This window comes from Vanessa cardui, chromosome 1, assembly GCF_905220365.1.
Source record: "Vanessa cardui chromosome 1, ilVanCard2.1, whole genome shotgun sequence".
Lineage (NCBI taxonomy): Eukaryota > Metazoa > Arthropoda > Insecta > Lepidoptera > Nymphalidae > Vanessa > Vanessa cardui.
Window position 1 is genome coordinate 5,318,299 of NC_061123.1, and position 213,773 is coordinate 5,532,071.

Sequence of the window (213,773 nt, forward strand, 5' to 3'; positions counted from 1 at the left end):
AGTAAAGTAAATGTTTTTATATAAACATTATAAATTAAGACTTAGCTAGATTCAGCTATTTTAAGGAAATGTCTATTTGAACTCCATATTATCCAATATTGTTTTCAGTGACTTCAATTGTATAACTAGCATTTTTACAGGCGAAACTTCTGACTATATTGGAGGAAAAGTACATTTAATCTTAAACCCATTTTAATTACCGTTAAGATACGCTTAAGGTTCATCGAGGAAAAAAAATTAAGATCGGATTTTTTTAATGACTTTTTCAATTTAATCGTATCTGAATTCATGAAATTACATTGATAAAATTGAGAGTAATTCACACCCTCACAACAAATTGTATCGCAATCTATGGCTGCAATTGTCTACAACTTCTTAAGAAGTTGTAGATACATATATTCACTAAGTGGAAGATCGAAGACTATCCCCCCTATTTAAATTGTTGTCGGCGTGTGAGGTATAAGTGAGTGAAGCTCGTGACTACAAGATATCTTAAATTTGAAAACCTAATTATGAAATAAAGAAACACATCTTAATAGAAAACAGCTGTTAACTAAAACGATAAGTACCAGAAAGATGTGTGTATAAGTATAAAATCCGTTATATTTTATAAAACGGATTGTTATTAGGTACTATTTTCATCACAAAAAAATAAAGCTAAATTCTAGTGCTACACTATAATAATATAAAAATAAATTCCTCAGTGTTACCGCCCACCTTACACGGTCAACGTGTTTCCTTAATATTTTAAATAGACATTAAATTTATAATATTATAACCAATATTAACAGTGATGATATTATTGGAGGCAAATATTAATATTACTATCTTAATTTTTTATATTTTTTGCTGTAGTAAGTCATTTCTTAATTAGGATATTTATCTTATTATTATATTGATTTAATTCTTTTATTAATTCCATACAATATAACTGTATAATTTACTTTTTCCGAAAAAAGAAAACATCATTAAACTTACATATTCAACATAATTTGTTTTTTTTAAACTGAGATATGTGGCACCGGCAAATAGGGAAGATGCGATATTTTTATGTTTGTTTTCATCCATATAGGATAGACCACAAGTAAGTATATAAAAAATCTAAAACACTTTAATTTACTGCAAAAAATGCGGTTTAAAAATATCAATTTCAATTTTCAGGCGAAAACGGATCTATTGGTCGTATGACGTCACTACTGGCCCACCGATCGTACTAGCTTTCTATCGCGCCATTCAGCTCAACCTCAGAAAGCAAGTGCATGTAAATCGACGTATCAAATTGACGATTATTTTAGATTATAAGATATTACAAGCTATTACGTTTGCGTCAAGTTCATATTCACATAAGAAATAAATATTGATAATTTGGGATAGCGTACTTAATTATATTCGGATGTGATCGGTTTTACGAATTTGAGATTTACGAAAAAGTGATACTCATAGCATTGGAACAAGGAACAAACACAAACTTTTTACTCCTGTTACTCGACTGCATAGAGTCAGTAACTCCTTGGTGGGACACTGTAGACTTACGGTTTTACAACAGGATCCCAGAAAACGTTCAAAATGCCTCTGTTGCCAAATTTAAAAAATATATTAAGGAACGCTTGTGTGCAAAAGGTTATTATACAATAAATGAGTTTATGATTGATAGCACACCTTGGGAATGAAACGATCGCCTCTTGGCTATTTCATTTCATATTAAATTGTTTATATGATATATGAGACAAAAAAAAAAACAAAAATAAAAAAAAACCAGAGTTTTGTCGGTTCTTCTCAGGTTTCAATTGACCATCAATAAGAAAATGTAATACTTCTTAATATTGACTAAAGTAATTTGAGTTGAGTTTGCCGATACTACATAGTTTTGTCGCATTATACGTATTTGTATAAATACTTTTGCCACAAAATAACCAAACTTGCATTCTAAATTAATCGTGTCGTTTAAAAGCATTAAACATATTTAACTTCATAAGTCACAGGACACTTTTTTTGTTAAGTTCATTAATTTATAATACTACAATCGGAGATATAATATAAGTTAGTATTTATATTATATCTCCGATTGTAGTAATATAAATTAATGAACTTAAAAAAAAAGTCCTCAATCAAAGGATCAAGTTTTTTTTTTTAAATCGAATGTATTTGATTTTGGGAAAAATTAAAATCACTATTATATAGTTGTAAGTTAAATAACAGTATCAATGATTCGCTTTATATGAATAGCCCATGCGTAATTAGACAATGCTTATAAAGTAGATAATTAAGCCTTGTCTCTGTCACATGCCTCCTCTTCCTAGTCAATGAATTTGACTTATTTGACATTATTGACAGTAACAAACTTGTGACAACTTTCAAGTTTGAATAATATTATTCAAAGAGTACTTGCGTCACTTCTGGGATTTTTATTATCCTTCGTTTGGTGCTATTTATCGTCTTGACCGAAAAAGTGAACAAAGACTTAATAAAAATGTCTAGCAAATTCAGTGCAAAAATTTTTGAAATGTTTCGAAATCTTAAATCGGATGCAGTACCTCGTCCACCGCGAAACACAACAGAAGCAGAAACAGAGGCAACAAATGAAAATGATCATACCAACCAGGAAGAAATATTTGTTGAGCAAGACGATCGAAAAAAGAAAAAAAAGAAACCGAAGTATCAAAAATCCTTTTCAGAACCATTTCCAGAAAATACTGACTTCTCTGAAGAAGAGGACAGAAGAAGCAGCACTGCAAGCAGCAATGTAAATACTCAAGGTAAAATTATCTGCCATAATTGTCTTTTATCAGAATTTCCATCTCCATCTATATATTTAATATTCAATTGCTTACACAAAATTTTTTTTAAATTTGTGTGGTATTAACCCAATGTAATATTTTGTTTTACAATATATATACAATACTTTAATATTGAGGTTCATATAAATACAAATTATTTCTATGAGTAAGTATATTTATTGAGTATTATATATCTAATTAATAATAAATATCATAATTTGTAGCAAGTGGCAATGTCATTAATATTGTAAACTCCAAAAATGTACGCTGTGGGAATGAATTTGTATACTACATGGGACCAGTCCACGGTCACACAGGCAAGTCAAAGGCTCCAAAATCTGAGTCCGATGATGAAGAACCTATTGAAAAAACTAAAGACATCATATTGCTGTTGGAGACAAAACACCAGGTAAACAAACCTACCTATAATTTAAATCTAATATTGTCATACTTTAATCTTTTTGCATTGTTTTTTACTTTATATGCTAACATTCATTTCATATTAAATATGTAGTATTTCTGGAGAATGTTACTGTTATGTTTTATTTTTATTAACCCTTTATTATCTATGCACATTTCTAAATGCGCTCAATGTTTAATACTGAATAAAGTCTAGAACTTTATTTAAGAGGATCAATAAATAAACACAATAATAATATCTCTATAATAATATATCTATTGGTTTTTGGTGTATAAGGCATTTAGATATTATACTTACTATTTATGTATACTTATTTATTATGTTATACTTATGACAACATGCTTGTTTAAGGCTGAACATGAGTATATAGATTATATATCGAAGAATCTTGGTAAAAACTGGCACAGTTTCTTCAGAAGATTGGGATACAAACAAGGCCAGATAGAAACTGCTGAAATTGACATGGCAAAACATGGAGTTTCTGAAGTAAGTACATTAAATGTTTTAATAAAGAATTAATAATTAAAAATGTTTGCACATGTTAAACCTCAGCAAATGATATATATAGTATTGTTATTGAAACTTATAAGAAACTCATCACTTAAGAAGTTAGTAGGAGCTTAAGTTTCATTTCCATTTCTCTACTAAATAATGGCTTTGTGTAAGAGAGCTTAGATATTACAAGCTTAGATTTGTAGTTGGGTTTCAATATTTGGTCCTTTGAGCCATATAGTATTTGATATAATTAGTTTAAAACTGAAAAAAAATGTTATAGAACTGCTGAGTTGATTCTTAACTGTGAAAGTGAATGTCGCTTATGTAAAAAAATATGTAATCAGTATTTATTATAACATATAAAAACACTGATTAAATATTTTTTTACATATTTCACAATGATTTAAGTTTTTTTTCTACTTTTAAGGCTCGTTATAAGCTTCTATTGGACTGGATAAGAAATGATGATGATGGGACCCTAGGTAAATTGGCAAACATTTTGTGGGAGGCAGGAGAACGTCAAATTGTCAAGGAGTTGGCGGAAATTTACAAGAAGGAGAAATGATAAAAGAAGATTTTATATATCATTATATTCAGTATAAGTGATTTTTTTATCAATATAATCATTTGTAGACAATGATACATTATGTAAGCATGTACATTACATGTAAAATGCATTTAAACATTCATATATACATACTATAAATTTCAAACATTGTTGATAATTATTTTAATTAATAACAAATATTTCATTCCAAGTTCTTTGTGTTTTTGTAAATTTAAAGTTTCATGACTAATCTGATGCTCTATGCTGATTTTAAACTACAGATTGATTTTAAATTTTACCTGATTTTTAATGAAACATTATTTGAATGATTTGATGCAATGTTATTGGTCGAGAGCTAAAATAATAATCTGACATTCAATATGAAGCAGTTATCTGTGCTATTAGCAAATTGTATGGGATACTATCTAAACTGTATCTAATTTTGTTTATATTCATTCCTTATATGGATTATTTGATTGGCATAGACAATAGATGTGCAATGTGATAGAGAATGTGCCTAGTTCTGTGATGACCGATCATTCCAAACAGACATATCAATATCCTTTTTATGCTTAAGGGATTAGACATTGGTTTTCCAGCTGGAATTAAATGCGCTCAATTAAATACTAAGTTAAGGCGTTTATATTTAAGGTATTTCAGGTGCTTCTTATATTGGCTGTTGAGATAACTTTATAATTGATAAGTAAACAATTCAAGGTTATATTTTTGATATTGTTTTTAAATTTAGAACAAAATGTATTCTATTATTAAAATTCTATTGTGATATTAAATCAACATTTATAAAATAAATGTAAATTAAAAATAAAATAAATATTTACTTATCACTTATCTAGTCATTTAAAATGAAATAAAAATTGTACTAGAAACATATTTAGAGTATATTTTAATAAATAAATTTACCTTCTTTTCTGTACTTTTTTTTTATATCTCTTTGGTTGTTTCCTTTAAACCTTCGTACTAAATAACAATGATCAGCTAATTTTGTATGTCATATTTAATTTTGTTACCTAACTTGAACCTAGTCATTAATAAATGATAAAATTTAAAGCAATAACCAGGTCTCCTCTCCCTTTGAGGAGAAGGTTTGGATCATATTCCACCACTCTGTTCCAATGCGGATTGGTGGAATACACATGTGGCAGAATTTCTATGTAATTGAACACGTGCAGGTTTCTTCACGATGTTTTCCTTCACCGCCGAGCACGAGATGAATTATAAACACAAATAAAGCACATGTGTATTCAGTGGTGCTTGCCTGGTCTAGAACCCACAATCGGTTAAGATGCACGCGTTCTAACCACTGGGCCATCTCTGCTCTTGTATAGATACGTGTATACCTATAACTTACGTACCTACTCACTGTGACTTCAAATTTTAATGATCGACAACATGATACCTCTGCTATAAATTTTTAAGGAGTTATTCTGCTGAGATTTTATAATGATGTGCCTTTTAGACTTTTAGTCAGAAAAAAAAATTTCTCTTCGTTCAAATTAGTCGAAGTTGCTCACATCTCTTCAATAATAGTGAAAATTCATAATCTTCTAAGATTTACATAAATCACACTGAACAGATTTTTTTAATCATAGCTAAGAACGTTCTTATCCAACGTTTTTATCGAAACAAGTAAATGATAACAACAGCGATTTATCCGTACAATATTTACGTCTGTTGGATCTAAGATGCAACAGACGTAAATATTATACAAACTTTTAACACCCGTGGTTGCACTTGGAGTTAAAAATAGACGCAAGTAACAAAAAAAAATATTTCAAAATTATCGTCGTAAACAGTTAACCAAACAAGTTAGAATAAATACCTAGCATATGAAATAATAAAGGCAAAACAAACGAGTAGGTAATGACAAGACAAGCTTCATTTAATTATTATCAGTGTAACCTCGTAACCGGTCGCACGTTCTTGCATACATACAAATAAATATGCCGCTTCCAAAGAGTGATGGACTCAAAATCGTACAAATCGACGTCAAGGATGTAAGATTCCCAACTTCTTTGGGAGGTCATGGATCTGATGCTCTGGTAGGTACATATATTTAAATTCAAAATTTACAGCAAAGTAGTTAATTATTTTGTAAAATAGCTGTCGTATATTGAAAGAGTACATTCTTGAGCAGTATATACTTTTTGTACTATTTATTTTATATTTTGAAACGGTATAACTATTTTGTATTGATGTGTAATTATATGATTGTACCACTAACGTTTAGTTTATTAAACTTTACGTAAGAATGATCGATTTTCTTACGTTATTAGGGAATATTTAGTTATTATATGATTTCTCAGTTTTTGTTATCATTGATTTAACATTTGGAAGAAAAAGTATATTTTTGTATAAAATTATAAATATTTTGTTATGCTTATCGTCTTTGTTTAATTATTTCAGCTCGTCTCGAAAATCATCCCAACGTTCGTCCAAAGTTAAAAATCTTATTAAAAATGTACCTAGTCAATTGTTAATCCTCCTGACCAATTGCATCCCTCGCTATTGAAAATGAATGACGATTATTTTCAACGGAGATTAACGAAATGCAAAGATGATATTACGGTTTATATGTAAATATTAACTATAATTTTAATGATCCAGTGCAACAACATTTCAACACGAACTGTAGATCAGGCTCATAATTTAAAGATAAAATTGAAATCAAATTATCGGAAATACGGTCACTAGACAAACTTTTAAAAAAGTGAGATTTATAGAGATTATTAATTATAAAATATATTTTCCTATACAGCACACAGATCCTAACTACTCTTGTGCATACGTTACAACGACCACTGCGAATGGCAAGCAGGGTTACGGGCTAACGTTTACATGTGGTCGAGGCACTGAGATCGTGGTGCTGACGGTACGAGCTATGAAGAAATTTATCTTGGGCCGCAACGCTGCTGACATATTTTCAGATTTTGCAGGTTTTTGGCGCACGATCACAAATGACTCTCAAATGAGATGGGTAATTTGATGAACTATTAATAATTTCTACTAATTATTTCATAATACTGAACAAAGCAATATCCTCTTTTCTCTAAAAGCGCTACTCTACTATGGAGGGTATTATTTACATATGAGGCAGATTTTAATTCACACATTTTTCCTTTACCGCTGAGCATAAAAAAATAAATAAAACGCATTGTAACTCAGTGGACTTTGAACCCACAATCTTCAATTTTCAAATGATGATAGTAATAATGTATATTTTAATTAATTAATTCAATTAAAATCTACATTTCTTAATGACAGCAATCTCGGAACATGAAAATAAAACTGTAGGTACCAAAGATAAGCACGAATACTAAAACTAAGTTTAAGTATTTCTGTGTCTTCAAGTCTAGTAAGATTTAAACTCAGTAGGCTCATATCATATTATTAATGTAGCTTTAATGTTGTTGTTTTATAGCTTGGTCCTGAAAAAGGAGTTGTACATTTGGCAGTTGCCGCCATATTAAACTCACTTTGGGATTTATGGGCAAGGCTGGAAAACAAACCCCTGTGGAAATTATTAGTTGACATGTCACCAGAGGTTAGTAATAATATTATAATCAAAATTAATGACATAAATATAACAAACAATAAATTTTATAAATACTTATTTAACTTTTGTTGTTAATAAAGCGTAAGGTCATCTTACTGGACCTCGTTATCGTGTTTTGTTGCTGTTTAAGATATGTACGACAATTTTACCGACAGGAGCTGGTTTCGACGATCGATTTTCGTTACATAACTGATGTTATTACTAAAGAAGAAGCCATTCAAATATTGAAAGATAAACAAGCAGGGAAAGATGGCAGAGTTAAAGAACTTTTAGAACAAGGTTACCCCGCCTACACAACTCAAGTGGGTTGGTACAATATTTCAGTGTATTATCATGCCGCTCTTTTTTATCTTCTTATAACATCGTATTTTAAAATATTATCGATACTAAATTGTTCTAGATCTTATTAAACCTGCTGCGTTCAATAGTTTAATTTATCAAACAATGAATAATCAAATAAGCATATTAAAAATAAACATTTTGAGGTTTTCGTACCCAAAGGGTGTAACGGAAAACTATTATTAAGACTCCGCAGTCCGTCCGTATGTCTGTCAATGAGCTGCATCTCATGAACTGTGATAATTAGACACTTGAAATTTTGAACAGATAATTTGTTTCTGTTGCCCCTATAAATATTTACTAAATAAGTATTTACGTTTTTTTTTGGTGCAGTTTTTATAGAAAATTGCTCCGGACCCATCGTGCATGAGACGAGACCGACTCGTATAAGGTCTTTGGGTTTTCTATTTTTTATTATAAACCAGCGTTTACTTTTTAAGGTTGGTTGGGATATAGCGATGAACTTGTGAAGCAACTCTGCGAGAAATACTTAAGTCTTGGCTTCGAACACTTTAAAGTAAAAGTTGGACTTAATTTTGAGGACGATTATAGAAGATGCAGCCTTGTAAGAAAATATATTGGGGATGATAAATTTTTAGTAAGTTTTTTTTTATATTAAACAAAATTCTTAGATCGAATGGAAACATTTAATCATCAAAATATACAATGTGATTGCAGATGGTAGACGCGAATCAAGCGTGGAGCGTTAATGAAGCTATAGAATGGATGAAGAAACTGGCACCCTTGAAACCGATGTGGATCGAGGAGCCTACTTCGCCCGACGACGTGCTCGGCCACGCAGCCATCGCCCGAGCTCTGAAGTATGATCTTTTAATATCATAATTGTAATATTGCCGAGTGTGTTCTGATGATAGCTGATAGATGACTTATTATTAATCTCATCCTTATATTTCAAAATGCAGAAATTATTTTTTTAATAATTTTAGTCCTTTTATAATTTCAATTTCCTTATATTGTATATAATTATTTTCAGACCGTACGGTATAGGCGTAGCGACGGGCGAGATGTGCGCGAATCGCGTAATGTTCAAACAGTTCCTGCAGAGCGGAGGGATGCAGTACTGCCAGATCGACTCCGCGCGGATCGGAGGCATAAATGAGATCCTATCCGTTTACCTCATGGCCGAGAAATTTAAAGGTAATATCATCTCGACGCATATAATAACATTATTTTTCAATTTTTCAAAAAAAATAATAACATTTTTTTATTCACGTTTTTATTAGGCTATTTGACAATGCGAAAAATAAATTGTGAATTATTGTAATCAGTGTATATTATAAGTTTAAAGATGGTTATTTACTAACGAAAGTTGAAAATAATACTTTATTAATTCAAAAATCCATAAATAAAAATGCATTTTTTCAAACGTTTGTCACGTGACACAAAACGCTCCTGATTGGCCGGGCTTATGATGTATATACTATATGTACCACAGGTTAAAAAACATGAAAGTGACGTCACCGACTCCTTTGCATCGCCATATTGTCCAAGTAGCGTTTTTGCACGCTATTTAAATATGGAATTTATAATATTATATTTTTCGGCAAATATGTACTAGAAATAAAAAAACACAACTTTTACTGGGTTCCTTAACTTCTACTAAATAATATAAAATGGATTTTAAAAACCAGTCAAATAGCCTATTACTAACACCGCCCCCCCCTCGCGGCAGTGAGCGTGTGTCCGCACGCGGGCGGCGTGGGGCTGTGCGAGATGGTGCAGCACCTGCAGTACTGGGACTACGCGTGCGTGTCGACGCGCATGCGCGGCCGCCTGCTCGAGTACGTGGACCAGCAGCATGAGCACTTCTACGAGCCCTGCGTGGTGCGGCGCGCCAGATACATGGCGCCGGAGGTCACTTTATTATAAATCGCTCTGAATAATGCGAATAATTTTTCTAATAAATTGAAACGCAGCTAACTTGTTAATTACTTTTCCAGGCACCCGGCTACAGCACTCAGTTTCTACCCGAGACATTGGAAAAATTCTCGTATCCGAATGGAAGCGTATGGCAGCGAATGTTCAAGGAGGGTATATTCCCATTGCCAGATGAGGCGGAGCTCGTTAATGTTTAAAGTTCAATAAAACAGTTTCATTACAGTCTTAACATCTTTATTCTTAAAAAAAACTCTAATATAATTCAATGTATCTGCGAAAATGTCATCACAGTAACAGAACATTATTAAAATGAATAGCTCATAATAAATGCACGATAGTTCCTTAACACATAAGATTGTCCTGCAATACTTCTATATTGTCGTATATAATAGTAATAAATAAATATAAAATAAACATAATTGTCCACATGCATTATAATACATGCTATCATAATTTAAGTTTAGTTTTCCTGTAATTCAATTCTTTTTCGAGAAGGCAAAGGCGCTAAGTTTAGATTGTTTCGGTGCGTTAGTTACGGGCGGGTCATCTACTACATCATCGAGTTTCCGTTTCTGACTGTTATCGTTCGACTTGGTCTGGAGGCTTTTGAATGTTCTCACACAATGCCGAGTCAGCTCTGAAGGTGTTAGCTCGGAATGCTTTTCTTCTAGCAAAGTTTTATTCCGCGAAAACCAATCAACGAACGCTTCTCCGACTTGAGGTTTGAGAGGCTACAAAAAAACATTTAATAAAAGTCAAATTATAAACTACTTTCATTCGATTTCAGCCGTTAATTTAATTTGCAATATTAACAGAATAGTATAGTACGACACAAATTAGATGTCGCATCGGCAAAATTCGTAAAACCGATCACATCCGAATTGAGTACGCTATATCAAATTATCAATATTTATTTCTCGTGCGAATATGATCTTTGCACAAACGTAATAACTTGTAATATCATATGACCTAATATATTCGTCAATTTGACGCGTCGGTTTACATGCACTTGCTTTCTCTGACGCTTGAATCTATAGCGACGAATAGCGTCGAATGGCGCGATAGGGAGCTATTTTTATTGGTTGTGTAAATCGGCAGTAATCGGTTTTATTTTCATTCCATTCCATTTTCCGATGCTACATCTAATTTGTGTCGTACTATAATAAGATATATGTATGTAAATTAAAATAACACTTACATCGTCATTTTCGGTTTTATCCTCAGCTGCATGCACTTCCACGAGGGTCCTCTCAGTTAAACTTAGCGGACTTTGAACGGCTTTAGTTGAGTCTGGTTGTCTCCTGAATGGATTTCTCGCTCCTCCGGGAGATGATTTTATCGGCTGTGAGAGGGGTAGAAATTTATATTTTTTACTTATATATGACGTAAGATTACAAACATCGTTAGATTATAATCTATCTCGTGAGATTGTAAACTGTCGAAATATTGTGAACCGTGAAATATTGCAATTATTGCAATTAGAGCATTATTTTTCGCTATATTGTAATCTGTTACCTAACGATGTTTGTAGTCTTGTAATCGGTGACATATACAGCGTTATTGGTAATTCGACGTACATTTATTAGGAGGTGATAGGTGTGACTATTTGCAATAATTTTAATTGCATTTTTGACTAATTTAAAAAAAAAAGCTAAAAAACATGATAACTCAGAAATGGTTCATGCATATGGGGATTAAATTATTGCAAATAGTCACCCCTATCACCTCCTAATGGATATACGTCGAGTTACCAATAACCCTGTATATCTTGATTATGAAAAATTAAAAAAAAACTCACAACGGGTTTTATCGGAGTATCGTTTTCTGTTTTCTTCTTGGTAGTTTTTTGTGGTATTATCAAACTCGTGTTCAAATCTTGCTCCGAGTTTGTGAAATCATTTGTTTCTTGACTATCGATTCCTTGCGAGTGTAAGTTTTGGGCAACATTCAGATTATCCGATTCCCTCTCCCAAGTCTCAGCGAGGTTCGAAAGTTTTTCCGCAAGGTGCATTCGACCCAGGCGAGAGGCGTACTTCGCGGCAAGTGGGAGCAAGCGATCGTCCCTCAGTAGCTCCATTAACTCGAGAGCCCTCTGCTCTATTTCACTACGGCAAGCAAGCTGAAAATATTGTAAGATTAATTTAATATGTCATGAACATAGTAGGAAATTGACCAATTTGTATAGTTAATACTTTTACAAATTCTTTCCAATTAATAAACTGGATGAATACAGGATAATGGATATTTAAAATTTAAATAACATATATTTGATTATCTATGAAAAATCTTTCATTACTTTTGGACAAATGTATATTTCACTAACAATTATTATTAATTAACTTATTAAGTATATATTTTATATAAGAGAGCATAACATATGAAATACATGTAAAAACCACCTTTATTTGACGTTATAGGCGATCACAGTTATCCCAAAGATGTCCAGTATTCTTAAGGTTACAAAGTTAAATCACACATTAGTTATTATATAAAAGTACTCACAGCAAATAGCTTTAAGGCAGTCTCTCTCGCTGTCTTCACGTCCACATCGGGACTGGTGTTTGCCCAGCGGACCAACTGCTCCTCATACTGTCCTTTCTCCGTATCTAATTCACAGAGTGGCATCTGTAAAAAACAATTAATAACATAGATATATAAAACTAGATAAGACTGCTGCAGCCGCAGATGCTAAAAAAGGCTAATACTATAACATTATCATTAACTAAAATTACAATTAGAAGTAAAAATGGTTTGTATGTTCGAGGACGGCGCTGTGGTGGTCGCATTCCATGGACTCCAATATTTGACCCGGAATTATGCTGTAATGCTCCATGTGCGGTAGAGAGAAATAAGACTTGGGCATACTTGGGTTTCTGATATGCAAATATATTGAGTGATCTTCGTATAAGGTTGAAATCACGCAAGATATCGTGGTGTTAGGCTAGTATAATGTGGTTAGGAATATTTTTGTCTGCGTTTAACAAGAGCTTCCTATTTGAAGCTCTTTTAGTATGAGAAAATAATATATCGTGTGAAATAAAAAGTAAAATATGTATGTATTGTCCAATGAAATGTGTAAATTTCAGTTAAAACTGAATAAGTCTATCTCTAGATGTAAATAACAAAAGTCTAATAAAAAACCCTTGTGTGTATTGACTAGTGGTAGGTGGGGCGGTTGATGGGAAAGTAAATATAATTCTCACTGCACCGGACGAGTTCAGAACGGTTGTACATACGGAAATAAATAAATTATATTCGTAATAGTAAACACTTGTTCTGTTTTCGGATGAGAGATCTAATTGAAATAAATATAGGTATCTAAGCAGTAAATACAGTTTGTATTATATAAAGTGAAATAGTAATTATTAAATGATGTATATACCTGTAACGGTAATTCTGTAACAATGGGTTTAGGCACCGTCACAGGGTTCGAAGATCCTCTGCATAAAATTGCGCGTACTTTTTGCGTGCCCTCGCATACCTAAGAGGAATAACTAAGTATTAAGATGCCTAGTTTTTCAGAATAAACATTGTAAATTGGCTAAAGTAAATACCATATTTACAAAATCGATTGATAAAAATCTTAAAAAACAGTTATAATGCACGGACCGACACGATGAACCAGGAGTCGGAGTCCCCGCGGCGGTGCGCGGCCGTGTCGGCCAGCGGCAGCCACGCGCCCGTCGCCTCGCGCAGGCCGCGCACGCGCCCCGCGCTGTCGGCGCTCACGGGCCCCGCGGCGCCGTAGCCCAGCCAGCTCAGGCGCGCGCCGTCGCTCAGCGCCAGCGCCCACGGGCGCACGCGGCCGCTGCGCGCGCACACGCCGTCGAGCCACAGCCGCCCGCCCGCGCCGTACGCCGCCGCCAGCCGCGCGCCGCGCCCCGCCAGCGCCACCGGCGAGCCCGCCAGCGACAGCACCTGAATTGACCATGTAATATTAGCCCAACTGCCTCATCGGTTTAATTACTGGATAGATTATAATAATATTATTTAACTTTGCCGTCTCGAAAATTCAAATCGTTTATAAAAAATACATTGGTGAAAAAGGCGTATTATTCGATACAAGATTTTGTAGATGATAAAAAAGCGTGGAATTAATACCTGTTGACTTCCAGGCAGGATATATTAATTTAATAATTGTATTAACTTAAAAATTAACTAACATGACTGTATTTTTTTAAATGTTGAAAAAGAGTAACTACTGAGTTTCTTGCCGGTTCTTCTCGGTAGAATCTACTTTCCGAACCGGTGGTAGCTTCACTTAATTGTTAAATGACGATTCAAAAGTGCTTGTAAAAGCCCACTTGAATAAAGTATACTTTGATTTTTGATTTATTATTACTATAATAGGCTATTTGACAATGCGAAAAATAAATTGTGAATTATTGTAATCAGTGTATATTATGAGATTAAAAATGGTTATTTACTAACGAAACTTGAAAATAATACTTAATTTATTCAAAAATCAAACAAATAAAAATGCATTTTTATTTGGCCGGGCTTATGTTGAAGTCACTTTCTTGTTAACCTTGCTTTTCTACTATATGTACCACAGATTAAAATACAGGAAAGTGACGTCGCCGACCCCTTGCAGCGCCATATTGTCCAAGTAGCGTTTTCGTGCGTTATTTAAATATGGAATTCTTAATATGATATTTTTTGGCAAATATGTACTAGAAATAAAAAAAATCATCTTTTACTAGGTTCTTTAACCTCTACTAAATAATATAAAATGGATTTTAAAAACCAGTCAAATAGTCTATTACTTTGATTCAATGCTCAAATGTATAATTATATTGATAAAAATTTACTGATCTTTTAGTAAATGGGTGTATTTCATTGAACAGTATATAACTTAAGTGTTGATCATTCATAACAAGCATCAGAGCTTAGATTATATATAAAATGCATATGTACCTGTCTCTGTGTGCCCAAGGGGGTGAACAGCCTCAGGAATCTAGCATCAGTCGCACACGCGACGACGTCAGTGGTAGCCACTAAGCAAACTATCTCCTCAGTGTCCGGCATTGACACACTCCACTCTTTGCTGCTCCCCACTAGTGATATGCACACAAGCTTGCTGAGTATGATACAAAAAAATATATATTATTAATCTAATTCTATACATAATAGTCATGTATGTATGTTCAATAAAATTATAATATGATTTATTTCTTTTTCAATATTTAAGTAAAATGTGTGGAATTTGGAAAGGCCATATTGTTATATCTACACTAATATTATAAAGAGGAAAACTTTGTTTGTTTGGTTGTAATGAATAGGCTCAAAAACTACTGGACCGATTTTAAAAATTCTTTCACCATTCGAAAGCTTAATTAATCCCGCATAACATAGGCTAAATATTATTTTGAAAAAAATAGGGTTCCGTAAGATAAATTGGGTTCTTAGGACAAAAAAGGAAAAATCTACTAATCTAAAAATCTAATTGATTTTTTGCGTATGATGCCTAAACTTTAAAAGATAGAACTATAAAATGTTCTAATTAAGTGTAGATCTCATTAATATCTACATAAATAAAAATTTTAACAAAAAGAAAAACCGACTTCAAACAAAACACTATTTTAAAACAAATGAATATGCACTAAAAACACCGACTCCAAATATAGCAATAATTATAACTACATTATATAATCGTAAATCGACTTTTAAGTAGTCTAATATTTTTCATTTCATTTTACTTAGGAGGACTCTAAAAAATATGTTGAATACGCAATTATTTGTATTACTTTTTAGTTCATATTAATTTGTTTTAAAATAGTGTTTTGTTTGAAGTCGGTTTTTCTTTTTGTTAAAATTTTTATTTATTTTTTTATTTAAAGTGAAGCTGATGTTGACTAACTTTTTTTTCTTAATATGGATAGATTAAGCGTTCCGTTTATATGAGTCAGAAACTACTTCGAGGACAATTTCAAATAAAACTTGCGAATAAAGCAAATATAGACTGTCGAAAATGCGGCTTTAATACGTCAAGCGGCATAAACTACAAGGATCCCTCGAAAGAGCTGTAATCGACCGCAGCAAAAAATCTTTGAAAATGAGCTAATATATTTCGTACATCATATAACATCACATCACATACACAAAATTTGATTAAAGATAGTAACAAATTCTGCCACATATCGCACCCTAACTGTGAGCCGCATAGGAGTTCCATCACTACATAGTATAAAACAAAGTTGCTTTCTCTGTCCCTATATCTTTAAATCTACGCAACGGATTTTGATGCCTTTTTTTTTTAATAGTGTGATTCAAGGGGAAGGTTTGTGTATATAATACATGAACAATATAGTAAAGAAACACTGATAATTTTAGAAGTTTGCGATGTTATGTCGTAAATAAACAAATTCTGTAGTATATTTAGTATCAGTATTGCACCCGTGCGAAGCCGGGGTGGGTAGCTAGTATTTAAATAATATAAAAAATTACCTGGGTGTTGGGCACGCCAAAGCCAGAACACTCGTTGACAGACTCGCCATGGTGTGGTTTAAATAGTTATTGAGGTGTATGCCGTGATGCAGGTTTGAATCATGGAATTCTACATCTATGCTGGACTCCCCATTTTCAGCAGTGTGACAACGAACTATGCCAACATCATTCCAGCACATGTACCTGGATAAGTTTAATTAGTTGCATAAAAGACAAAAAAAAGTTTAATTTTTTTTTAAATTGTACCACAATCTAAACAAGATAATGTTTTTTTTTTTGTAAACTAAATATAAGCAGACACTACATTACAATATGGTTTATTTATGATTTTTATTGAGTTTACCTATGTTCAAGATGGATTGGTGTAGATGATGGCTGGAATGGAGCTTGTATTGGTTCAATTGTTGGTGTGTGATCTACGACCCTCGAGGGAGGCCTAGAGTCATCCTTTTCAACCAAGCCTAGAGTCTCATTTTTTATTCTTTCTAATGATATGGCATTGTCATCATCACTTTCATAGTGTTCAATTAAGTTATCCAATATTTCATCATTATCTGAAAATATAATACAAAATCACAACAATTAATTATACAAAGTACTGGAAAGCATTAAATTGTCCCATTAAATTAATACCTTTGTTATAATTTTTCATCCTTTGGGCATGGAAAATATTAATTGTTATTAAAAAATAATAATACATACAATAAATAATTCAAATACATAACCTCTGATCTTACCATCATCCTTGCCAACCATTTCAACATCTTCACTTTCTGTTTCACCAAATTTGGAACTGTCTCTGCCATAGCAGTTAACCAGCATACCTAGTTGACCAGCTACATCACAGTACACAAGCACTCCATTACCTGCAAGAAATAGTCCATAAATAGGTGCTATTTTTATGTAGCACTGACAACACAGCTTTTTAAAAGTTCATTTGGAACTACTTGCTTCAAGCATTTTTTTTTAATTTGAAATCTTAATTGCCAGTACTTCATCAAATTAACACTGCCACTTGACAGTTTTACAATACAGTTTGTTAGCATCAAATTATTTTTGTAAATTAAACACCTTAGAAATTATAATTTCTAAGGTTTTTAATTCAAATTGATTCAAATCGAAAAATATAGAAAATATTAAATATATTATGTAACTTATTATCACACATACCCTTAGGGTTCCATGCCATAGCAGAGACATTATGTGATGTTGGATGTTCAATAATACCCATACAGGTCCCTGAGTCCACTTCCCAAACAGCTATCTGACCAGCTACTGTGCTACCCGATAAATATTGCCCACATGGAGAAAATAGACATTGAGACATGGCACATTTTATCTGAAAAAAAAAATCAACAAAAAATATAGATCAAAGATAAATTAAGTGTTAATAAACACTAAAAACATAAATACTTTTTGGTTAAGACCAACTTAATTATACTGATGGCTTGAATATACTGAGCTTGTTCATTTTTCACACAACATATTATTTGAATTATAAATGGTAATTATCTTTAGTTCTAGTAGTAGTAGTAATGCATGTTGTTTCTTTCCCGTCTGTACTGAGAGTAATCAAAATCAATAGATGAATCATGCATAAAACTTCAAAAAAGTTTAAGATGTTATCTTAATATTAATGGATTGCTGATATATAATTATATTTACTTATCTATTGCCAAATTTTATTTTATTTACTATCTTATACCAAAGATGTGCATGAGTTTTAAGCTCCTAAAATTTATTTAAATATTTTATCTGACTGGTGTTCTTTGTAAGTTTTTACATAATAGCTCTTTTGAAAAATTCCTTAAAAATAGTACTAATATAATCTTATAATATTTTTCTATGTGTTACTTACTGAGCTATGTGTGAATGTCATTCTTTGACTAAAATTCTCGCAGCTTAATATAATGATTTCTCTATTACTAGGATAAGCAAGATATTTTCCTTCAGACGGTTCAAAATCCATTCGACCTAGAAAAGAAAACTCAATTAGGTTTGAAAAATGTACAATGTTTAACAAAACACCATGACAAAGGAAAATTTTCGCAGTAACATACACAGAACTTTGGCTGAATAAAAAGTGTTTATTTTCGGTACACAGGGGATTTCCTTAACAATTTTCTGTGTGTCAATATCCCAGACACGTAGTGTACCATCTCCTGATGCAGTGCATGCATATTTCATATGAGGACAGATAGCCATACTGAGCACTGGACCCTTGTGTTCGGACATCACAAATATTGGTGCACCACCTTCCAGGCTACAGATTTTTGCTTCCATATTCTCAGATGTGCATCCTAAAGCCTATTACAAAACATCAACTTGTATTATTTCAATTTCACAAGATTTATATTTGTTTAATTAATACTTAAAATGTAAATAATTACAAAAATAGGTACTTACTTCTATTTTAGGTTTTGACATAATTTGAGTAATTGGGGCTGTAAACCTAGATATTATTCCATCTTTATCAAATGCTGGAAATGTATATGCTTGTACTGCATGATTGTCCGTAGCGACATATAACCGGTTGTCTTTAAAGCATACAGCCAGAGCGCTCTCCCCAACACAGTGAGAGTTGGGATCATCGTCCTCGATATCTAACCAAATCCTAACATCACCATCATGACCACAAGTAATTATGTGCCTGAAAAACGATTCATTTAAGTAAAAATAAGAACAGAATACAAAAAATATCTACTGATGTTTCAATTGAAAGTAATAATGACATTCAAAGTTAGTGTATTAGTTTAAAAATAAAATAATACCTTCCATCTTCAGTATAACACACATCGGTGTGACCCTCAGCGTGAGCATACCGAAGCGGTTTACTGTCGATTTTCATTTTGGTGTTGTACTTTCTGATATTTATAGTTAATCCAGTAGAAATTTAATGAAAATGAGTCTGATATTATAATTCAGTCACATGCTTTTGATGTTTCTACGTTACCAACACACATGAAAATAGTAATACGATAATATTTAAATTTGAAACAAGTTATTTAGGAAAACAAAGATGTACTAAGTAAAAACAAAATATAAATATTTTATTAGACTTTGGTAAATGTGACAATAATATATTTCGCGCCTAAAGTAACTAGTGTTGAATTGCCAAATTGCCAGACTGAAAATTATTTATTATTTATTTATATATTTTAGACAGTAAAAAACTAAAAGTAACCTTTTAATAAAAAGTCAAATTACATTCTAAATTCAATTTCTAAAAACTAAACGAAATAAATTATTATAAATTTTATTGAAAAATATGTATCGATCAAATATTTTTTTTTATACCAGGAAGTACAGTAAAAAATGTGTACAATTCGAAGAAGCGGCAACACTCAAGAACTATTTTGCCAACTTCTGGGAAATGTATATTATACCAACTAAAGGAAAATGAAACAGCGCGGCATAGTTTGAGTAACATATTTCTTTTGTTTCATCATCGTCATCATCTCTTTTTTTGCTCGAGCCGTCGTTTATTTTTATTAGTTTCAGTTTGACAGCGGTCGGAAGTTAACCTTGCTCTTGGTTGCGCGGTTTAAGGTTATACACGAATAAAGCCGGTGTTCCGCTATTTTATATAAAGTTAATTCAATTATTTATTTTCTACATTCTATATACTATTATTATTATTAAAGGTATGTAATTATCATGTTTCTTCATTTTTTAAACTAAATTAAAGTATTATATTTGAATTTTAACATATTACAAATTCATTGGTTTCATGATTAATAAATTAAGAAATAAATAATAAAATAATTGCAAATAAAGGTACCGATTATTTTATATGTGAAAATTGTGATAATTTAAAACGTGCAATTTTTTAATAAGTAAAACAGTTACTTGTATCTATTTTTAAGAGCCGGTTTATATCACATATTGGAGCTACAGAAGTAAGCCTTCAAGGTTATTCTAATTTGCTGGCGAAGATTGGATGTTATTGCCAATTTATTCTCTGAGTAGTGAATTTATAACGCGTTACGGTTGATTTTTGATGAAGAGTCTTTAGAACGAAAAAAAGCTCATCTTTCATTTTTAACGTTTGGTTTTTTTTTGTAGATGGGCGACCAAGGATTTTTGAAGCAAAAGCCTGGTTTTTCCACGATTGCGATTCACGAGGGTCAAGATCCCGAGAAGTGGAAATCGGCCGCAGTAGTCCCACCTATTGTCACATCGACTACATTTAAACAACCGGCACCAGCTGAACACACAGTAAGATAATTTTTTTTTTTTTTTTTTACCTTAAACAAGTACAGTTAATAAATACATATTTGTTATAGATATAATAAAAATGTAAAATTAAAAAAAAGAATGAAATCAAATTAGTAATGGTATTGCAGGGCTTTGAATATGGCAGATCTGGTAATCCAACTAGAAATACTCTTGAAGAATGCTTAGCTGCTCTGGATGATGCAAAGTATGGCTTAACCTTTGCCTCTGGTCTTGGAACAACAACAAGTGTAATTTCTCTTTTAAAGAATGGGGACCATTTGTTGTCTAGTGATGATTTATATGGTGGAACCAATAGACTATTTAGGTGAGTAAATTATATATTTTATAAAACTGTGTTTAAAATTTATGCAACTTATCTTTATATAATTTATAAATTATATAAAGATAAGTTGCTTAAAAATCAAATGAGCGCCAATGAAAATAATAAAAAACTTGTTCATTTTGACGTAAAGAGCTAATATGAAATTATATAGCATTATGTTATCTCAGATAGTATCAATGACTAATGCCGTATAAAAAATATAATTCAATATTACAAAATATTTTGAAATATATTATTTATGAAATATGTTTACTGATTTCAAATATATTTATATATCTGGTTGCGTAGAAATCAAAGCATTGCTATATAGTGTTAATTAAGGAAAAATAGACATATATAGTCATGTATGGTCTACCAGATTGATAAGTACTGAATATTGAGAAACCCATTGTAATTATTTATTTTGTAATTACACATACAGTCAGATTTATCATGTACCTGCTTTGGTTTGACTGTTTTTCAAGTCATTAATGATGTATTTCACAATTATATTGTCTTTGTATTTGCCTTTGTGTCTTATAAATAAAATATATAGACTTCTGTTTTATTTATTATAATAGCAACGTGACGTAATACGTTTAACGAAAGTTTTAACGAAAAGTAATGTATTCTCTACCAATATTATACATGCATCACCTGGAAATTAAAAATCCCATACAGTTGTCGAAAGAGGGTTGGAAGTTTGCATGGGGAATTAATCAATGTTTGTATGAGAATAAAAGTGTGCTATAAAGTTTTATAATTTCATATAGGCAAAGCTATGGGTTCGTTTAGTTATAAAATGAACAATTCAAAATTCTTAATCGTTAGCCAACATTTAGTCGTTACTTAGAGCTTTGGAAATGAAAATATTGCAAAGCGATCAAAGAATAATTATAAATATTTTGGGCGGCAAATTCTTCGAATATAACACGTAAAACTAAAAACTATATAAATTAAAATGGAAAGCGAATATGATAAAAAACAATCTTACAATCGAAACATTAGGACAGGAGGATAGGATGCCTTATTTAAAGGAAGTCGTAAGTCATAACTTATGTAGCTTCCATATTTAATTTTGAGATGTAATGTAGATTGTACACGTGGCAGTTATCTGAAGGTCGCGGGTCAAATTCGGACAAACACCACGGAATCTTTTCATATGCTAATTTTGTGTTTGCGATTCGTACGAGGTTAAAATAATATATAACAATATTGGGAATAATATTTAGCAATGCTCTTGTTTTTTCATAAAACAAATTAAATTAAAAAAAAACTGACATTGAATCGATTCCAAACCGATAGTAGCTTTCGTTTAATTTAATTTAGAGCCTTCTACGAAAATGATTAATTCAACGAAATAAATTGATAAGAATAATGGTAACGTTATACGTACGTAACAAAGGAAAATGTGAAATGGATTGGAATTTCTGAAATATTAACAAATAAGGAAAGAAAAAATGCAATTCAATTTTCTTTCTTTGTGTATCTTTTTTCTTTTTATAACTTATGACGAGCCATAGTGTTTAGCCAAAAATTTAAATAATAAAAAAAAGAAAAAAATCTTGGATGATACAGAAATTCGATATATTATTTTGAAGCTAAATTATAAATAAAATTAAAATAATATTAAATATATATTCGTTTTGCTTACGAATTGTCTATAAGTCAACGTAAATTATACGTTCAGACGAAGTAATCACGATTATTTAATGAAATTATATTATTTAAACATATAATGTCGTGTGTTTACTTGCCTTCTGATGTATTCATTAAAAATAATAATAAGAAGTATTCAAAGAACAGCTTATAATTTTTTTTATACTGTATTCACGAAAGTATTCCTTTTTTAAATTTGATATCTTTTTTTTTTGTTCACATCAAATCAAATTGTAAGTGGTATGTAAACTATACGTTTATTATATAAGTATGTGATAGTAACTCTGTCTGAAATTTGTTAAAATTAAGGTTGAACTCGAAAAAAGGATATAAGCTCCTTACTGTTTTATGCCTATCATCCGACTACCAACCGCTTAAACGCGAGCGACCACAAACAGTTGTAAAATAATCAGTTAACTTGCAAAATAATAAATATTTATATTTTTTAAAAATATTTCAGAAAAGTAGCTGATAGATTCGGTATCGAAACAACATTCGTCGATTTTACTAATCTGGAAGTGCTAGAAAAATCTTTAAAAAAAAATACAAAGGTGAGTCACATTTTCTCCTTAGTATATAATAATCAACATGACAAAGCATTATTTAGATACCATAGACACAATGCAGATAATAATACCTTATGGTAATATTAGTTACCGGCCTCTTCGCTTGGAGAGATCATTTATGAACGATATTTTTAATGCTCAAACACAAAAGGACAAATGAAAGATTAGGAATAAAATTGCAATGCGATCTTATCACTGAAGTGCTTTAACACAACACTATTAAAAGATCACAATCATATGATATAGAAAAAATGCAAAACTATAAATATAAAAATAACATAAACATTACAATTCATACAATATTTAAAGCAATACATAATGATTATATTTATGAAGGAAAGACAATCAACTTCTGTGTCACAGAATCAATAATCAATAGCAATTGATCATAACGAACATCCATACACACAAACTCTCGATTTATGCTTAAGCTCTAAAGATAGCACGAAGTACATACATACTTAAACATATAACATACTCTTATCGCTATTAAGTAATCCATTTAATAAAAAACATCGTTTATCATGTAATGTTATTAGTATACGAGAGATAACTTCGCTTATGATGTATTAAGAGCAATTGAGATAAAAACAATTTTTGATAATATCGATTGCAAATAATTGATAAGAAATGTTTAAGTTACAACGTGAAGAACTCAAGAGCGCGATTGTTTGCTCATTAATGTTATCACATGACTTGTCTGTTTTTTTTTATTTATAATTATTTTGTTTACATAAACATCCAACTATTTACTTGTAAAATGAATCGTAATTTTATTTTAAATTTTTAAACATTTTCTTATCTGATATATATTTTTTTAAACAAAATATTTAAACGCTTATATCTTTGAGTTGTTATGTACAAGTAATAAATGGATATCACGTGGCTTATTGTTGTAATATACAATGTATTATCATTGATAATTCCTATTAGATTTCAAAATTATAATCTAACATTCTACGAAATGTAGTCATAATCAATAATTAAATTCTCTTGTTCGCTAATTTTCAATCACTAGGTCTTCGATCGTGCAGTAAAAAAGGTAAACGATAAAATGGTAGCAGACTAGTATAAAAATTATTGATTATAATTATTTTTTCATTATACATACAGTACGACACAACTTAGATGTAGCATCAGCAAAATTCGTAAAACCGATCACATCCGAATTGAGTACGCCATCCCAAATTATCAATATTTATTTCTATGTGAATATGATCTTTACACAAACGTAATAACTTGTAACATCGTATGAACTAATATATTCGTCAATTCGACACGCCGATTTTCATGCACTTGTTTTCTTGGGTTGAACCGACGCGGGAATCTATGGCGACGAATAGCGTCGAATGGCGCGATAGGGAGCTATTTCTATTGGTTGTGTAAATCGGCAGTAATCGGTTTTATTTTCATTCCATTGCATTTTCCGATGCTACATTTAATTTGTGTTGTACTATACCTATGTAAGTTTTAGTCTTGTATTACTCTACTTTGGAAAATTACTGAAGTTGAAACTATTATTGATTAAATAATAGATAGATGTTATGAGTGCTTAGAGTACTCATTCGTTGATTTTCATACAAATACATTTATAAGTACATACAATACATGATATGAGAATTATATGGATTAACTTTCATAAGAGCAACTACTGTTACCTTACCGGGTCTGTTTTGATAGACGTATACAAACCCACACATAAGTTAAGTTTTTTATTTTCAATAACCTTTTCATTTTTTGTGCAGTGGTAGTTTGAGATACCAGACTTGTTTTGAGCTGACAATCTTACAATCAAATGTTTGTTTTGGAACAAAATACTTTTGATCGTAATCGTCTATTACGGATGGTTGAATATGTTAAATATGTTGAACCTGGTAACCTATTCTTCATATTAACATTCGAATAGGTCTCGTTCAAAAAATATTCCTTTTAAATATAGTTCAATGCACATCAAATTAAACAATGTTAGTATTTATATATAGCACGTATATGTAAATTATTTGTTTAAGTTTTTAAAATAATGAAAATAAAATAAGAATATTTTTTGTAGCGTTCGCAAAAAAAATGGCCGTGAAGGAAAACATTGTTTAGAAATCTCCCTGTGTCTAACTTCATCGAAATTCTACCACATGTTTAACCCGCATTTTAACAGCGTGGTTTAATATGTTCCAAACCCTCTCCTTAATGGGTGAGATGGCCTTAGCTCAGCAGTGGGAAATTTACAAGCTGTTACGTTACTTTTTTTATTTATTCGTAGATGGTTTGGATCGAAACTCCCACGAATCCACTCCTCAAAGTGGCCGACATTGCGGCGATAGTGAAGATAGCGAAGGCTTACGACGAGAACATAATCACGGTGGTGGACAACACGTTCCTGACGCCGTACTTGCAGCGGCCTCTTCAGCACGGAGCGGACATCGTCGTGTACTCGCTCACCAAGTACATGAACGGGCACTCTGACGTCATCATGGGAAGCGCCGTGCTCAATGACAGCGATCTCGAGAAGAGGCTGAGGTTCCTACAGAACGGTATGTCAATTGTTTTAAATTATCGATTTATCGATTTTTTTTTTATGGAATAGGTTGGCGGACGAGCATATGGGCCACCTGATGGTAAGTGGTCGCCATCACCTATAGACAATGACGATTTAAGAAATATTGACTATTCCTTACATCGTCAATGTGCTACAAACCTTGGGAACTAAGATGCTATGTCCCTTGTGCCTGTAGTTACTGGCTCACTCACCCTTCAGACCGGAACACAACAATACTGAGTACTGTTATTTGGCGGTAGAATAACTGATGAGTGGGTGGTACCCACCCAGACGGGCTTGCACAAAGCCCTACCATCAAGTAAGTAAGAGTATCAACATATTATTGTTTTCACAGAGAAAGGGTAGCATATTTATTTAGCTTGTATATGTATACACACTTCTAATCCATTTATGGTCATAAATTTTCACCTGATGTCTGTAATTTTATAGGCAATTTTTAATTGGCTTGTAGTAAGAATCGCGGTAGATGATAACATTGTCATGTAATTATAAGAATCTTGAAGGGCGATTATACTTCTTATCACGTATATTATAAACATAATCTATATATTCAAACTTTCATACAAAGTATACATTAACCGTATGTAAATGCTGAGCAAAAGTCTTCTATCTTTTCAAGGAGCTCATTCTCTACGGCTCTAATTTTATACCGTGTCAAATTGATGTCTTGTTAAATAATAATCTTATAAACACTACCTCTTCGTATTAAAGAGTTTAAATTTTATTAAAGTGTTGAAAATAGCACATACGACGATAACGTGAAAAGAAAAGTGTATCGAATTTAAAAACTCTTAGGTAGGAAATGATATCCGTATAAAATAATTCACGTGTATCAGCGTGGTTTACGATACAAGCAATCCATTATTAAACTTTATTTTTGAGCATTGATTAATATAATAATAATTAAATATAGTATACGTATTTAAATGTTTCTAGTCTCTAAGGGGTTTAATATGGGGGTTGACACTTCTTATATAGGTTGGTATCTATACTCAATAAATCTGTCTGATCGCTTTGTTACGCAAACATATTATGTATTTAAATGTTTCTAGTCTCTAAGGGGTTTAATATGGGGGTTGACACTTCTTATATAGGTTGGTATCTATACTCAATAAATCTGTCTGATCGCTTTGTTACGCAAACACGACTAAATTACTGAATCGAATATGGTCATATTTGGTATGAGGCTAATTTGAACCTCTAACTCCATCCAAGGATTCCTTTTTTATTCTGGACACCTGACCATCCCCTCAAACGCGATAAGCCGTTAAGACAAATAGTTCTCTATGTACACGATATGTCTCTTCGATTTTCAACGGTTGTGTACTTTGATTACTAATTTATAGCTATAATTTTTATATAGACGAAAAATATAAGAGTTATACATAATTATTTTGAGTGTCTGGACACGTGCGTGTATATATATACTGTTACAATGGAAATAGGAAAAAAAGATAAACAATCTTTAGATTTTCGTATTTCATGCGATTTTTTAATAAATCAGATACATTGTGCACTACTAAGCGTTTATGATTAATTGATTCATCTTTTGTTTATAATACATGACTATAACACTTATTTAGTTATTTATATTTTTATATTACTTACAAAATTACGATAACAGTTTCGTTGACGTTTAAAATGTAATTTTTTCGATCCATGCGAGCGCTCGACCAATGAAATGGCGTTATTCTATTAAATGTTGTTTATTTGGCTTCTATCCTGTTATGTTTGAAATAGAGTAACGTAAGAGCAAATGAAGACTGATAGAATCGTCTTACTCAATGTGGACGACCTCCTTGGTCGAGTGGTGTGTACACCGGTTTACATGGGTACGCCACTCTGAGGTCCCGGGTTCGATTGCTGGCCGAGTCGATGTAGATTACCATTAGTTTTCAACCGACTTCCAAAAGGAGGAGGTTATCAATTCGTCTGTATTTTTTTTTTTATTTTTTTTTTTTTTTTTTTATGTTTGTTACCTCATAACTTTTCACTGGGTGGACCGATTTTGATAATTTTTTTTTGTTTGAAAGGTAGTGCTTCCCGTGGGGTCCCATTTTTTTTATTTTTTTTTCCGATGATGGTATCCATGTGAAAACGACATAAGTCTTAAATTTGTATTATGCATATGCGCGACAAATAGGTGAATAACTGAAAATCACGTTAACCAATTTTGATAATTCTTTTTTTATTATAAAATATATACTTTAAGGGTAATTTGGTGAAAGTTTGGTAAGGTTCTGAGCACAGGATCCATGACAAAGTAACGGAACGGAAGGGAACGGAACAATTCTGAGGAGCACGTTAGCGATACTCGGTCGAATATTTTATTTATAGGTTATTTGGATATTTGAGTCACCTTCCGTAATGTGGTTATGTTTATGTAATTATCATAGTCGAATATTATAATCAACTAGCTACCCACCCCGGCTTCGCACGGGTGCAATACTGATACTAAATATACTACAGAATTTGTTTATATACGACATCACGTCGCAAACTTCTAAAATTATCAGTGTTTCTTTAGTATATTGTTCATGTTTTATATACACAAACCTTCCCCTTGAATCACACTATCTTTTAAAAAAAACCGCATCGAAATCCGTTGCGTAGATTTAAAGATATAGGGACAGAGAAAGCGACTTTGTTTTATATTATGTAGTGATGGAACTCCTATACGGCTCGCAGTTAGGGTGCGATATGGGGCAGAATTTCTTACTATCTTTAATCAAATTTTGTGTATGTGATGTGATGTCATATGATGTACGAAATACAGTTGGTCTTTTTCAAAGTTTTTTTGCTGAGTTCGATTACAGTTCTTTCGAGGGATCCTTGTAGTTTACGCCGCGTGACGTATTAAATCCGTATTTTCGAAAGTCTATTTTTGCTTTATTCGCAAGTTTCCTTTGAAATTGTCCTCGAAGTAGTTTCTGACTCATATAAACGGAACGCTTAATCTATCCATATTAAAAAAAATTAGTTAGTCAACATCAGCTTCACTTAAAATCAAAAAATAAATAAAATTTTAACAAAAAGAAAAACCGACTTCAAACAAAACACTATTTTAAAACAAATGAATATGCACGAAAAAGTAATAAAAATAATTGCGTATTCAACATATTTTTTAGAGTCTTCCTAAGTTAAATGAAATGAAAAATATTAGACTACTTAAAAGTCGATTAACGATTATATCATGTAGTTATAATTATTGTTATATTTGGAGTCGGTGTCAGCCACGGTGCCAGTCTGGGTGTTTGTGGTACCGTCGTTACTTCTGATTTCCATAACACAAGTGCTTCGGCTACTTACATTGGGATCGGAGTAATGTATGTGATGTTGTCTCATATTAAAAATTTATATGATGTAGTTGATTACAGTGTGTGGGCGATCATTTTCTGTAAACGAGAGACACTGTAGTTTGTACACTTCAAGGTGACGTTGACATTAAGAGTAATTAGTGCGCACTCGCACCAGGTCGTTTGCTTTGTAGGCGCTCGTCCAAGTTTCTTGCTATCGTCTCTTCGTAGTCTTTTTAAATTAATACAAATGTTTATTATATTTGTTGCACTATCATTTAAGTTAACCGGCTTAAAGCCGGCCAGAATTGATTTGAATAAGTGGATCTACTGTCAGCCTTACACGAAACTTTGAAAAACCAACATACCTTTATTTACTTTTATAATTATAACTAGTTCTAACCCTTATTGACAGATCTCTAGAAAAAGTTAAAAAATGTACCTTTAACTTCGTTAAAAGCATTAATGGCATTTTTTATTCATGATTTTCACAAATTTCAAGTTTCACGTTTATATCTAAAATTCTATTTTTGTATTTCACAAAAAGAATGGCCTGAAAAAAATTACGAAAATGGTTTTAAATATTTGTCCGCTAAATAGTTCAGTGTCCTCTGTTATCATTTATTATTTGTTTTGATGAATGTTGCAACTCAAAACACGACCTACGGAGAAATGTTGTCAAAGGTTACAGCCAACTTGAAATGATTAAACCAATTGCACCTCCTGCGGTTCTACTACACAGACTGTTGAGTTGTACTACACAGAGAGTTGAGTATAGTACGACATAACTTAGATGTCGCATCGGCAAAATTCGTAAAACCGATCACATCCGAATTGAGTACGCTATCCCAAATTATCAATATTTATTTCTCAGGCGAATATGATCTTTGCACAAACGTAATAACTTGTAATATCATATGACCTAATATATTCGTCAATTTGACGCGTCGGTTTACATTCACTTGCTTTCTCTGACGCGTAAATCTATAGCGACGAATAGCGTCGAATAGCGCGACAGGGAGCTATTTCTATTGGTTGTGTAAATCGGCAGTAATCGGTTTTATTTTTATTCCATTGCATTTTCCGATTCTACGTCTAATTTGTGTCGTACTATACGTTATCTGGCTAATAAGCAGCTAACTTCATTGTATACAAAAACTGGGACCCGGATAGTCCAGTTCCATATTTGAAAGTCTGTAGTGTAAGTAAAATTATGACGCGTAACACTTAACAAGCATATAAAATGTTTAGTAAGGGAACAACGTTCATATATGCATGACTTGATAATATTATTTATATTGTAGTCATTAAAATGCAATTTAAAGCTGCATTCAAATCAAGTAAAGGTTAAAAACAGAAGTTAATGTTCAATTATTTTTTATAAAATAGCATGTTATTTTTAAATAGAATAAGCTATATTGACGCAGACTTTTTTGTACAAATATATGCTCAAATAGATAATATGTTATGAATTTTGGATCGAATATCGCTTAGATGTATGTAAAAAATTCGGAGATTAATTAAAGCAAAGACTTAGTAAAGCGTATTCCACCAACGAGTGGAGTAAATAAAATTATTTTTATTCAAGTAAACTTCACAATGAAGCGTTTTTCAACTGTCGATAATTAAATACTAAAGACAAACGAACAACTTCGACCTTAAATTACCCCTTTATCATTGGTCGAAATCTAAAATAAAGAATCTAAAAAAAGACTGTTAATTTGTTATCAGCAATAAAAATGATATGTATGCAATGATGTTGTAGTAAACAGATATGTTATTAACGCGCAAAAAGTGAAGACTAGAAAACCTCCTAATTGGGACGTTTGCCTTTAGTCGTTTTACGTAGTAATACGTTATAATACATCATAATTATGTAGTAACACGTTTTGTGTAATTAAAACATCTAGTTATCCTTTTTTCTGTTGTTTAGTATGGATATAACATATCTGTTTATTAGAACATCATTGTATGTATGTATTTAAGTGAAATTGTGTTGTATTGTGAATGAATAGGTGTACAGTAATCAAAAACTATTTGTACCGTAAAATAATCAGCAGAGTGGAGCTAATAGAAAATCTATTGAAAATGTAAATCTGAGTTCGTTTTATCTTTATAGTTTTTCTGACATAAGCGTATCATATTAATTATTCAGAGATTTATCGACTGTTGTACCTATATAAGTATAAAGAAACTTAACAAAATAATGTCTTAGTATTTCCCTTTTGATATTTAATACCACCAAATTATCAATTAACCATATGCACTGTATAAGGTTTCGACTTAAATTAGTAATTTAAAACTGTTGACCGCAGAATCCTTACTAGTTAAGAATGGGGGTCAAAATACCCACTAAACGCGGTCAGCCGGTCGTCAGGTTACGTAGCTGAATACATACTTTTCAGTTATGGCAATAAAACATTATAATGTCGATTTAGGTAACCATTTACTATGACAAAATGGCGCCATAAATGTAACTTACGATCACTATTGTTATCAAATGTTTGTATTGTTTAAGAACCACAGGAAAGTAATATATAAATCTTTAACCCCATATTTAAATAAATTACTATTTATTATAAAAGTACACTTATTAGGTAAAATGTTTATTGGTAAAAATAGATTTTAGTAAGGAATATATTGTAATGAATGATTAGGATATGTATTTTAGTATGCTAAGTAAAAATTAATTAAGAGAGACGCTCTCTCTTTATCTATATTAATAATATTATAAATGTGAACGTGTGACAGATGTCTGTCTGTCTGTGCTCCTGTCTCGCTCTTTCACGACCAAACCGCTGATCTGAATTTGATGAAATTTGGTATAAAGCAAATTTGAACTCCAAGAAAGAATATAGGCTACTTTTTTGCCTGACACATGACAAGCAACACTTTAAATCCTGAGCAAAACCGCGGGCGACTACTTGTTTATAATAAATAAATTTAGTATTAGATTTGATGCTCGATAGTTCCAAACGCATATACGTTTTCAAAGTATTGTGGTTGTGGGGCGTTTCGAAGTATTGGTTTTTATATGACATCAACATTTTACCTGAAATCTTCTCTCATTTCACATTTACTTGGTGGTAGGGCTTTGTGCAAGCCCGTCTGGGTAGGTACCACCCACTCATCAGTTATTCTACCGCCAAATAACAGTACTCAGTATTGTTGTGTTCCGGTCTGAAGGGTGAGTGAGCCAGTGTAACTACAGGCACAAAAGACATAACATCTTAGTTCCCAAGGTTGGTAGCACATTGACGATGTAAATAATAGCTAATATTTCTTACAGCGTCATTGTCTATGGGTGATGGTGACCACTTACCATCAGGTGGCCCATATGCTCGTCCGCCAACCTATACCATAAAACAAAAAAAAACATAATTTAAATACCGAACAAGTGATCTACGTAATCTATACTAACATATCGACCTTGTTTTTACTCAATCACAGTATAATGATGCCATATATTGTGATAACTGGACATATTACATCAGTTAAAATGAGTAATATATAAAATATAACAGTCATATTTCTTGTCATACATTGCGTATGTAATTACATTTTACGAGTAAAACCTACAACGTCACGTGCATACGTCATGCTATCAGCGCTGGTGCGGTTGTTTTATGTAAACTGCAAATCAACGTGACGAGATACAATATGTGTAGGCAAACTATCGGTTATATTTTGCACATTAACTAAGTGACGTCATAGACTTGCCCATTTTTGCACAATATTTTATTAATTATTTATTTGGCGGTAGGGCCTTGAGCTGGCATATCTATCCATTTTGGTAACACCGGCTTTTTATGTATTGTACTGAAAAGAAGAAGTAATGATTTTGGTTTGTTCCTATTTTTAGGTTGTGTAAACCAGTGTAAAAAAAACATGAAACATAACATCTCAGTTCCAAAGTGCCGCATTAGTTATGTAAAGGTCCTTACATCAGGTGGTCCATTACATGCCATATTACTGAATTATTTTCTTGCAAAAAACGTGCAACTCATTTAACATGTTTATGTTTAGGTTTAAAAAAACGGATGTGTACCTACACATCTGTTTTTTTAAACCATAATTTCAAAGCTGATTTCTCCGTTTTCATGCTTCGAACCTTAAACACAAAGCAGATCGAACCCAGTTTACTTTTTATGGTCTTTATGAAAATATCACATCGGCATTTTACATTATTAATATTAGGACCTATTATAACCTAACTTATGGAGATAAATAAATTTTGGGATGAAAGTGTGAATGAAAGTTCGTCATTTTATAAGCTCGTAAGATCGCTCGAGCTCAAGGAACTCGTAGATTATAACGAAAAGATCGTTACAGTTTGTCCGAAGGGAAATTTCAATAACTAAAAATATAATTATTATCTATTATTAATATTAAATGTTTTTTTGATATACTAAAATTTATAAGATCCAATATTCATAATATTGTGTATTATATGTTCACACAGTGCTTGCATAATGGAAGTATGCTTATAAATTTTTTAACAATAATTTTATGTTTTCACAGCTATGGGTATAGTTCCTTCGCCTATGGATTGCTACTTAGTTAATAGAAGTTTGAAAACTCTGGCCCTTCGAATGGAGCAGCATAAGAAGTCATCGCTTATTATTGCAAATTGGCTGCTCAAACACCCACGGATCACCGAAGTTATGCATCCAGGTTTGTCGAAGTTATAAAATTAAGGAAAGCCTTCTTCTGAGCAATAAACAACGCTCTTTCAAAAGTTGGATCTTATCCTGTACCCCCAGGGAATAAACTTTAATAACTACCTTCTATTAAGTAAATTCGTACTTTATTGTATCAAAACAATGTAATACTTACCACTTTATATGAGTCATAATTCTAAAAACTCATTTAATAAATGTGTAATTGTTACAAATTTTTTAGTAAATGTTAAATGTCATCGTAAATACACGTTTTTGTTTTTTAGGTCTACCCTCTCATCCTCAACATGACATAGCAAGAAAACAAATGACTGGTCATTCTGGTGTATTCAGCTTCAAGCATACCGGAGGACTGAAGGAATCGAAAAAGTTCCTGAGCTCCCTCAAAGTGTTCACACTGGCAGAAAGTTTGGGAGGATACGAGAGTCTCGCGGAACTACCGTAAGTTTGATATATTTAATTTATCATAAACAAGCAAATAGTAAGTGAGGTGTCACGTTATACATAGACAGAGTCTTGAGGGAACCATACTTAACACCGACCCTAAGCATCGGGTATATAATATTAAACTAACCTAATCTGCTAAGTATATCTACGTTATTAGCGATGCGGAGTTAATGATTACTATTTATAAAGGTCTTGCTATCAGATTCATCATTCAATGCCATATCTGCAGGCCCGTCTATGTGTAATAAGCAGCCTTAATTACAAATTTAGTGTAAATAAAATATTTTCATCTGTGGACATTTTAGACAAAAATTAATAATCAAAGATTAATTATAAGCTTATAGTTGAAAAATAATAATACTTTTGTAAAATTTTGTTTGATGTTTTGACATTTTTATTTTTTAATTATAGCGCAATGAGCACCCTAGGAAATTAAATGATCACATGCAACGCGTTAATAGATATAAACCATGATATAATATTTCCTTATTATTAACAAGAATTATAAAACCTATCAATTAACCGTATTTCAGTTCTCTGATGACACACGCTTCGGTGCCCGAAGAACAAAGAGCAGAACTGGGCATCACGGATGCACTGATCAGGATATCCGTCGGCTTGGAAGAAACTGATGATCTAATCGCTGACTTGGAACAAGCATTTAAACTAGCCTTTGAATAAAATATTTCTATTATTTCGAATAGAATTTTAAAGAATCACAATTTCGAATTCTCATCGAATATTTTTAATTGATTTAATGCATTTTCTCGTTTTACATATCCACGTATAGCCAAATCCGGTCGAAATAAAGAAAAGAGAAAAATTTGATTTGCATTTTGCTACTAACACTCCTATATTATGGTCTACAAAACAGTTCTTGTTTAATATAACTTAATTAGTTTCAAAACGATACTTCGCGATTCCGGTTATATTAAAAATACAATTTCAGAACAAACCATACCAAGCAAATGGTATCATGTCAATATAGTCAAAAGTTGTTGATTTGTTTTTAACTACAAGATTACATAAGTATTAAAATCGTAAAATCTAACTTTACCTACTTCTACGATTGCCATGAAACTTATGTATATACAACATTTAAAATCCTATGTGCAAAGAACGCTTTAGTTACAAGTTAAAATTATTGTTTTACACCTATGATAACAAACCTAAATAAATGAGACCTTGTCCACCGTTGTTAGCACAATTAACACTTAATACCAGAATATTCCAACAAAATGGATTGTATTTATTTATACTAATAGATTCGCATTTATTCGACTACAACTATTTCTCCATGTAACATTTTGTATTTAACAAAGTAAGTTGCAGGACCATTTTATATATTATTTTATATCCAACGCATTGCAATGGTTAATAACCTATTAAATTGGATTTCCTACAATCTCAATATATATTTATTTTTTTTGTACATAAATTACTATTTTATTGATCTTGATTCACGTTTATTTGTTACTTGTTTTTGTATAAAATGTATTTAAAATTAAAATTTGTAAATTTATTTCAATTAATTAGTAAAATCGAATATATTATTTATATTTTATATGTGATCACTACTTTATTTTATGTTTGTATAGTTTTTAAATTTGTTAACACAAATTATACTGCCACAACTCCAAGACACGTGTTTATTGATTGAATCTTTGCCTTGTACTCTATTCCTCGCCATTATTGGAAGGTAGAATTCATAGTTTCAGATTTAAAAAAAAAAACTTATTGGTGTCCTCCATTAATAGGCTATTCGACTTTTTAAAATCCATTTTATATTATTTAGTAGACGTTAAGGAACCCAGAAAAAGTTCTGTTTTTTGTTTGTTTGTCGGTGACGTCACTTTCCTGTATTTTAATCTGTGGTACGTATAGTAGAAAACCAAAGTTTACAAGAAAGTGACCTTCGTCATAAGCCGGCCGATCAGGAGCGTTTTGTGTCACGTGATAAACGTTTGAAAAAATGCATTTTTATTTATTGATTTTTGAATAAATTAAGTATTATTTTCAAGTTTCGTTAGTAAATACCATTTTAATCTCATAATATACACTGATTACAATAATTCACAATTTATTTTTCGCATTGTCAAATAGCCTATTGTGTGAAGCGATGTTGCTCATCTTTCGCCCCCTCTCCTAAATGGGACTGAGAAATGAAATGTGAGAGTTATCGAAATGGCGACTTCAAATTTTAAAAGTTAATTGCTTTGTAGCATGGGAGTTAATAAAGTTTTACTTAAGCCCTTTATTTAAGAGTATGACTTTTTTTTATTAGTTATACTTATTTAGCGGAATACTAAAAACGTAGTCTAGAATCAAAGGCAGAAAATCAATGAGTAGGTTATATTCAACCAGTTATAACATTTTTGACAGTTGTCTTAAAACGTAGGAGTCGAGATGGTCCAGAGGTTAGAACGCATACATCTAAACCGATGATTGCGGGTTCAAACCCACGCAAGCACCGCTGATTCATGTGCTTAATTTGTCTTAAGAATTCATCACGTGCTCGGCGGTGAAGGAAAACATCGTGAGGAAACCTGCATGTGACAAATTTCATAGAAGTTCTGCCACATGTGTATTCCACCAACCCGCATTGTAACAGCGTGGTGGAATATATTCCGAACCTTCTCCTCAAAGGGAGAGGAGGCCTTTAGCCCAGCAGTGGGAATTTACAGGCTGTTGTTGTCTAAATAACTGTTGCTGATCGCGGAAAAGTCAACATTAAGAAGCGACATAAAATAACTACTAGAATAAATATGTTATTTTGGTTTTTACCCACGGTTTTGTTAAGGGTTGGTCTATTTCCTTACCAAGTTTCATCTTAAACGGTTCAGGGGTTAAAGCATGACAGACAGAGCTACTTACGCATTTATAATATTACTATAGGTTAAATTGTAATATCGTTTTGTTAGGTCATTGTAAATTGTAGTTATTTATATTTAATATATCATTAAACAAATTAGTTTGCGTATTTATAGCATAATTAATGTCTTATGTAGATTAATTGTTTTGTATAAATAAGTAAATATTTACAAAAATAAATCTTTACTTATAGGCACCGTGCAGAAACAATAGAGGGCGTTATAATCCCGACAGTAGAGACACCGTGCGAGTAAAAAAATAAACTTCCCAGACACATTGGTGGCAGGCTGGCAGCTGTCAAGTCTGTAAATATGATTTTACTATGATCAAAATTAAAAAAAATGGTTTTTTACCAATTAACAATGAAAGTAATGGGCGCTGCAGATGGTGGTATTTTTAGATGGGAACCAGTTATTTGGATGTCTACTAAAAGAAACAACGTTTATAGGTTAGATTCAACGATCGACGAAAATTAAACTGTCTTCCATAACAGTTGTTTACAAAATGGTGCTTTTTATATAAATAAAATCAAATAGTACTTTTTAAATACTTGGAGGTATACTTACGTGTGTTTTATAACAGCATTTATCCATTTCACTCTTTTATCCCTAAGCCATGGCATGTGAGTACTATTAGTAGGGAAGTAAAATTTTACACCCTTAAAGTTGTTTTTGGATGTATTACGGCATCCAGAAATACAACAATACATTTAGACAGCTCAAATAATCAAAAATTAACACGATAATTCAGAAATATTTTCCGTTGTTTGACAGTAGAATTTCTGAAATTGAAGGTAATAGTTTTGAATATGTGTCACGAGATGGCAGAGTCATCGCTACGCACGGTGCCTATAACCACATGCATAAAATTGTATAGCACTCAAAATAATACAGTGCATACACACTCACAACGGACACAAATAAAGTACTAAAATTGAATGTATGATTTTTTGCACTAGTCACTCCCCAAACCGGTGCGCAAAATGTTTCTTCACGCCTTGTATTAGGAAATCGGATACAAGAATAAATACTAGGTGTAACCCCAAAATAAAAACGATCAGAAGTTGATCTCCGAGCACAAATTGAACTTGTTATGATAAATGTTGATTATACATTTATATTATTATTAATGAATATTTTCATTTTTAACCGACTTCAAAAAAAGGAGGAGGTTCTCAATTCGTCGGGGCCTTTTTTTTTTATTTTTTATGTATGTTACCGAATTACTCGAAGATGGCTGGGCCGATTTTGACAATTCTTTTTTTGTTTGAAAGGGCATGTTTTACAGGTGGTCCCATTGTCAGGAGATCAGGATCTGATGATGGGATCCTGGAGAAATCGAGGGAACTCCTCAAATTTTATAGGCACACCTATAGTGATTTCGGTTTTATTCAAAGTGCCTTGGTCATATGCTCACGAAAAGTGACATTTGATGAAGTGGAACTGATGATGAAGACCACAACTGGTAATCAGAACCTATTAGTAAGTAACTATTTTACGGGTTTAGTTCTATTTCTTTAAGATAGTCGTCAAGCAATTGATGTTAATAAACATGCCTATGATGAAGTCTAGCTGATGGTGGACTACCAGGAGAACTCCTCAATGATTAACGGCATTGCATCGGGAAAAATGGTATTGTCTAATTGGCGATGAGACAGTTAACATTAGGCTATTGTAACTTAGGTAACGCTTAATTTGAGTTGCAGTCCATATCGTATTGAAACGGCGTAGAGTTTTGTTTAGAGTCGAAAGCCGAAATGTACTGAGTATAATAAAGTGAATGACAAACACTACCAATTGTAATTATAAATAACAAAACAACACTGAAAAGCAGTAAATAAACTTTTATAAATAAAAAAAAACCGCCTTCAAAAATGAACTAAAAAGAATAAAATAATCAGTTACATCCATATCCAATTTACGATTTTTTAATCACCTTTTGAAGTCGGTGCCAACAAAGTAAATAAATTCCTCTATTGAAATCATTTAATTTGTATCGATAGTAAGGTTTGTCTAATGGTGTCATCTATACAATAAATATATTTAGTTTTTGTATGTATGTATTATGTACCTATATTAGCAATGTAGACTTTGAGAGGTGATTAAAAAACCGTAAATTGGATATGGATGTAACTGATTATTTTTTTCTTTTTAGTTCATTTTTGAAGGCGGTTTTTTTTTTATTTATAAAAGTTTATAATACTTACAGAAAACAAATAGTATTTACATTAAAATGTAGTCTATAATGATAATGTGTTGTTATAAAGATTGATTACTCCATTCCACCGTCATCTAAACAATATTAAAAAAAATCACAGTAATATTCTAAGGGAATAACAAAAAAAGGTATAATACAATTATACCCGTGTTGCCAATAATTAATTATAAGTAATTTTCTTTCTCCGGATTACTCAGGTTATTAATTGCTTTCTTTATGACTTATTTTATATATTTTATTGCCGTTATAACATGCGTCATAAATAGATACACTTATATACATTCTTTGGCACTTAGTAACGGATTTAATATATTCGCCAATTAATAAATAGAAAATAATTCGTTGTATCTATAGGTTATCACTTATCGTAATATTTTCACTATCAGAAAATCTTTATATCAACTCAAATATTCATAAAAAATATAAAATAAACTAATTGTGTTAATAGTTTTAAATAGAACAACGTTAAATATTTATAGGTTTAATTGCAGTTACATGAGGCAGATACATGAGGCTTTTATTAAATGTTATAGACAAAAAATCGTGTTCAAATAGATACTTAGTATATTCACGTGTATGTCTTAAGAGAGACTACTGAAACCATTATATCCATGTAATTTTTAGTAAAATAATCATTAAAAATAATTGATGATATTTGTTGAGCCACCCTCTTTCCCACGTGATATTATATGAGGTTTGCCTCGACGAAAATTAAATAAGCCGTAATCATCTGACTTAATTAAGGACTAAGGTGGCATCCATTATTTAATAGATTACGATATCTATAGGATCGATATTACGTACAATATTTTATAATAACTGATTACTGATATGGGTAGTATTACCTAATACTATTATTTTTATTACTCATTTCAGATATGGGTGGGTAGAAGCTGTATTATCATTTATTATTTATGTTATCGGAAATTTATTTAATCCGGTATTTTATACAATACAGGCAGTTTATAAGATTCCTGAAATTTGTATTTAATGTATGTAATATTATTAATTTTGTACTTTGCCTAGGTATTAATACCTACAATATCAAATGATGAGAGCAGGAAAGAAGGTAACATTCAGGCAGGACTTCGACACCACCCGGTTAAGTGTTAATCCCAGCCTCCAAGTGGCATCGTTACTTTTCTGAAGGATTCAATTGCGTGACATAAAAAAAAACTTTTAACCTTCCCTGTTTCTGGACAACTTTAGCGTTAGACTATTAAAAATTAGTAAAATCGTCTATGTTACATATAAAAATTACTAACATATTTACTATTTTACAACATATTATCAAAATCCAATAAGACCATAGTCTCATCTGGATGAGATACGGCATGGGGGTGACAGCGTTTTATTATATAAGTAGTGTCTATGAAATACGATAACGATTCAGAGGAACGAGCTAGAGTGTGTCCCTTGCGTTACAGACACAAGGGACATACGTAAGACGTCGTTTGTTACCGGACTACGAAGTGCTTTCTCGCTCGAACGACAAGTGAGCCAAAAAGAGCATTCTCCTTCCTTAAAGGCCGGCAAACGCACCTGCAAGCCCCCTGGTGTTGCAGATGTTAAGGGGCGGTGGTGATCACTTTCACACCAAACGAGCCTTCTGCACGTAGGTATGCCTCCTATAATATAAAAAATGAGCAAGAGTGCCGAATGGAAACTATTCACGCGAGTGACCTTTTTACGTAATTACTTCGCTGTCCGAGCCGAATGAAAATGTGACATAAAGTTTTTTCTAAACCCCATTAACAATTTGACCATCGAATAGACGATAACATTAATTGTCTTTAAAGAACTATGATATTCATTATGAATTCGCGAAATTATGGAGTTTTCCATGACGGTTAAATTGGTAACAGAAATTTGTAAGAAAAATTAAAGTGGATATTTGTAGCTTAGTTGTAATCAATAACTATTTGTGGTATTTTGGACATGTTTATTGCTGGAGATATTAAAACTCATTGATTTTGCAAATGCTGCTTCAAATTAATTACACATTTTTTAAACAGCTTTGATAGTGTCGCTACATTAAAAAATATTTAGTGCGCCGGCTGCTTGAAAAATACTAAGGACGGCAATGTTATAAAATGTACTTCTATGCAATGTAATAAGCTTTTTTGCTTGAAGTGCATAAGTACTACTTCTCTAACACCAGATCATGAAAAAGTTTTGCTATGTCCAGAATGTTCGGCCCAAAGAAGAAGACAGGGTGATAACAGTTCAACCCCGGTACGTCAACCCATAGACTCACAAAATGTCACCCTACGAAAAAAATCTGAATACACGCTTGATACCAGTAATTCTGATATAACAGACCTTATTAACGAGGTACGCCTACTGACAACGGAACTGTCCTCCCTTAAAATTAAATTGGATGAGGCCACAACATCAATGCTCCGCTGTCATGAACGTCTAGATAATCTAGCTACCTCGGTATCGGAAAATGAGTCTCGGATTAAATTGCTTGAAAATCGAAACACGGAAATCGACAACCTTAAAGGCACAGTCCTCGAACTACGTTCCGAACTAAACGCCCAAACACAAAACTACTTATTAAACGAAATAGAACTCTGTGGCATCCCTGAACATAACAACGAAAACGTCACTCACATAACATTACTTACTGCAAAGAAAATTGGCGTAGATCTATCTGAACAAGAAATAGATTCAGCTTCTCGAGTGGGGACGCGTAAACAGGTCTCTCGACAATCGTTAGACCAAACAGAAAATCTTCCCAGACCACTTGTTGTACGCTTATTAAGACGGTCTAAGCGAAATTAATTACTTAAAGCAAGTAAAGTTCGAAAAAACGTCACAAGCATCGACCTGGGCGTATCGGGACCGACACGTAAAATATATTTTAACGAACGACTTACTAAACAAAACAGGCAATTTTTTCGTCATTGCAGAATCATATCAAAAGAGAAGGGCTACGCTTTCTGTTGGACAAACAACGGAAATATTTATATTCGTCAACGAGAAGGAAAATCGGCCATTGCTATACGATCGGAGAAGACTTGGACAGATTATCTAACAACTAAATATGTAAACAAACTGCTTAGTAAATTGCTCAACTGTAAACTTATCTACAAAATGTCAACTTTGATCATTAACGACGTGTTATATAAAATTTTGATAACCAATGCAATAGTTACTAAAAACCTATGTAACAAACACCTAGTTAAATGTAAAACTAAATTAATAACTAAACACATAAACTTGCCGACTCTAAAATATTGTAATTTTTATTTTTGTTTTGATTACTTACTTCTGAGTTTTAGTAAATTTAGTCATTTTTATTACTACCAAAAATATTGTGTAGATATGTATTTTAAACATAACGTTAAGTTCTTCCTATATTTTACTATCAATCGAGAATGTATTTTAATGACCGTGGAAACATACATCTCCAAATTTGTTTGTTTAAGTATTTATAACTTAGAGAAGATTTCTATTACTATAAATAAAATACAACACATACCCAACATAAATTTCATTACATTCTTACATATATATTTTTTATACAATTATTTACTAGCTTTGAGTACTATATATCATTTTCTTATTTTTACATTATTACGTTATATATATTATTATTATCTAATAATTTTATCACATACAAACCTAACACAAACCCGTATCCTTAATATTTATAACAGTGTCAATATTTGCATAACAGATGAATTTAATGGCGTGACTTCATTTAATCAAAGCAAAAACATATTGCCTAAATTATTAATTATTCGCAATGTTGCAAAACAGCGTTAGCTATGATCCGTAATTAATCAATATTAACTGTCACGCAACTTCTATGCCAGAAACTTGCAAAAATACAATGAGCCCTGATCACAATTTTATCATATTAACCTTAAATATACGAAGTCTAGAGAAAAACTTTAACTGTTTTTATACTACATTATGTCGCTTTAGTATGAAAATAGACGTTATAGTCCTAACAGAATGTTGGTTAAATGACACTTCTATTATACCTCACTTCCCAGGATATACCGCACACAACACAAAAACAACGAGGAATCAAAACAGCGGAGTAGTCATCTACGTAGAAAACTCACAAAGCGCAAGTGTTTACGATCATTCATTTAAACTCTGACTGCCTGCTAGTTAAAATCAACAACCTTGTCACGGTACTAGGCATATATAGATCTCCATGCACTAGGAGTGTAGACAACTTCCTGGAATCACTGGATAACCTCTTGTGCAAAATTACAGACCAAACAAACATAGTCGTTTGTGGCGATATAAATATAAATATCACACCAGCTTCGAATCATTCTTCGTGCGCGGAATATCTCTGTTTACTTGCAGAACATGCTCTCTCACCGGCTATTACATTACCAACAAGAGGAAACGCATGTTTAGATCACATGATGGTCAAAACAAAAGGCAGTGTTACCGGCATAGTGTGTGATTCTGATATAACGGACCACAACATTGCTATTACAGGTCTTACAATCAAGTCACCAAAGGGAAACCGAATGCCACGTACGAGGCTGAAAAGAGATATAGAATCAATTATAAAAGAACTGTCACAATTAAATTGGTCTGATATTACAAATTCTGCCGACGTAAACGTAGCGGTTCAACTCTTTATGACAACATTATTAGGAATTATAAACAAACACACGACTATGGTTAGATTAAGCCGGACTAAGTACAATTTGAAGCCATGGGTAACACCAGGGCTTATGAGGTGTATGAGACATCGCGACAGGTTACATAATCAACACAGAGCACAACCAAACAACGATTTGTTGAAAGTCATTTATACAAGGTACCGTAACTTTTGTAACGGACTATTACGAAAACTTAAAGCTGATTTTGAACTAACAGAATTAGAAGAAAACAAGGATAACTCATACAAACTATGGAAATCTATCAAAAATATATGTTATATGACAAAAGATGTGAACGAACCAGAAGAACTACTTCAAATAAAAACCTCTAGAAATAAACTTCATTCCTTGAACATATGCTGCGAGTACTTTGCAACCCTAGGAGAAAACCTTGCATGTGACATACTCAATGACATCGCTCAATCTGAAGAAGAATTAACAGCTAGGATAAGATTATCACATTCACCAACTCACTCTTTCTTCATACAACCAACAGATGAGGCAGAAGTTGAAATGTTGATAAAGCAGCTCGATGATAAGAAAACTTCAGGCATTGATAGACTAGATAATAAGACAATCAAACAAATTAGAAAGGAAATCATAAAACCATTGACATTTATCTTTAACGCAAGTATCATAACAGGAAAATTTCCTGAGGATTGGAAAATAGCGCTTATCTGTCCTATCCATAAATCAGGACCAAAAGACATTCCTGTGAACTATCGTCCAATATCGCTTTTAGGTGTTTTTTCTAAATTATTAGAAAAAATCATAAACAAAAGACTTGTGGTCTTCTTAGAATCCTTAAATATCTTCTCCAAACGTCAATTTGGATTCAGAAAAAACAAGTCAGCTGAGGATGCCACGTTACTACTAACTACTACAATTGCTAAACATTTGGATAAAAAAGAAAAGTGCATTGGTATGTTTCTGGATCTTGCAAAGGCGTTTGACACCGTTTCGATACCCATTCTTCTAAGAAAACTGGAACTGACGGGTATTAGAGGGAAATCTCTAGACTGGTTTAAAACTTACCTTACAGGTAGACAACAATGTGTTAGGATAAACCATCTCACAAGTCAGCACCAAGTAACCAATTTTGGAGTTCCTCAAGGAAGTATACTCGGACCAACGCTGTTTATTCTATATATAAATGACCTACAAAACCTGGTGATAAGAAATGCCAACATAATCTCATATGCAGACGATACAGCACTAATCTTTCACGGCTCCAATTGGGAAGAAACAATCCATCATGCCCAGGAAGGTACAGGAATGGTTAAAAACTGGTTGCAAGAGAACCTTCTCACACTAAATATAAAGAAAACTAAGTATATATGCTTTCACAAAACTGCTATTTCATCTTCAGAAACATCTTTATGCCTAAAAATACACACGTGCAAAAAAGCAAATGATCAATGCAGTTGCGAAGAAATAGAAAGAGTGGATACCATCAAATACCTCGGAATATATATTGATCATAACCTCTCATTCAAACACCACATCAACTACATCACAACTAGGACGCGCAAAATAATTAACGTAATGAATAAGTTACGAGACGTCACTAACACTAAAATTCTCCGAACAGTATACATGTCATTGTGCCAGTCATTAATAAATTACTGTATATCCTCTTGGGGCAGCGCAGCAAAAACTCTGCTGCTTGAACTTGAGAGAGCTCAAAGATCAGTACTTAAAGTTATGTTGAAAAAACCGTTCAGGTATCCCACATCTGCGCTCTACAAAGAAGCTGAAGTTTTATCAGTTCGGCTATTATATATATTAAAAACATGTATAATAAAGCATGCTGAGCTACTCAGCAAACCGGATAATGGGATTACTACAAAAAGAGTTTACAAAGTACCCATACCACGTATCACTACTGCCTTTGCAAGACGCTTTCCTCCTTTTGTTCAAGCTCAAGTATACAACAAAACACTAAAACACTGTGACTTAAGACATCTAACAATGAAAGAGGCTAAAATTAAAATAACATCCTGGCTCAAGACCCTCTCCTATGACGATACTGAAAACCTACTAAATGTAACCACTTAATTTTATCTATTACTCTTATTATGTATATATATATATGTATTATTTTTACATATTTATTTTTTATTACTATATTTATTTATTATTTAACAATTATAATTATATTTTTATCATACTAATATAAGTACTAACACGTTACACCAAACACAAATGCTATAGGTATAGAGAATCAGATTGGTGAATATTTAAGCCTTGGTCCGATGATAAGCAACCTGTTAAATCAAGTGTTCGGGCCCCACGATACAGGTCTCCTAGTGTGGGGTCCAAAGATAATCAAACATTTTAAAATTGCTAAAACCATAATGCACCAAAACCAATGGAAATCATTGAAATCGTTTAAGCTAAGTTTAAGAAGATTAATATTGTACCATATGTTATAATCTATTATGTAAGCATTGTGTTTTTTCAATAAAGTTTTTTATTATTATTTTCTGCATATGTGTTTTTCTCAGCATGAGAGCTGGTATTTTGTAGATCATTTACGGGCATAGCCAAGTAAATGATCTTATTTATGCATTTAATTAGGCAATACGTTCGATGTAGGTTCATCCTGAAGAAAACGACGGACAATACGACATGTATTTAGGATGGCAGCTTTTTGCATGGTGATATATGTATTTTCTGGGAGTTGTAGTAATTTAATACTATGGTGTAGATGGTTAGGAATTACTCCCATACTGGAGAGTACCAGTGGAACGATGTAAACTTTGTCCAAATTCCATATTCTAAGAATCTCTTCTTTAAGTTCCGAGTATTTATGTATTTTATCTGCAATTGTTTGATTAATATTATGGGTATTTGGAACGGCTATGTCTATTAAATATGCAGTTTTATTCGATTTATTAACTAGGGTGATGTCTGGTCTATTGCAATAAATCGTTTTGTCTGTTAGTATAGCTCGGTCAAAGTACATCCTAAAACGGGGACTCTCCAGAACGGCTTTGGGTGTGTACTGGTAGTATGGTTCTGCTTTTGGCGGTAACAGTTTATATTTAATAGCTAGTTTTTGATGTATAAAATATGCGATTTGGTTATGTCGGTGGGTGTAGTCGTTCTGTGTTAAAAGTGGACATGCATTTATTATGTGCTGAATGGTTTCTGGGTTTTTGTGGCATTTTCTACATCGGTCGTCTAGAGCGCTGGGATCTTTAATTATATGTTTCCTGTAATTTTTAGTGTATTGGTCTTGTATTGAAATCAAGAATCCTTCTGTTTCTGGGAATAAGTAACCTAATTTTAGCCATTTGTTTGAAGCTGCTGAATCAATATGTTGTTGTTCTAAGTCTTTAATGTGTCTGCCATGTAGCTGTTTTTGTCGCCATGTATCTAGTTTTTCGTTTTCGGTGATATTCTTTAACTGATGAGTGACGTGCATTTCTTTTAAATTTAGTGGTGTCATTTTATCGTCTATGTCTACTACGGCTCTGTGTATTGGACTCTCAGTTTTGCTATAGAAAAAATTTCTCAGGTTATTTATTTGGCTTTCCCACAATATTTTAAGATCAATTAGTCCTCTTCCCCCTTTCTCTCTTTTAATGGTCATTCTTTCAATGGCAGATTTTGGGTGCAGGTATTTTTGTTTAGTTAATGAAGTTCTTGTTTTAATTTGTAAGTGAGATATATCTGTATTGGTCCATTTAATTATAGCAAATGAGTATGTCAGTATAGGAACGGCGTAAGTATTGAGAGCTTTAAACAGATTTCTAGAATTAAGTTTCTTTCTACATATGATATTGACTCTTCTTAGATATTCTGATGTAAGTTCTTTTTTAATTTGTGTGTGATTTATGTATTTGTTTTGTTGTATGCCTAGATACTTATATGTGTGGTTTATGTCCATTGCTGTAATATTTATTTCATTATTTATATTATAATCTCCTTTCAATATCTTTCCACTGTGAATGTGTAAAGTTTTGCATTTATCAAGTCCAAACGTCATGTGGATATCTTTACTGAAGGTCGCTGTTATTGTTAGGAGGTCTTTCATATCATTATCTGATTTACCATATAACTTGATGTCATCCATATACATAAGATGCGTTATTGCTGTACTGTTAGATAGCTTGTATCCTTTTTTAGATTGGTTAAGTAAATGCGAAAGTGGGTTAAGTGCAAGGCAGAACCATAGGGGACTGAGAGAATAACCCTGAAAAATGCCGTTACAAATATGAATTTCATCTGTGGTTATTTTGGAAGTCCCGTTGGAAAGGGATAAAGTTGTTTTCCATTTGGTCATGGCATCTTCCAGGAATGTTATTATTGTCGGGTTTACTTTATAGATTTGAAGAACTCTAATTAACCAAGAATGTGGTACACTGTCAAAAGCTTTTTTGTAGTCGATGTATGTTACATGTAAATTTCTACTGTGTTTTTGTGCTTGTTTTAGAATTGTAGAATCAATAATTAACTGTTCCTTACATCCCCTATGACTCTGCCTACAACCTTTTTGCTCTTCTGCTAATATGTTATTGGATTCTATATGGGATTTAATTTTGTTGGATATGCAGGACGTAATTAGTTTGTATAAGGTTGGCAAACAAGTAATTGGTCTATACTGAGATGGGTTTGATGTATCTTCGCTTTTTGGTAGCATATGGGTTATACCCTTTGTTACAAAGTCTGGTAATTGAGCTTCTCCTTTAATCAGTTCTGTTCATTTTTTAGCAAGTATCTCGTGTAGAAAAGTAAGTTTTTTAAACCAAAAGTTTTGTACACCATCTAACCCCGCAGCCTTCCAGTTTTTCATTTTTCGCGTTACTGTTTCAATATCTTCTCTTGTTAAATCTAAAAATTCCATTTCTTCAATACCTTCCCATTTTCTTTCTTCTTCCTTTATCCACTTTGCTTCTTCGTTATGACACTCACTTTTTTCCCATAATTCGGCCCAGTAGTTTTTGAGATCATCTGTATCCGGTATTTCTGAATTTTTAAGGTTATTATTTTTGCTACCACTATGTTCTAATTGCCTGTAAAAACCTTTTTCATTAGTAATAAATAGTTTGTTGTCTTGTTTCCTCTTTAGAGCCTTTAAGTAACGAGCTAGTCTATGTGATTTTAGCGCTAATTTTTGTTTAAGTGTGTCTAAAACATCTTGTGGTGTAATATTATTCCCTTCATGAGATGAATGTATTTTATTCTTACTTAAAATTAAAGTTACATCGCGTATGATTTTCTTCGATCTATTGTTTTTAACATATTGGCTTAATCTTCCTATGTCCACTCTTAGAGCTGCTATGTCTTTTTCTAACCTAATTTGCCATGGTTGTTTTTCAGGTGTGACTTGTTGTCTGTCATTATTTATTCGTACTTTGTATCCTATTTGCTTACTTATGACCATTGCTGTGCAGTAGATTAGGGTGTGAACTTCTGAAATAGTTGTATCATCTTTTACAAATTTGTGTAAGATATTTTTGTTAAATATATTGACTAGTTTGTATAGTTCTTTGTTTTCTTTTATCCTTGGTAATTTTGGTCTAATTTCTGGAATTATATCTGTGTACATTTCTAGTGTCTCTCGAAGTTTCTCCAAAAGTTCTTTTTCTAAACTACCATCCATCATCTCCTTTCTTAGATCTATATTATCTATTTGGAGCGTATCTTGTGTCTGTGTTCGTTGATTTACTAAAGGTGTTATATGAGTTTGTGTGTTAGGTGTTTGTATGTAGCTGTTACTTTGCGTAGTTTCTGAGTGTACCATAGTTTGAGAGGTTGAATCACTACAATTTTGAACATCTGGGTTTTGAATTTGGGTATTTGCATGTCTATTTAATTCTTGTGCAACTTCTTCTTTAATCGCTTCGCGCTTATCCTTGCTAACATAGTTGTTAGTAAAAATGAGACGTCTCTGATCAGCAATTCTTTGTTCCGATATATGTGCTAAGTGTGGAAAAGTGTCAATAAAAGCCTGGTGAAGTGGTTGCCTATATGCGGTTATGTTTGATTCTAGTTGAGTTATTTTGTAGTATGCTCTTATTATTGCCTCATTGTGTTCTTTCGTCCACTTCATACGTGCCTGTTGTGTAGGTGTTTTTAAATTTCTGTTTGTGTTATTTGATGTAGAGATGTTCAATATTGAATACTGAGATTGAATATTTGTGGATGATATACTTTGCAATTCCGTTTTGACTTGATTGTAAATTTGGTCTATTGTAGATTGGGGTAATAACTTTTTTTGAATTATAGCTCTCCGTTGATCACCAAGTCGTTGTCGAGTTACGTCGTTCATATCAGGATACATTTTACTAAAGTTTTCGTACAATGGTGTAAGATATGCTTTTGTGTCAGTTTTCAATTTAGTAATCTCTAGATATTTGCGCAGGATAAATTTATTAATATCGGGACTCCATTTCCTACGCTTTTTAAGGCCATTAGTGGTGGGTGCAGGTTTATTGACAGAAAGCGTCGGTTGCACAACATCCTCTAAAGGCATGCTACTAGATGATGATGACATGGGAGAAAATCTGAATGATGAGTTATTTGAAGTTATTGTTACGGTTGGGCTATTGCATGGAGACGGTGAACAACACCCTCCTAGTTCGGCTGTAGCATTTTCGGGTTCATCCCCAGCGAGGGTCCGCCTGTTCAACTCCTCACTGCTGACGGTTCGCAGGCTGAAACATCCAGCGTCGGCTCCAGATGTGCCCCGGCGATCGCCCCCGGGCAGCGGCATTATACGTGATCGTTTACTTCTTAGCTCCATATCGATGGGTTTGCCATTGCCCTGTTAGTCACCCGCATAGTTAATTCATTGCGGGTGTCCGCCCCCCACGTGACTCAGGTGTTCGAGTCTGGACGAAAGGTTGGACTTTGGGGGGCTTATTATTATTATTATTATTATTTGATTATATCAAAAAGGGTATTATTTTTTTATGTATATATGTAAGTATATAATGTTCAAATTCATTTATTAAATAATTATTTATATTGCCGCTTAACAGTGTTAAAATATAATTCTACGGCGCTTGATTTTGAAATGTTCTAATTTGCCAAAAGATCCCATGTTTTACTCTTACAACCTTTATTTACTACAATTAATATTAATTTATGTCGAGTTATTTGTATTGAGTAGTATTTTTCCATAACTTTTTATCTCAATATAAACTACGATAACGGACTATTCGGACATCACTAAATACAGTTTCACCAACTTATAGATAAGATGTTATTGTCATTTGGCATCGAAAATGCTGATAAACTTTAGTAAACTTTATTTTCGTTTAAAACCACTCGCCACAGTGTCACCTCTTAAATATTGTGATTTTTATAATTTTGAGTGTTCCCAGAGCCGCATTTAGGCGCTTATCGCGGCCCAAGTCTACTTCTTCTGTCAAAGTAAAATATTAATAGATTATCCAGAGGTAAGAATTAAACATTAGCTAGTGAGAAAATAAATAATCAAATATTTTATTATTATTAATTCTTTTTTATTGCTTTAGTATGAGTATGCGATTTTATTAAGTACCTTTATTCCTGAAACACTAATTCGATATTTCATAATTTTAATAAATAAAGTCTAGACTATAAATATACGGAACCTTATTTTTGTGGCTTACTTTATAGTCTTCTAAAAGTAATTTGTAAGACTTTACAATTTTTTTATCTCTTTAATGTTTCATTGTACGTAAATATTTGACTACATTTTTTCTTAAAAAAAAATAATAATTATATAATAATATTTTTTTTTAATTCCAAGCTGCGAAGTATGTTGTATGGCAAGTGTGCCCTTGTATAACATAAAAAGAAAGCATAGTTTTTTTACATGTACTCTGTGTATATTTTCTCTCATGTACTATCTATTCTTACCCCCTAATTTCCCCTCCAAAATCACAGAATAATTTTTTTATTCCAAAAATTTTCCTTTATCTTTATATATCTAGGTGCCCATGTTAAGTCACAGAAAATAATTAAAAAAATAAAATTCTTAAATATAAACTATAACCTCTCTTAAGTTTTACTATCTAGATCGATTAGTTTTTGAGGGATGGTTCTTTATATCGGTAGCCATGCTCATTTGTTAATGTCATTAAAACATAAGTTTCGATATGCGGTGTTATTTGGGGTCCATTCGTCAGGCATAGTTTTAGCGCGCCACATCCAAAAATATATTTTAAGAAAAAAAATTTTGATGAGATTTATTATTGTTTAATATTAGAGTCAAATATGAAAAATGATGGCAGTTCCCTTGATATAATTGATTTTGAGTATATTAACATGTTAAGGTTTTTATTAATTGTATAATAAAATGATTAAATTTTACGGGGTATTCCTCCCTTTCAGATGACGATTCGCTGGGGTATTGTTACCTCTGGTAAAATCTCTCATGATTTCGTCAATGCCTTCAATAGCTTTCCTAACGTTGGGGATCAAGTTATAGCAGCAGTTGCAGCTCGTGATAAATCAAGAGCTGAGAAATTTGCTAAAACTCATAAAATCGCAAAAGTTTTCGCCTCTTATGATGAAATGGCAAGGAGCAGTGATATTGGTAAGGATGTATGGATAACAGTCTTTCAAAGCATTTGTTTATATAATTTTTAATTCTTTATCTATTCCTTCTTATGTTTATATTTTTAAACAGTCGTGGAACTGTGTGTATATATATAAAACAAATGTATTTACGGAATATAAATTTTAGATGTGGCTTACATTGGCGCTCTTAATCCAGACCACTTCGAACTTTCAAAGTTATTCTTGGAATGTGGGAAACACGTACTCTGTGAAAAACCATTGTGTATGAACTACAAGGAGACAGAAAGTTTACTGAATATTGCTAAGAGTAAAAAGCTGTTCATAATGGAAGCAGTTTGGTCTCGCTTTGCGCCGTCGTACTTGGCTTTGGAAAAAGAAATTCAGTCTGGTAAACTAGGAGATGTTCAATTCGTCGAAGTTAATTTTGGCGTCCCAATTGAAAATGTCGATAGACTTAGGTATACGCAGCATAATCTTTTACAATGCATATCATCCAATTTATATAATATTTTATTATATTCTGTTTTAACGGAGAAAGAAATATATAAAAGTTTGATGACGGTTAAAAACTGAATACATTTTTTAAGATCCCTCCTCCCAAAACATGGTAGAACAGGGCGTCAATACCACTAACAAATTATCACTTCACTTTTCGCAATCGAAACGTAGTGACGCTGTTAAGCCGTTTTCTTACTCCATTAACACAACGATCCAGTTAGGTTACGATTAATTTGAGGCTTAAAATCGGGAACTTATCTAGAATTGGCCCGTTGTTACATGTAGGTCCGCGTCACTGGGTGAATGAACGATAGGGTGTCGCAAACTTTTGCGCGAATGAAACAGGAAAGTTCTGTTTGCCACCATGTGTTACTCGCATCTAAAATTCATACAGGAAATTGGAGATGAGATAATAACATACAATTATGTAATTTTACAGAAAAAAGGATTTGGGTGGTAGTGCAGTTCTAGACATCGGGATTTATGCTTTACAATTTGCACAGTTCGTATTCAGAGAGGAGCCTGTCAAGGTCATGGCCGTTGGTGAAATAAATAACGACGGGGTCGATGTAGTGGACACAATTATTCTAGAATATTCTGACAATAGGCGTGCAGTACTTAATGTAAACGCCAAGATTAAGTTATGGAACAAAGCTACTGTTTACGGCACTAAAGGGAGAGTTACGGTAGGTGGAGTTTGGAATTACTTTTATTGAAATTTAAGTAAAAAATCGTAAAATTGTCTGTGTCTTAACATCACTGTCTTTGATGTACATAATTATGTTAGTATACAGTGCCTACGAATTGGTACGATAGCCTGGAAGATCATGTTATTCTTATAGATGGTACAGTATACTAATAAAATATATTTTTTATATTTTACGGCAACACCGCTTATATAATCAATACTATTATTATTGAATCTAAACTTTTATATTTTAAGGTCGAGGACCCCTTCCATTTTCCGGACATTATGATCCACAGTGACGGCAAAGTTGAAAACTTTGCTTTACACACTTCAGCCCTAGAATATAATTTTGGGAACAGTGCAGGCTTAGTTTATGAAGCTCTCGAGGTAGCGCGTTGTATAAAGCAAGGTGGGTTATTTTACAACATTTATTTTCATTAAAGATTTTTATACTTTTAAACATGATACAACAACAGCCTGTAAATTCCCACTGCTGGGCTAAAGGCCTCCTCTCCCTTTGAGGAGAAGGTTTTGGAACATATTCCACCACACTGTTCCAATGCGGGTCGGTGGAATACACATGTGGCAGTATTTCTATGAAATTTGTCACATGCAGGTTTCCTCACGATGTTTTCTTTCACCGCTGAGCCCGAGATGAATTATAAAGACAAATTAAGCGCATGAATCAGCGGTGCTTGCCTGGATTTGAACCTGCAATTATCGGTTAAGATGCACGCGTTCTAACCACTGGGCCATCTCGACTTTTTTAAACATGATACATACATCAATTGTGTCAATTGTTAAGTTGAAGGTTGGAACTTAGTTTTCCTAACTTGCGTTCGTTACTTAGTAAAGGAAATCACGAGATCTTCGTAACTATAAGTTCATAGATATACATAGGTTATATGGACTTTGGGATATTGCAACTTGAAGGGGGGGGGGGTGTACACGTACGAAGTCGTGTACGAATTGAATACTTAATACGGCCGATGTATATAATTTTATTAATAATTTACAGGACTTACTGAATCGCCTCGAATGTCTCACGAAGAAAGTCTTTTGTTAGCCAAACTAAGAGATATAGTGCGAAAACAAGTTGGAGTTCACTTCGAAGTTGATGACACAGAAGTTTAAAGTGTATATTTGGAAAAATGTAAATTTTTAATATATATATTTTTAATGATATTGACTTTTTTTTAAAATTAATAACATATTGTTAAGCATGAAATATTTAACAAGCTATTCTTTCTTATTAGACTGTTACTAAAATTGTTAATTTATTATAATGCCTTACTATATTATTTGACTACATTTATATATTATAAAATAATGTCTTCCAGAAATTAATAAATAATGTGTAAGCTATAAAAAGGTATTTGACATATTATATTTATGTATTACATTATTTAAATAAAACTCTGGTCTGTACTTTTAAATATATACTTATAAAATGTGTTTTTATTTCAGTCAGCATAAAATTGCATAGTGTATACTTTCAGAACAAGTTTTGATACTTCTTTGTCAAAAGCTTATCGTTATTGCTTACATTAATCAATCAGCTAAATCATACTGCCTGAAGTATCGGGAAACAAGGCATATGAATATATTTAAAGGTACTGCAGCTGTTATTGAACTTTCATCCTCTGGATTAAGATGTGATCTGCAAAATCATAGTACTTGCTTAATATTGAAAGTAATAAAATTATATCTTTAAATTTGATGAAATAAAATGTAAAATACCTTATTTCTCCACATTTTCTAGCTAAACTCCTTAAAATACTAGTTGTGTCTGAGAGGAGAGGCTGTCTCGTGCAAGCAAGAAACGCATAAATCCACTGACCTAAAAATGTGTATCACTGCCTTAAGATTCTTCAGTGTCAAAAAGCTATTGCTATAATACAGTTACAAAAAGAACATATTACCTGTTTTATGACTAATTGTGCTACCAGGTTTCACACTATCCAATATTTCAATTAGTATTTCTAAGCCACGGTCCAACATAGCATTGTGTAGGCCTAGAACGTATGATAATTTTGGATCTCTTTCAAATAAATTTTTCCAAGCAATAATATTATTTGGATCAAGGTCTAGCTTCCTTACGTCACTGGGCCATAGTGACTTTTTTAATAGTAACCGTGACACATACATTCGAACATCTGAAAAATCTGCTACTTGAATATTTTGCCATTCTATAGTCGGTTTCAGATTATCTGGTGCCTTGGCATGTGGCAGCTGAAATAATTCATTAAAAAAATTACATAATTGAAATAATCTAAATATGCAAAACTCAATAGAAAAACTACACATCTCTTTTACATTATTTACATACACACTTTATATGGAAACTAATACTTTTAAACTGACTTAAAATACCTATTCACTGCAAAAATTAAACAAATAATTAGAAATAAATATATATTTGTTTAACTTAATAACAACTATGTCTTCTTAACTATTGATATTGCATTACACATATCACTTTCACATAAGATTTATAATAATAATGAAAACAGAAAAATCTACATATTATTTCCTAACCCCATAGTTTCTAACTCGCTCCTTCTGAGCTTTCTATGGTCTGGTAATATGGGTATGGTAATTGTACATCAAATATACCAATGAATACTACCAGAAGGATAAAATTATATATTTGTTGTTAAAGTATTAATGTCACTCTTTACATTACCTCTTTAACAAAACACGACTGATTTTGAGCAAACTTAGAAAAGTCCTTGTTACATTTTGTCACAGTAGAATAATTCTCCCTTTCTTTCATTACTTTTAGGAGATATTCTTCACCTGTTGTAGGAATTTCCTTTAAGGCCACATCAGAATTAATTTTAAAGCATGGAGTCAACAGGGAGTCCGAATCTTCTTCACGATTATTTGTTTTATAAATATGTTTTTTAGTTGATGTCATTTTTCACAATCATCAATAGAGAAACCCAATACCATTACACTTTTGAGACGTTTCGATGATTAAAATATTTGTTGCTTAATGACTTCTGAGATATTTTAATGTTATTTTTATTTCATTACAACGTAATAAAATTACACAATATATGCCTTTAAACAAGAAGGATTTTTTTTGTTATTTTTATATAATAAAGTAATGAAATCTTTCTTTTAATTTATCATCCTTTGGTACACAGGCTAGACACTTCGTATAAATATATTAAATTATTAATACATAATATATGTTATATACGTATTTATCTTTATATTTATACCTTGTTAAAATGAAATATGAATTGTTAATGTTTTGTTCACATTAAAATTATTAAAAATGAAGCGGAGTTGCCATAAAAAAATTAAAAAAGCAGTGTTTATAATGTGTTTATTTAAAAAAAAAATTAAGATATGTTATTAAGACTCTTGCTTTAATATATATCTGTATAATGAAACGTGGAATCGTGCTTTTGTTTCTTTGCATAATTTAAGTTATTATATTATATTCTAGAGCTTTAAAGGTCCGTGGTAATACAATCTGACAGTAGATGAGTAGTCAGATCATCTATATAGACATATGATGGAAATAAAAATAACAATTAAAATTCCGTTAATTTCCAAATCATTCAAAATAACCAATTAATATTGTCCATCTCAATAATTTAAAGAATAGAACAATATCTTTTTGTGACTGTAGATTGCGCTGTCATTTTTACAATGTCATATAAACACACTTAGATTACGAATAATAATTATCATTGAGACACCTAAACCTAAAGGACCAAAATATAACCAATATGAATGCGTTTTATAAAATATTATTATGGTAACATTGTTATTTGTTACATACTTCATTATTCACCGACTTTAACATATAATAATTTGTATTTTTTGAGTTATTTGTAGTGTATCCGACAATATTTAAGTTCTATTTTCCGAATGCCCATTAATAAGTTATAACAAATATATTTCCGAACCGCAGTAGTATATAAAACATTTCAAATTAAAATGAGAGACAGTATCACTTAAGCAATATTTTAATAAGGTATATAATCGAAGAGTTCGTGGAAAATAATATTCCAAAAACTATAATGGATACGAGGTTCGTAACTATTATTTAATTGGAATTATTAGTGTTTTTTATTCTTTATAAAATATGATTAAATAATAAATTAATTTATTTTATTATAGACACAGTACGCCGGTTTCTGAAGGAAATCAAAGTATTTTGAAAAAGCCAAAATTCGTTTGGAAATCTAAAACCTCAGATTCAACCTGTAAGTATTAAGCAATTTTGTTTAAGGTAACTTAAATGGAAGATATTTTTAATTTATACAAAATAAAACTAATAAAATAAACTAAAATATAAGTATTAAATTGAAGTCTATTGTTTCAGCAACTCCACCAAGTTCAAAGACAAACCATGTAAGTATTTTAATTTATTATCATAAAAAATATTATTGTTTTAGCGGTAACTTTACTTAATTATTACATTAAATATTTTTATCGAATTATCAAAAATGTTATTGTTACTACAAAAATTATATTGCATGTACTATCAAATGTTGTTTAAATAATTCTTGTGGTATAATATTAATAAACTTAATTATTTTTTCTAGTCCATACTTTTGAAGAATGTTTGTCAGCGCGATAAAGGAATGAATAGTGGAATGAATGTGGTAAGAAAATAAGTAAATTATTTTGCACATTTCTTGGGATTAAATTATTTATATTATGATATATGATAATTTATTGCTTGAATGAAAGTATCTTAAATTTTATATCTGAAATATTAACTTTATTTTAGGATGAATTAAATAATGGTATACCACCTTCGGATATTTTATATAGTCCAAAAATTAATGCCATTAAAGAACCTAAGAGTCCAAACCCTGTTGAAATAAACAACACTGATAAGGATATTAAGTCATATGAAGTTTTTGACAAAACAGTATCTGACTTCCTTTTAAAGATTGCTGAACATACGGCATTGAAAAAACATGATTTGGTATGTTGTGTTGCTATCTACCTATTATTTTCCTTAATAAAATGCCCTAATTAAATTATAGTGCTGTTTGTTTATGATTTCCAATCATATTGTTTATAGTCTGCCCTGTGTATTGTTTCCCTGAATGTAAACTAAAAAATAAATGATATGCTTTTGAATTCAAGAATAAATAAATATGTCCACATGAAAGCCATCAACATATTATCATACAACAATATCCTGTGGATTTATCTGCATTAATGGAATGGAATTCATTTTTACCTAACACTACATTTAAGTGTTCAGTCACATACACATACATAAAATTTATATATACAGAATATAAAGATAAATGAAATCCACAATCCATAGTACTATAACTATATGGTTCTATTAGATATTTTTTAACTGTGAAATGGCTGAAATTAGATTATCATTTTATCTTTATGCTATAAAACTAGACACTTGTGTTGTTATAATATTATTCTTATATTTTTTTAAGGATATTACTAGCAAAGAAATAGAAGACTGTAAAATATTATACATTCAGTTGTTAGAAAAAATAAGTGAAGCCTTTAGGAGATTGTCTGACTTAACAAAAGATGTGTTACACGAGTATAATGATGAAACATACAAAAGTGTGAATAAAATAGAAGTTAAATTAAAATCAATAATACAAAGTCAAGGGCAACATAACGAATATGAAAATAATAATTCAAATGTTAATAGCATCATTCTACAAAGACAAAATTCATCAACATTTTGTATCTCCGATGATGAGTCTTTGCAAGCCCTAAGGCTGAGTGAGGGGATTGCCGATGAGTGCAAATCGTCTACATCGAGCCCGTTTTCTGAATATCAAACAAGCATCAAATCTAAAGTCATTGGTAAAAGATCTTTATCGTTAAATTCAAATTCCTCACATAATGATTCGACGCTTAACATTTATAGTAACCAAAGTGAAGCAGAAACAACAGGAACTAAAAAAAAATTCGTAGTCAAACGGCCTTCATCTGTTGCCCTTAAAGAACTAAGCGAAAAATCAATATCAAGTATTCCTTCAAATACATTGGAAAGAGTTAAAAACGCTTCAGAGAGGTTGCAGCCGGTACAAGCAGAAGGTCCGGCGAAATGCAGCTTTGTACCGGCTAGTTCAGTGCCCTTTCAACCTCCGGAATTGAGCAAATCCTTATCTTGTTTCCCCTCATCAGATGCGGAGTCGTCTATAAATAGGAACACGTCTTTTGAAACTGATTTCGATGATGAAACAAATGTCATTTCGCTCAATGATTCAACACCGAATCGTTCCAATAACGATGAGAGTGGAAGAAACATATTGATTGACGACGATGGCTGGCAAGTGTATGATCCCAATATGTTTGGCGAGGAAAATAATATTGATTCGAATGAACACGCCGCTAACCAATCACAAGATAATTTAATGGATCAAAACGAGAATGACCATGACGCGGTATATGAAGGAATGGGCGAGTTTCATCCTGGAACGATAAATGATGGAATAACAGGTCATTTTTCATCACATTTGATCAGAAATATTTATTTATTTACAATTTTACTATTTTTGTTATTTAGTTTGTCATTAACTTACAAATCTGATTATATTAATTAATCACTTCAATACTATCAATGCTAATATTACGAATGCAAAAGTAAGTCTGTCTGTCCGTTGCTCCTTCGAAAGTCTCTCCGACGAACTAAATGGCGAACGAAGCTGTGGCCGATTAAAAGTATTGTATAAATGTAAATCCATTTATTTATGCACATTTTTATTTATTTTTTTATTTTATAGAATAGGTTGGCGGATTAGCGTATGGGCCACCTGATGGTAAGTGGTCACCATCACCCATAGACAATGACGCTGTAAGAAATATTAACTATTCTTTACATCGTCAAATCGCCACCAACCTTGGGCACTAAGAAGCTATGTTCCTTGTGCCTGTAGTTACACTTGCTCACTCACCCTTCAAACCGGAACACAACAATACTGCGTACTGTTGTTTAGCGGTAGAATATCTGATGAGTGGGTGGTACCTACCCAGGCCGGCTTACACAAAGCCCTACCAGCAAGTAAATTTCTTCGTTTATTTAAAATTAGTAGGCAGACTTAAAATTGAGGCAGCTGATGATAAGTGGTCACAACTGCCCATAGACAAATGAGATGTAAGAAATATTAACAATACCTTACGTCGTTCTTATGCTAGCAACTTTGGCAACAAAGATGCTATGGCCCTTGTTATTGTATTCATTCTTTAAAATTTTACGTGACTGCTTATTTTTAGGTGAATTTGACGGTTTCAACTATCCTCACTCGGATCTTATGATGCAGAAGTTAAGAGAAAAGTTTGGTCTTAGATCATTTAGACCCAACCAGCTGCAAGTAATCAATGCTGCACTGCTGGGCCATGACTGCTTCGTTCTCATGCCAACGGGCGGTGGTAAGATAGGATTCTTTGCTATTTTGTTCGTTTATAATAATTTAGTCACAGCATACTATATATGAAAGCCAAGATGGCCCAGTTATTAGAACGCGTAAATCTTAAACAATGATGGCTGTAACCCTGGCTAAATTTTCAATTGTTTTTTTGTGTTTATTTACTTCCTTCATATATAGACCAAAATGTCATCGGTACAAGCTCTCGTGTTTGCAATATTCGATTCTGTTATTTTACGTATATTATATATTGAGTATTCTGATCTCATCAAGTAAAGTAATCTAAGTGATGAGTTATTTCCTTCTCGTTTTTTGAAGAAGCTTTGTCTATGTGATCATATATAGGACCTTCCATTTCAAACGTCATATATATTATTCAGGTAAATCGCTGTGCTACCAATTACCTGCCATCTTGACCCCCGGCTTGACTGTAGTTGTATCTCCGCTGAGATCGTTGATTTTGGATCAAGTCAACAAATTAAACTCGCTCGATGTAAGTATACCATAGCAGCTTTTTGCATAATTAAGAACAAGAAGAAATAAATGTTGATTACGAGTGTTGTACAATGGCTGGACTTATGGCTAATTAGCTATCTCTTCCAGACAACCCAATCTGAGAGTAACAATGATTATTATTATTAACAAAAATATTAAAAAAAAAGTTATAAATAAAAAAAAAGAAAACTTATTTTTTTTATTATCAATGATTATTAAAACCTAATATAAATAACTAGAAGATTACAATCTTAATCTTTATTAAACAATTTCAATATCTTTATTTGTTTATTTTGCTTGAAGTAATAGTTGTTATGTAATAATGCCGTTATAGATTTCTGCGGCGTACTTTTCCGGTGAACAATCAGCGGCCGAGGCTAACGAAATATACTACCAACTGTCGTTAGCGGAGCCGACGATCCGTCTCCTCTACGTGACGCCGGAGAAGCTCAGCAGCTCGGAAAAGTTTCAAAATACACTCAGTATGCTTTATTCTCGTGACCTAATTGCAAGGTGGGCATAACAATATGAAAATTATCACTATACTCAGAAACACATTATAATTTTCGCAGACGTGAACATATATGAAAAATGTATATAAATAAATAGTACTAGTGTATATAAACTGCAAAAGTATGGAATGGTTAATACTTCCTACAGAGCCAATAGGCTATTTGACAATGCGAAAAATAAATCGTGAATTATTGTAATCAGTGTATATTATGAGTTTAAAAATGATTATTTACTAACGAAACTTGAAAATAATACTTAATTTATTCAAAAATCAATAAATTAAAATGCATTTTTTCAAACGTTTGTCACGTGACACAAAACCCTGCTGATTGGCCGGGCTTAAGATGAAGTCACTTGCTTGTAAACCTTGCTTTTCTACTATATGTACCACAGATTAAAATACAACAAAGTGACGTCACCGACCCCATTGCAGCGCCATATTGTCCAAGTATCGTTTTCGCGCGTTATTTAAATATGGAATTTTTAATATGATATTTTTCGGCAAATATGTACTAGAAATAAAAAAATCAACTTTTACTGGGTCCCTTAACCTCTACTAAATAATATAAAATGGATTTTAAAAACCAGTCAAATAGCCTATTACTGTGTTGTGAGGAAGTAGAGGAGGAAGGAATTGGGAAATATGTGTATGAAAATGAACACGTACCCGGTAGGTTCGTGGTGGACGAGGCCCACTGCGTGTCGACGTGGGGCCACGACTTCCGCAAGGACTACAAGCGGCTGGGCGAGCTGCGGCGCCGCTTCCCGCGCGTGCGCCTCATGGCGCTCACGGCCACCGCCACGCCGCGCGTGCGCACCGACATCCTGCACCAGCTCAAGGTACGCTCCCCCCCCCCTCTGCAGCCGCTCGCTACGTGCGCTCATGTGGACTCCGTTCACTAAATACAGAGACTCATGTGATAACAGTTATGGTAAGTGATGGTAAGTGGTCACAATCGCCAAGTGTACAGTGTAAGGGACTCTGTTTTTATTTTATTGTTTAATAAAATCTGATAAAATTAATATATTTAACAATATTTTGTTTTCGATTAATTCAAATTTGGAAATAATATTTGCAGGTGACAAATTGCAAATGGTTTCTATGCAGTTTCAACCGCCCAAACCTCTCCTACGAGGTTCTGGAAAAGACACCGAAAGACGTAAACAAGGACATTATAAAGGTTATCCGCCAGAGGTTTTCAGGGTAAGTTTGCTTAACATTTCTCGGGTCTAAGTTTTGTGTACGTGTGCATCAAATTATAACAGATTGGAATTACTGCATTCTTTAAAACTAATTTAGAGAAAAATGGTTATAGCGTCAAATGTTGTTTGTTTCGCAGTGACTGTATAGCCGTTAAATGGCGGAAGTCACTCTCATACTATATATTAGCAAAGAAAACATTTAAGTTTTTTTTTCTTTAATATAGATCTTTGGAAATATGATTATTATATCCTTCTATCAAAATTAATTATATGTGTCTAAAGGAGTATTTTTTTAATTTACTATACTTATACTGAATATAATTGCATATAATTCTATAATCACGTATTACGTACCATAAGAAGAAACCATTAAGATAAACTCTAAAAAATCCGACAATTGCAAAAAAAACTTTATTGTCTTAATAAAGTTGTCGGTTTGTATGGTGGCGCAGGTTGTCGGGCATCGTGTACTGCCTGTGGCGCAAGGAGTGCGAGGCGCTGGCGCTGGAGCTGCGCAAGGCGGGGCTGCAGGCGGCCGCCTACCACGCCGGCCTGCAGCCGCGCGCGCGCGAGGACGTGCAGGCGGGCTGGCTGGCAGACCGCTATACCGTGGTGCGGGCACTCTCTGTCTCTACACCTAGGAAACCTTGCTCGAGATAGCTTTCTTTTTGCAATAATTGTTCATGTTAATCATTAAAATAACATCATCATCATCATAGATATGACATTGGGGCCAAGCATAACAAATATTAGGGAAAATTTGGTTTACCCAATGATACAGCCCCGACGCTTAAAAGATAGGCCATGGTTCTTAACTCACGTTATCTCTGACAGTATCGCAGTAAAATTAAATATGTTTTTTTAATTTTGTGTGTTAAGGCGATAGTTTCATCTCCATAGTATGCTATCATTTAAATTAAAATATGATAAAACGATTTAAAAGATCTGCGCAACGATTGCCTTCGGTATGGGCATCGACAAGGCGGACGTGCGCTTCGTGATACACCACAGCATGCCCAAGTCGGTGGAGGGCTACTACCAGGAGGCGGGCCGCGCCGGCCGCGACGGCGAGCCGGCCGCCTGCCTGCTCTACTACAACTACTGCGACGTGACCCGCATTCGGCGCATGCAGGAGAGTGAGTAAGCATTGCACGAGCAATTAAATTAAATCTTTATCCTTCTTTTTAGTGCGACAAAAAGAACTTTTTTTATGTACACCCCGGTTAATAAATGAAGTATGATTACAAATAATTTCATGCTCATGGTTCGAGAATTGGTTCACAGAGGAGAGAAGCACAACGAAGGAAGCCCGGCAGGTGCACCTCGACAACCTGATGCTGATGGCGCAGATGTGCGAGAACGTGTCGGAGTGCCGGCGCGTGCAGGTGCTGGCGTACCTGGGCGAGCACTTCCCGCGCGAGCGCTGCGTGCGCGGCCGCGCGCCGTGCGACACGTGCCGCCGCGCCGCGCGCCGCGCGCCCGTCGACGTCACGCGCGACTGCGTCACCGTCGCGCGCGCCGTGCGGGACCTGCGCCGCCCCTACACGCTGCTGCAGCTGGCCGACGCGCTGCGCGGCTCCATGCAGCAGCGCGTCGCGCAGCTGCAAGGCAACCCCTTGCACGGCCTGTGAGCTACATTCTACTTTACTAACTACTCGTTGCCATTTGTCGACCATTGACGCAAGAAACACTAAACTTTTGACAGACTTTATTACTTGGTGGTAGGGCTTTGTGCAAGCCTGTCTGGGTAGGTACCACCCACTCATCAGTTATTCTACCGCCAAATAACAGTACTTAGTATTGTTGTGTTCCGGTTTGAAGGGTGAGTGAGCCAGTGTAACTACAGGCACAAGGGACATAACATCTTAGTTCCCAAGGTTGGTGGCACATTGACGATGTAAGGAATAGTTAATATTTCTTACAGCGTCATTGTCTATGGGTGATGGTGACCACTTACCATCACGTGGCCCATATGCTCGTCTGCCAACCTATACCATAAAATAAAAATAAAAAAAAATAGACACTTTTGAAACTCACTATCTCCCTAGAGGGTCGGTGCCAACTTAGTCGTGACGTATTTCAGCTCGACGTATTTTACTGCCTCGTTGTTTGTAGTACTACTGCAAATCCTCAAGTCCTGGGTCTAATCTCAATGGTAAATTTTCAAATATCTTCTAAAGGGCAACGTTCCCAAAAGTAGCCCGAAAATCGTTTACAAAAGAAAGACACTACAAGCAGTCACAGATGACTGTCAAGTCTACTCTAAATGTTAAAGTATAGTTTATTTTATGAATTTTCAGATGCAAGACGTGGGCGCGCGGCGACGCGCAGCGTCTGCTGCGGCAACTGCTGTTCAAGAAAGTACTACGCGAGCGCATCGAGATAAACAACGACATCTCCAACGCATACATCACGGCCGGACCCGAGTTAGACAGGTACTCGATATTGCACTAAATATTTTGTATACACTACTTTCATGGCATTTTTCTAATGAAAGATTTTTCGAATTATCGTGTAAATAGAAAATACTTGTTTTTGTCTGTAGGAATATTTATTTATTTTATAACACAGTAAAATATTATAGAATGCTTCAAATTTTCATCACTTATGAGTATGCTTGCTTAAAACAAGCGCGCACTTAAAACACGAATGATGTCGTGCATGGACATTTGTAAATCGTTGGCCCCAGTAATCCACTGTTCGCTTACAAGCTGGTATTCGTTAAGTTCGTGCAACTTCGCTGTCATTAAACTTCTGCAACTGCTAAAATTACATGTCAAATGATCGACATTAATTTTTTGGTTATATATCTAAGAAGTCAAGTAAGTGACTAATATATTCGTTCGTATATGTTTATTTATAAAAATTATAGTTAAAAATACTTTTTAGTATATATTCGTCAATATCTTCAGATTGCTATCGGGTGAAATGAAAATTGAGTTCGATAAGCAACCGCAATCCCAGCCGACGGCGGCCGCCGCCGCTCCGGCACGCGCTGCCTCCGACGCGGCCAGCGCCGGCATCACCGCCAGACTGGAGACTCTCAAAAATCGCTGCTACGCTGATCTGGTCGAAGCCTGCAGGTAACGAGACACCCAGTCTAGTGTTAGCTCGATGCGATCACGCTACCACTGAAAGGATCCGTTTCCAGACAGATGGCGCAGGAGCGCGGCGCGACGCTGACGACGCTGTTCCCGCAGGCGTCGCTGCGGGCCATGGCGAAGAGCCTGCCCGAGACTGCGGAGGCTATGTTGGCGCTGCCGCACGTCACGCGCGCCAACTACGACAAGTACGGACACCGTTTGCTGCGCATCACTTCAGATTATTCCGTCGAGAAGCTAGGTGAGCTGGTAAACAAATCGGAAGTACAGTGAGTGTCAAATTTACCGATGATCACTTTGTATCTCTTCATTTTAGGTATCCTGATGGATTACCAGGACGAACTGGAGATGCATTCGGCTGAGAAGTCGACCTCGAACCCAACCTGGAGTCCCAAGGCTAAAGCAAAGCCTCGTCGAGCGCGTAAAACTGGTGCGCGTAAAGGCGGGGTACAGAAGAGGTGATTGTTTGTTGAGTTTTCTTATTTAGAATAATATGCTAACAAGGATTATTGTCTTGATTATTAAGGATTGGAGAGGCCTATGTCCAGCAGTGGACAAAAACGGGCTGATGATGTGAAGGATTCGCATTTTTGTGACAAAAATATTTCATCTAGTTTACCGGTTGCATTGATGGAAAAGCTTTAATCGAATCGTAATCAAACTAGAATAGATGCAAAATTATAGATTTGCAGGATGACTATAATTCAGACACATTTTTGTTAAATCTCTTGTGCAATATCTTAGACGACACAACAAAAACAATTTATTATAAAATATTACAAACAAAAGTTAAAAACTTAAATTACCATAGACATATAATTTTCCAATGTTTCAAAACAGCCACCAAACAAACAGTATCCAAGTCGAGACAGTCTAAGCAGAAGACAATATAAACTATTGAACTGATGCGTTAGTGTCGCTTGTCGTTACAATATATGTATATTATTCTGTTAACCACGGTGTCTTTAGAAAATATTTATGTTTGTGTTAATATTTGGCACTTAGAACGAAACGAGAGGGCTCGACACTCACGAAGACTAAAGCGGCTCTGAACACTTCGAGGGCGCGCAAGCAGACGCGCGAGCGAGTGGCGCGCGCCGTGCCGGGTGAGCCGACGTTTGCTTCTATAGTGTTTATACGGAAATATGCCCAAAGAAACCGAGAAAGTTGCTTTTTAGATTTATTTTGATTATTATTTATTGGTCAAACATTTTCGACCACCATTTTCCATTAGCCGCCATGCAAAAATAGGTGGGTGGGATTCTCACCTAAGTCAGTTGATGGTACGCGGCTACAGAAATTACCTGACCTAACCAAAATTTTGGGTTCAGGCTCAAGGCTTGTGCACTGTAGTTATTTATACTAGCTTACTCACTCTTTAAACTGGAACACAACAATACTACGTATCAGGAATATCCAATTAGGAAGATTGGCGGTAGGATATCCGATGTCTGATATCCCTATCTGGACGAAATAGATATTTTGAAATTTCTATCTTGGTTTACATTTCGAAAAAGCGCCTAAAAATTTCAGTCTTTTCGTTTGCTTTATTATATATATATATATATATTTTAATAAGATGCATTTTAATTTATAAGCCCTTATATATAGAATACTGTAAATACATAAAATATGACTTAGCGATTATTTTTCGACATTGATATCTCACTTTTTTTTTTAAAAAGATTAGTAATAAGAATATTCGTTTTTGAATTATTTTAGTGGCCGGAGGAAGCAGACTGGGCGCTATGCCGATGCCTCGTGCGAACGCTGCTACGGCTCGCCCCGGAGTTTTACCATCCAGACTAAACTTCATGTAAACTCTTCTTGATTCTTGATGACAATAAAAAAAAACATGGACAACATATGAATTTAATGCCTCAATTATAAAATGAAACTATGTGAGAACCCAGTTGTATATTCAAACTATTTATTTTGCTTCCGAACAGTAATATTATCTACGAAGCAGTTCTTGCTTGAATAACTGATAGTTTGGTAAATATATGAAATCGACAGACTAGTGTTTCGATAAAAATTATAAACGGCAATAAATTACGTTATTAATAAGCAAAACATCGAATACTGAATGATAAATATGACACAGACGTAAGAAGGTAGGTACGCCAAAGACCACATATAGTTGTATATTTTTGCATTTACATGTTGATTGCTGGTTGATTATACATGTTTGTTGTAACTTGTTCAATTAGTCAGAATTATACTTTTACCTATAGATTTATAATGAATTTCAGAATATTTAAAAGATTAATAATTTCATTGTATGTATATCATTTGTTATATATATATAAGATAAGTATCATAATATCTGTAATGATTCGTTGTATGAAATCTTTTTATAAACGTGTACAAATCTTATGCCATTTTTTAGTTCAATTTAATTGTGATGTGTACAGAATGAATGCCTTGATAACTTACAATAAATTTTATTTTTTACTTCTTTTAATATTATTTTATATAATAGCCCCCCCCCCCCGCCGTACATGTCTTTTTTGACACATACAAATGTAACACTTTGTGTGTACCTTATTTGTGATGAATCTGACAATTTTTTCTAATGCGAAAAGTTTCGGCGCAGTTGCGTTTTCGAATACTCGATTCCTGGATTTGTCGATATGACGTCATTATGACGTTATACATTTTTTTACAATACGGGATTTACATACGTAAAACTTAGATTTTTTAAATTTATTTTTTAATAAATTTTAATTAAATTTTGAGGTCTATATGTCCGATAAAAATCATGTTACGTATGGGGATTGGGGTGTCCACCACCCCGAAAATGTCGATATGACGTCAATGTATCTCCCCCACAAAAGAGTTACTAACTCAATGCAGGCGAGTGACAGGAATAACAAGTTTGTCTTTGTGCATACATACATCACATTACATAATATAGGTATGTTCATATATTTAAAGAAATCAAATTATTAACTATTGCTTCTCAATATATGAACATATCACTCTACCTATCCTTTTCTGTACCACAAATATCGTATAGATAGGGGGTTTGCATAAAATGCCCCAAAGCATAATACCGTAAGACATTATACTATGAAATTAACTGAAATAAATTTAGTCAGGCGTATCAACATCGGTGAATAATCTAATCTTTATGTCTACAAATGCCGCAGAGCTAAGTCTGTTCGCCAAGCCGTTTACATGGAGGACCCATTGCAACTTGCTATCAAAAGTAAGGCCAGGAAATTCAGCTGACTAAATTCAATCTATCTATTCCTCCTTGATAAGTACATCAGTTTTTACATTCTTAACAATTCTTGTTTATTTGTTATTTTATTATTTAGCCTAAGACTAGTTACGCTAAACCGTGATGGTTTAACTGACTTCTGACTGACTGGAAAACTAAAGAGGTATCTTCAGTAAACAATGCTATATCATGTTTGTTCCTTGTAAGAAAGGGCAAGTTATTTATGTATTGGGGCATTCATAACAGTAAAACTTATGCAGATGTTCAAACAAACACAAAAAACCATTCTTGTTCATATGTAGGCTCGTTTTAATACAGGGTGCAGGGGCGCATAAAGTAAGGGCGCCGTATCCAGCAGGTCTCTTTAAAATCTGTTTTGGAGATAAGAGGGATCAGCAGGTAATTGCTTCCCCTGTGTTTAGTGTGATTGAGCCTTGGCAATGCATACTATCAATGAACTCTCTTCGAAAGAAGCGTACATATTTTTAAAAAATGTATGCTTTTACAAAAAGCGGCGTATTATATTTAATTTGTCTTGGCTTATAATTTACTTTATTATTGATTCAAAAAACAAGTGGTTTTATATTTTACGAAATTGAACCAATTTACACCTGAAAATTGAGTTATAAGTTACAATAGCGGAAAATTTAAATTACTTCAATTTAATAGTCAGAAATATTATGCATAGAAAACACATTTTAAATCAAAGTGAATCAAAATCGAAAATAGATATTATAAATCATTTATTGCTATAATGAATCGAACCGATAATAAAAATTTTACGTAGCCGAATCACTAGTTCCATCTGTCAAAATTGAATAACCGATAACGGGTTGGACACTTCACACTGAACATTGAACAAGGGTAAAAATTTGTTAGGTACTGTTTTGAAAATAACATTGCCTCAACATCAGAAGGTACTTTTACAAGAAAAACCTTGCTTCAAAAATTGGACTACAAAAATTCTGTACAGATTACAGTGTTTGACAATTAATTCAATCTTTCTGAGGGTTAGTTTTAACAATATAAACATAAACCGAGTGTCAGTGTTTTTTCTGTGAAATATGAATCCAACTGTTGATACATAACTGGTAGTGGTACTGTTGTTGCTGTTTTGACTTTTGAGCACTTGGAAGTTTCAGATTCGGTACATAAATTCATTTGTGTTTTGTTAATTTGAATCTTTTTACTAGTTTTTATAAGGTTTCTTCAAAAACAAATAAAATAGTAGTATTTCATCGTTTTTAGTTTGTTTAACATTTGTTTTTTGTAACACTAACAATCAAATATTATTACACAGCTGGTATGTCATCATCCAGTAATATATCTCAATCTGGATATTCACCATCAGAACCAGAAACGCCACAGGTATCTTTTTTAGAAATATTACTTAATATAAGCATTGATGAATAGAAACATGGATATTGTTATCAATTGATTCATAATTTTCAGAGTACACCGCAATCGCGAATACAAAGTTTTGATCAATCTTTAAGTCATGGAGATCATGGACACAGCTTTGAACAATCATTAAAGAATGCTCATAAAGAACTACATCAAAAAAGAATACAAGCTCTACGTAAAGAACTGGACTATTTGAAATCCACAGAATGGAAATTTGATTATGACAAGGGTTTTGTTCAATAGACATAGTATATTGCTTAGTAATAATATTCTCATTCCATTACTAAAATGCTTTCATATATTAAAGATTTATTCAATTATCTGATCAGTAGTAATGATGTTAGTGAAACTGATCAGGATAAAGAAAAATTCTTAGCCCATGAACTACTAGAATTAGATATTCAAGCCCAAAAAGAAGCACCTGTGTCCACAAATATTGAGAGAGACACACCTAGTGATGCAATTTGTTTTAAAAAGACAGGTAAATATTTGCAATTAAACAAAATACAGTTGTTTTTCAGAATTTATATGGTGTTTATTTTATTTTTAAAGTAAGTGCTAAGAATGTGCATTTCAACCGACAACTGATTTAAACCCAGGCAAGCAATATTGAGTTTTTTAAGTTCTTAAAATTCATTTATTATAATGCTTCCAGTGCTCCATGGTGACGGAAATCTGAATGATGGATGTGATTAAATAAAATAAAATTCTGCTACATTCTGTGTATCCAATTTGCTTTGGTACAGCATGGTGAAACAAGCTCCAATTATTCTATTTGTTTAATAATTGTATTTGATATTTATTAAAAACTAAATTTTCTTTTCATATTGGTGACCAAAAATTTTATAAAATTTTTTTACATAGTTTAATTGTTTCAGGCCTTATAACATACTGTGAGAATAATATTGTTCTGATAGATGGGACAGTTTATTATGATACATCTAACTGTACTTTAAAATTCAATGTAAATGACAAAGTCCTATACTTAGGTTATAAGGATAGCAATGAGAGTATTGTCATTGTCAGAATTTTAGCAAACCTTGGGTTATCTTGGGGAGATGTTGAAGAAGCAGAAGAGAATAAATTTAATGTCGTTGAGCATGTGTTAATTGGTCATGTAGCAAAAAGGCAGGATAGATTTATTTATATAAGTGAAAGTGATTTAAAATTCAACCTAGATGATGTCGAAGGAACCTTTGTACCTATAGAAGGAGATTGGTTGGAAATAATGTGTGCTGTGCAAGAAGATTCTTTAAGACCATTTAATATTTCCACTGAACAAGTATGTTGTTGGTTATTTATTTATTTATTTATTGTAAAAAGTTACACCATCGACTTATCACTAAACACTTAAAAAAAAAAAATATTTAATCTGGGTAACATTCGAGGTGATACATCTTTATAGGTGTAAACAACATTGAAAATTGATTTGAATTTAATCTCATCCGACTGCCTACACTATTGTAACTAGATTGTAACTAATACTCATTATGTTTACAATTTTATTAAAATATTGTTAGAAATAGTGTACGATGTTTCTTTGAGATTATTTCTAAGTGTGGTGTTTAAATTTCCTCATATTAACTTACATTAATTTATATGTTACACTATCCTTTATGTTTTAGGTTTTAAAAGTGATTGCTTTTAATGCTATTAGAACCAAGATCAAAAGTGGAATTATTACTGAATGGTCAGGCACTTCAGGAATATGTGACAAACAAATTTATATTGACAACAGGACTCTATTGAGTGGTATTCAACCAGTTCTAGGATCTAGGGTAATTAATTATTTCCTATATTCTTTTTATAAGACAGTAAATGAAAGAATCATATCAAATTAAAATATTGATCATTTGTATAAGGAAGTATCCAATTTGAAATTCAATCTTTAGCCTTGTCTGCTAGTTTTATTTGACAGACAGATGACCTTGATAATTACATACAATTAAGAGTATAATGAAATGTACATATATGACAAATAAGAATTGTTTCTGCAGTTCTTAGTGCAACACAGTTAGGACATAAAATGTATTGTACAGTTTGGGTAAGAAAAAGTTCCTCACCTAAGATCTATTTTCGTGTATGATTTGATGTTTAGATTCAAAAGGTACTAAGAGTTTACGACTTGGTAAAGGAATGAATTAAAAAACTGATGAAGGTTTCCTTACTCTAGACTGTACAATTTGAAGTATATATATACATACTACATAAACATAACAATTAAAATGTAACATTTAAAAATTCAATAGATATTTATTCTAGGTTTTAGTAGAAGCAATAGAAAGTAATCAAGGTTCATGCACATGGCGAGCTATAAAGTTGATGGTTGTTAATAATGGACCTACTAGAGAGCTGCAGAATGAAATACTAAACGAAGAGCAAATTAGTCTTGATTTAGAAGAAGAAAAGAATATAGAGATGACACATCCTGTGAAATTTGAACAAATAAGTTTTCAACAAGTGCATAAAATAATTTTAAATATTACAAATAGAAGTAATCAGTTGTATGTCATTAACAAATGGATCATATTAAGCAAAAAACGAAACTCTCAAATACAAGTTAAACCATTTATAAATCAATCAATAAAATTGGACCCAGGACAGAAACTTAGTTTCACTATTACATGTATTCCAAAATTTTTTGGGCAATCTAAAGAGAGTTTGGTGTTTCTCTTCAAAGGATTTCAATTGAAACGAATTATTGAGATTAATGTAATTGAAAACAAACAAAATCTAAGTGAAGATGTTAGTGACAATTACAACCAAAAGAAAGAATTACACAAAGTGGAAGAAATGAAGAAAATAAGAGACAATGTTGAACCATGTATTGCTGGAGTAAAGCCATGTAAATTACCATCATTTGTTGATGTCAGGATTGGAAATTATCCTATTCCAGATAAAATATGGGCTGTCCTCTTAGGAGATTCGGAGAAAACAATTTTCTCCAGTGATTTCAATAAATTATTAGCCAAAATTGAAATGAATTTTCCCTTTCTGTCGCAAAATTTAACAATTAATAATTATATAGACAAATGGCATACACTTTTATGGATGGATGAAGTTCAAGCTAATTTAAACATGAGAATTTATGATAACAGTAAAGCATTCTTAATACATTGTGATGAGTACCTGGGCATTGAAATAACTGGGCTAAGTGAAAGAAGACCATCATTGATTAAAGGAGATAGGGTTATCGTAAAAGATATTAGGAATGCCCATGCACCTCGATATGAAGGCTATATTCATAACATAAGAGGGAATTTAGTTTTGATTAAATTTAATTCACAGTTTCATGAGACTTACAATGGTGGGGATGTGTCAATAGAGTTCCATTTTAGTCGAACCTCATATAGAAGATCACACCATGCCATTAATTTGGCTTTGTCTAATCTCGGTCCTGATATATTGTTTCCTTCTCGAATAAAAATTAATTCCCTCCAGATACCTGAAGAGAATCTTGGTAAAATAAAATGGTTTAATCCAAAGTTAAACAGCATTCAAAAAAATGCTGTAATAAATATACTTAAAGGCGAATGTCGTCCGATGCCCTACGTTATATTCGGTCCTCCAGGTACAGGAAAAACAGTAACTGTTATTGAAACTATTCTACAAATATTGACTATGGTTCCAGAAAGTAGAATTTTGGTTGCCACGCCATCAAACAGTGCGTCAAATTTAATAACAGAAAGATTATTACAGTATAAAGGCTCCTTTACTGGTTCAGTTGCTAGAATGATTGCGAATTATTTAGTCGATTCTGATAGCTTACCCAGTGCAATCAAACCTTATTGTACTCATTTTGATATATCCGGTGAAAATAGGGTTGCAAAATATAAAGATAATTATCAGAATATTCACATATGTAGACATCGTGTTACTATCGGCACATGTTATTGCCTTGGCATGTTCTTGCATTTCAAATTACCTAAAGGCCACTTTACTCATATAATAATAGACGAAGCAGGCCAAGCTACGGAACCCGAAATAATGTTGCCAATGAATTTTACTCACAAAGAACATGGACAAATCATTCTGGCAGGTGATCCAATGCAATTAGGGCCTATTATTCTATCGAAATACTGCAAAGAAAATAGTATGGACGAATCTTTCTTATGTAGGCTACTCGATAGATTTCCTTACCTGAAGGATTATGATTCATTTCCAAACGGCTTTGATAACCGACTTGTAACAATGCTGAATGAGAACTACAGATCATTGAAGGAAATCATAAAATTGCCCAGTGATATGTTTTACGACGGAAAGCTTGTTGCAAAAATAGATGAAAGTAAGCCATGGACATTAAAATTTATCCAAGCGACCTGTGAAATTTTTGAATCGAATAGTAGCTCAGGAGGAATGTTTGTGTATGGTATTAAGGGTGAAAATGTGAGAGCAGCGGACAGCCCATCTTGGTATAATCCTCAAGAGGCGGCAATGGTAGCACTAACTGCATGTAAACTGTATAAAAAACACATAACGGCTGATGAAATTGGTATTATAACACCATATTTGGCACAGGTAATTGAAACAATTTAAATTATATTATTATTTTACTAAATGTAAATGAAATTTCGAGGATAGAGATATTTGAATATACAACTAATATTTTTCAATACAATTTTAACTCGTTAAGATTGAAATATTTCTAAGCGATATCACGGGGCGACATAGTCTTTAACAGCCACACTGTACATACACATTGTTACAGCTTTTAGGGCTTTCTGTGGCTTCACACACGCCTTATATTTGCTGGAACCCATTTATATGCGTATTCAAGTATAATTCGTATTCACGTTGTTTAGCGTCGTAACTAATAACAAAAACCTACTCGAATTCTGACCTACCCAACACTTTATCCTGTCGTTTTATCTGTAAGTATATTAAAATATATTTACTGGCCGACAAAACGATAGGATAACAGCTGCCAACACTCTTAATGGAGATGAGACCGAATGTATTGTGAATATACACGAATGTTTAACCATCCCGGCTCGATAGTAGAGATATACTTATTTTATTTTAAAACATTGAATTATTAATAACATTTTATATTCTATTTATTATTTGCAGGTGAAATATTTGCGAGTCCTTTTCAATTCTATGGGCCTGCCTATACCTAAAATAGGTACGGTTGAAGACTTTCAAGGCCAAGAGCGACCAATTATTCTTATATCAACTGTGAGATCTTCTGAGTCATTTCTAGAGGAAGATTCAAAACAAGCATTAGGATTTGTAGGCAATCCAAAACGATTCAACGTCGCATTAACAAGAGCTCAAATATCAACGATAATTTTTTGCAATCCACATCTTTTGTCCACGGATCCTTCGTGGAAGAAAGTAATAGAAAATGCAGTTTCTACAGAGAAATACATGGGCTGTGATCTGCCCTTTGAGTTTGATAATACTGTGAATAATATATATTAATTTTTTTTTTGAAAATGTCTTTTATTTTCCTCAGGGTCTTAATTATATTATATTATATTCGCTATTTCAATATTGTTCTGTTAAAGAAATAATTAATCCCAAATGGCATTTAAAATCTTAAATGTTAATTTTAGTCAACATGCATACCTTATCTATTAATCTAATTACTATGATTGTTTTTTACGTTATCGAAGTAATCAATCACGCCAGACATTGTTTTGAACGTATTTATCCATTCATCTACTTAACGGACGCGCACGCTACGTACGAACGTAGCGTGCGCGTTCGTACCAGCTATTATAGGTACTTTCGGTGTAAAAAAATATTGTTTGTAATTTGATTAAAATAAAAATGTATGTAGAAATTTACTTAAATATTCTGATTTTGAGTCATTTAAGCACATTATCGTATTATTATATTAAAAGTCGTTATTTTTAGTATGTATATGAATTACGTGACCTGAAACACGTCATGTCGTAAAAACATAATATACATATAGACAAAAACTGACATTTCCATATCTGGCACTTTCAAAAACAAATTTTCTGGAGTTTTAATGTTAGTATTTATTCACGACGCAAAAAGGATAGTGATTGTTATTTATTATTTTTCAAATAATAAACACCAAATATATAAAGCGTTGAATCGAAACACATCTGTTGTCTTTATCAATATTACGTATACTTGTGTTTATTAATAATTATTTTAAAATGAATTACTAAGTTAATTAAGGTATTATAATATGTATTTTCACGTTAAGTGAAATAAGCCTTAAGGGGTTCAGTGAAGTGACTTAATGGCTGTGTTATTACACTTCTTAAAATCTTCCGTTTCCAACTTAACTCAGTTACAGTCGGCGTTAATATTATTAAAATAAGCATTACACTTTAAATGTATTTTCAGATTCTGACTAGTTTGAAATACCTACTAGTTCTAATAAAGTTATTCTCTACTCTCTACTCCACTAAACGCTTTACGTTTTACGCACTCAATTCCAACTAGCATTCATACAATACTGAAGAGATATTTTTTCCTCCTACATAAATTTTTTAAAATTCAGAAATTAAAATATTGATTTAAATTACACAATTTAATACATAAAATAATAAAGAACTCATAATTCATAAAATTACCATAGACAAAAGTGATGTCAATTTGGCAAAGAAAGGAATAGCCTAATCTCTAAATAAATAAGGAAACGTCACTTTACGGCTCACCGTATTTATTAATTTTTGTATATTTTGTTTTTTTTTAAAGTCTGAGTTAAAAGTTGGTATAATGCTTTTAAAAAAGTATAAATTATAATATCTTACAATAATAACTTCTATGTTTAATAACTTTTCCAAGAATGGAATCAAATAGTGTTGTTCTATGTGACAATCTTATTAAATGGTTGCAGACCTTAAATCTTACTGCCAAACATGGAACACCTTCAGGTATTACATTGTAGGATGATGTGTTCCCACACATAATTACTATTTATAACATCATATAATTAATCCAGTACATAATGTACATTTATTATTGGTTGGTGAAGTAAATTATCTTATTATAGGGTTTATTGTAGTGTTAAAACTAGCTTGACATAGACTACAAATGTATATCAATATGATTTTTGAATATATGCTATAAAATCTTGTGTTTATAGAACAATTAGTCTTACCCGTAACTGTATGTGTATCATATAAGACAAGGCAATAGCAGACATTTGATATTATTCACAGAACTATCAGATGGTGTAGCAATAGCTGAGGCACTTACCCAAATTGCACCTGAACATTTCTCAATAAGTTGGAATTCTAAAATTAAAACAGAAGTAGGTCACAACTGGCGACTGAAGGTCAGCAATTTGAAAAAAATATTAGAAGGTGTTGTTGGTAAGTTTCTTGTATGATATCATGTATTAATAAATAAAAAAAGTTGTATGTAATTAATTTTGCTCATTTTCAGAGATATTAAATAGCAGTTAGCAAAAACTAAACCAAAATTTGTTTTATCTTGCATTGCTAATAATATTAAATGTATGAGTGTCTTCAAAGAAGTAAAGAGGTGCTTTATCAATTTGTAATTGAGGAATTCAAAAGAGCTTCTTGATATGCTAAATGAAGTGCTCTTTTATTCAGCTAGCAAAAATACTTATAACTACTGTGAATTTGTTTACGAATAATGTTCCATTACTTTACATTACCCATAATATTTAGTATCTGTTTTGAACTTTCTTTGCAAATGCATTGTTTTCTACTCGCAAGTAAGAAAATAAATTAAAATATATTTGAAAGTATATTGTGATGGTAATAATACCACAACTTTCTTTTCAAAGAAGGGAAAAGAGTCATCGATACTCTAAGAAAACATAATTTGGTTGGTTATTTTATAAAGCAATAAATTGCTTTAAAAAGGAAAGGATGGTACAAATCAAATCAATCATTTTTTAATGTATAAAAACCATTTTTTTCATTTTTAAGTTATGATGTAAATATAAAATCGTACCATTTACTATGTTTCTATTATATTATTAAAAAATAATTGAAAGATGTAACAGTAATGAAATATTTCAGTTTCTAAAACAAAATAAAAATTTAAAATTATAAAATGAAAATATATGATTTCTCTCTATAATGTATTTCTTATATTAGGTCTTTCAGAATAATCACTTCTGTTGCTGTTACCTTATGCAATCTTAAAAATATATATAACAAGTGACGTAATACATGAAGGTTCCGCTTTAAAAAATTTAGAACTTCATTTTTGCGAATTAATTAGTCTTTTAGCACGCCGATGTATTCGCATACAGAAATAAAATAATATGTCGTTTTTTCTTATGTAATTTGTATAATCTTGCCTTAGTACGCAATATCGCACTGCCTTCATCAGTGTGAAAGTACTGTGGCATGGTATTTGTGGTTAACAGATTAATTTTTTTATGTATGTGGTTTGTTATTTATTGACACTTTTAATGTGTATTATTTTCAGATTACCATCAGGATATTTTGAATTTGAGTTTACAGGAGTTTTCTAGACCAGATGTTGTCAATATTGCTGAACATGCAGACCCATCAGATTTGGGCAGGCTACTACAATTGGTACTTAGTAAGTCTTTATTTTTATTTCATACATACAAATAATTTTACATGTATATAGCCGAATTGGTCCAGTGGAATAAATAAGTAGATTTTAACCAAAGTTCACAGGTTTAAATTTTAGCTCTCAAGGTTGGTGGCATATTGGTTTTTGTACGAAATTGTTAATACATATTTCCTACGGTGTCAATTTCGATTGATGATGGTTGCCACTTATCATGGTCATTTGCACGTCTGTTTTAGTATTCTGTAAAAAAAAATTCGAATAAAAGAATAATTAAAAATTCATCAAATGATTGAAACGACTACTTACATATATTACCAGGCACGTAACATCTAGTGTTTGATATATCCAATTATTACATATATATGTATATAATAATATACGTAATGTCGTCATAAAAATATAATATTTTTAATGATACATTGCATATCGGTGCAAATAACAAGACATTAATTGTTTCATACAGGCTGTGCAGTCAACTGTAATAAAAAAGAGGAATACATCACGCGAATTATGGATTTGGAGTTATCGTGTCAGCGTTCGATAATGCAAGCGATACAGGTAAGAGTGAAACCTGAACAATCGCTCGGACATCTCAACGTATAAATATAATTACATTGAATTAATTTTAATTGTAAACAGGGCGGAGAATGATCGTAATATTTATTGCGATAATAAATTAGCACATATTATTTCTCAACGGCACTTTCGATGATGTATGCTCGTTACTCGAAAAGAAATAAGAACGGTTTAGTTACGCACACTTTAATGTCCTTGGATCACGAATTGTACAACTCTGCTGTCTGCATGTAATGTTATGTAGTTAGTTTACGTTTGACTTTTGTTATTGCTGCACGGTCGAACAAGAATTTATTATTTTTTACCGCGAAAAAATTTGCGTTATATTATCGTTCGTTCGAAAGCCTTGTGTTTGACATTAGCGTGAATGTGAACGTGTTTTAGTTATAGTGCGGTTTGCGAACAGATATTTGTAAATCTTTTTGGTGGTTAAAGTGAAAAGAAAAGTTTTGAATCGGATCTAATGTTACCTTATGCCTAGATTGTAATAGTTTTTACATTTCTCGTACATCTTTGGTGAGTTGTGACGAGTCTTGGAATTATTGTAACAACACGTACAATACATTGAACCGATGTGACCCAGTGGTTAGTACGCCGCCTTCTTACCCGAAGGTTGCTGGTTTAAACCCGGTCAAGCACTACTGTATTTTTATTTTGAGAAAATTAGCACGTTTTATAATAATCTACCATTAGTATATTTCACTAATCGGGGAACATTGCAGGCTGTTATTGTTTGTACATTAATCAAAATATTTCTTAATCAATCAATAAATAATATACTATGGATTTATTTAATTATTACAGAGAAACAAAAGAACATCAATTCATCCTTTAATTATTAATCAAGAGCTTTACCTATTAGTATGGAGGGGTGATTAGCGACAAAATGCTGTACTCTTCTGGATGTCAAATCAATGATGAAAGACAGGAATAAATGATTGTTTAACTAAACTTACGTTGTACAACCTTTCTAAATAAGGCCTCTAAACTTGATATAGTAGAATAAAAAAAACACTCTTTCATCATACTTCCTTGCATTATTAATTAAACTGCAGCGATTTACAATAATATAGGTGTTGTTCGTTACTAGGAATTGGAGACAATAACTCTGGGCACAAACCGCGGTAGTATACATTCGGAGACGACGACCGGCGACCAGACAGATGTTGACATGAGAGAGGTGCTCGCGCAGAGATGTCACGAGCTCGACACGCAGGTATGCAACTGCGAACGTTTCCATAATACCCCTTAATCGGTGATAACACTGTATTATCTATGTAGTGTCTTACAAAACTAATTTTGTAAATATATACTCGAAATTTATTCTCATAATCTAACATACTATTTATTTACTATTTTATATAATAATTTATGAGTAAAAAAACCGAAATCACTATAGGTGTGCCTATAAAATTTGAGGAGTTCCCTCGATTTCTCCAGGATCCCATCATCAGATCCTGATCTCCTGACAATGGGACCACCTGTAAAACATGCCCTTTCAAACAAAAAAAGAATTGTCAAAATCGGCCCAGCCATCTTCGAGTAATTCGGTAACATACATAAAAAAAAAATAAACAAAAAAAGGCCCCGACGAATTGAGAACCTCCTCCTTTTTTTGAAGTCGGTTAATAAAATGTTCGGAAAGTAAAGACGTCACAAAAAATGTTTTAATCTGATCCAACGGAATATTAAATTTGTGAAATGTGTACATTTTTCATTTTTCATTGTTCAGTGATAAGACCGCCCTTTGCACGCTTTGTATGTTAGTGTTAAGTTTGCTTCTTGCTGTATCTGTGTGACTTTATTTGATTGTATTATGTGTGCAATAAAGTTATTTATTATTATTATTATTATTTTCAGGTGAAAATTCTTCGCGAGGAGAAGATGACGCTGCTGAGCGAGGTGAGCCGGCTGACGGCGGCGCGCGAGGCGGAGGGCGGCGCGGGCGGCGCGGGCGGCGCGGGCGGCGAGCTGGACGAGGCGGGCGCGTCGCTGGGCCCCGCGCACGCCGGCACGCTGCGCTACAGCAACATGCGCGCGCAGCTCGACGCGCTCAAGGACGAGCTGGACAAGGTCGAGCTGCAGCGCGACGACCAGCGCGCGCGCGCCGACGCGCTCGAGCGGGACCTCGCGCTCACCAAGCTGCGCAACGAGGAGCTGCAGGTGCCGCCCCGTGCCGACTGTGTGTCTGTGTGTGTGTGTCTCTTGGTGGACTATAACGGTGCGTGTCGCTTCAGATGGCGGCGTCGGAGAATGTGGCTCTGAAGGACGAAGTGGACGCGCTGAGAGAGACCGCTGCGAAGGCGGCCGCCCTGGAGGCGACCGTCGCCTCTTATAAAAAGAGGATGGAAGAGCACGTCGATCTAAGAAGACAGGTATGTACAATTCGACTGTGCGGTTTTCGATTATGTAAGTTAAGTCGCGTTCGTAATATATTTAATTGGTAATTGTTGAATTACAGTAATTAAGACAATAACGTAACTAAAAGCAATTACAATATTTTATATCTCGTTCGATCGAGTCGAGATGGCCCAGTGGTTAGAACGCGTGCATCTTAACCGATGATTGCGGGTTCGTACCCAGGCAAGCACCGCTGATTCATGTGCTTAATTTGTCTTTTTAATTCATCTCGTGCTCAGCGGTGAAGGAAAACATCGTGAGGAAACCTGCATGTGACAAATTTCATAGAAATGCTGCCACATGTGGAATACCCAACCCGCATTGGAAAGTTCTCCTCAAAGGGAGAGGAGGCCTTTAGCCCAGCAGTGGGAATTTACAGGCTGTTGTTGTATATCTCGTTCGAAATGTAAGTGGATACAAATGGTCCTTATGTTTCCGGGTGAACGTGACTCGTGCATGTGTAACGGTGCAGGTGAAGCTGCTGGAGCGCGCGAACACTGAGCACGTGCAGCGCGCCATCGAGCACGAGCAGGCCGCCACGCGCGCGCAGACGCTGCGCTCGCAGCTCGACATCTACAAGAAACAGGTACACAAGACCTACGTCACACCTGTCAAATGGTTGGGTAGGGCACCGTCTGGATAGGTACCACTCGTCAAATATTCTAGGGCTCCGTCTGGATAAGTACCACACCCTCATCAAATATTCCACCCCAACAGTAATAGGGCTCCGTCTGGATAAGTACCACACCCTCATCAAATATTCCACCCCAACAGTAATGTAAACATTACTAATATTGTTATGTTCCGATGAAATGTGTGAGTCAGTGTTACTAAGTTAGTGTTACTACTGATAGGGATATTAAATCGTAGCTTGCGCAGACGCTGCGCTCGCAGCTCGACATCTACAAGAAACAGGTACACAAGACCTACGTCACACTTGGCACCTGGTACCACACCGTCTGGATAGGTACCACTCGTCAAATATTCTACCCCAACAGTTATGTAAACATTACTAGTATTGTTATGTTCCGATGAAATGTGTGTCAATGTTACTAAGTCAGTGTTACTACTGATAGGGATATTAAATCGTAGCTTACAAGGTTTGTCGTGCATTGGAAATATTTAATATTTCATACAGTATTAAGGGATGGTTGTGACCGCTTACTATTAGTAATATAATGTTGTCTTTTTTTCGCAATTACACATTGAAATAAAACTTCGTAGTCTACCCGTGACCACGAACGCTGTAAAGTGCTCGAAACGGATGCCAAAAAATAATTACTATACGCGATTCAAATTCGTTATAACTAGTTTTATTAGTTAATATGTGTACAATAAAAAAAGGTACGTCGATATTCTTACAATAGCAAGTCTTAATCGCGTGCCGATCGGTCGCAGGTGACAGACCTGAACGAGAAACTGGACGCGGAGATAACGAAGGCGGACAAGCTGGAGATCGAGAATAAGAAGATGAGCAGCCGCGCGGCGTCGCTGCAGCGCGAGCGCGACGCGCTGCTGCACGAGCGCGACACGCTGCGCGAGACCGTCGACGAGCTGCGATGCTCCACCATCACCGCCGGTACCGACGCGCCTCTTGAGTCCTCTTATCATATTAAACAGTCACTTGTCTCTCTCTGTCCCTATGTACGCTTAGATTTTTATGTATGATACATGGACAATATAAATAAATAAATATGAGATAACATCACATCCATTACTCTGATCCCAATGTAAGTAGCTAAAGTAAGTATTTAAGCAAAATATAAATGAACCAAGCTACCCAAATAAGTTAAAAGAAATTCTTTAAAAAAAAATGCTATTACACCCTCGAGGAATATCTGACAGATAAAATTGTGATATAACGTCCGTCTCTCTAACATTTGCTACGCCCTAGCAGTGTTTATTTCATGTAAACTAAAGTTTAATTGTATGTGTGAGCATGAAACCGCAAATAAATAAATAAATAAAGCACTTGTGTTATGGAAATGGATGGAAAATCAGAAGTAACGACGGTACCACAAACACCCAGACCCAAGACAATATAGATAATTAATGATAATCTACATTGAATCGACCGGGAATCGAACCCGGGACCTCGGAGGTCGTCATCAATATAGTAAATAAATAAGACAAAAAATGTAGTATATTTAGTATCAGCATTGCACCCGCGCGAATTCGGGGCGGGTCTTGTATGTTTTTTTATTTCGAAGCAGTACTAGTTTTAATTCTAATATTTCAAGAATCGAATTCGATTCGATGTTTGTATTCGATTCGTGCTATCGAATAGACATGACGTATGCGATCGTTTGAATGCCAGGTGCGAGTGAAGATAACGTATCGCGGGAACTGATACCGAACGACTTGAAGGAGCGACTCATACGTCTGGAGCATGAAAATAAATTGTTACGGCAGAATCAAGGCGCCCAGGCCGACGAGGCGTCCGTGCAGGTAAATACTGGCTATTTTTTTTAATTTTTTTATTTAGAATACAACATCCACAGGCTCGCAGATGCCCGTGCCTTTTTTACATTTTATATTCAATTACATTTTGGCGTTTTATATTTATACTAAACATCAGCAGATCTTCGCTGGAAATCATTTTTGTCGTCTTCTTGGGGGACGTGGCCCACATGTATAATAAATACACAATGTATAATAAATAATATATAAACTATAATAAATAATATATAAATAAAAATATATAGCAGTATATGTGTTCGAATTACTACAATCCAGCGGGTCCTGGTCCGCGTTTGATCAGAGAGAGCACGGTCTCGGCGACTCTGATGTCGCGTTTATGTATGTCTTGAGATGTCTTGAGGCTGTGCTCTAGGATGGTCCTTTCTGAAGCACCCGCCGCTCGGCCGATGAATCTGCCGATAGCGTCGTCACCATCGTCCGTGTAGTAGACACAGGTGTTAGTAACGAACGAACTTATAAAAAATATCTATGAGGCCTGGGAGGGGTCGCAGGATGCCTTGGGGATTTTCTGCGACTTATCCAAAGCCTTTGATTGTGTTCAGCATGAAACTCTGGTCAGGAAACTATATCACTACGGAATTAGAGAATGTGCACTCGACCTTCTGACTTCCTATCTTAACAATAGAATTCAGAGTGAGAATTGGCAATGAAACGATCGCCTCCTGGCTATTTCTAATCATATACTACTATGTACCTTATAAATTTGACAAAAAAAAAATAACAGAAAAAAAAGACCCGCTGAGTTTCTTTCGCCGGTTCTTCTCAGGTCAGGGTGTTCCTTTTTCCGAACCGGTGGTAGTGTTTATTTGACAATCAATAAGTAAGTGTAATGCTTTTATATTGAATAAAGGAATTTGAGTTGAGTTGAGTTTGAGTGTGGCTGGCTATTGAATATACTGAGTATCGAAACGTGTCCACATGTTACAACATGGATGCCCCCAGGCCCTGCTGGAGGATTACGCGGCTCGTCTGGAGAAGCAGCGCGCACTCAACCGCGAGGCCACCGCGCGCATCATGCAACTCGAGGCCTCGCTCGAGGCGCCGCACCCGCGCCTCGCCTCCGCGCTCGAGGACAGCCAGAGGAAATGTACGATTTGACCTTTTCATGTCCAATTAGCTATTTGACAATGCGAAAAATAAATCGTGAATTATTGTAATCAGTGTATATTATGAGTTTAAAAATGGTTATTTACTAACGAAACTTGAAAATAATACTTAATTTATTCAAAGATCAATAAATAAAAATGCATTTTTTCAAACGTTTGTCACGTGACACAAAACGCTCCTGATTGGCCGGGCTTATGATGAAGTCACTTTCTTGTAAACTTTGCTTTTCTACTATGTGTACCGCAGATTAAAATACAGCAAAGTGATGTTACCGACTCCATAGCAGCGCCATATTGTCCAAAGTAGCGTTTTCGCGCGTTATTTAAATATGGAATTTTTAACACGATATTTTTCGGCAAATATGTACTAGAAATAAAAAAAAATCAATTTTTATTGGGTCCCTTAACCTCTACTAAATAATATAAAATGGATTTTAAAAACCAGTCAAATAGCCTATTGTGACCGAAAACCGAGAGACATATTTTAGTCAAATCGTCTTGTAAAGATTCACGTTTCGCTTTGTTTATATGAAATATTCTTTCAGCGCTCCAAGTGGAAGAGTTACAGGCGACGTTGGCGGAGGAGAGACGACGCGCGAGCAAGTTGCAGGAGGCGCTCTCCGCTCGAGAGGCCGAGCTGCTGGCCACTGAGGACAAGTACAAGAAGTGCGTCGAGAAGGCGAAGGAAGTCATCAAGACTCTCGATCCCAGGACGACAGGTGAGATTGCGTTGGGTTTTGTAAGAATATTATAAATGATAAAAAAATTAAGGTAAAAAGGTTTTGAACTATACATTATATACATACCTGTATGTTAAAAGGATCTAAGATTATCTCCAAGTAAATTCGATTATTTTTGTTATTAAAATTTTATTATTCACAATTCAACATAAAAATATATTCCACCAAAGAATGTCCAGTCTTCTCTACTTTATTTTTCCGTTGCCATAGTTACATAATTATTTTAAGTCATTATGTAACTATGGCCAGTTATAACGCATGAATTTAAAAATTTATTAGTGTATATATTACATAGTATTAAATAAATGCATCATAATATAATATATTGGCTTATTAACCTTACTATGTAGTTCAAAACCTTTTTAATATTTGATGTCGTAAATGAAGGGTTTGAATAAATGTATTGTGAATTATTTTATTATTGTCTTCACACTTTATATTAGTATAATACTAATCTGAATAACTAAATTGAATTAATAAAAAGTAAATTCAAAATTTTCAACGTAAGTTATTTTATATTTTCATCTGTATGTTGTTTAAACATTTGAGAATTGTGATTGTATTACTAAAATACTGTAGAAAACACTGTTTTTTGTGTCAATTTGAAAAAATAATAATATAATTTATGCAGGCCAACAGTCTCTATCCGACGTCACGCTGGGCTACTCGCGTGGGCCCGGGAACGCGAGCGCCAACGCGTCGCGCGGAGAGCCCGTGGCCACCAATAATAATCGACACGAGTAAGTTTAACTTTGATAAAAGTTTCGTTTTTAATTCCACGTATTTTGCTGGCCAGGCCCCCCTTTATCACGGTAGCATGCGTAAGCGATCCCGTGGCGTCCATCGAAAGACAGAGAGGGTACCGCTGGTTTTTTAGTGGGTACCCGGCGTACTTGGGCGCACTCGGCGTCCAGGGCTCCGGGGAGTCCCACACTCCCCCCACTTTCCATCACGTGGGGGAAGCGCGTAATGCGTTTTCCCAGCGAGAAAAAAAAAGGCCAGGCCCTTCACTTTGTGGGCCCAGGTCGTCCAGAGTCCAGATTACTTTGAAGATATATTTTTTTTTTTATTTTTTTATTTATTTATTTATTTATTTAACCCATTACAACTTGCTTAGCGCTAATATTTGCAATAAATACATATAACATTTATTTTATATAGAAAAGTAACACTTAAGTTATTAAAATATACTGTACATTAAATGAAGCAATGCTAAGCAACTCAAGTTCGATGGACATACCCTCCGTACTAGGTGAACTGTATGACGGTAGGAGAAATTATTATCAAGTTCTTTTCCTTTGTATCGGAACGTCACCGCTTACTCTCACAGGTGGAGCGGGAGCGGAAGCGGCAGCGGGAGCGAGGAGAGCGGGCGCTGCGCCAACGAGCAGCGGCTGCTGGCGTCGGCGTGGTACCAGCTGGGCGCGCGCTGCCACCGCGAGGCCGTGGAGTCGCGGTTCGCGCTGCTGTCGGCGGGGCACTCGTTCCTGGCGCGCCAGCGCCGCCAGCCGCCGCGCGCGCGCCCGCCCGCCGCCTCCGCGCCCGCGCAGTGACCGCGCACTGACCGCGCAGTGACCGCGCAGTGACCGCGCAGTGACCGCGCAGTGACCGCGCAGTGACCGCGTGTGACCTCTGTGAGATGTGATTTGAACCCACTTTGACTTCTTTTTCAAAAATCAAAATCAAAGTATACTTTATTCAAGTGGGCTTTTACAAGCACTTTTGAATCGTCATTTAACAATTTAGTGAAGCTACCACCGGTTCGGAAAGTAGATTCTACCGAGAAGAACCGGCAAGCCGACTTCTTTAATAAGGAAGTCGGTTTATTCTACCCATATCCCGCCATTATTGATTTTAAAGATTTTGTTCAGCGCATAATTCACATCACGCTACTATGTAAACAGGTTGAATAAAATGTACGGACAGAATTTCAATTGTATAAATATATTTTAATTTACTATTGTTTTGTCAATTATCTGCATTTTTACATTGAAAAAGAGAATAATTGACTAACCATCATTAGAAAAAGCAGATAAATTATGGTAAAGTATCCGAAAAGGGATGACTTTCAAATTTTCAGCGTAACTATTCCGAAGAAAACATCATTGTGGGTAGTTTGTTGTATAAACTAAAACATTTTTAAAATATTTTTTTAAATATTTAATATATTAATACATAATTTCATGCATTTTATGTACTGTTTATATCTTAGTGGAATTGTAATGGAGATCGTAGTGTTTGTTATTCGAGTATTATTTTATTCATTTAAAACATAACATGTAACTCTTTAAAACTATTCATCCTGACGGAAAAGTTGACTCGTTAATAGGACAGCTAATTCTGTTCATCGCTAGTGCTATGGTACATGAATCGTCTAGACCTACCACCTATGTAGCACCTACCTAGGTGTGTCTGTACTATCCATGCCCAGTATATAATCACAATGATCCTTCAAGCCATAATGACGTCCTCTTGTATGAAATACATTTAATTAGAACTAACACAATATTTGTATATAATAATATGCATAAATCATTGTTGTTAGAGAATACGGATTTTATATGAAAATTATAAATACTTATGATCGTCTACATATATGTACAGTTTATGTAAAGATAGAGTAAGTATGATGTGTTCACGTAAATGTAATTAAGAAATAATTCAGACATGAGACCATCCTTTTTATTTAGACACAACCAATTGTTGATAACATTACTAATTTAATTCATATCATTTCATAATTTCTCGGTGATTTGGTATTCCGAATCACAGTGTATTTAATTACACCCATAACTATTTATTATTTAGTAGCATGGAAGTGTATAAACACTTCCATGCTACTGTTTATACACTAGTGTTTATACACTTCCATGCTACTGATAAATCTAATGATGATAAATCTAAAAAATATGTATCGAACAAAACCCCTTAGTTTTAAAAAGTAGTAAATTTCTCAAACAATTATTTTAACCAGTAAAACATTTAACAAAGTGTCTTTTACAAATGTGCGTTTTATATTTTAATGTATGTTTTAATATGGTGCAATAGAGATGAGTGAAAGTTATGTACGTTTGTAACACCAACAGTTTTGTTTATGTTGATTACGTCATGGAAGATAAATTAGGTACCTTTTTAAATATATTTAGTAAAATTATTAAAAAATATATTCAAATAAAAATATGTTATTATAATTTGCTCATTATAAAAGACCCTACCATGTACTAAGTGAAACTTAGTTTTGTATTTTATTGTAATAGGAAACACGCATAAATTTTATTTCTTTCATAGTAGTTACTACTGTGAAATATTGTCGAGGTCACTGATATGTTTTCACAAGTATTTATCAAAATTAGTATTTTATATGATATTTAAATGCAAACATTCAATTTCATTTATTTCATACTAAAAAGAAAATTATTATTAGCATAGACATGACACTTTTTCCGGGGACTCGTAATTAAAGTTAGAGACTATAAAACGACAAATTTTTAACAAATATTGGTGCATTTGTATTATTTATTAAGAATTAAGTTAACTTTGCATTAATCAAATGTTTTTTTTTTTACATATAGTTACTTTAGTGTCAACAGTTTGACATATTAAAATAAAACCAGTAAACAAAATAGAAACTATTAACGACTATGTATAGATATTATATTTTTGTTATATTCATAACGAATATAGATAATAAATAGTTATTTATCAGTCCAGAACTAAATTGTATTAATATTTCGAGTAGTAAAGCTATGTTTACACTGTTTTAATATGTTGTTTTACTAATAAGTAATATTATTAAATATTAAATAAAATGAGATAAACTTGATCCTAAATATTCTTATTTAATTATTTTTAAAACAACATTTTGTATAATATTTGCACATAAAACAAGGTGTACTTCCTATAGTGGTTGTGTTACCCCATTTCTGATCAAATTAAGTCAAAACAATATCTTATTTATTCAAGTACATTTTAGCAAGAACTTCTGAATCGGTATATTAAAGTATTGTATTCATTGTAAAACTACCACCAGTTCGGTATGAAGAACTGTCAACAAACTCAGTAGTCACTTATTCAACATTTGAAACACATAAGTTAAATACATAATAATATTTCCTGTCCAAAAGTTAACAAGTATTGAGCTGTCCAATTATACACAAAATATGTAAGATTAACATAAATATGCTTGTATGATAATCTTGACTACTATGAATTTATTAAAATAATAACTTACCCATAGGAATACCAATAAAATGGTGTAAATATGGCTTTTATTGAATTCAGCGAGTGTTTAGTATCTCATGTGATAATTTCATTATTAATAAGTTTGTAGTAACTATGATAAGTTATGAAAATGTTTTTTTAATAATTAGAGTTTTGGGTTCGATTATAGCACATGGTAAACAGTTTTATTAATATCAGGTGTTTTCCTTTTGCAAGAAGTTATTTAATATTGTTTATATTCATTTATAATTTATTCATAGTTGAAATAAATTGTCACACATTTTTTTGTTTTTTATTTCTCAAATATTTATATTGTAATTAAGGATTATTAAAATACATTATTGTTTCGTAATTTATTTATTACTGAGATCACAAGACAATACATAAATTCACGAACAAAACCAAAATTTATAATTAAAATCACAGTCATATACAATTGATTTTCTTTCAAATAAAAAGTAATTTTGTAAATAAATTATTTATGGATTACAACGATTTATAATATGTTTTATATATATTTATAATTAAAATCATAAATATTATATAAAAGTAATTATTTGTATCTTTTAATATATCAATGTCACTCAAACGGGTTAAGACGAGACCACTTATTCCTTTTATATCAAAAAATAAAATAAAATTTATTTCAGTAAATTACAAGAAAACTTCTAACTAGTGAGAATATTTGGTAAACATGGCTAGTATTGTAGATAAGATATAGTTTTTGGAGAGAACATTGCTTAAGACACTTATACATAGTTAGTCAAAGTCTTCATCCGAGTCGGTTTTCAGCACGCTGTCAGAGCCGGATCCGGGCTCGCTGTCCACAGTTCTTTCACTGCTGCAGGCATAAAATAAAATATTATAAGTAATAGTAACATTTCTTACTAGTTAAAGAGTTCTTGTCTATCTGATCATCTCAAAGTCTCTCTGATTCGATAAATATCTAAGTTTGTTCGACAGTACGCCAGAAAGCTATGTAGGAATAGGTTCTATGCCAGATTGCCTATCAGTAATTAATGCGCATTTAGTTTATTAAGAGATAAACTAAACTGAAGACTTAATTATATATAATAATAAAATTGACGTGCATGTATTTGAAAGTACCTACTTAATGTTCGGTAGGTTTGTGAAGATTCGGATTGAAATATATAACATTGAATCTAAAATTTGATAGTTGGTAATAAAATAATTTCAAATACCTAATTGAAAAAATTACAGAAATGAATTGGAAATTGGTTTAATAATAGTTTATAAATTTTGGCAGTTGATCGATCAATATTGAAAAGAGTCAAACCTTGTACACACAAGGGTGTGTACAAGGTTTTTGTTTTTTAACTCTTTTTTTATATTAAATATATACTTAAAACGATATAATTATTTTGGGGCTATTAACTAATATGTATATAATAATTATTTATACTAATATGTCCATAAGTGACTAGTAACTCCATTTGTCTGTTACTCTCACATCTAACAATATTACACATTGAATGAAAAATTAATGACATTGGGTATGAAACAAGCTAGAAATAAATTGAAGGTTACAAATTGAAGGAATAGGCTACCTTTATGATTATATATGTGTGCATATATTCGTATAAATTATATATTTTAATTTTAACGAGTCCGTTTCCTTACTTATTTTTGTTAAATATCATGTGTACCATGAAACTATCATGTGAAACGTCTTTTATAATTGAGGAAATTACTAAAATATGTAGGACATACATATATATTTTAGTAATTAAGTAAGAAAATTTAATAAAAATATAAAACGAAAACACCCATTGGAATACACACACCAGTGTTGGGCATTAATCAAGCAATTGTCAATTATTTTATTAATTGACTAAAAAAGTAATTGCAATTAAATTAATTACAATTAAATTAATCGCAATTACACTTTTAATTGCACCTTGCAATTAAATTAATTTGATTAACGTATGTCAATTGCAACTTACAATTAAAATAATTGCAATTAACTTTTTTAATTGTTTTATAAAACAATTAAAACTAACAATTAACTTTATATATCAAAATGAAATTAGTAAAGATTTAGGAAAATTAAGCTATAAGTAATAGGCTTCAGACGAATAAAAATGTGGTCAAAGGCTCTTAAGTATAGCTTATTTTTTTCTAAATCTCTCTTTACACAGAAAAAAAGTGTTTATTTTTATATTATATAATATAAAGTTGCATTGATCAATATTTCCGCAGCGTAGGTGTAAAACAAAAACATTTCAAGTCGTCGTCTTCGTTCAAGTCTTTTATTTGTTGCTAACATATTTATTTAACTACATGAAAAGATGGGGGCACTATTCTACTACCCGGAACCACACGGGTATATTGTATATTTATATATACCAGCTTTATATTATAGCAGTATTTTTAATTGTTATTTTTTAATTAAAATTAACAAAACAATTAAAAATTAATTAATTGTTAATTGTTACTAATACAGTTAACAATTAATTAATTGTTAGTTGTGATTTTCCACAATTACAATTGATTAATTGTTAACTGTATTAGTAACAATTAACAATTAATTAATTGTTAATCTTTAATTGTTCTTGCAATTAAAATTTGCCCAACACTGACACACACATAGGTACCTACTCCTACAACACTCCTCATGTAAAAGAAGCTACTTTATATTAAGTACTTGACGTTCCACAAATTGTCATTTGAAACAGTTTCATATAAGACGGAACAAAAAAAATATACAAAATAATGTGAAAAATAAACCGAAATTAAGTAATTAGTTACAGATTCACCGGATAAAATGGTAGGGCTTCATATACCTACTGTACAGTGTATACTGTACTGCTAAATATAAAACTTTGTATTTGATATTCCAGTTAACAATTAAACGTATGTTAAAGATGTTTACAATGACGGAATACAATAAATACGATGGCCATCTATCTGTCATGCGGTGGACAATTAGCGCGTAAGTTCTCCAAAACGTATCAATAAAAAAGTAAGAAGCTACTCTCGACGTATCGTACAACACTTCTAAAATATTCGTTTTTGACATATTTGCTTGAAAACAATTATAATTTAGAATTGTATATGCTACCTTTAGAAGCGGATAGAAGCCAGCTGATATAAAAAGGGTTTAAACTTTTTTAAATTTTTAAAACGACATAACTTGTCTCTGGATAAAATGTCAATCATTGGCTGAACATATATAATATGAGATCGTTATAAATAAATGTGATGAGCTTCTTGTTCATATTACATTGTTGTACCTAATTAATCCGTTATAAGAAAACGCACTGGCACTGTTGCATTTTATACTTAAGAATTTCATGATTAAAACTCATGTATTTTTATCTTATAATTATTTATTTTTCATTACGAACATTAGCGTGTTATTTCTTACCATAAGACTTAATGTTTTAGGAGTTTTCATTGTAAGTTTTAATCATCTAATTACATATAATGGTCTCTTATTTAATCATAGAGTTGCACCGAGTCTTTATTTACAGTAATCTTATGTAAGCAATTATATATCTTCTACATAGTGAATGTAATATGATAGCTTACTTAATATATAATTGACAAAGTAAAGTTTATTTGCCTAGAGTTAGAACTGAAATGCCTAAAGTAATCTAAACTCACCCGTTAAGATCTTTAGTCAGTTGGATGTCAACATTGGAGGCGTTATCACCAAGACCGTTGAGGGCCTCGCAAAAGTCGCTGCCCACACCCTGCAGATGCTGAGTATTCAGATGAAATCCCTGGACACGATAAATTATGCGGTTGACGTAAATCGTAGGCGGCGTTAAGAGCCGTCTCGAAGGAAGTGTACAAACTAGATATACGAACATTTTATTTAAATAGAAAAATTATGAGCTATTATTGTACGTCCATACATAAATTATTTTCTTGCTTAGAAGAGTTGGGTATAGAAAATATTTCAACATTTGCATGTTCAACAATTCATCACCGATAACCTTATGTATCACTTTTTAGTTTACCAATTTGTTTGTTAGTCTCGAGGCGGAGAAAGAAAAAATCGTGAGGAGGTTGCATATGTCGTCGATGGAGTATGTGGAGTAACGTGGTGTACTTTTAAATGTTTCCTAAAGAAGAGGATTCTGTTTTTTTGTTTAGATATTTGTTTTGTATACTTCAAAACAGAGTGAACGCATTACATTTTATTTGAAAATGACAAGCAATCAAATATATTTTATTTTTTATATCTTTTCCTTCGGCGTAAAGTCGCAAATAGCGTATATCTAATGCGTACTTACTACAAATAAGATATAATAGCATACGAAAGAGTGATTAAATTTCTAAGTGTCTTTTAATTGAAAATATATTAGTCAAGTTATCGGCAGATCTAGGAGGCGTATAGACATCCCCAGATGTATGAGTCTACGTGTCAGGTACTTAGCGTCCTTATCATTAATCTTAGATGTGCCATCTTTTGTAATTGGAAAATAAATGCTTTGAATGCAATCCATATTGCAGATAATTAGATCCTCTTATAATTTGCATTATAATTTAATTAATATACTCCTACGTCTATTGCTGTATTCCGCGGGGCCCCACGGCCAATTAACAGGCTTTACTAGTTTTAATAGCTACATAATAAATAATATCTTGATTTTTTTGATTTAGCAAGTAACATTGTAAATTTTTAATAACGGATAAAACATGTTCAATCTGTAGTATGTAGTTATTATGGATGTTTCCAGAACCTTAGCAACCATTGATTTGCGAGCGTGCTTAATTAATAAGTAGTTAATTACAGCTTTGGAAAAGAACGCTTCTTAGTGGCTGGAAGAAGTCTAAAACTTTTTTACGGATAAATTCACTGATTGTACAAACATAGTATGGAATAATTAAACTGCTAGTAAGATGTAGCATTCGTATAATATTGTTTAGAATTGCTTATATCATTAGAGTTTTATTTACTTTAAAGGTAAAGTGTATAGAAACGATATAAGGTAGTATGAGCTGTATAATAATGCATAATGCATCCCAATAAAGGTACCTACTTCAATTATACTGCTTCGAGTTAGTATGCAACAGCAAGGTTACTTTATTTTCACGCCATTGTTAGGATAAATATAGCATCTTTGTGGACTTTCTAAATTATATTCATAAAAAAATATATATTATAAAGCATTTAGTACGAACAGTAATCTTTAATATTTTCTGAATTATATAACACGAATAGATATTGTTTAATTCCATCATTATTTTCTAAAAGGTTTACCTTAAAAGGGCCCCGGTCGAAGCCGCAGAAAGACGCCTCCATGGTATAAGATCTGGTGACGCCGAGGTGCCGCCACACTGTGACGCGGGCAGTGCTCTCTCGTTCCCGTTCCACGCGAAAAGAACACGATCCCAAAGCGAATGCAGGCGAAATACGATGCATAAGAGCCGGCAGCATCTAATTAATCAAAGTAGCAATAATTACAAATACACAATACAACTTTTCTATCTATAATTGAGTACTAACACACGTTCGTAGCGATTATATGTCTATAAAATTCTTCAAGCGTTCTTCAAGCTTTATAAATGAGTGTAAAAGGAATTCGTGTTGACAACTTACGGTTGTTCTAATACCAATTCACTTTTTGCTTCTACCAATGAACTAACGGAATTAAAGGAAGATTGCAAACAGGAAAAAAGTATTAATTAAGTTCCCCGCTCAGTCTTAACTGGTGCCAATCTTGTTCCATTTAACTTACAAGGTATTTAACAGGTTCGTCCTGCGCGAGCCGGTCGTTGCTGCACCAACTCTCTGCGCCGGCGCATCCATAAAAGAACACATTCTTCTTGCGCGAATGTCCGTGGTAGTCGCAGTATACTAATGGTGGTTTCTTCCAAACTCGCACCAAGTATTCTATTAATCCCTAATCACAATAAAAAAATATAAGTTCATTTGTAAATTATAACGATTTAACTAAGAATGAAAATCTCTATATGTATGTAATTAATATTGTAATGTAATTAATTGTTTTTAGTGAGAGTCCGTTTGACTCATTCGAAAAAAATCTTTATACGAATGTATACACCAAATTAACTAGATATATAGACATATATCTGTTAAATATATCACACATTAAGTTACGTTTAGTTATGTATTTATGTATGTGATATAGCGGTTACTGGGAGATAATACAAACACAGCGCATATAAAATAAAAGAGAAACCAGTAAGACGATGGCTTTATTTTTTATCTGGATGTTTATCCTCGTAGAAAATTAGTCTCGTAAATAGAATTGTCTTACTTTAATCACTAATGAGCGAAAATTCTTGCTATAATTACCTTGGTATGGTAAATAGAAGGATGCAAAACGGGGCTCGGCTTGCACCAGCGTCGATTTAAATCTTCATTAGTTAAGCCGCAGCGATGGCTGGAACAACACAGACGTTATCCGTATAATATAAATATTACCAGGAAGCCCAGCTCTCTATAACGATAAGTAGCGTGGACATGTTCAGCCAAGTGACGAGCCCGTAGGTCGAGTTGGATATCGCTATTTTAATATCAGACATGTTAGGGATGCAATAAACCTTTCTACATTCTAATCTATACCCGATTGAGTTACACGGCATCGTTTATGTTTAAAAAAAGTACGTGCGTAAAATATTAAAGTGTATTTTACTTGAACATAGATAATAATCAATTATAAACGTACTCTGATAGTACTATTTTATTTATATAATTGTAGGTATATCTATTCATACAAAAATAGTTTTAAAACTAAGAGTAAGCAACATTTTTGATACTTTTCAAGCTTTAATTCAAATACAAATAAGTAGCTACGGTAAATATAAAACGCGTTCTACCCAATATATGTAACTACATTTTTTAACTTCTCGTGTATCCTGTGGGAAATATATTTAATGGTTAAGCTTGCTTCTTTAAAAAGATCCCTTTGTCAATTGTTTCATATTGCTTTACGTATATATAATAGTGCTAAATAAATAAACAGTCAGAAAATTTTACAATACATTAAAAGGGTACACGCAGTTTAGTTACATGCATTGTATGGTTATAAATTTATACCAAACGATAATAATTGATTCAACGGTCGTATAAGGTTTAGCGATCGACGAAAGCTTTGAGGGCAATTTGAAAGGACAAGCCATTAAGCGAAATGATTGACTGACCACGTAGGAATACAAAGCAGCATTGTATGGTATATTTATTTATAGTGACTTAACGACGATAGAGAATAGTTTCGTTATTTAAGTTTTTTTAACAGTATTTGACATGATGGTAAAGGGCACCATTATCCATAGACATTTTGCTCTGTATGAAATATTCAACATACATCATATCGTCAATCACATCAAAATCATATCAAATTCCTTGTAAAAATATTACATTAATCATTATTTATTGTTAAATTAAACGCTACCGGTCCTGAAATGAAAATATCTTAATCTAAGAAGAACCAGCGAAAGAAAAACAACAATCTTAAAAACCGATAAAGTCGGTATGTATCTTATGCCTGTCGGTGGATTAGCTCAATCACCCGACAATCCAGAAAACTACAATACTAAGTACAGCGGCATGATGGAAGAAAATATGATAGGATCTCTACCATCAGGTAAAAATGGTTGGAGTTTGTATAGAATAAAAAAATACAGTCTCTTTCGAAAGATACAAATCGATAATATCTAGTCATGTACAAAACATAACTTAAATAAAATAAGTACAAGACAATCGAAATAATCCAAATAGAGTGCAAGGCCATAAATAAACCACGAAGATATACCTGCATGTAAGTCGGCAAGTATTTTGCTTTGCATTTCTTAGCATGGGGCTTTAACTTTGAAATAGGAATGCGTTTTTTTATATCACAGATCATTTTAAAATTGAATTATTGTTATTGAATTGTAGTCAATTTAAAGGGAACGATATAGAAAGTTAAAAAAATTGACGGAATCTTCAATTTTATTTGCTTGAACTACGTCCATACCTATTCTTTAAATACTAATTAGTGTTTACATAAATATCATGTGAACTATTGATGTTTCATTACTCGTTAGGACTAACGACTTCAATTGTGTCATTATTTACAGCTAGATTCAGTGCGTCGGTAATCTACGACAATCCACTATGTTCTCTTCCGTTATTATAGAGCAATTCTTGTTGTGTACGTGTTTCTGACATAATCGCACTTGAAAGGTTTACATGACTAGCCATTTAAAAGTATCGAAAAGTAGTTGTTAATCTTAAAATGAATAGTGATGAAATCATTAATTGAAATAAAGAAGAAATTTAAGTGTAAAAGACGAATAAATACTGAACATTGTAACGTGGTTTTTATGATGAAAATTTTACAATTTTCAAGTTTTCGTTCCGCAATTATCGATATTACAGCATGTGCCTTGAGTTGGCGTTCTTTCATGATGATGTAGGGTTCGGACTTTGTCCAATTAGGTGTGGTTCAGTGAAGGGACATCATTAACGGGCGGCAATGCGGCGCGGGCACAGCCCACAGGTCCTCGACTTTGCGCATGAGGCGCGCGTCCTTCTCTAGTAGTGGCCTTCGCTTGCAAACCGGTTGTGCATCTTTTACTCTAATCAGGAAAAAAATAAGCTATGGTCGCATGCGCAAACGAAAGCGTATAAGCGAGAAACTGCACCCAGTCCGTAGTGTTTTATGGTAGATAGTTGCGGCACAACAGCGCACATCATTGTTAATGGTTTAACGCTCGACGTATAAAACTATTTGCTAACAGACTTATATGTACTTCATTATTTGAACTTATCAACTATTTGATTCTTTATAGCTGCTGGTAATTGAATTTCGTTTGAATTTATAAGTACCTATATTTATTAATTGTTATAATTTATAAAATGGGGTTAAACAAATAAAAATGTTGCTAAGATAAGTATAAGTATGTTAAACATACAATTGTAGCCCTTTGAGACGTGCAGTGATGACCGAGGCTGGTTCAAGGGTCTGCCTGCCATCTATTTTTAGACTGCGCCGCAGCGATGCTATCTGCTCTCAGCCATACCTCGGCCCCGCACGATCCCAACCCGCCCCTATGCACCCTTCGCATAACGTTTGCCCAATAAAAGAGATCAAAGAAAAACTTCCACATTATATTCGTACTGGTTCGTATTTATATAATATTATGTCCATTGTTTCTATCTTCGTATTAATAGCCGCAGGGTGAATATTCTAGAGCTCGAGATGCTCATTAAATTGAATTGAATAGCAATTAATCTTCACGCTGTGCTTTGAAATGAAATCACTAGCAAATATTATAAGAATTATAAGCGAAGATTATTATTATTGGTCATGGTTAAATATGTTGTAGTCCAACGGACGCTCACGCTCATCCGTATGCTCGGCGCGGAGGCTGCTTCCTGCGAACAGTAAGGGAGGGACTGCCCAATCACGGGTAGTAGTCGTTTCACGTCTATACGTTATTCTTGTCTTTGTCTGACAACAGAAACGATACTAGATGAGGCTAGACATGAGTATCGATGGTTAGGGATCTTTATGAGTATCAATGTTTCGTACGTCATCAGGATTCACTAGGCAGCGAAGTCAACTCTGTATTCCTAGGCGACGCGGACGACCGGACACAGGGCGAGTTATTTACGATAGCCGCGAGACAATCGGCGGTTGCAACGTTTATCCGGTGTCACCGACGTGGTGCCAATAATATGACGTGGCCATTTTCATTAAATACCATCCTTTGGAATGAATACACGTGCCTATTCGTTATTTATAGAATAGTTGAATCACGTTGACTGCTATGCGATAGTAAGTAATAACATCGGATGACTTAGGTAATTGTTCTTTTATCATAACTAACTTTGTTTATTATCGTTTTACAGACTTATTATAAGTCGTTCTTCGACCGCCATTGTTGGGATATTTTTCCATAACGTCAGCGTGGTAAGATCGAGCTAACGGTGTTGTCTCCACTAATTGATTTTATTTGCCGTCTGTTGCGGAAGCGGAGCAATTCGCCACAGGTCGGTTCAATGACACGACACTTCTTGAACAACTGTCCCTACACCACTGGAATGCAGTTTCTTTATATAAGTTATAACATCGTCGTAAAAATTATCTAATACTATGTGTTACATTTCAGAAGTGATTTTGATGATATTGAAATCGAAGACATAATACTCATTTCTATTTTTTTTATTATTACTTTGTTTGTACATCTCTGTATATGTATTATAAGCAAATCGTGAATCTTAGCTTAGCTCGGAACACGATTCCGTTTAATATTTTATTGTCAGATCATCTTCGCAAGTCAATTTAGAAACTACCAAGTTTCCAGTTATGAATTACACAGAAGTAAAAATAAAGCAATGGAATGCTTTATAGAATAATGAATTTTCAAAGGGTACATGTAATAATGGCGTAGTGAGTCATAACACTGAAGGTCTCAAGGATGAACAGATAATAGGCGGTTGGTGGGTGCAAGAGGGCAGGGCGCAGAACATTATTTATATAACCGCTTTAACCGGACGACCTTGTTACAACTTTTTGACCTCCCTCTTCGCAGTCTTACGATACAATGTCCTAATAAGTTAAGGTAATCCTCCTTATAGGAACTTCGCTGACAACACTTTCGCGTAAAATCTGAATTCGAGTTGAAGTTATTTGTCGATGGCTATGACTTGCGAATGAATGTCGTTGACTCCGCCGTGCTCTTACAATGATGCAATGTAAGAGGCGTCGTGTACAAGTATTCGCACGACAAAGCATTCTTTGAATTGTCTTAGTGAGATAATTTCGACTTGGTTAGGAATTATTAAAGTTTCTTTCGATTTATTTTTACAGATTAATTTAAATGTCGGCTGTAATGTACGTTAATGGCCTTAATATTATTTTTGATTGTTATGTATCGCACGAGTTGAGTGTTGCGAGCGGTCCAGCGTTCATGGTGGCGGCAACGGGCTGTGGGTCGTATAGTCGCTTCTATTATAAAGGGCTTGCACTCTCTGCCATCGTAATTCATTATCCGACTCCGTTCGCCTCTTATTATTTATGGCCGCTTAGGTTTTGTCCTGGGTTATTCTCAACGTTGCAGCACTCACTTAATGGATGTACGAGAAAGGAATAATAAGGACATTTGAATAGAGGCAGAGCATCTTAGGTCAAGGTTTTCTTTAATACTTCGTTTCTTTCAAAAGTCCTCCTCGAATGACTTTTTGTGATTTATTACATGACAGGCTATTTTCTAAACTCATAAAATATTTTATTCTACTGCTTCGGCTGTTTTTATAAGCATATTGCGTTAAACAAGTATGACAGTAAAATAAAAAGAGTACAGATCACTCAATTGATTGCTTGCGACTAAACAAAACTGAAACATGTTCACATTTCGAAATAAAATAAATGTAAACAAACCATATGACAGGTGAAGTAGGGTTAGCGCGCAAACAATATTATTGAAGTAAATTTCACGTGCTTTAAGTAATTATCCTGTTTATCATTAATGAATTTCAGTTAAGAGCGGTAAACACTTAACCTCCTAGAATATGTCTCTTTACATTGGTTATTTGTCATATTTAGCGATGTCATTTTGATTAGAAAAAATATATTTAAAAAAGAGAAATTTAAAATATAAACGAATTTAACATATTTTTTCGATTAAACAATTTTAAGTACCTACCCAATGTACAAAACTTCAGAAAAATCTGATTATCATAAAACGGACCAATGTCATAATATTTACACCAATATTAATGGGTCCATGGAAGGTCTATTCAAAAACAATATCATTTAAGGAATCTTACTGAAAATAATAACAAAAATAAATAGAAGTATTACAAGGTTTCATATTGTTAGTGTCATTTTCAGTGAATAATTGACGGAATGACACAAATAAATCCATTGCCTAATTTTATTTTATCGAATTTAACAAACTTTAAAGGACAAATATTTTGTAATACCTCAAGGAGCGAAATACGAAAGAAAGGTGATAGAAAATCGCTTTAATCCCGATCGCACCAATTAATCTCATTGCTGTCTTCTACATCCTACGCGATAATGACAAAATAATCAGCGCCTTGGGAGAACTAAAAGCAAATAATAAAGCCTTTGACTATTTTTACGTAAAGAATATGCAGATATGGAACCCATTTCGACACTTAGCTGGTCAACATATTGGAGGTTACGAAGGTTCTTACGCGATTAATATTGACTAGAAACGCATATAACAATACAAACATGGATTTAATTAAGTCTTGGAACGCTATTTCCCTCTCATTTCAATGGATGACATGCAAAGCGAAAATATGACAAAATAATTATAAAACGGTTTTTAAATGCAATAACTTGAATTGACGTGAATCAGTGAAGCTTACTACATACATACATTACCAAAGTTTATAATTAATTTAATTTATGGCATTAAAATACATGTTCTATAAGTTCTTCGAATAAATTATTCAAATAGAAAAAGAAAAATATCTAGCAGGGTACCCATATATAGGACCAAAAATGGACTGTAATATTTTCAAGTTCAGTTAATATAATTTAAAAGTAATTATAAAGTAGTAAGTTAGTAAGTACCTAATAAACTCTAAAAAGACTAGTAATACCAAAATAGAAAAGCAATCCTACACATATAACTTAGATATAGTAAACATGATGAGCAGACAAGTCATCATCATCATCATCATTTCAGCCGAAGAACGTCCACTGCTGGACAAAGGCCTCCCCCAAAGATCGCCACAACGCCCGGCCTTGTGCAGCCCGAAACCAAGTAAAGAAAAGTAAAGATGCAAGCAGACAAGTGTTAATTTATATTTAATATACAACAAATATTACAGAAACAATTTGATAGTATACTATGTTTATTTAATAACTGCCGTGCTATCATAACGACGTATCTAGCTTTTAATAACTGGGTACGCGGTAGGATTTATAATTACATGTTATGTCGTTAAACCCGTACTACTAATTAGTCTCATTTCCGGGATTAATGTATTCGATAACCTATTACATTTTGTACATATTTATGAAATGAATATTAATAAAAGATTTGCATTACGATCCGGTGGCAGCTTACGTTTCAATTTTCTTTTAAAATTACGACTTTGAGTCTCCGTAAAAGTTGAGCAGAAAGTTGTTTGAATAGAATAATATTATCAATAAAATAACGTCCTCTAAAATGAGATTAGGTTTTAGCGCAGCAGTGTTTATTTATTGGCTGTTATTCTGTTTTTTTAGTACGGATTATTTTATTTCGTTTTTACCAAAAAAAACTGGTTTATTTTAATTTAGTTTTTAAGCAGATGTACTATTTGCAGAAATAAAAATACATAAAAGTGCTTTGGTTTTTTTACGAATAACAGCAACGTATTTTATGTATGTTATAATTGTATAATTTGCATATTATTATCTTATGCAATGTGAGGTCATTTTTCACGCTTAATTTACTGAATTGATCACCGTATCAGAAACCCTCTGAGGAGAGATGCTTTTTACACAGTTTGAAGCAAAATCTATGTACATTAAGATTAATGCTTTTCGTGCGTACGGCGTCCCATATCACAGCCAACCGAAAGTATTGCTCTTAAAAATACTTATATGTATCTTACGTCGGGTATTTTTTGCGAGATCGTCTCGAAACTAATTTGATAATTAAGGTGTCAGTCAGTAGAACGGCCCCTTTTGTTGTTATTTTCATTGGAAAGAAAAGAACGGCAGTTATAGATCTTTTACGAAGGTGCGCCTTTTCAAGTTAAATTTTATATGAATCGATGTGCATTAGTAGGAGCGAGTGAAACTCGTGCTCAAAAGATATCATAGTAAGCATGACACAGCGAAGACAGCAAAATTTTATTTTTGTTATGTATATTTTATTAAAAAATAATTAAATAATTACGGAGACACCTTCGTGACTGACTGACTGACTGACTGACTCTTGACTCTATTAATTAAAAAAGTTGACTGATTCAAAGTACAAGTACAATTTTATTTACAAGAAATTTTACTTGACAATATTAAATCTTTCATACTAACACAAACTCAAATTATATGTATATTAATAAACTTCTGTCAAATCCAGTCTGTATTTGACAGTTCATTAAAAAATAATTATGTTTACAGACTCCTTGATCGCTATAAACGTATAAACTGACACAAGAATGTAAATCTAAATTTCTGAGAAGGTCCCGACTCAGTTTTAATAGCTGGCCGTTGATGGCCCTATCCTTGGGATATTAGTCAAGGTGAATTGTCGCCGAAGTATGTATTTCAACCGTCACGCACGATTGTGCACGCTTCACTACTTGATACCGTCCTTTACACATAATAGCTAGTATGCACTAAAAATAAAATATATTTAATCTAAATTTATCCTGTGTAATAAGCACTGCCATCGCGTGAATGTCCCCCCGTCATTTACTCATGTTCAATTTAAGCATGAGTGGTGTTGGTAATTTCGCTCGATATCGTGACTTAAGAACAGTTATAGGTATAACTATTTATATAATCACATCTTAGGGATCCGCGAAACAAATATATTTTATATCTAATACAGATTTAGTTTCGTTTCATGATATTTCGTTACATTCAAAGTTATCAAATAGAATAGTTCGAATCTACATTAGTAGACCCCGCCGAGAAGAACGAGCATGAGTTTCTGCAGTTACACTTTTCCACGAGTTACATAGGTAATTAAATACAAATGAACCATTATCATCCATTATCATGAGCTCCGATACTTGTTCATCAATTATAAAGTGTTCTCACAGTGCCGCCAATATGAGCCGCTAGAGGAAAATTGCAAGAGCCACATTAAAACACTGTATTCCATAATCGCGACATAACAGTAAGAGAAACTTACCAGAGTACATTTGCGTAAAAATGTTTATACGTTTCTGTTAATTCTGAAAATTGCAACGACTGAAATTGTACGACAAATCAGATTTAAGTAGATAAAATTGACGAAAAATATAGGATTACAAATGCATCCTTTCTACAGGACGACATAAATTATAGTAGAAAAGTTTCAACTTTAATTTTCTTACATATTGGTAACAATAAATAATGATAATAATTAAACATGTATAAATTACGACAACTTAAATCTTCATCAATTAATTGGAAGACGAACGCGCATAGTAAATACCTACAATGTTTTTCATAAAGTTATGTAAAACATCGTTTACATTGCAAATTAAAATACTTACAGGTTTTGTCGGGGGCAATAAACTAGTTAAAAGACGCAGGCCTTGGTGCAGAACTAAGCGAAGGCAATCCCGAGAGAAGCCGGAAACGAGAGCAAAGCGAGCAACAATGGTAATAATTTGTGCAATTGTAAAATACGGTGAGAGAAATAAAATCATTCGATGTGAAAAAGGGGTTTCCCATAGTTTAACTTACTTGCCTTCAATAAGATTATATTTCATAAATAATCATATCTTTAGAAATACCTCGATGAACGTAAAAAAGCACCACGCTTTATATGCAAATGTATTCTAAATTATTTGTCGTGAATGAAAAGCAATGAAAGCGCTCACAGGATCGTAATCGGTACGTTCGAAAACACCTGAAGCGAGTTTGAATCAATATTGATTGAGTAAATATTGATAACGCAGAACTGGAGAATGGATGCTAAGCATTGAACTACAAAAAAAAAAACACTCAATACAAACATAAAAAGTGTTTTTGTTTGAATAAATATTTGGCATTAAGGCGAGTTCGGTCTTAAATTTATACAACGTAGGGATTGTTTTGATGTTCATTGTGTTCGTGAGAAAGCATCGATTGGCGGCGCAGATGGGCTATTCAGATTGAATTTACGATATTTCAAAATCACGTTCATAACCTTGAACCCACGACAAGCAAAATTCACACTTTGTTTTATTATTTCAAGTTTATTTGTTGTTTATACGTAGATAGGATTATTTAAGATAAGCTTTTGTTGATCGTGTATGTAATTCGATGATAAAATGTAGAGAAATATACGTGTGAAATAAACTAACGCACAGTTTAAGAATTTTATTAAATTTCATAATAGAGTGATTTGTTATTTATTATATAGTGATTTGTTATTAGTTTTGAAGGAATTTCATAAAAGTTTTTGCGAAATTTTTAACTTGCCTGCAATATGAACTTTATAGCTGAGATAGTAAGTTCAGGGTAATAAATGTAATCACACACACATATATATACTTTTAGGATCGGACAGATGTGTTGCGCCAAACATTTACCAAACCCATACGCAGCGCATACACAGCGAGGAGTATTTCTAGGTTTATTTTTTTAAATAATCCGGATCACTGTAATTGAAACCCATTATATTTATTGGTTATATAAATGTACTCGTTGTGTTGTTTGTTACTCAAAACCGAGATACTCAAAGTACTGTAAACAACGCCAATGACCTCTCTTAATTATTACCTTGCGAAACAACGTAATGATGCAACTTCATGACGTTAAGACAGGTCTTTATCCGTTGAATTATAATGTTATAACGGAAAAAGTGAGATAAGGTAAGTTAACGTGAATTCTACATTAAGCGAGTAAAAATAAACGTATACATAAACGTATAACGTATAGAAAATACTAATTCTGCTAAGTATGTTTAAAATAAGGGGCTGTCGAAATAGGTTTCGATGAAAATTATAGGGGGGAGAGATCGAAGTGGTCCCTACGTAGCGCACTCCACCGTTCATTTCTGACACCTCTCCCAGACGGACCCTGCGAGCCTCTGCCAATTATAACGGGAAACTATCCTACCTCGATCACTATAGCGGCTCCATGAAGTAATTGCTTAAACACATAATCACCTATGTCACGACAGCGCGGGACGAATCAATATCACAGTGTCTTATCCGCGAAGATCAAACCTAATAACGGCTGCGCGCTGCCTCAGAAGTATAGAATTATGATAAATATATTTGCTAACCTCTAAGAAAGAGCATGCGATAACATCTAGTTTGAAATTAATGAATGAACCTAATAAAAATTCCGATGCAATGCACGCATGCAATCGGTATCTCAAATCTTGTTTGAGATTCAACATCTTGAGCGTTGAAATTGTTTCGCAGAGCGCACAAAAATGAAAACTTGAAAATACACAAGTAATTTTATACTCGTATGACATTTAACTACAATAGGATTCGTTATTTTTCTTATTATTTACGCATTGTATATACGGAGCGGGTACGCGCAACTACAATATTACGAATCCTATACATTACATCTAGGCATACGTAATGTACTATATTTTTTTGTTAAGATACACATTGATTTCATAACTTATATTACAAAAGATAGTACAACAAAAGCAATTAGTAACACATATTTAGATAACTATTTTGACCAACGTGTACCCTAATACTTAATTATCGAAGTGATCGTGTTACGGAAAGAATGATCACATTACATTTTACGAATTTTACATTACAATTAAAGAAACTTAATTTTCGTTTATATACTTTAACATAAGTAATGTAAGACAGAATACGATGAAGAAATCGTATGAAAAAAAGTTAATTCTATTACGTACACAACCCTGATGCAATTAAATTACAACGTATAAATTTTAAATTAAAAAGTAATATCAATCCTATTAAGTAATAATAACGACAAACGTAATAGAGATAAGTAAAACAATATAATTGTTTCAGAGCTCGCGCAAACCGGTCTGGCGTGATTCTTCGGAATGAGTTGGCGGACAAAAACCATATAATCCCGGCACCGGTAACGATCGGAATAATTCAAAACTTACTGAGAACGCCGTCTTAGTTAGGAGTGCAATTAAATGATTCAATATAGAAAGGGTCTGCATTTGTATTTTCAACTTTTTCTTAAATTTTCTTAACCTCACGTATTTATTTAAACACTGTCTCCTCCCTTTCTGTCACCATTGAAATGACATTCGAAAGAAGGAGACACAGCATTGTTGAACTAAAAATCAGAAATAACATTTGTGGATATAAAGCCGTTTTTAGCTATTTATTGAACTTGTATGACTTAAGTTCTTTTTATTTAAATTTTAATGTCATTTCAATTAGCATTATAATATAATAAATTATGTAAAATAAAGTTTCAGCTTTTTGTGTACCCAGTGAATTTGATAATATTAGCTTCAAAATATATCATTATTTTACTATAAAAAGTCACAATAGTGAGACATAAGCGAGAGTATAAAAATAGATTTTAATGGTGGATTATTTTGCAATTCCAATTCAGAATCAAAAGTTTTTTCAATGCGAGACGAACCACAATAATTCGTTTGTGTGTTCCAAGTAAGAAAATATAATTTCGCGTCAAAATAACTTAAATTTACACATTAAAGAATATTTTAATTGAAAAATTTCAATAGCTTGTTATTTGTCGTGATTTTTTTTACTTTTGATTAATGACCTGTGAAATTACTTTATTATCGATAAAATATGAGAATAACTATAATAAGCTGTGTCTGTATTTTATGTTATACTTCGATATTGTTTGGGACGTACGTGGGGTATCCTTGTAGCCACTATTCAAACGTCGGAGTCAAGTACTCGTTCAATTAAACGCTGTCCGAACCTCAGTAACATCTCACGAAAAAAAACACGCTCGAATCTCGCTTCTTTTGTTCCCTTTGTAGCTATTAAAGCAATATCAAGTTTTTTTTTTACTTAAAATAAAACTGTGAATTTTATTTTATCGAGTTGCATCGTATCGCGCGCCAACGTAACTCATCCGATGTAAAACAATACGATAGGCATCGGTTGAATGCGATTAAAAAGAGATTTAAAAACGTTCCTGGAGGCATTGAGGCAATTTAACTTTCTTATAGTTAATTTTAAGTGCAGTATCTTGTTGTGAATGGTTCAATAGTATCGAATATACATTGTGGCTTCAGATAGTGTTCAGATACCCGCTTATCGGGTATTATATGTGGAATATACCAGATATGCTTTATAGAGTTATCGCTTATATTCCTACAGTGAATACATTTTCCGCACTGTAAACTAAAACATTCAAAGGCTTCGGGAATCGGCTTGCATATTAGGCTAAAGCTCTAAGAGGCTAAATCTTGGTTTCGGGCTCATCAAAAAGTTACTTGCAATTACTTAGTAGCAGTCCAAAGTTGGATATATTAATACTCTCGTACCTCGGAAAGCACGTCAATCGTTAGACCTACGCCTCATCTTTTTCCAGTCATGACAGTGAGAGATAGTGTACTTGTATTTGAGCATAAACTTGTGTAATTTAATGTGTGCCGTGAATTTCATACTAAATCCTTTGTGGTAGAATATCCACTCTCCTAAATCAGCTCGAAGGCTTTCATTATTACCAAATAAATTAATGACAAAGTATTATGCAATCTATATAATAATATGGTTAAGAACGTCGTATTTTTATATTCAGAGTATTTATACAGCGTAAGGTGCGCTGACCACCGCGCCGGCCCGGTGGCCGTGCGACGAATAAACAGAGTGCCACCAATTATCGTGGCTCTCAAAGGCACATACTTAGAGTGATGCAGCGGCGGCGCCTTTCAAGTCCACAGCGCAGTTTCCATGCTTTTATTTCTGGATAAATCTAATGTTCAACTCATGGCCACTTATTTTCTTTCCATGGCATGAAAGTTCACTATTCTTTCACTGATGGATTATTATTTTTATACCATTTAGTATAGTCTACATACTTTGTATTGTTTAGCTTATTTTCACTTTTATTGATTTATATCCAGTATATAATAAATATATTAATATATTTACACATACGGAACATAATCCATGTGTAATCATAAAAAATACATCTGGTATTATTATAATTTTAGTATGCTAAGCTCTGAAGAAATTATATTTAAAACGAACTCACAATTCTAAAGTTTTCTAATTATTTTATTGATAACACCAAAGGCTGTTAAGCTTCTAATAAAAATAAGGACATCGTTTGTCAAGACGATTGTTAAATTTGGATACTAGGGCTTTGGATACTACCACTTACTCTAAATATGACTTGGATATCATCCAGTCATCTCTTATTCTAGCGCTAGAGATCATTGCTTTGTATTTCAGTGATCTGATTTGAAGAATTAGAGCGAGCCAGTGTAATTGCGAGTTACGAATACAACTATTGCCTTAAAAAGGGGCTTGCATAGCAATGATGGTCTGTTAATGATTTACATTTCTTAGAGCATCCATTTATTCACTTATCGCGATTAGTTCATGTGTCATGTGATGAAAGTTTATTTTTTTTAATAAAACTTCAACGACTTCTTTAATTGAAAAACACGTTGATCTGTAGAATACTTTAATCTATACGCACGAATTTGCCGACAAAATTTATTAACTGCATTGTATGTATGAAGGATGAATATCGCCTATTTACTCCGAATCTGATGAATGATCCAATCACGAGCGTGTATTATAATAAATGATTTCTGCTTTTGCAGTTAAACTATCTTCAGATAATATCTTCTTTCCGCCTTAATTTATATATAAAATAAAAAATAAAAGATACAGCTTAGTTCATCATTTATAGGCAAATCTAAATAAAAATCCGAAAAAGGAAACCATCTTGATGCAACTACATTTCCAAATATACCCACCTAGCTTCGCACTCACTTCTGATCAGGATATTTAATCCTAAAAACATTTATAGTGATCCTTCTTCGCTGATCCTTTTTAGGTAGATACTTAAGAAGGACCAGGGAAGAGGATGAAAATTTTTGTTGTCCAAAAATTGCTGAAATGTCTTTTCTAAACAAGCTTTCCATTCCGTTTATCACAATTGTTATATTTTTCCGATTGCGTAAATCGACAAAAAGTCGATAGTCAATTGAAGAATTATTATAAAATAGTAACATGTTACAAGATGAGTTATTAATATACATGGCTCTTAAATAAAGTCGTAAATTTGAATATAAATCACTAAAGCATGAAACTCGTAAGGTGTGAGATCACCGCCATCGCGATATTTTACCTTTTTTTTATCATGGCTGTCGGTCTCTTATAGCTGATAGCTGCACGCATGCTAGCCGACTATTCGTAAAAACATCTTGCTCGTCTTAGTTTTTAGGAACGAATATATTTATTTTATTGATATTTTGTAAACATACAATTAAATATATTTTGTAAGCTATTAGATAATAATTGAAACTTTTAACTTGCATATACAGCCTGTACGTGTACACTGGTGGGCTAAGATCTTATCTTTTGACAAGAAGTTTGTAGAGAAAAAGAAGTTAATTACTACAATTATTAAATTTAATAATTGTTCATCATAAAAGTAGTCTTTTATTTTTTCATATATTTTTCAAAAGAAAATTTGCTTTGATTAATAACTTTCGACAATTTACGAATTGCGTTCTTAAATAAGAAAAACTTCGACGACCCTTTGGACAGGAGAAGAATTCGCAACGACCGCAACAAGAACAAATTGAGCGAACGCAACTATAGTACGGTACGATTTGCCGAGATAACTCCCGTGTCGTAGCGAGCGGGTGCGCGGGCGCCGAGCGTCCATCCGCCGCCGGACGTCCGTGCCCGTACCGCCTCGCCGGCGGAACGAGCCCCAGATATGTTGTATCACCATTACTGGTTCAACTTATACATCTATCTAGAGAGTCGCACTTAGAGGTTCAATGGACGTAATGTTTGAGAAGCCGGTCGTCGAAGCATAGCCACCATTGTTTGTGTAGACGAGCGCGCGGGACGCGTTGCTGTTATAAGGGGGGGTTCTGGAGAGCGCGCGTTCAGTGTGCCCGAGTGTCCCGTGTTGCGTGTGCGCAGTCTAGCGCGTGATCCCGCAATAGTTAGAAGAAATCCAACATCTCTATCAACATGCTCTTACTCGCCAGCTTTTTCCTGCTCTTCGTGACTACTCTTGGGCCTGTTGCAGGTATGTCTTACTAATGTAACATTTCTTTTGGCAATAATACCAATGATATTTTTAAATTAACCTAAAACTGTCCGATTACATATTATTTAATTAATTCTCTAATTTGGAAGAAGTTTCTTGGTATGCTTATACTTTTAAACGGTGACTGCGACTATTTGACGACCCTCGCTGTAAATTATTCTAATAAACTCGGCGACTACATGTGATTAGATGACAATTTAATTTCGTAACACGGTCAGTCAGACAAAATAACCTGCAGCGAGAATACGAGTACGAGTAAAGGACAATCTATTTGCAAAATTTGCGACTAAGCTGAAGCTCAAAATTAAGACGACCATAAATACTAGTATGATAAATTAATTAAGTAAATATAAAGTTTGAGTTCTATAATTAAAAAAAGAATATTTCAAATAACATTTACTTGTAAAATAAGTAGGTAATATGAGATCTAATAATCTAAATAAAATATAACATTGGCCATCATTACCTAAATTGGTCACTTTTTTTTTCTTAATTGAAAAAACTGATAAACCAATGTGCATATAATTTATACCAGAAAATGTGACGCGTTTCTAAGGAGGTTTTATATGTTTATAATAAATATAGACAATTGACATAACGAGAATGGATTTCATGTTCATTCCTTATAATGACCAACGTCCAAGCATTAACAAGCATTTACCGAATGCTTAGAAAAACTGGCTCTAATCAGGATGTAATAAAAGAAGGAATGGTTAACGTTTCAAGTTTATGACTTCTTGAGATCGCTGCTGTGACCCGCGGGTCCTCGACCTTCATTGTTCTGTTCCTATCACGGTACAATGGCAGTAGGCAGCTCACAAACATCTCAAATTTAAAGTAGAATTTAGCCTCAATATCATATTGTAAACTTTCACAAAGTCAATGTGAATTTCAAGTATTCGATGTTATTTAGAAACTCTAAAGTATTATGTGGAAAAAATAACTATGAAAAATATTATTTTATCTGATAAAACTATACATGATCTATCTATACTTAGAATTTAACATACAGATAGTTATCATAAGATTCTATAAATGAAATTTATAAAAAAAGTATCATAAACTGACTTCTGTGATTTATATATTTATATAAAAAAGATATTTTTTTAATAAGTGTAGGCGTCAAATGGCTTGCAAAATAATTAAATATTATATTTTCGAAAAAATTGTAAGTAGATAAACGATTAAATAGATAATTAATCTTATTAGTTTATAAGAAGCAGTATAATGTATTAGAAGCATTTGATTTTAATCAACTTAAACATACATGAATACATAGAAATTTAAAAATTGGTAGTAAAATATCTAATAGAAATCAAATAAAAGTATTTTTATTTATATATAATGATAATAAATATATATCTAATATAACATTCATTGTTATATACACACCGTTTATGATGTATGAATGATCTAATGCTGTTCTTTTTTAATTAACAAACACACTTTTAATTTCACCAAATTTAAATCAACTAGAAAACAGAACCTACCAATCCGCTTCATATTGATTCAAGTGTGTCCACTGCTATGCAGGCAAGTGCACTATGCTTAGAAGAAAAGGGACTTTTTTTGCTTTCTACGAATTACATTTCTTCTCTTACATTGGAAATCGTAATTCTATTCGTGATATGTATCATACGAAATATGAAATTAATTACAAACTCAATCTTTTTAGCATGTCAGGTAACTTACAAAAAATATTTCATTTGAGCGATAACGGTATCATGCATACCTATTTGCTTCGTTATCTTTGAATTGCCTTACATGACTATAAAAATGTTTAATTTTTTTTTCATTATATTAAAATGCATAGACATCTATGCTTAATGATGCGCATAAAAAACGTAGAGTCATTGACACTATGTTCCTATTGCTCGAGCAATGTTTTATCGGAGTGAGCGAATTACCTCATAAAATTACTTCATAATCCCACGAAAATTCTAAAGTCGAACGATTTATACAAATCAACATCGTTGTGAGCGATTTTGCTAATGAGGCGTATCCGCGGTATCAGACAGGTTATCGACAGCGGCAAAAACCGTGGAACGGAAGTTTTGTTGAGAAAAAATAGCGAGGGGTGATGAAGAGCGACGACAGGTGCGGGGTTCAACGGCCAGCGGATAGTTGCCGAGGACAGACACGTACCTTTGCAGTTTCTAAGGAATAAAATTATATCTTATCTGTACAAGTCTCCGATGCCTTGCAATCCCACTACCGGTCTTGTAAATAATGCGGTAGTGATATTTTTATGACTCCACCGTGGCGGCTCTTTTTTACAGCTGTAACTCGTACCGTGCGCTCACTCTGTGTCAATGACATAAAGCTCGTCAGATCTCTTACGATTAGCATTCCATTTCTTAGCATAATTGCAGTCCTCATTATGCAAAAATGTTGTAATGTTAGCTAACATTTAATATAAGAAAATAGCTTTCGTATACGAGCTATTATGGAACATTATGCACTTCCGTCGCATCTGCATGATATAAATCGTTTTTATTTGAAATATTTAAATTTCGCACTTCATTAATTTGCATAAAATATATTTCTTTTTGTATGTTTTTGTGATCGAGTAATGGCGTAGCGATAGCGTGATTTTATATCGCTGTTTTGTAAATTGGTTCTAAGTACAATTTAAACAATTAACATTTACGAGGCTTTTGTAGATGCCTAATCGTCGAGAAACATAAAAGATAATGCAAAGGAGAGTTAGCACTTCGGTTTTGTTGTGCTCGAAGTTATTTAATGTTAATTACAAGTAATAAATTTTGGAATATACGATAATGTTGAAACAAGTTTTTTTAAGGTACTCCTCATAAACTCGTACATAAAATCGGATTAAGTTGAGATCGGTTCGATGCCGAAGGGTTTAGAAATTTAATTTATTGTGATACTTCAATACTTTTTTGTCCCTAAATTTTTAACTGGGTCCGCAAGAGGCGGTGATTATATCAAATTACGGGATGTTCGACGTTTTTTTGTGCATATAAAGAGTTTTAGGGACAAGGACAAGTTGCGTGTTAGAACAAGTTACATTCTATCTCGAGTATAGCTTTAAAATACTTATTTATATTGAAGCTATAAAAGCAAGAATAGCGATAAAATTTAACACCTTTGTGGAACTTTTTGGTTACCAAAAATAATTAGATTTTGTAAAACGTTGAATTTTGTATGGGCATAACCGACCGTGAACAACTGTTTGGCTGGTTGAACAAGTCCAGGCCGGTATCGGGTTTGATGACTAAAAATAGTCAGGTTGGTGCATTCCAGCACAGGGACGAGTGCGGCGCGGGATCGCAGCTCGTCCTTGGGTTGTATACTGCTCGTTTGTTCTTCATTATCTTGATCCCTTTTTTGTGTTGCGATCGTTATCCAACCGCGAACGATCCGATCGATGTTCCCACGGCGGGGTTAATCAACGAAATTTGATAGAACTTTAAATTGCAATTTTTTTTACGGTACATTAAGCAATAATTTGCGGTCGCTCGAATCATTACTTTGAGTCTGAACCAGTTTCGTTCAACTTAGTTCTCTGTCTTTTTCTTGGTAGCTGAAAAGTTATCCTTAGGTATATAATTTAGTAAATTAAATTATGAAGTCATATCAATCTTGTTTATCGTAACATTACGTTAAAGTAAGCGAAAGGACGGGAAGCGTGGTTACGGCCGTGAAATGGGGCCTACCTTGCCCTTGCACTCGGCGGCAACGTAATTTGCTCGGGGAGGGCGAGTTATTGCGACCGATACGAGCGACTGGTTTGCGTTATGCAATCATGTAATGCAGTGCACAATCGCACACATGCTTAAGCGCCGCTCGCCCGAGGCACGACGGTCTCCATACATCCTGGCGCTAACTTATTACACGTAGTATTTAACATTGTAAGTGCGGTCGTTATGGATTTATTTTATTGTTCACTATAAAACGAGTTAAAAATTAATAAATATCACAGTTTAATGTATAAAAAATACTACTTTTATAGATCGTCTGTTTGTCAGATTGATTATTTCTCTGATATTTAAGAAAGACATGCGGTATGTACGCTCGCTTGGAACATCATAAAAATAAATACCACCCGTAGTGCTTTAGAAGAATACTACGGCTAGGAATACTATTTTTAGAGACTATGTTCCTTACAATGACCGGTCGTATACCTCTGAATCACAATTCACTTGCAATCTATTCAAAAAAGCCTGTTTCTTCCTACACTTTTTTTTATTTAAAGCGTTCTATTCAGATAGGTAACTAGTTATAAATTTAAATTCGAATCTGAAGAAAAAAAATACATGAACACTTCGAATGTAATAATAAAATACAATTATTTATCGAAATAAATAAGTCCATGTTTATCTAATATCAGAAAACGGCGAAGTAAAGCTGATAAAATCAGGCAGAAATATCTTTACAGCACGATCATTTACAGCGAACGTAAAGTATACAATACTCAGCTTGTACTTTTAAAAATATCCTAATTATGATAATCCAAATGAGTCTATTTTATGGCCCTTGCGTAATCACTGAGCCATGATTGCAGCAGTCATATAGTTTGAGGTGCAAATCGTATCAAGTAATAACGAAATAAGATTTTATTTATTTATTATGACATAAATTGCTGCCGATAAACTAATTTATTTACTGTATTTTAATATAAAAATCAAAATCACATTTACCATTGTAATATGCCATGATGGTATTTAAATAATGCCAATAAATGTTATAACAGAAGCCTAACTTTCCTCTTGATTACAAGGTTTTTGCGTTACATATGGCAGAATTTCATTTGACACATACAAGTTTCCTATCAAAGTCTCCTTCGTATAAGGAAAATAAGAAATAATCAATAAGAAAATGGACACGAGATCATATTATACGAAATCGAAATATTGCCCAACCGAATCAATACAATTAAAAAAAAAATAGATGTATTTGGTATTTTCATATATTTGCAAAGAAAAGCGCGAAATAAAAAAAAGTAAATAAGTAATTGAATGAACAGAAAATCGTGCAATTGTCGACGATAAAATTTCTTATAAGGGATATTTGCGCAATGTTTTCCATAAGTGGATGCCGTGCTGCGTAACGGCCTATTATAGACAGTATTATAGACACTTGTGAATAAGCATATAAATCTATCCTTTTATTTCACTAGAATAATGTAAATATCATGCAAATTCCATAACATCCCCGCTGTTACTGAACTATGTATAAATATCGCAGACAAGTTTGCATAAGCACCTCGCTTTTTGTAAACTATTTGAATTGATTCTCGGGATATTTTTATCAAATGTTTTACTCTTTTATGGATGAGGATATTATGAATTCGTAATAAATCAACAGTGAATGCAAGTAATGTATAAACGATACCGTATTATTTAAAGTAAATTATGGCTGACTGTAAATGATGATGAGCTAAGGTTTCTTCTCGCATGTATGTAATACAGTTAGGTTTCTTCGTGATGTGTTCCTTCATTAATGAGATCCAGATGAAGTATAAAATCTATTGTACTGGCCAGGGTTTTAACTCATAATCATCGGTTAAGATTCATGTCTTCTAACCACCGATCCATCACGGCGTCAGAGTATAATTTACATCAATTTAAATGAGTAAAAAATCGATCTTAGTATTCATAAAATCCAGACATAACGTTTTTATATCGAGTCGCACTTTTTTCGTGACCAATCAACAATTGATTTATTCATACACCGTCGATTGTTTTTGTTAAATTAAACGACATAAAACCAGGTACTATGTTATTAGTATTCGTTAACAAACTGTCTCGTGACGGAATCTTAAGTACCACGTAATAATAACTACAACTTCCTCCCATTCATTCAGGAATAAAACACGAATATTGTGCGCTATAAAATTTATGTACCCACCCACACCGGAACTTAGGATCCGATCTCTTATGAATCTTTTTTTTATTGAATATTATATTAGCCCTTGTAATGAGTAATTTAATTCATGTAATTAACCCTCTCATTCGAAACATAAACTTCGGAATGTAATTATAAAATTAAATTTATCTTGTTAAATGAAGACTCAAAAGTGCCTCGTAAAAGCCTTCTTGAAACAAGTATATTCGATTAGTTCAATGCAATTCAATGTGATTCGTATTATCCGCGTTAAATTTGATGTATTAATACCTTCTTTACCGTTTTTTTACCTTATTAGTTGAAGTATATGATTAGTACTCCCTTAGGGATGCAGCTTGAAGTCAATTAGCCGTAATAACTGGTCTGTCTAATGCTAAAAGTAGTATTTAAATTAAAATGGTAATTTCTGAGATTAGAGCGTTTAAAATATAAAGCTGTATTATTAAAGATAGGCGTATACATTTACTTACTCAGCTAACTCAGAAATAGAAATAACTTAAATTATTTAATAAAAGTTTCAATTATATTGCTAGAGGAATACTTCTAGATATAAGAAAATGATCATTTTACTGTATTCATGTTCATAATATAACTAATTTCATAATATTATAACTCCTTCCACAAAATCTTACATAAAACTGTTAAGTTGACCCCTTAAAGGTATCAGAGCCTTAACATATAGGGCACATACAATTTCAAGCTAAAAAATAATGATTCACTATTCGCACTGCATAAAGTTTGCTTTGAATGGTTAGGCTATTTATTTGAAATAGTCTGCTATCAAACGATATATATTGTGATGCGTCATTCGCGAAGTGTTCCATAGTTTTGGACAAGGGGCCGTTAGAAGCGCGTCCGGTGTGCGGCGCTGGATGAGCAGGCGGAAATCTACGCGGCTCGGGGCACTCACCCGGTAACGTTGTCTTGTTGCCGAATATGTAAATGATAGGTATCATTTAAGCCTAACCGTCTTTTACAAGATTTAAAATTGTCTTTTGACGGACTCATGTAACACTAGTAGTCGCCCACGGCTTCGCTCGCGTTTTATTGAGTTGGTTGTCATGTGTTAGGCAAAAAACTGTACTCTATGTTCTTTCTTGGAGTTCAAGTTTGCTTCATACCAAATTTCATCAAATTTGATATAGCGGTTTGATCGCGAAAGAGCGACAGATACACATACAGAGTTTCACATTTATAATATTAATAATAATTGTATAGGCTTGGAAATAAAAAAAAAATAACGTTTAATATATGCTGTATTATAAAAGAGTTTTATACAATATTGAATGTCGCATCCTGGTTGGTGGCGCGAGTACGTGTCGGGGGTGTCGGCGACACATCTGTATGCATTGAGCGACATCTACGACGTGACCCGCCTTTTTGTCTCATGCTATCTTCATACGTCAAAACTAGTATCATTCAACGCACTGTTTGTAAAATGCATCCATCAGATTCGAATATGGAATTTGAATTTCGTGTTCAAAATAAAATTATATTCATGATCTTATCTGAATAAATGTACAATCAATTCATGTACAATCAGGAAGTGATTTAATATTTAGTACTTAATGTACGATATTTAGGGCCCTGAATTCTAAGCCCAAAGTTCCTTAGAATTAAAATATCTTTAGACGGATACAAATGGGCGTTCATGTTTGTTTGTGTTTGCGTTTCTCGGCATTTTATTTGTTTTCTGTCTTGAAAATAAATAATAATAATGACTTCAGTCAATTTCATCCGCAAATAGTATCATTGATTTTATTCATTTCCAATATTTATTTGTATAATAAAAAGATATTATGTATTTAAAAGCCTGTAGTAGGAATTTGTTAAACAATGAAGATTTATTTACAGTTATGGGTTGTATAATATACGTCTACCCAATAAGTAAACATCATTACTAAAAAAAAATAATTATTCGAAAACGAATAACGAGAAATATTTTAATTTCATACTTTTTGTACACTCAAAATCTACAAGGAGTTTCATAACGCGAACAGGTTCCTTAACACTGCACTGTTCAAAGAAACAGACGTCTCGAAAATATTTAACTGCAATAAAAGAAAACATTACGTCAGAGAAGTTGTTGTATGGAGACAAAAAGAATATGTCGAGAAATGCGCGACATTGTATATGCATGAGGTTGCATTATGCATGGATTCCAAGGAGACGGGAAGACGAGACGAGTAAAACCTGGCTGATACGATAACCAATTCCATTAACTCTGTAATTGACAGCTTAAGTATTATACGCGAACACGCCTCGACAAAAACATGCAGAAATTAGAAAATAATACGTCACTTAACATTTTGTAATCACCATTCCTATTATCATTTTCCATTAAATGTTATTCTTATTGGTAATTTTAATTTAAAGTTAAAATATTTATCCGATATAGAAAAAACCTTACTCTTGCTTATTAATTGTAGTGACAATTACGACCGATTTCGAAATGAACACTTAAGACTAGAAAACCGGCGAAAAAACATCCCAAAATTAACAATTATTAATTCCGAATAAAAAAATTATATTTTTAAAAATCAATTGAGTGACTAGTATTGAGGTAAAAAATAAAGTAGGTTTTATATTTGAGAAAATAATATCCTCTTATGCTAAATGTCGCTTAAAGTAATTTGCAAATGAAAAGGATGTGGATTATAGTCCTCGCTCATCCGTTTACTCATTGACAGGCACAGGAAATAGGACTACCATTAAATATATTATCGGTATGGAAGCTTTAAATCAAAATAAAGACGTAATAAATTATACTTAACGATACAGAATTATACCTTTTGAGTTAGTCAGTGTCGTATACAAGGAATGGTACAACTTGAGTCGTTTCGTTATTTGTCGTTATGAAATAGCCCACAGCTAGTCAAAGATAACTAACTCAGTTGTTACGGATGATTCTTATTCCAAAACTATCTTGCACTGGGAGTTAGTGTCATATACACATGTCACAGAATTTCAACTAATCACTTCAAAGCAGTTTTCCTCGCAATTATTTCCTTTACTGACCAATATAATTGTAAAAACAAATGAAGCACATTAAAAAAATTTAAAAATAATTATATGACTGTAATCAAGTATCAAAAATACAGTGATATATTTCTTTGTGGTATGAAATTTAATCGCTACACGACGCATCTTTCTATAAAATATTTAAATATTATAGAGAAACGTATTTGATTGCAATAAGATAGAATAAAACTTAAGGTCCTGTATTAAACGCTTAGATTTATTGCGACATGAATAAATCCCGGTAAGCCACAACAGGAGGTAATCAATGAATTTAATTACATAATATCGGAAGTGTTGCCCGACCGCAGAGCGTGCCGACCTGTATAATTATACGACGTATTATTTTAACGTTTTTGTTCTCACCGATTTTAAATGAAGTAAAAAATGTTATCGTAATATAATATGAGACAAAAACTAGCAGACATTTCGTTTATTAATTTTACATTACAATAGCAAGCAAAAAATATCAAGCATATCATAGACTTTGTTGAACAAATTATCCAGAGTATCTACAAAAAAATTAGTAATATAACAAATATAGAATATCATATTTATTTATATTCAAGCCCTATTGCTTTTATATTATTGTAAATTTTTTTATTGTATTAGATAACATTTATTTTGTGCGCAAGTAAATCTAAAAGTGTTCGTGTGATAAATATAAAAGCTTTATAAGAAAAATTATATTTAATTTGTGTAATATTTCTCGACCATAAATTGTAATCTACTTTTTGCTTTGTTACAGCTCAGAGGATAACTACGATACAACTCGATGGCGTACAATACTTTATATCGAGGATGAACCCGTACAGCCCCGAGCTGAACTATTTTCTGGCTTATCAGTATTGCAGGTGAGGCCACTTTACATTGCTAAGACTAGAGTACTGCGTATCGAATCGACCATCGAGGTACTTAACAATGACACACCTCCATAGCTTAACCACAGTCGTATCATATTTCTCCCGGCGCGTTCGATAGACATAATAGTTATATCGTGACTCTGAATGCTTATCCGGCTTATCTTTACCCTTGTCCTGCTATAACGACGTTCCTCTGGGCGTTAACAAGCAGGCCTAGGTGCGCTTCGAAGGCTCACGAGTACAACCAGGAAGCGTATGGACATTTGCATTACCGTTAGTAGTTCTGGGAAAACCGAGAACAATATCGTTACCTCGGCGAACTACTTCCGCGAGCTATTCCCACTGCGAAATGTGGACAAAAGGATTGAGGTTTTATTGTGTTACGTCTCCCACGGTTCCCGGATTGCTTGGAGCATAAACTTCAAGAGTATAATTACAGTTCATAAAATTGCACTCGTCTTTATTCTATAATTGCCTAGCAGCAATTTATCATTAAATATGATCTTTTCTCATTTCGGGTTGCCCATTAGGAATATGGGAAGAATAGATTTAATAGACATTTGCGGTCTCGATTTTACCAAGCGCACGCTTAAACGACTAAAAGGTCAGTCGCCTCGATGCTCGGTCACGATGTCCTTCTATTGCGCCTTTGTCACGACCTATATATTTACAGTACCAATTGTAAGAATATTTATACTACGGGAACATTTAAATAAAATTTAACACTTCTTAAACTTTCTTATAAGTTATTCTTCAGTTGTAGTTTTGCCACCGTTAAATATTTGAGAACTTTTATAGTACGAAGAGACATTTTACCTATCTGAGCTCAAATAGAAAAAAAGGCATTGAAATTCATGATGTACAAATTAATGTACAATACTTTAATGTCTTGTACAAGAAATATGTTACGAAATTATGCCTAAAGTGGGAAATCGATTAAGGGCATGTCAGGAGTATTACATACAGGAAATTATGGTATAAATTGGCTCCTGGCTATGATAAGCGCGACGCGGCTACAGGTAGCGTGACAAAGTGTCATGCGAGGTGAGCGTCTCCACAGCGTAGCTAACGCAAACTGCATGACGCGATTCGTCGGATAATTTCGTCACAGGAAAAATGGGCTAACGGTAAAAACAGAATCATGCTTGAACTCTTCCATTAAACAAAATATATAAAGCATTAAATCTTATATATAATTTTATAATTATTTTGAATTTAAATATATATAAAAGCGGTGAATAAAAAGGGCCAACACATTATGCATAAATACGTCAAGTAGAAGACAGTTTCAAGAAACATTGCAAGGGGCGGTTCCCGGTACATATTTGAATGTTTATGAGGCTGATACAAAAAACTACAATACAGTTATGGTGGTAAAATATGTCGATGTGTCGAAGATACCCCAATGGGAAAAACAATTGCTTCACAATGCTGTATAATTAATTCAAGACGAGTACAATTTATGACTTTTTAATTCGGCGCAAGCACTTTTTGCGTGCGAGGAATTCGATAGTTAAACATTCGTTACCTTGAAATGAAAGCGGTATAATTTATGGAAAAGTAACCTGAATTAATTATTATTACAATGACACTTCTTTAAAACACGAACACTCTTTTACTTCACAAGTAAGGAGTTATGCAGGAACCAAAGTTAATTTGCTGGTGTCTTTTAATATTAACAAATTCCAAACTTTTATTCAGGTCATTAACATTTAATATCTTAACAAAATGTAGTATTAAAATAGTAAAGGAAGTGGATATCAGCATTTTAAATCTCGTAAGACGTGATAGTTATAAGAATGTTGTAACTAAATACGGGAGCCGATAACTACGGGACTTCGCTGAGGTTTTTATTCTCTTAAGAGTCCTAGAGTGCGTGTGGAATGTGGACTCGTCGTGGCAAGGCCAAAACGAGTGCTTAGCGGATAAACTCCAGCTCGATAAACTGGCTTCACGATGTAGTTCTTTGTAAGCTTATGGTCCTTATAGGATACTATTAGCCGATCGGGCTAAAATTGTATTTACTGATCCGGCTAAGCGAGTTTATGAATGTTTTAAAACCAAGTACTAGCAGCAATCAGGATCTAGTTTCTTATGGTCAATGACATCTATTTAAAAATATATATTTTTAAAGTAAATTCATTTATATTCCTTGATAAAAATTGAGATTTAATTTTGATCTTCAATATTTCAAAAATAAACCAACTGCTTTATAAAATTATAAATATCAAATTAACAAATTACATAATTTTCAGATCGTTGGGATTACAACTAGCATCATTTGAGACGAAAGAAAAGGCTGATTCAATTACAACATACCTTACAAATGCAGGTGAGGAAATCATTTATTAGGGAGAATATTTACATATATTAATATGGAAAGCAAGCCAAATTTGACCAAGCCAAATTTTTATAATGAAAATATTTTACTATTCTTTAATATTTCTTTTCTACTAAGAAGTCAAATGTATCTTTCAAGTATTAGAGATTCAATAGTCATATATTTTTGTTTTGTTTCTAGGCTATAATAAGTACGACTTCTGGACCTCCGGTAACAACCTCGGCACTGACATGTACTTATGGATGAGCACGGGACTACCCTTCAATGCAACATTTAACTATATGCGACGCATGGCAATGGACCCTCCCAGTCAGCACACGGACGACAGCATGGACCCTCTGGATATGCCTCAAGGCAGCACAGCTCCTCAGCGCACCGCAAGGCATGGGTACGTAGAATACGCAATATATGGTGTTAATATTATTATATATCGATGTAACTGGAGTATACTTATAGACTTATGTATTTGGTATGAAAAATTAAGAGTGATTATTATTATACAAACAATGGTTATATTAGAAATAGTTTGTTTTCCAGAACCGAGCACGTGATGACCAACGGCTGTGTTGCCCTAAAAGCACCATCCTTCCACTGGGAGCCTCAACATTGCGGAGAGATCAAGGACTTTATTTGTGAACAAACACGCTGCTACTACTACAACTACGGCTCCATCCCAGTGTCCTCGGCGCAGGGGTAATGACAGGTGAGATGCCAACCGTCTCCGGAGGCCCGCTCCCCGAATAGCCGCGCGCTGTATAATTCTTGTTCTCGTTTATGCACAGCTTTAAATATTTCACCTTTAACAAACATGTCCCTTTGACGACATTTTAGTTAAGAGTGTGTAGTAGTGGGTCTGTAGCTCTTAATGTTTAAAAGTGGTTTGAATTAGCTAGATAATTTAAACGTTTGTTTCGATAGTGATCGAAGCGCGCGGGCCCGCGGGATAAGGTCTCTGCGCCAACCCAACCACCAAACAAGAGCCCTACACCCAGCAGAATCGGCACTATTTTCTATACTGATCAACTATGAATAACATTATTAAAAACTTTTCAAAATTAACGAAATTATTTGGTGGGTGGGTGAAGGGGGCTTTGCTTGGTATCTCTTGTGACATAACAATTCTTTGTTTGATGTTATTAATAAACATTTTGAAGCTCGAATAGTCGTCTCGATAAAAGTATCTCGCTCGAACTCGACTATGAGTAGCAGCTATTTAGATTGACTCTCTAATACGAGGGTCCGTTTTTGTTTGGTCTGGCAGAAAGCCGCTGTCGATGACGACTACGACGACGGCGCACCCACTGACATCGTCGTCGCCGCCGCCGCCGCGCTCCGAGCATCTCCCAACTCATTTTACTCTAAACGACCTCATCGGCAAGCTACGACCATCTTCTCTCGACGGTCTCCAGTCCCCTCATCTTAAGTCCGGTGCATTGTTAAAGTCTCCACCACAAATTGATTCGCATTACTCACGAGCGGCTGACGCTCACTCAAAGGAACCCGAGCAGGAGCAAAAGGAAGAAGTGACTCAAGGTCCTTACGAGGCTGATGAGGGCATGGTGGGCGACGATCCAGCTGCTTATCTTACACATGAGGCCCGCGACGCTCCTGCTGTCGACGAAATGCCTTCTACTGCCGAGCCGGACGCCACCGAGCACTCCGTCCACGCCAGTGGTATGCTGGCACCCCCCGCCTACTAGCGTCTGACTCGACGGTGACATCAGCATTACGAACCGTTATTATAAAAAAAGTTTAGGTTTACGCACTACCAAAAGTATTATTTGATATTTCAAAGCATTTTGTATGTAAAGTTAATGCTTGCTTATGAGGGTGATATCGCTTCGACAATGTTTATTATTTTAATGTAAATGAGATTTATGTATTGAAGTCTTTTTGTATACGCTTGAAGACGAGTGTTGGGATATTTAGGGTATCTTTTGGGCAATAATCTATGAAACTGAAGGTGGTGGCGACTCGTAATATACGACTTGCCTACATCTTCAAATATTACAACGAGTATTCTACGAAATGAATAGGTACCTAGACTTCGCCGAGGTAATTATAGTTGATTTGTCCGATCTCTCGTATTAACACAAAAACCGTAAAAATAATTGTTAAGTAAATTTTTGATTTAAACATTTTGGACATATCCTTCGGTTAAGTTTTTTAAGATAGTGTTTATATTATGTGACGTACCTAGTTAAGTATTATAAGTTGAAACTCAAGAATTTAAAGGATAGTGATGTAGTGACGTTAATAAATTTAATATTAACATGTCTGTTTTGTTTTTTTATTCACCTTATCGACAATTTACGATAGATTTGATTAATATGAGATGGATTTTTAATTTGAACTACTGAAGTAAAGCGGAAATTATCTAATAAAGAAATTAATTTTACTTACCATCCATTGATAACTCCCTCCACATTAAGCATAGGCACGATCTTAAAGATGTATTTAGCTCGCAACGCGGCAGCTGATGGCGAGGCTGCCAGCAGGAACCCCAAGGTCCCGTCCATCACCCATGAGGCGTTGCTCTCGCCGGGATGTACGCGTGCTGTCAGGAAGACTATCTCTCTATCCTGTCGTACCATTATTCTATAAGTTTTTATTTACGATAACCTATATAAAATATGAGGCAAATAATAGTAGGAATGGATCAAGTACAATAAATGACTGGTACCATATTACTATATTTTTCTGAGTGATGAACTTATTTACACGAGCAAAGTATTAATTATATTCATAGAAATACAAACCACTAAAGGATTAGACGGTGAATCCTCGGCCGATATTGTTAACAAAGGAACTTCGTTGTTATTGAGCGAATAGCAGAGCGGCTCAGTGCGGAGATATGATCCAGGAGGCAGTTGAGTCGTCCATTGCCAAATTTTTGTCTAAAATATATTTGAAATAATTACTTTATAACTTCCTCATTATTTAAAAGTATCATTAAACTTTAATTAATAATAACTCTAGGTGTATATAGAAACATTAGGCGTTGATAAAGTCAAACAGTTTAAGTCTATATATTTATAAGCATAGTAAGAAAAGTTAAAAAAATCTTATTTACCATCATCATTGAATATGTAAAAGGAAAATGGTACGCGAGATAGCAGACATCGTTAGTGTGAGGGAACTCTAAGTTGAATGTGACCGTCAGGTAGCATTTGTTGTTCTTCTGGTTAGTGTAATGGTAGCTGTTGCGATAATAGCAGATGTCTGACCCAGACCTCACCCAACCTAGGACGAAGTATGAAAAACCAAATTGATTATTTTTTCCAGTTATAAAATTTCATTTCTACGTCATTGTGATCATAAGTATACCTGGTCTTCCAAGAACAGCTTCCTTTACCGAATACATAACAGGTTTCATTCCGAAATTGAATTGACTATCTGATTTCTCACAATTGACGATATTGAAGGTGTATGGACGGCCCTGTTGCATGTTCCGAACTTCGAAGTAGAACCATTGGTGACGTTTCGTTGAATTTACATCTGGCATCAGAATTAGTTCGTATTCTCTAGGACCCACCTTAAGTACAAAAATACTAGATAATTTAAATAGATATTTATATAAACTTAAACATACTGATGTCCAAAAAGATTACAGTAAATTTTTCATAGCGTTAATTCAACTGAAGCATGGGCACTTACCTGAATTGCTTTTCTTAGATTACCCGATTCAAATCTTGATTCGAAACTTAACCGTGACGAGAAATTGTTAAGTTTCGTAATTTCTTGTTCATCAGTGTTAATCAAAAATAAATTGTCACTGGTCATATTGGTCGTCCACCTGTATGTTTTTTGCGGTCAGTAAATATTAAAAAAAAACTTGAAGTGTTATTATGCAATAGTAAATCACCTTTTCTGTAACGAAGCATCAGTAGTCATGCCAGAAGCACAAAGAGCATCTAAGTCGTACACAACTTCATTCATATATGATTCTGGATTTATAGCTCTTTCCACGCACGCCAGTAACTTGTTCCTTTAATGTCAATGTAACTTTAAAAAGGAGAAATTGACTTGAGTTTTGGGGTTGCATTATGAATTACAAAAACTCACCTGCATGCAGTTCTTTCCATTTTATTTAGAGGCTCAGGTTGGTTAGTTCCCTGGCCTCCTGTCATATCTGGATAAGCGACTTTTATGAATGGTATTATGCTTTTAACTCTTGATGATATAGTTGAATACACGGATGCGAATGAGCTATATCTTGATATATCTTTGTGAATCTTTAGAGATGAGCATGTTGTTATTGCTGTAATGGACAACGAAAGCAAATTTATTGATTTTTGTCACAACCAATGTATTTTTACGTCAATTTTACTATTTAATACTTACAGGGACTGTCATGTATCTTATGATATCCACGCAGGAATGAAAAAGTGTGTGATGAACCGAAGGTGCTGTCGTGTTCCGTGTTCCCCGCAGCTGCAGCTAGAGAAAAACTCGAAGGTGACGGGTTACTTCGAGCACTGCCACATTGTGTCACAAATATATCTTCTAGAATCGATCCTCGAGAGTTAGAGCGACTTTTAACCGCTCTAATTTGCTTATTATAAGAACCGAATTCTTTAAAATAAATACAATATCTGCAATCAAATTAAAGTAAACTTTAGTAAATTAAAATGAATTAAATTTATATAGAAAAATTATACAAACTTTTTTAAGTCTTCTATATCTCTCTCATTAGGATTAAACCATAAAGTGCTTTGTAAACTCTCTCCATTTTTTATGTGAGGTTTTTCTACATCTTCATTAGATTTCAACTCATTATCTTCCAGCTCAATGTCAAGATACTCATCACCCCCGTCGTTGTCACTATCAGGGCCATCATCATCTAGATCGGAATTTATTGTTTTCGAATCTGAATTTGCACCATCATCTTCATCTTCGTGACATGGCCACATTGTATTTGTACCTACAATATAAATGTTCTAAATTTTAAGTTATGAAATTGATGTTAAGAGACTATTAGATATTGTAGATTTTATACCTTTTAATATAGGGTTGAGGTTAAACGATGCGGGACTGGAAACTGGGACTGGTAGAGCTTGATGCTTGAGACAAAGGGTAATGACGGAGCAGACTCTGGCCAGGAGCCCATCAAACTCTATTTCGTCGGGACATTGCGAGCAGAATCTGTGCAGTATTTGCACGTGCTTCTTTGTACAAAGAGCTCGACGTCCAGCTTCTAAATTATTGTTATAATTATGATTATAAAGTTGTTTCGTTTAAAGTTTTCTACAACTGAATATATGCCACATAAAATATTAAAAGTATTTAAAATGTACCTTTAAATATGGTAACGAAATTATAGAATATTGTTTATTATTTGAAAATAGATCTGTTAATGTTTTTCTTATTGTGGTACCTGTTTAATATCTAACAAACAGTTATTTCATTAATTATTGTGTATATATTTCATTACGTACTTATATTACAAAGATGTTGCAAAGTTTGCAGGATGTGTGCACAAATCTTCAGTCTCATGCGACCCTCGTAGCGGTCCCAGCGGTCAAACACCCTGAGGAGAACGCTACATAGGCCAGTCTTCACTATCTGCATGCAGCATACCTCTGTATGAGTTACGCACGTGTAAACGGATGGACACTTGCAAACATGCCGAGATAAATATAAACAACTACGACTCAATTACAAATAAATATTGTTCATTGAGTGATTAATTAAATACTGATATATCGCTGTCAAAATGAATTTGGCATTTGAAAGAAGAGATCTCAACATTTTTCAATTAATCATCCTCTATAAAACTTTAATTAGGAAATATACTAGTGCTCAAATTAGGTGCTTTCTTTCAATACCCTAAGTAATTTCATCGTGACATTTCTCATTCTTTGACTTATGATGTATTATTTTAAACGTATCTACATTCTCCATAAACTACCGAACTTAAGTAAAATAAGGAGGATATCTTAACTGTTTTTACTGAAGTAATCGATAGCGTCGAGACAGAGCCGAAGTCGGGCGGTCGGTATGAAGCCAAGACTTACTAAGACCCTCTCGTAGGTAGCGATAACTCCGTCTCGTATTAAAATTGACGTTGTAACAGCTACAATAAAACGCTTTCAAATAAACGAGACAAATATAAAAGTATTGTGATAAAGAAGAAGAATATGATTTACCATTTTTTGCGAGTTGTTTCATTATAACAAGAAGAGGAAATATTAACTTGTTATCGCTAAAGTGACCCTTTAATATGAGATGCATTGTCCTCACACATCCCAACATTCTAACTTTCATTGCGAATTTCGGATCTGAAAAAATAAAAAATTAAATTTTAGACAATATGTACTCCATACATTTTTAAAAATATTGTGAATTTATTTAGTTAACAAGCAAAAGACCCATCTGATGTAAGTTAACAAATTTGTCGATAAACTAGTGTTATGAGAGATTTAAATCACTTCGCACACTTATAACATTTCCAACCAGTGGTTACTCACCAAACTAACAAGTAAGTCTGTTCTTTGTTGTGGTGAGGGAACCCTGATCGCTCGCAAGGGTGAATTTATACGATGACTATATGGATTATACTTATATGTATGTATATACACACAAATAGAAAATAATATGGATACAATCGTATATTACTTTAAAAGAGTTGCGTACTAAAAATGAATACAGGTAAGTTTTACCTTTAGGGGCGAGGGCTGCAACGATCCAAACGAGATCTTGTAGCATCAATTCAGTGCTCACATTGCTGTCGCGTTTGCTATGAATTGCGAGTAATGAACGGATTACAACTTGCGTACCGTTCATTGAAATGAAATGCTGTGAACATTGCTGCCGGGCTATGTTATTTGCTGAAAACATATATTTTAATTTCCATTTAAATACATACGAAACAATTGTTATAGATATACAAATATTAATAGACTCCATGCTGATTAGTCTGTCAATTCAAAATATAACAGTTGAATGCGTTATTATGTGAGCATTCATAGCCCAATAATTACTAAAGTAAAGTAATTACAATAAACGTGCATAGATAATAATGCGATAACTGTGTCAATGGTATCAATCACATCGTATTATTTTGTTGTTGGAGCGTTTAGATTACAGCGAGGCTTATAAAATTTGTTTGGTTGAAGGAAGCAAGTGTGTATTATCCAGCAATATGCTAAGCGCCACACTTTGACATACCCTTTTTAAAGATGGGATCTTTATTCTCTTTGCCTGTTTTAATTGTTTCCTTTTTCTTAACTCCTTGTGTTTCATTTGCTACTAATTATTATATGGTTTAATTTTTATTAAATACATTTTCAATAAATTATTTTCGTTATCAAAATATGTTTTATTATTACCTGAACACTTTTTTCCTTTTCCTTGTTTTAAACATAGTGCTTCTCTTAGAACCGATGTAACGTATGTCAATGTAGCTGTATCTCTTGAGTTCTGAAAGTAAACAAATTACGCTTGTATTAATATTCGCCATTACTCACTGTTTAGTTTTTCTTTTTTTTGTGGCTTTTATTTGTGCCAAAAAGGCGCAATTTATTTTGTCAATATAACGTGCGACACTGTTTAGTTAAGCTCTGTTTTTTCTAATCATCTGTCATTGATATGAGATTTGAAACAAAAAGACAAGACATTGTTTTTTATTCATTACCCCATTAACTTTATACAGATACAGGCATATTATTATAGATAAAGGTAATATAATATCAATAATACGCACCTCCAGTATTGTCACTAACATTTGAATAGCCCCTGATTGTTTACTCCAGAGTTTTTCAAGGGTGTTTTGACGTATGTGTTTATCTGTAACCATACATAAAGTATTCACAACAAAGACAATATTTCAGCACAAACGTAATTAATTGAAACAAAAATATATGTGCGTGTAGAAGACGGCCTCGGGGCGTGTCCAGCCAAGAATATGGCTTCCGTAAGATTACTTTTGTGTCAACACCCGCGTACCGCAAGGTCTGAAGGCCTACAAGTGGTATTTTAAAACAAATTTATAGTCTTACCCCACGTATAGATATTCGTTATTGCTACTATATCATATCAGTAAGTCAAAGAGCTTCGTTCTATTCAAAGCTAAAGCCAAATTACTTGTAAACAGCCTACTGTAATGAAGAGTAATTTCTAAAATATCGTTTTAGATGTAATTATTCTGACGTTGATGAAGTGAAATTGCATTGTAAATGTGATAGCCAAGTTTGATTTTTATCTAATATAAATTATGTGCGATTAATCATGTAATGTAATATTTAATAGTGTAATTCCGTTTAATGTTATTAAATACCTCAAGACCATTTAATATAAAAACATATGTTCATTCTTGGCTTTATCGAGATTCTCATACAAACTGGTTGCTTTTGACTTGTGTTGCTATCATAGTATTTTATTTGCGAACGGCAAAATGATTACTATTACTTCTTTCTTATTACTTAAGTATATTGTTTCATGGAATTAGAGTGTTGTGGATTCTTAATGATTTTGTAAAAGCCATAAAAACTTCCTTCAGTTAAGAGTTATTGGGTAGTAATCACGTGGTTTATGTTGATCTTTTTTTTAATTTGATCATCGTCCGTAAACATAAGCTTTTATATAGAAACAAAAAGATGGCAGAAGCCATAAATTAAATCAAGGTCTAGAATATCAACTAATAAAGGCAAAGAGTAAGTGAGTGGGTCAGTGATGACAAAAACTAGCGTCTAGGAATTGTTGGCACTGAGCCACGGCGGCACGCGTCCATCGACGTCACTGCGGTGCCGGCTGAGGCCTCATTAATATTTAAGCATTGCACACACGGTTTTTATTGTCTCAATTATTTTCATAACACTTTTTAAGTCACGATCGACGTATTCTTCTTAAATTTGAGACATTGTTCTGCTTGGCTATAAAGTCCGTTTGTTATTGCGTTGGATGGTTGTAGGGTGTATCATAATTCAATTTTTATTTAGTTGGAAGAAGGTAGGCAATCTGTCAAATGGTCCATTTGATGGTAGGTGGTCACTACCATCCATGGACATTGGCCCTGTGAGAAACATTACCCTTCCAGCGCCAACGTACCATCGATGATAAGAGCTAAAATGTTGTCCCTTATGCCTGCAGTACATTGGCTCATTTACCATTTTTATAATAGTAGAACGGTAGAATATGCTTTGAGTGGTACCTATCGAGAAGGTTTGAATTTTATGTTTGTTCATTTTCATATTATATTTAACATATAAAATAAAGGTTTGCATTTGAGCCAAGCTCTTTCGCCGGTTTGTTATGACAAATCGCTGTATGTATAGATAGCCGGTGACAAAAGTAAGTGTTTTGGTTTGAAACTAAATTATATTTTATGAGATACAGTGTTTCTTCCTGTTGTGTTTCTTAGTATTTTTAAGACTTAATTTAATTATTTGAATGTCATATTATGTAACTTCGTACGCGGAACTCATTCACTTTGTATCTTTAGATACTGTGTTTTGTGGTAACACTGTAACACAATCCGTTGAACGACCTACAAGCTGATATTGCTCGGTGTCGTCTAACGGTGAGTTACAACAATATAAATAGTATAAAACCTTCTTAATACCAAACTTTATGGTGGTCGGTCAAACAGTGAGGAAGTATTTTATATATCTCAAACAGATCATCTATTCTTATTTAAAAGATCGCTATAAAACAGTAGATTGTGTGAAGGTGTAATTAGTCTCGTGATCCTGTACAATTAAGTTAACACGAAGAGTACATATGAGTACAATAGCGAACAAAATCAATATACAAATCTTTATCTATATTATGAAGCTCAAGTGTTTGTATCGTTGAATGAGTTACCAGTTAAAAACATTCTGCAATATATAGTTATTAGACAAAACAAAAAGAAAAATTTAAATTTGGAACATATTTAAAAAAACTTTGTTTTTTTTTTAAAGTAGTATTCTATTAAATATCCAGGAAAAGAGACGCGAACTCGTAGAATAATTAATTCTATGATATTTAAGGACATACAGTAATATACTACATTATTATTAATAGTAATAAATTTTATACGCTTGACGAATTGCTGCCACCGTCCATTTGCGTTGATCTCTCCAAACAACCATCTTAATATCAGCCGGGATGTGTTGCCAAAGATAACATAAACAAGTACTTTATCGTATTATTTTTATCATTATTGCAGATCAGGATTATAATACGCGACGTTTGCACGTTCTACTGGTCGCTACAATTCGTAAACAAAAATATTATTGCGATTCAGTCGTATCTTTCACGGGGAGCGTCCTCTCCGTATAAGGAGAAGTTTTGGAATTTATGTTAGCACACTGCTCCACAGGGGCTCAGTCAAGATTTCATCCAAAACGTATCAGGTTTCCTTATGTTAAGCAAAAGGTACAAACACAAAAAGAACATTTGAAATTCAGTGCGATTTGAACCCGCAATTGTTCTACTTGTATTTAAGTTACTGGTAAAACTAGACTACCTTCGGTAAGTGTACTCAGCAGATTTACCTCTATGATGGATCAATGAAATATATATTGTGACAGTATAGTAAATCGTTGAAAGTATAAGCTTAGATATTATATAATTCACGTACAGGTAACCTTCCTGACATACTCAGACGTCATTGTTTGACTCTCAGACTATTCGTAATATAGTTACTGTTTCTGGTTAACCAGCAAGTGACATAATGTAAACGGAAGTAACTACAAATGAATTGTGATCTCATAAGAGTAGTGTTGCCCAAATGCAAGAACAAGACGAGACTTAGCCAGTCTTGGTCTTGGTCTTGCGCCAATACACCTGGTCTTGGTCTTGGTCTTGGTCTTGCACTCCCAGTCTTGGTCTTGGTCTTGGTCTTGCAGCAAGAGTCATGCAAGTCTTGCAATTACCTATTAGTCTATTACTATTTATTAAAGTTTATTTTAAATCTTAGAAAAACGTAGAATTGGAACATTGTGAGCTTGAATTAACATAGCCATAGTAAATATCAAGCAGATTAATAAATTACTGAAGATTTGATAAGAAATTTGAAATATCAACTGACCTATATGTCGTTTAAAAACTTAAGAAATATAATGACTTAATGAACAATAATAGTACCTAAGTAATTAGTTTAAAATCATATAATCAATATTATAGTATATACTTACTAGAATAAATTATTATGACATCTACTACCTATCCTTACCATTTTATCATAATCATAATACTACTTGCGTGATCATTATAATTTATTATTTTCATTCTAAGCACTCCATAACTTATTTATTCTTTGGAACACCTGTAGGTACTCTTAAAATTCTAAATTATTTTGCATAAGTATACCTACGCCCTCTGGCGGCGATAAAATAGAGTCAAATGTCGTGATTTCGGCGCTGCGGCAACGATTGTTGTATATGATTTCAAAAAAAGCCGCCGGCGCGTGTATCATAACCATGTACTTCCGAAAAACGGCAAATTTCTTTGAGAAGTAAGTACAAAACCTTTGATGCCGTATTATCAAAGTGCCGATGATTAAAACATAACTATGCATGCACTCAGTTTGATTTTAATGGATATTTTTTTATTCGCTATGTAGGTATGTTTATGGTATTAGTCGTAATGCGCATAGGTCCAGTTTTTCATATTCTTTGATACAGTTTTTTGCGTCTCATAGAATTCCTAAGCGTACCTATACACCGAACTGTTACACCTAACTACTCCGTGAAATAGCGCTAAGTCCTAACTGCAAGACGCAAGACTCTTGCAGGCTATGTCTTGTTCTTGCTCAAGTCTTGCACGGTCAGTCTTGGTCTTGGTCTTGCTAAAAATATGCGGTCTTGTTCTTGGTCTTGGTCTTGCAAAAACGCAAGAACAAGACCAAGACTGCAAGACCAAGACTAAATTTGGGCAACACTACATAAGAGACACTCAGGATGAACATTAGAGCCAGGGATGTCACATACTTTTAGCTAAACTATATAGTAGTTAAGTATTTAAGAGATACCATAAGGGCAAGACAGGCTAATGGCAAATACGCAATTAGATGATAGAAAAAAGGCAGTGCGGTATAACAAGGCGCTCACGTCGTTATTTTATTGCAACATGGTCGGGAAGTTACTCGTCAACTGATCTTTAGTCAGTCTACTGTCTCCAGAACATGTATTGGATTATATACTAATGACTACATCACCACTCATGATGTTGCAAATAAAATGTTATTTTGAAAAACAAAGCCCATATGTTCCATAAAACGACAAATCATTTATATAATACGTCTGCCAGCAAACAGCTGTGAAGTTGTTAAACGTACGTCGGTCTAGTCTAAAATATTTTTTATAAATAACACATATTTCCCAGCAACAATCTCGTTTATAACGTGTAATTAGTGATAGTATGTATTTTTTCCAAGAACATTTTTAGCACTTTGTGTTGTGTGTAGTAGGTATCTAAACATCGCACTACTGTCATGCTGATATTTATCAGCTGATATAAAATAATCGTTACACCTATTGAAATGAAACTAAACTATTTATTAAGTGTGAAATTTAAGTTTAATTATTATTTTCGACAAGCTTCATTGACCTTCAATTAAATCATAAATTTGAATTTTAAACAGGTTCCACAAAATCATTGAGCTAAAATTGTTCACATACTTTAGTTGATTAAAAAGGTATTTTAATAAAAATGTCCATCGAATAAATTGTTACTTTTTGTTTATTAAATTAATTGAATGTTTACCGTGCATTATTGGTTTTTAACATAATTGTTATTGATTGATACAGATATATTTTGAGAGGTTAGAAATATTTAGTAGCTTACTATATTATATCGCCTATAAAATCTGTAGGTCACGGTGTTATTGATAGCGTAACGGAAGACTTTCCGGGTCGTCTTTTAAACCAATGTCAAGGCAAGTCTTGATCTATGTTCCGTATATAAATAGAACGTAGAGGTGAAACCAGACTGGGCGTTCAACGCGCGTCGCAACAACGGAACGACAATTAAAAGAAAAAGTGAATTTTAGTACGTAAATATTCTGATATAATGTTTTTTACAGACTCGTTTGTTTATATTTGTATATAGAGGGTGTGTCGATTAAATCTAACTACAATTACCAATAACTTTTTTTAAACTGTAATCGTGATTTTTAGAGAACACTTTTTTAAGTGGTTACACGTGTTAATTCGTTAAACAAACGCTCATATAACTGCTAAAAGTATGAATGAATCATAGTTCATATTAATGTATAGAAAATATATTTTTTCGGTATTAAATGCGTACTTCATTTCCTATTATTACTATATTATTTATTATGATTATATGTAATATGCAATATTGGTAGTCTTTCTCGAGTGGAAAACTACTTTCTACTTCCGACTACTCACTAAACTACTCACTTAAGAGTTAATTTTGGATCCAATAAAAATGTTGATTTCATTCAACAGACTAATCTCGAATTTACTTTTGATCAAATTATTTTTTTCAAAGATTATCGAATGCGTTAAGCTTAATATTCTCTCTCTTTAAAATAAACACAAAATAAAAACGTCAAAAGCTTACGACGTGTACGAAAAAATAAAAGTGAGTTTGCTTCTACCTTTAATTACCTGCTTCACCTTATAAACTAGTGATTGACAGCGCAAGTCCGAGCCAAGACTTGTAATTTATTGGCATAACATGCGTACAACGTTTAGTTTCAGCTTTAACAATATGATTAGTATAGATATAACAGATTGTTATCTATAAATAAATGAAGTGTTACAGGTACGACAAATACGTAAGCGAGATTGGAATGAGTCACCCGACGGTAAGTGGTTACCATCGTTTATCGAAATGAACACTTAAAGAAATAAGAAGATATTATGACCCGAACTATTTTTATGGATAATCTTTGGTGGTATTATATATAATGAGCGAGTGGTAAAACAAAATCCTACCACCAAGTTAATTTTTATAATAACGCTCATTAGTCAAAACAAAGAAAGGATAGTTGTTATAGGATATTTATCTGGTTAAATCATTATAATTTTAAACTCTATACAGTTCATATACATATATATCGATGTTAGTAAGTATCGACAGCAAGGGGGTGGCCGCACCCTGGCACAGACGGCACTTATTGTAATGTGAGTAATAATGAGGGATTTCCGATAAAGTATAAATTAATGGTAACACTTCGTGAGGGCTCCGAGGGTGGTAGCCGGATGCTATCGCCGTTGGACACGCGATACTGCTGCAGTGACACTTCGTCGGATACTGTATAGCGGATGTTAAACGCTTTCAAATTTATACGATAAGAAACGTTATATAAAAACGGCGTCGAGTAACATTCGTGACTTTGTATTATAAATAAGAAGAGTGGTATAACTAAACAACAAATAAATATTGCATAACATCACGTACATTACTCTGATCTCAATGTAAGTAGATAAAGCACTTGTGTTATCGAAAATCAGAAGTGACGACGGTACAAGAAACACCCAGAACCAAGACAAAATAGAAGACTAATGAACTGTTTCTACATCGACTCGGCTGGTAATCGAACCCGGGACCTCGAAGTTGGGTACCCATGAAAAAAGGTGTACACACTATTGTGAAATCGTATTTTTTTACAATAAATCCATCGCTAGACGGATGCTATTTATTAAATACTAATAAAACCTACATCGAAACAAGCTTCACCACGCGGTATAAGTGATAGATGCCCATTTAAAAAAAAAGAACGGACACACCAAACTTTTCTATACATCTTTGGCCTCCTCTCCCCTTTTGAGGAGAAGGTTTGGAACATATTCCACCACGCTGTTCCAATGCGGGTTGGTGGAATACACACGTGGCAGAATTTCTATGAAACTTGTCACATGCAGGTTTCCTCTCGATGTTTCCTTCACCGCTGAGCACGAGATGAATTATAAAGACAAATTAAGCACACGAATCAGCGGTGCTTGCCTGAGTTTGATTCCGCATTCATCGGTTAAGATACACGCGTTCTAACCACTGGGCCATCTCGACTCTATAAACAAAAGAGGTCGCATTCAATTAATTAGAAACAATGGTCGACGTATTAAAAATGATTTTCATGCAGACATAAATCTAATCGATGGAACTTTTGTTTCGTTTATACTATTTTTTTACGCACTGATAGGACTAAGATAATTATCATGCTATTTAAAAATCACATAGCTGTTATGGAATTTTTGATTTGATACGAAAAATAATAATCAAGTTATTTCGGATAAAATACGAGACAAAGATCTCTTCTCAAATTAATATACATATCAGTTAGATCAAACACTGAAAAAAATTGATAATTTTGACAGGACCATACTATCCAAATAATAAGTACTAGGTAAGGTTGACGACCTCCATGGTCGAGTGGTGTGTACACCGGTTTTCATGGGTACGCCGGTCTGAGGTCCCGGGTTCGATTGGGTCTCGATGTTTGTGGTAACGTCGTTACTTCTGATTTCCATAACACAAGTGCTTCAGCTACTTACATTGGAATCAGAGTAATGTATGTGATGTTGTCTCATATTTATTTATTTATTTAAAATTGCATGTATCTTTAATATTTTTTTAAAAGGATTATCTAGTTGTGTGCATAATTAGTATTCATTCATTTCTATGAGGTAACAACACGAGACACTACTCTCCGAGTTTAAAAGCAAACGGCAATCATGTAATTCAGATGCAATTTAAGTTCATATCGTTCCCACGTTCATTCCTTATATAGTGTAATTTCAGTAGTTCGGGATGGTCAAAACAATATTATCGTTTTACAATGATGATTCAATGTCTTTATATTTTGTTAGAATACCCCGCTATCGTCCCATTGTTTTATAATGACAGCTCTATCATATTTAAAATAAGAAATAGTGTTACATGCCAGTATTAAATGATATGCCATATAAAATAATATTAATTACAGTTTTACAAATTGTAAATAGAATAATAATTGTATATAATAAAGTAAATGCAATAGCTACTGCTATATTAATATGCAATAATAATGTGATATAAATTATGATATAGAATCAAATGTCATAACACCGTATTGAAGGCTAAGATTACTCTCGTAACATTAGATTATTTAAAAAATTTAAGCCATGAAATGTTGTTCCTTAATTATTCTTCATTCATTCACCTCCTAAAACACCTTTTAAAAAAATTGTTCCGGTATTCAATTCAATAAACATAGCTTGAGATATTAAGGACTTTTTTGAATGAAAGATTTTTCAGATATAAAAAACTGGCACGTTTGGGCTAATTTCTTCCGTACCACCAGCACCCAGTGTTACCATTAATTGAAACCTAACGGAAATTGGCTCATTACGAATACTTGCGATTAGGTTTCACTTAATGGTACGTAATACAATTTTATTATTTCTTTTAAAATAGTCGATTTAACTTGGGCAAAATCATAATTAAAGTTTTAAATGTATATATTATAGTTCAAGACTCATATACTAAACATTCTGGTTCCGAAAATCATATCGTAGGCTATATATATATATATATATATGTCTAAAATAAGAAAGTTACCATATGACAAATAAATAAATTCAAACGGGTTCACAGATTTGATTAAAGAGTTCAAGCGAAGCTTAAAATATTATGTCCAGCAATAGTTAAATACTAGCTTTTTATTTTCAGAGAAATATAATATTATAAACATTTAGTTATTCTTATTTTTGTAATGGACTCATTATTTAGCATTTCTCTAATATAAATTAGACTTATTAGGCATTCTGTCTATTTTGTGCCTGTTACCAAGTTACACTACAATTACTATTTAGTAATGATACCGTAATCGAGTCAAACAATAGTTAGGGAACTTTGATAGAGCTATTCGCTTAAGCAAAAAAGAATTCAGAGTGTTTTTCAGCCCATTCAAACTTCTAAACTGTTGCTGATCACGCGAAAACTTCTGCTGAACGTTCAGTAGTTCAACTTTATTATGATTGTTAGGTTTGATAATAGCTATTAGATAATAATTCTTTATAAAGCTGAAGATATTACGGGTAAACCGAAAAGCTAATTGTAGTTTAACTTATAATTAAAGGTAATAGTAATATAATGTATATAGGTTACTAGCTCGTCCCGGTGGTTTTTGTGAAATTTTAACCTTTTAAGCATATCACGCAACTAGAGCTTCCAAAAGGAACAATATTCCTACAGTTATGCAATAATTAATATAATATAATATAATATAATATAATATAATATAATATAATATAATATAATATAATATAATATAATATAATATAATATAATATAATATAATATAATATAATATAATATAATATAATATAATATAATATAATATAATATAATATAATATAATATACTATTTTTTAAATAAGGGGACTATCTGATACATATCTAACTTTTCAAATCGGACCTAAAATAACAGAGATACACGCGTTCACCCAAACAAGCAAACCAACTCTTCTGCTTTTTAATATTACTATAGAATACAGATACAGCATGACTATATCAATAACAACAACAACAACAGCCTGTAAATTCCCACTGCTGGGCTCAAGGCCTCCTCTCTCTTTGAGGAGAAGGTTTGGAACATATTCTATGACTATATCAATAGAGAATAATTTACGTTAACAGTACTTGTGTCAGTTTATGTAACATTGTTCCTCGTCTAAAATACTTAATACGATGTTGTTCAAAACACTTAAACTTATAGTGTTCTACACAAGAATTATTGGTGGTAACGTTCTCTGCAAACCCGTCTAAGTAGGAATCACCCACTCATTAGATTATCTTCCGTCAAACAGCAATACTAAGTATTGTTGTGTTCCGGTTTAAAGGGCGAGTGAGGCAGTGTATCTACAGACACAAAAAAAACATGTCAGTTCACAAGGTGTATACGTCTGATGTAAGGATTTTGTAGTATTTCATACAGTGTCAATCTCTTTGAGAAGTAGTGACCACTTATCGCCACACAAAGGCGATCCATTAGCTCGTCTGCCATATAAAAAAGGAATACAGAGACGAAAGCATAAACTATTATTGCAATAAAAGTTATTCAATCCAACCGAACAACTGAAATAACAATTGTAGTCAAACGTATCGCTCGTAAATGTTCTCACTACTGAGGAACGGAGAGGAATCTGGATAATGGATAAACTTTGTAATTCATTCCGTCACATTACTTCAAGACAATTTCTTTACGAACTTCTTGTTCAAAGTCGAGTAAGCTTTGAGTAACATCTATTAGTATCGATCACTTTAGCTGAATCGTTGTGGACGCACTTATGTGCATTATAAGTAAATGCTCCTGATACGTCTATTGCTCGCTATCGGATGCCAAAGGAAGCTATCGTTTATTATGGTTTAATCGTAATCGCAGGTACGCAGGTGCAATTATTTGCTTTAACGTGTGTTTGCAAGCTTGAACCATCCGTTCTCATGTATAGTAGATTGGGATGTAATATCGAGTGCTTTCCTTTTACTTATTTAAAAATAATATTCTGATCGATATTTTTAAATGAGATATACGCCTTAATATGAAATATTAAGGCAAACTTATGCTGTACTATAATAATTTGTTGCTATTTTGTATCATGCTAAACGAATAAATAAATAAAAAAAAAATTAAAGTAAATCGGGGCGCAGGTCAGTTATGGACTACGCGATCTCTATGACACAGTCTCTCAATGGGGTGAAGGGGGGACATAGTCTCCTGCTCTCCTAGAGGTAAGACTGTTTTTTTAGTCACAAAATCCCGTTTATAGTCATAAAAACAATAAATACCCAACATGATAAATTAAGGAGACACTGCCAAACATATGTGAATAGCATGTGCAGTTTAGCCGATAAAACAGACAAGTATTTTATTTACTTTGATTTAAAAGTTTATTTCAATTATAATTTTAGTAATGTTTTATTACTGTAATCATATTACTGACATGGCTATGATTATTATATGAGTATATGAGACTAAAGTTTTAACGACGATTATAAAATATAATTTAATATACGTGCTATACGTAAGAGCTTCCTATCATGTTCAACCTACACGAGCAAGCAAGAAATCTGGCACGTATTATCTGTTTTTAAAGAACGCAAATGTACTATTAGTGTTTAGTTTCCATGCTCATAGCTCAATTAACACTATTGGAAGAACTTCGTCTCATAGTGAGAGAAACCGACGAACGCAACGTCATGTTTTGTGCCAATGAACGAATAATATGAACGCACGTCGCTTCTCAGGTAATAAACATGTGTAATGAGAATATGCATTAATCATAACACGTTGTCTTAGACCGTATTGCATTGTATACATACATGTCAGCCAAATCGTTAAAATTTGTTACTGATTAATCTTCCGTTTATATTAATACGTGTTGTTAGCAGAACATTTGCATTTAACAGTACGCGCCAAAAGAAAAAAGAATTAAAGCGATTATACATCTCACAATTATTTTGTCTAGTCGTAAAACTTGACATATTTAATAGAAAAAAGTAGTTTGAAAATCGAACTTGCTGTTTTCGAATTAAATTTAGAATCGTGAACACAGATAATGTATGAAATTTATACTAGGAAAGGCGGATGCCGCTGTGACCCCTCATAAAGTATACAATTTAATGTAAGTCGCATTGATATTACGTGCTCGTGCGTGCTTATCGAATTTTCTTAGTAGAGGAATATTGAAAATTGTATCTATTTATGCAAACGCATTATAGAACCGTAATAGATATAAAGTCAATTTCACGGTAACAATGCGAAGGCCGTGTAGTTTTTTAAACATCTTCTATTCCTTTCTTCTTTGATTTCTAAACATTTCCCGCTGTAGGGTGTTATGTTTAGCTAATGACGACGACCGACACAAATAACTCGTAACTGGATTTAACGAGTTGTAACTTCCGATCGAGTTTTAATAGCATCTTTAATTCAAGCAACATAATATATTACAAATATTAATTTAAATCTATATTATTATTATAAATGTGAAGTAACTCTGTATGTCTATCTGTCTTTCGCTCTTTAATGACGCAACCAATGAACCGAATTTAAAATTAAATGAAATTTGGTGTGAAGCGAACTTGAACTTCAAGGAACTTCAAGGAAGGATATATATAGGCTATGGTTTTTGCCTAACACAACCGACCCATAAAAGGCGAGCGAAGCCGCGGGCAAGAAAAAGTATTGATATTTAGGTGCCAGTCTTAATATTTTGAAAATTAGATTTGGCAATTCCAAATTATCGATGTCGTTTTTATCTGACAATATTGTAAGTCTGATAAACTAGAGGAAGTTTAGGACTAGTAATTAATTCTACATTCAAAACGAACGTATGAGAAATGCTTGTTAATTTGTTTTCAAGCGTCAAGTACATAAGTCGCAGTATTTTAATCAGCGACGGTGTGGCGAGGTCATATAATTTTATTTCTTTCGTTTATATTAAAACAATTTTTCAAGATTTATTAGAGTCTAATCCAATAACAGATAAGTAATACATGTTGGATAAAGTTATTCTTTTGTTATTCTTCTCGGATTGATTTATAATTATTTGTAAAGGAAATTTATTACACTCTTTGATATTTGCTTTTGTGTTAAAAACGATTACCGTTTTTTTTAAATGTAAGCAATGCACATACTTTTATTGTTAATATGAGTTTTGTGATATATTCCAATAAATAACTGTTACACAAATATTTTTTAAGAACTGTTCGCTTTGAGCACACAAAGGGCTTCCGAGTTTTTAGCGCCTTTAAATGATAACCAATAGGCTATTTGACAATGCGAAAAATAAATTGTAAATTATTGTAATCAGTGAATATTATAAATCTATATGATCTGTGATTGATAGCCAAAAATAATGATAGAAGGTAAATTCTTATATATTATTCATTTTTAACAACTTCTTGAGATTCCATATTCAAAGGCAACAGTAAATATTTATATATTTCCATTTAATCGGTTAAGTGGAACTGATAATATATTCGACTGTATTATTCGCAAATACAAATACCAAAAAGTAAAATAAAAGCTTATAAATTTATACATCTACCCTTAGATGATATTTTTTTACAATGGGTTGACAAAATTGCATATTGGCTAATATAATGCGTTCCTTTTATTAAAAAAAAACCTTTCTTTTTATTTCAATAGCGGTAGCCGTGACTTAGTTTCACTTGAGAATATCAATTGATTTCTTCACTGTATATTTATTTCATTCGATGAGCAAATTAGCAGAGTGACTTACCTATCTTGTCTCTAAATTTAATATTCGGAATATTGTGGAATTACAATAGGTGGAATTACATTTTTCGTGTATTGTGCATCTTGCATTTAAAATGACACGTCTCAAATAAAAAAAGAAACAAAAGTGTCAAGTTAGTTCATTTGTAAACCGTTCCAACAATGATGGATAAGTATTCGTCATAGAAATGAATACTCACTCGAATGAAAATTCTTTATAATTTACGTATACTTAATGTTTGATCTCGTGATTTCGATAGTATAGTTAAGTACTTATATGTATGTGTATGTAAAAAACAATTTTTTTACACTTAGTAAATCTTTTTCTATTGTTTTATAAAATGTAATCATGCAAAGCACCAAAAGCAACAACATTCTCTGTATAAGCATTCTGAGATTGAATCTGTTTTTGACAGTATAATAAACAAAACTTTACTTAGAGTTCCGTGCTTACCATGAGAGGAGAGGCGGGAGTTGATGCGCGCAGTGATGGCGCGTGCCACTTCTGCGGAGTCGGGCGAACGCTGTTGGTACAAGCGAAGTCGCTCGAACAAGCATTCTGACGCCGCGTCATCAGCCATGCGGTACGCTGGACAAAAGTCAAAATTCTGACAAACATACTAATGAAAAGAACTACATCATTTAAACCAAGTATAAATAATTGCTTATAGCACAGATATATTTTTTTATATGTTTTCATAGCCAGTGAATATGTGTATATATATGGTACATGTATTAAGCTTAGTTATTACGAATGGTGTTTTAATTGTGTTCATAATAATGACTTTGAAAAAATTAAAAAAAAGCTTGTGTTTTAAATTGACGTTGAAAGTTAATCGAATTCTGTCATGAAAACGTTACTTGCAGTTAGGAGTCGAGTCGATACATAAGGATGCACTTTTGTTATTTGTGTGTTTGTCTGATATGTAAGACTAAAACTAAACTTTAACGTTGTCTATAAAATAAATTAACATTGTCATGAATGTAGTCTATAGGCCAACACATACAAACATCTAGTGTGAACGGTTGATTTGTGAATGAATAGCAAGACGTTCTGCCTAAATTTATTTACGAAACAACCGTGGGACGTACGTGCGTGAGTGCGTTGCTTTGTGTTGTCCTTTTCTCGGTAATTGATTGTGACAGATTGTAAATAAACAAATGTGAATAATGTTGTACACTCGAGCTCTGTACCCCGCGGCGGCCCTCGGCCGACTACTTGCAGCGAACTGAAAATCGTATAGTGCGGGGGCGGGCGCGTTACGTCAGATAAAATCTATCGTGCCACCTCGACTATGCTCGGGATTAAATACTCTTTTGTGAATTAAATTGTAAATTGAACTGTATTTTCAAAACCATACGACTTATTTTTCATTTCAAATTGTAAACGAATCAATTTGTTTATGTAATTTAAATCCATTTATTAGGTATGTCAAAATTGTAATTAAAAAAAGCAAAAAACTTTTAAATTATTTTTCTGTCTAGCGTAATGAACAGAATATGTCTGAAACAAAATATATTTAAATAACAAGGTATTGGTAGATAATTTGACATCGTGAATATTTTATAATAATAAATAAATATTTATCTGGAATATTATAAACTATTGTTACCAAAAAGTCATCTTTTGGTAACAATAGTCGGTAGGGATTATTTGGCGACCTTTCAACTGCTAATATCGATTTACTAACTTTATATATTTTATATCCCTTACTTCATACATTCATCGAGAGTAAAGGATACATTCAGGGATATAGATATACGCCTATAAACTTAATATAATATGGCAAATTAACACAAATACTTATTACAAACGCGATGGTAAATTTCTCACGTTTTAAGGAACTGTGCAGTAAGTCGATTTTGAATAAACTTTGAGTATAAAATTGGATGAAATGTAAACAAAAAATCATTCTGAAAGAAAGTTGTTATTGTTTTAATATAATATAAATATCTACAAAAGATAACTAAGAGTCTTTGCTTAACAATATTATAAAGTACAATTAAATGTAAGTCGCTTACATTTTTTTTTCGGCTTTTTGATTTCCTGTGCCTGAGCCGACGAATCGACTTTCGTCACAAAGTCCTAGAAAATTATAATTAATATGAATAAAGGAAAATAACACAAAAATAGATAGTGTTAGAAATTATGTCGTTTATTACTAGTACCATTGGAATTTGGAATTATTGGGATTAACGGATAATATTCTATACAAAATGTAAATATACCATCAAAATAATAATAAATATGCGCAAAACAGCAAACGGGCAATGTTTTTGTTTGAGAGTTGTTTTAAAGTACCTACTTCAACTTTTATAATTCATAGGTATCGTTTAATATATCGCAAGCGTCAACAAAATATTTAATTTAAACATACACTTGTTATATGTATCAACATACCTGGCATTTCTCATTCATCACAGAAATTAAATCTGTTTTTTAAGTTATTGATCATAATATTCATATGATTTTTCTTTACCAAATTGTATCAAATATTTGATATTTTTAATCTGCATTTTTAAATGTCATCGCAAATAACTGACAAATAGTTTTTAATTGCTAATGGCCAGTTGCTTAATTCAGTTTTTATGTACATCCGAAATCCATACAGAGAATACTATTAATCTATTTTATTAAGATTATAAACTTTGCCAATGCAATAATTATTACAAATATTCAACATTTAAAAGTCCGTCATTTATGAGCCGATTTCGAAAATCCTTTATATACTTTGGATGCTTCTTTTGTGACCCCATTTTAAGTTGAAAAAAAAATACCAGTGCAAAATGATAAATACTCGATGATTTTATTCAAACATTTTTACTATTTTTGACAAAATGCACAATAATTTTAAGTAATTAGAAAATTCCCAAGAAAGTATTTAATTAAGAAAAAAGGTACTTTTTAGTTATTTTTATACTATTTTTTACGCTTTCTTCGATTCATTATACATTGATTTAACAAATAGTTAACCTACACTACATATAAAAAATATATATTTTCAGCACATTTATGTAATGAACTGTACAAACACTTAAAAACTTAATGGATTTGCAATTTTAACGACTACCGAACAAGTTTAACGCAGTAGAAATGTCAAGAGTGAGGCTCGGAGGCACTGGAAGCAAATGTCAGTCGGTGATCTGTATCTAATGAGATCTAGAGCAGCCTTGCGTGTGATAGGGTGACAATGCTATCGTTTTATTGACTAGGTATTTATCTACAGGATTTCCTTAGGAAATCTAATGTTCCCTTGTCTAATTACTAAATTCTGCCAATGCTAAATGATTTGTTTTGCTAAAGAATAATACGACACTAATGACTTTTTAGTCAATTGTACACCTTGGGAATAATATTTTTCAAATAAAGAAAATGTGTTTATTATTATCGTACATGATTGGGTTGTCTGGAAGAGATGGCTAATTAGCCATAAGTCCGCGTTTGGTACAGCACTTTCAATCGACATTTTTATTAATTTTGTTTTACTTTCCTTTTCCTCTGTGTCTTTGTATATTTTTGGTTGTAGCGTACAATAAAGTATAATCCATTCATTAATTAAAAAATGAATTCTATACATGAAAATTTCATATAGATTTATTTTAGCATAAAATAAAAATTCAAAAAGTTAAGAGAAAATAAATAGTTATAAAAACGCGAAGAAACCTTTTTATTATTATCTATCATACCTATCGTAAGTGATCTTAGATCAGTCGAATTAAACACTGCAATAACTGTCGTTATGTGTAACATACTATTTACGACTTGTGCCTTCGTTCAATGCTTTGAACCAGAGTGTCTGATGATATCGACCACGACTCGACTATGACAAAGTCGATTGGTCAGTGCCTCTGATTGGTTATCGCAGACTTAGTCAAATTAACATCTTGAAATAAAAAAAAAAATGATGGGGTAAAAATTAAGATGAGTTTTAATAAGTATTTATTACTATGCTAAAGTATTACATATGCACTTTGGTATAGTATTCTAATATTCTTTAGTTCTTTTATTTCTTTTATTATTTTTTCTTTTATTTCATTACATTATATTTAATTCGGGGATAGACCGAGCGCAGGAGCAAAGGTTTGTGCTAACTTACGACACAGGAAGAAGTTAGAAGTACAGGCTTCTGAGAATTGATTCACAGAAAAGGTCAATAACATTCTATTGGCAACACACCAATTTATCTTTCTCTCTGTCGTTGATATTTAAAAGAAAAAGATAGAAGATATCCATTAACTTTTAAGGCAGCTAGTAGTTGGTGTCAATATTTTTATAAACAATCGGGTATATCTCAACTGTAAAATCATATAAGACAAGTACGACGGTATATTGCAGTAGCATTTTATACCAAATACGTTCATTTTATTTTATCACTTGGATAGCAACGAAATATTGCAACAATATTTTTTTCATAAAATATGGTAACCGAGTAATATAATGATGCATTATGTACTAGAAGGAACACGCATGCCGACGAGGCATTGTTTTGATTATTTACTCCGGCACATTTCATTTGAAATAAATAACAGTAGTATTATATTGTTTACTAAATATTTTTATAAGTATATCTTGTTTGATTAAACATTTTATTGATAGTATTTTGTGTCGTAGTAAAGCAGTACAGTTCAGACCGTCGTTTTATAAATATGTTGTTATATATTAACTTTTTGCTCTGCAGTGCCTGGTGTTGCAGGGTAGCATTGTCAATTCCAATTACTGGCAAACCTACGATGGAGCTTACAAGTGATATTAATGTACAAACGGTATGATGTCTTATTGATATTGATTAAAGTAATCATTAATATATTTATGTAAAACTACGATCTTAAAAATCAAATCAATTCCCAATCATATTTCTTTATTCAATAAAAATAAGAAACTTCAGAAAGAATTATTTATATAATTTAAGAATTGAAGAAAAGTGGCCTTCGACTTTATGTTAACAGATATGATATTTTTTTTCGGTTCATATCAATCGTACTGTAAAACAGATTTCTCTTAAAATTTACAAGGCTTGCAGTTTAATGGTTTGGTCCTATATACACGTAACAATAGCAAGTAAATAGCATTCATAAATCTCATGTATAATCCAAATTGAGCGATATGAATATCGCTAAGTACAGCTTGCCATAATATAAACAAAATAGACGTGCGTGCCAACATTTGATTAAGGTATAAATTGTTCTAGGGCTGGGAACCCTCGAGCGTTAAGCACGGTGTTTCTAACGTACGTATGCATTAATGTAATCTATATACTTTTGTATGCATTATAGTGTTAATTGAATGATCTCTGATGATAAGTATTTTTTCTGTCTATAATTTTCATGAACTCACCTACGAAACAATATACCTAACGAAACTCACAAAAATTCAGCTTCTATTTATTGATCGTGAATAGATTTCTTTATATAGTAGGATTATGTTTTTGTTTACTGGAATCATATCCAATGCTAGTTTACTGGAGTCATATCCGAAGCAGGCGAATAAATGCAACAAGTTTTATAAAACTTTATCAATACTACATCAACAAAGTCGCTGCTGCTGCAAATCGTAATATACATACAAAAAGATAAACTATTGTAACACTTAAAAATATTGATTTGACATTTTCATCTAGAAGCGTTGTCTATAACTTTAATGTTAATAAACGTTCCCGTATATAAACGAATAAGTTCCATACAACTATAAAATAAGTTACTATAATGTCCACTGACAGACTTTTGACTTACTTCACTATGTAGCCTATTCTTATCGAAACAAGGAGAAGAGCTAAACGAACCTTAGATTGACATGTTTTATGCGATTTCGAGTTCTTGATGCGAGTTCTAGATTAAATTATATTTTTACAATACAACGCAACACGGCTTGCTTACATATATCCACTTAAGTACTCGTACCAACAAATTTCCGCCTTTCAAAACGCCATTTTTTCAGGAATTCATCTGATATTTGATATTCTGGATTGGACCAATGATAACCTGTTAATTCAAGGTCATTGTTAATTGACTACTCCTCTTATAATTGGAAAAAGCAATACGTTATTTAATACATATATTAATATGTAACAGAATATCTAGCGGCAAACTTTTCCATCACGCTCTTTTAGAATGGTTTCCTCATTTGTTTTTGATCGGACTTGAACTCTTGATATTCACACTGACAGACACACAATACTAAACTAGCTCACCTCAATGTATTATATATATTACTTTATCAAGTATAAAATATTTTAATGAAATTTCAGGAAGAAAATAAAACTGATAGTTTGGAACAAGTTATCACTAAAGTAACGGAATCTGACGCAATTAATATGCGAAGTAAATTATCAGCGAATATTTCAAGGACTCGAGTAAAAAGACAAAGTGGTGCAGGTATAAAATATATGCCAGTCAGCATTTTTTAAATATAATAATATTATTAATATTGTATCTAATGGAATAAGGTATACGTCATCATTAATACTAAATTATTCTGTTAAAGGCAGATTCGCTGAAGCGTCTAAAATGCCACAGATAAAATTGCTTCGGCTGTTTCTTCAAATGTTTAAGAACTCTTGGGACAGCGCGTACGTCGGCGGGGCTCACCCTCTACACCACAACATCCCTAAGATCTTTGTTATGTTGTACAAACAAAAAGTCGTCGAGTTCTTCATTCCAGATGTCGGAGAGGACGCACAGAAACATTCAGAATAATATTATTTATTGTATTATTTTTACATTTAAATAGCTTTAAAATAAATGACATAGATCAACTATTTTCATCTTATAACGACTAGTCGTTTCTAAAGTAGTATATACTAGTTCTACTGGAAACTATCCTAGATCCTAGCTAGAGGCCCCGGTTATTGAGGATGTCGAACGAGCCTACTATACTTTTTTTGCTCTTTCATAAACGTATTTTTCAATAAATAAATTTACTAGAAGCCTTATTTATTAAATAATCGCGATGTGATAATTTCAATATTTGATGTATTTACACATTAGTCCGCCTCATATTTTCAAAGATTGACATGTTTATGTTTGCATCAAAAAGTAAAAGTAAAAAGTAACAGCCTGTAAATTCCCACTGCTGGGCTAAAGGCCTCCTCTCCCTTTGAGGAGAAGGTTTGGAACATATTCCACCACGCTGTTCCAATGCGGGTTGGTGGAATACACATGTGGCAGAATTTATATGAAATTTGTCACATGCAGGTTTCCTCACGATGTTTTCCTTCACCGCTGAGCACGAGATGAATTATAAAGACAAATTAAGCACATGAATCAGCGGTGCTCGCCTGGGTTTGAACCCGCAATCATCGGTTAAGATGCACGCGTTCTAACCACTGGGCCATCTCAGCTCGTTATGTTTGCATATGAAATTAAAATTGCATTAACTGCGTCGATCATTGCCAAAATAATTTAGTTTGTATCTTGATTTGGCTATTATTGTAGAGTATTTACATGTACATTACAATTGTGCAAGGTGCGAACGTTGAATACAAAGTTGGAGTCATATCTAGTTTCTTTCTGTCCGCGATTGTAAGTGGGTGATCTCGAACAGGTATAAAAGAATCGTCTGCGGATTAAAACGAGTACAGACATATCGGTACTCTAAAGTCTAGTGTCTCCGAGATGAAGGTACGACATAACGCTTTAAATATACGACTTAAATATGTCAAAATATATAAAATCATTTTTATTACTTGATTTTAAATACAAGTTTATTATCCTGTTTCAAAATTGCGTTTAATTGTGAGGTATTTTATGCAGGTTATTGTGCTGTTAATGTGTGCGGTTGCCAGTACGTCGGCTGGCAATGCAGTAGCGTGGCCTGGTGCAATACCACTCACGCGAAGTGAAGTGAAGACTATTATACCACCCCAAATACAAGGCTTCGGATATTCTACGAGTCAGTATATAAATGCGGTAAGTTAAACTGAAATTGGTGATATTAGATTTTTTGTTGATCAAGTTTAAGTTTCATATGTAATTACTTTGTTTATAGATTCCGTCAGCACCAATCGGCTATCAGCCCCAACTGAGCTATCAAATTTCCCTGCCACACTATCAGCCCGTCGTTAGTGCTTCATACTATCCTAACGGCATTCTTTATCCTTCTTTGTTTCCTGCTGCACCTATTGCTCCTGTTTCCCCTATTTCTCCTATCGGAGCTTTCAATCCCGGTGCTCCGGTTGCTCCTATTCGACCACCAGCACAAAACCCGGGACTACCAACAGAACAACCCGCTGGTGATGAAGATACAGCCGTGATTGAATCAGCAGATTCATCGTCTAATCAGCAACAACCATCCCAACCGCAGTCACCACCTAACTTTTCACAAGCTTCCTTAGACTCAAAAAATATGCCACAGTTTCCGCAGATACCGTCCTCTCAACAATTTCCATTTTATCCACAAATCCCACAATTTATTCAACCAGGATTCAATTTTCCCCCTCAACAATCAGGATTCCAACAGAATCCTTCGTCTCCTCAGGAGTCCTCGCCAGCTTCTAGTTTTCCCGCTGCTGATAACACAGATAAGGGTCTCGTCGACGACGACTCGGTAACTGTGGATTCTGCGTAATTTAAAATAAGATAGCATAGTTCAATTTCCTATTTTTTTACATTCGTGCTTGTTAAACTTGGCATGTTAACTGTCGTATATTAAAATATTTCTTTTATAAATATCTTTTTCATTCCATGCTTCCTTTAAATTCCAATCATTTACAATAAATATTATTTATTAAAATTACTCAATTGAATATACTCTAGCGCAATACTTAGTTACCTTACGTAAGGTTACTTAGTTGGTTGGTACTTAGTAGTTTGTGTTCAATAAACATAACAACTTACTTTAGCATATCGGAGGTGTAAGGAATTTCACCTAATATTTGGTTTCAGTATATTTTGTAAATAGTAAATTTAATTATGATAAATTACACTTAATGGTATGTGGAAGAACATATAACATGGTCTACTTTTTAAGCAATCTTCTAAAAGTCAAGGTAATTCAAATAAATGAATCGTGTGACAGTTGAATGAAGCCCAACACTCTTGAGTAGGCAGATTTTCGTATCTCTTATAATATATCTTCGATCAATAGTGATTCATACGCACTACGCTTAGAAGAAGGTTAGGTTTCACTGACAAAATGATAACAAAAAATGAAAGTAGTTAAATAAGCTAGTTCAGAGAAAAGACTTAAAAGAGTTGACAATAGTAATTTTAAAATAAAATATGGTATTATTTGCACTTTTGATCCAGAAACAATTTTATCTTAAAAAATATAAAAAAAAATAGCTGTAAAGTGTGACTGTATAATGTATAAACTGTATCATGTCATTTTACTGCTACTTACTCGCTATATTTAAGCTTATTAGAATCGTAAGGTGTTTACCGACTAGGCTATATAATACTGCTAGCCAATTAAATTTTAAGACAAACTCTTCTTATAGCCCGTTCGATACGAACGGTTCAGCAATTTAATGTAATTCACACGAAAAACTTAATTAGGAGAAATTATTAGTATCCATACTAATATTATAAATGTGAAAGTAGCTCTGTCTTTCTGTCTGTCTTGTTTTCATGGCAGAACAACTAGTTCGATTTAGATGAAATTTGGCACACAAATAGTCTTAAGCCTGAGAAAGGACAGGCTACTTTTTAATTGGAAAAGTGTGTCGCAAACAAAAAGGTCATCAATGTATAAGGTATTTTAAGTTTATTATACAGTGAGCTGAGATGGCCCAGTGAGCTGAGATGGCCCAGTGGTTAGAACGCGTGCATCTTAACCGATGATTGCGGGTTCAAACCCAGGCAAGCACCACTATATATATGTGCTTAATTGTGTTTATAATTTATCTCGTGCTCGGCGGTGAAGGAAAACATCGTGGGGAAACCTGCATGTGTCTAATTTCATCGAAATTCTGTCACATGTGCATTCCACCAACTCGCATTGGAACAGCGTGGTGGAATATGTTCCAATCTCTCTCCTTAATGGAAGAGGAGGCCTTATCTCAGCAGTGGGAAATTTACAGGCTGTTACTTTACTTTACTTTACTATACAGTGTAAATAAAACAAAACTGAATAATAACAATTTATTTCGCGTTAAAAATCGTTTACCAGAATCCTTCCTTTCTTTCGTCGATCCATTTATAGAAATCTCTTTCAGTTGTATTCTTACCGTTCAGTCCCAGTGAAAAGTAAAATGTATATGGAAACCACATGGTATCAAATGTTATTGATATATTGTACCCTCCAACCCCTTCTATAACCGGCAGGCTTAACCGATTGGGAAGAAGCAAACGAGCGCACACAATTGTGCAATCGATTCCGGCGGATATCTGGAACACAATGAAATACTTTATACTGTAACTAGACATCACCCACACCTTCGACCGTTGGGGGGGAGGGGGTCTGCCACGTGTTAGATGACAAATGTCCTTTTCGAGTCGTTTAAGCGCAGTGAACAAACACTTGAGCATTTAAAATTATCTTTAGGATTACACTGAACACATTCGATTTTGGGTACATAATATTTTTTCCGATAAATTATTTTAACATCATTTTATTTACCTTGATCATTATATTCATTTTGCCCGGAGGATCAGCGTTTACTTCGAATTTCTCCGAATAGAAAAATGCCGTTCTACTTTGCTTTTTCAAACTCTTAAAGCAATAGTCTCCAGTCACAAATGTGCGGGCTCGCCATCCAGACTTCTGTTTTCGTCTTGCTCTCAAATATTCACGATGTATACCTATACCTTGAAATTAAAGAAATTTTGTATAATTATTTATTCAAATATATTGATATTGAAACATATTTTTATAAGCTATCTTTTAAACGCAGCTTCGCCCACGTTTCAACAAATTATCAGAATATATATTAACATTATAAATGTGAGAGTAACTCTATCTGCCTGTCGCTCTTTCACGACAAAACCGCTGAACCGAATTTAATGAAATTTGGTATGGAACAAATTTGAAGTCCAAGAAAGGATATGGGCTATTTTTTTGCCTTATACATGACAACTAACACCCTAAAACACGAACGAAGTCAGGCACTACTAGAATTATATAAGTATTTCGATATTTGTTTCAAATGGATAATAAATTCGTGAATCAAATTATTGTTTTTGTCATATCAACTTATATTTTCCTTATTTACTTGTCCCTGTAATTGTGTATCTTTATTTACCATCAAGAGTTGAACAATAGTCATAACCGGTTACTGATGTAGAAGTCGTTCGGTCCTGAACTCGTCCCATTTAATACACGTTTCACAATGGATTCTTAAGGAAAATAGAAATGTTAGGTAATACCTTGAATACAAGCTTGATAGTTTTTGTGTTTAAAATTAAAAAAAAAAAACTTTGGACAAATAATGAATCAAAATTACCTACTATTCATCCACACGAATACTTTACAATCCTTCTAATTAATAACCAATGTGAAAATGTTACAACGAGATAAAAATAACTTAAAACTAGGAGTACTAAGGAGTACAGGAATTCAAACATTTATTAATATATTCTTTAAAGTTTATCTTATCCAGTCGATCTGTTGCAGCAGACAAAGACAGAAATATATTAAAAAAATATATATGTTGTCTTGCTTTAGTAACAGATCGATATTGGAATGTCTTCTATACTTACTCGTGCCTCCTTCCATCAACATGAAGTTTTCTGGATATGGTCGTGGTAGAACATGTGCAGAGATATAATTGATGATCCATGACACGTAAGGATATACATCGATGTAGAGAGGTGGTTCTCGATTGAGTCTTTTGCGCATAGATCTACGAGCGCACGGAGCGCTACCAGCGGCTATGCCTATGAGTTGGAAAGTTCCTTCGATAGCATGACTGACAATGGGAGCACCAGGACGAATGCCACAACCAGAACTGCATAGTACGTGCGTAACACCTTCGCTTCCTAATTGCTATTAAAGGATATGAGATGTTATAAAATAATTAACCTTTTTAATTATACGTTATATTATGCGTTATTTGAAATGAATAAAAATGCACAAATATTTTTAAAAATAAAAATTAAACTTACGGAGCGCATCCGATGTCTTCGGCAGTCTTTATGGGTGTACAATTTTAGTGACTTTTTGGCCATTCTCTCGGAGTCGAAGTCTTTCGGTACGGCTTAAGATCAAATGAATACATTAGAATTTCATATTTATTGTAGCCAGTTATATGTGTATTTTTCATACTCACGGCTTAGATAATCAACCATAAAAACAACCTTATTCTTTCGCTTCTTTTCACGTTCAGTTAAGTTTGGCAAACAAATTGGAACCATGTAATCTGCAATTGGTTACAGGTATAAACAAAGGCATAATCACAAATCAATAATTCTTGTATAAGTAATTAATATGGAGTTTAACATAATTGTTCAATGTTGTAAATAATTTTAGTGGACATTTCAAGTATCAAGGTCCAAAAACCGGTCGAATTTTATCTGATGTTTTTTAATTGTGTTAGATTTATTATTTTAAGTAAGGGCTGTAAGTACGAAAATATAACATATTATCTTACAGGATTTAACGGGGCGAAGAAATTTCACCAACGCCAAACTATTACCTACACCGAACCTGAAAATTGATAATCTCGATAAGAAATTATGCTAATTTAAAAATATATTTTATAATCTATTGAGAATAATTAAAGCTTTTTTTTAAGAAACAATTCCTAAGTTAAATACTGTATTAATTTTATTAATTATTTGTGTATTGGCTTACCTTGAATATTCAGGATGTGGTCTGATCTCAATAAGAGGCATTTCAAAGTATGCACGAGGACACTTGACGCCCAATTTGGTCTGTGAGCGAGTCAAGCCACAATCCTCCTCGTCTCTTTCATAGTCGCCAAATATGACATTGCCTCTATAAAATGTAACAACTTACAAAGCTTTGGTTATACTCATGATTTACGTAGTTAGAGATTTTGAACTCGCTAATATATTCATACATTTAAATTAAGTAATTTATTTAATCTGGGGGCGCGGCAGTGCCTCAGCCAAGTCTCGAGTAAAACGGGCACGGCCGTACCATCTTTTCTCGAAGCGATTCGTGGCTGTTTAGCCCCCCCCCCTCCCTATATCTTCTAAGTGGACAAAGCTAAGAGTTAAGTCACTATAATTATAATATAAAGAAAATTATTGATACAATTACTGAATGTTGATTTATAACCACAAAATAATTTGAAAAGGACTTGGCTTGTATGAGATCTCAAAACTTTTTACGATGGAAAGACTGCAGCGAGAGGTTTGGCATTTTTTTACATTTAATGTTCTTGGTTGGATTAGGTTTTAACCCTTCCAGGAACTCTAGACTACTGTGTTCACTAGATTTAATAGCTAAGTTACTGTTATATAATTTAATGGTGTTTAGTGTATCCGAAATTAATTAATATATAATGAATGTATTACAGCTTATAGTTTTTTGGCAAATGCAGCATATCTGTAGCCGTGCCGACGGAAAACTGTTTGTGTATGAGGACGACGCGAGGCGCTTTGCTGTGATGCGGCAATCCTGTTGTAACTGAAATAATATTGTTAAAGTATATAATAATTGTCAATTTAGACTGAAAGTAAAAAACATTATATAACTCAAAATAAATTGGATAGGGTCACACGAGTGATGATGATGTAAACACCGTTTCAAAAAGTATGTTTGAGAAGAATCAAAAATAATTTAACCTGCTCTTTATATGCGTTATACAGAAGTTAATTTACAATAAAGTTTCAGTTTTGCTCTGCATAAAAATCAATGAATATTATCAACAATCCTCATACCTATAGTTAATTCCATTTTAAATTTTACTCTTACTAAGCCAATATATTTCGTTAACTTTTAAGTTTTAAATGATTATTTTTTTACCTAATTAAATGCTTTTTACGCATAATGCATAGATGAATAAGTTTCCACTTTGTGTAACCTTACCGTGTATATATTGCACAAAGCCGAGCCAAGTGAATGTGTGTTCTTTCAGGACTCCGTCTGGGGGCTTCAAATTGAAGTCGTCGTGACATGTAGCAAAGTCTCTCAACATGCACGTTGCTATTCGTAAAAAAACTAATAACAAATTAAAATTATGCCATTAAACATTTAAAAAAAAATTATACAATTATAATTGAATATACGCACAAACTATGCCGATTGTTTTCAAGATGATCATCTTGCGTACTAATGTAGTTTGATTTTTTTCTTTGACCATGTAGAAGTTATTTGTAAACATTATCTGTTTACCATTAAGAGAATGTGACACAATACTTATTATGTAATTTAAAAAACGGAGTAGAATTACACAAGAGATGTATGGTATTCAAAGGGAATTAATTCCTTCTTTATTTAAAAAATAAAACCATTCTTAATGTTGACAAAACAACATTTATTAATCTATGAACTAAGATTACAGTTAAATAGTTATTCTATTATTTATTTTATAGTTTATGAAATAATTTTAAAAATATTAAACTATTTTAAACCAAAGTGATTATGGTTTTTATTTACTTAATTATAAGCGTTTTGATTGCTGTCTTGTGCATATAATATATTCATTCAATGGTGTCATAAATAAAGTACAATATATTTTTTTAAATTCAATTATATCTAAACATTTTCTTATTTTCTAAGTATTTATATTTTTATTTCACACGATACAGCTATTCTTTAAAGTAATTAATATAATATAAGGTATTTGATACAAAGAAATACATATATTCATTGTATAATAATTAAATTAAAAAAAATACTTAAATTATTACGAAACCTATCGTGTATAAAGGAAATTTCCTTTATACAATTATCATTTATCAAAGCAAAATTAATTATATATTTATAACTTAGATCCGCGTATTTTACAAATAATAAAATTAATTGATTTCTTAAGAAATATTTATTTACAATCGTTTGTTTGTTTCAAATGAAACATATCATATCATATTTATAATTCTATGAAAGTTTTAATCTCCACTGCTGATGCTGGTAATACTTTCCCTTGACGAATGTGATCGAAATTGCGGTTTCATTAGCGTCACCCATAAATTTCGCGTTTGAGCGTCACATACGACGAAATAAACAAACAGGACGAAGCCCTGCATCGTTGAAGTTAAGCAGAAAAGATACGACCAAATTACGTTATGTGAAAATGAAATAATGCCAAAAACCCAGGTAAGGCCTAATAAGAAGAATAAAAATATTGATAATCGTAATTGTGCACCGATAAGATCAATATCTGCCGTTCTAATTTTACCGTCAGGACCTTTAGAAATAGCATAAATGACCAAAATAAATAACGTGACATTTATCAACAACACAATGCAGATGGGCACGATTACACTGACGATTAAATAAAATCCGCTAGGATAACAAATAGAGAACTTATAATCCCTAGCCGTTACTAATTTTGGTATATAGTTATCTTTATCCAGTACTAATACAATTACTACAGGTATAAGCGGAATACCCCATCCAATCAGAGTGAATTTAATCATGAATCTAGAGGGCCTATATACACCCAAAACTCTCACATATCTTATAAATTGTAGGACTGCAGTTATTAACATCCACATAAAACTTGCCAAAACAGAATAATGCAATAAGGCTCCTAAAGCAATGCATAAAATTTTTGATCGATCGGATATTTTTGATGCTTCATTAAAATCTTCAAATATACTATTGTCTAAATTGAATACAATCATAAATAAAAGGGGCAATGCAATAGACGCTGAAAGATGCAACAGAACCTTCGTTCCAGCTTTTTTTCGCCAAGTGTGGAACACTGTCGCCGTGACCCAGATACCCGTTATACCCAGTAATGATAGAAAACTACCTACCAAGGAAATTATATTGAGTGGTTTGTCATGGACTTCCATATCATCAGTGTTATTCGAGTCTTTGCCTCGTCTGATATCCAGTAATTGACCAAAATGTGTTAAATGATAGCATTCACAAAAAGATAATTCATTTTTCCACTTCTGTAAATAGCATCCTCTATTAGACCAAAACCCTGGAACTTTACTGGCTACATTTTTCTGAAAATCCCAATAACCACAAAGCCTTTCTTGAACGGCTGGCATTAAACTTTTATATATTAAGGGCATTGGTTTTTCCAAATTTGATACAAAACCGGGTATCGAAACTCCTATTATACGACTATTGACTTTATAGTTGTTAATGTTTATTTCCTGAAATATTGCGTCATTGTGAAAAACACTTATTATTACATGCACGTCTTCATTATTGAATTCTGTTTCGTTATTAGTTTCATTTTTACTTAATTTTAAGGTGTTAAGTAATTTGTCCGGTAGCCAAGTAGCTATTTCTAGATTTTCAAATGATAAGATATCTTCCAAGCTGGTATTTTTAAATAAAGGTTTGATTTCCATATCAGTGAATTTATTATTTGCTGATTTTTTAATAACTGCTAAACCACTTATGTTATTTATCCACGGATAAGAAATTTGTAATACGAATTGTGGTTGAACTGCAAGTTGATAGTATTCATCGAACTCATTTTGATTTCTAGATACGAGACTATCAGCCACATATGAACTTCTCTGAGTCAACATTTCAATAATATTATTAACAGAATCTAAAATAACATTTGTCGAGTTAAGCGTTTGAGCTAATCGCAAGTAATTATTATCGAGGTCCATGAGTCTATCCATAACCCACGCTATATTTTCAATATTTCCCATATCTACAGAAGTTTGATTTTCTTGAGCAATATGTAGAACGTGTTGTAAGGACATTGATAAATAATAAATATCTGCTGGAATAATAATATTAACATCTCCTAAAACAAAACCAAGACCGTCAGTGAGAAAGCGCGAAGTGTCATTTTCGGGAACTTGTCCCTTAACAAATTTGTACAAAAAAGTGGTCGTATCAGACGGTTGGTAGTTTTTATTGCAAACTCCTTCCACGTCATCCCAATAGCTTCCCAGTAGATAGGAACCGGCGCAAAGCCTTTTTACGGGTAATCCATTTTCTTGCAAGCAAAATTGTTTTGGAGCCGCTATGTGTCCGATCGCTGTCAATTCCCATTTGAGTTTAATGGAATTATCAACAGATGTCGTTGGTAAGCAGTACATAGAACTTGAAATATTTACTAAGATATAATTATACTTCGGTAGTTCATTCTGAGCAATACTGTATATAGTTCTGAAGGTTCTTTGGATATTGCGTGAGTTATCGTTGTATATATTATTTATAGTTACATCCATATGTAACAATACCATCAAATAATTTGAAGAGTATTCAAGATATTCCATTAGCAGAACTTTATTAGCTCCGAAAATATTTGTTATATTCGAGCACAAGTTATATTTAACTGTATCTAGCATATTTTGGATATCAACGGTTGAAACATAAACCTTTATGACGAGTGAGAAAACGTGAACTTCATCGCCTTGAGGATTGACAACCAGTTTGTCTGTTTTAATCAAAGAGAAATCTTTTGTGTGCCCCTCACACCAGTACTGCGCCGCTCTATCTGTGATAAGATGAATTGCATAAACAATTTTGTCAATATCAACAGTCTCACCTATCGCGTTATATCGAGTAGACTGAACTTCAATAAAAGGCATGTCATCGATATCGATTACTTTTACAAATCCCTTTGCATCCGAAAAACACTGAATGCCACGATCATATTGATCGTATTTCCAAAGACCAGAAGGAAAATATATTGTAAGGTACATTACTTTTTTTTCATCATTGTATTCAAATATTAATTCTGTTTTTTCATAGATAACTTCTGTTTGGCAGGCCATACAAGGAAGAGAAATTAATGAGCTAGCATTAATTAAACTTAAAGTGCCAATATTATTTATTGAAACATAATTTTGAGGATATAATATTTTTGTACTGTTATCCTCTTGGCTTAAATTAGTCGAAGCAAACCAACACCACACACTATTAGGTAAATTATTTATTTCGGCTATTTTCTTAAATATGAACCTTGTTAAGTCGTTACTGTCTTGACTGCCCATAGGTGTTGTACATATTTGGTTTTGTATGAAATCATCAAAAGTTAGATCTTTTGAGGATTGTTCTATTCCAAGGCAAACTCCTTCATCGGGCATATACCTCACGGAATGATAATTTTCGGGACATTTTGCTGGATAATGAATATTATTTATATAAAAGCATAAATTATGATAACTCTCCGTACATGTTTCTGTCACTAAAATTCCTTGTTCGGTATCAAGTAATAAGCAATTTTTCAATATAGATGTTTGAATTTTCAAAATATTGTTAGTTTCGACAGAATGTCCCCATTTCGGTCCTGGGATATACCACTGGACAGGACCAAAAAATTTTGCTCGTTTGGCGGGTAACCAAAAATAACGTGAAATGTTTTTAGCATTAAGAGAACTCAATAACGAAGTTGCATCTTCATCGCTCAAGTCTGTGATAACAGAAGCACCGCCACTTTTTAAACATGGATAATCCCACGCGGACGATTGCTTGATTTGGTAGCAGTAGTCATTATTGTTTTTTGATATTTTATCGAAACCTGGTGGACAAGATGACAGATTGTAATACTTAACAACCTGCAAACATGGATTAAGAGTCGTTGCGGGTGGTTCCCATTTCGAATCGACACAATTTCTTGTTATTAGGCGGTCATTATCATAGCAAAGAGGATCTGATATAACGTTATTCGCTGGTACACTTCTTTCCCATTTGACACTTATTCCAGTATCAGTTATCTCTTCTGGACAGATCTACAAAAATTTATTAAATAATATTTGAATTAAGAATGTGTGAAACCAAACATAACCGATTATTATAAAATAGAGTATTAAAAAAAAATTGATAGTTATTTTAAACCTTTATCGTAATTTAAGAATTTCTAATGAATATCTAACATATAGAAATATCTATAACAGATAATATTTAATTTTTTACCTGTAATCCGAAATGGAACAGTAAACATAAATTAAAACTAAAGATTACACTAAACATGTCGCGGGATTACATTTAATGTTAATGGAATAAATTATTTATACTTGATTGATTCCAAAATAATAAAACCACAGTGTTCAATCCCGCAAAAAAACAATCTGAGTTTTATTGCCAGGCTTTCAGTCATATACTGAATGTTTATGTATACAATATACATGGCGTTTTATTCATTTACAAGAGTATAAGTAACTTGCGATGTGACTTTTTCAAGCGAAAAATTTATTATTAATAATTTTAGTAACGTGGCTTTGAATTTTGTCAAAGACAAGTAGGTTTTTTATATTACTTTTTTCATAAGGAGTTTGCTTCTTTGGAAAGCAGGTTTGTTTCTGTTGTCATCCTAGTTGATTCTTGATCATATATATTGGTATCATGATTTTTTTTATTATTAACTACAAGTCAAATTGAAGTCTTACTAAATTTTTTCACTTATCAACAGTTCATAAGTGTCTGCCCAAAAGTAAATGCACTTAAACCCTCACTATCATCGTCGTGAGATTGGTACAGGATGTTGTTCCTACTTATCATTATGTATATTCCTAGATTCTTGCTTATCATTAGCATAGGTCCTTGTTGGCTCATCGCTGAATTAGTACCGTTACGACAACTCAAATGAATCTGCGTTTTATTATTGTTTCACACAAAAACTACGACATAATAAACATTAAATCAACCTGTATAAGCCGTGACAACTGTAATCAGTTTATTAACATTAGTATCATCCATCCCACACAGGAAAACACTTTCGATACGATATCTCTAAAGCCATATTCATTGATTCAACGCCATCCCAATAAAGTACGTTTATACTTATGTGGGTAAACAAAAAGGATTTAACCTTATCTATGTATGAGAATTGATCAGTGCTTTTAGTTTTACTTAATATAAATATGTAATATTACGCAACGGACATTACCTATTTGTAACTGTCATTGTGTACAGAGATAGGTTCAATATTATTAACAATACTCAATTGTGAAATTACTTTAGAATATTTCTGTACAGTTTTTCGGTTACGCAGATAGCTTTTCTGTTTATTATGAAATAACTTAAAAATATTATTTCCAATTTTATTCAACTTCAAGTTTTGGTTGATTTACATAAATTAATGGCCAAAATATTTTGTATGTAGCAAGTGACAAAATTCCAAAAAATATAGACGTTTTTATTTTTCGTGAAATTGTACAATAATGTTAGATAATGTGGCGTGAGTAAAACTTAAATTTAAGGAACTTTATTTTTACACAAAGTAAGTACATTGCATAATTATGATCACTACATTAATAATATGTTTTGTTTTCAAGGTGTTAATCTTAACATTACAGAATGAGCGTACAATATAACTTATATACAATACTTCTTAAACATAATAGACAAGAATTAATGTCGAGATTTCATTTGATTGTTGACATTTGATTGAATGAAAATTTCTTTTACATTTAAATTTTATTCAGTATCTGCTTTCAAACCACCCTGAGGTAATGGAGGTGGTGGAACATTAGGTATAGCAGGATCTTTATTCGAATAGTTGAGAACGTTAAGATCGCTTGGTTCGGGTGGAGGAGTTGAAGAAGATTTGTCGCCAGCTGGTGAAGAAACCACGGGAGATTCAGCTTTTAATGCAGGTATCAGTGGCTGCCCTATAAAATTTGTCAATGGTTGATATAATGGCCAGTTAGCGTAGGTATGGAATCCAAAAGGATCGTAAGGATCATAGAATCTAAGACCAGGGTATGCATATGGGTAAGTAGGCAGATGAGTAAATTGATAAGCTGGGTTAAGACGTCCAAGGGGAAGAACTTGTGGTGGCAAGCCGAACTCGTTAAGAGGTACAGGTGATTCGGTTTTCGGAGCTAAGGGTGGCGCTTGTGTGGCTTTATCTTCTTCTGGGGCAGGACTACTCGGTTCAGGTGCTTGAGTAGGTTGCTCTGAAGCTTCTGCGACTACTGGAGCCTCGGGTGTGGATGGCGGTACTTGTCCAGATTTGACATTAGTATCTTTGGGAACCGATGCAGGGACGGGAAGAAAACCCTGTAAAATAAAATATAAAACAAGTGTTACAAGATTACATCAAAGATAAATAAAAAGTTTGAAATAAAAAGAAATATTAATTAGTCATTTTTATATGATGTCGAGAAATAGAAGTGAAAAATAACTCTACTTAAATAACAACTTAGCTACATGCAACGTTAATAGCCTGAGCAAACAGGGTCGCACCCAAACCTATTTCTTAATACTTACGTTTGCTAAAGGCAAGTCTCCATAGACGACCGTTTGGAGAGGAAACGGGAACGTGTTGTGTAAAACGGGCTGGTACAATGGGAAGGCTTTGCTCGGCTCTAAGTTCTGGTTTGACGTGATAAGGGCGTTATACACCTTTGGAATCCTGCCTGGAGTCGGCTCGGCTAACGCCACGACAAGGATAACGCATAGAATCTGAAAAAAATAGAAATAACACCTTCATTAACTGTATTTAAGTTATAAGTTATAACTCTCGACGGAGTGTATGCAGCTTAAAAAGCTTAGTTTTTTTTTAATTAATTCACAGAGCAAGCATGCTAATTACTGCTTATAAAATATAGACTGTTGTATCTTGTATGCAAATGTATGATTTTAGTTTTTGTTTTGAAAAAATCCATTCCAAGTCGGTTCTTTTAATCGTCTGTTTCCTTTCGTTAAGGAAACCAGTTTAAGTATAATGTCAATTGTAATGAGTTCAATTAGCGTTTGCCTTGAACATTGCATTATAATAAGCATATATTAGGTAAGGTATTTATTACTCGCAGAATTGTATAACGATAGTATATAAGTACATATAATTTTAATATTAAGACTTGGAATTTTCTGATTAAATCAAGTTTAACTGTTAAAACAAAAAAAACAGCATTAACACATTTTTTAATTACAATGATGATATATTGTTCGTCGTTGTGTTAAATTATTAAATGGTAGTTGTTGTCCCGGCTTTGCGCGGTTGCAATGCTGATACTAAATATTATACTACAGAATTTGTTTATTTACGACATCACATTAGGAACTTCTAAAATTGTTTGTTATATTAATGTTTCTTTACTATATTGTGCATATGTCCATGTCCATATACAAAAACTTTTCTCTCGAATCGCTCTATCTATTAAAAAAAACGGTATGAAAATCCGTTGCGTTAATTTTAAAATATGTTTAATATGTTAAGCATACATATGGAGAGATTGCAGTAAGCGACTATATTTTATACCATGTAATGAAATATGTACTAATGGATTTTAAAAAATCTCGCAAATTTATATGTAACCGTTTAATAGCGATACTCAGTATTAATATGTCCTAGTTTACAGACACAGGGGCAATAAATTTTTGGCGTTCAATGTTGGGGGCACATTGGTGCTATGTGAATTGGTGTCAATGGGCGGTGTTGACCACATACCATCAGGTGGTACATTTGTTAGTCTACCTACATATGAATTGTAAATAATAATGAAAAACCAAAAGCCTTGGGTTCAAAATACTCATGCATATCAAGTATATATGAGTATATATATCAGACAATGAACAGCTAATTTATATTTGTATTATATTATTTTGAGATATTATTTATATAAATGTCTTAACTTTAAGGTTGTCTAGAGGAAATAAGCGATAACGGATCTTTTAGTGTTGCACATATTTTTGTTTTAACTTATTTTTAGAAACGATATTTTTATAATGATCCGTATTAATGGACGGGAAGTTTATTTGTTATCAGTTTCGCAGCCATCGTAAGGCCAGATGGTTCAATGCATCAGGGCTCCGGGCATCTAGGGGCTTTCTAACCGAAGCTTTGAAAATAGCAGGTAAGTAATTCAAATCGCCAGCTCCTGAAGCTAGAAAACCTCGACCCTACTCACAAGATTCACTTCCCTAGCTGAAATTTTGAAGGGCCATATAACTTAATAAATAAAACTGTAAAATAACTAATAAAATTTTAACAACAAGTAAAATCGACTTCAAATAAAACACTATTTCAAAACAAATAAATATGCACTAAAAAGTAAAAAAATAATTACGTATTCAAAATATTTTTTAAAGTAAAATGAAATCAAAAATATTAGACTATCTTAAAGTATTATTGTTATATTTGAAGCCGGTGCATTGCCCATAGTTGTTAAAACTACTAAAACGATATACAAACAAGATACTCATATCAGAGGATGCAGTGCGTTATGAGAAGGTTTTGTACTATTTTATGCGACGGCATTTTGTATATTCATCCATTTTAATATGCGACTGTACACATGCGTGCATTTGATGTTCTAATTCCAATTATAAATAAATTTAATAAACAAATAAATCATATAAAATTTAAATTGATTCATCTTTAACAGAATGGTTTGTAACAAAATGTAATTCTAATGACAATAAGCCGTTTCATATTAAAGTATAAAACTTTTTACTAAGTTTTTTTTTAATGTAATTACGGCGGTTCTTCTGATTTGTCACGCAGTCAAGTTCGAACTATTTTATTTGAGCGTAAATTCGTAACTAATCGAAGAACGAATAATATGTATACATACTGTGGGAAAAGATTACAAACTTTATTAAAATAGAGATACGAGAACATTCGTTTCGTTTGGGAAATAAATGCTTACATTTAAATATTTCTGTTATAGATTATATAAAGTTTATAAATACTCGCTTACCAAAGACTTTTAATTAAAACATTATGTTTGGTTTCTTATAATCTTTCACGTGTCTGAATTCCCCCCTATTTTTCATTAATTAGTATTGATTATTTTGGCGTATGAAATTCCATGAAGTATAGGAAAATTTGCGAAAGAACCCAGCTAAGCACGGGTAGGTCCTTGTTTTTTTTTTATGAAAATAATATTCTAAAATTATCGTACAATTACATAAATAAAAATGACATCACACAGTAGTTAAAGCACTTGTGTTATGGAAAATCAGAAGTAACGAACACCCATAGAAAACTAATGATTAATCTATATCGACTCGGCCGGGAATCGAACCCAGGACCTCGGAGTGGCATACCCATGTAAACCGGTGTACACACCACTCGACCACGGAGGTTGTAGTTATTATTTAAGTTTAAATGAATATTCATTTACTAGCGCTTTAGTACTTGCATAGTATGAAACTATTAACTAATTGTAGGTAACCATAGACACATTCGGATAATTTGTTTCATATGTACTGACAAAACCACATACGTAGGTAGGTGTTATTTGAACTAAGGCTACTAGCGTACCAATTTTAAGTGAAGGGATAAGAAAATGAGTGCATGGCCGTTACATACGCTATGAGTCGAATATATCATATAATATGTCGTAATTGCTCAGAACTTTCTTGCATATATATTTTTAGGTACATATGCACACTGTTCGAATACACACAAAACTACTAAATCAATTTCAATAGAACTATAATACTCTATAAATATAATAGTTTTATATTAATAACACTGACATTCGAGATACTTTATATTTTGTATTACTGTAGTAGGTACTTATTTTGTTATGTAGTTGGAAATTGTCGGTCCGTACGATTCAAAAGAACGCTGTCAAAACTATGACTGAATCTCTTAAACTTTGTGTACAAAGTTGATAGGTCTCCATATATATACAGATTTGCAACTATAAATATTTAAAGATATGCGAAAAATTTATCCATAAGTTTGATTTATACATCATTTCCTTATCAAAATAAACGACATACTGTATTAACGTTACGAGTTAAGAGACTCACGAGTGCATTCAGGAATAATGTAGCTTTTTAGAGGTGATAATTATAAGAATTAGACCATATATTCCAGAGACTCCATACAAACAAAATAATTTAACCCCTTTATAATTTATAGTGAATATATAAATATGACTCAACTTTTGTAATTAAAACGAAAAGCTGTAGGAAAATTGCAGGATATTTCATTTGGTTAGAAAACGTAAGTACCTATATTGGGCTAATATATGTACTTATCATTTGGCTCCTAAGACTATTCGTATTTATATTTATTGTATTGTAATTAGTATTTATATAAAATCTTAAAATTTATTACGGGGTACAAATTCACAATAATAAAGACCTGATAGTACCCATAAATGTATATAAATATAATACTATAATAATATGCATTAAATATTTAATATATTTTTCAACGTACTAGCTTACTTTTATACAATTTTCAATGAATGTTGACGCTAGAATGGCTACAAAGCGAGTGGAACAAATTAGACGGAGTTTGGTTCACTGATTTTATATTCATTCTTTAGTTCACTTACGCAGAATAAGCGGTATAAATAACGTGATTTTTGCAAGAATCCTTGCTATAAAACTAGAAGAGTAAATCCAACTCCTAAGTAAGTCCTATTTAACAATCTTAAGGGTTATTTCAATCTGATTTAATGCGGATTGGTGCTGCACGGAGCTTGTCTGGGCCTTATTCCGTCATATTTTTAGTCATTATTTTGCCAAATGTAGTCCTTTGCAATGATAGTTTTTGTATCGTTTAAATTGTAACCACACCAGTATAATATAGTCAGGTTCAAATAACAAATGGAATAACATAGTCACAGAAAAAATAATGAGACACATTTTTTATTAATGTTTTTATAGTCCTTTTGATACGTATTAAAGTGGTATGTAACCGATGTTATCTATCTATGTATATATCTATGTACATATAATTTATACTAACACATAAATGCGAAAGTTTCTCTGTCTGTTATATATTCACGCTAAAACCGCTGAATCCATTTTGATGAAATTTGGTATGTAGATAGTTTGAGTTCCTATACTCAAGAATCAGAAAGCTTAATATGTCCGTATATATTCTTGAGCGAGTGGAGACCTCGGGTGGGTATAACGTGATTGATAGTTTGTGCGATAGAGATTAAGAAAATTTTGCGCAAGTAAAGCCGCAGGTGCAGCTAGCAGTGATATAGTATGTGTAGTGTAGAGTAATATATTAGTAATATATTTACACGTAGAGTCGAAATGGCCCAGTGGTTAGAACGCGTGCATCTTAACCGATGATTGCGGGTTCAAACCCAGGCAAGCACCGCTGATTCATGTGCTTAATTTGTCTTTATAATTCATCTCGTGCTCAGCGGTGAAGGAAAACATCGTGAGGAAACCTGCATGTGACAAATTTCATAGAAATTCTGTCACATGTGTATTCCACCAACCCGCATTGGAACAGCGTGGTGGAATATGTTCCAACCTTCTCCTCAAAGGGAGAGGAGGCCTTTAGCCCAGCAGTGGGAATTTACAGGCTGTTGTTGTTGTTGTTGTTGTTTGTTGTCTATATTCATACCTATCTTTGTCGTGCAGTACAAATAACAGAATAGCTATTATATTAAAGTATCTGATTGCACTCTATATTCTGGCCAACGAAATAATTATTTTAATAAGCGCTCGTTGTTCGTATTGAAAAACAGGACCTATCTTTAAAAACAAATATTAATGATAAACAATTATCTTTGCAACAGTAAACGATTTGAATGATTATAATTTCGATGTTAAATACGAGTGCCGTTTGGGCTGCTTTAGGTCATTGCCGAATTCTAACGCAATGGTTTGCTCAATCGTAAAAAAACCACGTATATAGGCATTAAAAATAAGCACCATACGACAATCCTTCGCTTCCAATTGCAGGTATTTATAAAGAACACCTGTATAACTGCTGTTTCGAAATATTAAACACTAGGTCATAGAATGGCACATGTTTTTGATAGTATCACATAAGTTTTAACGCAGTATATTCTCTATAGATTCATTTCAACTTTGAAGTATTTTTTATATAGTTTTATTTACGATTTGAATACCGATATACTGTAAAGTAAGCAAATTCTTACTTTTCCTGTTAGTTGCAATATGAAATGAGTCATCGTATAGAATGTTGTACCTTAATTGCATTTAATGTTTATATTTTTATTCCTACGTATATTAATATTCTTACAAGGCAGATTAAAATAGTGTAAAACTGCATATTTATTATTTTATGATTATTAATCTCTATAACGTTTCTACTACTCACCGGTCAAGGTAAAAGTCATTGGAAGATACCTATGTTCAACAGTGGACGTCTTACAGCTGATATGATGATGGTGGTGATGGTAATTTTTATCGATATAGACATTTTTTCAATATTTTGCTTATTTATTAATAAATTATAGTAGTCGAGTAGTGTACTGTATTATTTATGTAATTTATTGACTCTTAAAAGAATTAACATATGTACACACATGAACCTTTGTGTCTTTAAGTTCATGGTCAAAAACAACGTAACAAGAAACTTATATTTACTGGATACTATCGTGAAATTGACGGACAGCGCGAGCAAGCCGCGTCCGGTTTCGATCCGGAAATCGGCGCGTGCGCACAATGCCACCACATTTGTCTAGTGTCGTGGCCGTGCGGACACACCTACAACAAGGTCTAAGAAATGGAACGCGAGCAGTCATTGAGGTCAAATTAAGATATAAATCATACACTCTATAACAAAGAACTCTGAAGGTGATTTTATTTATTTCAACGTACAAAATGCTCAGTTAAAACAAAGCATTCGCGAATTCATTTGTTTTTAGAGAGCCGAAATGACTCAGCTAACGTGGGTAAGCTACTTTTATGGATAAAAGTGTGTTACAACTTAGTGGTATAGCTCTTCAGAGCAGTTTTATTTATCTAATATAGTATGATTTAATATAAAATAAGCCATTCTTGTATATAAAGTTATTTAACACATATGAAACGACTTTAACGATTTGACTCAAATGTTGTGTTTGGATAAGTCTTTTGTGTTTGACGTTTATCTATTTACGGTGTCTATCTTTTTTTTTAAATAAAGAAAATGCCCTTGGGATCTTAGTTAAGTAACGCTAACATAATGCATTATAAAACTTATCTTAAAAATGAATACGAGAACGGCATGCATTCAACAATCAAACAATTCTCGAAAAGTGCACGCAAAATGTAGATGTCGTAATGTTTACGAAGCCTGTGCATCATTGCGCATTCTGAATAGAGACACGAGGTTCGATGACCCAGCTGTGGCCTCTGTATAAATGATGAAAGTACTCTATATAGGTACAGATTCTTGAACACTAAGGGCTTGTCATTGCTCTTTACTGAGCGACTGTTGTCGGCTTAAGTATGAATTAAACATATAAAGGCTACTTTTTATTTACTCTGCTCAAGTACAATTACTATATTAATAAAAAAAGGTAACAATACAATTATTTATAGTTTAATATATAGTATAATTGTTTGTGCCTTCTTTACTTTTTACGCTTGAAAAAAAATGTGAATGACCTTAGTTATAAATAGTTGAACTTCAACAATACTAGAAAATCAAATAAGTTCATTACGCAATGTTTGAGTACACAGGTGATGCTGTTTCGCAAAATTATGGTATTTGCGTACATAAAGCCGTGCTGACAATTAATATATTATATAATCAATAGTATATGACATACTAAGAATAAAAAAAATTTTATGATTATAGAATATTCGTTTCCATCTCTAATTAAGCAAAATGGATAAATTATGCGATCATTTTCAGCATGAAATAGGACAGAGTATTATTTGTTTTTATTTAAGATATACATACACATATGAAGTAAGTAAGTCTAAAGGAGTTCTCTAAATTATAGTAAGTTTGAAGCTTTCTTCTGATGTTAATATTATGTATTAATTTATGACAAACAATTGGGCCCTTTTATTTACGCTAAAAAGATAATTTATTTTTACATTTATTATATATATGACATTATGATGATTGATTGATTATTTATTGATGATGATGATGTTATATATGACATGATTCTTTATTTATTTGACACTTTGCCTCCGCAAAATTAGCTTATAAACTCTCCTCTTCAAGGGCTGTGTAATATTTAAAAGAATAAAAAAGTAGTCTGTGTTCCTCGGGATTCAAACTATGTCCATGGCAAATTTAATCTAAATCGGATCAGCGGCTTAAACGTTAAGACGTAACAAATATTTATAATAGATATAGTAAATTATATTTTTTCCTTAACTTGTATTATATAAACTCAATATTTTGATAAATCTAGGACGACGATTTTTATTTTTAATTCGATTTGAAGGCTCTCAATTATTATATAGGCAGTACAATGATTTACAATTACGGCTTGATGATTTGCTTTTAGAAAATTCCTATAATCTCAGTAATAAGGTTTGGTTTCAAATGTCCCATGAACACTGCCACACGTGTGTTTATTAAGTTATAATCTAAATTAAAGATAAATATGGGTGCGGTTGAAATTCAACTTTTATTGAACTTTGTACGACCAATTTTTTAAATTTCCTAATCAAAAATACTTAATGAATGTTTGACCGTTTTTACGTGTACATTATAAATTATATTAAAAATTAGAATCTTATTAATATCATAAATATAAGTAGATATGACATGGTTTTTTGGAAGAAAGTCCATCATATCGTTTTTACAAATTAGAATTTATAAGCTTTTTTTAGCTTCACCAGTTTGATTGTCTCACTCAAATCATTCATCTCAATTTTTAAACCAGAACCCGAAACCAATAAAAGTGAATTTTTTTAAACATTCTCGATCTCAATGATAAAAGTATTCATTTGTGCATAAAATGTTATGTTTGTTAAAAGCTTGTGATAAATTCAAAGCGACTAAGCAAAAAAAATAGATACCTAAAATATTATCTAGGTTAGACATTTTTTTATGTTGTCATAAATCATCTGTTTAGAGATTCTATGTGATTCGTAGATCTATGGTACAGATAAGCCAATCCCATCTTTATCTTAAAGACTATTTATTCGTCTAATCCTTTAGTCCCATGAATTGTATTACAAAATATATTTTGAGTAATATATGTTGAGTAATTATAAGACCATTTAAAATAAAGTTTCAATTTCAAATCAACAAAAACAATGTTACCAGATATTGTACAACACATACATATCATATAAGAGGAAAAAGAAAAAACTTGGTCGCAGATTTGATATAGATATAAAAAATACGGAAGTACGGACAGAAAAGGACAAAGTGTAAACATAAACATATATTTATATTTGAATACAGTTTTCGTTAAACCTTCAAACATATTATTTATTGCCTTAAGAATATGTTTCATTATGCAACTCACACGTTACATCACATTTAACGTGTTGCTAATATACTCAATCATGAGATGACTTACTTTATTCATCAATAATATGTATGAGACTTGTTAATGAACGTTTATTATACAAACATTTAGTGGGACACTTGAATTAGATTGTATAACTTTAAAGTACAACAGCGGCAAGATATGTCATTAATGATATAAAGAACGAAGCAATTAGTATGATAATGAATGAATCTGTTTATAACTCACAGGCAGACACTGTTGGGCCGCCATGTTGCGCGCGCTTCGGCGAGTGGTTGTGGAGTGGCAGCGTGGTGGTTGCGCCTGCGCACAGCGCTCGCCATCAATGAACTGACGGAGGCTGGAAGCGATTGTTCGAATGTTTCCTTTGTATTCGAAGAATTGATTTCCGTCACCAATTCCCGCAACTTTTATTACTTACAATTGTTTTAATTTTTATCGTATTATGTTCTGCATCACAACATTGGACGAATTGCATGTCTCTGATGGCTTGGTGTATTAAAGACTGTGAACCTTATTACCTCATCAGCAACACCTTTGATACTGTTATGGTATTGTAATGTAAGTATGTTAGCAATAGGCTCTGGATACATTTCAGTCTTTTTGTTACGTATAACCCAGTGTATTCATATGTTTTGTTTAAATTTTATTGAGTTGCTATTTCAGACAAGGACGAATATTTAGTAATCTTAAAAAATAGTATTGGAATAAAATAACTATAAACGATATAAAGTATTATATTATACGATTACATATATTTAAGATTATACAATTTATTACTTTGGTTTCGGATAGAATATAATTGTTTAGTAAAGTAACAATATTTTCTGAATATTAATAATAAACTATCTTTGCAGGATATATTTTCTATAGTGTAATCAGTTCTATCATATAACACGTTGGACGTGTCGCCTCTTCTTGTGATTTTATTTCTGTTCTCGTGTCCTTGTGGGCGAATGCAGCTTTGTGCTTTGTCCTACTTAAGTGATAAGCTTTTAGGTATAGCTCCTAATTTAGACAGGTGATCGAAATTAACAAACTTCAAGGCCCAAGTTTAACCTAATTGAAAATGGATTATTCATCGTTATGTGTATTTCAAATTTACGTTACGTTACGGATTAAAGACAAATAGAAAAAAAAGACATGCTTTACTAGTAGGTAAATGATTTTTAGCGTGTGTTTAGTTAATCAAATTTTTTTTATCATTTTAGTAGTAGTATTGTTCGTCAAATTAAGGTCCTTAACAAGATTTATATGTGAGAATCCATTTTCTCGGCTGACAACTAACGTTAACTTGTCGTTCAAGTAAATAGGCCATCTTATGGCTATTTGTCACCACTGCCCATATGGTGCTGTAAGATATTTTCACCATTTCATATAAAACCAATACGCCATCACTCATGATAACTAAAGTGTTATGTCCCTTGTGGCTCTAATTACACTAGCTCACTCGTCCTCCAAACCGGACCTCAACAATACAGTATTACTGTCTGGTGGTGGACTGATGTTATGATGAGTATTTGGTAGGTACATACTCAGACGAACTTGTATCAAATAACTTCCACCAAGTGCATGACGTATTATTATTTTTTGCTTTCGTTATTGTTACATTTGTCGTCAGATGCACACTAAGACATCGAATAAGTATTTACGAGCCTCACTCATAGACACTTTATGGAGGAGCGCGCCTTCGTAAGTAAATAGATCTACTTATAAAGCCGTTAGTGACTGGACAGTTAACTATTGAATCATAATCAAGCCAATTACATAAAATCTATTATTCTAGAGATATCGTTAATAAAGCGTTGGTGAAGGTACAAATATAATCATTCGACATTTCTCACCCTGAGTATAGTTAATTAACAGTTGAATGTCATTAATACGCAATGATAGTTATTTTTATAATAGAGCACATAGCGTTGTGATTATTCATTTTTAATTGTATATGTTATAATTATGTTATCGCATAAATTAAACGATATCATAAAAATGCATCGCTTTACCCATTTTTTTGTAGAAATAATGACCGTGAACATTATTATGATCTAGTTTTGAGTTATTTTTATACCATTCCAAATAAAACTAAGCGGTACACATTTGTTTTTGTAAGTTGCTATAATTTATGTACGTTTTTACAATTAATTCGTTAGACTAAAATAATTTTTTATTCAGTAATAAGTTATTGTATATATTTTCTTGTCTGCGTAATATTTCTTTGTTTCAGCCTGATGCCAATCTTCGGCGGGAATGGTTCCTCTGATAGAATCATTTCCGATCAAACATATAGGTACAATATACCTACATGTTTTTATTTGTCAAGTAGGACGATTTATTTGAGTTCCACGAATAGTACTTGTCCAGTTATGACACAGGTTTCATTTATTTAAAAAAAACAACCGCAAAAACTTTTCGTATGTCTATTTAACTAGTCAGATTTTTACAAAAAATCTAAAAAAAAGATTCTTTTGTTACTTCATTGATGATGCTAAAATAGATTTTATGTTAGAATACGTAAATAATCTATTTTCTAATAATTACTGACATATTTACTGTCTTTTTTTTGAAAAGAAGCTAGAAACGGTCCCGGTTTTTCTCCCTAAAATACTGAGACTTGGCTAGCGCCTGCTAAAACCTGTTTTTTGCATCACTCTGGATATAGACGAGTTTCGAATTTTGGTATAAGTCCTCTAGATATATACCTAGAAGATGCAGTAATCACCCATATTGGTGTCATTACTGTGATATATGTCATACATTTTGCTATGAGTAATGTATATATTTATTGTCATCCGGGTCGCTATGGGAAAACATTCTTTTTAGCAATAAACTTACAAACAATTGTGTACGTATTTCTCATTATTAACGAAAGTCTTAATTATTTCAAATTTTTTGATAAAATTGGTGAGAGCGCCATCTAGTTGTATACCCTCAAACTAGTAAGCTACTTAACTAATATCTTATCAAGTGATTTGACAACATTTTATATAGAGGACTCTTCAAGCTGTATAATCGTATACCTGGGTTTCCCGGCATGCCAGGGGTAAAATTTGATCTTAAGCAAAAAATAATGAGAAATCTCTTAGCAAGATGTCGAAAAAAAAACTTCGACCTGGTTAGTACAGTATGACAAATAATATAATTAATTATCTTGAATAAATTTAACCTGTTTGATAAATAAGGCATGCAATTATTTCCTACATTGAACTGGTTTATTTTTTGTAATTGACTCAACTATGTCCAGTGGGGATATCGATAGTTCGATACGATAACACGTAGTACCTGCTAGAATAGTTTTAATATTACGGATGTACCAACCGAGCGACTCTGGAGAATACAAGTTAATAGAAGAAAGTTATTCCTTATATTATTTCATCAGTTATGATTTTTCAATGATGTTGTAGTAAACAGATATGTTATTAACGCGCAAAAAGTGAAGACTAGAAAACGTCCTAATTGGGACGTTTGCCTTTAGTTGTTTTACTTAGTAATACGTTATCAGCACATCATAATTACGTAGTAATACGTTTTGCGTAATTAAAACATTTAGTTAACCCTTGTTTTTATCAAGCTTCTATCCTTTCTATCCTTCTATCCTTTTTACTTTTAACGAAATGCAAAAATAAACTAAAATAAACGGTCCCCGGCGCGGCACACTTTTTTCTGTTGTTTAGTATGGATATAACATATCTGTTTATTAGAATATCATTGTGATTTTTTAACTTTTCTCATATCTGAGTAATAGAATTATTATTATGAGAATGGATACCCTTTAACCAATGAAATTAAGATGCTCCCATAGATAATTAATAAAATAATCGTATATATAATAATCTAGCTAGACAATCCATATATTTGTATATATACATTTCATTTCTATTCTTACTTTAATGGCTTTTGATTGTGCAAGGACACAGTTTTAGTCGCCAGTCTCAAGAGAGAGTAGTAAAGTAAAAGCCTGTGTACATATTTTCCCACAGCTGGGCTAAAGCCTCCTCTTCCATTAAGGAGAGGGTTTGGAACATTTTTCACCACGTTGTTCCAATGCGGGTTGATGGAATACACATGTGGCAGAATTTTGATGAAATTAGACACATGCAAATTAGACAGGTGCTTGCCTGGGTTTGATTCCGAAATCATCGGTTAAGATGCACGCGTTCTAACCAAGGCCACCTCAGCACCTCAATCAACTATCTCAAGTAACTTGGATAAATATGTTACTGAGTATAAGATTTATGTACTTATGTATAGAGATGCACTTGTGCTTAAATTTATCCAGTGATAATAACACTTATTCCAGGAATTTTAGCACCAAAAATCGGTCCGCTCTACATAAAATCCTTCTACGTGATTTTTCGATTGGATTATGTCGGAGGGTGCCCCCCAAGTTTAAAACCGAGTTTCTGTCGTCCGAAACCGCGAGTTTTTTCGCATATATCTCGGAAACGGTAAGTTTTACGTAAAAAACTGAAGAAATCTTTTTTGTAGAGAACAAAATTTCCCACCTTTTTTAAACCAAACTTTTCCCCCTATTGTTGATATTTTCCGATATATTTAAGTAAAAAGAAAAAACATTTTTTTTGTTTTTGTAAAGTAACTCAATCATTTTTGGAGATACGAAAAAAATGTTTCAATTAAAGTTGGAGAGCATGAAATTTTCTACAAATTTTATTTAAAACTTTTTGTACAAACTTTTTTTACTAATTTTATACAAAAATTAGATTAGATTCGAATAAGAATAAATAGACAAAGTAGACATTTTTTATTTCTTAAAACAAGGTATAAATTACTATCACTAAATATTAATTTAATTATCACAAATTTTAATCTTCACTAATTACATGTTTTAAGGAGATAAATATTGACTCTTATAGTTTGGAATTTGCTTCGTCACTTTAATTAATGAAATAATTTAGATACACTAATCAAAAAATACAGGACGCTAGTTATACTTTGACACACACAATAGTAAATACAAATTGGTTTTGTTCAACATTAGTACAGCGTTAGCGAATGATTTTATGTCATTGATTAAAAAAAGAAGTCAAGACGAAATCTTTATTTCAGCTAAACAAGTCGAGTCCGTCTTACAGAGGCGGATTTACAAATCTGCCGCTAGTAGGCTAGTAGGCTATTCAATTTCTTCCGTTCCTACTTTTTTTTGCCAAATTTATGATTTGTGTTCTATCATCCTCATTACATCGGTTTTACCCTTTATTAGTATGATTAAAAACTAGGTGATATTTCTGTCAGTTATTAGATTATTTTTCCAACCCGCTATGTAGTGACGAGCATACGGATTACGGACGTAATGTGTAAACATAATTTATAAGTTTTTTTTTTTCAATTTCTGTAACATAATAACAAATTTGACTAAATTTGCCGCCCCTCTAAATCTGCCGCCCTAGGCTCCAGCCTACTTGGTTTATTGGTAAATCCGCCACTGCCGTCTTATATAACCTAACCTTGTTTGATTTGTATAAAAACAGACAAGTAAGTATATTGAAATTCAAATTTCATTATTCTGTAAATTAACATTACACTTACTTATTGGCTTATCCAAGTAATATTACCATGAGTTTGTTAAAGAAAATACCAGATCTAAGAAGAACTTATGTATTGAAAACCGAGTTATGCTGATAGACGATTTCTCGAACGAATATTACTTTCTGATGAATTCACTCTTAGCGGTAAGTATTGTGTTTGTTTTTCAGAAAAGCTACAGACAGACATTGATACTATATTACGTATTCCTTATATAGCCAATGCTTAAACTACAATTACACGTAAGATTTTATGTGTACTATGTTATAGTATTTATTAGTTATTTTCTTTAGAAAATTGCAGATGGTGTTTGTCAGTCGATACGTGCTTAAAATTAATGTAAGTACTGTGGTTACTATATTTTTCTATAAAACATACATACATACGCAACTATTGAAGTTTTATTATATATATAGACGATTTTCTAATGACAGAGAGCTTCGCCGTTCATAAGGCAAGTATCATCGAGCTCATCTCAGTGGCATTATTCGCTTTTTCGTTTTGTTCGAAGATTCATCTCGAAAACTCCAGCTCTCTAGATATCCCTAGTTACATGGGGTGAGTATATCGGTAAGATACTTCCATCTTTTCGAGTAATTAAAATTATCTATATTTTCATAAAAGTGTAGTTTCATTGATTTTCATATACATTTCTCAAATGCCATCTTTCTGCAGTCAAGTTATTAGCTGAAAAAGAAATATATTTAGTAAATAATACTTAGACAATTATTCGGTCTAGTCGTTCTAAGTTAAACTGTAGTTCACTTATACAGTTGATGTAAATTTTAGTCCAATGTGCATTTTATACAATAGGCTATCTGTACCTAAGATTAAACAAAAGTCGGTCAAGAGATTCTCGACGTATTCAAGCAGATATATATACCTATATACTTTATATATACCATAGAACTTGATTGTAGTCCAATATTGCGGGAAACACGTATACATCTGTCACGATAAATTGTCACAATTTTAGGATTATCAAAAAAATTGTATATGTCAAGCTTATCTCTTATTGCTTTTAATTTTTTTTTGACAGCGGTTTGAGGGTGTATAACTTAAAAACACCTGCTAATTGCGAAATGGATCCACGCAAGAAGGATTCCGTTCTAAAAATACATGACCGTTGATGAGGAACCCTTTTAAATATTTAATATATTTTTTTTGTTTTTTTTTTTTTGTAAACGATTTCAAAAATCTTCTGTAGAAATTTCAAGTGTCTAATTATCAGGATTAAGAGATAAAACCAAGACTTAGTAATAGGTTTCGCTTTACCGTTTGAAAATCATCAGAATCTATTTATGGATGTTTTGATTAGTTATTGATAATTAATACGACTTGGCTATATAAATGACATTACGAATTCTCGCAAATTAAATTTTTAAGGTCAAACTTTACGCATTACGTTAACGAAGCAATTTATCCCCAATCCAATCCAAAAACAAATCCCAATACACACCCATAAGAAATAATCATTTCAATATTCGTTGATAGTTCATGACCGATATTTTAATAACAAATATTTTTAATTTTGGTAATGTAACTGAACCATACAATGACAATTAAAAGGTAAACTAAAAAGTTCTTTAACTAAAGTGTCTTTACGGCAAATAAATAGAATAAAAAATACTTGTACAAAGCGTTAGCCTTTACCTGGAAGATGTACAAAAATAGCCTATGACGATACTGTATTATCTAAGTTCAAAAGCAAACACTTCAAAAGCAAGGTTAACCATCCATACATAATGTTCACAATATAAGATAATATTTGGCCTACACATACGCCTACTACAAAACAGTATGCGGTATATGTAGGTAGGCTTCAATCTTGTCCAGCAGACGCTTAACAAGATACGCAATGTAATATTAAGCACTGGAAATTAAATTTGTATGCGCCTTGTAGATAGTTCAGATTGTAATTTAGTGGAACTAAGCGATTAGTTCCAAACCCTAATATGTTCCAAACCCTCTCCTTAATGAAAGAGGAGGCCTTATCCCAGCAGTGGGAAATTTACAGGCTGCTACTTTAAGCGATTAGTAGCTCAGGGTATATGAAAGCTTATATATTTAAAAAAAAAAGGTAATATCTATTGTCTTTATAAGTCTCTTCATTTTAGTATATTTATTTTAAGTAAATAATCTATGGTAATTAACTAATCCCTTCAAAAACATGAATCTGAAATGAGAGCCAAGTTCAATATTATGATAGGCCTTGATTCTTAACTTCAACGAAAAAAGGAGTAAAATCTAAATGGGTGCCAAGTTTAATGGCCAGTCCTGAAATTTATTTATAACTACATCAAATATAACTTGTCCTTATAATTTAGGATAATATATTGTGGTCTAAGGTCTGAATTGGCTGGTTCTCATTTTAGATAGGCGGGATTATTTGCACCAACTTTTTATTGCTATAACATAAAAAGGGTTTTCAAAATTAAATTTAATTAGAATTGGTTAACACTGAGGACAATCAAATAGAAAAACGAATGTCATGTGTTTTTTTTTAATATGTAATATTTTTTTACTCAAAATAAATAGGCTGGGCTGAGTAGGTCATAAATGCCCAGCTCAGCCCAGCCTGTTTTTGCTATTGTGTTAAAGTCTCCCAGATTTTACAGAATAATATTTAAAGCTTAATCCGCCTAACAATAAAAACTTTGGTCAATACTCGTAATAATAATGCTTCTAACCACTGCTCCACACTGGATATATAATATAAAATATTTATTTATATATAATATTTTAAATGTAAAGTTATTTTATTATAATTACAAAATATCTATCATCGACATTATTAAAGAAAGCAAGTGGAATATAATAGGTGTGTTTATTGAAATACGAAAATATTGCGTAAAACGCCTTCGCGATAATGTGCCCTGACGACGTAATAATTTTCGCTAACTCCTAATATCATAAAACGATAAAACCCCTTGAATTTACCATATTTACCACTAGCTGTATCGTTTATTATGGTGATAAACTCAATAGAGATAAAAAACCAATCATCCATTCTTGTTACGTTTAATTCTTTAAGCTATTTATAGATTAAAAGCGCCATTACCGACGACTTAAAACAAAGAAAATAAACCGTGAAGCGTGCCCCTGAATCAAAGAGACATAATTAATATCTTATCATTTTATAATCTTATTAATATTAATAAAGGCTAATTCTTTGTTTATCGTTTCGACGTTATGTAAAACTGTGTTATGGTAATATGCTTAATCGCATACGAAAATTCAAAAAGTCAAACTTTAGTAATTATACAGGGCTATTTGTTTCTCCGATTATTTAGTGGATTATTTTTCAACTTAGTTTAATATATATTTATCTATCTATATTAATTAATGAGACGTTTTTGATAAAAAGTGAAACGTTAAAATATAAAGTTATATACATAAAAAGCATACAGTAAGTTGCGTCGTCGTAATTTGGAAAAAAATCAGTACATAATCTGTACAAATAAAATCGAAGTTACACTCACTTATTAATTATAAAATCTCAGAAACTATGACACCTACAAAACTTGTAATTTGCCTAGGAGGTACCTTACAGGCTGTTCACAATCTCCAATTATGGATTTTATCAAACTCCATCCGTTAGAGGGTAAAATGGGGGCTGGAAATTTGGTTTCTGTAAATTTCACTGTGGTAAAGCCGTAGGTTTAGCAAGTATTATTATATAATAGTAAGGGGTATAGTTCGTTGTTTCACTCGCTTTAGATTATTGACGTGTAAAATTAACAGCCTATTTCATACCTGGGATAATGCTGAGCTCTTGAGCTTATTTCACCTAATTGTTTCAGAAAGTACCTTTGTATAATATAATTTATTACTAATATATTTGTCATATTTTCTAAATTAATCTTTTAGGATGTGACATATAAGAAATTAATCAAATTCAATCTATAAGTAAAAGCCAATGACTGTAATACAAAAAGTGTGCAGTATTCATTTGAAATAATAAATCATAAAAACAAAAACATAATATATAGATATCAAAACGTGGGGCTTATACTTGTTGACTTTTAAGTAGGAGTATATATAATAAAAAATAATATACAAATTTAACAAACATAAAGTATCTCAAATGTTGCAAAAGAGTAACTATATACTAAGTTTGTTGACAGTTATTCTCGTAGGAATACACATTCCAACAGGTGGTTGCTTTACTTAATACGATTCTGTAAAATGACAAATTAAAAGTGCTTGGAAAACCCTACTTGACTAAAGTAGATACATTTTGATGTTGATTCGACATTTGAAGACGATATGAGGTCAAGTGAACTGCTTAATCACTGCGTGTATTGTCTAGTCTATTTATAACTGTATAAATAAAGTATCAATTGTTCTATTTTCCTGGGTTGTAAATTACACGAGTCATCGTAACATTTTTTCTTACATTAATATTGCACTCGAGCAATATCGATATTACATTTTGTGATTTAATTTTTTCTGAACTGCTTGGCTTTTGTCTCTTCATTTAATATTCTTTCACCAATAATTTCAGGAAGATCATATATAAAAAATAACGACCTATATATATGGTATAGTTTGGCGGACGAGCATATGGGCCACCTGATGGAAAGTGGTCACCATCACCCATAGACAATGACGCTGTAAGAAATATTAACTATTCCTTATATCGTCAATGTGCCACTAACCTTGGGAACTAAGATGTTATGTCCCTTGTGCCTGTAGATACACTGGCTCACTCACCCTTAAAACCGGAACACAACAATACTGAGTACTGTTATTTGGCGGTAGAATAACTGATGAGTGGCTGGTACCTACCCAGGCGAGCTTGCACTAAGCCCTACCACCAAGTAGATAACAAACACCCTCTTGATTTTAAGAGCATTCGTTTTGTGTAATCACTTTTTAAAGGACAACATGTTGAATCTATTTTCCGAACCGGTGGTAATTAATGACGATTAAAAAGTGCTTGTAAAAGCCTACGTGAATAAAGTTTATTTTGATTTTGAATGCATTTTATTTACTCCATATGTACAAAACCGATTTTCTTTATAAAACCATCAATTTCAGGTTATACATCCGCCATGTAATCCGTGATGCCCAAATTGTTTTATATAGGTACCTTACTAATGTTCACCATTATTTCAATCTCGTCTGAAGTCTTGAGACACAGATTGTTCACTTGCGTCTTAAGAGTTTCTAGAGACTTTGTATTCGAATCTTTTTAAAATGACGAACTGGAAAATACATTTCTAAGCTCCTTTAAAATAAAAACAATAATCAAAGAGCTGCAAGTTTTATAAAAGGGACCTTTTGAACATCCTACTTAAGGAACAAAACGATAAGAAAAACATTAATATTTTGTAACTGAAGCTGCCATAAAATATATTTTTTTAAAATAACACCGACTTCAAAGTGGTCACTAAAAAAGTAATAAAATAATTTGATTTATACATGTATTGAAATCGGACGATTTTGAGTGAATAACAAAATGTAGAAATATTTACATACGATCGGCTGATTTCATCGATCGTGTAATTTTAAAAAAAAAATATTTTATTTCACTCTTTTTAGTGTTACTTTCATAAAATAGAAATTAAAAGTCCTTATGTAACAAATGGTTATTTGTTGATTTATTCAAAAAGCGCTGAACCTATTTCAATAAATCTTATATGGGACCACTTCTGGAGCATGATATACCAAACAATAACATAACAAAAGAAATGTTTAGTGAACCTGTACTTCTCTTCATAAAAGCTACGAAGAGGAGTATAAATCCATTAATCAATGTTGAAAGAACTATTTCCTAAATCCTAGTAATTGAGGACTTACACCTTCTATCATCAACTCAGCAGTATAATATTATGATTGCCAGAAGCAAATGCCAATATAACTTCAGAAAATATGTAAAACACGGTACATGTGCCTATAAAATTTGAGGGTTCCCCTCGATTTCTCCAGGACCATATAATCAGACTCTGATACCCTCATCATGGTACCATTCCCGGAGTATCTTCTTTCTAACAAAAAAAAAATCATCAAAATCGGTTCATAAATGGCGAAGTAAACGGAGAACAGAACCAATATATATATATATATATATATATATATATATATATATATATATATATATATATATATATATATATATATATATATATATATATATATATATACCGGTCGAATTGAACAAAAATTGCAAAATTTACTTTGAGCAATCATTATTGTAGAGGTCCAAACACGTATCTGCACGTGCCTATATCACTTTACTGATTCTTTATTTATTTTTATGTATTCAAAAATATGCTATATATATGACTTCAATTTAAATCTATCTATCTATCTATAAATCTATGTATAAATTTCAATTAAATATTATCTAATATTTTTATTTATAGTCTATATAGAGCTGAGATTGCCCAGTGGTTAGAACGCGTGCATCTTACCGATGATTTCGGGTAGTCTTCCCAGGCTAGCAGCACTATATATTGTGTTTATAATTCATCTCGTGCTCTACGGTGAAGGAAAACATCGTAAGGAAATTTGCATGTGTCTAATTACATCAAAATTCTGCCATATGTGTATTTCACCAACCCGCTTTGGAACAGCGTGGTGAATATTTGTTCCAAAAACCCTCTCCTTAATAGGAGAGGAGGCCTTAGCCCAGCAGTGGGAAAATTACGGGCTGTTACTACTAACTACTGCCTATATTAAGGGCTAAGGCAACACATTTTAGTTAGGTAGCTGATTCCAGCTGCAAATATTATCCCTACTCGTGATTACCAGAATTATATGCAATCCATTAGAACAACAAAACTAAATATTTGTGTAACTATGATTAACTATCTTTTTTGAGCTAATAACGTGTTTGAAAAAGATGACGTTTGACAAATGTCAAACAATATATTCTGTATATACAATACAATGTTGCACTCTGTTGTATCTTGTTTTACGAATGCAATTTTTCACTATTTTTCCGCACTAAATAAGTATTCACAATGCACATAAATTCTAGACTACCTCGACACGAATATAAAACGCGACCGTAAACAGCCTCCAGCTCTTTGCAGTTTTTCCTCTAATTGATATACTCTTAGAAAAATTCTTATGCGATCTATTCAGTTTATCGACTGTGATGAACGTGTACATACTTCATTAAAACTTTAGTCTTTTCAGTTTAAAAAATGCATAAAAATCCTTTGTATTTGTTTTATACACGATGTACATATAATGTATCTTATGATTCGCTTAATAGTATTATATATCGGTATATTTTCGCTTAATATTTATTTATAAACTGTTCGATATTCTCAATAATCTTCGAATATTAAATTTAATTTATGGTGAATGTCATTTTCAACGTCGATTAGTCATTCGCCCTTTTCAATGGGAGGAGGAGTTAAGATAAATTAACAATTTTGACCTTGAATTATGCTCTCAAAATTGGTATTTATTATGGAACTTGTAATAACAATTCGTTTAGGTCATTCTTTGTTAATATTTTCAATAAACATATAATTATCAAGAACGATTTATAGTACATAATATAACAGAGCAATTGGTACATCAAATACAAACAACAATAAATAAATCTTAAATTAATATATGCCATTGGAATATGATATATTACAGCGCAAAATACGCTGCTGTTAATGTTATTTGTTGGTGCAATTTTGGAAACGAATATCTTATATACATTTTGCCTGTAATAACAGTGGCTCATTAAAATGAGCCATAGAATGAATTTATTGAATTCGTAAGAGACGGACGTACAAACTAAATTTGCTATCAGATGACCCATTAGTATATCTAGCTTCCTATTTTAATATTAATGATAATAAACAATGTTTATGTACGATACAGTGAGTTAGCAAACAGAGTCTTTATCGCAATCGAATTTATTATAACTTAAAAATAATTTCAAGGCAGCAAGACGTAATCCGTTAACGGAAAAATATTTTGACGAATGTTTATTAAGTATGCACCGTTTACCAGGTAAATGTTCGTTTTATACGTTTTATACCTATGTGTTTATATCTAACTATGTTTATATAAACGACCTTTTTCCATCAATATAATTTTAGTCCATGACAATTTGATTACCTTGCCCATAAAATTATTACTAGTTTGTAATCTTATTAATCCTTAAACAACGAAACAACGAAGTAAATACTAAGTATTTACTATTTCTTTAAGACCTCCAAGAAAAAAAAATGACTCTATTTAATAGGACAAAAAGTATAGCTATCCTTTTTTAATTTACCACGTTAGAAAGAAATAGCAATATTTTTATTAGTGTCCCAGTAATTCAGTTAAAGAACGCGTACGAGAGAAACACCACTATTATCTATTAATTGAAGTGTACGGCCTTGCAATCTTAGTTCCAAAGTTCTATTAGGTCGCGTACACAAAAGGTCGAGTGATATATTAAATTGACTAGTGGAACGCACTTTATGAAAACTTTCCGTTGCTTATTGTACTAACAAGATATCATATAAATTAATACATGCTTTTTATGCCATAATAACAAAATGTAAATGTCCGTAAATAATGCAATAGAAGTTAGTCATTTTAGTATTCAAAGTTAGAATTCGTATACGAAATTATAAATTTGACGAAAGTCAATTTATACGAGGTTCGGAATATTAAAAAAAGGTAACAATGGAGTTTCCAATTACAAAAGCTTACAAATGTTTTAATGAAACCAAACAAAGTTGACTCGTTAATATGAAAAAAAAAATGTGTTTAAAAAGAAATATTTTTAAATTTGACAGATCAAAACGGTTCTAAATCTGTTAATTTTACGTTGTTTTACCAAAGTCTACGGACAGTCTTTTAAGACTTTTTTCTTATAGCTGTTAAGAACGTTAAAGCTTTTAGTTTCTGTATATACCCATGCTATCTTTTAGTCAATTATATACGTAAAATATCTTTCCATCAAATAATGTATATTATTTAGTGTATTAAAGTTTAAAGGCGTAGGACTTTATAAGCGTCTACATTAATACATTTGTAATGTACATTTATAATGTTATTTCAAATAATGTCAAATGCATGTTAGAAACAACTATTCTGAAAAATCAAATGACTTTTGATTCCAGGCCAACAAAAGCTGATCCCGACATTTTAGTGACTTGGTAGGAATATATAAAGTTGCTGCGGAAGAGTAAGTTTCAGAACTGTTATAAATGACACTGTGATATAAACTTTTCTACGATTTATTTGTCATTCAAAGTATGTTTTTTTCAAGACAATATACAACGAGAAATTGAAGTAATATATAATTCCCTTTGTTGGAATATAGAGCACCAGTTTTATTCGCTCTGGAAACGTATCAAGTCAGATAGGATCGTTCTTAATACGTCGAGCATTTACGGATTAAAGCATACATTAAGCGTCTATGAATACGATCTTAGAGGCGGTTGTAACAAAAACTAATTAGAGGAAAAATAAAGTTAAATTACATGTAATAAGACGCGTTGACATTAATAGGATAATAAACTGCATGATCTTTTTTTTTATTTATGGTATAGGTTGGCGGACGAGCATATGGGCCACCTGATGATAAGTGGTCACCATCGCCCATAGACAATGACGCTGTAAGAAATATTAACTATTCCTTACATCGTCAATGTGCCACCTACCTTGAGAACTAAGATGTTATGTCCCCTGTGCCTGTAGTTACACTGGCTCATTCGCCCTTCAGACCGGGACACAACAATACTGAGTACTGTTATTTGGCGGTAGAATAAATGAAGAGTGGGTGTTACCTACCCAGACGGGCTTGCACAAAGCCTTACCACCAAGTAAAATCTTCCACGGTAAAATCAACACAATAATAATATTATATGACAAAATTTGTGATTTTTCAGAAGAACGATTTTTAATTTTCATCTTAGCTTTGCTCAGCCACCATATACTGTTTGTGAATAATTTTGTAACACAGATTGTATGTTAGAGACTTATAATAAGGCCCTTTCATTAACATTTCTGGTACTATATTAAGTTAAATTTAATAATTTGGAAATAGCAACATTTTAACACACGTTGGTGTTACAATTGCATGTGCAAATTAAACAAACTATTTGATTTAGTCAGCAACAATATATTAATTTTTTTTTAATGTTGGCAACATTTTAACATCAACTCAAGACCTTAATTGGATAGAATTATTCAAATTTCGAAACATATTCCTTTCAATTACTTTTTGTTTACGGACTGTGAACAACGGAATCGGTACTAATCTTATAAAGGGAGTAGAACCCGCAAACATTATCCATTTCCCCAGGTTCATGCTTTTGACACGAACGCTTAATAATAATCTTTTAAACTTTCGTCGTCACGTCGAGAGCTTTTGGAATTCAGCTTCTGCTAACTCAGTTTACGGAATACTTTGATAATTTCATTTAAAATACTCTTTGTATTAAGATCAATTCAATTAATATGTATAAAAACCTATAAGGTCATAAGTATCATAATCTTGGTTTAGCGAAAAACTATTTTAAAACAGATTTCTTTTGTCGTCATTACTGATTTAAAAGAAAACACAATTGTTTGCAATCACTCCTCAAATCATATTGAAAGGTAAAACCTATAATCACTAAAACGTCAGCTTCTATAACGTCACCAAAACCCTTTTATAGTTTGACAATGCTGTTTGTATGATGGAATACAATATCGACATTTCCAATATTTATTCCATTGTTAAAAATATATTTCTTGTGTACCCCAACGAGAAGCGACGTGATAGTGTTCTATATTTGAAGATCATTCAGTTTTAAAATATAATCGACCTCCAGATAGTGACACAAAAGATCGTGTTATTTGTTACAATGTGGGTTTTTGAATAATCATGATGCAATTTCGTCCTAGTGACCTGATCTATGCTATGCAGCATTTCGTTTAATTAATAAAAAACCTTGAAAATACCAACCATTAACATGAACTCATCTGTAATCTACCTATTCCTATAAGCCGAAATTGTGCGAAATCATAATATTGTTTGCATTTTCCTGTTATTTATTTTTTAAGTAAATTTATTTTTCCCTTTTGGGCCTACTGGGAGTAATCTCTTAAAGAACAGTTCCCAATCAGCGCGCCTTTTATTAAATGTTAAATTTTCTTGTAATTTCTTTTGTCGTCGAGAACCTGCTGTAATGTATAAAAAAGTGCTTAATAGTAACAATAAATTCGTAATTTAAATTATAATAATATATATTCAGTGTCAATAAATCTCATTTACTGATTTTGATTTGATTTTGCCTGTTATGTATTTGTTAAGTAATTTTATTTTTCTTTTTTGGGCGTACTGGGAGAAATCTCTTGAAGAACAATTCCCAATCAGCGTGCCTTTCAAATGTTAAATTTTCTTGTAATTTCTTTTGTCGTCTAGAACCTGCTGTAATGTATAAAAAAGTGCTTAATAGTAACAATAAATTCGTAATTTAAATTATAATAATATATATTCAGTGTCAATAAATCTCATTTACTGATTTTGATGTGTAATGATTCTCCGAGCAGTTTTGCATATTTACTCAAATTTCAATCATAATTAAATCTCTATCGATCACAAAAAAAATGTAAAGAAAACAAATGATAGAAATTGTTCACTTAAGTATTTATTCATAATTATTACTTACAAATATTATACACTATTTACAGACTACACTAAAAAACATATTAATTAATGGGCATCCTCAAATATACTCGAAAGGTATATAGCAGAGCCTTCTTAAGACTAGAAGGGGGAATTGTGGAAGGCACAATACGAAAAATATTGCGAAAGGACTGAACAGTATGCAGGTCCCCAGCCAGGCAACCAGGAACCAGGTCGGTAGGAATGCAACTTGTTCCATCATACTCGTGCTGTCTTCACCCTTGTGACCCAAATTTTCATGTTGAATATAAAAACTAACAACAATAATTAGGTATCATTGTCGACGGGCGAGTGACTATGAACGCCATCTGAAAATAAGAGATTAAATTGTATTATTAAAAAAATTAAAAGATGACACTCGAAAATACTTTTAAGACACATGAAATCGTAGAAGATTACAATAAAGGTACTATTGACAACATTCTATTTATTTCAACATAATTCTCTGAACGTTGATTTATATCTAGTTACAGGGTGTTTTGTAAGCTCGTCTGTGTAAGTATCACCGATTCGTAACTTACTCCAAATGATATTATAATGTATTCCATTATAAGCAAATAGTACGTAGTCTTACTCTCGTTGGTAGAGTCTACATCAAAACCAGTAGCGTTCAATTCAATAGACTCTAAACCAATTAAGAGTGCGTATACGACGTTTATTTAAATAAAGTATATTATGTTTCTGTTTTTTATTACTGACATATAAAATCTTAAATTGTATATTTAACTGACATAATTATCATATCAACAATCAATCAAAAATCAATCTATCAATGGTTGATACATATATGTTAATTATTACTGACCAAATATCCAATTGAATCTAGCAAGAGAAGTATTACCTTTATTACTTACAACTTTTTAAATAATCTTATAATAACCATTACGAAAGAAATAAGGCGCTATCTGTAATGTCTTATCAATTGTAGTGATATTGACTCCGACTCTAAAAGATGTTATAAAATTGTAAAGGTCGAAAAGTCTCTGTATTTAAAATATTTACAAAATGTTTGTTTATATTTGGGTAGGGGTGTAGATAAGATATGCTCTTAAAACAATACAGTCGAAATAAATTTTGAGTTAAGCTTAAGCTGGTTTGAAAAGATTGTTCGACTATTCAGATATCACTGGTATAAACCAGTTTATTTTTATTTACAATTTTCCCGATAAAGTAATATAAAACATTTATAAATACAAGATATCATAATAACTGATGCATTACGTGAGGTAGAACTCGCAATTTGTTATCATCGAAAATAATTCCATATTCAAGAGTTTTATTATTTTTAATAATCCCATCATTTCCTGTTCGTTGTTTATAAATCCAAAGTATTATTATTTATTGAAACCATTTCTTTTACGCAGCAGCGTTATTCTGTAAGAAGAAACTCGAAACTCACAAATGTCAATATGGTATTCACTATTAAATAAAATTTATACAGGTATCAAAATGGCGTATCATCGTGAGACTTTTGTCATTCACGAGTGAGATTCGAAGTTAATTCTTATAGAATCGCACAGCTGCACTTTTGTCACAAATACTGTTTATTTAAGACTTTAAACTACAGTCATCTGTAATGGTCGTTTGTAATTTCAAGCTCTAAAACTTAAGATAAGACTTTAAATATTTCGAGTCAAAAATATAATCTTACTACCTGAAATTGCGGATTCACCCGCGATATTTTTTTTATCTTCGCGTGGGTAAAGCCGACCCTATTTTAAACCCTCGAAGGGTGAGTTAAAAGAAGTCCTTCCCCGGTACTCAAACTATCTCCAAAATTGATCTAAATCGCTTAAGCGGTTTAAGCGTGAAGAGGTTACAGCGATTTACACATTCATAATATATAAGCCGCCCTTTTAGTATAAATTATTCGATATGTCTCTTCCAAGACTAAATTAGTATAACTAGACTCATATTACATTTTTAATTAGTGCCAACATCGTAGCACAAATTATATTCAAATATAATATTCGATTATGTATATCATACTAGAAACACAATACACCCACCCACGCACGTGTTAGAAGCTTAGTACACATATTTTGATGAACATTTTTAATGAAATAATGTATTATAACAAGATTAGTATATTTTTTGTTATTATGCTTTTTGGGATACACTATTCGCTATTCGCTAATTATGTTTAATAAATATACCAATATTCATACAAAAATACTACCGCATTAAGATAAAAAATACTTTTTACCAAAGTGAATAGATATGTTAATTTTTTCTCAATAAAGTAAACGTTTGGCAGAAATAAATTATAATAATATACAAAAAGAAACGTATTGTCTTAAAAAATAATCAGTATCAATATTATAACAATAAATAAAATGTGTGTGTTTATTGTAATACGATCCTTAATGCTTGTATTTTTGGGTGTACTAATCTCGGGACCTACTAGCCCAATTCTAAGCGTCTTTTAGCGTTAGATAACTCATTTATTGTACATTGTTATGGAATATGTAACTGTTGACCTTATATACCGGGAATTTTTCAAACACATTTTTTTAATTTTCCTCATTTTTTTTGTTAATGGATTAAAATAATTGAGCGCTTTAATTATAGTTCATACAATAGCTTACCGTCAGGCATCCCTTACATGTCCAGTGGGTTGATAATGACCGAATGATTTAGGCGTGCGTAGTTTATTGTTTATTAAGTAGGTTTACTTAATAAACAATAAACTATTCCTCGTATTCGTATATATATATTATTAACATATACAAACATTTCCACTATATATGGATATAAACGGACTTGGCAAACTGACGACTCTAAGAAAATTACACTGCTACGGCGTATTTTATTATAAGAGATTTATAAGCATGTGTCCGTAAAGCGAACTGCCTTATTTACACATAAAATATATTGAATATAAAAATATTTATTAATATTTACGAAGAAGTGAAGTGAGAGTCGAGATGGCCTAGTGGTTAGAACGCGTGCATCTTAACCGATGATTGCGAGTTTGAACCCAGGCAAGCACCACTGATTCATGTGCTTAATTTGTCTTTATAATTCATCTCGTGCTCAGCGGTGAAGGAAAACATCGTGAGGAAACCTGCATGTGACAAATTTCACAGAAATTCTGCCACATGTGTATTCCACCAAACCGCATTGGAACAGCGTGGTGGAATATGTTCCAAACCTTCTCCTGAAAAAGGGAGAGGAGGCCTTTAGCCCAGCAGTGGGAAATTACAGGCTGTTGTTGTTGTGGTTGTAGAAGTACCTACTCCCAAAAAAACATGCGGTATAATATGAATGCTAGTCGTTATTAATATGATAATGGTTTACGACTTCTCTGTATTGTTATGTCTGTTATGTAAAATTAATCTTATCAATACTTTTGTAACGACACATTGACAAAATTGGAATAATTATCTCAACTGGTGTTCGCTCAGTGATCGCAATTCAACCATAAACAAATAATAAATCACACTCTGATTAATCATTATAGAAAACATATACAAATATATTTTAAATTCCATACTTCGAATATATTATTTTGTTCTTTAATTCATTTTTTTATTCTTAATATCTATATAGTAAGGTCGTCAATAGGTCCAAATTTACAAAAGGAAATCCGTTGACAAGCAAACTAGTAAAAGATATTAACTACCTATTTATATTATGACGGCTAAAAAGTAAAAAAAGTAAAAGTAACAGCCTGTACATTTCCCATTGCTGAGATAAGGACTCCTTTTCCATTAAGGAGAGTATTTGGAACATATTTCACCAAGCTGTTCCAATGCGGGTTGGTGGAATGCACATGTGGCAGAATTTTGATGAAATTAGACACATGCAGGTTTCCTCAGGATGTTTTCCTTCACCACCGAGCACGAGATGAATTGTAAACACAAAGTAAGCACATATATTGTGGTGCTTGCCTGGGCTTGAACTTGCAATCATCGCTTAAGGTGCACGCGTTCTAACAACTGGGCCATCTTAGCAAAGCAGAGCACGTAGACACAAATTGTGGCCAACTCTTAGCCACTTAATCCACGCACAGCAACAAGAACAGCACGTAGGAGGTATGAAATTAAGCGAATATCAAGCGTATCCATCACACACTAAACAATAATAAAGTTGTCTCGTTAATTTTAGTTCCTTTGTGGTACGATACTATTTCGACATAATATCTAAATACATAAATTCATCATTTATTAACATAAAATTTGAGATGTATATTTATCAATATTTGACATGATGATACCCCTTTTCGTGAATCTAAGTTCAATGAGCTCATTACACTAATAACGCATCATTATGTCACCGTGTAAGAATAACGTTATCTACACGGTCTTAACGAAGAATAAATATTCCCTGGTATTGAAATTCATAAATGTCGATGAATATTAGAAAAATATTGTTCACAAAATTCTTATTTCAAGCCAGTGCTCAATTACTAGAGTTCTTTTAATTACGTTATATAGTTAGCGCGTAGTGACAATTTAAAATCGTACTTGTATTGTGCCGTATTCTAGTAATAATTTATTTTAAACATGCCCGTTTTACTATTTATAGACTGGAAGCGAGCATCGGGCCACCTGTTGCCAAATATTGATATTAGCCGTGCTTATTATTTAGGTATAATTTGTGCGACAAAGCGGCTATATCCCTTGGGGTTGTAATTAAACGTTCTCTATGATCCTTTAAGCTGGAACACGGAATATATTAGGTATTACTATTCGACAGCAGGTAATACGCCAAATAAATGCACGTATTGTACCATAGTTAGAGCACGGTTGCCTTGTAATCATTTATATTGACTGAACATTATACTATACTTGAAAAATGCTCTTGACCATAGCTGGCATTCTCAAGGGAGTCCTAACCAATTGCACAAGGAATATTATAAAGCACAAGTGCGCAATTACAGGTAAAATCCCGATGGTTTTACTAATACAATCTGATGGGACGGAATCTGAATTCCGAAGAGAGTTAAGACGCAGAGAACAATTTTAACATGTTAAGTTTCCATTTTAAAATAATAATTATAGACCATAACAATTACATTTTGTAAAAATATATGTCATCAAGTAATATTTAATTTAGTTTTTTCTTGATTTTATTGTTGTGTTTAGTATGACGTGGTTCTTTTACTACAACACTCTCGTCAAAATTAAAAAATATTAAAAGCATTTTTATAATGAAATCTGGGTCATTTCTGTAGAAAAAATAAAGTTGCCAAAAATTCGGAATCTTTGTCATTCGAAATTTTAGAATGATGTCAAAAGCCGTACAACATTGTTTAGCATATTTTATATAAACGTACGCTACAATTAATATACGATATAATTCTTTCTAAGACCATTTGCAAACGTGACACTTCTAACACATCGTGAACTAATCAATATGACGTAAATACAAAACAAACGCAAAAAAATATTACGTCTCAAATATTATTCTTTTTTACTGTTTTCCTTAATAAAATGGACATCATTATTTTCTTATTATGCCCTGTCTGGCCTTTACTGGAGACAAGTAATTCTTTGAAATTTTACAGATAAATAAATTCGAATTAATATTTTAAGTATTATTTTATTCGTTTAACGTTTTGTATCTCATCTTAAATGCAAATTTAATGTTGCCCGCATTACATTGTTATTATTAGAATTAACATTAAAGCATCTGTTTGTTTACATGTAGGCAAATATGTAGATTGCATTAATTTATATATTTATACATTTCGTAACACACACGTTGCACATTTTTAATTCAAGAACAATAAAGGGTAATATAATAGGAGATAAAAACATAAAATTGCTAACCGAATCGTATGTGTACGAAATGGACTTCGTTTAATTGTAGTACACTAAGCGTAGCACGTGCTCAATTCCCAATAACACTGTCACTTTCAACTGATAGCACAATAACATAGTTTATTCAAGTGTAGTCTAACTGAGTACTGCGTGGTGGCGAACGGATCGGCGCGGGCGCATGCAACCGAAGGTTTCGACACGAGCGAGGCGAGGGCCAGCCGCTTGCGTCCATCTCTTTTTCTCACGTTTAAATTACAATACAAACGTGAGACAGCTGCATTAACAGCGGCTGCGACTCCGTCACTAGTGGTTGACCTTCTTGCTCTACCATTATTGCTAATAAGCTCGTCTTTTGCAATCGACTGTCTTAAAAACATTCCTTGAGCCATATTCAAGAAATTAAGTAAAACTTGTTCAGTTCATATTAACATCGATTCGAATTTTAAACTTTTAATGATTCATTATCTAAATTATGGAACTTGGACTAATGAAAGGTTCATAAAACAGCCTCTGGTTACGTTTAATGGTTTTAAGCGGAAGAGTTTATTAAACATATTAATTGATACTGAAGATGATGTAAATAATACTTGTAAATCTCGTGACATTATTTAATAATATTCAATGTAAAATAAATGAAATATTAGATTAGATGTAATAAATTATGAAATTGAACGATTTTTTTTATGTATTGCATAATACAACAGCGACGCTTTTATCGTAAATAGATCAATGTTTCGAGTCGGCCACAAAAGAAGCTCATATATCAGACTATCACGGCCCCTTTATTATTATTTATTTATAATAGTATTAATATTACAATATGAAGCTATGGTGATAAAAAGGTGCCAATCAAAAATTCAAACTAAAAGTTAAGTAAATAATAGGTTTATGTGTATAATATAAAAGGGATATGTAATAGTATATGTTAAAACTGACAACATGTGATGTTATGTTACAAGTATAATGTTACATATTTAACGCATCATTAGTAACAAATACTGGCGTGTTAGTCATATTATGACACTAGCTGAGACCGCGATTTGTGTGCGATTAAATTTAACAAAAAATATATTATTGTTGACTAAGTTACGCCTTATTACATCAGCTAACAGCCAGTGAAAGTTTTGTCAAAATCGGTCCACCCGTTTCAGAAATTAGCCGGAACGAACAGAAAAACAGACAATAATGTTTTTTTTGGAATTTTGTTATCATACGAATAGATATATAAAAAATAGGGTCGATACATTGTTATGATAGAGCCCATGTCATCTATCCCTGATGTAGAATTTTAATTAAAAAAATGGGTAGGTTTTATTTACTTCGCAGGTAGAATTCAATATTGAGCGCGGTATATGCTGGAATATGAGCTCAGCACAACTTATCAATGTTTGGATATTTTGTAAACAAACTGATTAGAACCGTTGCGTATTAATCTTTGTACTCGCAATGTTTATTTATTTACGCTTTGTATGTGTGCGAAGTAACATATATAGATATGTCTAATAATTGTATGAATTATACAATAGTAAATATAAGCGAAGAAGTGATATATTAAACGTGTGTATATAGTTTTTACACGTGTTATTTAAGTAACGTTTCAGCTTGACTTTTTAATTCAATAATAGATGCTATTAATATATATAAATAAAAATTTTAACAAAAAGAAAAACCGACTTCAAACAAAACACTATTTTAAAACAAATGAATATGCACGAAAAAGTAATAAAAATAATTGCGTATTCAACATATTTTTTAGAGTCTTCCTAAGTTAAATGAAATGAAAAATATTAGACTACTTAAAAGTCGATTAACGATTATATCATGTAGTTATAGTTATTGGTATATTTGGAGCCGGTGTCAGCCACGGTGCCCTTGCCCCAACAATCAAAAGAAAGAAGCGATACGAGCCCCTTGATTGATCCAGTATATTATTGTGTAAAAGGTAATTTGTAAAAAACATATTTGTTAAAGTATTCTCGTATTGTTTTTTGATAGATATACTGTAGGGTTTTATTGGCTTGGCTTGGAATGGATACCATCATCGGAATTTTTTTTTTAAAAAATGGGACCCCACGGGAGGCACTACCTTTCAAACAAAAAAAAATTATCAAAATCGGTCTACCCAGTGAAAAGTTATGAGGTAACAAACATAAAAAAAAAAAAAAAAATACAGACGAATTGATAACCTCCTCCTTTTGGAAGTCGGTTGAAAATAGACTTGGGCTTATACTAATTTATCTAGACATTATTGATCTAATTAGGTCATATGAATTGTGTGTAATTGATGTAGCTAACATCTGAGTAATAAAAAAGCGCTTTTTTCGCTGAGTTTGTTTATGTACTCAGCTATAACAATAATAACCTAATGTCTATCCTAAAACTAACTATCATAGTATAAGATTTTCATATCAAACACTTATCTTACACATAGAGTTTTGAGTAAATCGGGCTTCACATCGGACATATAGATATAACGTAATTACACTTTTGAATAGGACTTTGTTTTATTGAATTGTAAATGTAATTGTTGATTATTAGAATGCGTTTATGCCTCTATTAATGTGTGCCGAGTTTAATTCAGGTTATAAATGGAAACGCACCGACGCACATATATCAATTTTGGAAACTTACATCATCCACAAATATTCCTCGTTATTTTTGCTCGTCTGTCTCTGGAACGATCCAAATTGAGTATCTGGGGAAAAAAAGATAAAATGCATTTGAAAAAATTATAAACACAACTACTATACAAGTTTTTATTTAGTTCATTGACTTTTCTTTATGAATATTCAACCAACTACGTTTTTTACTAGCTCTGCCCGTGACTTCGAGTGCATTCGAATTTAACAAAAAAGTTATTGTTCGGTTTGCAGATTTTATTATAATTTATTTATTCTGTTTTAGGCAGCTTTTGTGGCATTGAGTCGTTGGTTCCCACCAACGACTCAATGACACCAGTCGTGACTGTGGAATGGTAAAATGCGTGTTACGGGGGAGTATTTGCACAAAGCAGCGTGAATGTATTATTTGACAATTATATTATTCTAAAATAAAAGTAGTCAGTGAAAGTCCAGTTAAAATTGGTCCAGCCGTTCCAGAGATTAGCCGGAACAAACAGGCAGACCAGACAAACATACAAAAATTGTAATAACTGTTATTTTGGTATATGTACCGTGTATATGTATGCATTTACATTTAAAAAATGGTTATTTTAATATTCCAAACAGATATTCCATTATAATGTGTATAGATTTTACACATTTAAATTCTCTCAGTTATGTATTCGTTGAGTAATTCATAAACGTTCTATTTATCTGTTTCGGTAGTCGAAAACTTTGACCTCAGACCTGAGAAACGACGGACCTGGCGTCGGTCACGTTCGTTACGCGTTAAATAAATGAAAATATTTATATAATGACTCATATTACATATCAATAATAATATCTAAAAATTTAACTTATTATGGACACTAACATTAAATTACTATAATTATACGACTACTAAATTAGGGAGATTTATTCGTAGTCAAATTAGTATAGGTATTTCCTTTTCTTCTTTAATAACTATAATTATTAAATTTATACGCGTTATAATTGTACAAGTATGATTAAAAAGGTCTTAAGAATAAAAGTTATCTTAACATTTCATATTATCAAAACAAGTTACCAATCACTTATAAGGTCAAGTGTTTGAGTACGTTCGTTTTTGGTATTTGTTCAAGAACAGATAGTTGTTTTATATAAATCACAACGTACTTTTAGGTTATTATTTAATCGTTCAATTTGATACGATTATGGAATCAATAAAGCACTTACTTGTTTGATAACTGCCTGTCGATGAACTGCTGTTTTCACTTTCTGTACGTCGTCTTGAATTAAATAACAAATTCCATGGATTGTAGCTCGCAATCTGCGATCCTGTTTGGTTCTTTGTTTCAGACTTATTAGGAGTATCCATGTTTAGTGAGGTATATCCAACGACGTAACGAATATGTATTATATTAATTTAATTATAATTAATTTCTAGCAAGTTTTGCTAAGAGAGACGCGCCGGCGCTCGTGCACTGACAAAATAATATTATGATCAAACTAAACAGTCACTGGCCGTGGCCGGCAAAGCGACCGAGCATTGTTTTGATCCGATCTCTCTCGAACACTCACGGAAATAGACGAAGCGCGTTTACCATAGAGAAACTGTTACTTACGCCTCTACACAAAAACTCGCAGACTGAAGTGTTTTAATGGCGCTATTTATAAAACACTCACTGGTTTCAAACAAAGTTTGTTGACAAGAATAATATTATGATTCTATTTCTTAAAAAACCACGATTGACATTTCAGTGACGTAGCCAAAAATACGTCAATTTTTGGCTACGTCACGTTTTTTATCTATTTATTTTGTTCAAGGTAATAAATGATTTTTCAATAATTATTATAACAATAAAATATTTTTAAAATATACTTTACCCAAGCTGTTTCTCGGCAATTTTAAAATATTTTACAAAAAAAAATCGTTTAAGATATTAACTAAAAAAAATAAATTAATTAAAAAATGCTTTTTTTGCTCTTTAAATAATAATGTATAAAGTAATACGTTTTATTATAATATATTATGTAATTAATTGATTGGCAATTTAATTATACAACATCCTTACCTGAGAATTGATTAATAGATTTTGAGAAGTAGTAAACTTAATGTTATAATTAGTGTAATATGAAGAGCCCTTGGGTTTTTAATTTAATTTCTGAGTCCGCTAACTTCTTCGGCATATTTGCCCTAACTTGCTCTAAAAGTATAAAATATCGTGAATTGCACGTAAACTTTTATATTACGTTCATTAAAAAGTTTTAAATACAAAGGATAATGATTTGCTTGATTTTAATGTAATCCGTTATCTTCCGAATTATTCTTATTTTGTATAATTAAATTATTTTTCGCAAAAAAGAAATGTTATCATTTAAATCAGTTAAATAGCTCAAAAAAGATGATTATAATTTCATTGTATTGATAAAACAAGATATTTAACATAATGGATACGATCCTGATTAAACTATAAAATAAACAAACGATTTTATAGCATTACTTTAAGAAAAGCCAATAATATAATTGAGTACGCATGTTTAAACAGAATGATACTTTTTTATCACTATGATTAAAAAAGCTATTAATGACGTTTTGATTAGTCATTATTTTACAATAAGCGTTTCAGAAGGAATTTACATGTAAATAAAGATAAAATAATTACAAAAATGAAAATTCCATATGTAGTATCATCAAACACGCGGAAAGCGTACAGCACATCGGAATTGATGAAGGCTTCCCCTGGAGAGGCTTCTCGCAAAATCAATGCTGAAGACTTCGAGTGGGATGATGAATTGACTCCAGCGCCTCTTACATATTTCGCTGCATTAGCGCTATCTAGAATATTTCACAGAATCAATCCGCTTCGAAAAATATTACAAAAAGACATAGATATGCTCATGGATCTATACCCCGCTGATATACCTCTAAAGTTCAGCGTACCATATATTAAGGTTATTTATAAACTTACAGTGATAGTTTTTTTGGTACTGACGTATCAACGCCACCACAGTAAAAAATAAATTATCTACGAATGCGCGAATATAGGTTAGGTTAGGTTAGTATTTTTATAGTATTATTTTATTTACTAGAATTTGTTGATTATTTTTACTACAGTGGTGTCGATACATTTGTACCGTTATTTTATAAATTTATAATAAGTGAGCAGCTTAAATACAAATATTTGCAAAAGAGCTGCGCATTTGGGAACTAAGATGTTATGTTAAGGCCCCTGTGTCTCCAATTACACTGATTTTGAACCTTGACCTTTAAACGGAAACAGAACCTAGTTTCTGGTACCTATGAAGACAGTTTTATATAAAACCGTATCATAAAGTATTCGAAATTTAAATTAAATGTTATCAATAGGACGAACAATATTGGAAGAGATCGTTTTACTCAAAGTTTCCGTCGCGGAAAGAAATGGGCGTTACATATTGGAAAGGGAAATTTTTATCGGCATGTCTCCAGGATTACTTGGAAAATGTAAAGCCCGATATATTTATTGAAGAAGATGCAATCGAGCTCGCAAAACTGGTAAAATAATAATAATACTCAATACTGTTAGGATGCCGAACTAGTGTCCCAATGACAGTAGCACGCTTAACTGAATACGGGGGTTCAAATTCGGTCAAATACCACTGAATTTTTATGTCCTTAATTTGTGTTTCATTTGTTGTTGTCAAAGACATCATAAGGAATCCTAAATGCATATAATTATAGTCTGCCACATGTTTACCCACCAACTCGCATTAAAAAAGCGATGTGGAAAAAGCTACAATATTTTTCAATCAGAGAGAAATTTTCGCTCGGCGGTGGACTATTTATATATTTTTATTTTACTCTGCTGCTAGAATGTTCAATTATATTTTATTTATAGGTCAGCCCATATATTTTTGAATTGGGCCTTAATCAGTTGCAAATGGTACGCCAGCCTACTCCTCCTGTCCTAAGTGAAGATGCTGTAGAGGATGCATGTATATATAGTGTACCAAAAGTATACGATCACATACCGCTAGAACCAGTATTAGTGAGGTTGTATAATTTGAACGAAATTTCCCTCATATTTGGTATTAATAACCTGCAAGACGGCTACTTGATGAGATATTTCGAATTTTCATTAGCGGACTGTGAATCCTTGTGTAGAGGCCTCGAATATTTACAGCATCTGAGAATATTTAGAATAAATAGAAGCAATTTAGACTGTTCGAAAGTAAAATTAATTTTACAAAACCTCGTGAAAAGAGAATCTATCGAGGAATTGGATTTTAATCATTGTAAAATTGGTGATTATGGGATGAAAGCATTGGGGGGTTTTATTTTCATTCATAAAAATGTGAAAAGAATACGAATCGCAAACAATAGATTCAAGGAGGTCGGTGTTCAAGGCATCGCTTATGCTTTACAAATGAAACCAGCTGCGCCGATAGAGCTCCTGGGTATCCTCTGACAATTTTATCGACATATAAGTTATAGTTTCATATTCATAACAATAATTTTATTTGCTTGAAGATTTCAGTTTGAATCCAATGTCGTTGGAATGTGCGACAATATTTGCCGCAGCTTTTGTGAGATGCAAGGAAAAACCTCAAACATTGATTGTTAACTCTTGTGGTTTTCACGGAGCATCAGCGGAAAAGGTATATATACATATATTAATATATATGGAAAATTTTTAGTTATCACTCAGCTTTATGTCAGCTATGTGGATATAAGAAGCTATGACTGTAATTAAAAGTATCTCTTGTTTTTTTTATTCATCACTTTTTCGGCGGTGAAAGACAACAGCCCGAGGAAACCTGCTTGTCTTATTTATATGAAATTCTACCACTTGTGAATCCATCTACTCCTTTTGGACCAACGTGGTGGAATAAGTTTCAATTTTACTTAGAAATATTAGATATAGCTATATAATTCAGTTGATATTATATACCTATCAATTAATGAAATAACTAAAAAGTATATCGTTTATTTCAATATTTTTATTTTCAAAACGTATTATGGTTATTTTTAATGTTTGTTATAAAGGAATAATTTAGCAAGATGAATATATAATTTATAACTTAATTTTAATGCCAGTCATGTACTAAAATTTCAATAAGTTTACCCTTCCAGATGGCAGGTTTGCTAAGTCTTAACCGTGGTCTGACGAGATTAGACATGGCTGCCAATAACTTATCCGGCGAAGCGGAGAAGACTCTTATTCAAGCTTTAGAACAAAATAAAAGAGTATTGAGAGTCGACTTGCGTAGTACACGTATGTGTTGAACAAATGATTTTAGAATTGCAATGAAATCAATTGTATACCTACATTTAAGCGTTTTAGTTTTCTATGTATGTATATTCTTCTAACATTTGATATTGTGTTAATATTTAAAAAAAACTAAATTAATCAATGTTTTCAAAATTTCGCCCAAACTTACACTTTATTTATTTTAAGTTACACCATCGAATTGTAACTAAACGCTTTATAATAATATTTGAACATTCAAGATGATACAAGAGCTGTGAATAGTGTGGGTAGAACGCGTGTATCTTAACAGATGATTGCGGGTTCAAACCCATGCAAGCACCACTATGTATATGTGATTAATTTGTGTTTATAATTCATCTCGTGTTCATCGGTGAAGAAAAACATCATGAGGAAAGTTGCATGTGTCTAATTTCATCGAAATTCTGCCACATGTGCATTCCACCTACCCGCATTGGAACGCGTGGAGGAATATGTTCCAAACCCTCTCCTTAATGGAAGAGGAGGCCTTATCTCAGCAGTGGGAAATTTACAGGCTACCTTACTTTACTTTTCTACAAGGTGATATATATTTATAGCTGTAAACAACATTGAACACTTAAAACTTAACTATCCCAATTTAATTTTGTCGCACTCAAATATTTATTGACCAGAGCTCTCTTAAAGGTATATATATTATATGTAGTTAATTGCGTTCGTCAGAAAACTTCGATATTAGTTACACTCAAAAGTCGTAATTATATTAGTTAGCTATATCAAAATCAAAGTATCATACAAGTATGTAGACGTATATAATCACTTTTGAATACTTGCCCCTTATAATTTTAGTATAGACACTAGACTATAATTAAATAAAATAGTATAACGACAATTTTATAAAACATATTCTATCACGTCCCATTATATGCGCTATTTCATATGTAGAGCTACTATCGGATCGGAATGTATGGAGATATTCGAGGTAACTATGAATATGTAAAATAGTGCTTAAAAAGTAATTATAAGTCCACGGTTATGTGTGCTGTGACTTCCAGCGAAGTCTCTAACTAATGTATGTTATTAAAACATAGTCTTTAGTTTCTGAAATGCTGATCAAAGTGTGGTGAATTATTTTTGGACAATCTGTGAATAACAGTCGATGATATTATAGGTGATTAGTATCGCTTATTAATTGGCACATAAAAAAATATTTATTGCTTATATTTCAGAATACAGCTGTAGTCACAGAGGAAATCTTGTACGTTTTTGTTTAATATATATAAATCTTATATATAAATATAAAGGTAGATAAAAAAAAGCTAACTTTCCGTTGAAACGAAGACCCTTTCGAATATATAAATAAAATAAAAAGATCTGATTCTGTGATGTAGCTACAACTATTTACATAAAAAAATGGTAAATGTTTTAAAAACTTAAACAAAATACGTCAATTTTATTAAATATTATTTAAAAGGATTTGGACTAGGCAGGGATTTTTTTACTTTAATTATAATAACAATTAACCAATATTATAGCTTTCAAATTACGTTTTTTTTTAATAACTTAAAACTAATACATCGTTTGTATTTCTAGATATATCAGAAGAAACACAAGCCAAGGTGGACGAGCTGTTAGAACGTAACAAGAAGCTTGTAGGGCAAGAAACAGAACCGAGCGAGGAGATTCCGCCGCTGTATCTCAACGAACCGGAGTATTTAATATGGGAATACAATCCTAATAACCCGGACTACATTCCCGGTAGATACCCCGAAAGGATCCCGGAAGTATAACACGAGATATGCCACGGAGGATGTTTTTTATATTATTATTTATATCTATGTATTTTAATTATTGGCATATACGGAAGCGAAATTATATTGTTCGTCCTTAAACAATTTGGTCAAGAGTTATTTTATTATATTATTTTTATATTATATTATTTTGGGCGCTCGTAATAATTATACTTTTTCCCCGTGACGCAATATTACAACTGCCTGGTATACGCTATCGTGGAACTGCGGTTTCGAGGTTACCTCCACATATAATACATAGGTATGATCAGTATTTGCGAGCCCGTGCTAGTGCCACATCTTTCCTCAATAAAATCTACTTACTTTTTGTCTGTGTGTGTTGGTTGCCCTTCACGATTCCGTTGTGTTACTTAAACTTTAAATTCCTGTTTTGATTGGATTTTTAGATTAGATTACATTTTTTTTTGTTTTATTTTGTAACTAAAACTATTTATTTATGTATAGATTAAGATAAATTAAAATACAACAATTTTGTGCCAATAATCGTGTTTTTTTTTATCAAATTTAAATGTTCAATTTTTTTAATTAATTAGTTTAAAATTATTTTAATACTTTATATCACTGTTTTTACTCATTGTTTTGTATTATAATAATCAGTACAGTAGTATTCTAAAATTAATATAGTTGTAAGAATTTTAATTTTAATTTGTTTTTATTTCCTAGTGGAAAATTCGTCTTGGTAGCTGATAAATACAAGACAGGCTAGTTATAAATATAAAGTTAAAATGTCAATCATATTTTATACGACAACTTCCTCAAAATTATGGTTTAAACAACACCGAGGTGAACTGGTGATTGTGAATATTAAATAATCTAAATTTATTATAGTATAATCACGTGTTGTGGTTTATTCTTTCGCAATATTTTTGGAATCTAAGGCCATTACTACTTTACAGGCTCTATGTTGGTTAAGTTTCGCGTTTCCTTGCTCGGCCGATGTTTATGTGTTCTCATTTATTTCCTTAACCATTCAATGTTAAGGCTCATCGCAAAAGGTACAGAATCTAACCAACACAATCTCTTCTTGCCATGCTAATGTAAGGTAATGTTTGTTTTTCATTTCAATATAAATTATAAGTTACAACCGGGTTATTAGAGCACGTAAATCTTAACTGATGGTTGGCAAGAACTACTGGATTTGAATGTGCTTAATTTGTGTATATAATTCCGCTATATGTGAATCCGCCAACTCACAGTAGAGAAGCGTGGGGAATATTTTCCAAACCTTCTCCTCAAAGGGAGAGGAGGCCTTAGCAGTAGTAGGACACCTGACCTCACCTCATGATTGGATAAATAGTTTAAGAACGTGTAATGAACAAACATATAAACATTAATTTGTATTCTTAAGTAAAACAAGTTCGAAGTTCCAAAACATAATATAAGGTTAATTTATTTTTATCAAAGACGTAAAGTAGCACTTTATAGAATTTCAATAATAATATTAATCCGCAATGAAAAAGTACTACTCAACTATTTGGATAAATATTTATTCTAAGTGCTTTTGGGACTTTCGATCAGAACCCGAAATAAATTATGTTAATAGACCACATTGTATGTAACCAAAAAAAAACGTTTAGCTAAGTTACAGTTAGATTACCATAAAAATATTCACGATAGCGGTTTTATTTGAATAAGCATATAATATGAAATACTGCTTCCTTAGATAATGTTAAACATAACACAATGGTTTTTTTTTTAAATTATTCTAGTATTGCAAAATAAGCGTAAAGGTTAAAATTTATACGTCACTATCCGCTACCTAAGCCATTCTGGTATCGAGTGTAAACATTACGGTATTCTCACAAGACGAATCTCGAAAGTAATAAAGCAACAATAAGTATATATTCAACATACTTAATAATAGTTCTATAATAAACTTCAAAATATTACGCTGAAATACCACAGTCCTTTGTATTTTTATTTCTCTTAGTTTAAAATAACAATAGGACCAGTGGTGCTAAGTGTTCACCATCGTTCTTAAACAATTGAGTTCTAAGTGGTGATAATAAAAGAAGCTCACTCAACCTTCAATTAGAATTCAAAAACGAAATTAATTAAAGCTGTTAATTAATAATGAGTGGTTAAGCACAACCACCAAGTGATTATATTTTCCATGCCAGGTTTTGTCGATTGGCATAATTCATGTTATTAAGTCATTCTATTAAAATGGATGTTAGCCATTCTGCGAAATTAATTTTCTGAATTTGCATGGACATATGTTGACACCACTGTGCGCTTATGATCAATCTGCATATAAATGATATTGAATTAGGAATCAGACTAAACGTTTCGATGTGAGGAATTACGTACTCTATAACGTACTCACTGTTTTTCATTGTAAAATAACAAAATTCTTTGCATAAGGAACAAGGTAAATTTTTATATTTTATTTCGTGCATTTTCTTTTCTCAAACGACTGTTACCTCTAACAAGTTCACAGTTTAAATATATTTTGAAGGCTGTTAACTCCACTAGTCTCTAGTTATTTCACCGCACTCCGCTTCTAACCTCTTTCCTGGTCGCTTCACTAACTGATACAAAATGATTTTATGATAAAAGGACCTTCCATTTTTGCTATACTCAGACTTTACATATAGATATATTATAATCGAATTTCGACTTAAGATTCTAAATATATAATATATTTTATAATAAGACTTATAATTATAATAAGACTTAAGTCACATTTAAAAAAATCCAATAACAATCGCATTGGTTAACAATTTTGAGTTAATGATATTTAATATACAGTGATATTTATTATGTAAGATACTTACTAACTTACTTTAGCTCACCAGAATAAATGCTGAGCAAATATTAATAATAAGTTTGATGCGCTTCCAAGTGGTAGTTGAAACTAAAATAAAACTTCGTTAGTTGAATAGAATAGAAAATTATTCTGCTTCCACAATTAAAACAACTAATGTGTGTGATTTAGACGTACATTCTGTACGTACTATGGACATTTCGTTAAATAATCTATGAATTGTTTTTTTTTTTTTAAATATATGTAATGTTAAGGTTGATACAGATTATAAAGATTTTTTTGATATCATTTTTAAGTCAAAAAAAAAACATATCAAACCTTTTTGTTTGAAAAATAAAATAATTTAAGTCATACTCGTGGAGTATATTCGAACAATACGCGTGCAGCGTTGAACATTCATTCAAGTCACAGAGAGCGATCCCTCATGTAATAAAAGACATGCAACATTGTGCTTAAAATCCTTCAAATCCTCCGTCTCAAGTGACATCTTATGTTTGACTCGAGCCTATTTACTATTTTAAACACTAGAGTCTATGTTTTTGATACATTTACCCTTACATTCCAATTTTGATCCATAATTCCGTAGTTTTAACGATTTGTTATTGTACTCTTACGTAAGTCACAATCGTAATCAGTAACGATCCTTCAAAATCTTACTTATAGTTCACATATATGTAAATACGAAACTTACTAAAACGGTTTTGTATTAAGACGTTTTTAAATTATTAATAGATAGTAATTGGTGGAAATTAACAGGTAAGTTCGAATATTTTTCTTAAATTAATAGAATCAGTTGTCAGTAAAATTAGGAATTGTATTTTCAACATCACATACATTTATATAACGATGTGTGTGATATATAATGATATATCTACCTATTTTTTTTTAAAACATGTCAAATTTCCAACTCGTTACAAAATTAAGAGTTGAAGGCAGGTTGCCGGTCTCGGACGTATTAACGACTGACAATATCCCCGCCGGTTAATGAGGTGTGATATCATCCACTTCGGAAACTGCTTGTGACATAAATATATGCGCAACGTGGAATATGAATATTACATAAAGGGTTGATAAATAAGGCAATATTTTCATCAATGAACAACAAAGCACGTGCAACTTAGTATATGTATGTAAAAACAACAAAACCTTTTCGTTTTACTCAAACGTTACACACAAATTAAACTTTTCTTTACTCTCATTGCGCCAAAAGCGGCACTTTAAAAATCTTTTAAAACGCCTTTACCGACCAACCTAACCAGTACAAATTGTAGTTTTAAAAGGTTTAAGGAAGACAATTGGCCCACAAAAATAAAGAAGTTGGAAACAGAATTGTATAAAATGTGTTATGAAATATAAATGTGTGTGTGTCTCGAAACAAACACAGTCGAAACTCAAATAATAGAAAGACAAGATACAACAAATTTAAATTTCGAAAGAAAAAAATAGTGTTAACGCACGACGAATTTTTTGCGTTCTTCGTTACCAAATGCGTCTTATGTAAATCGCTAACTAACTGTGACTGCTAGCATGAATAAGTAAATACATTTTTTTTTGGAAAATATAAATTAGGATCTATGTTTTTCAGCATTTAAATTTTCTCGTTCCTCTTTTAAAGCTCTTTTTAAGGTCATCAATCCGAATATGTCATTATTTTGATATGAATCTTCAAATACCACTAAATATTCTTTTATATGTTTACTTTTCCAAATAAATGGACATCATAGCTTGATTATATCATACAATATGCAACATACGAGAACCGTAATTAGCTTGGAAATGTCCTTCATATTATAAGCTATAGCAAAGCTGTCATGCCGAGTATTATTAAGATTAAAAGTGAATTAGGGAAAAACACCGCTGGTTTACCGCTGTCTGTCCCTATGTATGCATAGATCTTTAAAATTACGCAACGGCTTTTGATGCGGTTTTTTTAATAGAGCGATTCGAGAGGAAGGTCTTTGTATAAGTATAATACATGGAAAATATAGTAAAGAAACACTGATAATTTTAGAATTTTCTAATGTGACGACGTAATAAACAAATTCTGTTGTATATTTAGTATCAGTATTGCATACGTGTGAAGCCGGGGTGGTATTTTCAAGTCATAATATAAGTATGATTATTCTATTCAAGATGTTCACAAGTGAGGGCCCAGAAGGCGACAGTTCGAGGTCGCTGTGGTGTCAAACGTTGCCTTAA

The 213,773-nt window shown here is 32.6% G+C and overlaps 17 protein-coding genes and 1 long non-coding RNA gene across 31 annotated transcripts; 11 read left to right on the forward strand and 7 right to left on the reverse strand.

Annotated features, from left to right (window-relative positions):
* The first annotated feature begins 2,339 nt into the window (after positions 1 to 2,339).
* Positions 2,340 to 5,165, forward strand: LOC124532048 (receptor-interacting serine/threonine-protein kinase 1-like). The gene is made up of 4 exons (XM_047106678.1): positions 2,340 to 2,756; positions 3,002 to 3,186; positions 3,550 to 3,684; positions 4,121 to 5,165. Exons 1-4 carry the CDS (start codon positions 2,471 to 2,473, stop codon positions 4,256 to 4,258), a joined length of 744 nt encoding a protein of 247 aa, XP_046962634.1. The 5' UTR covers positions 2,340 to 2,470; the 3' UTR covers positions 4,259 to 5,165.
* Positions 5,166 to 6,124: 959 nt separating this feature from the next.
* Positions 6,125 to 10,281, forward strand: LOC124534657 (mitochondrial enolase superfamily member 1-like). The gene is made up of 9 exons (XM_047110636.1): positions 6,125 to 6,300; positions 7,017 to 7,235; positions 7,680 to 7,802; positions 7,970 to 8,120; positions 8,594 to 8,751; positions 8,832 to 8,974; positions 9,148 to 9,311; positions 9,847 to 10,028; positions 10,115 to 10,281. Exons 1-9 carry the CDS (start codon positions 6,202 to 6,204, stop codon positions 10,247 to 10,249), a joined length of 1,374 nt encoding a protein of 457 aa, XP_046966592.1. The 5' UTR covers positions 6,125 to 6,201; the 3' UTR covers positions 10,250 to 10,281.
* Positions 10,282 to 10,288: 7 nt separating this feature from the next.
* Positions 10,289 to 19,594, reverse strand: LOC124534645 (WD repeat and HMG-box DNA-binding protein 1). 3 transcript variants are annotated; one of them, XM_047110613.1, is made up of 15 exons: positions 19,271 to 19,594; positions 18,906 to 19,149; positions 18,560 to 18,806; positions 18,358 to 18,473; positions 17,670 to 17,838; positions 17,237 to 17,365; positions 16,843 to 17,053; positions 16,500 to 16,682; positions 14,970 to 15,132; positions 13,662 to 13,970; positions 13,435 to 13,533; positions 12,555 to 12,677; positions 11,851 to 12,171; positions 11,251 to 11,394; positions 10,289 to 10,783 (listed from the first exon to the last, which is right to left on the reverse strand). In XM_047110613.1, the coding sequence occupies exons 1-15, from the start codon at positions 19,345 to 19,347 to the stop codon at positions 10,529 to 10,531; spliced, it is 2,790 nt and encodes a 929-aa protein (XP_046966569.1). In that variant the 5' UTR covers positions 19,348 to 19,594; the 3' UTR covers positions 10,289 to 10,528. The 3 variants fall into 3 exon arrangements, with proteins under 3 accessions (XP_046966569.1, XP_046966560.1, XP_046966578.1); XM_047110604.1 differs by having other exon boundaries at positions 17,225 to 17,365; XM_047110622.1 differs by lacking the exons at positions 18,358 to 18,473; positions 18,560 to 18,806; positions 18,906 to 19,149; positions 19,271 to 19,594 and adding an exon at positions 17,931 to 18,041 and having other exon boundaries at positions 17,225 to 17,365.
* Positions 19,595 to 19,886: 292 nt separating this feature from the next.
* Positions 19,887 to 35,237, forward strand: LOC124534668 (cystathionine gamma-lyase). The gene is made up of 8 exons (XM_047110648.1): positions 19,887 to 20,143; positions 20,565 to 20,717; positions 20,846 to 21,042; positions 23,159 to 23,249; positions 25,522 to 25,792; positions 33,636 to 33,788; positions 34,060 to 34,234; positions 34,774 to 35,237. The coding sequence occupies exons 2-8, from the start codon at positions 20,565 to 20,567 to the stop codon at positions 34,919 to 34,921; spliced, it is 1,188 nt and encodes a 395-aa protein (XP_046966604.1). The 5' UTR covers positions 19,887 to 20,143; the 3' UTR covers positions 34,922 to 35,237.
* Positions 35,238 to 51,084: 15,847 nt separating this feature from the next.
* Positions 51,085 to 54,855, forward strand: LOC124532658 (trans-1,2-dihydrobenzene-1,2-diol dehydrogenase-like). The gene is made up of 6 exons (XM_047107698.1): positions 51,085 to 51,380; positions 52,300 to 52,504; positions 52,655 to 52,946; positions 53,426 to 53,672; positions 53,930 to 54,083; positions 54,693 to 54,855. The coding sequence occupies exons 2-6, from the start codon at positions 52,300 to 52,302 to the stop codon at positions 54,806 to 54,808; spliced, it is 1,014 nt and encodes a 337-aa protein (XP_046963654.1). The 5' UTR covers positions 51,085 to 51,380; the 3' UTR covers positions 54,809 to 54,855.
* Positions 54,856 to 55,098: 243 nt separating this feature from the next.
* Positions 55,099 to 56,935, reverse strand: LOC124529680 (gem-associated protein 2-like). Its single transcript, XM_047103533.1, has 4 exons — positions 56,361 to 56,935; positions 55,597 to 55,906; positions 55,415 to 55,514; positions 55,099 to 55,334 (listed from the first exon to the last, which is right to left on the reverse strand). The coding sequence occupies exons 1-4, from the start codon at positions 56,592 to 56,594 to the stop codon at positions 55,226 to 55,228; spliced, it is 753 nt and encodes a 250-aa protein (XP_046959489.1). The 5' UTR covers positions 56,595 to 56,935; the 3' UTR covers positions 55,099 to 55,225.
* Positions 56,936 to 57,370: 435 nt separating this feature from the next.
* LOC124529662 (Bloom syndrome protein homolog) lies at positions 57,371 to 68,838 on the forward strand. 3 transcript variants are annotated; one of them, XM_047103503.1, is made up of 20 exons: positions 57,371 to 57,725; positions 57,815 to 57,900; positions 58,020 to 58,048; positions 58,243 to 58,302; positions 58,431 to 58,631; positions 59,113 to 60,136; positions 60,911 to 61,066; positions 61,443 to 61,555; positions 61,892 to 62,070; positions 62,745 to 62,910; positions 63,150 to 63,274; positions 63,726 to 63,885; positions 64,217 to 64,409; positions 64,558 to 64,900; positions 65,574 to 65,708; positions 66,186 to 66,356; positions 66,425 to 66,615; positions 66,691 to 66,832; positions 67,380 to 67,480; positions 68,097 to 68,838. In XM_047103503.1, exons 1-20 carry the CDS (start codon positions 57,715 to 57,717, stop codon positions 68,192 to 68,194), a joined length of 3,684 nt encoding a protein of 1,227 aa, XP_046959459.1. In that variant the 5' UTR covers positions 57,371 to 57,714; the 3' UTR covers positions 68,195 to 68,838. The 3 variants fall into 3 exon arrangements, with proteins under 3 accessions (XP_046959459.1, XP_046959469.1, XP_046959476.1); XM_047103513.1 differs by lacking the exon at positions 58,431 to 58,631; XM_047103520.1 differs by lacking the exons at positions 66,425 to 66,615; positions 66,691 to 66,832; positions 67,380 to 67,480; positions 68,097 to 68,838 and having other exon boundaries at positions 64,217 to 64,413; positions 66,186 to 66,331.
* Positions 68,839 to 70,442: 1,604 nt separating this feature from the next.
* On the forward strand, positions 70,443 to 76,436 carry LOC124543933 (probable RNA helicase armi). 4 transcript variants are annotated; one of them, XM_047122281.1, is made up of 7 exons: positions 70,443 to 70,517; positions 70,901 to 70,968; positions 71,053 to 71,485; positions 71,883 to 72,286; positions 72,630 to 72,782; positions 73,267 to 75,522; positions 76,075 to 76,436. In XM_047122281.1, exons 3-7 carry the CDS (start codon positions 71,293 to 71,295, stop codon positions 76,426 to 76,428), a joined length of 3,360 nt encoding a protein of 1,119 aa, XP_046978237.1. In that variant the 5' UTR covers positions 70,443 to 70,517; positions 70,901 to 70,968; positions 71,053 to 71,292; the 3' UTR covers positions 76,429 to 76,436. The 4 variants fall into 4 exon arrangements, with proteins under 4 accessions (XP_046978237.1, XP_046978229.1, XP_046978221.1 ...); XM_047122273.1 differs by having other exon boundaries at positions 70,451 to 70,610; XM_047122265.1 differs by having other exon boundaries at positions 70,458 to 70,747.
* Positions 76,437 to 77,601: 1,165 nt separating this feature from the next.
* Positions 77,602 to 91,322, forward strand: LOC124544186 (protein hook). Its single transcript, XM_047122648.1, has 14 exons — positions 77,602 to 77,864; positions 78,153 to 78,305; positions 79,402 to 79,518; positions 79,979 to 80,073; positions 81,182 to 81,307; positions 81,952 to 82,254; positions 82,329 to 82,466; positions 82,964 to 83,077; positions 83,890 to 84,070; positions 84,809 to 84,939; positions 85,915 to 86,059; positions 86,624 to 86,797; positions 87,450 to 87,558; positions 88,149 to 91,322. The coding sequence occupies exons 1-14, from the start codon at positions 77,777 to 77,779 to the stop codon at positions 88,369 to 88,371; spliced, it is 2,097 nt and encodes a 698-aa protein (XP_046978604.1). The 5' UTR covers positions 77,602 to 77,776; the 3' UTR covers positions 88,372 to 91,322.
* Positions 91,323 to 91,426: 104 nt separating this feature from the next.
* LOC124530064 (cytosolic carboxypeptidase 1-like) lies at positions 91,427 to 147,372 on the reverse strand. Of its 3 annotated transcripts, none has more exons than XM_047104062.1 (24): positions 147,239 to 147,372; positions 146,601 to 146,735; positions 132,677 to 132,759; positions 132,303 to 132,393; positions 132,142 to 132,219; positions 131,634 to 131,801; positions 131,121 to 131,252; positions 130,916 to 131,047; positions 130,410 to 130,553; positions 129,971 to 130,168; positions 129,637 to 129,895; positions 129,316 to 129,566; positions 129,037 to 129,232; positions 128,837 to 128,959; positions 128,629 to 128,767; positions 128,299 to 128,506; positions 128,045 to 128,214; positions 127,731 to 127,868; positions 127,375 to 127,553; positions 97,332 to 97,419; positions 96,751 to 96,915; positions 96,273 to 96,449; positions 94,667 to 94,785; positions 91,427 to 91,880 (listed from the first exon to the last, which is right to left on the reverse strand). In XM_047104062.1, the coding sequence occupies exons 2-24, from the start codon at positions 146,725 to 146,727 to the stop codon at positions 91,799 to 91,801; spliced, it is 3,447 nt and encodes a 1,148-aa protein (XP_046960018.1). In that variant the 5' UTR covers positions 146,728 to 146,735; positions 147,239 to 147,372; the 3' UTR covers positions 91,427 to 91,798. The 3 variants fall into 3 exon arrangements, with proteins under 3 accessions (XP_046960018.1, XP_046960010.1, XP_046960028.1); XM_047104054.1 differs by having other exon boundaries at positions 132,142 to 132,222; XM_047104072.1 differs by lacking the exon at positions 130,916 to 131,047 and having other exon boundaries at positions 132,142 to 132,222.
* Positions 112,696 to 127,247, forward strand: LOC124530084. 4 transcript variants are annotated; one of them, XM_047104082.1, is made up of 6 exons: positions 112,696 to 112,857; positions 122,516 to 122,621; positions 124,886 to 124,962; positions 125,152 to 125,359; positions 125,497 to 125,664; positions 126,233 to 127,247. In XM_047104082.1, exons 1-6 carry the CDS (start codon positions 112,800 to 112,802, stop codon positions 126,669 to 126,671), a joined length of 1,056 nt encoding a protein of 351 aa, XP_046960038.1. In that variant the 5' UTR covers positions 112,696 to 112,799; the 3' UTR covers positions 126,672 to 127,247. The 4 variants fall into 4 exon arrangements, with proteins under 4 accessions (XP_046960038.1, XP_046960047.1, XP_046960055.1 ...); XM_047104091.1 differs by having other exon boundaries at positions 125,509 to 125,664; XM_047104099.1 differs by having other exon boundaries at positions 125,497 to 125,674; positions 126,233 to 126,433.
* Positions 147,373 to 150,694: 3,322 nt separating the features above from the next.
* On the forward strand, positions 150,695 to 152,839 carry LOC124541217. The gene is made up of 4 exons (XM_047119127.1): positions 150,695 to 150,910; positions 151,336 to 151,374; positions 152,392 to 152,518; positions 152,628 to 152,839. Exons 1-4 carry the CDS (start codon positions 150,794 to 150,796, stop codon positions 152,837 to 152,839), a joined length of 495 nt encoding a protein of 164 aa, XP_046975083.1. The 5' UTR covers positions 150,695 to 150,793.
* An 831-nt stretch (positions 152,840 to 153,670) lies between these two features.
* LOC124531293 (protein app1-like) lies at positions 153,671 to 154,710 on the forward strand. The gene is made up of 3 exons (XM_047105810.1): positions 153,671 to 153,763; positions 153,896 to 154,051; positions 154,131 to 154,710. The coding sequence occupies exons 1-3, from the start codon at positions 153,758 to 153,760 to the stop codon at positions 154,707 to 154,709; spliced, it is 741 nt and encodes a 246-aa protein (XP_046961766.1). The 5' UTR covers positions 153,671 to 153,757; the 3' UTR covers position 154,710.
* Positions 154,711 to 156,244: 1,534 nt separating this feature from the next.
* Positions 156,245 to 160,371, reverse strand: LOC124541306. Its single transcript, XM_047119203.1, has 10 exons — positions 160,281 to 160,371; positions 160,077 to 160,208; positions 159,563 to 159,674; positions 158,874 to 159,017; positions 158,671 to 158,726; positions 158,350 to 158,439; positions 158,186 to 158,277; positions 157,781 to 158,066; positions 156,702 to 156,889; positions 156,245 to 156,469 (listed from the first exon to the last, which is right to left on the reverse strand). The coding sequence occupies exons 1-10, from the start codon at positions 160,369 to 160,371 to the stop codon at positions 156,245 to 156,247; spliced, it is 1,416 nt and encodes a 471-aa protein (XP_046975159.1).
* Positions 160,372 to 160,983: 612 nt separating this feature from the next.
* LOC124533815 lies at positions 160,984 to 165,328 on the reverse strand. Its single transcript, XM_047109336.1, has 2 exons — positions 165,054 to 165,328; positions 160,984 to 164,869 (listed from the first exon to the last, which is right to left on the reverse strand). Exons 1-2 carry the CDS (start codon positions 165,108 to 165,110, stop codon positions 161,099 to 161,101), a joined length of 3,828 nt encoding a protein of 1,275 aa, XP_046965292.1. The 5' UTR covers positions 165,111 to 165,328; the 3' UTR covers positions 160,984 to 161,098.
* Positions 165,329 to 166,261: 933 nt separating this feature from the next.
* Positions 166,262 to 176,638, reverse strand: LOC124533302 (proline-rich receptor-like protein kinase PERK2). The gene is made up of 3 exons (XM_047108521.1): positions 176,477 to 176,638; positions 167,352 to 167,546; positions 166,262 to 167,141 (listed from the first exon to the last, which is right to left on the reverse strand). The coding sequence occupies exons 1-3, from the start codon at positions 176,498 to 176,500 to the stop codon at positions 166,557 to 166,559; spliced, it is 804 nt and encodes a 267-aa protein (XP_046964477.1). The 5' UTR covers positions 176,501 to 176,638; the 3' UTR covers positions 166,262 to 166,556.
* Positions 176,639 to 193,360: 16,722 nt separating this feature from the next.
* Positions 193,361 to 203,299, reverse strand: LOC124532341. 2 transcript variants are annotated; one of them, XR_006966639.1, is made up of 3 exons: positions 203,002 to 203,299; positions 201,818 to 201,881; positions 193,361 to 193,726 (listed from the first exon to the last, which is right to left on the reverse strand). It is a non-coding gene; the product is annotated as an uncharacterized LOC124532341 (long non-coding RNA). The 2 variants fall into 2 exon arrangements; XR_006966638.1 differs by lacking the exons at positions 201,818 to 201,881; positions 203,002 to 203,299 and adding an exon at positions 199,196 to 200,819.
* Positions 203,300 to 204,389: 1,090 nt separating this feature from the next.
* Positions 204,390 to 208,897, forward strand: LOC124532496 (dynein regulatory complex subunit 5). Its single transcript, XM_047107409.1, has 6 exons — positions 204,390 to 204,720; positions 205,136 to 205,303; positions 205,647 to 206,205; positions 206,279 to 206,406; positions 206,882 to 207,023; positions 208,590 to 208,897. The coding sequence occupies exons 1-6, from the start codon at positions 204,436 to 204,438 to the stop codon at positions 208,784 to 208,786; spliced, it is 1,479 nt and encodes a 492-aa protein (XP_046963365.1). The 5' UTR covers positions 204,390 to 204,435; the 3' UTR covers positions 208,787 to 208,897.
* The last annotated feature ends 4,876 nt before the right edge of the window (positions 208,898 to 213,773 follow it).

Bases quoted from the DNA above. Each gene is read 5' to 3' on its own strand.
- LOC124543933 (XM_047122281.1), top strand. From the start codon at position 71,293: ATGCTTTCATATATTAAAGATTTATTCAATTATCTGATCAGTAGTAAT. The intron at 71,486-71,882 runs GTAAATATTTGC...TAATTGTTTCAG, and splicing joins AATTTGTTTTAAAAAGACAG to GCCTTATAACATACTGTGAG. The intron at 72,287-72,629 runs GTATGTTGTTGG...TTTATGTTTTAG, and splicing joins TTAATATTTCCACTGAACAA to GTTTTAAAAGTGATTGCTTT.
- LOC124532658 (XM_047107698.1), top strand. From the start codon at position 52,300: ATGACGATTCGCTGGGGTATTGTTACCTCTGGTAAAATCTCTCATGAT. The intron at 52,505-52,654 runs GTAAGGATGTAT...TATAAATTTTAG, and splicing joins GGCAAGGAGCAGTGATATTG to ATGTGGCTTACATTGGCGCT. The intron at 52,947-53,425 runs GTATACGCAGCA...GTAATTTTACAG, and splicing joins GAAAATGTCGATAGACTTAG to AAAAAAGGATTTGGGTGGTA.
- LOC124541306 (XM_047119203.1), bottom strand. From the start codon at position 160,371: ATGTTTACAAATAACTTCTACATGGTCAAAGAAAAAAATCAAACTACA. The intron at 159,018-159,562 runs GTAATACATTCA...TACATTTTATAG, and splicing joins TTGCCAAAAAACTATAAGCT to AGGCAATGTCATATTTGGCG. The intron at 158,727-158,873 runs GTAAGCCAATAC...ATCAATTTTCAG, and splicing joins CCACATCCTGAATATTCAAG to GTTCGGTGTAGGTAATAGTT.
- LOC124533815 (XM_047109336.1), bottom strand. From the start codon at position 165,110: ATGTTTAGTGTAATCTTTAGTTTTAATTTATGTTTACTGTTCCATTTC. The intron at 164,870-165,053 runs GTAAAAAATTAA...AAATTTTTGTAG, and splicing joins TGTTCCATTTCGGATTACAG to ATCTGTCCAGAAGAGATAAC.
- LOC124531293 (XM_047105810.1), top strand. The intron at 154,052-154,130 runs GTAAGTTAAACT...CTTTGTTTATAG, and splicing joins CGAGTCAGTATATAAATGCG to ATTCCGTCAGCACCAATCGG.
- LOC124529680 (XM_047103533.1), bottom strand. From the start codon at position 56,594: ATGACATCAACTAAAAAACATATTTATAAAACAAATAATCGTGAAGAA. The intron at 55,907-56,360 runs GTAATGTAAAGA...GAATTATTTCAG, and splicing joins AGTCGTGTTTTGTTAAAGAG to CTGCCACATGCCAAGGCACC. The intron at 55,335-55,414 runs GTATTTTACATT...ATGATTTTGCAG, and splicing joins AGAAAATGTGGAGAAATAAG to ATCACATCTTAATCCAGAGG.
- LOC124534657 (XM_047110636.1), top strand. From the start codon at position 6,202: ATGCCGCTTCCAAAGAGTGATGGACTCAAAATCGTACAAATCGACGTC. The intron at 6,301-7,016 runs GTAGGTACATAT...TTTCCTATACAG, and splicing joins GTCATGGATCTGATGCTCTG to CACACAGATCCTAACTACTC. The intron at 10,029-10,114 runs GTCACTTTATTA...TTACTTTTCCAG, and splicing joins CCAGATACATGGCGCCGGAG to GCACCCGGCTACAGCACTCA.
- LOC124530064 (XM_047104054.1), bottom strand. From the start codon at position 146,727: ATGGCTGATGACGCGGCGTCAGAATGCTTGTTCGAGCGACTTCGCTTG. The intron at 129,233-129,315 runs GTAAGTATTAAA...TGTCCATTACAG, and splicing joins TAAGATACATGACAGTCCCT to CAATAACAACATGCTCATCT. The intron at 127,869-128,044 runs GTAAATAAGATT...AATATATTTTAG, and splicing joins TTACATATTCAATGATGATG to ACAAAAATTTGGCAATGGAC.
- LOC124534668 (XM_047110648.1), top strand. From the start codon at position 20,565: ATGGGCGACCAAGGATTTTTGAAGCAAAAGCCTGGTTTTTCCACGATT. The intron at 23,250-25,521 runs GTGAGTCACATT...ATTTATTCGTAG, and splicing joins CTTTAAAAAAAAATACAAAG to ATGGTTTGGATCGAAACTCC. The intron at 34,235-34,773 runs GTAAGTTTGATA...ACCGTATTTCAG, and splicing joins GAGAGTCTCGCGGAACTACC to TTCTCTGATGACACACGCTT.
- LOC124533302 (XM_047108521.1), bottom strand. From the start codon at position 176,500: ATGGCGGCCCAACAGTGTCTGCCT. The intron at 167,547-176,476 runs GTGAGTTATAAA...TATTTTTTTCAG, and splicing joins CGGCCCAACAGTGTCTGCCT to ATTCTATGCGTTATCCTTGT. The intron at 167,142-167,351 runs GTAAGTATTAAG...TTTATTTTACAG, and splicing joins GAGACTTGCCTTTAGCAAAC to GGTTTTCTTCCCGTCCCTGC.
- LOC124532496 (XM_047107409.1), top strand. From the start codon at position 204,436: ATGAAAATTCCATATGTAGTATCATCAAACACGCGGAAAGCGTACAGC. The intron at 204,721-205,135 runs GTTATTTATAAA...TGTTATCAATAG, and splicing joins TCAGCGTACCATATATTAAG to GACGAACAATATTGGAAGAG. The intron at 207,024-208,589 runs GTATGTGTTGAA...TTGTATTTCTAG, and splicing joins AGTCGACTTGCGTAGTACAC to ATATATCAGAAGAAACACAA.
- LOC124534645 (XM_047110604.1), bottom strand. From the start codon at position 19,347: ATGAAAATCGACAGTAAACCGCTTCGGTATGCTCACGCTGAGGGTCAC. The intron at 17,054-17,224 runs GTTATGTATTTG...TTATATTTTCAG, and splicing joins GGATGATGGTAAGATCAGAG to ATAATGATGAAATATTGGAT. The intron at 12,678-13,434 runs GTATATACATCA...TGTTTTTTACAG, and splicing joins TTACAGAATTACCGTTACAG to ATGCCACTCTGTGAATTAGA.
- LOC124530084 (XM_047104082.1), top strand. From the start codon at position 112,800: ATGCTCTTACTCGCCAGCTTTTTCCTGCTCTTCGTGACTACTCTTGGG. The intron at 125,360-125,496 runs GTACGTAGAATA...TATTAGAAATAG, and splicing joins CAGCGCACCGCAAGGCATGG to TTTGTTTTCCAGAACCGAGC. The intron at 125,665-126,232 runs GTAATGACAGGT...TTGGTCTGGCAG, and splicing joins CCAGTGTCCTCGGCGCAGGG to AAAGCCGCTGTCGATGACGA.
- LOC124544186 (XM_047122648.1), top strand. From the start codon at position 77,777: ATGGAATCAAATAGTGTTGTTCTATGTGACAATCTTATTAAATGGTTG. The intron at 77,865-78,152 runs GTATTACATTGT...TATTATTCACAG, and splicing joins CAAACATGGAACACCTTCAG to AACTATCAGATGGTGTAGCA. The intron at 82,255-82,328 runs GTGCCGCCCCGT...GTGTCGCTTCAG, and splicing joins TGCGCAACGAGGAGCTGCAG to ATGGCGGCGTCGGAGAATGT.
- LOC124541217 (XM_047119127.1), top strand. From the start codon at position 150,794: ATGTTGTTATATATTAACTTTTTGCTCTGCAGTGCCTGGTGTTGCAGG. The intron at 150,911-151,335 runs GTATGATGTCTT...AAATTGTTCTAG, and splicing joins GTGATATTAATGTACAAACG to GGCTGGGAACCCTCGAGCGT. The intron at 151,375-152,391 runs GTACGTATGCAT...ATGAAATTTCAG, and splicing joins TTAAGCACGGTGTTTCTAAC to GAAGAAAATAAAACTGATAG.
- LOC124532048 (XM_047106678.1), top strand. From the start codon at position 2,471: ATGTCTAGCAAATTCAGTGCAAAAATTTTTGAAATGTTTCGAAATCTT. The intron at 2,757-3,001 runs GTAAAATTATCT...CATAATTTGTAG, and splicing joins CAGCAATGTAAATACTCAAG to CAAGTGGCAATGTCATTAAT. The intron at 3,685-4,120 runs GTAAGTACATTA...TCTACTTTTAAG, and splicing joins CAAAACATGGAGTTTCTGAA to GCTCGTTATAAGCTTCTATT.
- LOC124529662 (XM_047103503.1), top strand. The intron at 61,556-61,891 runs GTAAGTATACCA...ATGCCGTTATAG, and splicing joins ACAAATTAAACTCGCTCGAT to ATTTCTGCGGCGTACTTTTC. The intron at 63,275-63,725 runs GTAAGTTTGCTT...ATGGTGGCGCAG, and splicing joins ATCCGCCAGAGGTTTTCAGG to GTTGTCGGGCATCGTGTACT.